This window comes from Falco punctatus (genome assembly GCF_963210335.1).
Source record: "Falco punctatus genome assembly, chromosome: 4".
NCBI classification, from domain to species: domain Eukaryota; kingdom Metazoa; phylum Chordata; class Aves; order Falconiformes; family Falconidae; genus Falco; species Falco punctatus.
In genome coordinates, this window is record NC_137583.1 from 24160894 (window position 1) to 24442671 (window position 281778).

General features: G+C 47.6%; 11 protein-coding genes and 3 long non-coding RNA genes across 26 annotated transcripts; 7 read left to right on the forward strand and 7 right to left on the reverse strand.

The window, feature by feature from the left end:
• Positions 1 to 14535: 14535 nt before the first annotated feature.
• LOC308063954 lies at positions 14536 to 49993 on the reverse strand. Of its 3 annotated transcripts, none has more exons than XR_013928133.1 (3): positions 49559 to 49993; positions 47064 to 47219; positions 14536 to 41400 (listed from the first exon to the last, which is right to left on the reverse strand). It is a non-coding gene; the product is annotated as an uncharacterized lncRNA (long non-coding RNA). The 3 variants fall into 3 exon arrangements; XR_013928134.1 differs by lacking the exon at positions 14536 to 41400 and adding an exon at positions 45596 to 45735 and having other exon boundaries at positions 49559 to 49988; XR_013928135.1 differs by lacking the exon at positions 14536 to 41400 and having other exon boundaries at positions 47042 to 47219; positions 49559 to 49989.
• Positions 42154 to 48191, forward strand: THUMPD3 (THUMP domain 3 tRNA guanosine methyltransferase). Its single transcript, XM_080387637.1, has 9 exons — positions 42154 to 42480; positions 42874 to 42951; positions 43420 to 43953; positions 45107 to 45237; positions 45616 to 45685; positions 46077 to 46192; positions 46364 to 46474; positions 46732 to 46855; positions 47125 to 48191. Exons 1-9 carry the CDS (start codon positions 42280 to 42282, stop codon positions 47254 to 47256), a joined length of 1497 nt encoding a protein of 498 aa, XP_080243763.1. The 5' UTR covers positions 42154 to 42279; the 3' UTR covers positions 47257 to 48191.
• Positions 49994 to 50040: 47 nt separating the features above from the next.
• VHL (von Hippel-Lindau tumor suppressor) lies at positions 50041 to 52745 on the forward strand. The gene is made up of 3 exons (XM_080387664.1): positions 50041 to 50285; positions 50478 to 50588; positions 50992 to 52745. The coding sequence occupies exons 1-3, from the start codon at positions 50078 to 50080 to the stop codon at positions 51174 to 51176; spliced, it is 504 nt and encodes a 167-aa protein (XP_080243790.1). The 5' UTR covers positions 50041 to 50077; the 3' UTR covers positions 51177 to 52745.
• A 3412-nt stretch (positions 52746 to 56157) lies between these two features.
• On the forward strand, positions 56158 to 76648 carry IRAK2 (interleukin 1 receptor associated kinase 2). 9 transcript variants are annotated; one of them, XM_080387590.1, is made up of 13 exons: positions 56158 to 56705; positions 58040 to 58219; positions 64719 to 64880; positions 65589 to 65701; positions 67792 to 67966; positions 68430 to 68490; positions 68963 to 69077; positions 69814 to 69923; positions 70299 to 70494; positions 71093 to 71155; positions 72214 to 72414; positions 72576 to 73098; positions 73485 to 76648. In XM_080387590.1, exons 1-13 carry the CDS (start codon positions 56534 to 56536, stop codon positions 73601 to 73603), a joined length of 2190 nt encoding a protein of 729 aa, XP_080243716.1. In that variant the 5' UTR covers positions 56158 to 56533; the 3' UTR covers positions 73604 to 76648. The 9 variants fall into 9 exon arrangements, with proteins under 9 accessions (XP_080243716.1, XP_080243718.1, XP_080243717.1 ...); XM_080387592.1 differs by having other exon boundaries at positions 67795 to 67966; XM_080387591.1 differs by having other exon boundaries at positions 56159 to 56705; positions 64719 to 64883; positions 65595 to 65701.
• Positions 70426 to 77396, reverse strand: LOC308063957. Its single transcript, XR_013928138.1, has 3 exons — positions 77315 to 77396; positions 76990 to 77089; positions 70426 to 70538 (listed from the first exon to the last, which is right to left on the reverse strand). It is a non-coding gene; the product is annotated as an uncharacterized lncRNA (long non-coding RNA).
• A 397-nt stretch (positions 77397 to 77793) lies between these two features.
• LOC308063958 lies at positions 77794 to 90375 on the forward strand. Its single transcript, XR_013928139.1, has 3 exons — positions 77794 to 77930; positions 79359 to 84475; positions 86663 to 90375. It is a non-coding gene; the product is annotated as an uncharacterized lncRNA (long non-coding RNA).
• GHRL (ghrelin and obestatin prepropeptide) lies at positions 82402 to 83985 on the reverse strand. Its single transcript, XM_080387671.1, has 4 exons — positions 83877 to 83985; positions 83537 to 83597; positions 83303 to 83411; positions 82402 to 82794 (listed from the first exon to the last, which is right to left on the reverse strand). Exons 1-4 carry the CDS (start codon positions 83918 to 83920, stop codon positions 82778 to 82780), a joined length of 231 nt encoding a protein of 76 aa, XP_080243797.1. The 5' UTR covers positions 83921 to 83985; the 3' UTR covers positions 82402 to 82777.
• On the reverse strand, positions 90260 to 97022 carry SEC13 (SEC13 homolog, nuclear pore and COPII coat complex component). Its single transcript, XM_080387657.1, has 9 exons — positions 96883 to 97022; positions 96462 to 96506; positions 95570 to 95685; positions 94956 to 95107; positions 94050 to 94183; positions 93131 to 93264; positions 92508 to 92628; positions 91557 to 91703; positions 90260 to 91120 (listed from the first exon to the last, which is right to left on the reverse strand). The coding sequence occupies exons 1-9, from the start codon at positions 96883 to 96885 to the stop codon at positions 91010 to 91012; spliced, it is 963 nt and encodes a 320-aa protein (XP_080243783.1). The 5' UTR covers positions 96886 to 97022; the 3' UTR covers positions 90260 to 91009.
• Positions 97023 to 97072: 50 nt separating this feature from the next.
• LOC308063914 (cullin-associated NEDD8-dissociated protein 1-like) lies at positions 97073 to 118738 on the forward strand. Of its 2 annotated transcripts, none has more exons than XM_080387545.1 (15): positions 97073 to 97561; positions 100110 to 100253; positions 104174 to 104328; positions 106062 to 106185; positions 106836 to 107092; positions 107714 to 107819; positions 108479 to 108618; positions 110039 to 110331; positions 111711 to 111852; positions 113081 to 114586; positions 114960 to 115055; positions 115730 to 115899; positions 116085 to 116249; positions 116979 to 117086; positions 117305 to 118738. In XM_080387545.1, the coding sequence occupies exons 1-15, from the start codon at positions 97494 to 97496 to the stop codon at positions 117530 to 117532; spliced, it is 3702 nt and encodes a 1233-aa protein (XP_080243671.1). In that variant the 5' UTR covers positions 97073 to 97493; the 3' UTR covers positions 117533 to 118738. The 2 variants fall into 2 exon arrangements, with proteins under 2 accessions (XP_080243671.1, XP_080243672.1); XM_080387546.1 differs by lacking the exon at positions 97073 to 97561 and adding an exon at positions 100923 to 100994 and having other exon boundaries at positions 100115 to 100253.
• Positions 118739 to 118913: 175 nt separating this feature from the next.
• RPL32 (ribosomal protein L32) lies at positions 118914 to 120657 on the reverse strand. The gene is made up of 4 exons (XM_080387669.1): positions 120597 to 120657; positions 119892 to 119992; positions 119467 to 119648; positions 118914 to 119090 (listed from the first exon to the last, which is right to left on the reverse strand). Exons 2-4 carry the CDS (start codon positions 119985 to 119987, stop codon positions 118961 to 118963), a joined length of 408 nt encoding a protein of 135 aa, XP_080243795.1. The 5' UTR covers positions 119988 to 119992; positions 120597 to 120657; the 3' UTR covers positions 118914 to 118960.
• Positions 120658 to 121363: 706 nt separating this feature from the next.
• MBD4 (methyl-CpG binding domain 4, DNA glycosylase) lies at positions 121364 to 126756 on the reverse strand. Its single transcript, XM_080387643.1, has 7 exons — positions 126456 to 126756; positions 124890 to 125731; positions 124247 to 124321; positions 123449 to 123583; positions 123021 to 123170; positions 122213 to 122316; positions 121364 to 121584 (listed from the first exon to the last, which is right to left on the reverse strand). The coding sequence occupies exons 1-7, from the start codon at positions 126488 to 126490 to the stop codon at positions 121507 to 121509; spliced, it is 1419 nt and encodes a 472-aa protein (XP_080243769.1). The 5' UTR covers positions 126491 to 126756; the 3' UTR covers positions 121364 to 121506.
• IFT122 (intraflagellar transport 122) lies at positions 126654 to 160089 on the forward strand. Of its 2 annotated transcripts, XM_080387547.1 has the most exons (29): positions 126654 to 126794; positions 127544 to 127610; positions 128554 to 128638; positions 129503 to 129581; positions 130377 to 130453; positions 130890 to 130956; positions 131974 to 132120; positions 134082 to 134157; positions 134682 to 134873; positions 135619 to 135757; positions 136367 to 136569; positions 137060 to 137197; positions 137953 to 138117; positions 138984 to 139181; positions 140750 to 140890; positions 142602 to 142655; positions 144889 to 145050; positions 147961 to 148127; positions 149008 to 149179; positions 150275 to 150377; positions 151908 to 152048; positions 153101 to 153198; positions 154131 to 154231; positions 155396 to 155561; positions 156505 to 156616; positions 157055 to 157183; positions 158047 to 158126; positions 158767 to 158931; positions 159640 to 160089. In XM_080387547.1, the coding sequence occupies exons 1-29, from the start codon at positions 126754 to 126756 to the stop codon at positions 159727 to 159729; spliced, it is 3555 nt and encodes a 1184-aa protein (XP_080243673.1). In that variant the 5' UTR covers positions 126654 to 126753; the 3' UTR covers positions 159730 to 160089. The 2 variants fall into 2 exon arrangements, with proteins under 2 accessions (XP_080243673.1, XP_080243674.1); XM_080387548.1 differs by lacking the exons at positions 126654 to 126794; positions 127544 to 127610 and having other exon boundaries at positions 128577 to 128638; positions 131955 to 132120.
• A 4587-nt stretch (positions 160090 to 164676) lies between these two features.
• On the forward strand, positions 164677 to 168300 carry RHO (rhodopsin). Its single transcript, XM_080387653.1, has 5 exons — positions 164677 to 165183; positions 166091 to 166259; positions 166377 to 166542; positions 166768 to 167007; positions 167356 to 168300. The coding sequence occupies exons 1-5, from the start codon at positions 164823 to 164825 to the stop codon at positions 167473 to 167475; spliced, it is 1056 nt and encodes a 351-aa protein (XP_080243779.1). The 5' UTR covers positions 164677 to 164822; the 3' UTR covers positions 167476 to 168300.
• A 4886-nt stretch (positions 168301 to 173186) lies between these two features.
• Positions 173187 to 256937, reverse strand: PLXND1 (plexin D1). The gene is made up of 36 exons (XM_080387541.1): positions 255479 to 256937; positions 236247 to 236423; positions 233262 to 233393; positions 231345 to 231445; positions 230581 to 230710; positions 229089 to 229263; positions 227495 to 227603; positions 226449 to 226551; positions 221437 to 221541; positions 219486 to 219575; positions 218514 to 218607; positions 215892 to 216055; positions 214006 to 214157; positions 213612 to 213711; positions 210205 to 210344; positions 209247 to 209414; positions 206872 to 206962; positions 206414 to 206689; positions 205343 to 205492; positions 201429 to 201543; positions 200264 to 200371; positions 199465 to 199577; positions 198141 to 198248; positions 196915 to 197045; positions 196296 to 196494; positions 190382 to 190528; positions 188192 to 188348; positions 187015 to 187118; positions 185907 to 185970; positions 184978 to 185012; positions 183218 to 183322; positions 182229 to 182392; positions 180614 to 180761; positions 177660 to 177800; positions 176640 to 176714; positions 173187 to 176002 (listed from the first exon to the last, which is right to left on the reverse strand). The coding sequence occupies exons 1-36, from the start codon at positions 256796 to 256798 to the stop codon at positions 175886 to 175888; spliced, it is 5808 nt and encodes a 1935-aa protein (XP_080243667.1). The 5' UTR covers positions 256799 to 256937; the 3' UTR covers positions 173187 to 175885.
• Between the last annotated feature and the right edge of the window lie 24841 nt (positions 256938 to 281778).

Consider the following 281778-nt stretch of genomic DNA (forward strand, 5'->3'; position numbering starts at 1 on the left):
ACATAAAAGCAATAATAAACATGAGCATAGCGGCGTGAGAGAGATTTACAGCACACATTTAACGGGAAGGCTATCCAGCTCAAGCCAGAATATCTTCTGACTGGCACCGTCTTTTAAAACTGCATCAGGAAAGCTCCAGGACCCAAAACACGGCAAACTCCATCATTGAGAGCATCAAACAAAAGTCTGGTTTGGCTTTTCCCACCCCAGCACACAGGTAAAAGGCAATTTTCAGGAGAGAAACTCCTGCTTTGAGTAATCCTTACAGAGCATCACCTCACGGTGTGTCTGTAGGTTGGCTTGTGGAGGTAGCAGTTTGTTCTCCCTTCATGACATTAACCCTGGCCCTGGGTCCTTGGTCCATCACTGAAGTACACATATTTTAGGAAAAACATTTTGGAAAAGGTATGGTGCTCTCTAAATGTCCCTCTCTTTGGGCCAGCACCGCTACACTGCTCCTGCTTCTCTTAAATCCTATCCTACCCCTCCCCCCCTCCAGAAACATTGTTTCCTAGCACTGTGTTTTCCCTGCTGAGGTTTGGAAGTGTGGGGGGTTGGGGGGCTCAAAACTAACTGCAAACCGAAGTGGGATCCAACCAAATGGCTGTCAGAAGGTACAGATTTCCAAGTGAAGGTGTGATGCAGCTTGAGGGGGTGCTGAGGCAGCCCCTTCCCTCGCTGCCTTCAGCCAGGTGAGCTGTGACAGCAGCCTCCCCTGCCTCTGGGCTGGGAGCCGAAAGCTCGCATCCAGGACAGCTCAATTAGCAGTGTAAAAGTTGGAAAATCTCTTCAGTGCGGGCACCATTTCTGGAGAAACAGAGCCTTGTACGTGAGCGCAACACAAACATTTACTGCGGAGCCCCTTGCAAGATCAGGGTGTGACGTACGGGGGATCGGGGGATCCTTACAAACTAAGGATCTGATCCTAAATGTGTTCTCTAATTTCATCCGGAAGCTGTTTTGAGAGGGGCTGCACTTGAATAGATTTGTCATTCTTTGTGAACAATTAGGAAAAAAGGGGGGGAAATGGTCATTCTAGCAGAAGCAGCAATACTATTTAAGGTTCTTTTCCAGGATTTTCTGGAAAGAAAAAAACTTCCAGCGGAGTGAGAAAGAGTAGCTGGGGCTCAGTGCCATGAAAAAAACCACACACTTTTGTCAGCAATGAGTTTTCAAAGGGGCACGTACTAGTCCTTGCACTGGCAATGGCTGTGTATCCAGCCTCTTGGGAAGCCAGACCCGCTGTATGGTTTTTCTGTCCAGCCCCAGCAACGCTCCGATTACTGCTCTGCACAATGAATCCTTTTGTTGGCATCTTGTGTGGAGTGAATTCAGGGAGATTTGATGATTCACAGTTATTCTGCCAGCTTACAAAAAATAAACCAACCCTATTAAACAAATAATTTACCTAGCCCTAGCAGGCGACACAGAAGAGCATTCTACATTTCCAGCAGCCGTAAAAAGACCCAGAGAGGAGGGAGACAAAGAAAGCGCTGCTGGGGGAAGCAGTAGCCATTGCAAGAGCACCAAGGCTCTGGGCTGCAGGGCTGAGCAGCCATCTCTCCCCAGCTCCTGTGAGGGCTGAGAAGCTCAGAGCCTTTTGCAGAGGCAGGACAGAAAGTTGCTTTAGACACCCACTAGGCACAGGGAGAGGGAAGAGCACAGGGACCACAGGGTAGGAAAAGACACTGGAACAGTGGCTGTGAGTATCAGTCAACTTTGTGGCAGGGGCAGAAGCAGCCAGAGGACTAGCAGTGGTCTCTAGGACATTTGTGCTGCGTGCGTGAAGCAGGGCAATGCACTGTGCCAACAGCCCGGGGTTTGGAGGAGCAAACCTCACTGGGAGGTGAGCTAGCAGGGATGGCAGCCATCAAGGCGTGAAGTGACAGGAACACAAGTGGTTTGGTGGAGCGGCTGTATGAGTTTAATTTTGTGCCAGTGTGCAGACCCGCGGAGCCACCAGGCTCTCTGAATCAGCGGCTGGCAGAAATAGAGGGGTGAGCCAGGAGGAGCAGGGCAGCCCCAGCACACCCCAGTAAAGCAGCGCTGTGGTCTGCAAAGCGCTGATGCGATGGAGCCAGGCACAGATGACGGAGGAAGTCAAGTGGGGAGAGAGGGTAAGAATGAAGGATCTGACAGGGGGAGGGTTGGGCGCAGCCAGCACAAAAGAGGCAGGAGGAAACAAGCAGAGAGGCTGTGAGTAATCCTAGGGGTGAGCTGAAAGGATGCAGGAGAAACCCAGGTGCAGGACCTACTTCCCTGGTCTCAGCAAGGGAAGTGGGGCAGGATCAGGGGAACATCAGTGAAGGAGTGTTGGCACCTCCGTTAAAGACAGCTAGGAAGTCTGGAATTAAAAACAGCATCACTCACAGATAGCCTTAGTATTTTGTGTCAAAGTAACTTCGAAACACAATTTAGCTTGGTTTGAGTAGTTTCACAAGGCTCAGAATGGTGGGATAGGAACAGACGAGCCAGCTGGAAGTGCGGCACATTATTGTTTAGTAGAATGGACAATAAAGAAGGCAGAGAAGGAGTCAAAATACTGTGTGCAGGGAGGTGGCTGGAAGACAAATTTATCTCCGATATTTTTCTTAGGTTGGGTGAGGAATTTTTGGTGGTGGGTAATAGCTGACATGGGGAAATGGAAGAGAGATCAGAGATCTATTAAGCTCCTAGCAGCTGTGATGAAGGAAAATAGAAAAATAACATAAATTTGCACAGAACAGGAAGATGGCAAGATTTTTCATTTAAATTCTGTCCAGAAAATCGGATGTGTAACAGACCTTAAGAGAGGAGAGTTTGAGCAGGGCAAGGAGCTGATTCCAGGGTGTTCGGGTGCACGTGTGGAAACAAGAAAATAGTAGGACATTGTAATTGAAGAAAGGAGAAAATGGGAGTGTCTTTGGCATTTTCCTGTGTATAACAAATCACCTACCAAACAAAAGGGTCCTGAGATAAACCTCAGTCTGCTACAGAGTCCACACAATCCTCTCCATTAATGCGCTGTTCCTCTGCACCATTCACACTAAACGCTTATCTGCTGCTCCAAAAGCACGAGTTTGGTAGTAAATCTTGCTCTACATAAAAACAGTCTTTGGCAGAACTACTCTGGTGGGAAAGAAGAAGAATAACAAGCATTCTGCAAACCAAGTGACAGTCCTGCAGCTGTCGGGCTTGGTGGGGTCCAACAGCGATGCTGCTGGAAACCCCTCGCTCCCGGCCCACACCCACGCACACATCGGGGCAGAGGGCTGCAGCTGGTGCTGTCCACGGACAAGCAAAAGCCTGACTTTATGCGAACAACAAACGCAGCTGCATTCCCTGCAAGGGGAATCCAGGAAGGGGCTGGGATGCTGTGTGTGAGTCCCAGCCCAAGGGTTAGCCTCATGGAAGAAAGACTGCCCAGGGCTGTTCTTGGAGTGGGGCTAGGCAGGGGAAGCCGAGGAAAGCTGAGAGGTGTCAAAGAATGATCCTCCAGGAATACAAGGTCACTGGAGAGGGTACCATTGGGATGGGAAAAGATCTGTTGTATACAACTGTACTGTAGTTTCCCAAAGCAAGGAAAGCTAACTTACGTAACGATTACATGCTCGTAAAGTGCAGGGATAATGATGTGTTCCTCTGCAGCAAAGACCAGTAGGGCTGGGACCTTATGGTTTGGAGCTCTCTCTCAACAAAAATACCCCAAAAAACAAACAAACAAACAAACAAACAAAACCAGAAAAAGATAAGCACAGGCCATTGTATAATATATTATAATTTATATATAAATAAAATATATTTATATAATACTTTATAACCCCAGTGGCTGTTACTTCTTGGAACATTCACAAGTAACAGGAGAACAAGTACCAAAATTTTTTAACAACAAGCTGTGTCATAGGACAGATTTTGATTTTCTTACCAGATTGGTTCAAATATGTGACTGCCCCTGAGGTCAAAGTTGAGAATCTGAGGCTGTTACACATCTTTTACCAGAATGATCCGCAATACAGTGGTGAAAGAAAAAACCCAAACTATCACAAAATTTTGTAATAGCATCAGGATTTTCTGATATTCAGATATCACTAAGAATAAAGAAGCAGCGATGTCTGAAGAAAAATAATCCAATCATGTATTAATGTTCTTTAATAAATGTCAACGTCTAAGATCGTTTGTGGAATTTCTACTTAAAACATCTCTCTAAAAGGAAGGATTACATTATAATTCACTTTGTGACACTTTCAACACAGGATTTTTAAATTAAGAATGGGATGGGATGGGATTTAATCATAATAAATACTTCAAGCTAGAGATATAGAGAAACCAACAGTAACTATGGCAACGTGGTCACTCCAGTAAGGCTAATGCAGATTATTTCCAGGGCAGTAGCCTTGTGTGTGCTCAGGAAGCAGATGTAATGTTTGCTTAAAGCAATTCCTAAATTAAGGAGAATTCTTTAGGCAGAAGCTGTCTTGCACTCTTTGTTTCCAGCTTCAGACTGTAAGTGTTTCATGATATGCTTAACATATACACAGCTGCCTTAGAAAAGTACGCAAAAACTGTTTCCAGAGAGATGCTCGCATACTATTGCCACAGGTCAGGCGGACCCTCTGATAATACCAACTCTAAGATTAGGGATTCTTTGCGAAGGGAGGCTGGAGACAGGCTGACGGGCATGCCGAGCCTCAACCGATACGGACATTGAGCTATTTGTTAAAACCCTTCACAACTTTATGCAAGTATTAACAGCTGCAGCATTGCCCCCAGTTACCCATCCCAGAGTAAGGCAGCTCATGCTATGTGACCCCAGATCTTCCATGGTCTTTCTGCTTTCATGAGATCTCAGAAGGGCAGAATGCACTGTGCCACACCTTCGTTTGATGGAGCTGGGGAAGGGGGGCAACCTTCACCTTTGATGTGTTGCAGGACCCTTTGCAGCCTGCTGGGGAAGTTGCCATAGAGCCCTACTTGGCGACAGCAACTATTCTAGTTTAGGCTCAGGGGTTGCCAGGAGATGTGGGCTTTTCTTCAGGCTCGTGTGACCTGCAGCAAACCATGGAGAGCAGCCAGACTCAGAGAGATTGCTCATGCAAGAGAGCACTCCAGTGGGATCATCTGTGGAATAAAATCCATGAAATACAAACTAGGGAACCAGAATCCAGCACTGATGGCCTGTCTGCTCCATGGATATTGCACAGCACTAATATAACTGAACAGCTGGAAAAAGACTTCCATGTACATGTTTCCCAAAGTAAGAATAAACTGATTGGAGACATGTAATATGGAAGTTGTTGTGCTGCACTACATCACTTTTGGTTTTTTAAACCTTGCATACTCTTTTGCTGCCAGAAAAGTGCTGTTATCTTGTCATATTAGCAGAAGAATGTTCTCCCTCTGTGTCCTTTTTATGTGTGTAGTGAAGTGCCGTTGTAACTTGGCACTGACATAGCTATAGCAATGTATCCTGTCTTTACACCCAAAATAACTGCATCCAAGGACAAATCTTGATTTCCATATGCCTTAGGTTTTCCATGTGAAAACTCTGGGAGGCTGCAAGGCTCAAGATATTGAGCCATTTGAGATAGATGAAAAATGGTTGCATTTCTCTAGGATGGTGCTGATGTGGTTCCTTCACCAGATGCAGAGCTGGAAGAACAAACTAGGGAGCAGATCTAGGAAAGAGCAGCCCCTTTCTTCCCATGTTTCAAGATGCCCAGAATCTCGATAGCCTGCCTCACTCAGGACCTGCATCACTGACTAAAAGCTCTGACTCCTTGGCATAACCTGTGGATTCTTTCTCTTCCCCTTTCCCACTAGGAGACTGGAAGTAGCCCTTCCCAGAAGCCCCACAGTAAGCAGCAAAATACACAAAACGTGTAACTGCTTCATTACAATCCTTGAGAGGCAGAGCACGCTTCAAACAGCACAGGAGAGAGCAGTATCCACGGGGTGATGAACAAAGAAAAGCTGCAATTGTAAGGAGAAAAAAAAGGGAATCAGAAGCAATTACTGTCACTTCCATCTGTGGCCTTTCTCACACAATGCAGGTTTTCCAGTGCAGAGCTACAAGGACAAGGTGAGCTGACCCAGACTCTCTCCTTTAGCAGTCCTGGAAGTGATGCTCAGCACAAGCCGCAGTGATAAAGCTGGTGGCAATCTGTGTTGGAGGTGGCCATGCGTTCTACAACAACAGCCTTGAGCCAACACAGCAGTGCTGGGAACCTTTCAGGAAAGAAGTGTTGTGCTGTGGACAGTACCAAACAAAACTTGGTGCAGCAAATTTAATATAAGCAGCTTCCACTATCTATTCTCCAGATTATTTGCAGTTTACCTTCACTAATGTCTGTGGGTAAGAAGCCAATTTTTACTGGGAACAATTTGCTAAAAGGGGGCTGCATTGCCTCCCAAACAGTTTGCATAGGGGGACCCAACATGTTCCTTTTCATGTAAAGCTTCCCAAAAGTTTGCTTTTTATTTTCATTTTATTGGGCATTTCAACAGCTCAGTTGTAAGTAGAAGGATATCTTCAAAAAATATGAGTGTAGTATCTTTGAAGATATTAATATTCAAAGAAAAGGAGCAGTCTAAAAATACGAGCCCTGAAAAAGACACCTGTCTTTTTCATTGTTAACGTTTTTAAGCCTTTATAGTAATGGTAGAATTTAGCACTATGCTGGTCAACAAGTCACTGTAAGAAATGGGAATATTTACTTATGACTAAAGCCACAAGGTATTATGATAAACAACTTGACAACAGCAATTCTGTAAAAGGCATTTGAGTCAAAATCTACTGAGACTTTGGTGTAACTGTGCAAGGCCAAAGTTGTACTACACATTGCGTAAGCAGTTGTGAAAGGTGTCTTACTAACAGTTTCCTGCGTAAGATCTGTTACCTCTTACTTCCTTGGGGAGATTATCAAGACTATGAGGTCAGAGCTGCGCTGTCATTTCTCTCCTGCAGTCTGCAGGTTCTGCTGGTGCCTGCGCCGCTGCTTCAGAAACAGGGGACCTGGCACCCACACTGGTGGCACGGAGCACAGGGAGTCAGGCCATGGTGAAAGGTGGCCTGAAGACATGCTCCTTCAGCATGGGAGCCCCCAAGCCAATCCACGTCCTTCCTCTCAGAGAGGAATAGTCACAGCTGCCCCTGCAAAAGGCAGGAGGGTCTGTTGTCCCAGGCTCTTTAGGAAGGATGTCACCTGCACAATGCTCTCATTTGCATCCTAATATCCAAGGTGTGCATTTGGTATCTGAGTAGCTGTTTAAGTCCTATCCATAGGATGGGTTGGAGTCCTTTGCCCTGTACTACTTAAGGCCACAAGTAAGTAAGTGCTTTTGCATAACAGCTTTCAGGGAGGTGCAACAGGAACCTTGTTTCTGGTTCACTCCATTGGTCTGCTTCTTAGATTTATTCCTGTACTAAAACCACGGTGGCTCAGACTTCTGCTTGGGTTAGTCTCTCCTGTACACACCGTGCTGAATCCGAAGCTGCCAGAGCTATACTTTATGCTCCCACTTATTAAGAGTAAAGCTAAAGATGTAATACTGCATGTGGAACAGCCAACCCTCTTTCCCCATGTGTTGTTGTTCCTCCCTGTCTCCATTTCCCCTGATTCCCTCCCTCCCCATGGGTGAGGATTGCCCCCGTGCCCTTCCAGGAGAAGCAGCTCCACCACACAGCGTGGTCCCAAGCCGTCGCCATCTCCTCCTGCCTGCAAGGGCAATGGTAGTTTCCACCATGCAGCGCACGGCACGTTGCCTGCCAGCCTGGCTTCCATGGGCTTCAAGGTTTTGGTATAAACCTGTAACATTTGTTGCAGTTGAATTTGTAGTTTGGATGTGGTTTATTTATGCTTTGCTCATATGGGAGGGTGCTGTTCTCCCCTGGTTACCTGCTTTTCCAAGAGTCCATCACAGTTTTAGCAGCAGTCCATATTTTGTGTCATCTGACAAACTTCATTGTCCTTTCTTCCCCTTGCACCCGTCTTCTGCAGTGATGAGCATGGTTAACCCTGTCTGGAGCAATGCCCACGGCACACACGGGTGACAGTCAAACACAGAGAGGCAGAACATTTGCTCCAAAGGTTCCGCTGTAACTGTCTCCACGCAGAAGTTCCTGACCTCCAACAGCCAAGGGTCTGAAGACGACAGTCCCGCCAGACTATGTGGTTCATTTGTCATTCTGCCACAGTGGGGGGCTTTCGCATGTGCAGGGGTACAGGTTCAGTGGCCTTCTCACAGTCTTACAAGAGTCTTGCCTTACAAGAAATGAAGACTGTGGGGTGGGGGAAGAGGAACTGAAATGCAGTATTGCTTTAAAAACAATGTTAACTTCCATAAATTCAGACAACCTCTGTTACAGTAATTTAGATTATACATTCCTGATCTACACCATTGGCATAAATTGAACTTTGCCAAAACCAAACTTGCCAAGAACTGTGTGTTTCTGTTTAAAGAAGGCTTTTTCTTTTTAAGGATTTGGGGATTTTGGTACAGAATATGAGTTGTGGCTTAAAATACATAATGCCCACATGTAAAATAAATAAAGCTAAGAAATCTAGTGTTTATAATCACCCACTGGATTTAAATAAGTTAATTTTATTTAATTGGTTTCTAAGGGGAAGGAGGAAGAAGCAACGCAGGAATTCTTGTCACAGGAAGGCATGATTTCTATCTGAAATCTAACACAATTAGTGGAGTAGGATTCAGTTACTGAAGGCAAAAAAAGAAGGCAAATCAAGAGTCAATTGAGTTGCTGCAAAATTTAATATCTTGCTGTCATCTTTGTTCTTAGTAGAGAGTTGCTGTAGCAACAGACCAAAAAAAGAACTTGCACTAGAGTAGGAGCTTGCTGCTCTTTTAACAACATCTTTTTATCATCCCTGAATTACTGTTTATGAACAATCACATCCAGCAGTATCAATGACTACAGATACAAGGCCAGATCCTGCAGATACTAAGCCGATCGCACAAAGAACTGTGTTTTCAGCTCCTCTCTGTAGGTTATACGATGGCAATTTTCTTTTGTAGGATTGACACCATTTTTATCACATGCAAGATGCAGCTATTCCTCGATCCATTTATATCACCAGTGGCTCTGCACTGTGCAGATTAGAATTGCTTGTGACTATGGATCCTATAAATAAGAAACAGCATTTCCTACCACTTTCTTTCCAGATGATGCAGATAGCGCAGTAGCTCATGAGGACAGGGCATGGGGCAGCAGACTGTAGCAGCTTCTGGGCTCATTCCACAAGGCAGACCTTCCAGAGCCATGCACGTTAGGTCCAACTGAAGCCAAAGAAATGTTCCAGCACGTCAGTGACTGCCAGGCACTGACTTACTTTCTGACATTTGGGTCACTGCTATTTATTGTTTGCAGTTAATTTAGTCACACATGATCTCCGTTTCTCCATCTGCCATATGAAACCCACTAATCGCATTTTTAGGCACTTGGGGATGCAGAACTTTTAAGAACAGGATGTCCAAAACCTGGACCTGCTTCAGCCATGGTTGGAGGGCAGCCGTGCAGGAACTTTGCCTGGGGACGGGGCACACCTGAGCCCCTTCACCCACACCCCTTCAGCCCAGCAGGACCAGCACCCTTCCAGCCTGGACGTGATGGTCTCTGAACATATCTGCAAGAAAACAGCATCACCGCACATCACAGCACACCCACCTGACATGATGCTTGATTTTATTTGCCAACAATGGACAGAAATACGGGTTGATAAACCTCCCCACTTCACAGCCCGCGCCTTGCCAGGGCCAGGCATTTCCAACAGCAGTCTCTTGTTGTTTGGCAGCAGCAAGGGGCACAAGGCAGGAGGAGCGTGAGGGTGGGCATGGGGCCCACTGGGACAGAATTGGGGTCTGACCTGAGACACCAAGATCTTGGGCATATCCCTTTTTCCTCATCTGTAAATGGAGTTAGTGTTCCTCCTTTCTTCTGGGGGTACTTCCCTGTCTGTTGATGCAAAGCCTGTGTGAGGGCTAGGTATCACTGCTGTCTGCCTCTGTGAACGAGCACCATCGACTTGCTGCAAAGGGTCAGCCTACTGCTACTTTTTTTCAAACTTCACCCTGTTGCTCCTCACTCCAGCATCTTTATCTGTCCTGAACAGTGCTGTGGAGTACCAAGTCCAGGTATCAGGATTGCGGGGACCCTGCAGCCATGGAGTCCTCTCGCAGCAAGCTGCCAGGCTGCCAGGGCGCCCGGCCCGCTGCAGCTGACAGGAGCAGACCGTAAGGCTGCCACAGCACACCACCCTTGCCAAAGTGACCCCAGGCTGCCTTCATCCTCTGTCCCCAGGGGCACAGCGCCCTGCCTGCCTGTGAAGTTGCTTGAGCGACAGCTGGAGCCCTCCTTGCACCCTAGTTTGCATTTCCTGGTGAAATTACTCAGGTCTGTTGTGCTTGAGACAGATGATCCATAAGTACCTGCAGTTGGACCCAGGCGCCGGGGGAGGAGGGAACACCATGCTGCGCAGGGACACCCAAGCCCCCCACGTCTTTGTTCTGCAGCCGGTGGCTGCATCACTGGGGGCTTCCATCAGGAGAGGGGAGAAAAGGAAAAGCCTGGGAAACTGAGCCTGCACTGTGCTGCTCGAACAAAGCGCTATTGTTCGGGGGGCTCAGAGATGCATTTTAGTAGGCCAGCCTGTCCTCTGCAGAGCGCGGCCCCAGCGCAGCACACAAGCTGAAGGGAAGCTGCATGCAGGGCCTTCTGTCTAAAGTGACAGCGATTGATGAAGGAAAAGGGCCAAATGGAAAACACGCCTTTCAGGAAGAATTTAGCCCTCTCATTAGAGCTGAATACAGCTGGCCAAAGGGGCCTTCTCGCGGAGAAGCCCCAGGCTCCAGCCACATTCACAACTTCATTGTAAATTCCAGCACGACAGTGTCACTTCCTGAAACAGAATGGAAAGTTTTTGGAGGGGTTTAAGCACCCCTTCCCAGTAACACACGCCTGAGGAGGAAGCTCTTCCTGTCCCTCATGGCGCAGCCATACAGCTCCCCGAACCTGCACAGGGAGGGGAAGGAAAGTGGTCAGTGCTTTTTTTTCTTTTGAGAAAGAGCGAGGGCAGGGGATCTTGCTCACCTATTTAATTATTATTATGATAATTTAATCTCTTAAAACAGAGGAGACTATGTTCTTAAAGTTTCAGTGCAGCTTAGGACAGTGAAAAGCATTGATAAAGGGGAAAACATAAGAAAGAGAAGTGCAGCATAGAGAAGAAAGAGATCAAAATGAGAAATTTCAGTGTTATTGTCCACCTAAGCACCATAACAGTTTGGGTAAATGCACTTGCATTGGCACAGCTAATCACACAAGGTTCACATAAAGCTCTCACCTCTCCTCTGCCTGAACTCTGCCCGCACATCTCCCAGCTCTGCTCCTGCCTCCACAGCATATTGTCCACTGCCTCCAAAGGCCAAACATTGTCCCCTGCAAACCACCCTCTAAACCAACACTGAGGCTGCCAAGGCGATGTGGAGCCCCTGCCCAGGCAATGAATCCTAACCAGGAGGAGGCAGGCAGTGGGTCCCGGCACAGAGGGACTTTGGGTGCCCCACCATGGGGCTGGCACAGGCACGCAGTAAGCAGTAGGGCTGGGGGCTCACTGCAGCCCCCATGGGGAGTGCGAGCTGGGCTGGCTGAACATCCCACATCCCACATCCCCGTCCTACATCCTGCATCCCATATCCCACACCCCTTCTATCAGTCTCTGCCTGCTGCCTGCCAGGGCAGGCTAATCCCCCCGCCCTGCCCCACAAGGAACTCTTCTGGCTGCTTCCCAAGGGAGCGGTGGCCTCACCTGCTGTCTTCAATAGGGAAACATCTTTACCCAGTGCCACCATTTAAAACACTGTGCCAACTGCACACTGAGGCAACAAAACACAAGTGTTCATCCTTTCAGCATTCACCCATTTCTTTTCTTTGTGCACAGCCCTGCACCGTGTTGCTAGATGTGTTCACGCAAGTGGGGTTTCTGCAGAAAACTGTGTTAGTAGAACCCAGGAGCAACAGCAAATTAGGAAACCTTCAGGTGTCCTAGAGACTGGGAAGCAAGTTGTGCCAAACAGCAAAGGACACAACCGCTCTGCTGTTACACACAGCAGTTCGCAAGGCAGCACTAAGCTACCGGCATGCAACGAGCATCCTGGCTGTGAGCAGGGCCAGCGCAGCGAGCTGGCTGCAGCTGAAAGGCACCCAAGGAAGGGCTGTGCAAGAGCCTTCCTGTTGCTCACCAGGCATGCCAGTGGGGTACAACCACAGCTTTCCTCCCCAGTAAGTCTGGCTAAGTCCCAGGCAGGTTCTACAGTCTGTGCCGATGTCTCTGCTGCTACAGTCAGGCCAGTAGTGTCTGAGGCAGCCCACCCATGCCCCTCTGCAGCGTAGATACACTGAAGCTCAGTGACCAGAGGAATGAATTTTCTTTCACAGCTTGGAGCAAGTTAAGGCTCCTCACCTGCCCAGTCAGATACCCTCACCCACAGCTTACACATGTGTCTCTGCACAGTAAAGGCTCGCTTCTCCGCTGCCCCACGCTTTGCCAAATCGGTGCTGACACGTGAGGTGGGTGCACAGGGGCTGGGCAGCCACAGCAGCCTCGGGCGCCCTTCACACTGACACACACAGTGCTGGCACAGGGACCCGATAACCCGGCCCATGCCCCACAGCAGCTGCAAGAGGCTGAAAGGTTCAAATACAATATCCAAGGTCTCAGTAGTAGCAGCCCACCTGGAGGAATGAGGGGTTTTTTAGGAACTCAGGCTAGGCACAGAGAAATGGGTTCAGTGCATTATTCATGACTGTTTCATCCCATGGATTACCTGCCGCTGGCCACATATAAGAAAACACTAACGCTTCCAATTACAAGTTGCTTCCCAAGTTCTTGGCTTCAGTACTAATTTAACAGACAGGGATTTTCTGATTTCCTCCACCAACTCAGTTGAATGCAAAGTAGCTTAGGATAATCACAACTATATGAGCTGAAGGGCCAGTGCAAAGGGGGAAACAGCCTGTGCATTCAAAGGCTGGCTCTCTGGGGGTTTGTTGCAAAGGCAGACAGAAAACTATTCAGTCTGCACCACTGCAACACGCTGTTTCTAGCATATTTTGTTTCCTCAGACATTCCCTTCTGCTCAGGCCCAAATTACACCCAGACTTGCTTTGCAAGGTTAAGCCAACTCTTGGTACAAGGCATATAACATGCATGTGCTTTTGTATTTTCATATGATAAAAAATGGAGGAGAATGCTAGTAATTACTATTGTTATTATACAGTGACGCCCCAGAATTAACCCCATTGTGACAGTGGTTTAATATGGGTAAGAAAAAGAGCACAAGGAGAGAGTAGAGTAGGGTAGAGTAGGGCAGAGTAGGGTAGAGTAGGGTAGAGTAGGGTAGAGTAGGGTAGAAGAAACACTACTTTTTTAAGGAAAAGGATTAGAGCAGTAATGCAAGAAAGAAGAAGAAAAGAGAGGCAGAAGTAAAGCAGAAAGTAGCTGGCTTCCTGCTCCAAACCCAGGTGCCATGCAGAGGGTGAAGGCAGAACAGCCCTGGTCCATGCCAGCGTGCAACTGCAGCACAGGCCAGCATAGGGCAGCAAGCACACCCTCCTGCGAGAGGAGTGGCCCAGGGGTGTACTGGAGCCTGCACTTTGCTTTTCACTATGAAAAAGATTTTCCACACAGGGCCCATTTAACACATTTTGCAAATCCTTCCAATTGGCTGTGACTCCATCCCTGGAGCAAAACCAGATCAACATTAACACATTGGCACCTTCACATCCCAAAGGTGCAACCAGAAGCAGCCGGCCAGCCTGACAAATCTGCAAGGGAGGAACATGAACTTAAGAAGACCGGGAACGTTTTGTAAGCACAACACCAAGGTGCAAACTTCTTAGTGCTCCCCCTTCATTCACAATAAAGAGCATTCACAAGTAACAGCTACTGAGAGCTTCTGCCAAACAAGAAATGCCTCTGTGGCAGCAACTGTGTCCACACCAAGCCTGGACCATGGCTGGGCATAATCCAATGCCCACAGGATAGTGCGGTCCTTGGTGGTGTTCCCTCCACCCTACCCTCCCCAGTGTTGCCTGAACACAGGTTTTCTTCACAATTGAACAAAATTGAAGTTGCTGTGCTGGCCAGATAAGGCAGATAAGGCAGCTGCTTTCAAAAACAAGATGCAAGGAGGGTGAAACTGCCCCCCAGCACTAGTGAAGGAAACATGATTATCAGCAAAGATTGGACAACGTTAATTATATTGCTTGATCAACATCAGCTGTTGATTGATCATCCCAAAACCAAACCTGTGCGAGTCCTGGGAAAGCCTGGCTGTTTCCCATCCAGCTCCCCGCTGCTGGGTCAGCAGCTGAAAAACCAGATTGGAAAATACTTGAGGATGCCCACAAAAGGAGGAGTGGATGAAAGTGCAGGGAGAGCCTGGACCTGCAGACAGCACCCAGCTGTGTACTCCATGCTTTCACAGGAACTGCAACAGGGTGGGACAGCAAAGGCAAGAGTGTTTAGGGCACCGTTGGAGTCTGGATCAAAAGCCACTGAAGTCAGTAGATCATCTTCCACGGATTTCAGTTGGCTCTGGGTCAGTTTCAGAACTATTTGGAGGAGGGCCTTTGAGAATTGAACGCATTCCTGTGGCCCAGAAGTATTGGATCTGGCTGAAGAAAAGCCAGGCTCCCTCCCAGCATGTACAACCGATAACAGGTAGCAATACCTGTGCCTCCCTCATGCAAGCCACAGCCTCCGCGGCAAGCAGCACTGCCATGGTGCTGCAGCAAAGTTGCACCACAAGCACTGGGGCCTGAGAAAGCACAGGGTGGGTTTTTTTTTTCCATTGTCCTAATAAAGCTGTTGCTTTGGGGCTACAGTGGCTGATCCTCCCTCTTTAAGCAGAGTCAGGGTTCATCTATACCATCACAGCTAGCTAGCTCTGCCCCTGTGTCCTGGAGGCACTGCCCTGCCGATGGAAAACCTGAACCCAGCAGAGTCATGCTGATAGAGACATGCCTTCCCATCGAGAAGAAAGGCTATTTACTGTAGCAGCATAAATCAAACTTTCCTGGAACAGCTGAAGCAACATAAGCACTTTGCTAATATACGCTATATCAGCACACCAGGAACTGGCCAAGCACCCTTCCTGGGTCTGCGGAAGGGCTTGGGCAGATGTCCACAGCAACAAGGTGTCACCATGCCCAAGCAGTGTGCTACCACCTCCTGACAAGGGTCACTGGACCCTACCTCAGCTGTAAGGACAGCGATGCTCCTTGCAGTTCACAGTGAATCCCATCACCTTGCGCATGCTGCAGCTCAGGCTGGGCTGTGGGGCTCTGCACCAGCACAGAGTAAGGGCTCACAGACCCCCTGCGCTCACCGCCATGGGGACACCGCTTCTGCCGTGGGAATGGGAACAGCCAGGGGTGAAGAAAGGGAGTAGTATTTTGAACCGTGACAGTAATTAGCTGTGGGAACATCTGCCTAAGCCCTGACTGTGGTCTTCCCTGGTTGTGCCTGCAGAATGCAAGGCAACTCCAGAAGGGAAGCAAGGACAGCATCTGCCTTTATGCCTTGTTTTCAAAGCTCTGTTTTCTCCCCTCTATTCCCAACATCACTGTGCTTTCGGTTTGAAAATCTGTGTGCATAGTGAATCTAATTTGATTTTTATCACTTTTGTCTCCCTCTTTCCATTTTTCTCACTACATTAGGGTTTTGTTCCAATGCAGTTAAAAGCAGATTTACTGTGTGATGAGCTGCTGCCTTGCAGTGGCTGGCAGAGCTTCAGAGTAAAGACAAGTGTCTCATAATAGATATGCTATTGATAAGCTGGGGAAGTTTTCACAACAGGGAGACCCAGGAGAGCAGAGATTTTCAGCAACAGCAGTAAACCCAATTGTATTTGAGCAGGTTCTTCTGGATGGAGAGCTATGCTATGTGAAGATGAAGCACTGTGTTGCTAGAGCTGCAGGAACTGTGTGGGACTGTCAGGGAGGCTTGAAGAGTTCTGACAGAAATAGCAGCCCAGCTGTTGTTGTTCAGTTACACCCTGATGTTTGGTTTGCTCCTTTCCCTTTTTTTAAACTCACCATGTGTTGACTGACAGTGCTGCTTTTGCAGCTCTGCGAAACATGAAGGTGGGCAGCGAAACAGCTTATGGCCATAGGTCTGTTCCGGCAGTCCTGCAAGCTTGCCCCAGCAGAGCTGTGCATCACACCCCTGCTACCCAGGCTGGGCCAGTTCCTCTGGTGATGCCACTTGATGGGATGCATGTGAATCCCTCCTTTTAGACAAGATCAGGAATGTCCTGGCATGCTCTAAGTATAGCCACCATTGCTTTCTGAAGAAAAAGCTGCACTAATTTGCATTGGCACTGATTTGGCACTAGTTTCTCATGTGCCAATGGTTATGATGTTTCCTTTTCCTACTCTCCCCCTAATCACTGCAGTAAGAAAAATCTGGTTTATAGTGACAGTGGCATAGCCATTAGCTATTATTTAAATGTGTACAGACTCATAGATGCTTAAATGTACTTAAATTCAAATGCTTGGAGGAGGAAAAGAGGACAAAGGGTATTTTGTCACCAGATAACAAAAAGTACATGGTATAAGAAAAGCTACCAGTTAAAAAATACTAGAAGATTAAAAAAAAAAAATTACTGTGGGCTTTTAACATCTGTGGTTTTTAGTCTTAAGGAAAAAGACCACCCTCCCAAAGCAAGCAAAATGATGGGCAGAGAGGCAGTCCTAGACAAAGTAAAAGCTAAGCCAGACCTGCCACGATTAAACAGCAGGGTGCAGGAGCAAAAGGGTCCAGGGCGCCGTCATTAATTATTCCCCCAGCAAAACAAAGGTGCAGTTACTTAACGAGAGGCACACCTGAGCAAATCCCTGCGTGGGGCTAAGCTGCCAGAGCCAGCAGCTCCATCAGTGTGGCTTCATGCCGGGCTTAAGTGACCTACCATCACACCAGTGCGGAAAGGGTTGCGCTGCCCTGCTGCCTCCTCACCCCTCCCTTCATCCTCTTCCCTCTGACACCACTGGCAATGCAGTGACCCAGCTCACCACACTGCTCTGCCTGAGAACTAAACCTGCCAAAAATGTGCTGCAATTTTTTAATTCATCCAAGTTAAAGAAATTCTGAAATGGAAGGTAACAGGGTATGTATGCCAGTGCAATGCTCCCAGGGCACAGAAGACCTCTTCACACTACGCTACTCCTAAAAGGAAAACTTCCATTTACTGAGGGCTCTCCAAAAACACAGCCCAGAAATCAAGGTGCTGACCTCTGAAAATCAAAAGCAAAAGCTCGAGTTAGCTGTCTCCAAAGGCAAAGTGGAGATAGATGCAGCCTACATATTTGGGGGTTCAACTTCTCAAATAGCCAGATGGGTTTTTTTTCTTCATTTCACTGCTAGAGGATACGGCAGTGACCTTGGCTGCCTGCATCAGTGCATGTCCTGTTGCACTGGAATTTCACAGCATTGCAGAGGTGTGATACCCAGTTAGCTCTCACTGTACAAACACATCTCTCTTTGGTAAGGACATAACCCTACCTTACGGAGCAAGTGTTCCTTCCAAAGCACTGGCATTTCAGGGGTGTGCACTGGATACAACAGCTCCCAAATCTGAGGAGCGGAGTAAAACACATGTGTAAAACAGGAACTCACCAGGGTTCTGCCAGCTGTCCGTATGCCCAGAATCGGTGCAAAGTGTTGCTGTCAGATCTAACTGGCAACCTCAACAGTAATACAAACAACAATACAGACTGCTTGCTCACAGGGAATCAGGGCCAGTATTACCATTTGTATGAGAGGCAACATTGGGGGGGGGGGTGGGGGGTGGATTTTAATTTAAAATAAAGGCTGGAGTGAAGAGAGGGCTCTTTTTTTTTTAAATTTAGAATACTTCAAAGAGGCATTTAGCTCTTGAGAAAGAGATAATGCTGATATTCCTGTCCTGACAAAATGAAAATCAGAACAGACAGGATTAGGTGAGAGAAAACAAAGGCATGGAACTCACTAGAAATCACACAGCATATCGCCAGCAGAGCCCAAAATTGGTCCCAGACCCCCGCTCCTCCATCCGCACCGCCCACTTCAGGCTGCCCGGGGCAGATGGCGCTTGGCATGCACTCACCAGCCACATCACTGCATGGCAGCGAGCTTTGAGCCAGGGACGTACACCGATTTATCTGCACCTAGCTACAAGGCCAGGCCAGTCTCCCTTCCACAGCAGCCTCATGGGCAGCTAACACAGAGCCCCTCAGCACAACAGCCTGGCCCAGGAGCAGGTCCCACCTCACACTGCCTGGGAAACACAGCGAGACACACTGACCTGCCAGCAGAAAGCGTGGTGCTGCCAGTGGCACAGAGCAGGCACCAGGCAGCACGCCAGGCTTGAGCCAGGAGGCCCTGGGACCAAGGGTGAGGCAGACCTTGGTCATCAGTGATAACAAATTAATCTTTCATTTCAGTTTTGAACTAAGTACCCCTGCCTCAAAGCTGCAGATGAAAATCCTGAAAAATATAATCCGAGAGCATAGTAAAGGCTCAGATGTCAAAGATGAGCAATATTGTGAGCTGTTATTGTTTTAATTGTAATTTCATTATTCTAAAGGTAGCATCATGGTTTTCAAGGACTACCTCGTGATTTTCTAATGCTTGCAGTCTGGCTTTCTGTATGACACATCAAATGTCAACCAAGTCGTACATATAAGCCCACACTTCATTCTTGTCACAAGATGCTGATTTACCTGCACTCAGGATATTATTTTTTCCATCCTCTCTCACACTCACTGACTCACTCTTTCTCTCTCAAATAACTCAAAAAGAGCTACTTACATAGCTCTTTTCATGTCACAGGCTAAAGCACCTATTCAATCCACCCTTCCTTCTTTACAGAGAAGTTTCAAGCCTGGGCAGCATGACCCGAGCTATGCAGGATCTCACAACATCCTCATGACCACGTAAGCAGCCCCTTTCTGTAGTCACTGAATGGTACCACCAGCCTTCTCATCTAATATTTGCTCATCTCATTCTCTTTTCACTTAAAGGTATGTGTGAAACAGTGCATTTTCTCGGTGGTTTTGTATGAGATTTTGGTTAGGTTTTTCCCCATGCAGATATGCAGATAGCCCAGAAATATTTACAGAAAAGGACTAAAAGTTGTCTCTAGCATTAACAGCTCCTTTCCCTTCTACTAGACTAAGGAAAATAGTGCTGGAAGATGCGGTCCTTTCACAGGCACCGTCCTGGCAGTTGCTGTCTCTTGTTTCTGTGAGCCTTGGCATCCTTCCCATGTCCCTTTTCACTCCTGGTCTAGGTTCTTCCCAGAGCTGTTTCGTTGCCAGCTTTTGGCTTCTAGCCCTTGGCCTGCACTTAAGAGGAGGAAATTGAGCTGACACCAGCACCAGAGCCTGCTGCAGCCTAATAGAGAATATGCTGTATGCGCACAGACCCGGGCCAGAGCAGAGGGAGCACTATTTCCTGAGAAAATCACCCAGCAATGTCACTCGTTTCATAACCAGCAAACTTGAGCCAGGCCATAGAAGAACAGCATGCAAAACGCTGCAGCCCTTCAACTGCAAACGTTCTAAAAATGCTACAAAAACTGCATCAACATTACAATATTTCTGCACTAACATATTCTGCACAGAATTAAACACTGCTAATCCACAAACGGCTTGCTATGTAAGTGTGGTTCAGGTTTAACATGGGGGAAGAGTTGCTGCTCCCTGTTCCCTCAGTTGTCACTTCTCATCCAAAAAAGCTCCAGTTCACAGAGTATCCTGGTTAAAAAATAAAAGCCAGGTCAGCAGAAATAGTGACTGACACCTCCGTGCTCTCCTGTGAGATAAAAGCACTTGCAGGCAGGAAGAGCCACAAATTCAGGAAGCTTGGCACCTTCCTAAAGTTCACTTCCACATACTGATTTACCCCACAGAATAACACACAACTTACTGAAAACGTTTCATTCCCATTCAGGAGCCACATCTGACATACCGTAGCATAACACTGCAGGTTGTTTTTCACTGTGGTCTTCACCAAAATGCAGAAAAGTTGGTCCCCTGGAAACTGTATCACACATACAATAAATAAAATATGCAGAACACATCACAAATATAGCTTGATACCAAGGCAAGCTGCAAAAGCAATGAACACATGGGTAACGGGTGTAACTCTATGGAGGGATTTGCATGCCCTCCAAAACAAAATCTTACAGAGAGAAATTTGAGTGAATGACCTGTATCAGCAGTAAACTGGATCCAAAAGGGTCATCCTCTGGCCCTGTGAAGTAAGGTTGATGATTCATCACATTTCAGAATTCCAAAATAACAAGTCTTGATTCTCTGGCTTCATTGTTTTGCAGCTAAGACAAATCACTGTCTCGCACTGAAGAGATTCCCTCAAGCACAGGGCGAGGCATGCTGGTGGGGCAGCATTAGAAAGCAGGACACCCTTGCCAGAGGATTGGTATCCACAGCCCAGGAGACTTAACAAACGAGGAATTACTGTGATGCCTGCAACTGTTTCACATGAACCACATCTGATGAAAAAAGCCTGCTTCTAACAGCTATGTAGTCATGGATATGGAACAAACAAATCACTAAATTGTAGAAAAACAGTGAGAAAATTTAAAGGAGTTTGTTCTAGACTCTGCTCCCTGTGGAATTGCACAACTTTCCTAGTTTTACTTTAAAATACCTTCCTAATTTAATGCCAAAAAGCTGGGGCTCAAGTGAAGTCTGGATTCCCTGCAGCTGATTTCACAGATTGAGTTCAGCGATATCTAACCCAGAAGGCATCTCCTCTTAGCCTCCTAAAAATGCAGTGCTGTAGAACCTGTAAAGTAATCAGTCAGATATCTGCTTAAAAAAAACATTCATCACCACGCAATAATACTGAAAAGTTCATAGGCAGACCAGAAGATGCAAGGGGTTTGTTTCTGGCCTCAAAGAGCACATAAATGTATGAAGAATTCATACAGATCCATGGTACTTCATGAGACCCTGCTGGTGACTGTAGCTTTGGAACAGAAACTCAATTATCAAATCTGAGTTTTCACCTTACTTACATCATCTTTTAAAAATTATTTAGGGTGAAGGTGTAGCAGTAAGCATACGTGTTATTCAGGATTACTTCTTTTCCTGGAAGAGGAAGGTCTGTCCACCCAAAGCAATATGAAGTACATAAACTCTGCAATTCACTGTGTGAGCTGTGCAAGTACTGAGGACCAAAGGAACAGCAGTGTTTGGCAGAAGAACAGATAGCAGAAAATGCAGTGATTACACATTGCTGCCTCTTACCATGATGCTCCCTGCACAACACTTCCAGAAGAGAAGGGACTGCATTGCAAGCAGGCACCTTCCCAATACCAGCATTAAACACAGACAAGATTGATAAAAGGTCACTCGGCCCACAGGGGAGGGAGAGGAGAGTCCAGTGGCAAAGCACGTGCAACGAGTCAATCCACAGATTCAAGCAGCAACTGCCAGCATGTAGAATAAACACAGTGGAGAGGGAATGGGAGGGGAAAAGAAGTCACAGATTTCCCTCAACTGCTCCAAAAGCTTTCCAGCTGGGCCTTGCAGGCAGCTCCCATCTGGCAGGCAGATCCTGAGCCCGTGCTGCAGAGGGGACTGCATCCCCCTTCTTCTCGGGCTGCCCCAAGGAGGTTAAACAGCAACTGTCCTGGGTGCCCTGCTCTCAGACACACTGTCTGTTCCGTTTACTGTCAAGCGCTCAAGAGGAGACAACCAAGGTCTGAACACTTTATTTGGGTTTTTTAATCGGTTTAAGCCAGCATTTACACAGCAGTAATTCAAAGCTGTTAATATAAAACACAAGCGGCGAGCACAGTTGCAAACTCCTTGTGTGACTGTAGAAGCGATAGTCGAGAACAGGAACCACTGTAACAGACATGTTCAAACTCAGAACAAACACAGGCAGACTCCAAAACCATTCACATGTGTGGGAGGTAGGTTGTTTTGTTTTGGTGGGTTTTTTTTCAAAAAAAGCAAGAAGGATAACACAACTTCTTTTTTAAAAAATTTGAAATGGTTATTTCCCCTGTTCTCTGTCTTTGAAATGGAGGTAAAGGTACCGAACATTTTTTTAAGAGTGTTTTCAGAGTTGTTCAGAAGTCTGGCAGAAGTCACAAAGTCAGCCAAATCTCTTAACAGCTCCTCTTTTTATTGTGCCTGGATGTAGAACAGAAATTTCTTGTAGTATCACCATTTTGAATCCTCAGGACTCCACATGCCTTTCTTCTGCTTCACATTCCCTAGCAAGGTGGAAGCACAGAGACAGTTTTTCACTTCTCACACTCTTCCAATTGTCTTTCCCTGTACAGGAGTCAGGCATTCTCTCCACATAATTTCTTTTTACGAAAGAGTGAAGCACAGATGGAAGCATCACCTGAACATGATACTGCGTTCACTATTCTTCATGTACAAATACCCTGAAAAAATTATTTGTACGTGAATTTTTTCATCCAGCAATCTCAAAGCAGAAAGGAACACCAAGTTAATGCAGATGTGATGTCACTTTGATGCAAGTCTTTTCATCACCCACTGTTCTCACCTTGCTTATGTTCTCTGTTTCAAACATCAGCAGCGTTCAGACTGCTCACTGTCCAGATGTTTTCTCTTGAAATGCACCTTTCTAAATGAGATTTCTGATTTGAACATGCCAATGCTCCCAGAGGTGAAAACAACTCTGTTAGCAAATGAACATAGTTCACTGCACTGAATTAAGTGCATGGCATATCCCGTTAAAAGGCATAGATAATGGATAGATCTTGCACTGCAAACATATCTAGTTTTGTTGCGTGTGTTAGATAGATTGACAAAGAAGAAGATTCAGTCATTTCATTCATGGAAACCCCCTTTCGGGGTGACTCACAGTAAGACCAGCTTCCTGTCAACATAAACTCCTGTTACAGTCACTTCTGAGCAGCTCTTCCACTCTACAAAATTTAAAGCATGGGGATATGCTTCCAAATGCACATTTTTGTGCAAAACAGAACTCAAGTAGGCGATCAAACTGTTTGTTTCACATGTTAAAAGACGGTGCAGGCTTCCCACTTAAAAGCAGTTATATTTAAAATAGAAATTAATTTTTACTAGTAGATCAGTTTAATAGATTTTAAAAAATAACACTCCCCCCCCAAAAAAAAAATAAACAGGCTCCCCAAAAATGTCTTTTTAAGTGTGTGTGTGCCAATCTTCTTTCAAATATTCTTAACAGAAGGATTTCCATTTAGTAACATAATTTAAATCTTCTATGTAGGACATATTTGAAGAAATCAGATTACAATTAAGCTAAATTGTTCGCAGTGATATTCAGTTGCAATGCCCAGACAGGTTATATGCAGAATAAGATAATTCTCAGTAGAGTCATTGCCACAAAGGTCACTCCAATTTTCTCCAAGCTTCTGCTGCTTAAGAAGTTGCAATTTCCCAGTAAAGGCAATGGAGCCTCGCTGCGCCACACACACTGCTATACATAGCACACAGTACTTATTAATTCCCAATACATACATCACCTCAAATGTCAGTGTAGTCTATTCAAAATGCACTGAAATAATTTTGCTTTTTCTAGCACAGAAGTGACTAGTGATGAGTTGGAAACAATGGACTATCCACGAACTAAGGGCTGAAACAACAGCTTTTACGTATGGACAGTTTTACCGACAGGTGCTTACTGCAATGACTTCAGAGAAAGAGGTCAAAGCACATATGTGCCACCACTTTGAAGACAACAGCCTGGTTCTATAGAAAAGAGGCTGAAACCAGGTTTTCTCAGCTCCAAATATCAGTGACAGCAGGATTGCTGAGCATTCACTGCACCATTTGAATGTATGCTTTAACATGACAGATGCTGGGACAACAGCTAGGAATCTTAGGAATCTTTGCATCTCCATAGCAGGGTCACAGAGAGTTAAACAGCAGATAAGCTAATATTAAACTTTTGATATTTCAATACATTTTAAGTCTTGTAAGATTCCATCCTAAAGAATAATTACAAAGACTTTACAAGATAGCTTTTCTGGAGGGGGAAGGCCGGGGCGGGGGGCGGGGGGGGCGGACACAAGGGGTGGGGGGACACTTTATAATTTTGTTAGACTCTGTTCTGGTCCTTAAGTGGTATTTGGCCAGTCTTAATATCCAAGCCTCAATTTACTTGCTAATAAATTAGGTGTTAGGAAAACAAAGCTTCACATGAAAGGTATTAGTGAAACGCAAATGCAAACTATGTTCATCAGTACCCATGGCATCTCACAGAAGTTGTATATTCCTGTAGCATCAGCATCCTTTTCGACTCAGGAACTAATCAGACACATCAGGTATAACAGAAAACGTGGTGATGAACATTGCAGGGTCACAACAAGATTATCCCCCCTCCCTTCTGAATTACAATTAAGAGTTAAGAATGAGGAATTAAGAATGAGGAATGGGACTAGTAGGGACCTCCTGCTTCACAGGTTCTGGGTCAGCCAGGGAGTTTAGATACTACCTGTCAGGAAAAACTCCTCCACCCCATGCTCCTCTAGCCATAGCATGGTGGAGGAGTAAGGAACAAACTTCTGGCATTTAATCTCAGTATTTATAGCTGCAGTTTAAAGGAGATAATGTTTTGACCTTGGTACCATGGACAAAGGCAAAAGATTGCTCCTTTGCTCTTAGCCTTATAGTATTTTTAAATCATGTTATCCTTGCACACACCTCCCCCATTTCCTTCTCCCATTTTTTTTAAGAAAAGACATCTCCATTTTGGTCAAATTCTCTTACCAGTCATGCTTTTTAGACCATGTTCCTTTCACCTTTTGAATACCCTCCATTTTCTGGGAGTGCAGCACTCAAACCCAGAAACAGCCAAGGCCCCATTGAAGCCAGTATGAGCAGGGAGATTGCATTGTTTTCTTGCAGGTCCTGTTCGCCATCCCAGCACAAGGATCACCTTTTCTCCCAACATGGCACTGCTGACTCGCACCCAGCTTGTCACCCGCTGTGGTCCCCAGGTTGCCCCCAGCAGACCCACCCTAGCAGTGCTAGCTCCCTGCTGCACCCTGTGCTGCTCCAGCTGTATTTCCTTGCTCAAGAAGAGCACACTTCGCGCTCATTGCTGCTGACCAGCATTCTGGCTTTCAGTTCATTTCAATTCCTAATTCTCTCCTCCAGTGCTCCTGGAGTCCCTTCAAGCTCAGTGTTATTGGCAAACCTAGTAAAGCCTTTTCCCTAGTCCATCATCCAAACCATTAATATTGAACAGAGCTATCAAGGCAGAGGGCTGTGACTGTGGGATGCCATGTAACGTGGATGGGGAATGATGCGGACCACCTGGGTTATTGCACAGATGGATGGTGTAACCTTGCATATGCACCCCCGCCCTGCATCCATACCGGCTCAGTAGCCTCTGTAGTTGGTGCCTGTACAATACCACCCATCCCCTGCCACGTGATTTTCACATGTCCACCATGTGACAGACAAGGACAGTGCCCTCGTCACAGGATTATGCTACACCAGCCACGCCAACACACAAAGCCCGCTCTGTTGTATAATTAGCATTCACATTTCTTATCACGTAATGCAGGATGTCTGCTCCGGGATCACTGAGCAGCAGAAGCACCCTTGGGACAGGAGAACCAGGAGCAGACCTCAGGCCAAAATAATGTGTTCTGGAGTTCAGATCACGCCTGTGGGCCGCAGGTTAGGAACACAAACCTAGTGCAACACACAGGCTGTGGGCAGCTCATTTCTTGAGGAGTGTTGTAAGAGTACGGGAACTCAGAAAAAAGCAAGCAGAGATTAGAAGAGCAGATGTAAATGGGACTGTTTATCCTCAGCAGAAAAGAGGTTACTTTACAAAAATATATTAAAAAAACCCAAATATTCCAGAGACAAAGATCGGCAGAATGGAAGCTCATGATGTTGGCAGCAATAAAACCAACAATAAGTAATAAATAAATAAATAAATAAAAATGGTCCAAATTTCAACAGCCATTAGAAAACGTGCTCCCCATCCCCTTAATATGCAATCAAACTGAGGAAAGTATTGTTAAAGAATATTCAACGAGAAAAAACTCAGCAAGATTCTAAATAATTCATTGGAATAAAAAAAGCAGAAGGAAAAATAGAAGTGGATACTAAAAAAGAGACTAAATTTCATGTTTCGTGGCTGAAATCAGCCTAATTAGTAACAACTGTGAGGCTTCCTGGCCTGCTACAGAATCACCCAATTCTGGTCACTCAAGCAGTTACAGTGACTTATTACAGATTCAGACATTTTACTTAGGACCAAACTGTTTCAGTGAGGAGAAATCATCCAGGCTTGGTTTACACCTGAATGAGGTTATTTCACTTAGTATGGGGAAAGGTATCCCTAACAAGCATACCTAACCCACCACTGACACAAAACATTTCTATCAATGAAAAGACCTTTGCTGTTATGTCCGGGGAACTGTTTGGGGTTGGGTTTTTCCCCAAAACCTGTTCATTTCTCTTCTACAAATACACAACAGTCTCCTCTGGGAGAGCCTGGCAGTGCAGCTCCCCTGCCTTTGCTATATCAGCACAGCCTCAGAGAGGCAGCTATGTCCTTCATCATTCACTTTCAGTGCCACTATTCCCCTGAGCAGGTGAAGGCAGGATAGCCGAGTACAAGGACTGCAGCTTCGCGCGGGCTGCATGGCTACTCACTCACCTCCTCCGCCCAAGCAGCACACCTGACACAGCACCTTTGATGGCTCAGGCAACCACAGCTTCAAACAGCCGAAACACCATATCCTCTCCCGAGCTGCAGAAAGCCACAGAAGAGCTGGCAGTAACGCTGGAGGAGAGATGGACTCTAAAGATTTAAGTTTAGCAGGATTTCTTTTATTAGAGGGCAGCAGGGTCTGGGGGTAAAACTCAAACCAAAAAGTTTCCATGGGGTTTATTCCCCTCTTCTCCCACTACAGCTATGATTAGACCAACTGATAATGTTTTTCCTTCAAACTTTGCCTCATAATAGAATTAAACAGATTTCAATGTACATATCCTGTGATGGCGCATCCATTAGAACAGCTAGAGGCCGCAATTTGAACAGTGGGAACTGGGACAAGCAGATCTCTGTTTTAGATTCTCATTATTACAATTCCCTTTCAATTAACTTCTTTAAAGTAGCGAAGGGAAAGCAGAAGATTTGATTCCTTTAAACTATCCATCAGTCAGTGGTAATGGCCTCTTTCTGCAGCCCTTTTCTTGTGTGTGGTCTCCTTGATCAGGCTGCATTATTTAAAACACGTGACTGCAGCCTGCTCTGTCTGAAATGCTGACTGAAGCTGAAACACACATGAAAAACCCTCAGCCACAGGAAGGATCTGAAAAGTTCTTCTGACTCAGGCCTCTCAGCAGGAGGCAACTTTTTATTACACACATATACTCCCACACAGGAAAATGAAATTCAGCTAGCTGGAGATGGCCAAATCAAGTTTTGGTAGAAGCAGAGGCAGGAGGCGGCTTGCTGAGAGTGCGTTGCCCTGGCCACGCTGTGAGGGAATGTGTCTGTCCGCTCAGACAGAAGTGGAACATGCCGATCTCCACGGTCTGCATGGACTGAGCCACCACGTCCAGTACTTTGGGCTGAATCTCCAATCATGGTCCCATGGACGTGCTACGTGCACCAGCACTGCACCACCACCTCTGCACCAAGACATGCTGCTACTCTGCACACATTCATGCACAGAAATCCAGGACTGGGATGCAGGTTCAGTAGTACATAAACCAAGCACCAACAGGAGGCTTAAACAGTCTCCTAATGAAAAAATCAGCAAATTTGCACAGAGCGTTTACTAAATCCTGACTGCTTGTGGACAACACTGCAGCTAGCACAACGCCATTTGCAGCAACGCACCAAGCTCAGATACTGTTTTTTTCCCAGCCAAGTGTGCTGGTCCTGTGGGGGGACTTTTGACTGATGATGGAAGGATGTGACAACCCAACAAAACTAGGAGCTGCTTCTCTTAGCAGTCACCTCATGATGCTTTGCTGTTTCCATTAAAAACTCCTAAGGAAACAAACTTCTATCATTAGCGGAGACCATTTGACACATATAGGCAAGTCCTGACAGTGGCACGGCAGATTCACTGCATTAATTTAAGTAGCATCTCTACTGACATCAGTGAAGGCTGGGTATGTTTTGTGGTAGTTTATGCAGAGGAACTTTCACTCTATGTCATCACAGGCAGGAAAGCCATCACAGCCATTGTCCGGCGAAGACAATTTCAACAACAGATGGATTGAACATTGCACAAACCTGCCTTGGATTTTGAAAGATGGTGTATGAATGACCCTGTTTACTCAAAGATCCTATCACAGGGTGTCCCATCATAAGAAAGAAATGTGTTTGTGTACACCACTCCTTCCCCCTTCCTCTTCCCCAAGGAAAGTGAGCCCAGGTACAAAGACAGAATTCTTAAAAACACATTGTGGGTTTGCTTCCAGAGCTGTTAAAAATAAGTTCAGGCATTATTAGTTTTCCAGTCTTTAAAGCTTATGCTAGCTCAGAAGGCACTTTGACAAATCCCCATTTTCTGGATGTCAAAGAGGATTCAAGACCATGAAGTTGTATCCCCAACTGGAAGAGCAAGAACTTCTGAACTGTGCAATCTCTTCTCTTCCCCACACATGCCACTGAGGCAACACAAAGGCTTGGATCCCATAGACCTGTCTGACTGATTTGAAGCTTACACCACAGCCTATCTATCCACACTTTATTCAGATGTTACCAGAACCATCTGAGGTTAAAACACCATGAAAAAAAATGAATTGTAAACTACTTCATCTTTGCCTTCTTTTTTATTTATGTGTGTATAAGAATCTTCTCTTTACTAAATTATCTCAAAGTAAGCCTGACCATCAGTTAGAAAGTAGATGCTTGTAGGTTAAAAGGTTATCTGAACAAATCCCAGTACTTAACCCCTCACTTCTGTAGTATACCCATAGCAACTTTCTGTGTTAGCAGTGAAGTACTGCAGAAGAGAGAGTAAAAGCAGTACCAAAAAGCAAGCTGCAAGAGTGACATTTGAAAAGGAAGTGGTAAAGCTATTGCCCAAAGTCCCCTGACAGCAGCACTTTCTGAAAGAGGTTACAGGAGGAAAAAGCCTGACGCCCTCACATGCATTTTTCACTGAAAAGTCTTCTATACTGCTCATAACATTTTTATATTGGAAGAGCAACTTTTGATTTCACTTCTCAATGCACATATTTAAATGTAAAACTAGATGCCCACCAAGTTTGCTATTAGTCCAGAAGAAATCAGACCAACAAAGAATGACAGCACATAGATCAGTGCTGTTCAGCCAGAGCTTGTTTGTAAAGGTAGTTGGCAATGCACACACAGCACAGCGAAGCAGCTGCTGAAGCTCCACCAGAGATGTGCATTACCAGTGACTAAAGTGCTGGGAGTGAAGAAGTGATAGGAAGTTTAAAACAGGATTTAATTCTCTAATTTAAGACAGGCAGTCAATCTGCGAGTCCCAAGGTCTCCTTTCTAGGTGAGCAGTTCCCCACCTAAGGAACCTACACATCTGCACCCCTGGCCATCCCTGGTGGGAACATCAGCACCACGAACGCTGTCTCCAGGAGGCTGGCATACCTCTCTAGGTGCACTAGAACAACAATACAAATCAAACTAGATAGAAGCCTTCTTGGGGAGGCAAGTCCGCTGATGAGAACCTTCTGACAAAGAAACTGCAACTTAATAGATTCATCAGAAAGAATAGAAGCGAGAAGATTTGAAGTGATTCAAGCAAGGAAACTGGGTAAACCACAGCTCTGGGGTCCTGTTCTCAGCCCTGTTGTTGATATGTTGTATGACCTTCAGCAAGTCTCGAAACCCACAAGCCTTGGCCAAGACCTGGGAGCAACACTGATCCATCAACACGCAGAGAGACCAACGAGGCAGCTTCTAATAAGGGACCTAGAACACTCCAAAGACTTTGGTTGCTTCTTTTGGAGACATTTTATCTATTAAGGAATGGATGAAAGAGGAAGATAATGTTTTTGCTTTGTACATCAATAAATCAGTGTCATCAAAGCAATAAAAACAGCTTTTGGTTTAGCTACTACCCGATTGTACAAGTAGCTATAAGCAAGTTTAGCTTTTGATTTCCCTTCACAGTCTTCTTGTTGAGAAAAAAGAGACTTTATTTCAAAAAAAAGGCCAAAACAATTCAACTTGGTCCCAGCAGAGCATGGTTTGTGGACTTTTTGCTACTCTCCCCTCCTCTGTTTAGTAATGCAGCTATTATCATTGTCCATTTCATCTTAGAAACCTGCCATTCTTTCCTACCAATTACTGAAGCTTAAGTTCTGGTCCAATGAATCGCTCACACATACAATCACAAGGGAAGTTAAGTGACTAGCCAGTAAGTCACTGCTGTCACTCTCAAGACCCATCTTGTTTGATTCCCTCCATGTCACAGGCAGTGCAAACCGTACACACCTCCACTAAACCGGCATGGTAGCACTCTCTTGTCTCTTGGCATATGGCTGCACAAAGCATCAATAAAAGGAAATGTCTGTCTGTTGTCCTCTACAAGGTCCAGTAGCCCTCTGCTGCCAATTTGCTGTTTCTGCTCTCTCATACCCTCATTAGTATTATTTCTACATCAGACTTTTCTGCACAGCAGAATGTCCCCTTCCGTATTTTCATCTCCCCCTTATACTCACAGTCTTGCCTTGGGTGTTACCATTACTATTGCTGCTGTTGCAGAGAACTTGTCTGTTCACAATAAGCAGCTACATGAAAATTACTGAGCGCAGCACCTGAATGCACAGCAAGACTCTCCTCAGCCAAGGAAGGGATAGAAAGCACCGACAGGTTACATGAAACACAAGGAACTAGAGTCCAGTAACATCCAGAATGTCCTCCAAAACTAGCCTAGCAGTGTTCTCAGGTACTAGAAACATTTGTGGTCGTGAAGCAATAATTGAGTTTTACCTCAGGTTTAAACCCGTAATCTGATCAGCTGCAGGAGCTGGAAATAAGAAATCTCTGCCATGTGTCAGGGCCTGGCAATACATTCACATGGCGAATGAAAACAAACATTCTGCTGTATCAGATGTCCCTCCATATAAAAGATCTGGCTTATCAGGGCAAATAACCTGATCCAGTAGCAGGAATTCTGCAGTCTTAATCGGGGGTGGGGGCGTTGGGGTGTGTGTGTGTTCTGGCTCTGGCTGGAACATTCTCCTTTTTATATAAAATCCCTCCTCCAGGAGGCAACTTGGACTTTACCCAGGAAGGCAGGAGAAAGAACTCTGCTCCAAAGCTTTGGAAAGTAACATCAGGCACGCACTTATCTAACAGACCCATAAAATACTGGTTCTGTGTAAAAAAGCAGTAAGAATAATTCATCATGGGATTGGTTTAACTTTTACATGAAGAATCCTCTACCAGTAGATGGTCATTTTTTCAAAACTATGTTATAGGCAAACAGAAGACACAGGCTGGATGTAGGAATTATTGGGTGAAGCTTCATGTAACAGACCTGACAGAATCATGAAAATGTATCCATCCTTAAAACTGAAGTTCAAAGAATTTTACTTTTTTTTTAACACAGTATGCCAAACCCACACAGCTGTAAAACATATCAACATCTCATCTCAGTAGTGAAGGAACTTTATTTTTGCCTAAAAGATCCCACATGGTTCTCATTCTCAGTGTCACTAAGGATCCCAATAAAAATAAATGGCTAAGGGATATATTCGGTCAGAATACGAACTGGAGGAACCTATTTTCTTACATCCATGCCTTGAATTGTCCTTCCAGCAGTAGGCTGACTAAGTCAAAACCTACTTTCTAGCTAGCTAGCTAGAGCTACAATCAGGCAGTCTGATGAGGAACATGCTGTGCCAGTTCCTGATGTCAGTAATGGACCAGGGTAGGTGTTGCTTTGAAACAATGAAAAGCCTTGGTCACACTACCTATTTAATAGCTTCAAGCTGGTAAGACATAAATGTGTTTTTTAAAAGCACCCTCTAGAGCTAGGACACAGCCCCTTCAGACATTACATATGGCTTCAAGAGAACAAATTTGAAGCCACAGATAATCTATTCTGTATTTCTGACAATTATGTTTCTGAGGCCAATGGTTACAAGTCCTCAGAGACGGATTTGGTAGCACTGGAAATCAAACTCACCTTCTCCAAGTTCCTCTAAATTCCTGTGCTTGTTGAGGACTGAGCCCATAAACCAACAGCCAGAGCAGCTCAGATCCTTCCTCAGGTCACAGGTTTATGGTGAGAGAGTGTGCTGGCTGCCTGCAGTAGAAACAAAGGGAAAATTGCTAGGAAGCAGAATATAATATTTGGCATTGACTTTTAGGAAAAAAAAATCTACAAAATTGCATGTGAAACCACTGATCAAACCTTATTTCATTTCTGAAATTTCTTCCCCAGCTGGTATTGTTTTGCTTTCCATTCCCAACAAAACAAGCTTGATCCAATTAAATCCACTCCTATTACCAGCTAGTGTAATTTTCCCGAAGGGAAGTAGGAAGTATTCTTCCTCCTGTCAAAGGTGAATTCATCTCAGTGGGCTCTTCACCTGCTAATCATCATATTTTTAGTGATGAATAAGTGAAGCCATTATCATCTGATGGCTGTTACATTAGGGTAATTGCTGAGTCTTAGCAGAGCTGTGGATGAACAGCCCACTGAGCACAGGGAAGTGCCACCGCCACTGTTCCAGTGCAGATCCCAAGGATGGATGTCCATACATACCTCTGGAGATGTCAGACCACTGTAGGGGCACAGGGAGGACCCTGCAGAGCCCCCCACAGGCACACCTCTCCTGGGGGAGGGTTTCAGACTGCACCAGGGTTTAATATAAGGCTCTGCAAGAGCATGAGCTCACTTAGACACTCCAAGTGTCGTCCAGCAGAGGTACCAGGGATTTGCTTTTAGCTTCAGGCTGCACAGATAGGACAGGTGGAAACCACGGGTGTTTCCAGGAAAGACCCACAGCTGCCTTGCCCTAAATGCCAGCTGCAGCTGGCCACCAGCTTGTTTGCTGAGTTTTATCAGGGTGTCTGGCATCTGTGGGCTACTCAGGGTTCAAACACATAAAAGTTGCTGGTATAATTCAAATGCCTTTTTGCTCTCTTTCTCATTGGGTATTTATTTATTTATTTACCACAGCATTTGCATGCCTCATAGTTTCACTGAATGTCTCATAACTCCTGAGGTAGAGGAGTGCAATTTAAGACATTTGAGAGGTGGAGAATTGTGACAGGATAATACTTTCAAGTATGTCTAAAGGGCGTAAGAAGCTAGACTCCATTTACAGTGTGTAACCACACTGGAGCTCAACAGTCTGAAATCACTGGAATTTGGACTTTAACTAGCTCCGTTTGTTACGGGGTGCAGTGTAAGCGTGCAGTGCTTTGCTGCCGGGGGACCTGCAGCCCAGACAGGGATGTGCAGATGGGTTCCTTCACAGTGTCACAGTGGAGCGGAACAGTTAAATACTCAACAAGGGATCTAGAAAGCTCTCTAAACCTAAGCTAGCCAGCAGGAAATGCAGAGAGGGGAGGTATGGTTCAAGCCATAAAGCAGTCAGACACTTCTGAGTTTTCACTTGAAATTCCCCACCTGGCCTGTGGCACGTAAGACAAATTATCTTTTCCTCCAGAAAAATGGCTTTCACAACTGGCTGGATTACAGAACCTTGCCCTGCCATGTTTAGAGCTGGAATCATGGTCAGCTGTGCCTTGGGGAAGCACTTCAGCTCCCAGACCAGACCATCAGTGGTCCAGTAAGTACTGACACTGAGAGGTAACTGCAAAAGCAAAGACTTAACTCCCCACCCCACCCTGCCCCCAGGCTGAAACAAACAGCTAGGACACCCAAAGAGAAGACTTCTTACCCAGGTCATGTGGAAGAGGAGCTTTGACAGACACTCTCTCTCCACTCGACTGACAAGAAAAAAGAGAGCGCATAAAGCTAACTGCAAAAGGTCCTTTCTTTTGGGAGGGACTGGGGTGAAGGGTAGATATGCTTTGATTTAAGCAAGAGGTTGATGTCTCTGGATCAGTTTCCATGGGCAAGCTGGAGAAAGAGAAGGTCTTGTCTGAGAATCTTCCCAGGCCTTGGGCACCAACTGATGAACATCTTCAGGAATTCAGCAATTATGTTCATGTCTGCTGACAGAAATTTAGGTATCTGTGGCTTTTAGGCACCCACAAGATTAGGCAAGACTTTTCAGGTGCTGGAGGTACCTGACAGCTGGATTTGGATGCCTAACAACTGACTTGCACACATTCACAGAGAAGGAAGATGGTTGCTCAAGAATTTGAGACAAGGTAGCTGGAGCTGGGAGCTACCACTGCCCTGTTCTCTGAACAAAAGACCAGCCCAATCCATTTGCCAGAAGCAAAAAATACAGTACAGATCTGTATTATCTGAAGTAACAGGCAACTCTTTACCTAAATACACTTTTCAAAGAAACTAATTTTCTAAAATTCATTCAAAATCAAAGGAAAACTTAACAATGATGGGATCTTGCTCATCCATCCTCAAATAAGACTTCGGGCTTCAGCTACCTTCAGCTACAGTATTTGAACCACCCCTCCTTTTTACCCTCTAAATGACAAATGGAGCAATTGTCTATAAAAATCTGCACAAGTCTGAAATACCTTGGGAATCAATTTTTGGTAACATTCAGAATTATATGAATATTCATTTTGTTGGCATTTCTCTTCACAGCCATGCACACAGTGCAGTAATTTCCTGTCCACGTGCAAGACTCTATTATATAGGGCTTCATTGGTGTGTGCAGTGCATTAGTCCTCGATAACGATAAGCTGATAGGATCTTGAAATGGAGAGCTAATACAGCGCACCAGAGGGAGAATGCTTTATGAATGTAGGAAGAGATGTAAACAGAGTAAAAGAATACTATTTCTTGAGTTTCTTCTGATTTTGATTATCACAGTGAACCCAGGATTGCCTTGAGATAAGACTCAAACGTATCTAGTGAAGCCAATGAGGCTATCCCAGAAATTAATTTGCTCTACTATTTTCATATGTATTTTAAAAGAAGCAATGGCTAAATATGCAGAATATAGAAAGCCAGTCATTCTCACATAAACGTGTGATTTTCTTCATAGCCACAACAAAATGTGTGGAACTGTGTTTTTCCTGTTCACGAATTTGGATCTAAAATGTTTTGTCACCACAACCAACAGATAATCCTGATCTGTCCTGCAGTGTGGCATGCTGGTACAAGAACAGAGAGACAGCTGGAAAATGTTATATATCTGTGACTTGCCAGAAACAAAAAAGGTCTCATGCAGCACTGAGTTGGAGGGAAAAATCCACGCAGAAGAAACTTGTACTGAATTCAGGTAAGATCTACATAGCTTCCACCATAGCACTGAATAAAGGAAACAGCATGGTGCTACAGCTAGCAGTGCCGATTAGCAGGCTGCTTCTACAGGGCACAAAAATGTCGTTTGCAGTTATCTGGTAATTCCCAGAAAGACAAGATTGCCAACTGTTTTGAGAGTCCTGATCCTACCCGAAGTCACTACTTCCAATCTGTTGATGTTTTCCTTCCTCACTGTCTAATTGGCATTGTTACTGTGGTTCCTTCTCAGCAATTCTTCCAAAGAATCATTTCTAGGATGGTTGAAATGCTTCTTTCCATTCAAGGACATTTCAGGTAATCGACTCTGTTGGCCCTGATGTTTACTCATAAAGTCTCCACAAATTACCACAAATAAAGGAGTGACAGTAATAGTTCCTCTACTAGCGAAGTGAGGTGCAGTATGCCTGGAACCAAGGATGCTTGTTCTTTCCACCAGGCACTCCAGGGTCTCCGCAGGCAGGACCCTGAAAACTCTTCAGCTTCTTCCCAACAGCGTCCAAGAGCAGAATGGGACTCAAGGATGGGTGAACTCAGAGACCCTGAAAACCAAGCAAGCACCAGATCACACTGCTGGACCCAACACACACTGCTGCTACAACAAACCCTAGGAGATCTTTGGATGACAGACATCAGAGAAGCACTGGCTACATGTCATTAATATGGACAAGCTTTTGCTTGACTGAGCGACCAACACATCTGGAGTGACATATGGCAGCTTACATGGGGCTTTGCTATGAAGGTTGATGCCAAGGATTTGGATTAATCGTGTTGGTTTTCAGTCCAAAGTAAAAGTTGAGATGGTCTGAACCAAAATCCAGACACCGAAAAAGATCGGCTGTCTCACTTTAAAGGTTTTCTTTGATGCAGATTTCTTAGATGATACATCATGGATATTAGAACTTCCTATCCTCCAGGTTTTCCACGATGGCCTTGCATACTTAGGGATCCCGACACTCCTTAATGCTTTTTTAAAAAACTGGCCTTCTCTGAGGACCCTAACTTGTGTTTTTCTCCTCGAGAAGAGCAGGCTCCTTCTTAGGTACATCTTAGGAGGCACAGGCTTTGCAGTTGTATGTTGACAGGCTGATTTGGAAGAAAACATATTTCTTTGCTCAAAGAGCTTTAACCCTTGCAAAACCAAGTGCTGAATGGGATTCATACAACAAATCCCTGTTTACTGCAAGACAAACCATACCAGTTCACACCAAATTAATTCCACAGCTCTGAAGTTAACTCAATATAAGCAGTTTCTCCAGGCAAGGCAGGTGCTGACATAACTTTGTGCTTCATTATTGGGAATGCAATGCCATCTCTAAATTTGTTTATGCCCTACCAAATTAATTAAACCAACCCAAGAAGTTAATTTCAGTTACTCTCATCCAAATTAAGAAAGGTCTTTGAACATCTTTCACTGCTTTCATTGAACTTTCATTGAAGTTGTATAAAGCTCTATGTGCGCATGAAGTTTCTTGCTAGATGAGGCTCCAGATCAGCAGAGTTTTTGTTTAACAAACCTTACAGAGGATAAACCTCAGTTTCTCTGGGCAGAGGTGTACACAACACAGTAATGAATGTCTTGATAGGTCTGACATTTTAAGAGCATCTTTTACATTTTGTAGTATGAGCTTCTCATTCTTGTATTATCTTATCACTCATCTGACTTCCCAGAGCACCCCCAGCTCTGCAACCACACATGCTTCCCACACGGAAGTTGCTAATTGTGGCTTATTTGTTCATGTGCAATATCTGCTGGGGACAGGAAAGGCAGGAGGTCCCCTTGTTAACAAAGTACCTCCAGTGAGAAGGCTTTCCACACAATTTCTCAGCTTGTTAACTATTTGTCTTGGTTTATCACCTGCTAGCCTAGGTTCACACCTCTTCTGACTAAGGCACAGGGCTTACCAGTGCTACAATAGATAATAAATATTAATCCTCCCCCATCCAGTAACCATCAAGTTGCCAGTTCACTCCTGTTCTGATCATTGGGTTTCAAAATAACTGTACTTCAGCTGCAGATTCCCAAAAACACTACACTACATTATCTTTCTCTCCCACAGGTGGAAATAGTAAAACTCGAGAAAAATTAAGTAACTCCATAAAAAGTGCTGCTGAGGAACTGTTTACCACTTCTGCCTGCCAGCCTGCTGCTCTACCGGCCTCATGTGACAGGAAGAAAAGCGACGAGGTCTCAACACCCCAGACCATCGTGCTCTCTGCCGCACTGCCTAAAACCCTGTTCTCAAGAGCCAGCCCTTGCTCTGGCATGCTAGAAGGCTGGCACTACAGTTTCAAGCTGCTCCAAAGGTAAACTGAACCGTGCCAGCCTCACCACCAGCACAGAGGGAAAGCTGCTCTTGCAATCTGTCTGACTGACAGTGGTTTGCAAACACACAGTCATGGAATCACATAATCGTTTAGTCATTGCAATCCATCATAGTCCATGCTAAAAACCCCTCCAGCCCCATGTTTTTTGCTGAAATTTGACTTGCTACAGTGCGCCTTGTCCCAGACCAGTGCATACTTCTCACATTGTCCTAGAGCTGACCAAGGATTCATTTGCTTGATTTTTACTCTTGAAATACACGGCTGTTCACCAAAGGACTCCAGAGACTTTCTGGAGAAAAATCTGATCCCTGCAAAATAGGGGAATGGTGGTACCAAAGCAGTCCAAAAGTGGCAACTGATCTTTTGCGAAAGGCAAGTACTTGCTTGAGTTGTTTGAAGTGCTTGGTCTTTTTGTATGTTTGCTTGCTTCGCTAGCTATCACACAACATTTTTGGCAAATCGCAGACTCATAGAATCATTTAGGTTGGAAAAGACCTTTAAGATCATCAAGTGCAACCATTAACCCAGCACAGCCAAGTCCACCACTAACCCATGTCCCTAAGCACTGCATCTGCACATTTTTTAAACACCTCAGTGTTACAGTTCTGAAAGATTTGTCACTTGAGTTGCCTTATTTAGGTATGAACTGAAAGAATCCATCCAGTTGTCTAACAGGTCACCTTCAAAAAAACCCAAACACCCAAAAAAGCCAGAAACCCAAAATCCTCTCACATGGAAAGCCAGTAACAAAAATTAAAAGAAAACCCCAGTTCATCATACAGAGATCCAAACCATGCTTTTTTAAAACAAATTTGCAAACTGTGCTTAAGTGACTCTTCCAAAGTCACAGAGCAAGTCAGTGGCAAACTAACCATATAACTGCTGTGCACAGTCGTATGCTTATTCTGAGCTATGTGACGATGCAAAATCCAGATTATTCTTTTCTTATATTCATCCTATAGTCCTAGTTATAGGATAAGGTATTGGGTTTAGTAAGTTAAGTTTACTGTAAATGTGGTTTAGTAAGTTAAGTTTATTGTAAATGTTCTTTAGTTATGTGCCAATATTATGAGACTCCAGGATAACACTAGGACACTTTCTTTAGTTGGATGATTGCTTTTTCTGTCATTCTATGGATTAACCCTGAAAAGCAAGAGTGAAGAAAAATACAATATCCTCTGGGATACAGCCTGCTATCTGAAGTGTGCCTTCCAAACGGACAGACGCAACTCACCCGACATACCAAGCTTTCCAGACAAATGGACAGCAATGTTCTTCTTCAGGTATGTACTAAACCAGCCATGAAATTGATGCTGCCAGCTCATCAGGAACTGCTATCGTCTGTAAATGAGTCTAACAGATCTACCCAACAGGTATCTTCTTGCTTTAACTGAATGTTTCTTTTGCTGGGAGCCAATTCGATTTCTTGGCTCTGGGAAAGGGGTTTCATAATGGACATGAAAATACAGCTCTGGTTTTGTCTTGAAGATACTTTGTCATTTTTTTGTCTCCTACCAGAACACAGGTCCAATATTGTCTATATGAAAAAAGTATATTGGCCATTTGGATAAATGAGAATATGCATGCTACTACCAGTCTGACAACGCACAGACTCACACAGAATAGCATGGCAAGAGTTCCCTTTTCCACCTATGTTTGCAACACTATGTCCCAGCTTACGTATTTATGCAGCACCAATTACCAACATATCTATGGTCTGCTTCTACAGAAAGAGATAGAAATGAATCATACACAAACCAGTTGTTTTTTTTTTATCTCATAGTCACTCAAGAAGGCTTTGAAATGTACAGGAGCTTTCTATACCCAAGGGTTAATCAAAGAATGAGAATTAAAATACCTAGTTTCCACAGAAACTGTTCTGAGTTTTGCCAGGGTCAGCTCTGTTCTGTTCCATAAAGTACTGAGTAGATGCTGTCACCGCAGTGCATCACTGTGTTCCCACTGAAAGCAATTGCAAAATTCTCATAAGGATTCAACTAATACACCGATTTTGGTGTCAGCCAGGAACATTCAGATGGTCAAGTCTGCACCTTTCAGATCACAGAGGAGGACTATCCTCTAATTCACTGTATCAGACCCTTCTTAAAATAAGATCTTAACAAAAATGTTAATGCAGTTACATGTATTACACTGCCAATGTGGCTCCCACATGGGAAGGTTTGTCCTGAATCCTCAGGCGAAGATTTCTCCTTACACCCACTGTCACACATTGCACCACAGGGTGCTGGTCTAAATGGTTTTGCTTCTGTCACTCATAAAGGTGACATCTCCACCTATTCAAACTGAAAGATGCTACGGCTCTGCATTTACAGAGCACGTCAGGAGTTTTTAAGAGGAAAGCTGTGAACAAAGTGTGGTATTATTCTAAGAAACAGTCTTGCATGGGTATTAAACAAACAGATACCTTCAGCTACTGCAGGACCTGGCCACTGCCAGGAAATTCTGCAAGTGGTGCTTGGACAGACTTCAAAAGCTGAAGCATAGCAGGCAGATTACCAGTTCTCACCTTTCCATCTGAGATCAACTGGGAAAGGTCAGAGCTGCTGCTGATAGGCCAGACAGATGGAATTAATTTTAGTGTCTGGCAAACACCTTCACCCAAATATGCTGAAAATTCTGCTACTGAAAAATAGCTCAGCAATCTGAGTTTGTTATCCCACTTGAATCACAAATCTCTCCTTTGCTGCAACCATTGTTGCAGTACAGCGCTAAGCAAAATCTGTAAAATCAATGTGAGCAGCAAGACACGCACCCTGGGACGTGGCCTGCTTGGGTTCCCTGCTGCTGCCATCCACTGCACTAGCCAGGCTGGTGCAGTGCGCAGCATGCCCATGCTGCTCTGCAGGCACGGAGCCTGCCAGCAGGACGCTCTGTATTGCGCTGACCAGCAAACTACACTAACTTTATCTACAACTTAGAAAATACCGTGGTAAAGCTGTAGAGTCACGGGCTGCTTCAGCAGTCACTGGGCACATAATGTGTGGGGATGTAAGTTTGTACAGCAGCCGTCACACCCCATATTGTGGCACCGTCACCGCACTGAAAAGCTCTTGCAGGGTGGCAGCTGCAGTTCAGAAGAAGATGCAAACATGCCCCAGTGCTTCTCTCTACTTTAGCTTATTTTTAAGTTCTCATCGCAAAAGCCATTTCACAGAAACTTTCTCCAGCATGTTTATGACCCAAATTCCATGGGTTTATTTCTATATTTTCAGACTTGAATTGCAAGTTAAAAATAAACTGATGGAATGAAACCCACACCTTCCGTCTCTGAGACACATTCTCACATACTTCTCATGTGAAAGCAGAGGGATGCTTCGGAAGGCTTAATGGCAAGAGCACATCCTACTTGTTGATAAAATGTCACAGCGGAATCAGAACGTACACTGGAAAATGAAAACAAACAGTGCTGTTGCCAATACCGCTGCAACTGCAGAAGAACAAGCTGCAGCGACATGTTGTGTTTACATTTATAAATCCAATGCTGGGAAAAGGTAAAGACTATGGGATCTGAAGAAGAGAGGAGGAGGGAAAATAGTGCTTCTTCAGCTTCATGCAGTTCACACTTCGTCAAGCTGACGCAGTCATGGTCAAGGAAGATATTTAGTGTGGTCTGTCTCTCTTTTCTTTCTGTGCCTCCTGAAAAAAACATTCAGCAGCTAGATTTTTATTTAAAAATCAATTCCAGTGCTGGAAACATGTCAAAGGCGCACCACAAGATCAAGGAAACTCAGTACTTGTTATAACAAGGGAAAAAAACATTAAATGGCCACCCATGGTTTGCCACCCAAAGGCAAACGAGTTCTCCCGGCAGGCGCAGCTGAGAGCAGTGCAGGTGCCCAGCTGGCAGGGCACATCGCCCACCCGGCCAAGCACGCATGCCATCCGGCTGGCACCGCGGGGACGGGCCTGCACTGCACAGCACCGGGCCGCTGAGGGCCCAGGGGCACCAGGGGAGCTGTCGGCGCCGTCCGGTGCACGCTCCTCAAGAACATAAACCACCGGCGTTCAGGAAGGCGCACGGAGCCACGGCCGCCACGGACCCTTCGGCCTTTCGCTGCATTGTTCGGCGACAGCTGCCCATTCACCAAGGACAGGAGCCCGCCCGCTGCTGTCCCACAGCTGGGCGTCCGACGCGGGCCTGGTCGCTCGGCGCGCACGCTGCCTGGGAGACAGGCACTGGCACCGGCGACAGCTGCTCCATTAACGAGCCCGGGCAGCAACCAGCGGCCGGAGGAGGGGCCGTAACGGGGCGGTCTGGGCCCCCCCTGACGGCGGGGCCGCGGCCCAGCCTCCCGCGCAGCGCCAGCAGCGGTCCGGCGGGGAGGCCGCTGAGGGGCAGCAGGGGGCGCTGCCGCCCTGCCCGCCGTGTGCAGGCGCGGGCGCGGCGCCCCGCCCGGAAGCGGAAGCGGCGTGTGACGCTGCGCGTGGCGGCCGTGGCGGCTGTTGGGCGGCGGGAGGCTCCGGCGCGGCCCGGCCCGGCGGTCACCGCCTGTCGGCGTTCCTCGGCGGCGGGGCATGGCGGAAACGGAGGCGGCTGGCGCCCCGGCCCTGGGCGAGGAGGGCGCGGAGCTGGCGGTGGTTATCGGCGCCACCGTGCCCACCGGCTTCGAGCTGACGGCGGCCGAGGAGGTGCAGGAGAAGCTGGGCTCGGCCGCCAGGATCAGCAGGGACCGCGGAAAGATCTACTTCGAGGTCCCGGCCCGGGGCCTGCCGCAGGTCCGCCCGCGCTCCCCGGCCCCGCTCCCCGGCCCCGGCAGCCGCGGCTGCTCTGGGCTGGCGGGGGTTGCGGTGCAAGGCCCTGCCCCTGCCAGCGCCCCGCGTTGGGTTAAAGCCTTTCACCCGCCGTGCGCGGCGGAACAGGCTGGGAAGCGGCCGCGGGGCTGCCCCGCCGTGCGGGCGGTGCGGTTTGTGCGAGGGCAGGGGCAGCCGCAGGCGGGGAGCCCAGGGCAGCGCGGAGGCGGCTGGCCCCGGCCCCTGCCCGCACAGCCATCCCCGCACCTATACAAAGGTGGGAAGGTGCCTTACGCCTAGGTGTACGGTGACCACATTGCAATGAGAATAAGCATGCTCCCCTAGGCGTAAATGGTTAGTAATTCTCATTTCTTCTAGGTCCATCGTCTAAGGTCAGTGGATAATTTATTTGTTGTTGTTCAGGAGTTCAAAGACTATCAGTTTAAAGAAAATAAGGTGAGTCACCCCTCATTTTTCAATCAGTTCTGGGTTTTGGAGTGCTTTTTGGGTTTTTTAATTTAAAATCAGTTTTAGAAAGTTTTCAGTTTCATGAACAAGTTTGTGGGGTTTGTGGGTTTTGGTTTTTTAATTTGATATCTGCTGGCTTTTAAAATGGCAGCACAGTCATGTTGTCCAGCATCATTTCTTCAGTTAAATTTGCATAGGCAAAAATCTAGGGTGAGAGCCACTACCCTGCTTGTAGGTCACACTTAGATGCAGGACAGTAAAGTATCACTTCAGTCACTTAGCTTAGTGTTAGCTGTTTGACAAGATAAACAATGAAATACTATGAGTCCTGTGACTTTCAGTGCAATTCCGTTTAGTTACAGCAAAAAATGCACAAAAAGCTGTAAGCTTGGCTTAAATGAAGCTTTTTAAAGAGATGGAATGACTTCAAAGCACTACTTTTTTTGCCTTTTAAAGGAAGATGCTCTAAAGGATCTGGAAGATTTGGTTAAAAAACTGCCTTGGACCGATCCCTTGAAAGTTTGGGAGCTGAACAACAGCTTAAAAAAGAAAAAGACCAAACGCAAAAAACATAATCTGCAGAGTACTGCAAGCAAAGAGAAGTTGAATGACAGTGGAGAAGAGGAAGGAACAGATCAAAAACACGATAGTAAACAGGAGGACTGTGCCCAAAACAGTGCAGGTAGAGAACCTGCCAACAGCCAAGATACAGAAGAGACAGAAGGAGTGGCATCCCAGAATGGGGAGGAGGAGGAGGATAATGAACAATCAGATGCTAAAGACGAACTGCAAGAGGGTTCTGGGAGCGAGACGAAGGCCAGTGACAGTAAGACAAGCGAAGGAAAGGCGAAGGTGTTGAAGTTCCGTGTGACGTGCAATAGAGCGGGAGACAAGCACTGTTTCACGTCAAATGAGGCTGCAAGAGACTTCGGTGGAGCTGTGCAGGAGCACTTCCAGTGGAAAGCTGACATGACTAACTTTGACGTTGAGGTATAGTGTTATGCCTTCAAAATACCTACATTTCTGTTGTAAAAATTCATAGTTCTTAATTCTGATGCTTAGAGATCTCCAAAATACTTTCAAAAGATGACTCTGGAGCTAAAAACAGGTGTAATGCTGAAATCATGGCCGCCTCAGAAGCATTCATTTCACTGACACATTATGCATGTCCTCAGATCCCACCATTTGCTAGTGCTTTGGCTATCCATAATAATACTCTCTATTTTTTTGGCCCAGTGAGGGCTCCTCTCCTCTTCCTCGGGTTCCTCTTTTGGTCTGCACACACTGTTGTCTTCTCACGTTAACTGACTGAACATTGCTGCATGCAGTACAGCTGAGCTGTTGCTCAAAAGCTTTCCTCAGCCACAGTAAAAGCTCTGGTACTAAGTATTACCTCCCCCTCTAGCATTTGCTCTTGTTCATATTTAAATGTAATGTAGGCACCTCATGCTTTACTTTTACCCTCATTAAATCTTTCCTTAATCCATTGTTTTGTATTGGTATAAGTTAACGGAAGATACTCCATCCAGAAGCTGTAGTTTTATGGGTGAAGGGAACAAAAAGGGTTAACATTAACTGTCCAATGTTTATTTCTTATGGGGAAAGCAGAGATTTGGAAAGGACAACCAACAGGTGACGGGGCCACCATTTTTATGGGGCAGACAAACTTTTTTTTCTTGCAAGTCTGCTCACAGCTGGCTCACTGTCCTGTAACAGTATTTTCACCTTCCAAATTAATACAGTGGAGGGGACCAAGAATCTGATTTTCATTGCTGCTTTGCAAATGCTTCACTGTGACTTGCAGGACTTGCCTGATTTCTCTCTTCTGTTTAGAAGAACAGAACTTCTAAAAAGTCAGCATAATGGTTATAGTACTTTCTGAAGTCTTGTGTGAAAGATTTGGCATGAATGAGAAGGTGCTCGTGCTCGTTCTGTATGAACGAGAAAATGTGTGAATGCTCTCCTAGATTTTGTCCATTACTGCCATTAAAGTGATGCATTGCTTTTCTTCCAAGAATGCTCTTTATACATAGTTCCTGGTTTTAAAATTGCCATCTAAATTTCTCATAAGTCATACTATGGAAATAGTATGGCATACTATGGAAAACTGTTACTCCTGAAATTTAGTTAGTTTTCTTTTTAGGTTCTTCTGAACATTCACAATAATGAAGTAGTTGTGGGTATTGCATTAACCGAAGAGAGTCTTCACAGAAGAAATATTACGCATTTTGGACCCACAACTCTTCGTTCAACTCTCGCTTATGGCATGCTTAGGTCAGTGCAATTGCGTAGCACTATATTATTCTCAGTTAACAGGTTATTTTGTTTCAGAAATTAGATCTTTTATCTCCTTACTGCTTCATCAAAAGCCATTTCTGTTAATTCTTGAAGGCAAAAAAAAGGTTGCTGAAACAGCATGCTTTGTTATTAAGTGTATGTTTTCCAGCTAAGTAAACATTTGCTGTTAGACAATTTTCAAAATACCTTAGCACATTCTTGAAAGTATTTTGCTTATAAAATGGTAATTAATGAACAGAAGAAATAATCACATAGGTTTTTTGTTAGAAGGGTAGAATCAGAGTGATTAAAGTTCCGTTTTTCTTCCTTACAGAAATTCCTTTTCCTCACCCTGTCTTTTCTTCTGTTCCTCAGACTCTGTGATCCACAGCCCACGGATATCATAGTTGATCCCATGTGTGGTACATGTGCAATACCAATAGAGGTGATTCTTCCTTTATTTTTTCACTTAATAAAACTTGACAGTATCTGCAACTGAACAATATGTGTGAGTTCTCTTGGTAATAACTGAATAGCGAACTCCAAAAGTACCTCACCAACTTCTAAACAGATACAAATACACTTTTTGTAAGTGACCTTGTTTTCCTTCCCAAAGCTGTAGGTAACTAAGTTAGGAAGAAACTAAATCCAAAAGCATTTGGAGCTTTTAAGGTGCACGACATAACGAGTGTCTGCTACAGAATTTTAAAATCATTGACATCCGCTTCCAGTTGCTTTGTTGTATTCTGTCCTATTTGAGTCATTCTTTTGTTTGTTTTGTTTTAAATTAAGCAATGTTGATGCTAATGTTGCTTGTTATCAATATTTCCCCTCAGGGAGCTACAGAATGGCCTAGCTGCTACCATATTGCTGGTGATAACAACCCACAAGCTGTAAAGAGAGCAGCAAACAACATCTGTTCTTTGCTAAAGAAAAATGAGGATAAGGAAAGGTGAGAAGAGTACAAGTGATTTTCTTTCCTAAAGAAATCCATTTTGCATTGTTGCATTGGACTGTCTTGTTCTTATTTTCTTATTTATTCTTTTGCTAACCTTATAAATCACCTCAAATTAAAAATACACTCAGTAAACCATGTCTGAGATAACTGTCTTTGCACTTGCAGCAGTACTTCCATGGGCATACCATTAGACATCATTCAGTGGGATATTTGCAATCTGCCTTTGCGGACTGGTTCTGTGGACATTATTGTGACAGATATGCCATTTGGAAAGAGGTGAGGGATCACTGGTAAAGTTACCACGCTTAACTGCCACTACTGCATGTGCTTGCCTGTCTAGGCTTAGGGTTCTCTCAATTTTAGTTAATTACCTGTGGGTCTAATTAAGAAGTATTGATGTACTCTATATTAAAAACACAGGTTGAAATTAACAGCAGATGTGGCCCTGAATGAGCTAATCATGTCTGTAAGACCAACAACAGTTATGTGATTTTTTTCAATGATCGCAAAGGGGATCTTAATTTATTTTGCAGGGTGGGGTCAAAGAAGAAGAACTGGGATCTCTATCCAGCCTGCCTTACGGAGATGGGACGGATCTGCACACCAGGGACAGGCAGGGCTGTGCTGCTTACGCAGGACAAGAAATGCTTTGCCAAGGTATGTTCTGTGACAGAAAATCAAACCTTTTTACACTTGAAAATATTTTGAGGAGAAAATGGTAAGCTGACTTCATTACAGAAGATGATCTGGTTTTAGAGCAATAATTAGTAACATTTAAACACAGGTTTGGACCTGAAGAGTCATTTGACAGTGCCATCAGATGTGATTTAGAATAATCAAAAGTAATTTCTAAATAATATTTTACCATTATTACTGTATCTTGAAGCTACCACCGCTATTTGGCTGTTTTGTTTTTTTGATTGTAGGCCTTGTCACGAATGGGACACATCTGGCGCAAAGCGCAGACTGTGTGGGTGAATGTAGGGGGACTTCACGCGGCAGTGTATCTTCTGAAACGCACCTGGGAAAGAGCAGAAGAAAAAAGATCGTTCTGGTAACCTGTGTGGAAGAAAGGAGACTCCTCAAGAATTTCTTGAATAGCAGTCTGGTAAAGTGGACACCTGAGAGCATAGGTCTGTCAATTCCTAAAGAAAAAAAAAAACAAACCAACAACACGCAAACAACCTGTGTAGAAATCGTGAAACATTAATATTGAACCAGGGATCAGCTTCAGAGCTATCAGTTGTACTATGTGTTCTGAAACATTATTTAAATCACTTTCCTCCCTGCCACCCTAACTGAAATTCAGTAGTGGAATTAGTAATGCTTTTCTTTGCCTGAGTCTTGTCTACCATGTCCGTTGTATTTTTTCAGTTAAATGTTTATTTCCTCTGCTTATAGTAGAAAACATGTATTGGCAGCTTTGGAGGTAACAGTTAATTTATTTCCCATAATGTAGGATTTTTTCAAACTGAAGCTTTCTAACTTACACCACTGCATAAATGTAAACTGTGATAATAAACCTGTATCTGTTTTTCATGGTCTGATACGCAAATGCCAATTAGTAAACAGTATGCTGATGCTACTGTTTTTCTTACCTGTTACCTCAGCTTAGTGCTAATTCCTAGTAAATATCTATTTTAATGTACCACTGCCATGGGTGAGGGGGGTAGCACACACAGCCTTAGCAAACTGTCTGTAGTTACTGTTCGAGAACAGAGATACTTTTGGCAATTATATTTAAAAGTTCATGTTTTCAGTGTCTACTGTAGACGCATCAAGGTGGCAATACGCTTAAATTCATTAGGTGATTTAACTGCCATTGTTATGCCACAATATTTACAAAAATGTATTACCTGTTGAATAACTTGAAGTTGCAAATATTTTTTTCTTCTGTAAATGTACTGTGATTTCTGAAGCCTCTTGCTCTTTGCTCATCAGAGGCTGAAAACACTAGTTACCAGTTTGCCGTTTTCATTAAAGTGTTATTCATAAGTATGTGTGTTTAGAAGTGAATTAACAAGCATTAAAGTTTCAGAAGTTTTGCATAGAAGACAAGTCTTTATCGTATTCTTTTTCTAGTCCGTGTCCAGTGGAGGATAATGCAGCCCTTCATTTACCACACAGTTGTCATCTGGATAAAATAATGACAGCAGTGTCCATTTAATTCTTTCCCACACCACACAGTTCATGTGACACTGAGGTGGCTATCTACTCCTGCTCTGTTGAACTCTGCAACTTAACCTGGATACATTACTTTCTTAAAACACATTAACACCTTGGTGGTTTGTTACTGTTTTGTTTTTGGGGTTTTTCCCTAAGGAAATCCAGGCACAGTAACATTTTAAGACCTTAAGGTGTGCATTTTGAAGTGTTGGGTTTTGGGTGGGGTTTTTTTTTTCTCAAATTGAAGATTAGAACGAGACCAGTAAAATGCCTGTCATCCCTTTTGGCCTGAAAGGTGAGAAGGTCATGTTTTGTTTTTTAAACCACAGCTAACATTAAATAGATTCAAGATGTGACTTAGCAAATGAGGCTTTAACTAACCTCAGGGTATGGGAAGTAAGATTCTTGACTGCTGCAGAGAATTTATATTTGATTTTTCAATACTCATGACATTAAAATGTACAGCCTCACATAATTGTGTCATATTTCATAGGAAACTAAGTTTGAAATCATTAAAGAATGCAGGAATGGGAAGACGTACACTGAGAGACATGTATCTCTGCTATCCTATAAATGTGAATCTGCTCTAAGTTGTATGATTTCGAGCAGTTTCTCTTAAAGGTTGCAGTTCAGGTTTTATGGAGGATTGGTACCAGACACTGAAGAATAACAGGTTTTTGTCTTAATTGAAAATCAGCCTCATTGTTTATATATATCCCACAGTGCTGCACACAGGTTCTTACAGTATCTGAAATACATGCTCCTTCCATAATGTGAATTAGTTTTCCTCTCATAGAAGGAAAGCGGTGGAAGCGACTTCTTTTGAACAAGGGACAGCAAGCAAGCCTGCCCAGCATTTCTTACTTTTTTTTTTTTTTCTTTTTTTCAGTACAGCTGAACGTGTAACTGACAGTGTGTCATTCTCTGCCTTCCCTCACAGGCTGCTAGAGGGACAGTACAGAAACTACAAAAGGATCCCTCATCAAAGTCTTGTTGCAAGTTAAGCGTTCTAAAAGAAAATGCTGAGGTGTTGAGACATGCAAGGAAAAGGTGCCGTCTTGGTACTTTCAGCACTGTAATCTACAATGACTGGAAAAAACATGCTGAACTGCCTTCAGGCATGAAGTGCTGTGTTCTGAGGGGTGTCTGTTGTCACAGAGCTGAAAAAGCAAACCATCACCAAGGGAAGCTCACCGATCCTTCCAGAAGGGCTGAAGGCCTTTGCACGCACAGACGAAAAGCTGCCCGCGCTTGGTGCCGGGTGGTTTTGCCGAGGCTGTGCAGCAGCTGCGGGCTGCTCCCGTGCGGGCAGCGCTGCCCCTCGGCGCGCAGGCCGGCACCGCGCTGCCCCGGCGGAGCAAGGCCAGGAGCGGCCCGTGGGGTCCCCGGGCGGCCGGCGGAGGCGCAGGCCGGGCCTCCCCCCGCGGCGCTGTGCCCCCGGCCCGCAGCAGCGGCCTGACGGGCGCTGGCCCCGCGGCTGCCGACGGCCTGCCGCTACCGTGCGCTCGCACGTCGTGAGGCCGGAGCGCGGCCTCCCCCCAGCCCTCCCGGCCGCTCAGCCCGGCCGGGGCCCGGTAACGGCGCTCTGCAGCGCCGCCGGCCAGACCCGGCTGCCGGGCCCGCCCCTCACAGCCGCCGGGGGGCCGAGCCCGCCGCCGTGCGCCTGCGCTTCGCCCTGGCGCCTGCGCGCCGCCTGCGGGAGCGGGCGGGAGGATGCCGGGGCCGGGGCCGGGGCCACCCCGGGGCGCGGCGGATGGCGGCCCGGGGCTGCGCTCTGTCAACACGCGAGAGCTCTCCGAGGTCGTCTTCAACAACCGCAGTCCCCGCTCCGTCCTCCCGATCTGGGTGGACTTCGAGGGCAGGCCGCGCTCCTACCCGGTCCTGCAGCCGCGCACCGGCCGCCTCATGCACAGCTACCGGGGTGGGTGCGCCGGGGGAGCCGGGCTCGGGGAGCCGGGCTGGGGGTAGCCGGGGGAGCTGGGCCGGGAGGGCCGGGCCACGCCGGGGGAGCCGGGCCGAGGCCTTCCCCCTGGCCGGCGGCGCGGGCCTCCCCCGGGCACCCCGCGGCTCAGCAGCGCGATAACCGCTGCGTCTGCACTTCGTTGGGCACCAGGTCACCTCTGGCTGTTCCGGGACGCGGGGACGAACGATGGGCTCCTCGTCAACCAGCAGGAGCTGTTCGTAGCGGCTCCCAACGTGAACAAAGCGGACATCACGCTGCCAGGTAAACGGAGCGGGGCTCCGTGTGCCCTGGGAAGGGCCGGGGGCCGCGCCTGGGCGCTTTGCACCTCAGCGGGAAACCGAGCGCTCGGATAAAAAAAACTGCCTCAAAGATAGGAATAGATCCTGAGGGTTGCTAGGTAGAGCTGTGTAGTGCGTTGAGCAGAGCTGTTGACAGACTTATTGCTTTAAAGATGCCCCTGACAGCTCTTTTAGGGTGCCCCACGGCAGGCAATGTACCCTTCTCCCCTCCTAGTGCGCCTAGCATGCTGCAAACGCTGCTGCTGCACGGTGCGCCCTGTGTTCACGTACTTGGAGGAGTACTGTCTGTGTTGGAGGTGAGCTAGCGAGAGCCCTCGTGATGAGGTGTTGTGTGTGTGTGTGTGTGTGTTTGTTTTTAACCTCAGTGTTCACCCTGAAAGAGAGATGTCTCCAGGTTGTTCGCAGTCTGGTCAAACCGATGGACTACAGGAAACTGGACATTGTTCGGTCGTTATATGAAGAGCTGGAAGATCATCCTGATATCAGGAAGGATCTTCAGCGGCTTTCTCTGGAGAGAAGTGAAACGTTGAGGAACGGAATACTGGAATAACATTGTTACTCACTCCGGACTCTTTAAATAGCAAACACAGAGTTTAAGCAGGGATAGTCACCGTGAAACATGCCAACAACTGATCTCTGTATTGTTAAGTTCCGAAACATAAACTCAGTTAAATTGATGATGGTAAGTCAGATCCAAAAGACTAAACAGCATGTAAAAGCATGCCAAGTTCCTGATGGTTCAGCTCTGTTCTTTGTTACGTGTGTTGCGAACCAATGACTCTAGGGGCCTTGTGCAGATGAAACTCAGAAGTTCTAGTTGGAATATCTTAAGAACACTGCGTAGGGACGTAAGATCAGGTCATCTGTTTGGAGAATACGTGTACAGATGAACTTTCATTGTTTTAGAAAGTAAATTACACTGAGGAGTAATTTAATCCAGGCTCTAATGATTGTAAGTGGCAGACCAACACCAGTTTTGCTTGAATAATTTGTTTTTGATGAAACTTCAGTCTCTCACATTTAGCCTCGATTTGCCTGTGAATCACAAAGCGTGGGCGTGTTTGTGTGTGCAGGGGTTTCCATCACCATCTTCTGAGGACCTGACCTGAAATGTTACGTTGGTGGAAAGATGACATACGTAAAATGCTTGGGGTTTTTTCTGCCTCTTACCTTTTGCATTTATCAACCCTAAATCCATGTCCTATCCACTCTGAGGATGACACATTTTTACACAGGTCATACCTTGATTGCCTTATTTCTCCTTTATGACGGGTTCTTGCCTAGTTTATCTCAAGGTGACGCAACCAGTCAGCCATATAGACTGGATCCTAGGTTTGGGGCACTTTTCTCCTCCTCAGCCACTTCCCCAGCTTCCTGCACAGGCATATCGGCTAGCATTCGTAGAAGGTAGATGCTTTGAGTCCTGCCTTTTCCCATCACAGTGCAGTAGGTTAGGTGGTAGTGGGAGGCCTTTTTGGGCAGCGTGGACCACTTGAGTTGCTATTGTCTCCTAAGGAGCAGAGAGCAGACTCATACCAGCTCATACAGGCCCATTGGCAGATCCATGCTTTATAAGAGGCTAGATGGGCAGAGAAAACATTTCTTTACCTATATTCTGATTGCCCCATACTTCAATTAGAATCTATATTTGTGTGACTGCACACATGTAATTCAAAGCAGCGTAGTTTTTAGCAGATAGGTGAATGGTCCACCAAGTAACAGGTGTAGTGCTGTTTGATGTTAGAAGCAGACTGACAGGAGATTATAGCAGGTTATTTCTGTGGCGTATGTTTCTTTCCAGTTACACATTCTAAGCAACACAGCTGTGAAACAGAATATTGGCATATTCTGTAAGTATGAAATGTCTCCCATTTTTGTAGATTTGTTTTTCCTACTTTTTTGGATTGTATGAATTGATCTTTGTCATAAAAATGTAAATCAGTGCTAACTTTTTTTAATCTTAATTGTCAAATAACAGTATACAGCCAGTCAGTGACACTTGTCTAGTACAACATTTATCACTGCTAATGGATCAGATTCCGTGGACTCCTGCGTGTTAGCAGACAGAAAAGCATACTTGCATATACATGACTTGCCAAAACCAAACATACGAAAACTACCTCACAGTCTCATCATTCATAGGAGTATCCTGTGTTTGCTTAACTTTTAGCTACATCTACTGAATTCCAAGGCAACTTAAATCCTTTAGCTACAGAGCAGCTCCTGATAGGCAACAATTAGTTGCGGGTGCGTTGTGTTAATTTGCTATGGTTCAGCCTAATTTCTAAGGAACGTTCTTTGTCCACTCTTTGGAGGATTGACTTGAGGGTGGTTTGTTACCGTGTAGAAATGAACCAAAGATCTGTCAGCCCCGGACAGCCTGACTGGTGAGGGTACACCCAAAGCAGGGAGCATTGGAGAGTTCCTCAACGACTATTCAGTTTCAATTGCGTAAAAATGCAGAAACAATTGTGAGGGTAGGGACCATCCTTCAACTATGTGGTGTCATCTGCAGTCACATATCTACACAGTCTCTCTACCACCTTTCCTGCATTAATTTGTGTCTGAAAAGTGAACCTTGAAACTATTTCTTTGGAAGACTGCATTTGCCCACAAAATGTCAAGTACAAGGTGGTACTTCCCTGAATCCTTGAGGTATGTGGGTCCTAGGACAGGAATTTTACAGACCCTGCGTCAGTTTTTTAGCTTTAGCCTTGGATTTAAGCATAGATCCCATCTGTGCACAGCAGGCCAGCTACTCTCCATCCCCTCCTGAGGTGGCAAATGCCTCACGGAACAGAGGCCAGACAGGGACTTCTGGATTCCACGCCAGGCAGCTATTGCTAAGTTAGGCACTGTAGCTTCTGATTTTTAGTAGCAAAGTATGTTATTTGGATCTAGCCTCACAACTTTATACTATCATTTCATTCTGCCAACATTAGCTGACTATTTGCACAGCCACCAAGAGTAGGAAGTACTTTTATTTTTTAAATTATTGCCTGTTGCTTAATGTATAGCAAGCGTCAGTCCACGCTTGAAATCTTATACTTTCCCTAGACAAGGAAACAAAGGAAATTCTTCCATTTTGCAGATGAAATTGAGTTTTCCGAAGTTATGTAAGAAGTCTGGGAGAAGAAAAGGACTGAACACAAAGTCCATGCGGAACCTTGTTCATGCAGCTGCCTCCCCTGTTCCTCCCACAGCTCTTTCCTTGCAATGTGGATACGTTTTGTTGTGATACTAACTCTGTAACAACTTTGCTAATTTTAGCTCTCACATACCACCTAAATGTTGATTTTTTTCCTGTTGACAAATCATGAAATACCCTTTTTTTTCCCATACATCACGTTTAAAAACTTAGCAACTTCCTCTCTAAGATGAGAAACACTTAAAAACATCTCTCATGAATAGCTGATGAAGTTTTGTTTTTACAGACCACTGAGTCACACCTGACGTTCCATTTGGTCCTCTTGCCACACTCTGACAGCACCATTGCAGGTCTTGCTGGTCCTGTCTTGTCTTTTTAACCCAACATGGCAGTGACAGTGAGCTTGTTAAACAATACCTTCATTTAGCTGGGCTAGTCCTAAGAGTCCAGTTATCAAATGCTGACAAGGTCCTACCATGGACTAGTTTAGCAATAACATCAGCCCAGCTGTGTATTTCACTTTTCTTAAAAAAAAACAACTTAGAGGCATTCTAGCATAAAAACAATTAGATTGCATATTGTTTGTCATTGGAATGCAATAGCTCATAATATTTCTGATATAATTTGGTTTTCTTTCTTCAGCCAGACCCACGGCTTTGAGTATTCAAAGTGCAAGGTGCTGACAGATACAAGGAAGTAATTGACACAAAAGTCTGTTCAACTAGAATTGTTAGAGCAGGTGCATAAATGCTGTACTTTTTGTCATTAAAGAACTATTGATAAAATATGTTTAAAAAAAAATAAACAAACCCAGATGTTATAGATAGGTAAATTTTTGGAGAAATCCTCAACATGTGCAAGAAAGCGCACTGCTGTTTTCTGGAGTGCTCCTTTGGGTCAGAATAAAAGAAGACTAGAAAAAAACCCCGCAGCTGGCTCTAAGAGATGAACATTGGAAAATGGAGCCTCCTACTAGTTACTCAGCTAGACTGGTAATGAATGAAGAGTTGTCCAACTTGAATAGGTACATTAAAAATTCAAGTGGTTTTCAGTGGGAGCTGTAGCACTGTCCCACTTGACAGCGAGGGAGCAGCAGTAAGTTGAGTGAGAGGTCAGGACCAGAGAGAAGGTTCCAGCACACACGACTGCCAAGTGCGGTGCGGTGGGAACACACTGCTGCAGGAAGTGGCGGGTCACAGCTGAAGGTGAAAAACACCAGAGAATAACAAATTATTCTGATGTTCATTTAGTACCTGAGGGCTGAAGAAGAGCATGCAGTGGTACAAAGTCCTGCCAAATACCTCATTACCTGAAAGTGAAGGCCAAACAACAGGAATACAGTGGATCATTCTAGTCTGTGTTTGAAAAAGTAAATTTTGGTTCCCTTGTAAAACCTTTTATTAAGTATGTTTAATGCAAAACTGTATGCACACTTAGATGTGTTCTTTCTCTTCATTTTCCTATGAGGCAAATAGTCCAAAAGGTTTCAGTTTTCTTTCCAGTACCCAAGGGAAAGAAGCATCCTGTCTTTCTGCTTTTATCCAATTCTTTGCAACACAAATTTCAGTCTTACCTCATTCAGAGGTGTTCTGATCATCTTTCCATGACAGAGAATTCAGGTACATGTCAGAGGGACAGTAAGCAGGGAGAAGCGAGGGGAAAAAACATAAATTTAACTCTTAGTATTGTAAAGTACTACTGCTAAAGCAGCTGGGTCCCACAGTAATCTTTGAATTGTGATATTTTAAATAATAATAGGCTTTGGCTATTTTTGTTTAGGTTTTTTTCAGTCTTGGCCTTGTAGCTATATTAATACCACATTTTTTTCAGCTTTTCCTTGTGATGCGGGGGTAAGACATTCATTGTTACTTCAACAGTACTTGAAAGATTCACAATTTCTGGGGTAAGTAGTATAGAAAACTGCCAAAGTTTGGAAGTTTGATACTGAAAAGAAGAGTTAGCTGTACTGTAAAATATATGCAGATAATAAAGAAATAGTAAATTAAAAGCGCTCACAACGTACAGCACCATTTGCAATTAGTACAAAAGACTTGGGGCTAAATAGGAACAAAAAGACCGGGAAGAGGACTGGGCTACAGTTGCGTTTCCAGGCTTCCCCATGACACCCGCAGTCAGACAGACCGTTTCACCAGAAGTGTTTGTAGCACGTACACCGGCAAGTTAATGAGTTAAAAATTTCTGTCAAAAGCAGGTTAAATAAAAAAAATACAAAAGGAGAAAACGAAAACATCAGAAAAATCGACGTCTTGAAGAATATATTTTAAACCTAATCCTTGACTAGCAAGACCTGGCAGGTTGTGTGCTCCCCGCGCCCTGCTGCGTGGCGCGGCGGGGTGGCTGCCCGGCCGGGGGGCGGCGCTGTTCACCGCGCTGTTCACCCGGGGAGCGGGGCTGCGGTGGCCCCCGAGGAGCAGCGCTCGGGCGCGGGCGGTGCCGGAGGGTGCCCGCCAGCCGTGGCGTGCGGGGAGCGCCCTGCGCCTCCGTCACGGGAAGCTGTCGTTTGGCAACCGGGCTGGAGCGACGGGCGCCCGCGGGGCTGACGTGGGCCGGAGCAGGAAGCGGTGCGGCCCCGCCGAGAGGCGCTCGCCTGTGTCCGCGGCTCTGGAAGCAGGCTGCCGGGGCCAGCCCCTTCGGGAGGAGGAAGCTGTTGAGACGACTGACGCGCGGCCGCAGGCGCGGCAGGTCAGAGCGGTGAGCCTGGCCCCGCTGCGGGCGGCAGCCATGCGCAGCCGCCGCTGATGGCCGCCGTGGGGACGGGTGGCCGCGACGCCATGGCCCTGCGGCAGCCGCCGCTGCCGCCGAGAGCGGGCTGCCCCTCGGCGCTGTACGTCCACAGCATGCCCGCCTGGGTGCTGGAGGATTTCTGCCAGAAGATGGACTGCCTGAGCGACTACGACTGGATGCGATTCGGTGAGAGAGGGGCGGCGGGGCCGGCCGTGGGACCGGCCGTGGGGCCGCGCAGCGGCACGGCGCTCGGGCGGGGCGGTGCAGGGGCGCGGGGCGCAGCCGCCCCCACGCGCGGCCCCCGCCGGGGCGCTCCCCGCGAGGAGCAGAGCCCGTCGCCAGGGAATTCCCGTGCGCCTTCCTGCTCCGAAGGCAAACCCCAGACTGGCGGGTGGCATTGGGTGGAAATGGGTGGCACTCCGGCCTCCTGCGGTCCACAGCCTCTCCCGGGCAGCCAGGCTCCCCTCTGCTCACACTCCAGCTCACCTGCTTTTCACAACACCCCTCACATCTGCTGAAAGTTTGGGTTATTTTCTTTCTTCCTTCACCTCATGTATATTCCCTCATGCTTACTGCCCCTATTTTTCTCAGTCCTTGCCGCATCCAGTTAGTAATTACAGAAAACGTAGTCCATGACACTTTTGTTCTTTTTTTCTGTATTGCAGTCCAAACAACTCTAACCCGAATCTTTTCTTAGTTGGCCTACCTTCCTTTATTTCATGCAATTTAATTTCATCCAAGACTTCACTAACTCTCTGCTGAGTAAACTCTTGCCCCAATTAAACTTGCTGGGATTAGGGTGGGACTCATCTTTGCTCTCTTCAGACATGTAAAAGTGTCTGTCCAATGCCCTTCCAAAGCCAGCAGAGGCGTGAACTTGGGAGTATTTCTTCCCACATGCACACTCCCTGGCCCAAGCCTGTCTTGTTCAGGCAAACAGCACATCAGGTGTGGGTCAGCGGAGGGGCTGAGTCAGGCAGGCACCCTCCGTGGGTATCTCCACCCAGAGACCACAAACGAGCACAGCAGAATTTACACAAAATTCCAGGTCAGAGCAGCAAGGCCACCGTGTGTCACAGAAGGCTCTTTCAGCACAGTGCACCCCAGCCTCTGCCTCTCCTCCCGCCGGCTGCAGGCTCCCGGGGCCGGCAGCGGCAGCGTGGGAAGCCGAGCCATAACCCCATCCCAAATCTAGGGCATTCCCAGTTCCTGCTGCCTCACCCTGTACAAAGTACTACACTGAAGGAAGATTATGGGGAAAACATGCTGAAAAGCATGACTGGATTTTCTTTTTGGGTCTCTGATACAACAACATTTTTTTCAGAATAGTCAGGGGAATAACAGGAATGTCTTTAGGAACTGAGTTTTCTTCATGTCCACATAGCTAATTTATTGTGATCTTTCCTTTTAACAGTGTGCAAATGAAAAAGCAAAGTGTGTCTCACACCTTACCTTTCCCTGCTTGCACTTGCTTGTTTTTTTCTGATTTTTAAACAGAAATGTCTGTTGTCTCCCACTAGCCTCCTACGTGATAACTGATCAAACAGAGCTACGGAAAATCAAGTGCATGGAGAAGACGGGGATCAGCATAACAAGAGAGCTCATGTGGTGGTGGGGAGTGAGGCTGGCCACAGTGCAGCAGCTCCTGGACCTGCTGCAAGGACTGCAGCTCTACCGAGCAGCTCAAGTAATTCTGGACTGTGAGTAGCTGCCCCTTCCTCCCGCAGGCAGCCCGTGCTGCTTCCCCAAGCACCCAGACCCTATCCAGTAAATCTTAGCTGAAGAAAGTTTTTGCTGGAAGTCTAATGCTCAAATTCTAAAACTTCTCCACCGACTCTGATTTTCTACTCTCTCAAATAAAATCTATGGTAGGAAAGGAAGAGGTGACCTAGAGGAGGAATTGCTGGTCCCTCTAGTTCATCATCCTGCCTTTGTAGTGGCAATCCTAGATGCTTCGAGAGGTGCCAAAGAGGAAGTGGCTGTGCTCTAAAGCAGGGGTGGTACCTTCATGCATCAGACAGGGTTTCAAAACAGAACTTAACTACAAATGTTCTAATCTTTCGTACCTTCTTGCTTCTCTGTGAAACTTTGTCATGATGTTGCCTGTTTGAAAGAGAACTCTTGAAACACACTCTTGAGTCTGGATAGAGAGGAGGCATTGTTTTCTTCTGCGCAGGGTGCTCAGTAGTGTATTTCCACAAATCAAGCACCCCTACTAGGATCCTTCATCAAATGTTTATACACAGGAGTTACAAAGCTCCACCTAATATAATTTTTCTGCCTACCTAATCTTCATTTTGCTGAGCTACTCAAGTTTTCTGCACCTGTGTGGGAATTGTGCTGAGCCAGCTGAAGTCTTTTACGCCTGCATGGGGGTCTCAGAGGGCCTTTGGTGGTCGTTTGGGGAGGAATACCCGTACTCTTTTTATACTTTTAAGGTCACGTGTCATCTGAGGACACAGAGCCCTTCTTTATTTTGACAGCTTCTCATTAACAAGGTACATGTCCTTGGTCCAAGGATGCTGTCCTCCTCCCCTGGAACTTTCTGGCCTTCAGTCATTATCTATCTTTAAAAAAAGCTATAAAATATATTGTAGATAATTCTGATTCTAAACCCTGACAGATATTTATGTGGTTTCTTTCACAGTTAATCTTTGACCTTTCTGCTGCACATTCACTATGAATTATACTCTAATTACCAACAAACTCGGAGTAGAAAAACATAGAATCAGTTTTGCCTATGCAGCCTGCTTCCCTGCACCATAAGAAAAAGGTTAAGAAAAGGAGAAATGGTTTATCAACTACCTACATTACTATTTCCTTATCTCACTTCATATTTTCTTTATTCCTGTCATATGTTCTCCTCGATCCCTCCCTAAATTAAACAAATATAGTCTTTTCTAACTCTCTGCATGTAATTCTTCTCACCTATCTCCCGTTTGCTCTATTTCAGATTTATCTTTTTGAGGTAGGATGATTAGAGTTTGAACTCATTGTGCCTAGTTAAGGTAAACAATTGCCTCATTGAAATCACAAAACTTTAAAACAGAATCTTGCTTTCAGTTTTTCTTCACAGAAAATTATGTTTAAATTGCAGCTGTCCATTTTTGTAAGCCAACCTGTATCTTGATCTAGTTCTGCCACCAAATCAGCTGAACCCTGGACAACATACTGTCTTGCTGTACTGAGCTGCCCTAAAAAGTTGAGTGGACTGCATTCCCCTTTTCACACACATTCTCACCTGAAATCTGCTTTCTGGAAGTGAGATATTTGCATGAATTTTGCCAGTTCTCCATAAAGAACTACTAGAAAGAAAAATTACAGATTTTTGTTATGTAGCCAAAAATGCTTAGAGAAGTACTATCCAGGTGCATAGGGGAAACGCCTAAAGCTCATGAGGGCGTACGCTTCCACAGCTGGAAAAGGTACAGGAGCCCTATTCGCTTCTCGTGTTCCGTGCCTGGGAGACCGTCGGTGACGGGTGGTTCTGAGTTACATCAGGAGCGGCTGTTGCGACACGGCAGTCTGGCTCGCAGGGCCGGGCAGGGCAGTCTGAGCTGCCACTGCCATTCCCAGCACCCCAGCTAGAGGCATTTCTCATGGAAAGTCCAGTAATGCATCATGAGTTTCTTGCCACAGCATTTCGTTGTGTAGCACTGCTGTTTTTCTGTAGTTTCCTGGCATTAGCATGACTTTTAATCTTCATTTTGGTATAGCAGAAAAAAAATCTTCCAACAGCGGTATTCTAAATTCTGCTTTTTTTTTTGAAAAAGGAGTATTAAGTACTACAGCACAAGCAGCCTTCAAGCATTCTCCGTTAATATAACTGATTTTTGCCATCACCCATATGCCGCCTTTTGATTCAGCAGATCCCCTTTCTGACTGAATACAGTCAGAGCATTCAGCTTAGGAGACTGTAACAAATCTTACTCCTCATCCCTCAGCAAAGCAAACAAAGCTACAGGAAAGCAAATTCAAATCTGTTTTAATTTGTCTGTCAGTAATCCTGTTAATTTAGTCACAGTGACTGTGACGGTCCAGTCTGAGTGGACAGGATTGAAGATAAAATCTTGGTATTATTTTTTTTTTAAATCTATCTGTTGAATAAACCTGATCTAGATATTACCAATGCAGTAAGCCTGGCTCCCTGATAATGGTATTTTTATGGATACTCTGGAGTAGAGGGTGACTTCCATGATGTGATAACATTGTTGCTCTGTGCTTGTTCAGTATTTACACAGCTGATTCCTAGTCCATACAGAGAGTTCCTGGGTGCTCTTACATAAAACAGTATGATCTACCATACTTTAAACCCTAATCAGAGTTACAGTCCTTGCCTTCTTTCCCTGTCACAGCGTATTCTGGGGCCCACCTTAGTTTATAGCTGGCTTATTTAATTGTATTCCTTTACAGAGTTTATTGATATTTCTGTAATATAAACAGCTTTCTATGTTGTGATTTAATAAAAAAAACCCCTGCATTCTCCTCCTGAGAAATATAAAAACTGAAACTGCAAAATCACTGAACGTTTTTACCACTGCATAACAGCAGTAACAATTTTCAACATAATTTTTATCTATCATGCAGAAGGCTGCCTTTGTTCAGTCAGGTATGATGCCTTTTCTTTCCTATGTGGGTTAATTTTGTCATTTTTGCAAAAGCTGATTTCAAAGAGCTTAGAAAAATTACTCAGTTGTAACAACTGAGATGATGCTGCTTTTATCCCAAGCTAGAGGGTTTTCTCTTCTCTCACAGGCCTTGAAAACAAAACCATAAGTAGATTTCAAACTGAGATTAGTTGAGCACATTGCAGTGGTGAATCACTCCAAGAGAAGCTTCATGTATTTAATTTCAGAGAGCTATTGCTTGTGAACCACATTGTTGGATTCAAGCTGATGTATAGCACATTCAGTAAAACGAACCCCTGGAAGCCCAGAGGATCATTTAGCCTGGTCCTGTGTGCAAAGGCCAGAATACAGCACTGGATCAAATCTTAAAAGGCAGCATTTCCAAGCCCCTGACAAGATTGCTTACACAAGAACCAAGTAATACTGTCTCTGTTTATGTAAAATGCAAAGAATCAGGCTTCCCATGCAACAGCAGCTTCCAGCAACGATGCCACTGAAAATAAAGATGCGACACAGACAAAAATAATGATCACCACTGAACAGAAACATTCGTCATCCATCTGTTTATCTGACTGGTTTGCTTTCAAGTAGTATGTCAGTATCACTGCAGCTTGCACAATGCTCACCTGACTTCATCATCTGGAACAAGAGGGGATTACCTGCTTTCTCTTGTGCTTCTGTGATTTACCTTTTTTTTGAGCCTTCTCAAAAACATTTCTGAGACTTTTTGGACTTCACTTGCCACAAGCTGCAAAAACTGAGGGGTCTCCCCCTGTTAAAAACAAAACCCAGTCAACTTCCTCCAGACTGGAGGACTATACTTTGTGATTTCTAAGAAAAATCTTAATTTTTAAAAATTGTACTGGGCTGATGCAAGTAAGCAGTGGTCTTTATAATGATTTCTGCAGGCTAGATAGTAAATAATGAAAGTGAATATTAAGAGATCACAGCAAGAAATGGACATACTGAATTCAGCTCATTAAGACACTGAACTGATGTAACAAATCCAGCATATCTTTGTTTCTTTGATTTCCTTTGTGATAATGGGTGAACTACAAGATTGGACTGTTCCATGAAGGGCTTCATAAGGACTTAGAACCGATTTTGGGTTTGACTCTGAATTCTGTAAAGCAATATGAAGGCTAGATGAAGAGGGTTTAAAAGAGGATGGAAGAGCAATTCCTGTGGAGTGATCAATTTTTAGTTATGTTTCTGGATGATTGATATTAATTTCTGTCCTCAATCAATTCAGATGCAATAAATTGCAAAACTACAATGAAATTACCTTTTTTAAAAGCTTATTACAGTTGTCTTTTATATTGAACTCCATAGCAAAACTTCATATTAATTTAAGTGGAAGAAAGTCTGGATTATTTTATTGTTCTGCCATTTGGAAGTAGTTTAATTTTTCAGAATTAACTCAGTACAGGCATTCCACTGTGTGCTCAGGCATAAGCAGAAGTGTTTTATAGCAGGATCTTTTTAGTTTTAGAAAAATCTTTCAAGTCTTTACCCTCCATTTCTGCTTTTGTATCTTTATCTGAATAAGCTTATTCAGGTGATTCCTCTTGGGCAGATATAGAGAACACATTGCTTGTTTTATCGGGCATTTTAGAAGACTAAGTGGTCCTTACATCACCATAATTGTATTCATTCTGACTTAAAGGAATCAGACACAACACACAGATAGATTACTTCCAGGAGAGTTGTACCTCCCTTCAACAATTTCTTGCACTACTCTAATGACACTTCTGAATGTCCATAATAATATTTTTTTTTTTCTTTTTTTCAATTCTTTAGCTTCAGTGGTGACCTGTTTGTCTGTTGTGCAGGAAGTTGCAAAATTCATGAAAAACCCTGAAAAATGAGTTGAAAGAGGGAAGTAATTCTAATCTTGGAGACTTCTAAGTTAAAGTACATGAGGGAGAAGCCAACAACTGCAGAATACAGGGACTGTCAGTTTTGTCTAAAGGCCTGCCGACTGTTCAATAGCTAATTTCAAAATCCCATGAAATTTGGGACTTCATAGTATTCTCACACAGTAATAAAGAAACATAAATAAAAAACTTGATCATTCAAACTGTGTTCATAGGTGACATGGAAGAAAGTAGATACAAACCCAAAACAGAGGTCGAAGGAGAAAACTTGCCTGACATGCATGTGCCCACTTCTGCCCTTATTGCTTTTCATATACTCTTGCTCTTCAGCCGTTAGTACACTGAAACTGTTCTATCTTGTCTTCTCTTTAACAGTTCTACTGAATCTTGGCTTATTATAAGTAGCACAGAGTATAAATTAAACATACCATTTCCTGCTTGTTTCAGATACTCCCAGTGCTTTGTTTATAGAAAAAAAATCCCAAACCAAACACAAAGCTGTTATCTGATTTCAAATGCACATAGAAGCCTGGAGCTTTTGATTCCAAGAGCACCAACCATGTTTAAGATACAAAACTCATAAAACAGTGTGACAAAACCCCCCTTGTATTAATACTTGGGCTTGTTTTCTTTTACATAAAACCAAAACATTAATTTTGATTTTTAACAAAATGCTAAATGCCTTGCTGATAAAAGGTGCCAGGTAGAAACAAAAGTTTAGAACTACAACCAGGAACACGTTGTTATCAGGCGGTAGAAAGTCCTTGTATCACCCCTAGTGCACACTGGGCATTTCCAACCTCAGTTTTAAATGTATTCATGGATCGGAACTCAACTGCTCCTTCAGGAGGTTTTGGCAGCCTTGTATATCACAATATCTTGAATTTTTTTACTTTTTTCCCCATTCTAACTGTAGCCTAATCTAATTTTAATAATTCCTCTAAGTTGTACATATTTTTCAACTCCCTGTATGCTGAAAGCATCTTTGTACTTCTTTTAACCAGACTTTAACGCTGAGATTTTGCCAAGCTGTATACAACATAGGATCTTTTACAGCTGTAGTGAATCAGTAGTTTGACCTTTAATTTTTCCTTATATATCAGTGTCTTGACCTTTGACCATTTTTCTGTTTTCCCTAGATTGTCTCCAGTATGTTTATTGCTCATCGGAAGTAAAAGTAGGATTCTTCATTGCAGATAGTTCTACATAGGGAAGTGTTTTCTGACAATGAGCACAGTCATGACACTAAAACCACACAACTGAAAATAGTCCTAAAATATTTCACTGACTAAAACTGATATGATTCTGCCAAACTTCCTCTCAGTCCCACGACAATTAACAAAGAACTAGATGCCTTCTTTAGGCTGGGAGATATTTGTGATTTGAGATCACTGGCTGAAGGATGCTATATAGAAAATGACAAAATATACTATTAGTGTTGACTTCTTATAGTAAGAGACTATATATCTTTTACATAGTCATCACTGGTATTTGTTTGAAGTTATCATTATTAATTTTCAGTAGTAGTTAATGACATTAATATGGTCTGAATTTAACACTAAATTGCTTGAATGTTCATTTCGGTGTTCATGTTAACTTGCAGTCTGTTCTCCTGACTAGAACTATTTCCTGATAACTGTCAGTCAGACTGTTTTCCCTGGTAATCTTCATCTTTCCTTTGTTCTCTTTTGAAGGGACATCAGCATCTAATATTACCAACAACAAAAAAGAAGAGCTGGTAGAGCCACCTAAACAGGAGAACACACCTTTAACTCCCACAGAAAATAAAGAGAGAGAAAATGAGAGAAATCTGTTGCCATCACCAGACTCTTCACATGGGGAACCACCACCAGCAGGTAGTAAGTAAAGTAGCAGATTCTGAATTCGCTCTGGCATTGAAATGGCCATGTAGACAAGACTGCTTCCCATTCACTTTCAGTATAGTATAATGAATATATTGCTCTTCAAAATGGTCACATTTGAGTATTTGTCTTTTTCTAGCACTGTTGTCTCCTGAGCTGTTTACTCCTAACTGTAGCATATGGCCTCCTGTTCCTTCTTCATATAGCTCTCTTGGCCTTGAGACAGGCTGACTATATCTATCCCGTGGGATCTCAAGATGTTTCCCAGGTCTCTGTGAACACGCTGGTCCCATCCTGGCTCCACACTAAGACTAGATCAGTGCATACATTTTCTGCCCCATGTCCCTATTCCATGCAGAGTAAACGCAGGCCAGAGCTGACCTGTGCACAGGTCAGCAAGCCCCTCTGCCTGGGAGAGGGAGGGAGCAGAACCACAGGACATACCAAGGGCAGCATCTGACCAACAGTATAGCCACAGGGAGCTCTATGTCCCCGAGCCAGGGCTAGAGAGATCTGCATAGTCATCTTACAAAGAGGAACCAGGAAAATAGCTCCCTATCTTCACACAGTATTTCACATTCTGGGAGCTTGTCACACATTATCCCTGGTTACAAAATTCAGCAAAATACCCCAGAACTTTCAGAATTAGTCACAGACTGTGGTATTGTAAAATAAGGCGTATTTTCAATGCTGTTATTTCAATTTCAGGTGCTGTTCCTGAAGAAGCCTTGTACTCACTCCCTTTTCCTCCACCTCCTCCAAGTGACCTTTTGAAATCCTTACAGTCAAATCCTCCTGTCTCATCAAGTGTGAAGGTAAATTCCTTTAGCACTCATTGATTGTAACAGTGAAAGTTGCCTTTATGACATTCTATGTTTTTTTGATTATAGTTTATCTCTCTACTTGTATAAAATACAGATCTAGTGAAAAAGTGGTGCTTGATTACAATTTGGTTGGACTGAATATAATACTAATGCTTCAGTTAGATTATTTGTGGTTTACATCACTTTTTTTGCCAGTGAAGGACCACTGAGGGAAAAAATTAACATTGCATACTGCATAGCTCAGCATGGATAACATGCCCAGCAATTAATTTTAAAGGAATTTCCAGTACAGATTTTACAGAGGACTTAACATTTCTGGTGTGATTGTAGGACAGTGCAATATATACCACTGACTAGTCAGAATGGCATACTTTAATTTAAGTTTATACTTAAAATGTAATTTCTGCTCAAAACTGGGCTATTATCAAAGTTAAGTCAGGTTGCCCATAGCCCTGTGTAGCAAGTATGAAAATCTCCAAGGATGTAGGTTCCACCACCTCCCTGAGTCCCTGTTCCAGCGCTTAACAATCACACTGGGAAAAGTTTTTTTCATGTTCCTAATGATTTCAGCATGGAGTCTCCTGTTCCTTCCTCCCTATAGCTCTCTTCTTTTTAAGATAGTCTGGCTAGATCTGTCCTGTGGGTTCTCAGAGTGTTTCCCAGATCCGTGTGCACACTCCAGTTCCATCATGGTTCTGTCTTGGCCTGTTTTCTTCGGTTTATTCTGATCAAGTTTTTTTAGAGAAGACAGTGTTTTAAGACTTTAAACTCTTCCAGAATAACAAGGTTCAAGAGTACCAGCCAGAAAAGAAGATTGCTACAAACAATGCAATAGTTTCAGAGTTTCTTAAGAGGGAGTTTATGTTTTGTTTTTTCAAGTCTGAAGCACATTACGGTTGTGGCAGCTGTATGATTAGGCTACAGTGGATCTGTAATAACAATTGGCATTAGGACTTGCCGTGCTTGAAGCAACAAATAATTGTGCAACTGACACCAGATGCTTCAGAAGTAGATGTGAAGTTTCCACCATATAAATACATTATAAGGGACCCTACTTTCTAATCCAAATGTTTCTTAATGTATGCCCCAGTCATAAAGATTAATATTTTTTGTAACTTTGACTGACTGTTATGGTTTAACCACAGCCGGTAACCAAATACCATGCAGCTGCTTGCTTACGCCCTCCCCCAGCCCCCCAGAGGGATGGGGAGGAGAATTGGGAAGGAATGTAAAACTCGAGAGTTGAGATAAGAACAATTTAATAATTAAAATAAAATAGGAAAAAATTGTAATAGTGATAACAACAACAATTATAATGAAGGGGGGGTGGCGCAGGGAGAGAGAAGAGGAATAAAATCCAAAAGGAATGGAGAAAAGAAAACAAGTGATGCACAATACAGCTGCTCACCACCTGCTGATCGATGCCCAGCCAGTCCCCAAGCAGCTGGCAGCAACCTGGCCAGTGCCACCCAGTTCATATACTCCGCATGACATCATATGGTATGGAATATCCCTTTGCCTACTTTGGGTCAGCTGTCTTGGCTGTGTTCCTTCCCAGTATCTTGTGCTCCTCCAGCCCTCTGGCTGGCAGGGCCTGAAAAGCTGACAAGTCCCTAACTTAGTATAAGCATTCCTAGAACAACTAGAAACATTTGTTATGGACATTATTTTCACACCAAATCCAAAACACAGCACTGCACCAACTACTAAGAAGAAAATTAACCTTCTATCCCAGCTGAAACCGGGAGACTAACATCACTACAAATAAATACATGGACTTCTAATCAAAGCTAGGTCTGTTTTCTGGGGAAGGTGGAAATGCAAATCGGTAACTGTTTTCAAGTTTCCTCCACTATGCAGATTTTTTACATCAGCAAAACACACCAACAGAGGTTTTACAAAGGGAAGCCCTAATAAGTGATTTGCACAGTACCTTTCAGAGTTTCTTTCAACAATCAGTGATTGCTTAAATCATGGAAAAGAAAATATGACAGCTGAAAGAAAGAAAAAGCGTATGAATTTTCATGAGATAAACATGTTTTTTCTACAATCTGTAGCCTTGCAGCTCTTCTTGTCCTCAGCAGGAGACAACGACTGACCTCCCCAGTGAGAGTCTTCTGTGGACCCAGAGGGAAGTTACTAATGCCACAGATGGTTTCAGTGACAAGAGCAGAATTTGTGAAGGTACTTTTGCAGATATCTACAAAGGTCAGAGGAACAACATAGTGTATGTCATCAAAAAAATGAAAGAGGCAAGTACTCCACTTTTTCTTTTTATTTGAAGGGGGCTACATTATTAGTATCTCTCAAACATTAGCAGTTGTTGTGTAATACTGTATGGGCAAGGGACCAGAACAGCTACACAGGAGAGGTAAAAAGGAAACTATGTAAAGTGAGTAAACCTAGGTTCAGTAAACACGTACGAGAGAGATGAGATGAGATGATACTCACTTTACTCATGTGAGTAGTTTTATTAATTCTGTCCATGGCAGTAGTCTGCAATGGAGCTACCTGCATTAATGATAGGATCAGAGGTGTCTTTACACTGGGTTTTGTTCTGATTGCCAATTAATTGTTGCCTTTGACACAAAGTTGCCATCCATGATACCTGTCTGTTTTCTAAAGTAGCTTGTCATCTAGAGACCAAGAGATCTGTATGAACGTAACAACTTAATAATTAGTATTGACGGTCTATCGCACATTTTCATTTTTCAGACAGAATGCACAAGCCCAAATTCCACCCAAAGATTCTTTCATACAGAAGTACAGATTTGCTTTCGGTGAGTGGTTGGCTTTTACATGCAGTCCGGGCATATCCTGCATGTGGCCTGTTGCCTGTGTGCTGAGTTTAAGGCTGGTGTGTCCGTCTGCCTAGCACTGCAAAGTTTCAGGGACAAGGGGGTTATGCACTGCTTTTGCAGGAGTCCTGGGGAAACAGCGTGCCTCCTGCTGGTGCTGCAAGTCCCTGCTGAGAAAATGCAGCCACTTGGCCAGTCCCGGAGATGGCAAGGAAGCCATGCCTTCTGGAGCTTTGTATCCCTCCTACCCGCTCAGAACAGGGCTGGCTGTAATGATCTTTGTCTTTGCTGCTCTTCATGAGCCTTCTGCAATCCTGCTCAGGGTCATTCTGTGCCTCCAACTGCAGGACACAATTTCCAGTTGCCTTGAACTTAGGAATTTATTCCAGCTCAGGAATGTATTTTTCTGTGTTGCTCAACTCATTTGCAAATCATTGTCGATCTGTGCCCTCAGGTGTTGTCATGTCAACATCCTGCAGCTGCTGGGCTTCTCAGTAGAAACTGGATTGCACTGTCTGATATATCCATACCTGCCTAATGGATCACTACAAAACAAACTTCAGTGTCAAGTAAGCAAATAATCTGGGTCTATTATCTATCTGCAATTACAAGTCCTGCCCTGTTGTTGTATGAAAAGCAATTATATCTCTCTGAATTCTGAGAACCAACTCAAAAATACCTGCCCAAATATTTTGACTGCAAGTACTAGAAAGGCTGCAGCTGTTTTCCGGTTCTTCTACTGCAAAGCAGATGAGGTCAAGAAGAATTTTCTGCTGTTCAGCCTTTAGATTTTTGAAGTAGTAAGGAATCTGCAGAATGTGTCTATTCATAGTGTAACATTTCATTGGGTTTGTGAGTATGTTCCTGTAGAATTCATCATCATATTCATTGGCATAATGTGCTATAAAGTTTTACAAGGGCTCAAGAGTGAACAGTTTGAGACGTTCACACCTATTGAAAGAGCATTTGCAGAGGAGACCATTGGGCAGAGAAACATCAGAAAAACAATGCATCAAAACCAGCACTGTGCCTCGATAATGGGCAGTACTCAATGCTTTGGACAAGTGGGATTGTTGCTGTATGGTTATCTCACTGTGTCCTATGGCAGGCAAAATGTGCACTACTATGTAAGAACGGGTTCCTTCCTTGGCCTAGAAATCAACAGTTTCTGCCTTGGACCAAACTTTTCATTTAGGTCAGCGGGAGTTTTGATTAGGACTAAAACTAAGCCTTTGGGTTTCAAAACTACTGATGTCTTACAGTTTTTTATTCTGTAAAATACCATTTTTTTCCACTCCCTTGCAGGATGATTCTGCTCCACTGTCCTGGGAAAGGCGAATTAGCATTTCTGTAGGACTCATCCGAGCTGTAGAGTATTTACATAATTTTGGAATTCTTCATGGGAATATCAAAAGGTGAGGGGTTTGGCATATCCTTGGTCAGCTGTTAATTCCAGGATCTCTTTAATAATAATGACTGAAAGCTCATGCGATTTTGAAATCCATTTGCAGTATCTTTCTGCCACTTCTTGTTCTGTAGAGTACCAACCGTTTTATATTTAATCTGTCTCACTTCTCTAAATGTTGGAAGTATATTCTTTGAACTAATTTGCGGAATATTTGTTCTTCCCCCTCTCCCTTTCCACCATTCTTTATCCTTTCATTCATACACAGCAGGTGAAATGCTGGAAACTTTCAACGCCTAACCTTAAGAGTGCAAAACTGCAATTCTTTACCTCAAGTTAAAGGAATTACTTGACCAATATTGTTATTTGGCTTTTTTTATCACAGCTCAAATGTCTTGTTGGATGAAAACTTTGCACCAAAGCTTGGACATTCAGGTCTGCGATTATATTCTGTTGATAAAAAAACAGAGTATGCTGTGATGAAAACCAAAGTCCTACAAGCTTCTCTTACTTACCTGCCAGAAGACTTTATCAGACACGGCCAGTTAACAGAAAAAGTTGATATATTCAGCTGTGGTGTGGTGCGTTGCCTTTTTTCCATGCTCTGTTGCATTCTTTGGTGCTTCTAGACAAGAAATTAGATATAAGAGCATGTGCCTCATATAGTTGTTTTGCCAGCAATTTCATATTATAGTTGCTGACTATATGTGTTTACATCCTGGTTTTAAATATGTTCATGCCTCAAATATACTTCAGTTTTTGAGGTGAATCTTTTGAACAACAGAAACAATATTTTTTTTGTTGCAAAAAAATTATTGCTGATTGTTTAAAAAAAGATTAGCAGAAAGACTGAAGTTAGGTTCTCAGAATTCTTGCAGATTTGCCACATGAACTGCTATAAACATCACCTGTTAATGTGGATTTTCAGCAAAAATAATTGATCGTATAGATGTTCACCTGTCTCCAGGTGTTTCCATTTAAGTAGGAAGTTACTCTGTTCAGTGTGATTTCTTGTCTAGATTTAGAATTACTTTCTTCTCATCCTTTGTTTCAACAATATCTGTTGTACCTAACTATAAAATTTTAAATGCCCTGGCGACTTCTTTAGTTGCAAAACTCATTTTTAAAAACAGAATGAATTCTGAACACATTGTTTTATCTTTCAAATATACTTTCTAGGTCTTAGCAGAGATAATGACAGGAATTAAGGCACTGGATGAAGGAAGACACCCTATTTATCTGGTAAGAAAAAGCAGGAATAATGAATACTAACTAACACGAGTGAATAGGGTTGCCATCATAAAATGTATCTTCATTTTATATAAATGCAGTTTGTTACTTGCAGTCTGCTGTACACCTCCTGAAGAAGGGATGTTTAGAAGCCATATCCTGGTTCCATTAACAATAGCCTACCTGCCTTTAGACAGAAGCAGAATATATGGTCCCATTTCATAAAGCACACTCACAAGTGCTAGCCCAATTATATTAGGAGGTAATCCAGAATAATTAGTGCTTAAACAAATGCTTATTTAAGAGACAAGACTTTGTGCTGAAATGCTGCTGTGTGTTTTTTATGTGCCAGGAAGAGGTGTTATGAGCCAAACTGAATGGGGAAACCTGCGTAGGCAGTAAATGCAGTTGCTCTTCATCATGTTTACCAGCTGTTAATGTATTGCAGTAGTGTCTGGAATTTATATCCTAGCCAATTTGCCCAAGCTGTAATTTAACTATGCAAACTACTTTCACAAGCAACCAGAACAGGTGAGGCTCACTGAATACCATTAATGCCATCTTCATGAATACAGACTCCACCTATACTCCTTCCATGGGATATGCTTCTTCCCATTTACCATCTTGTGCGAGCCTTTGAGGGGAAAAGAACAGCACTCTTACTTACTATTTCCAAGCAATTCAGAAAATGAGTTAAAAAAATAAAGGATCCTAGGTTTCTGATTCCTTTAACAAATGTTTGAAAAGTCCTGTGCAAGAACGTGGCTTTATACAGAGTTGATTATTTTTCATTCCTGAAAATGGATATAAGCCTAGAAGAGCTGGATCTGCTTTAGTGAATTTGACATTAGACACATGCAGAGAAAACCTTTGGCCTCCTCTCCTGTGAAAACAAACATTTCTGTCAGTTGAATGAATGGAGATTCTTAAGCTTTTAGGTCTGTAAACAGCCATTAAGGAGCAATAATAATAACAAATATATGGCAAGACTTATATTCTGAGTGATTCAGATAGAAATAAGCATTTGTCTTAGATTTGTCTTCACTAATATATCTCTTTCCTTTGAACAGAAAGATATGATTGCTGATGAAATTCAAATAGCGAAAGAAAGTTCATACTCCAAAGTAAAAAACTTTGAAAAGCTAGCTGCCAAGGAAATATGCTGTAAATACCTAGACAGGAGAGCAGGACACTTGCTGGAAGAGGTTGCTACTGATTTTGCCTCCGCCATCTGCCTTTGTCTGAGAAAGAAGAATTCTAACATAGCAGAGGTAATATTTCAAATACATGACCAAGATTTTAGTCTACTGACAGCAAGGTCTAAAGCTACAACATTCCTGCCTTAGTTATTTTGGGGAGTGTTGACAAAAGAGAATAAGTGTAAGCAGGGCTACAGGAATTATTTTGCATTCACAGATTTTGTTGTTAAAAGCAGGTGCTTGTAATTATGGAAATGGCTGAAAATAAATTAAGGGAGCATTACATCTGTGGAGGGAGCACTTCTGGATTCTCCTTGAACACTCCAGAAGAAACCGATGATGAGACAACTAGTCTCAGCATGGATGTGCCTTCTGCAGGGGAGAACAGAGAGGACAGCACACAACCTGTGATCCTAGCAAGTGCCGATCTATGCACACCTTCAATAGGAGTTGTGTCACCAGACATTTACTGTGGACAAATTTCAAGGGTCCCTTGTGAATCAGATGAATCCACTAGTTTTATATGGAATCCTTCAGAAAGATCTACAGATCAGCTATCTAGCAACAGCTGTAACAATTCAGAAAATATGGCAGCTTCTGATTACAGGATCAAGCGGGAAAAACCTGTAAATGGACTCCAGGAAGGAAATGCAGCATGCACCAAATCAAGTGATGAAGTCTTGGAAATAGCATCTACTGTACAGAGCACCTTTCAGCAAGAAAATGCAGACCTTGACTCTTCATGTTCCTCTCAAGGTAAATCTAGATAGATCTGAAGATGCACACAGAGCATTCAAATGCACATGATCTTCAAGCTGTTTTAGCAAAACTGCCCGTGCTCCTGTTATGACAACCAAAATCTTTGTAAAAGTGCTCTAGTAGTGTAATAGTAGGGACAAATTACTCTCTTCTCCAGAATTGCTTGGGTTGTTCTTTCTACTTCTAAATGCATTTCAGTAAATATTTTCTCCTTGGCTATGATTTTAGCAATAAACCTACAAAATGTTTTCTGGTTTTCTATCAGATTTTTTTTCCTAAGCCAGTTTTGTTTGGTGGGGTTTTTTAATTTAAAATTATCATCTATTCCTTAGACAACAGATGGATTTTTTTTTCCTTAATATTTGGGCTTTTTTGTTTTTCAGCATTAGCCAGAGAGACATCTTGGAAAATAAAAATAAATGATCAAAAAAAGAAGCTCATGGAAAATATTTTGCTGTATGAAGAACACAAATTAAACAGTTCTGAACTTTTTGAATCATAAATTGGATGGATTTATTAGCAGTGGCCACCTCAGAAGAAGCAAGGACTGCCTCTTCATTAGAAAGATGGTAAACATCATGTAAGGTTAAGTAGCAGATCTAGATCAGAAGCATTGGCCCTAACTGAAGAGAACAGAAGCGATCACACTGAGAAGAAATAGAAAATACCTGTTCTGAAGCCGATTAAAGCACAAGGCCACTCTGTAAACAGAAAGGCCTTCTTCCTTTTCATCTGCAATGGAGAAAGATATGGCAAACACAAACAATTGCCATATCATTTACGATCCTTTTGCAGTGTATTTCAGAAAGCAGCTACATATAATATATGTCTTATTGAAAAACACAGTCCTAGAAGTTACAGGGCAAGCACTAATAACCACCCAGTTAGCAACACCCTTTATTATTGTTATCCCACTGTGTACAAGCAGTCAGAAAACTTCAGAGAGATTGGAGAAGGTTTCAGTGTTCAAATAGATCTATCCTATTCCATGTAATCTTTGCCCACATACTCAAAAATACCGCATCACCACAGAGGAGAATTCTTACGCAAGTTCTCAGATGTATTCAACATGACGCAATCTCAATTCGAATTGCACTGATCGTAGTTGTAAGTAAATAATCTAGGCCTTGTCCATCTACTCTATGAGTTTCTTCTCTACTATATACATATACATATGGCACCATTTGAAGTCTAACCTTTAAGTTCCACTGTCAGGAGCTCTAAGACAGTGTTTAATACTTTGTAAGAGTGTTTTTGGCAGTTAATTTTTTCTAAGTGTCCTTTACATGTTAAGGTTTCTCATTGTGTTTCACCTGGTAACTGTTGTATATTTTGGATTAGGGACAAGATTTTAATTTAAAATATCTTTAATTCTGTTACAGGTTACTTGAAAGTTGATTTGTTGTATTTATTTTGGCAATGGGTTAAAGAATCAGTGAAAGATGAGCTACTAAGTGGGCCTGTTCACAGTGCCACACCATGTATTCTGAGAGGAACTGTTTTGTGTGTCTCTTGGCTTCCCCAGCATTAGCAGCCTTGGAGTCAGCCTCAGTGATCACACTTTAAAAAAACAACTTGTATGCTATCATATTTATTATTAAGTGAAAGCCCCCTTAAGAAAGTGTCACTTTTATTGTTACAAATATTTATTATTTGCAATATTGTTAGCGTATTCTACTCTTGCGCAGTCTGAGGAAATACAGGTTTATTATAAATAAACTATCAGAACATGTCACTCAGCTTACAGACTGGTGGCTGCTGCCTCAGCATAGGTAATAGGGCCTGATGCACCAAAATGGCTAAAATTCACAGTGCAGGTCAGGGAGTATTTTTTAAAAGTATGAATTTATACGTAATTCTTTTCATTGGAATTGTGTAATAGTATAGTTTTACTAGCTTTACACAAAGGTCTCTGAGTAAGGCCTCGTTATCTTCTGTATTTGTACAGTTCATCGTTGGTACTGTTATGAGCAAGTAAAAGTATTTTAACTAAAAACCTGAGTATTACAATCATCTACACATTTATAAAATTGACTTCTACACTAAAACCTAGTAAAATTCCTTAATTATGAGTACCTTGGATACTATCTATATATTTGCCAGTGTCAGGGTTTTTTTATTTTACCAGAATCAAACGAAGAAAACATTGGTACTGACATAAGAAACGCTGACTATATTCAGATGGGTGAATAACTTATTAATTCTAAATGAGATTTAATAGAGATATAGTGCTGAAAATTTAATATTCTTTATTTTTTATGGGTGTATTTTGGGAGACCCATGATAAATACCTAGGAAGAAATGCACATAGACACACCACAGAGCTGAATAGTAAACCTGTTTTTTAAATTGAGAAACATAATTTAGACACAGTTCTGTATCACAAAAATGCTTTAAAGATTCTGTTCTCCTGTAGTCACAAAATGAAATTGTTTTTCTTTGCCTTGTTCTATGCTACTTTTAAAATATTTTGAGGTGATACACATGGTCTTGTAAAGTTACGTAAGTATATAATGTAACATATATAAGACACAGCATAGTCATCCAGTAATGGTATTGTTACATAATTTGGCTATTCAGTATAATGTATGTTTTAACCTCAACTTGGCAAATTTATATATCACCATTTACTAATACCTTTGTAAATAAAAAAAAACTGGAAAAAAAACCTTTTCTTATAGCCTGCTTTTTCATGATTTATGGCACAGAAAAACGTGTCTCAGTCCAACCTATTTAGGTAAATTTGTGTTTTTAAGGAAGCAGCTCCAGGTCTCTTTGCACACACATAATCATTAGTAATTATTAGTACAACCACATTTATTTGGTCTTTATTCACTGTTAAATAGCTGGGTTTTTTCCTTTGAGATGTCCCTAAAGAAAGACTTCACACTAAAATTACTAATTACAAAGATTACTGAGATACAACTGGCATTTATTGTTGTTTAGATGCACGATCTATAGTATATTTTATCCTTGAGACATTGTAGCTCTATCAAAAATTAAGAATGCTTTTTTTCCATGAACACCAAAATAAGGGCACAGAATGTAACTTATTAAAAAGCACAGTTGTTCTAGAACTATAGAAATGCACAAGTAAAGCTAATTTGGAGATCAGCACCTCCCAAAAGGTGCTGTTAACACCTGGAGGCTGAACATTATCCTGTATTGTTGATTAATGGTTAGAATTACCAATTTATTGACATATTATTCTATTTTTCTTGTATGTTTGATTTTAATAATGTGAACAAATCCAAACATGGAAACCTGTCTACCAGCAAAACTAAGAAGGCATTTAAGTATGTAGACTGTGAAGAAAGCTGCATCACACAGATTTTGAGGTTACTAATTGCTATGTCACAAACTAGCAAATTTTTCTGTAACCACTGACCACATCTTATGTGCCCTTTGTAGTAGAACATTTTTGTATCTAAAAATTAATTGCACATGCTGTAAAATACATGGCTTCCAAGACGTGCTAGGGTTTAGGATTTGGTTTTTTTCAGGCAAGAGTGAAATAAATGCATTTCCTAAGATTTGATGAATTGTATTTCCTGCTGCGATTTCTTATACGGTTGCTGTCGTTTGTTAAAGTAAATGGTAAATTTCCCTAAACTGAAAGGCAGGACTACACACACCTTCAAGCATTCCAGGAAAGCGAGCTTACAAGGACAACCCAACCACACGCGACACCGACCCATGCACGTTACTAAGTAGAATTTTCTTGTGTTTACAACTTGGACCTGCAGTTGAAAAAGTGAGTATTTCAAGGTGTAAATCCTAGTGGAGAATATTACCATTCAGAGAAAACAACTACAGTATTATCTACGCAAGGCTACTGACTCTCTAGAAAACCTAGGGCTACTCGCACTGTACTCCTGACGTACTCACCCAGCGGTGAGTAACTCCAACCTCTGCGCCGCGTCGCGCCCGCACTGACGCACTTCCGCAGCCGTAACTCGAGCAGTACAACCCGTGGGGCTTCTGCAGCCTTCCCAAACAATACAAATACCTTTTTTTTCCCCTCTCGTGTTAAGTTCTCTAATTAATAAAGCCCGTCCTGCTGAGGAAACGCTTGGTACAAAAGCCCAGAGAGGCCCCGGGCCACTCAGCGCCCTCGCCACGCTTCCCGCCCCGCCGCTGGGGCTGCAGGCCGCACCCTCGCTGCTGCGCGCCGGCCGGGCTCCTCAGGGGGCCGGGCCCCGGTCCCACTGACCCGTTCCTACGGAGCGGCCTGGCTGCGGCCGACCGGGGACCGCCGCGGCGCCCAGACATGAGCGACGGGCGAGGCGGGTGGGGCGCCGTTCCCGGGGTGCCCGGTACAGCCAATCGATGCCAGAGGCGGCTGCGGGCGGCCCAATCGGCGGCCAGCGCTGGCTCCAAGGTCTCGCCTTCGCGAGCGGGCTGTGCGCTGCGGTGCTGTGGTTCCCGTCCCGTGCCGTCCTGTCCCGTCCTGTCACGTTCCCCGACCCGAGTGGGGGGCGGCTGCAAAGTGGTGGTGCGGTAGCCCCCGGGAGCCGGGCCGGCAGTACGGCTGGGCCCGGGAGCACGGCTGGGCGCAGGGCTCCCCGTACAGGCATTGCCGGCCGCCCGGCGCTGGGGCTGTGCAGCCGGAGAGGCCCTTGGGGCGCGCCCCGGGGCTGCGCGGTGAGTCCGCGGCGCAGGAGGCCCCGGGGGTGTCGTGGGGTGGCCCCCCATCCCCGCGCCTCTGGGGATCGGGGTAGCTGAGCTGAAGGGCTTCTTCCAGAAGCCAATTTAGGATTTCAGGGTGAGAGAGCGAGTTGCTGTAAGGGGCAGGTGCTCTCGGTGGCTGGAAGAGGCGGAGTGTAAAGGTGAGTGCAGGAATGCTGCTGCTAAAACAGCATTAGTAAAAGCACCTGATCTTTCTTTTTCCCCCAGGCTTGGGCTGGAATGGGATGACAAAAGTTTGCCCTATAGCAATATGCAGTTTATTGGCAGTGTTTTAATTATAGAAAGAAAATGAAAGTTGTTTGCAACCTGTTTCACAAAGAAATTCTGAATGCGTGGCTGTCATGATTTAAGCGCTTCTTACAGAATACTGGCAAGTGTTCAGTTTTAAAAGAACTTGCAAAGTAGGGGAATGAGTTCATGTTCTTCTTTATTCCCTTATGATGAACCAAGTTGTTTCTGTAAGAGCAGAAAAGGGAATCCAACCCTGCTTGTGTTCTCCCTGGGAATTGCCAAAAGCAAAGGAAGAGCCATGGTAAGATTTGGCTTGCCTGGCATCCTCATGCTAATACTTTAAATTTCTGTCTGTGACTTAAACTTTTTGCTGAACCCTATCAATTAATGGTTACCCGCGTCTAAAGGCACAGTTTTAGTCACAGTCTTTAAGTATATATGTATACAATAATGTAGTATCATTGTTTGCTGTCATTCAGCCCCACAAAACTTATTATCAGTGATACTTTGTAGTCTTGAGTTCTGTTACTGAAGATGAGCCTGTAGGTGCACATGTAAATGAAAATTTCAGGTTTCAGTCATTTCCTTTTTCTCCAGTTAGTAACTCTTGGAGGGCAATCTAACACAATTTGTGTACTTTAAAGACTTCTAGAGTTGTTCCTGTCACTCATATTTTTAGTTACGAAGTAATATTTCTTTGTGGAAATCTTTCAGATCTTGACTTCCTGTTCTTGTAACAAACTGCAAGAAGGAACACATTGGATTGCGAAAGTACTTTGCTTTAATTATAAAGCTGATGTAAAAATCCTTTGTTGCAGCAAAGCTACTTCATTTTTTTTTGCTTCGCTTACTGTAGTTGGTTGATTTCTATAGAGCCTCAGGCTTTCTAAAAGGCAGGTTTTTATCTTGACAAGTGAGGCAATGAAACTATAACATATATTGAGTTTGTGTTGGGCAAAACCAGTTGTATTCTCTTTAACTGTTTGCCCCCTTTTTTTTTTTCAATCTGTATGATTCAATAATATTGTCTGAACTCATTTAGTATCCCGTGATGTCTGATGGTCATTTAATATGTCCATCCAGGTAGACAAATATTGATGTGTTTTATTGTAAGCATAAGTGTGATGAGAGCAAAACTGTAGGGATTCAGACTACTCAATTTCCAGTTATCCTACTGGCTAGCTGCAGAGTTTTACAGCACCTTTCCCTTTCCTGGGAGAGGGGGAAAGTTCTCATCCTTTAGGTGGTTATTCTCCCCTAACTCACATAATATTAGTTTAGTTGTTCATAACTGCTTAAACATGTTACTAACATAGACTTTTTAGTTTATGAGGTAGCTTGAAAATAAACCTGAATGCATTGAGGTACATATCATGCAAAGAATGGAAAATAAATGCAACTTCAGAGAACAACAGACTGGAGATCACAGGAAGAAGAAAACAAAAGCATCAGCAGTCACTGTAACGTGCCTTAAGGCACTCCAAGGTGCGTTTGAGAAGGCAGTAGGGCAAATGGTCAGAAAGGAGGTATCTCCACCAGTGAAGTTCAGGCTGACAGCCCACAGCGTGGAAGAGAGTTTTGTGGTTGCAACTTGGGAAGCATCCACGTCATTCCAAAACTTGAAGGCAGCCAGCAATTGCAACTGTGTTTGGACAGACAGGAAATAGAGGAAGGTGAAAGAACCTGCAGCTGTCCAGTTGTTGTCCAGAATGACTCTGGGGGACACCCTGTGACTTGCCAAAGCACAGTTGCTGAGAAGCCTCTCCAAGCCTGTGTTTGTGGATGAAACCAAAAAAAAAAAAAAGGGCGGGGGTGGTAAGTATGTCTTTGTTGAATGCATGTGTTGAAATATATGTGGGTTCTTAATGGTTAAAATCCTTTTGACAAAATTTAAATTAAGAGGATGAAATGGTTTTAGTCTGTTTCGTACTTTAGGAGTTTCCTGGTTTTGTAAAGTCTAGTCTAGTAATGTACTCTTACAGGGAAGAGGAGGGAAAAAAAAAGGCGTTAGATCATTCTTTAGATTGGGGAACTATTACAATTGAAATGACTGGATATTTTCCACTTCCCTAATCTATAAAGAATTAAACACTTAAAGTTGTTATAAAATACTAGTTGTTAATTTTGAGGGACTCTTGATTGTTATTTCTTTAATGTGATGTCACTTTTTTTTTCATAGTAACTGGGTTGATTATAGCTTATTTAGTCACCCTATTCTACTTTCACAACTGAATAATAATTTCAAAACAGTGGAGGAAGACAACTTTTACTTTTGTTCAGGGTTTTGTAACACAAAAGAAATACTACATCCTCTTCAACACAGGGAGATTGATTACAGCTGAAGGTAAGTCCCATGATGGCTGCATTTGCCTTTTCCTAATGCGATTTAAAAAAAAAATATATATACACATTTCATTCATAAATCTCAAATTATTAGTAAGAACAAACCACAGAGAAATAAGCATATTCAGCTGCAGCATAATAAAAATCTTAATTGTGGGCACATAAGTAATACTTGAATGGTGGCCCATCCCAAAACAACTTCTGGTTAGGGAAGTCTGTGTGAATGACTTGGGACTAACACAGAAGTGCACTCTTCCCTTTCCTCCTCCACTGCTGCCTTCCCATTCAAACAAAATTTAAGGATGGAATCAAATATTTGGCTAACTTTGTGGATGGCTCCAGGTCAAGTAAGAGTCCTTTGTCACACTGTTACTGAGCGCATAAAGGAATATTAGTTTTGAGGTTATTCTGCTTTTCAACCCTTGAGAATTAATTCCTTTTCGTTGCTGAAATCTGAGGAGAAAGATGAGTTTAGTGAAATTGTTGGGTTTATTTGAAACATTGTATCCAAATTAATAGAAAGTTGATCTGGGTTGGCCGAGGAAAAAAACCATGCTTTTACTTTGGCTTTTGATCGGAGGGTGAGTTTGTTGTTGTTAACTAATTCCTTGCATCTTGGCTAGGTCACATTCTTGGCATTTGTTGCATGCAGTATTTGGGTTAGGACAACCAGTTACAGTAAGTAGCCAGATAATTACCCAGCTTCTGTTAGATAGTTTTTACCTCAGTGTCATTGCTCAGAAATAAGAGAATGAGAATGTCGGGTTTGAAATTATCTGTACTGTGTCAGAGGGTAGAGATCCAGCTTATTTTTTCAAATAGACTGCATAGTTATTTTGGAAAAATCCTAGAGCAGATACTGTAGGAGTAACGTAGGTTATTTTATACTACCCTCTTGAGGCTGATGTCATATTTGCAAAGGAGAAAATACTGCACGTATTTATAGGTTCAAAGTTCCTTCTTTCTAGACCACCAGGAAATGCTGGGGATTTTTGTGTTGTTTTTTTTTAAAAAAACAACCTTAGAATGTTCTGCCGAGTAAGCTGGATAAGCAACACAGCATAATAGCTGTGCCTTTGTTTTTATTCTATAGACTAGCTTAGCCATATATTTTCTTTTCAGTGAGTAGACTATCTGACACAATCTTGTCAGAATGTTAGAAACAGTGCTTCTTATTTTAATAAAGGATTTATGCAGTATCTCTGGCTGGTGGTTTCCTTCCTGGACTGTTGGGCAGCTTATTGGCTGACTGTTTCTACGGAATATGCTTGGAAAACATTAAATATAAAAAGAACACAAGCAGTAGCTCTGCTGTGGAAGTAATAATTGGAGTCAAGACTAATAAATACGACTTCAGTGCTCTTTCTGATTCTTCCCCTTCATTAACACTTCTGCAGGTTTCACAAAGTATGTGTCCACACCCTTACCCTGGGCTAGTCTCTCAAGCGTTGTTTACCCCTTTTTAATACTTTTCCCCTTCACTTCTAACTCTCCTTTGCCTTCTGGTGGATTATAGCATAAGATGGTGCTAGCGGCATGAAGGGGATCGCTTCATTTAGGAGATTAATTCTGGGGCAGAAAAAGAGAATGTCTAATAATTGCAGCTGTGTTTACGTTTATTGCATTAGTCTGTTGAGAAGACTTTGTAGAATGTCATCAGGAGGAAATTCTAGAAGACATTCATGGATTACCAGATGTCTGTATGGGCTGAGGTACAGAAAAGAACATGTACTATATTGGAGCATACTGGTTTATGCATTTGAAGGCATGAAAAATTACCTTGTACCTCTGATGTATGCACCAATACGAATATGGTTCTGAATCCAAGCAAGTTAACTGGGAAACGTTTTTATAAGCTGGAAGCAATATTAGATGGTTTCCTTTATAAGGTCTGTATTAACAAATCCTTTGGCAATTAGACTAATTTGGCAACTGAAAGCTGAGTCCTTGTCCATCTAGTTTCCATAGTTTATTACGTGAACTATTTAGTTTGAGCTACTCTTGAACAAATAAACAAAAAACAACCCCACAAGTAACTGCAGTTTCAGCATAAGCTTTATTCTCTATTGCAGATGTATATAGAAGTGTAAGAAGAGGTTTCCACCAGTTTTAGAAAGCATTCATATAGCATTCAAACATAGTTTAGAATAATCACTATATTTACTAAGGAAAAGAGATAAAATAAGAAAATAAGCCTACAGGTCAGCCTGTGGTTAACCCTGCCCTTTATTATTTTTGGCTCTGGATCTTGTATTCTTCCTTAAAAGATAATCTGTTCCAATGTCTGTCAGGTCAAGCTGCTCACGTTTACATCCTCCTTTCTTCTTTAGAGTTGTGAAATCAGTAATAATTTCATACTAAAGTAAAACTTAAAAGAAATCAGGCCATCTAGTTCTTTGTCCTTCATCTTGCCTCAGTTTTTCATCTTTTCTATAAAGGCAAAAGATAAAGATTATTTTGATATGCTATTTGACAGTCTTAATATTTTTCTGAAAACCCTGTTTTGATCATCTGTCTAAAAGTTCTACAAGTGCTCAGCTGAAGGCAGAAGATAAGGTGGCTTTCATAGTTAGATTCTAGAAGGGCACATATGTATAAGACTGTCTTGCTTGTATAATGGCCATGGAAGTAGTCCTTCAGAAGGAATTCAGAGGAAAATGGAGAGGGGAGCTTGGGGGAAGCCCTAGGAACCTGAAAAGCAGGGTGAAAGCAGAAGCATGATTTGTAGTTGGAATGAGTCATGCAGATATCAAGACTGACATAAACATTAAAACGGAAGATTCATAATGATCAGATTAACATGGGTAAGTGCAAATAAAGTATGACAGGCTGTAAAGGTACAAACCAGACTGCTTATGGCATTGGTGTTTTTGTTTGGTGGTGCTAGTGATTTGGTTTTTGTTTTTTAAAAAGCTCTGCTTTTATGACTTGGCAGTACCTTTAGCATTCTCTTCAAGCTTGTCCCCTAGCATCTTCTCCAGGGCTTGTCCATATTTTTGATAATCTTCTTCTGTTGTCTTGACACCAATTTCAAAGGGAACATTAAACTATAAAAACATTAAAAGACAGAGTTTAACAGACAAGTTCTGGACAAGGACACTGCAAGTTAATTTTATTCATGGGAATGATGATAAGCAGGAGGTATAAAAAGGTATTCCATCTATTCACTTACTAGTGTTGAGACATGTAATGAGAATCTCAAAAACAGAGTGTATGGCAAGCTGCACAACACACTGGAGGAAAGAAAACTTAACAAGAAACTCACATTATTATATGTTAGTTCTGGAATGTAATGAATCCTAAATAGGAGATTGTGATCTGACCTACTGCAGCTGATTTTACATTATTTCGTATAATCAGTGCTGCCAGTTTTCATGTGCCCTTTCCTACTTGCATTTCAAGTTAAAAATTATTGTAGTTTTAGTTTGTACTGCCTCCTGTGACAGAAATTGTGGTATGCAACCCTACCACTTAAACTTGCATGTTTAAGAGCAGTAAGAAAAAATACAGACCTTAATTTCAATATTGTTACTGTCATCTTCTGCCCCTGCTTCATCGGTACCCCAAAAGGCTTCTGTACCTTGATGATGTAGTTGTGCTGGGTTTTTTCTCAGGTCATATTGTTGCTAGAAAGCAAGCAAAATAATATCTATATATTCTTTCCATAGTCAAACTAGTCAGTTTCTTGGGAAGTTAGAACTCTTAATTAACACAGATGCATCAAATTAGCTGAAGGCACCATACACTTATGTATGTATGTATGATATGTAGGTCTATAATAATTTTATTACCACTGCTGCATTAACTTTAATAGGAATTTGGTTTAAGGGGTCATTAAAGAACAAGCACCTTACAGTTAATTTCCAAAGAAGATGCCAACAAAGTATTTAAAACAATGTTTTCTCTTCAATTGTTCTTTTTTTTCAGATTATTAATTCTTAGTGAATGAGATTACATGCATCTTTTCATAGCATGAATACAATGCTAATGGTTTGTTACAGAAGTTCTCTGGAATACTTCCTTCCTCTTCCAGAAAATAAATCTTCTAAAAGCTTTTCTGAATGCTGTAAAGAATATTGGTTTTAAGGACTTATGGAGGAAGACAATCTTGGTATTTTTATGATTTTTTTTTTTTACCTGTATTTTTTTTTATATTCAGGGCTTAAAAAACTAGAGCCAGTCAGAGTAGTTTCTGTCCAGAGAGCGATGTAAAGGATAATTCCCAGGAGAGTACCTCTGAGAAACAAGATTATCTTCCTGAGGCAGGGTGTCAAATCTAAAAACATAAGTTGAAAAATTAAACATATTTTATAATCTATTTAATTGAATCCACATCCAGTGAAAATCTGCAGTGACCGTGCCTAAAAAGGCGTTTCAGTGGTGAGCACAATTCCCAATTGGTTCAAAACGTCACAGCCAATGAGGGCGTTGACTCCAATTGGTAATTGCATAACAGTTACATAAATTGATGCAGTATGCCCGTCTACCACTACACGTACTCTTTGCTAGCTACGTTGTACTGTTGCGGTTCTTCCAACTCCTCCTACTCCACTCAATACTGCTTGTAGGGGCCAGTGGCTAGGCCATCGGTCACTTGTGACGATGGTGATGTCAGCTCCTGTGTCCAGTAAGGCTTGCATTTGCTGTTGTTTGTACACGAAGGTGAACATCATGTTAGTGATGGGTCGATGATTCATTGGCATGGTTAACAAGGCAAGTTCTCCAGTGGAGCCAAATCCTGCTGCTCCGCGATTTTAGGTGGTCTCTGTTGTCATCTGATTGGTCAACTGCGGAATGGGGACTAGTTGAGCAATTCAGCTTCCTTTTGGAATATAGATTGGAGGAAAGTTCATTTGTGCAATGATAAAAATTTCTCCAGTATAGTCACAGTCAATAACTCCAGGTAGTATAAAAAGCCCTTTTATGCTGCTAGATGATCGCCCTAACAATAAGGCTCCATATGGTTGTCCATTAATAATTACAGGTCCCATCACACTTGTAGCGATCTTCTGAGGGCGGTCGTCTGTTAGGGTGGTATCTCCCGCTGTTGCCAGATCCAGTCCGAGGCTCCCTCTGGTGGCTGGTCGAAGCTGGGCAGCGGCGGTGGCGGCTGGCCGGTAGATGGCGCCATCTGATGCTGGTTGGTCGGTGCTCTGATGGTAACTGGAGCCGCGATTCGGGTCGGCGCGCTGCGACTCCTCGCGCTCGTGTTCCCGTTTCCCGAGTTTCTGCAGGCTTCGGTGCTATGATTGTTCATGTGACAATTTTGGCACCACACCTGAGGCTCTCTGCATTGTCGCCGCATGTGTCCTGATCGCCCGCAGCGGAAACATTTATAGTCTCGACGACTAGTAGATTTCGCTCTTGGAGCTTCAGGAGGCTTCAGGGGGGCTAGGGCTGCAAAGGCTTGATTCTGCGCCTGCAGTAAGTTTTTCCCTAGCTCTTTGATGGATTCTACCAACGTTGCTTGTTGTCCTACTGGCACCCTACTCATTCATTCTAACATTGATTCTATGGTTGCATCTAGGGGTAGAGTAACAAGAATTCCTTTAGTAAAACTATTACAGTTTTCTAACACACACTGTCTTAAGAAAGGGCCTTTCGTAAAGTCTGCAACATCTGCAAGACTGATAGCATCTGTCAATCTATCGACAAAAGAGGCAAATGACTCCTCTCCCTTCTCTAATTGACAGGTATGAGGGAGTGAGTGGAGTAGTTTTAACTTTTTGTAGAGCCTCGCGAGCCAAACGCATGGATTCTAACAGGACATCAGGACCTGCCTGCATCTGCATTTCAACAGAGGCGAACAGCCCTGTCCCCATTAATTGCTCTACAGTTACTCCTAGCAGCCGATCGTTTTGGTTTCGGGGAATATGTGCAGAAACTTCACAGAGTCTTTGCCAATGAGTTTGCCACAATAATTGTTGTGACTGTTTTAATATTAACCGCATTAATTTTTTTATGTCCTCAGGACATAAGATTCCGCTTCCCCAGATATAATTTAACATTTGTCTTGCAGGTTCACTGTGCACTCCAGACTCATTTACGGTACTACGTAACTGGTTTAAAATTTTCCAATCTAGTGTCTCATGTACTCCGAGCATTCCTCCTGTATTATCTACTTGATACACAACCGGAAAAGCTTGAGGCTGGGGGGAGCTGAGCTGTTTTACAGTTTCAAAGTCTCTTTGCATAATTGCTTCTCGCATTACACTATTCCAGTCAATTCATGTGACGTGTGGCTGTATAACCCTTTTGTTTTTAAAAATCGGTGTGTCTCGCTCTGCATTATATTCAGCCTCACCAGCTTAATCTTCCTCACAAGAGGCCACCTCCGTTTCAACCGGCGGCGCAGACAGTTTTGCCGTCGGCGGATCAGGGGGTGGACAAGAGGGCCGCTGTGTCACTGGGACGGGAATCCCACTAGCTGGAGGTGAGGAAATAATTGCCCCCTATGGTGAGGCAACCGGCATTAGCATCAGGCTGTTCAAGCCGGTCAGAGGCTGAAAAACACCTTGCTGCTGCAGCCTCTGACCTCTATATTTTTTCATACAATTAATTACATCTCGCCATGGTTTCATCAACTTTTTAGCTGTTTTATCATCATCAATTACTAAGTCCCACAAGCAATCACCAAATGTACGCTGCTCCTCTACTTCAAACATAGCTTCTGGGTCTTTAAAAAAAACCTTTTGCTTTCCCCATGGCAATTAATCCGGCCAGATCTTTTAGAGGGCCTACTCCCCGCTTTTCTAAAAAGCGCTTTAAGAATTCGAAAGCTGCCTCTCTATCCATTGCGCTAGCGACTGTGACCTTCTTTCTTATCCGGTCCAATGCAGCCTTGTCTTGGGTAGCTTTTCCTTGGATGGCGAGCCCCCTCCTCTCTCGGGCTCAAGCATGGATCAGAAGCCTGCGACAGCATACGTCTATCTTCTGCTCCCTGGTCGCTGCTACCAGTGCTTCTCCGAGCTCACTGTCCGGTGGAGAACAAGGATGGGGGTCCCTGTTTGGGCGCCACTTGCGACAGGCGGGGGAAACAAGCAGTCGACTCAATATGAGTGATAAAGCAAGCTTCAACTTTATTGTGGCACAATCGGACTTTTATATTGCTACAACTAATTATACATATTTGGCACTTATTCATTGGCTAAATTCTAAAGGTTACATTACCATACTCCTCCTATTTGCAGTTTTGCTTGCATAACTTCGGGGTTCTTCCTTGTTCTTCACCAACTACTTCCTCAAAATTGTTTACTTCATACTGTCAAGGTCAGCGAGACCTTTACTTTCTTCCTTATCAGCGTAACTCAGAATTTTCCACTGCGGCCTGCTTGGCCTGCTCATGTCAAGGCTCACTGATGTAAAGACCAAACATTTTAGACTCACATAACCTTTCCATGGAGCCATGACCACCTTCCTGCAACCATTCTCCAACAAAAATCTTTCTCCTGATTTGAATTTCTAAAGATAGATGTATAAAGGAAACATGATTTTTATATGCCAAAGGTAAAAATATCCTGTCAAAGAGATTATAGCTTACAGTGTCATCTTCTATAACGAAGATATAGTAACTGAAGCAGACAGCTTAGTGGAGAGGAATTGCACAGGAAAACCATCAAAAGCTGAAACTTCTCTGAAACTTTACCTGGTTATTTTTGTGGCTTCACTAAACAGTTGCTTTCCAAAGCACTTTATATATATATATATTTCTATCTCTATATAGTGGAGTATTTGTTCTGTGCTACAGTATTCCTGGAAATGCAATCTGATATGTATTTAAATTCCTTGGAAACTTGGCCTGCTTGCAAGATAACAAAATCAACAAAAAAAGTGAAAAGAATGCATAGATCTGTTGCTGTGCTTCTTTTACATATAATGAAATTGTGTAGGGAACAAAGTGAGAATTTCCTTTTTTTCCTGTGGCATTAACATTGTTCCTTTTATACATGTTACAGCTATTAATTAATCTTTTTTTTCCCCAAAAAAAAGGAAAAGCCCCAAACCCTTTTTATTATCTGAGGTGATGTAAGAGAAATGGAGAAGTTGAGCTGTATTCCTAACTGGCAGCAACAGCCATGTTTCTCATTTTTGCCTTTAAGTGCATTCTCTCTTTGGTCTTCTCTCCAAGGTTCTGTTTTATCAGATTTTGTTGTTATTTGCTGGAAGACTGACACTGAAAATGATACCTGAGAAACTTTGCTTCCGTTACTTTAAAAATGGAACATTAGCAAATTTTAAAAATCACTTCAGTTAAGATTAGTAGCAATAGCTGAGGGGCTAGAAAAATCTCATTAAGATAAATAGGGAATTATTTTTTTTTTTAACCTGAGAAAGAGTAGGAGGAAAGAAAGAATATATGATGAAGGATGACAAATTTGTAACTTCTGTTGCTTGTATTCTAATTTGACTTAAATGACATGGCTAACTTGTAGGATCCATTTTGCACTGGAGCCCCACAAACTTCCAGCAGTAGGGTGGAGAAGGGTGTGGGGAATGTGCAAATGTGCAAAGATGAGGAGAAATTTAGTTAAATCAAAATTGCTGTTGGAGAAACTTACGTTGAGTATATTCTTTTTCTCTCTCTCTTTCCCCAAGTACAGGAAGGAGGGGATTACAGATCCAAAAACATTAAGCTTATTCTCAAAAACTTTCACCTAATGATTATATTTGCAATGAATACATTGTGTTACCTTTAAATAATTTGTAAACAGTTGTAATTGTTTGGGATACTTTGATCATTACTTGAAACCATTTTAATACATTTCATCTTAAGTATGAAGGAATAACAGGCTGAACAGAGCCTTGCTGCTAAGTAGATTTGAATTCTTAAGTATTTAAACTTGTAAAATATACGGATAAATTTTAACACTGTGAATTGTGGAACCTAATACCCCCAAAGGCAAAAAAACTTTCTTGCGTACTAAGGAGCTAGTGCCCTTTTTCCTTAGAATGAAGCGTGGTAAAAGCTAACCAAGAATGAGGTTTCATTTTTGAGCCTTTTTATTGGAGCTACTATGTGTGATTTCAAGCTTGTATGGTTTCCACAGCAGTTAAATGCAACCCAAAACACTCCTAGGTGACCAGGTACTCTGTATCAAAGAACAAGTGGGCATGGTAGTGGGAATGAAAGGCTGCTTGTTCAGTTTAGCCATTATGATTGATTATGATCTTAGTAGAAATGGAAAACAGCTTGAAAGAAAATAGTGCTTTGCTGTGTAATTTGAAATGTTTGAATATAATGCTAATTTCTAGATGAGTTGATTAATTCTTTGGGGGGGGGGGGAGGTAGTAAGGCTAAAGTGCATTTAAACAATAACAGGAATGTTGCATGCTTCTGTTAGTATCTAAAAAAAATAATTCATTTATGTGTTTCTGTGAGAGCAGCTAGATATTATTTGGTTAGTATAGATAAATAAAACCTTGTTTTATGATAGTTATCTAAAAAAGAGGGTATATTAACTTGACTATGCCCAAACAAAGAGCATGCCTAGGATTCACTACCTTGGAGAAGGAGGAAGGCTGTGAATTGTTCATTTGTGTTGCTTCAGTGCAATTGAAGAATAAAGGGAAAAATATGACCTTTGAGTTAAGTACTTTCCCTCTTGTAGGAGGGGAAGAGTGCTTCAGCTTTTAGCTAAAGGCATACTGAAATGTAGTTTGTTCAAGCCTGATATACTTGCCTGAAATGCAATGGCACATCAGTTTAACTGAAGGCAAAACTTTGTTCTTTTTTACACCATATACAGTCTTAGTCTCTAGTGGACTAATACTTTCCCAGCTAGTGTAAAGCTAATACCATGGATGGGAGGGCAACATGACTGTGGCTTGACTGAGGGTAGACTGTAGACAGCCTCAACACAGCCCCTGTGAAAAGATTACATACAGCACACCAGGCTTTAACCAATAGGACTTTATTCTGTTGGTATCTCAACAAAAAATAAACCTGAGGTACAGTACAGAAGTGTGGCTAGAAAAAAAAATCTTCAAATTATGGTTGGATTTATTTACGTTGGTTAAATAACCCAAGTTTGAAATTACTGCAAAGCAAAAGACATATGCATTCCACTACTCCTTTTCACTTTCAGGAAAGCACAGAGACTTTCACCCATCCAAGCATGTTATTTTCAGGAAGACCTAAGCACTAATTCCCCACTACCAGGAGGGCTAGCCAACATACTATCACCTAATGCTGAAAACTCCACCAGCCCTTTCCCCTCACTTGAAACAAAGTTTTGGCCTTTGAAGGGACAGAGCATTTGTCCTCTTGCACAAAGGACTTTACAGCCTTGCCCCTCTGAGTGTTCCACTTGTTCCTACTTAAGTGCTTGAAGTCTGACTACAGCATATCCAATTAAATTTGATCCCTAAACCAGAAAAGCAGGGTACAATTTCTACAGCATCAAGGAGTAGTATAAGGCACAGTACTTTGCTATGCTCTTTACCTTAAATTTAAGGGAATGTCAATTAAGGCTGATTATCAACATATTGTAGCCTCCCAGTAATAGTTCTAGAGTGCTCATAAAATTGGGTAATTGTTTCCCACGTTCATGTCCAGTTTAGATAAAATCAGTTCTCATCTGGTTCAAGAAACATTGCAAATCTGGTATAGTGATCACTTGTTGCAGCTGGCACATTCACTCATGCATCACTGCTCATTCTGCTGCCCCTCTGTGATGGCAGACACCCCTCCTTGGCCCTTGTTGACATCGCTGATACATGCCCACAATCCATCTACTGATTCCTTCCATAGCGTGACCTCAAAAACAGACCAGGAAGAAGTTTCAGCTTTAATACATTCCGTTTCCCATTTCCTCACAACTATCACATCACTGGTTTGGTGACAGTCTACAGCTACAGAAAGTGTTTAAGTGTTGTTCTAAGTATCAAGTTATTTGTTGCTGTATACTGAATAATCATCCAGTAGTAAAGGGAGAGCATGTGAATTCTGCTGTTAGTACTCCAAAAAATAAAAGTTAAGCCTGCGTTTCTAAACTCCAGTAAGGATCAAGAATGCAATGCAAGTAGGTTTGCCAAAGGTTAGGGTCCTTCTGATCAGTCAAAAGCAAAAGCCTCAGCATTGCAGCAAAGGAGAATCTGCAACAGTCTTAACCAAAAGTGACAATAGCCTGTCTCATCTCAGTCATTCTGAAAATATGGCATGCAGGAATAAAAGCCAAGGCAGCAATACTCACTTTATTGTCTCCTCCAGACACTGCAAGAATATTTGCAGTAATGGACCAACTCACATGCCAGACAACATCATTGAACTTGTGCAGCAGCTTTGGTGACCATGAATTTCCAGAGGCATCATCACATGTCCAGATGAACACTCTGCCATCCTAACAAAAGCAAGCAGAGTTGGTTGGACCACTAGTTACAACACAGAAAAAACAACCTTGATTGGACTTGGAGTTACACTTCCAAATCCTTCCAAATCACAGCTCTGATATGAACCCTAGATGTGTTTGCATGGATTTTTGCTCAATACAGCAAAAGGCCTGCTTTCTTACTACAGCTAAAAGCAAGTCAGGAGTACAATGCTCCGATAAGAAAAACTATTTTTACAAAAGATGACTTGCAAATACCAGAGAAGAGCTCCCAAAATACATATATATGTATATGTATACATATATATCCAGCCACATGACAGCAAGTTGGCAGCTTACTGAGTAGTCTTCTTGATATATAAAATAAAAAGCATTTACAGGACAACACTACAGACAATATGAAGATTGAGGACATCAGAGCTGATTAAGAATTCCAGTTATTAGAAAACAGTATTTTTAGCTGGAAGTTCAGTGAATCTGAGCCAGAGCCATTAAAATATGATGTTGATTTGAAGGTCTTCCTCATAGCGAGGCCACTCTGCTCATGATTTTCAAAATAAAAGATAAGTCTTTGGTACAAAGCTCCCCCACACCCACCCCCAGTCTCTGTCCAGAAATGCTTCTATTGGGCTTCTGAGTTTGGGAGGAACAGGAATCAAAAGCTGTTATGCACACACCCAGATACAGCAAAGGACTGACAAGATCACCTGTTACCGCAGTTCTGTCCTTACTATTCCTTTCCTAGACAAAAGGGGAAGTAAACGGAAGCGAGGGTGTTGAGAGCCTGCCTCCTTGTCACTCCAACAGAAACCTCACCTGCGAGCAGCTAGCAATGGTACTTGTTGGCAAGCCTATTGATGGAGCCCAGGCTACATCTCGAACCCAGTCACTATGAGCTTCCAGCTTCTGCTCTTCTTTCCACTGACCATCTTCTTCCCTGAAAACACATTTATACAGTCAGAAGGGTGGCAGCAGCCAGCAGTCATATTTCTCACCTCCTGTTCTGGATTTTTTTTTCAGACTCCTTGTTTATCCAGGTAATACAAAGCACAAGTGTTCCCCACTCTTCTCCAAAAAGCAAAGTGGCTTAAACTGACAAAATCCCTTCCAAGGGACAGAAAGCAGCATAGGGAGAGAATCTAACCTTCAGTTACTGTACAGAAATCTGCTATTGTCGAAGTGACAGTGGTAATCAAATACAATTAGAAAGCCCTTTCCCAAGATAAGATGAAGCAGGGCTGACAGAAATTGCTATAGCCATGTGAGAGACTGTGTATCACCAAGTTGTTTCCATTTTTAAAGAACTTCTCTATAACGGTAGTTCAAAGATTAAAGCATAGAAATGCTGAAAATATTACTTGAGATACTGACAGGGACGTTCAAAGATATAAAGCATATCAGGTTGTACAAATTTTTAAGTCTAGCAGTAGTGCACTTACTTCCAGATCTTGACAAGGTTGTCGCAGCCACCAGATGCAAATCTTTTTATATAGTTTGGTTTTTGACCAGATGGTTGTTCTATAAGGCTTCCTGGTACAACAGCAGGAGCCCAGCTAACTGCATTACATCCAATCTATTTAATGAAAAAATACCATTATTAAAAGTTGCTTACTTTAAATAAGTAAATAAAAGCTGCTAAGGGGCAAATGACACTTTGCATACTCTCTGTTGGGGGCAGGGGGAATAAGTCCAACCTAGGAAAATCTTGCACAATGCTGGGTGGGTATCAGATGAATAAGAAACCCATATACAGTCTAGTCTCAATAGGGCACTTATTTGGAAAGCCTTAGGTAGCTAAGTAACTGGTTTATGTGCAAATATAATCTCGGATATGTAAACAGTGGAGACAGATACAAACCAAAAAGACATAAAACATGCACAGCTGCTGTTTTAAGAATGCAGGAGTAGAATGAACCTTTGGTCTGGCGCCCTATTTCCTTTTATCAAGAGCTACTGCTGTTAGCTTATGAAGTTCTGCTTAAGCAGAAATCCCCGCTATTTTGGAAAAAACACAAGTCCTGCTGTTTTTCCAGCTACAGCTTATTCAGTTAGTTTGTACAGGTGTCGTTAGTACCAAAGCAATTTCCTACCATGTAACTTCCAGCACTGTGTTTAACAGTGCTTAATAAAGAGGTATTCTCAGTGCTGTTTAGTAACCTTCAAATATGTTGTTTTCTACTTCATTTTAGTGACTACAAAGTATACCTTCCCACTCTGAACTAATTTAAAACAAGTTATTCTTGATTCTGGAAACTGTTTCACATAATTTTGTTGTATTTTAGTATTTATCTAGTCTAAAAGTTCTTTGAAGCATCATAGCTCCAAGAACTCTGTGCTGCTCCAAAGGAACAGACTTACCGTATGTGCATTGCTGATCTTTTTGACTTCCCACTGCCCATCACCTGTGTAGCTCAATAATGAAATGGCCCCATCAGAGCTCCCGCAGGCCAGGATCAATCCATAGTCATGGGGTGCCCAGCAGACAGAATTCACTGTCAGGAGGGAGGACAGGCTCGATTACAACACAGCAGCTACCTAAAATTGACTAACCAATTCACTGGCTAATATGAGTGGAATAGTCACTAAAAGCCAGCAGCTCTGAAAGCTCAGAATAAGAATCTTTGCATTCCTGAGTTTCAGCAAAGCCAGTCAATTAACACTGTTTACTGACTGACAGAAAACTGCCTTTATTTTTCACACCCTTTTAGAATGAGAACACCAAAAGATCACTCTTAATGACAGATCAAAATCTTTTACTATTCCCTGCAACAGCAAAGAGTATTGCTGACTCTAGAACAAAAGCTGAATGGCAGGCATAGTATTTAAAGTCTAGATTAGTAACACAACAAAGCTGGAGACTTCTCAGATCTGCATGTAGGAGGCCCAATCATCTGAACAAAACAGTTTCCATTGTAAACCAAAACACAGCATGCAAAAATCCACCTTTTTCCTTTCTTCCTGTAGTGGATCCATAGAGCATTTTCCCCAGGAATTCAGTACCCTACCATCTTGTTTATTTGAAAGCTGATTTACCTGTAAAACAACTTGTACGCAAACATTGTATGAACCAGGACAGAAGGTTATCCAGCAGTATGACCTTACGTAAATGCTCTATTCATGCTGAATAGATTTATTGTCTCTCCACTGATTCGTCCCCATCTGTTTGATAGAGGCTTTCTTCCTTAACACTGACAGATTTATTCCAATCCTACCTGAATCCTCTTATATCCCCAGTCTCAGTTCCCAGCTCCAGACCCCACATACCTGAGGAATCATGCCCTGTGTACTCATAGGTCTTCTCCCAGGTACCATTTTCTTCCTTCCAGACAATAACCTTCCTGTCATAGGAACAGGAAGCCAAGATATTTCCATACATTGGATGAGCCCAGGCAACCTGCCACACGGGACCTTCGTGCCTGCAAGAAACAACATTATTTGGAAAAGCTGGGAGAAACCTATTCCCGTTGTGGCTGCTTCACAGCCATGATTTTTGTAAATTGGTGTTCTGCAAGTGATTAATGCAATGATATGAAGAATGAGTAATGCAAAGATGAAAAACACCATACTGGACTGTCTGACAAACCCACTGCCATTGAAAACAGTTCCAGACATTTATCCTTATATTTGAAATTAAGACTGTGAGTTTACTTCTCAAAAATTATAGGTGTCAGTTATTTAATGGATGAAGAAGTCCCAGTGTTATTCTTCACTGGCTCTCTGTCCCCGCCCTTGCAGCTCTGAAGAGTTCTTTAGCAACAACCAGCCAGAGTAATTACTACATTGGAGGAATTTACTATGCACCTGGTGGTACCAAAGGGCAAAATGACAACATATTAAAAAATTTCCACAGATAAAAATCTTCCATTTCAACACTTTACCCTCTCAGGTCTGCAATGAGGATTTGCCCTCCATTCCGAACATCAAAGATTTTCACAGATCTGTCTGAAGAACAGGTTGCCAACCGAGTGCCATAGTAATCCATCTGAGCATCATGCTGCAAGGTGATGGAGAAGCTATGGTCAGCGTGCTTTGTGAGCAAATCTTACTACCTTTTAAGAATAGCTAAATTAAATTCACATTAAAACACCTTAAAAAGGATAGTTCTTAAACAATCCAGACAAGCCACATAAGTAACTTATTTGCCCAACTGCTGTTTTCACTAGCTGTACAAATGTTACACAGAAGGAATCTTGGGAATTAGAGCTGTAATCCACAACATTTTCAGGCGAGCACAGGAAATTAGCACCACTGACTAAAAGCCTTAACCAGTTTTTGTTTCTTAATACATAAAGTGGGTATAAGAATACGACACTTTAAACTTCATTACCTAACTGGGCTCTGTGCTTCTACAAATTGCTCTGAAATTTTTCCTCCTACCCATACTTACACATCTGCTCCTAGAAAAACAGTTTTGTTTGATGAAGTTATGTACCATTTATTATACGGGTATATATTGTTTCACAGAAACGAGCAGAAAAAAGCCTAAGCATGAACATAAAAGTTTTACACAATTTCCCCTTCCCCGGTAGCCAAAAGTCTTCCTGTCACACCATGTAAAACAGCACTATGGGAACCTCAGGCAGCATGCCCTGCCTGACATCCCATGCGCATCATTTGGTACGGGTATGTCCGCCCCTCATGAGACAGCGCCGTGAAGTAGCTCTGTTTTGTTAAATTGAAGTCTAAAATTTAAATGGTTAAAACCGGAGGGAGCACAGCAAACAGAGCCGAGTAGGTTTTCTGTTAAAAAGTAGCTGCCCACACACTTACTATCATGTCCTCGTGAGAGGTGTCCACCGTGTTAATTACCGAGACCTGCGGGGGAAGGAGGAGAGTCAGTAACGCGCGCCCCGCGCACCCACGCGTGGCCGGAGGCGGACAGCCCACCCCTGGCCAGCCCCGGGACAGGCACGGCTTCCCGGGGCCCGCAGGCCGCCCCTGCACGGCTCCATCGGGGCACCGGAGGCGGCCGAGAGCCGGGCGCGTTGCACTTTGTGCCGAACCCAGTCGCGCTCGAGCCCCGCACCAAGGACACCGCCGGTTCCCCGCCGCGCTACCCCCACCGCCTCCCACCCCTGCCCCGACGGGCACCGCGGGCACAAGGAGCCGCCACCGCCCTCCCCCCTGCTACCCGCGGCCGGCCCACGGAGCCTAGGCCAGCTCCCCTCTTCGTCCCCCGGCCCGGGCCTACCATGGCGACAATGGACCCCGCAGAGCTCCCCGGCAGCGAGCGGCCCGGCCTGGCCTGCGGCCGCGTTCCTCAGACGTGGCACGGCGGTCCGGCACCTACACGGCCCCGCCGCGCCCCGCCCGCCTGCGCGCCAAGGTTCCGGGGGCGGGCGCCGGGCCGGCGCCGCCGCACAGGCGCGTACGGCCGCGCATGCCGCAGAGCCACGCCGCGTGTGCGGAGTCTCGGCCGTGCTTTGCGGGTGGGGAGCGGAGCGCTGGCGGGAAGGGGGCCCAGCGCCGGCTGTGCCACCGGCCTCCCCGGCCTCCCGCTCCCCCCCGGCTCACACGGGCTGGTGGCTGTGGCCTTTCCCGCCGCTCTCCGTGCGTGATCCCTAGGCTGCCCCTACCGCGGCGGCGGGAGGCGCCAACCGAGCCAGGAGAAACCACCCGCCGCCGCCCGTAGGCCTTCGGGCCGCCGCCCCGCCCCGCTCCCGGCCGGCGGGGCCCCTCGAGGCCGCCGCTCTCGGCCTCGGGCCGCCACCTCGGGGGACGCCCGGCCGGCGGCCCTGAGGGGAGCGGGCGGCGGCGCGACCCTGGCCCCGGTGCCCGCCGCCATCTTCCCGCGCCGCCGCGATGGCCAGCGTCTCCTACCACATCTCCAGCCTGCTGGAGAAGATGACCTCCGCCGACAAGGACTTCAGGTGCGGGGGCACGGGCTGCAGCCACCTGGGAGCAGCGCCTTGGGCCCCGGGGGGGCTGCACGGGCGGGGGGCTTCCCGCTGGGAGGCCCCTGCGCGCTTTTGGGGGGTCCGTTCACACTGGAAGCCCCCCGCCCCACTGGGGGGTGTCCCTTCGCACTTTGAGGGAGTCCTTTGGCACTTTCGGGAGTCCCCTCCCCCTGGAACCTCCCCGTCCCATGGGGAGGGTGTCCCTTCGCGCTTTGGGGGTCTCTTCCCACTAGACGCCCCCCGCACCACTGAGAGGGGGGGTCCCTTCGCACTGGAGGGACCCTGTTCCTCAGGAGCAGGCACAGTACCTCCACCCTGCCGGCAGGTAAATCCCAACAGTTGGCGTTCAGAGTGTTTCTATATCAGAATTAGTTATTTACAGTATTTCAGTCTAACTGTTCTTCTGGCTGCGGGGGTGTGGTGTAGAGAGACCCACCACCTTCCCCTGCCTTGCCTAGATCGCTGTGCAATGGAAGGGAACGAGCAAAGTGGAAGGGGAAATAAAAGTCCTGTCAGCTGGATTTAAATTCTGGCTTCTTTTGCAAATGAAGAACGTTGTAGCAAAAATGCTGAAATATTTCTTAGTTTGTTTTTCTGCTAGAGTGGGATGGTCAGTGCATTAAAAAGTCTGAGAGACACTAGTGTGAGAAGCTGTGCCACCCATGTGATGGATGCTGCAGATACTGGCTGTGCTCAGATTGCTTTAAGAACTGTTTCCGTGCAATGGGAAAACAAGCCTCCCTAGCCAAACTGATTCTTTTATTTTCTTTGGTTATGTCCTCAGAAAATTTTGATATCTTTTTAGGTTTGGGGCCAGTGACTTGGATTCTTAAGGTGCTTTGTAATAAATTGTTTTAAGTGTGAAAGATTTCAACCATGAGCATATCAATCTCTCAGTATCAATCTGGAAGATGGCATTTGTGCCAGACTTGGTATTTCGAGGTCTTTTAGAAGAGAGGGGTTAGTGGTACCCTAGAAGTAGGTTGATTTTTGCAGAGGCTGCTGATGGTTTTTTGTGATGTTAAAATCGGTACTTTTTAAAGAATGTTCAATGATGGTGTTACCGAAATCTCGGAATGAAGAACTTACCGACACCAATGTGATGTAGATAAGTAGACACTTCAAACCAGATGTGCCCAACACAGGCACGTTACAGAGGTATTCCAAAGCCATTTCCTCCTAGCACACGGTCAAATGTGAGCTTGTGTCTGTCTTCAGTTGCATGAGTGTTATAGGACCAGGTTTCATGTGCTTTCCTCTTATAAATGCACCTGTGTGCCCGTTTCCAAGGGCCTGTGGGCAGGATGGCAGCAGGTAACAAGTCCAAAGCTGGATGTGCTGCCGCAGAAGACTCTGCTCAGCCCGTGGCCATAATTGGTCATGCTTGCAAGTACAGCTTAATAACTCTCAGAAAATCAAAATTACTTTGCATGTTGTTAGCATTATAGGGCAAAGTCCCTCTGTTTTTCTCATTTTGGCTTTTGGGCTGGCTGTCTAACGCCACAGCAGTCCCTCATTCCAGATGTACCTGGTTGCTGCTCAGGAACGGGCTTGCAGATTGAAGACACAACTGTTGCCCTGGTACACGAGGGCTGTTACATGCTGAATGAATTACATCAGAGCCTAATTTAAGGCGGAGGTGTCCTTTGGTAAACGAGAGTGAAGAGCTGCTCTGTGGTTCCACGTAGACATCCATCACTGTGCTGGGGCTAACATTAGGAAGCAGCTAATATATGATAGCCACACTTCTATTTCTCAGAACCTTAGACTTCTGTACTAGCACCTCTTACATTTCTTTCTCCCAGGAAAATAGATACTTTCCAGAACTTCTCAATATCCATTTTGACATTGTCCCTGTTAGAAAAATATATTGGCTAATAGTCAGCTGGGAGTTTGTTTTTCCTTCTAAGCTGGAATGATAAATACTTGCTTGGTTTTGTGCATAGCAGTCTAAATACAGCCTAGGGAACTTCCAAGGTATAGTTTGCATGGAATCATGGCTTTATTTTTCATTTTTGAGCTTGATAGGCTTTATCTATGCGTGAGATAATACTATCAGTGCTAAATAAGCCAGGAAGGACAGAGCCAGGTGCATGCTTAGACCCTAGACTGATTTTCCTAGGCTGGGCAATTGGTGAAAAAAACCCCACAGTGTTTTTTTCTAGCATAGTTAACCATCTTGATTTAGTCACTAGAAAAAAATACACAAGCTGGGTGCCAGTTTTAGAGTTTTAGTTTACCCCATCCCTGTCGTGTATTTTAAGTAGCATAGAGAATGTATATTTCTCATTTTCACAGATTCCTAGGCTAAAGCCTTTTCACCAGCTACCTCTACCTGAGTTTTCTGCTTGTAAGATAGTAATAAATCTTTACAGTGTCTGGAAAGATAAGGTAAGATACTCTTTGAAAGTGTGTTCTCATACGAGGAGTAATTGCCAAGTTTCATTTTCCAAAGTGATGTGAAGGAAAAGCATTTGTGTCTGTGTATCAACCAATCCACTTTTGCTATATGATCTTTCAGGTTTATGGCCACTAACGACCTGATGATGGAACTACAGAAAGATTCAATAAAACTAGATGAAGACAGCGAGAAAAAAGTTGTGAAAATGCTTTTGAAATTGCTGGAGGACAAGAATGGGGAAGTACAGAACCTTGCTGTCAAGTGGTAAGAGCCTTGGCAGTACTTGCCATATTCCTTGGCAATAGTAAAGCTGTGACACACTGTGGAGAGGATGTTAGAGCAGAGCCTGGCCCTGCGGCACTGGCACCTTACTCGAACCTCCCTTTGTGTAGGGGCTTTCCCTCTCATGCCAGGCATGACATTTGCTTTTCCTGTTGACGTTCAGAAAGGATAAGCATGCAGATGTCTTTGTAGAAGCAGTAGGTGATTTTGGGAGTAGTTCACTGTTTATGTTATGAATCTTACCACATTAATAGTAGCGTGCCTAAGATTTCATTTCTTCAGAGAGAAGCCCAGTTTAAAATTTTGATCACCGAGTCCCTCAGCTTTCTTGGGCTTTGAAATCCGGTGCTGAATTGCCCAGTGGTCCTATCTTTGGTAGAGATGGTACTAAACATGTATAGCCCTTCAAAAATCGCATTTGAATTTCGGGTCCGAATCCTGCTCTTCAAGGGCATTTTCATTAAAGTTTATAATGCACTCAGGTTTTTTCTCTGCTTTGACTCCCAAGTGTAACCTGTGCAGTTGCTTTGCCTTTGACCATTTTAGTATTTTTTTAATCCAAATGAAAAAGGCAGAAGGTTCCTTTATTACTGAATCACCTGATGAAGTGATCCTGCTGCTGACATAGTCTTTTCTGTCTTTTTCCCCCAGCATGTCTAAATGGGAGTGTTCATTGTAGAAATGAAATTGAATGGGTCAGTTCATGCACAGGGCTCCAGAAAGGTGGGCCATTTAGAGACAACTTTGGGTTCCTGTTTTTTCCTACTGTGGATCTTATTCACGTTCCCTTCTTTATAACCATATACTGCTTCTGTCCCTGAACTTTCCCTGTGACCTTTGGCCCTTTCTTTCTGACTCCCACTGTCTTGACTTTTTCTGGCTCTGTTCCTGTGTCTGCCTGCTTTGGGTTTGTTTATTCTGTTTAAGGCAAAACGGTTGGACACTGAACAGAGCACAGATGTCTTTGTCTGCTTATCTGTGGTTGTGTTAGCAATGAGTTCATACTCATTACAATCTGTCATTCATCCAGAGTGTGATAATGAGAAGGCCTCAAAATGGAACCAGTAATATTTTCATTTCATACTTATGGAAGTACTTCTAACACTTAATGTCCAGTCAGTTTCTCCCAGCCAGATGGCAAGGATCTCTAAGAAGTGCGATGGTTTGAGGGCACTGGCAGTTGGATTAGGCCCAAGTGTGGATCTGTGCAGCCCACATCAGGATTCAGTAGTGAGTTAGGAAGCTAATGAAAGGTCTTGCAGTTGATTTTATTATCTGAAACTATGATCTTACTTCAGAGGAAAGTTGAAATCAAACTTCACACCCAAAAAGCTCACAGATTTGAAATCCCTACAAAAACTTGCCCTGTTTCAGATTCTGTGATTTTTTTTTTTAAATTTTTTATTTTATTTAGGTGAGTTCCTCAGCTTCTCTGTGCCTCAGTGCCGCTGCCTGTAAAGTAGGGATAACTATCAGTTCTTTTCTGCATGTTGAGGTGTAAGATTGAACACTACTTGCACTTGCACAAAGTCTTATTATTTAGTATTTTCTAATTCTTGTATTTCAGAGTAGCTACTCAGACAAGACTTGTCTGAGTCTTGTCTTAAACAGCTATTCTTGTCCCGATCATTGAGTTTAGGAATGGTCTTATACGGAATAGACTGTGAGTTTGCTTCGTGTACTCTGGAAAACACTGTGCATATACAGTGTTTGTTAAGCATGCTGTTAGGGTTAATTGTGGTGTGTCAGGAGGCAGACAGCTACCTGTGCATAGGTGTTCCATACAGTTTGCATTACTGGAGCTATGCCAAAATGAAGAGAGAAAAAGAAGACAGAAGATGTATTTTTGTACAAGGATTTTATAAACTATGTTCTTCAATAAACATTATAGAGTACACTAGCACCGTGTCTTTTCATACAAACTCGTAAGAAAACATAAATCATCAAGGCCAATGTTTTGACAGTTCTGTTGAGCTCCCACTGAAGTCAGAGACTTTTACCACTGAACTTCTCCTATGTGTAAACTAAAGTGAAAGAAATGTATGTTGAAAGCCCTACATTTCTCTCTGTCTCTTTTTGTACTCTATAGGCAACTTATAGCCTTTCATTTTGAGCTATGTGGACATGTAGCACTGATGTTAGTCCCCAGGGATCAGTGGCTGTGCCCTAGTATTATGCAGCATACAGAGCCAAAACCTCCAGTTCCTTTTTTTGTATAACAGGTAAAAAGAAGAAAAAAATAACCACCCACAAGCCTCCAAAGGGGCAAATTAGTCCTCCCCTCCATTTTCTATTTTCACTTGGCCATGTGGACAGCCTACTGAGGGGGGGGGGGGGGGGGAAAGAATGTGAAACCTTCAGGATTTTTGCTCCAGAACACGAGCATGGTGATTTTTACAACTCTAGAACTCTGTTTAGAAAAACAGTTGTGCTGCACATGAATCACAGGGAGCTGTTCAATTCTCATATGTTTTTTGAAACAAAAGGAAAAAAAAATCTGTATTATTCAGTTCAAATCATTCAATATTGACTAGTCCCCACAAGAAAGGGAACAAGGAAGCAGTGACATTTTGCACCTGGTGCAGAATATTAGAGCACAGCCACATCACTGCTACAGCAAGGAGCTGCTTCTCTGCAGGGTGATGCTGACTCATGAGAGATAGAAAAGAACCTATAGCATGTCAGGAATCCCTGTGCAGGCCCAGATCCTTCCCAAGCCAAGTTTCTGGATTTGGCCATGAAGAATTACCTGGTGGTGTTAATCTTTAAGCTAGGGCCCCAGTTCTTCATCTGGGCAGACCATTAGTGGGAGAAGAGGGGTGGCTTAACCATGGGGGCCTGCGCATGGATCTTTGCCACTGGTGGGTCATGGAGCATGGGCAAGCTCACTCAACCTGTCAAAGAGTGACATGTTGTTACAGTTGCAAGTATTTTCTGTGGGTGTTTGCTAAAACAAGAAGGTGGAATTTTCTGTGGCATGATGTTTCCACTTATCTGTGTTTGCTTCTCATGAGAATTCTAGCAAACAGATTTGCTGTATATGAAACAGCAATTTCTTAGGAAGAGATACAGAACGTGCATGGGAAACAAATGCCTTTTGAATTCATTAGCTCAGTTCAAAGAGTTAAGTGCCGCTGGTTAGGGAAGGAAAGTAGTAACGTGACTTTCTGAAATACAGTTAGAACTTTACGTTTTAGCTAGTTGCCTTGTAAAACTGCAAAAATAAGTAGTTACAGAGAAATGCTGACACTCTATGCACAAATTTGAGTGCAAACTTCCCAGGAAACGCAGGTTGTCAACAGAAAGTTTTTATAATAATAATAATAATTATTTTTAAAAGAGTGCAGGGGAAAGGGAGAGGCCTTCCTTCTGTTGTAGTTCTGAGCCTTGGCTCAAGTTAAGAGGTTTTCACACACACAGCAGAGGGCAATAGGTAGCTAATTGTGAAAATCCATTTGGCATTTCTTCCTGAAAGTCAGTTTTTGATGGTTGGGTTGGTTTTGTGTTTGTATTTTTTTTTCTTTTTCCAAAACCTGACAGTAGATTTTACCATTACTCTGTGTAACGTGCTTGCTTTTGTAAAAATTCACTGTCTTGTAATTTCTGAGGTGTTCCTTCCAGTAAGATCTTAACTGGCCTCATGTTTGCACTAATTGATGTGAAATGTTCTCCTACAGATCTGATCTAAAGTCTAATACAGAGTTAACTGAGGCAACAATGCAGGGTACGTAAACCTGGGGACATGACAAGAGCTGCAGGATAGCGTTGGTTGATAACGATATTTTGCTAATATTTGCACTTGGGGCTGAGCTGCCTTTAAGGAGAAGTGAGCCTGAGCATCCCTTCTGATGATGGAAAGCATCACTCTTCCTCTTCATTCTGACTGGCTTTTCTTCCCACAGTCTGGGCCCACTGGTTGGCAAAGTGAAGGAGTACCAGGTGGAAACCATTGTGGATACGCTGTGCACAAACATGTTATCAGACAAGGAACAGCTGCGAGATATCTCCAGCATTGGACTGAAAACAGTCATCTCTGAGCTGCCACCAGCTTCTACCGGTAACATGTCTGTCCTTGTTTGCCAGACTGAGGCAACAGGGAATCATGGCTTTTGGGAAACAGGAAAACTTGTAGCTCAGAGTCTAAAAGTTACAGATTCCTTATTCACCTGCTAGAGGACAGCTAATGAAATAAGGAGGAGAGATAGTAGAAGCTCAGACACCAATGTGATTAAAGCTGGGATGAAACAAAAATGTGAGCTGGTCACCCTGAGGATACTTAAGTCTGAAACTGCATCTGAGTTCATGGAGCAATCCATTTCTGTCTACAGCAGTCCTAAAGCATGCAGTGTGCATCACAATACTGCTGTTTGGGCAGTCTGGCAGGGCTGTTCATCTCCATGTCAGCCGTGCCACTACTCTCTGCGATCTCAGCAGTGCCAGCACTGCACCACCTTCTGTCTGCAGCCTGGCTGGGCCAAGACTTCTGACTGCCACAGCTACCCTGGCTGGCTGCTTCTCCTGCTTTTGGAACTACGTATTCCAAAAATGCAGCAGCTATTCAGGAGATATCTGAGACTCCCAGAGATTTAAGTTTCCTCTGCAGCTATCTCATGTATCTGTTGTTCCTTCATGGTGGGTGGCCGTGGCAGTGCTGCCAGGCTGCTGGATTTTAGACTGGGAGGAGAACTAAAATTAATATGCATATATTTGCTGAATTCCTCTCTTAATTTTGCAAAATGTTAAGCTCTTGTGAGCCTTCCTTTCAGAATCCTTCATTTAACATAAATCACATGAACTGGAACCGTTTTAGGGTAGCATCAGATAAGTCATCTCCTTAAGGGTTGAGATTGACACTGTATAGGTAGAAGGCAGCAAAAGCAGTGTGGGTGTGTTGCAAAGTGGAGAGGTTGGACATCTCCCCCTGTGCTTTCTTCGCCCTAAGCCCCACTCCATGTGGTTGCTGTTGCTGTGGTGCTGTCTGGAGCAAAGGGAAGGTTTGAAATAATAGTCCAAGAAACAGCGTGCACTTGAGGCAGACTCTGTGTTGTACAGCAGTTAATGATGCTCCTAGGATGTTCCACTTCTGCTGTCTCTGTTGCATCACAGAGGCTGTTCAGAAAGGTGTGGGAAGCAATTGTCCCTTTCTGTGAAAGTTTTGTGGAATTTGAAACTGCTTGTGCTTTGTACTGAACCAACTGGGAGAAATCCCACAACAGAAATCAGTGCTGAGACAGGCACACCCCAGCATGAGGACTAAACTGGTATCGAGACTTTGATCTGGACTGTAGGAGATTGAGGTTCTGGACTGTATTTGTAATTTCAACACGTTCTGGAACCTGGGTAATATATATATGGATTTATCTAGTTCTAATCTTAAATTTCATCATGGAGCTGAGAAACGGTTTCTGCCAAGACTGCTCTTCCTATCAAGAAAACCTCAGTTTGTTGAAACTGAACATTTTCAAGTTAAAAATGGGAGAAAACATGCCACCTAGCTCTTCTGCATCACGTGGATCTGGGAGCTGCCTGTGAGACAGCCAGGGCATTTTAGGGTAAAAAACACTCTCCAAGAAGAGAAGCTTCTTCCAAGCAGTTAATGCATCATACTGCAGAGGGAGATACCTCACTGTTTGCAGTGTGTATCCACTATCTCAAACAAAAGCTAGTTGACTGCTGTTCTGGTTAGGTCTCCCAGTGGTGATTTATTTTTTTAAGGTAGGAGGATTGTATGGTTCTTAGCAGTAAAAAGACTTCTTTTTAACTGACAGTGGAGAAAAATCTCTCTTGCAGGCTCCACCATGACAGCAAATGTGTGCAAAAAGATCACAGCCCAGCTGACAGGAGCCATTGGCAAGCAGGAGGATGTATCTGTGCAGCTGGAGGCTCTTGACATCCTGTCAGATATGCTGAGCAGGTACCAAAGGATTTTCTTCTTACAGCTATGTATGGCAGGGGGCTGTATGTATGTGTTTGCTTTTGACTTCTCTATTTCCCTAATCCTACTATGAGGACTTAAAAATAAAGGATTTGGGTTGGCTGCCACTGGGGAATATCTCTGCAGAGCAGATGCCCCAGCAGGGATGAGAAATGACACGCTGAGCCTTTCTGTGCTTGGGAATAGCAGTAACATTGGTGATGGATCCCACAGAGGCACAGTTCAAACAAATGTAGGGAGGGAGAGGGCAAGGCAGGGAAGTTTATTTTAGCCCTGTGATCTGGTCACACGTGCATTTTTTTTCCAGCTGCCTCTTTCTCTTGTTACATAAGTCAGAGTGACAGTGTCATGTGTCAACTGCATGCAGGAAATTCTTGGCAACCCCCCAGGTCATCCAGAAGGACACAGCCAAAATCAAACTCCTCTGTGATGGAGAAAATAACCTCTCCCTGTGTTTTACAGAACAAGTCAGTGTTCAGACCAAAATGCCAAACCCACCCTTTTCCTCTCCCTCCCCACAATACGCATGAAGTCTTCATAGCTGAAGGATTTTTACATTTTTTGCTGGCAAGAGGGCTTTTTCTTTGAGGCTTTGACTTTAAACTTCTGCCTTGTTCTGTTGATTGCAGACTAGGGGGAACACTCTACTCTTTCCACTCCTCCATCCTGAACTGCCTCCTACCCCAGCTGACAAGCCCCAGGCTGGCAGTACGTAAAAGGGCCATCATTGCCTTGGGTCATCTTGTCTTGACCTGCAGCGGAAACATCTTCTCAGAGCTTACAGAGCATCTGCTTTCTGAGCTGAAGAGGAATGAGTCTACTTCGACTACCAGGACGTACATTCAGTGTGTCGCTGGCATCAGCAGGCAGGCTGGACACCGTGTAGGTAGGATGAGCAACTTGAAGTGACGCTGAGAAACTTGCATGCATTTTAGAGCAGCTCCTTTTAGTAATAAGCCTGCTCACTTTGTTCCTAATGTGTTAGTGGCTTGTGCTTTGTGACTCCCTCTGCGGTCCTGACTTAGCTCTCTGATCTCCACTTGGAAGGGAGGAGACACCAGAGTAACTCTCTGGCTGCCCTTGTGCAGTGATTTCATCTCAAGGTCTTGTGGCGCTTCCCTGGTCTGAATTAACACCTCTGTGAATTAGGTCCGTGAATTCACCCCACTTTAAACGAGAGGAGAAATGGAGGGCAGCATATTGTATTACTTTTCTAAAAGATCTGACAGAGCTGAGATTAGGTCCTAGAAGATCTCTTATCACAGCTCTTTCTGTAACTGAAATGCCCACAAGGGTCTGAAGACAGGGAGCAGGGGTCATCTGCTGAAAACCCTCACAAGACTGGTCTTTGGTGAGCTGCTGGCTCCTTGCCCATGAGGTCCAGGGGAGGCACGCTCTGCCAGGCACACAAAGGAAGTGGAAGATGGTGAGCTTGGTGAGCTGTTAGCTGCCTGGATGAGTGAAGGCTGGAATGTTTGTTCACCATTGCTTACTTTGTCTTTCCCAGGAGAACATCTGGAGAAGATAGTTCCTCTGATTGTTCAGTACTGTAATGTGGAAGATGATGAGCTGAGAGAGTACTGCTTTCAGGCCTTTGAGTCTTTTGTGAGAAGGTGTGTGCCATCCTGTGCATCAGTGTCCTCCTAGTGTAAATTATCTGTATGTTCAGCATCCAGGGTTGAGTGTCTTCCTACATGCATTCCTGTTGGGAAAGACAGTTTGCAAATGAAATCTCCACATGCAGAGTTGGGCATGAGTTATGAGATGTTTTACCTCAATGTGTGAGAGTGTTTCTGTATTGGTTTTGCAGGAGTGGGAGTTTTCCTTGTCCTTGGAGAATTCCTCAGCAAGAGGGAACTGCCTCGCTCCTGGTGCGTGAAGGGAGTGGGAGGCAGGAAGGGGGCTCAGGCAGAAGAGCTGCCGAGCTGCAGCTCTGTTGTTGTTTGGTCGAATTTTTACTGCTTGTCTTGGAAAAGGAGCTCTGCAGAGCTGCTGAGGTTTTCTGTCATGAAGGAAGGCTTCAGCCAGGTGGTAAAGGCAATTTATTTAATTTTTTTTCCTTACAGAAATCACTGCATCCTCCCCAGGGGAATGTGGTCTTGCTTCATGCACAGCAGGAAGGAGCAGCTCGGGTTTAACTCACGTTAGGAAAATGTTCATACAGTCTGTGAGGCATTTTGGGATCCTTTTGAGATTAATTATATTATTTTGATATTTAAAATAGCTTGGTCTTCAATTTATTAACTCTTAGGATTTTTATTTGTCATGATAGGTGCCCAAAGGAAATCGACCCTCATATCCCTAATGTGATGGGGTTATGTTTGAAGTACATCACCTTTGACCCAAACTACAACTATGATAACGAGGAGGAAGAGATGATGGAAACTGAAAATGGGGAGGATGAAGAGCAAGGTGCCTGCTAGTGAGGATGACTGTGCTCAGCAGAACACTGGGTTAACATTTCTCCCCTTCCTGCTTTCTCACCCTCTGTGATGTTACTTTTCAGATCTGCTTCAAGACAGTCAGTTCTTTTAAATGGCTTATTTTAATTTGCCAATGGTAATAACATAGCTCTGTGTCCAAAGTTCCAGCAGTAACTCAGTTTGGTTTTAGGTTTTTTTCTGACAAGATCCTCAGATCTCTGCCTGACTTAGGCAACAGTGAAAACACTGAAACTTGAAATCTGAACTCGCTTAGTGGAGGGCTAGACCAAAGAAGCACTGTTCTTCCTGTGCCTGCTGACTGCAGGAGTTCCTTGGAGCACACCCAACAAGCAGCCAGGCTTACCTCTCTGTTTACTAGGCTGTTTTCCACACATACACATTGTTCCTGAGCACAACAGCCAGTCGAGGCTTGCTTTGCAGTCACTTGGGGGCTCCTGAGCCTGTAATTCTGCACTTGTGCCCCTTTGCAAGGCTGGTTTCTTGTTTCTGCAGGAAGATGTATATGCTTAACTGCTATTTTCAGTGAAAGCCTGCAATTTTGGTGTAACAGTTTTAGGGCAACTTAACAGCCTACAAACATAGTAGCTGCACAATTACATTTTTACCTTAAGGTAGATATTTTTTACTACTTTGTATCAGAAAAGAGCAAAGTTACAGTCCCGAACACTTCAGAGTGCTACCATTAAAAGGTCTTGGTCCACCACTGAAAACATCTTGGAAATCAGTGAGTGTTAGCTGTCTTCAAAAGACGTCTTTCATTTATTTTCTGAATTGTGTTTACTTTGAGGTGAATGTTGAGCCTTGGTCAGCCTCTTAACTATAGATAGTATTTCATAATGTGTCTCATTCTGTTTATAGCCACATATAGCGTGACAGCTAAAAGCCAAAGTTAGAACAAGTTCCTTGGAAGGAAGGCATTTTTGTTTACTTTCATGCTAATTGCAGTAAGATCCTGTCCAGGATTGGAGAATATGTTAATTGTTCTGCTAATAACATAGTAAATTGTTATGCTGTTTTGTGCCATTCAGGAATTGCTAAGACAAATATTTAAGTATTTCTGGCTTTAAAATCTGGGAACCTCAGTCTCCCTTCAGAACAAAAGCCTTGATGCCCAAGTTGAAGTGGCCAGTGAGGGTAGTAACAGTCAGGTTTATTCTCCAGCAGCTCTTGAAACAGAATCTGACACAGGGCAGCCCTGGGTCATATTGGCTAGTAATGATGTCTGTAGGGACAGGCTATTCTGGATGGTTTCATGTTCCCAGATATGTGTGAGTTACTGGCATCTCTCTGTCCATTCAGCTGGGGAGGGAAGCTCTGAGGATCAAGTGGTCCTCTAGCTCTGGTTTTGTCCTAATGGTGCACCTTGCTTTCCCTTGTCGTCTTTCCAGAAAGCGATGATGAGTACAGTGACGATGATGACATCAGCTGGAAAGTCCGCAGGTCTGCAGCGAAGTGCCTCGAGGCCATTGTCAGCAGCAGGCATGACCTCCTTCAGGACTTCTACAAAACTCTTTCCCCAGTCTTGATAAGCAGATTCAAAGAGAGGGAGGAGAACGTCAAAGCTGACATCTTCAGTGCTTATATCTCCTTGCTGAAGCAAACGCTGCCCATCCAGAGCTGGCTGCATGCTTCAGATGCCTCTGGCAAAGATGATGTTCCCTTGACTATGCTTCAGAACCAGGTGCGTGAGAAGATGGCAGGCTGGGTTAAATCAGAAGGCAATGAAGTCGGTACCATGCCACTGATGAATATGATGAATATGCCTAGTAGTTAAGCTTGAGAACAGAGCTAACTGAAGGAGCCCTTGGGCATGCAGATCCTGAGGACTGACTGTTTGCTGTTTGTCCCCCACTGTTCTCAGAGAGCGTGCGCTAAGCTGTTGCAGGAGCACTGAGGTGTAACCTGCACTGCTCCCCCTCCGCTGGCCTCTGGCACATGTTTGCAGACTGTGTATGAGACAGGTCAGCCTTTGGGTGAAGCATCAGTCTGTTCTACAGTTACTCCAGCTGCTGCTCAGGAAATGTATTGAATAATTTCTGGTAGAAAGGTACCAGATTAGGCCACTGGAAGCCCTGTAAGGTTTGGACCTGTTTGGTAGGTGCAGCAGAGTACGCAACTCTGTTCGTTATGGGAGAACAGCCAGTGGCATCCAGGGTAGCTTGCTGTCGTGCATGCTGTCTGTACGTCACTGCTGATCAAACAAACAGTAGTGGAAGTGATTTTTCTGATGCACTGCTTTAATTTAGAAATAGGCTGTAGTAATTACAGCCAGAATAATTTAGCCACACATGCTGATCAGGACCTGCCCAGCCCAGGATCCTTGCTAACACTGTGGTGCACACATGCCATATTAGAAGACAAAAGAAACAGTGGAAATAACCATATTGTTATAGAATAGCGTGACCATGAGAGCAGCCTTTTCTGGCTGATGCTACTACTGACTGGTGAGTCTCTGAAGCAGGAGGATTAGAATCCCTGCCAAAATGTAATTACTTCACTGATTAATCATCTTATATGTGTGAGATATTTATGTAAATAACTTGCACCTCCGCCCTGTGGTTCATTTTTTGATTTCACTGGAACTTTTTTTTATTTCACTGGAACACTGGCAGGGTTTCCCGAATTTTAAGTAACAGTGATGGGGCTAGATCCTTAAACAGCAGACGAGGAAGGAATCATAAAACTCTAAGCTCCTTTAGCAGTGTGTCCTGGTCTGATCATTTTGTTGCATTTCTTTAAGCGCCTGTATTAGGGGATAACACCAACTTCAGGAAGGGCTGCTTAGAATTCTGTTTGTAGAATATGGAAAAGAAGAATAACATCCCCTCCCACTCTTCTGTTCATGTATCTTTTCTTCACGTGCACTGTCTTGTAATCTATCCCAAGTCTGTTCTCCTCTGGTGAACAGGTGCACTGTGTCTTGCTGTCTGCCTGGTAGTTCTCTTGCTGTACTGTTAGTGCTTCTGGCTTAGCTGAGGAAGCAGCTTTGGTAGCATAGGTTGGTGCCCTGGAAGCTGGGATGACTCATGTTTCTTTCTGATTTTCTTTTCCAAACTGCAGGTCCCCAACATCGTCAAGGCCTTGCACAAGCAGCTGAAGGAAAAGAGCATCAAATCAAGACAGGGTTGTTTAAGCCTCCTGACAGAACTGGCCAATGTTCTTCCTGGTTGCCTGGCAGATCACATCCCTGCACTTGTCCCTGGTAAACTTGTCTGTGGGCTGAGGGCGAAGGATCCATTCCATGCTCAATCCATTCCTAACATGTATGCTCCTTGCCTACACGTTCCAGTTTTATTCCTGTGTATTATTCTGCTCAGCATCAGGACATACATATCCAGTTCTGCTCTGTGTTGATGTGCTAAACAGCTCCCAGATCATTTGTGGCTTCTGTCTACACCTGAAAGCCAGGATAATAATATCAAGTTCATTTCCACAGCCCCCTGAAGGATGCTTTTAGCAGGGCCTATTCCAACCTGCTTTGAAACTGGCTGGAATAATGTGGTAGCCTGCTGCAATCAGTAACACAAGTGTCATTATTTTTATTTTTTTTTTACAAAATGCAGTGGCATTTAAAAAAATTATTTGTATTGGCTGATTAAATAATTTGCACCACTCTGTTTTTCTCTGAGCTTTCCTGCCTATAGTCTCATGAAGCATCCCACAGCTGAAGGCCTCGTAATACTAAGGTCCTGCTTTTGCTTTTGGTGTGACTGTACACTAAATATAAAAAAAGTCTCCTGTGATTGTCCCTGGGCCACATACATGCACCTCCCTCTTTGGAAAAAGACATTCAAACCAAGAGCCAGGCATGACTTCAGGGGTGGCAAGCAGTGTTGTTGTAAATATTTCTCAGTAAGTCTTCTAGGAAACATAAATATGTGCCACAGAAACTGGACTTGGAAGTATAGCCCTTCTGCAAAGGCAGTCCATCTTTAATGGTCCACCATTATGTTCAAACAATACTAACACAGATGTAAAACTAGATAAACGTAGAGCCCTGCTTTCTTTTTTTTTAAGACTTTCAACAGAAGAATGAAAGAAAAACTCAACAAGGGGCATTTCTGCTGCCCAGAGTGCCTGTTGTTGAGACTAGGCTTTCCCAGTCTTATTTCCGTGCCATTTTGTCATGCTTAGTTGCACTTGACTAACCATCCCTTCTCGTCTCAGCCCAGGATGACTTCGAATTAACTTCCTAAGTTTTTGTAGCCAGCCATCCAGGACTGCTAGAAAGACCAGTTGTGTCTGAATTGCTGCTTCCTGGAAAGCAGAAAGATGGCAAGGAGAGTAGCTCTCTCTAATGTATCTTTTGGGTGGGGAGAGGAAAGAAAGAAAACTGATTCCAATTGCGTCCTTCTTTGAGGGGGAGGGAGGTGTGATAAAAAACCATTTGATTAAATAAGACAGCAGTCATTCTTGTGGCTTCTGCACAGGTATTGTTTTCTCCTTGGCCGATAAATCCAGCTCCTCCAACATGAGGATCGATACGCTGTCTTTCCTTCATGTTCTTCTTTGCAACCACCAGCCAGAGGTATTTCATCCTCATATCAAAAGCCTGGTACCTCCTGTTGTGACCTGTATCGGAGACCCCTTTTATAAGATCACTTCAGAAGCTCTGCTGGTCACTCAGCAACTTGTGAAAGTTATCAGGCCTTTGGACAAATCTTGCAGTTTTGATGCCAAGCCCTATGTGAAGGACCTTTTCCCCGCTACTCTGAAGCGGCTGAAGGCAGCTGACATCGACCAGGAGGTGAAAGAGCGTGCTATTTCCTGCATGGGACAGATTATTTACAATCTGGGAGACCACTTAAGCACTGATCTCCAGCCAACCTTGAAGATATTTCTGGAGAGGCTCAAAAATGAAATTACCAGATTGACAACAGTCAAAGCATTAACCTTAATTGCTAGCTCTCCACTGAAAATAGATTTGAGACCCATTCTGGGAGAAGGTTTCCCCATTCTAGCCTCCTTCCTGAGAAAGAATCAACGTGCCTTGAAACTGAGCACTCTGACTGCTCTGGATATTCTGGTGAAGAACTACAGTGACAGCCTCAAGCCTGCCATGATAGAGTCTGTCCTAACGGAGCTCCCCGCTTTAATTACTGAGAATGACATGCATGTTTCGCAGGTGGCTATCGTGTTCCTTACTACTCTGGCTAAGGTTTACCCATCCTGTATCTCTAAGATCAGCGGTTCAGCTCTTGCTGAAGTCTTTCAGCTTGTCCACTCGCCTTTGCTTCAGGGAGGGGCGCTGAATGCCATCATAGACTTCTTCCAGGCTCTGGTTCTGGCAAAGGCAGCCACCATGTGCTACTCAGAGCTGATGAAGCAGCTGACTGCACCTGTTTATTCCTCAGGATTAGCTGGGGCATCACTGACGTTACACAAACAGGCATATTACTCTGTTGCAAAGTGCGTGGCAGCCCTTTCCTCAGCCTGCCCAAAGGAAGCCCCTGTGACCGTGAACCAGTTTATCCAGGATGTAAAAAACCCCAAATCCAGCTCTGCTGTTAAAGTGCTAGCTTTCCTTTCACTGGCAGAGATAGGGCGCACCATGAACCTCAGTGCTCAGAGAGAACTCAAAACTGTCATCCTGGAGGCATTCACTTCCGCCAGCGAAGAGGTGAAATCTGCCGCTTCCTATGCATTGGGGAATGTCAGTGTTGGGAACCTTAAGGAGTATCTTCCCTTCATGCTGAAAGAGATTGTAACCCAGCCCAAGAGGCAGTACCTCCTGCTGCACTCTCTAAAAGAAGTCATCAGCTCGTCCCCAGCCAATGGCCTCAAACCTTACGTGGAGGATATTTGGGCTCTGCTTTTCAAGCACTGTGAGTGCACAGAGGAAGGGACACGCAATGTGGTGGCTGAGTGCTTGGGGAAGCTGACTCTGGTGAATCCTTCTGAGCTGCTGCCCCGGCTGAAAAAACAGCTGTCATCAGGTAACCAGAAGGGCGACAGTGAGTAAGAGTGGGGAAGTGCCTTCTTTTGCTGGAAAGTCCTCTTGTAAACTGCTAGTGGGCACAACAGGGAGCAAAGCCAGTTGCAGAGGCGAGAAGGAAATGAGAGATCTCTGCAAGGCGGGGATCAGAGGAGCACTGGTTTGCATGGGGGCCAGGAGGATGTTGGGAGCAGGGACCACACATGGATATTGTGCAGAAGCAAGATTTAAACAAGGAGCTGTTAAGACAAATCCTCCGTTTTCTTTATCTCTTCAACACATGTAGTGTGACCAAGAGCAAAATATGTACTACGATGTTGCAGCAATGATTTTGTCTCTTGGTCTTTCACTTTTTTCTTTCCATTTTCACGCAGGCTCTCCACATGCCCGGGGCACGGTGGTAACTGCAATCAAATTCACAATTGCAGACCAGCCTCAGCCTGTTGATGCTCTCCTGAAAGGCTGCATAGGTAGGCTACTACAAACAGCAATGGGAGCTGGGAACATGAGATGTCATTAGCGCCTCAGGGATTTTTCACACCTATGTGAACCTCATCTAATCCAGCTAGTTTTTACCTGTGTTGCTCTGCTTTTGGGATTAAAGAGCAACACTATCATGTGAGTCCTTGTTAAATGCTCTGATGTCTTGCTCTTGGGCATGTTCCATTGGTGACAGTTTCTTAGGGAACGTAAGTTCCTTCTGCATTTAAACTTACAAATCCAGCATCTCACAACAAGGAGCTTGGAAAATATAACCTACATTAAAAGGATCTTATGTCTCAGGAGCCTACATCTCAGATCCTGTTGTATAAAATTGGGCCTTCTGTTTCAGAGAAGTCTGAGCAGATGAGATTTGATCAAGAAAAAAACCAAAATCCAACTTCCTTGAATACCAAAGCTTCTGATTTGACTTTACGATGAGGTAGCTAGAATCATGCAATTTGGTTTTATGCTCAAGTGCAGGAAAGTAATGTTTCTTCCTGTCTTGACAGGACATCTTGAATGTCTCTGTTAGACCGTGCCTCTAGAGTTACCTTACCATAGATGCTTTCATAACCAGGTTACCTGAAATACACTGTGATATAATTTTAAAAGACTTCTAAAACACTGCAGCAGGACTGACTGGCGTGTTCTTATTCCACAGGTGACTTCTTAAAAACCCTCCAGGATCCAGACTTGAACGTTCGACGTGTGGCTTTAGCCATGTTTAATTCTGCAGCTCACAACAAACCTTCTTTAATACGAGATTTATTAAGTGCAGTTCTCCCCAGCTTGTATAATGAAACGAAGGTCAGAAGGGAACTCATCCGGGAGGTATGTCATTAGTTCAGCTTGGGTGCAATACGGTTGGTGGTTGTGAAGCTGAGATGAAGATGCCTCCCTGTCTGCTATTAGGTGACAGCTGTATTTTTTTTCTTTTTTAAGGTAGAAATGGGGCAATTCAAGCACACAGTGGATGATGCTATTAGGTGACAGCTGTATTTTTTTTCTTTTTTAAGGTAGAAATGGGGCCATTCAAGCACACAGTGGATGATGGCCTTGATGTGAGGAAAGCTGCTTTCGAGTGCATGTACACGCTGCTGGAAAGCTGCCTTGACCGACTGGATATCTACGAGTACCTGAACCATGTGGAGGATGGACTGAAAGATCACTATGACATTCGGGTAGATGTGCCTTAACTGCTGGAGGGTGGTGATGTCCCTGATGTTGTTCATTCTCTGGGGGCCTGGGCTTGAATGGAGCTGACGTCGCCACAGCAGAGTGCCCTTCCTGTGCTGTTTCCTGTTCTCTGCAACAGCTGCAGCCTTTCATCTGACGTTGTCTAGCTCTAGTTTGACCATGGTGGCCTTGAAAATGCAACCCTCGTATAGCTGGTTTTATAGGAAATTTAGCAAAGTCTAAAATAATTTCCTTCTGCCTTTAAACTTATGATTGTCACTTGGTCAGTGGGGTCGCTGGCACTGTTGAAAAAAATATAGCTTTGTCATTTTTGAACGGCCTCATAGCATAGTAGGAAGCGTAACATCCTTTTCCTACTATTACTTGATTTACCTCCACTTAGAGGTGGGTACAGCAATGGCATGATCCCGGTGCTGAACACTGCCGTTTCTCTCAAAAGCTGTCAGCCCCGTACAGGCACCACATCCACCTGGGACCAGAGCCCAGCCATGCAACTCCTGTCTGCTGGCTGCCAGTGGCTGCATTTCTGATACCACCCAAGCTCATACTGAACCCCTTTGCACAAGTGCAGAGCAGCTCGCCACTGTGCGGGTACTGCACGACACCCTGGGGAGAACAACCACATGGGCTTCAGCAGAGAGGACCCACGCTCAAAGCCTGGGGATCGGAGGGCGCGGTGAAGCAACCTGTTTTATCTTCCCTCCTTTGTCTAGATGCTGACTTTCATCATGTTGGCTCGGCTGTCCACGCTCTGTCCCAACGCTGTGCTGCAGCGGCTCGAGCGACTGATTGAGCCGCTCCGGGCAACGTGCTCCACCAAGGTAAGATCAGGCAGACAGCATGCCCCACCGGGGGTGGGCTGCACCACAAAGCTGCTGCTGCTGTTAGCCTTCTGTTGCTGCTTCTGAGCAGCCTGCTCCCCATACTCCTCCAGCTAGAAAATAATCTGCTGGTCTACATCTCTGCTGGTGTGCCTCATTCTTTGTGCCTGTACCATCTTTTCTAAATGCCAACCAAAAGTGGTGCTTTGGATCTGTAGGTAAAAGCTGGTTCCGTGAAACAGGAATTTGAAAAGCAGGATGAACTGAAGCGATCCGCCATGAGAGCAGTAGCTGCTCTCCTCACCATCCCTGAAGTAGAGAAAAGTCCAGCAATGGCCGAGTTTTCATCTCAGATCAGATCCAATCCTGAAATGGCATCACTTTTTGAGAGCATTCAGAAAGATTCTGCTTCCCTACCCACCTCAGAGTCAATGGACATGAGCTAAGTAAGATCTGCCTGTTACTCCACCACCTTCCTGCCCTCGCAACGCATTAACAGGGAGACGCCACAGACGGGACCAGGAAGGTCATCGCTCTGGTCTCTGCTGCAACAGCCACTTGCAAGTCACTGTCACTGGGCGCCATCAGGAGAAAAGGGCTGGTTCTGGCCGCGTTTGTGAGCATCAGGCGCCTTGCTGAACTGTAATGAGACATGTGAGATAATAAGGGAAGCGCATCCTTATGTAGGGGAGGGGTTGGGAGACAAGTATTCTGATTTTTCAGGGAGTTTTTAAGGAGCATACAAAGCAATCAAAATTGAGTGTGGTTCCATGAAAAATGCAAAGTACTTCCTGAAATATTTCCTTACTGCAGTATAAAGAAAAATTGTTTAAAACATATTTTTTTTAACCACTGCACATGCACTTTCTACCCTGAATTGCCTGAAGAACGTATTTATATTGTTTCACTCAATAATGTGGCTAAAAACAGGAAGTTCTGTCTTTGGTTAGTGATGAGCATCATAACCATAGGCCCTGTTTCAAAAAGGAGCACTGCATTAGCAGAGCCACAGGAGTTGCATGGGGCAGTGCACTGTCCCACTCCCCAGGCTTTCCACCCAGCGCTGCACTCAGTTCAGGGTTGCTGCAGTGTTTGGGCTATGCACAGCTATCTTGACTCATTTTTATGGTTTCGACTGCAAAATACCTCAACCAGCTGTCTTCCAATGATTACATGATTGCATTATAGTAACAAACCTTACACTAAGCTTTTTTTTTTTTTTTTTTTTTGCATTTAACACTGCTTATCTTTCCTGCTTTCAGCAGCTCCATGTTTGTGTTGAGCCACCAACACAAAGGCTGCGGGCCTTTGCAGAAAAGCTGGTGCTCAGTAGTGTAGTGTGAGAGCACTAAGAGGTGAGCCAAGAGCCAGAGGTGCAAGCACACAAGCAGCACACTAACCCTTCTATCATGCTCTATAGCAACTGTTGTGTTCAAATCCCGCTTTGCATAGGGGGAAAAAAAGCCTTAAGGAGAGGTAACGGCAAATTAGGTAACAAGGCCACTGTGACGGTTCCTGTAACTATGGAGCTGTAGTGAGCCTTCATTTCTTTCTTTCTAACAGAGTGGTTGATGTGAAAAATATTTATATAGTCCTGTGTGAAAGAATGCCCATTCTGTTTGAGTGGTATAAAAAATAAAAATATACCTGTGGCTGTGTGTGTTCTTGAATTCATTAGCTATCACAGTGATGTTGCAAATTGCTGCCACAAGGCCAACCTGGGACAAGCAGGCTCAGGCAGCAGCTGCACTGGAGCCACACCACAGCCTGCATGTAGGTACCAAGCCACAGCCTTTCCCTTGGCCATTCAAAACATCCACCCGAGTCTGGGTTTTTTACGCTTTATTAAATACATCCTGGATGTAGAAGCTGGTTTATTCATTCTCCTCGCTGCGCAGTCTGGCATTGGGATTGGTGATCTTGATGGCAAGCTGAGCAGCCCTCTCCACAATGATCTTCCGGTTTTTAGAAGACACGTTGTGAGCAATCTCTGCACAGTATGACCTGTCAGAACAGACCGCATGTCAGCTTGGCTCTGACAGCAGCCAAAGCAAAGCACTCCAGAGCCGTCCTGCAGGCAGTGCTCCAGTGTGGAAGAGCCGAGCCACATGCCTGTCTCCTGTTGCCCAGCCCAACCCCAAGCAGGAGCCCCCTCTGTGCCCTCCCATCCACTGCACCACAGAACTAAGGAAACCGAGACAGCTTTTATGCTCTTGAAAGTGAGAGCTTCACTCACCTCCATCCCACCCCGATTGTGCCACCTTTTCACCTTCCGACCCAGCACCGTGGGGGCCGGGCAGCACACCCCCCAGTGCAGGCTGCAGAGCTGCCAGTGACCACTCCGCGCAGGGCAGGGCACACGCAGGCCCTGCACACTTACTTGTTGCTCATCATGAGCACTTCCAGCTCTTTCACATTGTGGACCAGGAACTTTCTGAACCCCGTAGGCAGCATGTGCTTTGTCTTCTTGTTGCTGCCATAGCCAATGTTGGGCATCAGGATCTGACCCTTGAACCGCCGGCGAACTCTGTTATCGATACCTCTTGGCTTGCGCCAGTTGCGCTGAAAAAATGCAGAAAACAAAATTTAGCAGTTACAGACTGAGATCAGTCTAAAAACTCAGGCCTCGAGGTAACAGCTGTGGCCAAGACCAATCCCCCAGCAGATCCACTGTGCCGCGTGTTGCGGCACGACCCACTGTTTCAACACTGACCCCTTCTGCTTTAATTCACCATCAAACCCAAAAGCAACCGCATCCGGCTGGCCCAGAATGCATTTTCTAATGTGCTCCCTAGCACTTTGTACCTTGATCTTGACATAGCGATCGGACTGATGGCGGATGAATTTCTTGGTCCTCTTCTTTACGATCTTAGGTTTCACGAGAGGCCTGAGGGCAGGCATGGTGCCTAAGAGGGACAGAATCGGATGAGAAGGGGAGCCCACGGCACACGCGACGCCCCGTCCCGCTCAGGGCGCGTGTGGCAGGCTACCTTCCGCTCGCGGGCCACTGGGGAGGCTGGCGACGGAATGGGCATTCACCTGCGGCTCTCTCCCTCCCGCCTCCGAAGCTGGACGAGCACAGGGAGCTCTCCAGATGCGATCCAAGGAGGTCAGGCGCGGCCGGGCCCGCCCCCGCCGCGTTCCCCAGCCCACAACCCGCCGCCGCCGGCCCCTCCTGCCCTGGCCGCGGCGCGGCGCCCGGGCCCATCGCAGGCGCAGCTCCCGCCGCCCCCCCGCCCCGGGCCGCACGGACCCCGCAGTAACGCGCAGAGCGGTAGCTCTGGCGGCCACTCGCCGGCTGCGCCCAGCCGAGACGCCCCGGCGGCCCTCGCCTGCCCTCGCCTGCCCCGGCGGCCCTCGCCTGCCCTCGCCTGCCCCGGCGGCCCCCGGCCCAGCCGCCGCTGTCCCGGCGGACAGAGCGAGGCCAGCCGCAGGCCCCGGGGCCGGGGGGAACCGGGGCGGGCCGGGCGGCGGCCCACGGGGGGCGGATGGCCGCGGATGGGCACTTACCGGGGCCTCGCTGCCGCCGTCCACCGCTGGCCCCGCCGAGAGAGGGAGGGGCCTCACGCGCAGGGCCTTATGGGACACGGGGGCGGTCCTGCCAGGGCCGTGCGGCGCCGCGCCCGCGCAGGGCGGGCCCCGAGCGCTCGCCGAGCCCCGAGCCGCCGCCGGGCAGGGGGCGCGGGGCGGGCTCCGTCCGTCGGGGAACGTCCCGGGAGAACGGATGGGCGATTCCCTCCCGCTCCGAGCTGTGCCGCTTGGTACTGCGCTGCCAGGACCTGCCCGGCGTCACTCCCGCCAGGCCGCGTGCCCGAGCGCCGCTTCCGGCAGCCCCGCTGAGCACTCGGGCGCCACCTGGCCGCCTCCGCCCCGCCCCCTCCGGCCGCGGGGCCCCGCCCCTGCCCGAGGCCGCGCCTGGTGGCCGGGGCGCTGCACGGGCCGGGTCGGGCCCGCTCGCTTTCAGCCGGGAGCGGAGATTACTCGGGCATCTGCGCTCCGCAGGCCGCGCCCTGACGCACTGAGCCGAGGCGCGATGCCGGTCAAACGCTCGCCAGAGGCTGGCGGCGATGGCCGCGCTCCCGGCAGCTGGTGGCCCACGCGCGGCCCGACAGCGGCAGCGACTGCCCTCCGCCAGCCCGGGGGGGCCGCGGGGACGAGCTGGTACAGGCCGGGGGGACGCCGCGCCCCCCCGCAGGCAGCGGTGGCCGGTATGAGCCCCACTGGAGGCAGCGAGCCCCCTGCCCAGCCGGGGCGGCGCAGAAGGAGCAGACCCTGCCGAAACGAAACGGGGGAACATTTATTAAAAAGTGCAGGGGTTTCACAGGGCTTGGGCAGGCCTCCAGCTCGGGTCACGCACGGGAGCATGCACCAGCCGCGGCGCTGAGCCAGCTGGCCAGGACGGGGGGACGTGCGGCTGCCCTCAGTCTATGCTCAGCCTCTCCCGGTTCTCCCGGAGCCAGGTGTGGTACACATTTAACTTGTGGTCCTGCGGCTGTACCTAAAACACAGCACAAACGTTTAACATTTACTAAAATCCCTTCTGTTAAAACACCTCGTGCTCTGGCACGTTTCCTGCCCCAGCCCAGGACCCCATGCAGGGAGCAGTGAAAGGCCACACTGCACAAACCAAAGAACACGGCTCCTGGTCAGCCCCACAGCCACCCACACCCCTCTGTGAATCAGGACGGGGGGTCCTATGCCAGAGAGTGAAGCAGCCCCTCGACTGCCCCCCACAGTCGTCTGCCACAAGAGGACCTCAGCACGCCAAAGGCCCCACCAACACGGACCTCGAAGGGATCTGGCTGGCAGGAACCGTAAGGACACCAGTTCTCAACTAGAGCAGGGAAAAGACTTTCACCCCCACATCAAGGAAATAAGCAAAAACAGTCAAAGCAGAAAACTACAGGGGGAAAAAAATTAAGGCGACAAGTCTTCATTTATAGGTTCAGACTTGCAAAAGTCATGTTCTGGGAATTCAACCTACCAAAGATATAAAACACCCTATCCTTTCCCTTTTTAAATCCAAGGGAGTCCACAGATGCAAAGTCCATGATGCCAAAGGACAGAGCCCTGCTGCCAGCAGCGCATGGTGGACCAGACCCCAGCAGCTCGGGCACACCACCCACCTCCTTCCATTCATTGACACAGAAGATTCTGTAGGAGTCGTTCCCGTACTTCCCGATCCCATGCAGCTCGATGGGGTACTTCCACTGCTTGCTCAGGTACTCATCTGCAACGTACGGTCACAGACTTCACTGCCTGCAGATGGGCAGGTCGCAGAAAGCAACTCTGAACAAAATCCTGATTCTCTGTTATTGTAACACATTTCCACTTTGGAACTTTTTAAATGAAGAACACAAGTTTTAGCTATTTCCTGGTGAAACTAGGTGATGAATCCCTATGGGGTACATCTCAAACATCTTCTAAACAAATCACTGCGGGTGAGTTTTTATTACACCTCTCTCCTCAGAACCCACAGAAGAATACTTTTAGTCTAAGTACAGAAAATACCAGAATCTTAGAAAAATTCTGGCTAGAAAGGCCTTCTGGATGTCACCTGATGCAAAACAGAGAAAAGCCACCTTATGACAGTGCTGCAAAACACAAACCCAGTCTTACAGAAAGGTTTAGGTTGGAAAAGATCCTTTAAGATCAAGTCCAACCATCTTGCAGGCATATATTTTTCCACTCAAAGTTGTCTCTCAGACAAAGGTCTCTTGCAGAACTCATTATGTAAGTTACTTCATTCTCAAAGACAACAGGATCAGCAGCTTTGCATATGTAAGACCAACACATCCCAAAGCTGCATAAAATAAATCATCACCAGTATTTGTCAAACAGTAATAAAAGTGGCAGAGCGCTGTTTGAAGACAGTGCTGTTTGCCTTGCCAGTATAATTTAGACCATTCCACAGACATATTCAGGAAAACCTACCTGAGAACTTGATGATGGTTTTTGCTCTGAGTTCATAGAGGCCAAGAGGTTTGAGCAGATATGACATTTCTTTCCAGTCTGCAGCCCTGGTTATTTCAGGGGAAGGATACTTCTTAAGGAACTCCCAGAGCACAGGAATCGCCATTTTGCCTAGTGAAAGAACCCATCATGAGGGCTGGGCGGGTAATTTTCTTTTTTTATTACCTATGTGTACTTTTTGAAGTGAGCTTTTTCAGAGGCAAGAGTTAGAAATTAAAGATGTTTTTACACTGTTAATATACACTGTATATTAACATGAGTTAATACATATTTATTCTTTCTTAATATATATTTATTCTTTCATTAATGCCATTAAAAATGGCAGCTGTTCTGACCCTGTGACACCACTCCAACACTTATACAACACAAAATTTTACTGTTCCATTTACCTGAAGTTTTATTGAGAAATATGGTTGCAATAAGAAGTTTCCATGGATCATGGAAAAGTGTTTCTTGGACCAGGTTAAAAGGAGAACGTGGAGGAGTCCATTTCCTGAAAGCCTTCCTTCTAGGTGGGCTGGGAGCTGTACACAGAGGCAATACAGGAAAATTTACTGGACAGTAAAGGATAGATTTACCTATTTAAATGAAAACAATAATAAAAAATATTTAAAAAAAAATAGACCACCCTTTGAAGCAGATTCATCTTTGTTGGAGCACCATATGGGGATGGAGCAATGGCAATTCCCACAAAAATTTTACCTAAATGCAGGGGACTATGTGTCCCCCAGCACAGACTGCAGTAAGTCAAGGCTGCCTCTGCATGCCCCCACATTCCATGTTACATATATTTTCTGAGGAGAGATGCCCTCCCCAGCCACTGCCATGCTCCTGCGCAGGTACAGAGCAGCAGCCACTGGGTACAGGGTCTCCCCTTGACAGGGGAAACACCTCAGCAGTCTGAAGAGAACTTCCCCAAAGCCCATTCACCCCAGCACCTTGCAGCTTGCTGCAAGAGCTGCCAAGGCGTTGCATACCAGCCTTAACGGCTATTTGCCAGATACAAACCACTGAGGTTTAAAACAGGACATGATGAACACCAGTGCAGTAAGCCAAGCTCTCTAATGCCACCTGAGCAAGACCAGCCTAAAACTGGAAGAAATTTTCCATAACATCACTCGATCTTCAGCCATCCTATTCCTCCTCCACAAAAAAAACCCAAACTATTTCCCTAAAGAATATCATACCTTCTTTACTGTATCTACTTGAAAAATACGGGCTCGTTTTCCTCCTATCCACTTGTGCTCGTGGTATAGACTCTTCTGTAAAAAATAAAAACTTTGCAGTAAAAAGAAAAGAAATGAAGTATTTTGCTGCCATGTTTCATAGGCTATTTCTATTTTATGTTGTGATGGAAATACAAGGATTTCTTGTAATTGTACAGAACATAAACGTGCTTTAGATTCACTCCAGGGTTCCCTCTATACTTCAACTCTACAAGAAATCCTCAGTAGATAAACTGTAACTTTGCCACAGCCTGAGGAAACAGGCTCAAACTACAACCAAGGATTAAATGTTGTCCACACACTCTAGCACATGAAACAAGATAAAACGAACCTTTTTTAAGAATCAAACTGACCAACTGTGCAACAACATTAAAACTTAGTGAAGCGAAGGTAACAAACATTATTACATTATACTAAAGAGATCTGTAGAGTAAGTTCCAGTTGTGAATAGATCTGCATTAAGTTAAATGCTGCTGGATAAAAAAATGAGTCAGATTCAGATGTCAAAGCAGCTTGACCTGAAACAGAATACTTCGCTCCTACAGTTACGAGAACCCCTGGCAGAATGTTAGGAACATATTCTGCCTCAAAACCACATACATACCTGGCGTCATTTTAACTGCTGTGAAGTTTGTCTTATCACACAGCTGCAAGATGTTAGCATCCGTTTCAGTGTCAGATTTAAAATCCTGGTTACCCAGCCTCCTTTGATCTGTCTCTTTCTGTATTTTGAATCCACTGGTTCTCTCCTCAGATCTTGCGGAGGATGCGTCATTAGAACCTGTCTCCACACATTCCTCCTCTGCCAGGCTCTCCAGCTCCCTTTCTGAGAGAGCTGTCACTGACCTCAACTGTGCATCTGACCTTGACCTGGACATTCGTAACAGAGCTCTTCCTGCATCCACAGGGTCTGCATTCTGATCATCTATGCCCTGACTATCAGTGACACACCTGTCTTTCCTTCTACAAAATTTCTTGTTTTGAAGGCACTCAGTTTCCTGTTTGTTACATACTCTTCTCCGTCTTTTGTTTTGGGTATTATCTTGGTTCCTCTTTCCTGAGCTCTTTCTAGTTTTCTTATTCTGAACACTTTTTCCACCTGCCCCTTTTTTGGTTTTCAAACAGTCCTCTGGGTTTATGCCTCTCGTGATCAAATCTTCACTTTCCAGAGTGAACGTAACTTCTCCCAGGTTTTCATTTCCAGTCTGAGTATTTTGAATTCCATCCTCTGCGCTGTTTCGTACACTGAGGTCTTGCACTTGACTGTGACAATCCTCACTCTCTAAAACAGTTCTCACAGCTTCTGTGGTGTATTTTTTCACCCTTGAACGTGTACTCTGATAAGGAGCTGTAAAATCAAAATCTTTTGCTTTTAGTGTCGTCTCCCCAGTTTTCCGAAAATACTCCGCAAGTGCAATTTTCGATCTTAGGTTATTTCCTTCAGGACTGTGGTATGATAGAAAAGTAAGTTAGTGGTGACTTCTTCATTCTCTCGCTCCTCACTTAAAAAAGTATTCTAGCAATTAAGAAAACAAATAAACGAAAAAATGACAAAAAACGGTTGACAGGGTGATGTCAATGCAAGTTTCTGTGACTTTACAAAACAGTTTACAGACAATCTCGCACACATTGCACACTTCGCCTCCCGCACTCCGCACACAGGGGTTGAAGTGCGAGTGAAGCCTGCGCCGGGGGCAGGGCTGTGCCCAGGGGCGGCAGCGGCCTCCGCCCGGGCCAGCCCTCCGGCTCAGGCCTCACCGGACAAAGGGCACCGACCCCCACGCCATCCTGCCCAGCTGCCTTCGCCTGGCCACCTTCTGCCAGCCGCCGGGGACGGCGCCGGGCCCGGCCGCGGCCCGCTGCCTCGTCAGCCCGCTCTCCGCCGCGGCGCCGGAGCCCTCGCCGCTGGGGCCGGGCCCGGGCCCGTCTCGGCTGCCGCCCGGGAGGCTGCGCGGGGAAGGAGCCGCGCGGGTGGGCCCTGCTCCGAGCGGGGGGGGCCTCGCGGCGCGGCGAGCCCAGGTCCGGGCTTGGGCCCCACGGAGCAGCGGGCCGGGTCCGGTCCGGCCCGGCCCGGGTGCGGCCTCAGGCCCAACGCCGCTCTGCGAGGAGCACCTGCCGCCATCGCCGCCATCGTCGCCACCCCCACCCCGCGGGCCGCCCCGGCCCCTACCCGCGGGCCGCCGCCGCCATCCCGTCAGCCTCCATTACGTGACGCCCTACGGCGCGCAAGCGCAGCCCCGCCCCGCGCAAGCGCAGCCCCGCCCCGCGCAAGCGCAGCCCCGCCCCGCTGGCGGGAGCCCCCTGCAGTGGCGGCGGCCCGGCGCGGCCCTGGGCGCAGGCGCGTTGCCCGTGGCGCAGGCGCGTTGCCCGTGGCGCCGGCGGCGGGTGTAAACAAGCGCGCGGCGGCGGTGCTGACGCGGCGTTGTGAGGGGCGGCCCGGCCCGGCCCGGCCCGGCCCGGCCCGGGGGATGCGGGCCGCGCTCACCTGGCGCGACAAGGCTGAGCAGTGGTGAGCGGCCCGGGGGGCATCAGCCGTGCCGCTACGATCCGCGGCGCAGCGAGGCGCCCGCGCCCCGCCCCCGGCCTGTGAGGAGAGGCGGCGGCCTCCCGGCGGTGTGGAGCGGGCCGGGAGCGGGCCGGCTGTAGCCTGGCTGCCGATCGGGGCGTGCCGAGGAGCGGGGCCGGGCACGGCGGCGGCCCGGGGCAGCAGCTCTTTCGGGCTGCGCTGGGCCCGCCGGCACCGCCCCGTGCCGTGCCCCGCCGCAGGGCCCGTGGGCGGCGGGAGCCCGTGTCCTTGCCCCGGGCAGGCATTCTGCTGCCCCCCGGGCAGGGCAGCGGCACTCTTGCAGCGCCCGGCTGATGCCCGTGGTCCCCAGTAATGCAGAGTCCTTTGTGGGGGTTGGTTTTTCTTTTTTTTCACGTCACGTTCAGCCGAAGGCCAGCAGGCCGTGCCTGTATCCGTGGCCCTGTATCAAGGGTCCAGGCCGCAGGCTCCTTCCTGCCCCCGCCCGTGCGTGTTCAGGCCTGGAGCCAGCATGGTGGCCCGTGCCTGAGTTTCTTCCTGCCTGCGGCAGGCGGCCACAGAGGGTGCTCGTAGTTTGGGGAATTTTCTCAGGAGTTCGATATACGCTCAAGTATGCAATTCATTTTTTTTAATGCGGCAGCTTTGACATGAAAAGAAATATATTTTCTGCCTACTAATACGGGGTTTTATTGGGGGTGGGTGGTGGTGTTTGTGTTGTGTTTTTTTTCCTCTAGTATTTATGATCTTGCATTCAAACCAGATGGGACTCAATTGATAATTGCTGCTGGAAATAGACTCCTGGTAGGGAAACTTTTTTTTCCTCTTGCCTTTACAACTGAATGAATATGATTTTTTCACATTAACTTATGAATATAACCTATCAAAAATCCTCTTATCTCTACTCGTCCAGCCTCATAGCTACATACATATTAATGCAGGCTATAAGTGTAAAGTGTTTTGAAGCTTTTAAATGTTTCTTACAAAGTTTTAAGCTCTATTTCCAAAAGTAATGAGATTTAAGTTACTTGCATCATCTCATCCTCTCGCACCTCACCCGGTGGTTTGAAATCCATTAACCTGCATCCACACTTACCACAGTGGCATGGTATACAAATACTGTGTTGTTAAAACTTTCTTAGAATCTCTGTGAAAAGGGTAAAAGAAACTCAAATCAATGTCCCTACTTTGTGAGAAGCTTCCAAGTAGAGCTTTTTGCAGTTCCCTGGGTCTGTTTGTCTCCTGCTTACCCATCAGTGAGAGCAGCTCTGGACCATACTTCTCACTGTTCCTGCAAGGCTTTCATGTGGGGCAGGTGTAGAAACTGCAGGGATGGATAGGTGATGGATGGAACAATTACAGAGATCAGAACTGCGGGACAGCAGTCTTTGGATATGTTTATTGATGATCCTTTCCAGTAAAAAATCTACTGCAGAGAAAGGAAGGAAATTTTTAAAACAAGATGGCCAAATGAAGTGTTTGGAAATTTCTTTCGTGCATCTAATTTTCTAATACAGAGTCTTCTTTCTGAGAAGTATTTAATTAAGGAAAGCTTCTTCACTTTATTAAAACGTTTTGTCTTGCATGGACTGCATGCTATGCAAAAATGCAAACATGTAAGTGTATAATCTTGGTGGCCTTCAGTAATTTTATATCCTGGTCCTCACTGGAAGACTTTTTAATGTATGGGGCTTGTGTTTGTATGTTTGGTTTTGATTTGATTTTATTTTTCCCTTTGTTTAAATAGGTGTATGATACTTCTGATGGAACCTTAATTCAACCTTTGAAAGGACATAAGGACACTGTATACTGTGTGGCTTATGCTAAAGATGGTAAATATCACTTTGAGGGGGAGGTGAGCTTTGTTAGTCTGGTTTGTGAAGTGCCTATCTTCCATTTCTTGTTGCTAATTTATACATAGATAAATCAGGGTTGGTTGTTTCAGTAATAGTATCCTGAAGGTGTGTAAGTGCTGGTGTTTTGTTTCTTTTGAATGGAGAGTCTGAACTGCCATACAAATGCTACATGCAGAAGTACCATATTTTTACATGTAAGGCTACCTGTTAATCCAAGACCGGTAGTCCCCACTTCCCCTCTCCCACTTACTTCAGTGATGGTTAAGTTTATATTTGTGGGGTAACATGAAGAGAAGGCTTACCCCAGAGATCTTTCTAGACAGAGACCTCTTTCTAGTAGTCTACCTGCCTCTGATTTTTATTCCCCATAGTTTCACTATCCCAAAGCTTCCTGATCTTCTGATCCTTCATGCAGATCCTCACTACAGACTTTATTCTGCTTCCATTTCTTTTATTGTCTCTGATTCTTGTTCTGTGGGGGCTTACTGTCTGTGGCCTCAGAGGACTTCCTCTCAAATACTGCTGTTTAAGTTACAAGGGATACCTGTGAGGATGTGCCATTTTTCCCTTGGCACTGTTAACATAAATCTCCAACCTGTGGCTGACAGTATTGGAAAGACTGGCTACATGCTTGCATGGCTGGGCTTTAATGAGGCATGCTCTGTTACTGGAGTTTCACGTAGTTGGAGAAGTGCAGTCACATCAAGGCACTTGCAGTGTTAGGCCCTTTACTACTTGAGCCTTGTCAAGTTTAAGAACTTCTTGCTCTCTCTTTGATTGAGTATGTAGAGTGAAAGTGATTCTTGTATGTGCAGGATTTAAATTGTATCTAATTCCTAGGCAAACGTTTTGCATCTGGCTCCGCTGATAAAAGCGTGATAATTTGGACTTCAAAGTTAGAAGGAATTTTGAAATACACGTAAGTGATGCCTTTCAGTTCTGCCCCTCTCGAAAGCGGACTTTGATTATGCACTTCTGCTGTCAAAGAGTATGTGCCATTAGATTTGGAAGAAGGTTGACTAAGGTCAGAGAAAATGCCAGGGGATAATAAGAGAGGGAAGAGCAAAAGAACAGTTGAAGTATCTGAATGAGGGAAGAAAGCAATTAAATTCATAAAAGAGGGTGGGAAGTCTCGATAAATCTCTGAATTTAGAGGGCTGGCAGAGAACTGGAGAAACTCAGTATAGCTCAGAATAAAATGAAACAAAATATGACCTTGTATAATAAACAAAATTAATTTAATTTGGTTCAAAGATCAGATTAAAGATAAGGTTTGGTACTTTTGGTGCATTTCCATCTTTCTTTTGGCAGTGTTTTTATGTCATCCCTCTTAAGTGACATCTTCAAATTCTGTTTCAAAATGTATGTGTACATTTATTACTAGATAGTATGCACAAGCTAGTGTACTGCTAGGAGCATACACAAGCACGCTTGTTTTAGAATTTGGCTATAACCTTTAATCATATTTCACAAACCACCATCTATATCCTTTTTTAGCTAATCTTGATGAAATAAAGTGAATCCTGCACCTGGAGACAGTTTTTATAAAGTTTATTACTGATGTAGTTTACAGTGATAGCAGGTTAATTTGATATAATACAAACTGATCACATTATTTCTAGCATCTGGTAAATCTTTCAGCTATTTTGCTGAAACCTAGGAAAGGGGACATTTAAGAATGATTTATTGAAATATGATTGTTACTTCATTCTAGGCATAATGACTCTATACAATGTGTTTCATACAATCCTCTTACTCATCAGTTGGCATCCTGCTCTTCCAGTGATTTTGGTATGTCTTCTTTCTCTAACTTTTCCATTAAGCCAGTATATTCTTTTAGTTCTATAGCTAAGCTAACTACAGATAGGTACAGTTCTTTATATCCAGAAGAGATGAGATACAAAGCTACCTAAATTTAAGTAACATTAGATACTTATTTAAAGCACTTAAACTCAGTTCGAAAGGGCCATGCAGTGAGGCGCCACAGGATAAAATGTACTACTTCGTTACTTTGATTTTTTGCAGACACCTTCTGTGTTACTTAGATAGATTCCCTGCCCCCCATTTACTGATAAATAATAAGTATTTAAATGCCCTTCTAGCAGTGGCTGAGACTTTGATCCCTCTGAAGTCCCAGCTGAGTTTTCTCACAATACTAGTTTCCAATCTGAACACTAGTTAATGCTTACTTGTAATTTACATTGGCTTTTTGTTTGCTTTAATCAAGGCTTGTGGTCTCCTGAACAGAAGTCAGTCTCTAAACATAAAACTAGCAGTAAGATTACTTGCTGTAGGTAAGTTTTAAGGATTATGTGTATCATTTAAGTTCATTTCAATGCAGACCATTCCAAATAATATGCAAGCTTAAAAAAAATGTTCAAATGAAATAGTTCAATGCATGCAAAGACAGTACCTAGTAGTATGGGATGGGCACCTGGCTGTTCAGTAGGATTGTGTACTTTGTGCTGCTTTGGCACTCTCATCGTTATAAACACTACTCAGGTATTTTAATGCTCCAGTAGGAATATTACTAATATTTTTCAAAGATGATTTGTTCTTTCTTGCATAGTCTTCTCAGGGAGCTTTTTTTTTTCTTCCCCCTTCTTTTTTAATAGCAAAGGGTTTTGGTTTTTATTTGATGCTGTTTATAACTGAATTCTTCTGAAAGTATCAGAGGGGTGTTCTGCTCTTGAGCAAGTGTCTTCTCTCTCCCTCTGTTCAGCCATCTTGTGCAATAATTATTTTTCCGCCACCTTCATTTTATTATAATTTCCTTTTGTAGAGTTGTTCATCTCCTGTGTTGTTGGTATTTTCAGTAGAAGGCGATATTACTATTATGGGAAACTTGAAGCAAGGGTACATTAATTTGTGTAAAGTCATCCATCTAACTACAGTAGAGATGAGAATAGAAACCAGGTCTCCTCTGTCCTGCACCATGCAATTTTATCTGATCAGTGTTCTAAATGTGTCTTTTAAAACAGTCTGGTCTACTGCCAACACTGTCATCCCCAAAAATGTATCTGTTACTTAGCACATGTTAAAGTACTGCAAGCAGATGATCGCTTTATTTTTTTTTATTTCTACACTTTATTTCTGTGTATATTATAAAATGTTCTTGCTGTAGTGCATGCTGTTGCCATAAATGTGGATTTAGATGCATAAACAAACTGTAGGATTACTGGCTACCTCCCAGAACTCCCTCTTAGATTGAAATACACTTCCATCATCCCTATTTGAGTATGCTGTACCATCCTACCTTCCTGCTGCTTGTTTTTAGTAGTTTGCTCTTCAGTATGTATGTGTTTTACCAGCTGGACGAACGATGGCCAGTACCTTGCTTTGGGGATGTTCAATGGCATTGTCAGCATAAGGAATAAAAATGGCGAAGAGAAAGTTAAAATAGAGCGTACAGGTGGTGCTTCATCTCCAATATGGTCAATTTGTTGGAATCCATCCAGGTAAATAATTTCATCCTTCCTTTGCTCATGCTGAATAGATAATCCTTGGCTTATTGATGGTGGAAAGACTTTTATCCCTGCTGAAACAGATTAATGACATGTACCTTACCTTTTTTTTAAGTGATTATGTATTGGAGTTTTGGCTTTGCTGCCAGCCTTTGAGTGAAGAAACTGGGAACAAGTTCCACTTAGATCATAGAATCGTTTGGGTTGGAAAAAGACCCTTAAGATCATAGAGGCCAGCTGTTAACCCAGCACTGCCAAGGCCACCACTAACCCATGTCCCTACACACCACGTCTACGTGTCTTTTAATTACCCCCAGGAATGGAGACCCCACCACTTCCCTGGGCAGCCTGTTCCAATGCTTGATAACCCTTCTGGTGAAGAAATTTTTCCCAATATCTGATCTAAACCTTCCCTGGCACAACCTGAGGCCACTTCCTCTTGTCCTATTGCTTGTTACTTGGTAGAAGAAACCGACCCTCACCTGCCTACAGCCTCCTTTCAGGTGGCTGTAGAGAGAGGTAAGGTCCCCCCTGAGCCTCTTACTCTCCAGGCAGAACACCCCCAGTTCCCTCAGCCGCTCCTCACAGGACTTGTGCTCTAAACACCAGCTTTGTTGCTCTTCTTTGGACATGTTCCAGCACCTCGGTGTCTTTCTTGTAGTGAGGGGCCCAAAACTGAACACAGTGTTCAAGGTGCAGCCTCATCAGATCTCAAGAAACGTTTTTTTTTTGTGTATTATTTTATGTGGCTTTTTTTTTATTTTTGTGGGTGGGGATGTGTGTGGAGTGTGGTCTGTTTGGATCTGGGGGAGATAGAGGGGAACTGTTTATTTCACTTCAGAGGGAATATTGTCCCAGATATGTGAATAAACAATTGCTATTGCAGTAGATGGGAGAATTTTTGGACTAGAGCAGATGAAGAAGAGGAGTCAGTTCACAGCTGTTAGAGGAGATACCAGGCCTGGCAGTAGGTAATGTAGTCAGATGACAATGAGCAAGAAGGGATCTCTGTGGATTTCAACTTGTGAGTGAAACTTCAAAGGAGCATATATATCTATATTATCTGGAAGAGTAATTTATAAAAAGTACCAAAGGCAGAGAGTATTATGCAGGGTGCAAAATCAGATGTTAAATAAATAGGAAATTCTACATGAATAGTTGCCTGTATGGTCTGAATTTATTCTGCTAGCATGTGTTCGTTATGAGATAGTTCTTAAGTATGTGATAGCATGTTGCTTTTTCCTACAGGTTACATGCATCATTCATTGAGCAAAGGAGGGTGCTTACTAAACAGCATTTCATTAGGATTTTTGTCTGCTTCCTTTTTGTTAAAAGGTTTGAATAATTCTAGAGGCATTATTTGCAGCAGAATATTCAGATTACCATCTCCCTTCTTCCTCTCTTCTCCACAGGCAAGAAACTGTGGAGAAGGTGACTCTCATGTTTTGCTCTAAGCTGAGCAGGTCATGTCAGAGTACCAAAGCTAACAAATCTGAGACCTGAAGCTTTTCCTTGGTCTGCTGCTGTTCTCACACAATTTTTTTTTCCTGATAATTGTACTACTGATAATTGTAGTTTACTCTTGCTCAGCTGTATTGACTTTAATGCTATGGTGGCTTTGTACTACTGCAGCTAAGAATCCAGGCCCAGGTGCTTCATCTGTTTAAGGGACCGTTAACTTCACTGTACCCACTGCTTATAGAGCTGTATGTGAAGTAATACATCAAGCTTTGCAGTTATTCCTGTAAAGGAGACTGATTTTTCTTTTGTGCCTCAAGCTGTCTTCCTCAGTTTTAAATGGCAAGATGTATCTACTATCCTTTCAGCCTGGTTTGTTTTTTTTTTAAAGAGTAATACGGAGTCAATTCTGCTATCCTATTACTTAGTTGTATTGCTCTAAGAAATTTATTAATAAATTGCTGTAGAATTACTACTTTTTTTTTTTTTTTTGTTAGAGATGAACGCAATGATATTTTAGCTGTGGCAGACTGGGGTCAGAAGCTTTCCTTTTACCAGCTTAGTGGCAAACAGGTACGTTTTAGAAAGTGTATTCAAGAGTGGCAGGGTATTTCTGATTCTACTTTGTGTCCTATATTCAGAGTGTTTGTATACTAGTGCTTTATTAGCTAAATTAATATTTTCCCAAACTTTTATGAGTCTACTTTTTTTTTTTTAACCGTCTCTTCCTTCACCTCTTGTTTCTCCTATGGCAACTCAGCTGCTGTCTTACGATTCTTGTAGTAAAACCCTTACAACTTTGCTGGCTTGTGATGGGGTTTATTGGTCTGTAGAGGACATCTTTGTATTTTTTGTTAAGGGGTTTTTGTGAGTTGCTTGCATTCTGAGCAGACTGGTTTGGGACTGGAGGGATTCTTGGATGTATTTTAGAACTGCCTTCGGGAATCTTAATATAGCCAGTGGTTCTGGGGTATTGAAAGGTTGCACATGGCCAGAGAGGTGAGAGGAATGGTAAAAGTGACAGCACTTGTTGCCTTGGGAAATATAAAATAAGCCTTTTGTTAATGTTTTTGATTTCTTTTTCCCCCCCCTTGTAGATTGGGAAGGACAGAATGCTCAATTTTGATCCGTGCTGTGTTAGCTATTTTACTAAAGGAGAGTATATTTTACTGGGAGGTTCAGATAAACAAGTTTCCCTCTTCACCAAGGATGGTGTGCGTCTTGGTACCATAGGGGAGCAAAGCAGCTGGGTGTGGACGTGCAAAGTTAAACCAGACTCCAACTACGTGGTAAGTACTACATTTCTCTGATGTTTTCACAATTTGTCACATAAGGTAAGACCAAAAATTGCAAACTCAGTTACTTATTCTAGACATTCTTAGTGAGGCAGCAAACCTGAGCAGTGTTTAGTGAGGTACTAGAACTATCACTGAAACTAAAAATATCCTGAACAACTAAAACTTGGGCTGTAAGAAGGCTGTAAATGAGTATAACACCTGTTTTCAGGTGGTAAGGCATTTTCTGCTTCTTGATTAAAAACAAGAGAAGGGAAAAGAAGAAATGGCAGCTAATAACTTCTAGGTTGACCAAATCTAATTCCATGATGGAAAGAAAATGTTCAGATCGGTTTAAGTTTCTAGCATTACACCTTGTGGAAAATGCCTACGTGGCCACTGTTAGCCATAAATGCGGCACTCAGGTCACTGTACAAACATATAGAGATATAGAGCAAATTGAAAAGCAAACACACACCCCACCCCCAGAAAAAAAAAAAAACAAAAACACAACCAACCCGAAAACCGACAACAAAACCAAACAAAACCCCATGCAGCATGGTGGTCTCCATGGTCTATGATGAGATCAGTACTCATTTTGCATTGCCCTTTTACCACTGTTTAAGAGCAAGTAGGCTATAATTGGTATCAATCTATACATTATGCAGGAAAAGGAACATAATGTTCATATAAATAGTACACATTTTGCCAGTTCTCACCTACATGTACCCATTGATTGAAATTATTTTCTTGTGTTCAGGCAGTGGGCTGCCAAGATGGAACGATATCCTTTTATCAGTTGATCTTCAGCACTGTTCATGGCCTTTATAAAGATCGCTATGCTTATAGAGACAACATGACTGATGTTATTGTCCAACACCTCATCACCGAACAAAAAGGTAATTTCACACTTGCAGTTAAGCTTCACTCTCACTCTGTTTTGGTTTTTTTAATTAATATCCATCAGAACACTTGGGATATATGCTGCACATACCAGACAGATTGTTGTCGCTTTGACAGTAAAACTGAGGAATACTGTTTGCAGGGACAAGAGTACAAACTTGGATTCTGGAAGTTCGGTGCTGACAAGCTTAATGAAAGATGTGGGGATTTGAAAGAACATTGGGAGGGACAGAGGCTTTTAAGATAAGGTTTTAATCTCTGCAAATGAGATAAAAATGCCATACATCATATTTAACTTTTTTTCTTACTTGCACCCTCAAGGATTTGTGCTGATTTTGTTTCTTCATATCCGCTGGCTTTTTATGGCAACGAATCAAAATATTGCTCCTGGATGTGCTGTTGACAAGTAATAGAAGGTGATAAATTGTGATGGAGATAGTAGATCACATAGATGCAGAACAACAAACGTACCCAAGCAGGAATCTGCTTTTAATTTTAGGGGTGCTTTAGAAAGATTCAGTTTTAATAAGTTTTCTGATTTCTGTATCCATTGTTTTCATGTCAGCCTATACTGTTACTGTTTTTGTGGTTTTTTCCCTTTCTAGTTAGAATAAAAGGCAGAGAACTTGTAAAGAAAATTGCCATCTACAAAAACAGATTAGCAATCCAGATGCCAGAGAAAATCTTGATATATGAGTTATACTCAGATGATTCTTCAGATATGTATTATCGTGTGAAGGAAAAGATAGTAAAAAAATTTGAATGCAACTTGCTGGTTGTATGTTCAGATCACATTATTTTATGCCAGGTATGTGCCTTAAAATCTAGAGTAGTATGGGGTGCATTGAGTTTTTAAGATAGCTGTCCAAGTAGCTGGTAGGAAAAGATTGTACTGTGTAATTTATTAGTTTTTCGCCAAGGTGCAATGTGTAGTGCTATTGTCATGTGCAGTGCTGGCAATACTTCTAAGCAATAGCTGTGGCGTGCCGTGGGTGTTTCGGTTCCAGTAAAACAGTCTCTGTAGTGAATTGGAAAAAAGAGCACATAATCCAGGGGAACTTTTGGGTGGGGGTGAACTACAAGAAAAAGGTGGGGGTTAATTTGGTCTTGTTTGTTTGCTCATAGCATTGGAAACCCTTAAATAGTCAGTTTAACAGGTTGAATTCTTTGACTTTGTTTACAATTTTTATATGTAGAAGAGGGGACACATGCTAGTATAGTAATAAATACTGCACATCAGAGACACAAAGTTTTATCTTTACTTCCACACAGTATTTTGTATGTTATTGTGTCTTTAGGAGAAAAGGTTGCAGTGCCTCTCATTTAGTGGCACTAAAGAACGAGAATGGCTGATGGAATCTCTTATCCGTTATATTAAAGTAATTGGAGGACCACCAGGAAGAGAAGGCCTCTTAGTTGGTCTAAAAAATGGTCAGGTAACATGTAATGTCTGCTGTGTGTCTTTTCACTGCAAGTAAAATCTGTTCTGTGCTCTTAGGGGGAGACCTTAGGAGCAACATGCTCTTTTACAACCTTGATTTTTATATGATAGTCTCATCTTGTGATTAAAACTCAATTACCTCTTTCTTTCACATTCTCTGGCCGTAAAATTTATACGAACATGTTTAATTTTCTCTGAAGTCCTTAAGTTGTTAGGAACGAAGTACAAAAATGGAATTCTTGGTGAACTGAGGGAGGGTTTGTCTTTAGTGTGCGTGTGTGTACGTTTCTCCTGATGACCACTTGTGAAGGTGTGGATGTTCTAAGGGTGAAATTGCTGTCTGTTTCACAAGCGGGTTAACAGCTGAAAATTTCAAACTGATCCCAGAGGTATTGATACAGAGAACAGGAATAGAGATGAAGTTGAGATCCTTTGTCTTCTGCATCTGTGCTATATATTCCTGTAGTATTATATTAATGTAAATTTTTAACTAGTGGAGCATTAAAAAATCTAGGATGTATACCATATGATTGATTTGTATAGGCTTGCAACCTAGAGTATGTTGTGGAAGCAAGTCTTTTCAAGATACCTCAAACTGAAATAATTTCCTTAATTTTAATACACAGTTTATCTCTGAAAAAAAAGTTGCAATTGCATGCTTTAAACAGCATTAAAGCTTGTACCTGCTATGCTGTTTCTAGTTTTAGTAGTAAAAATGGATGGACTCACTTTGGTTTCAAATATGTCTAGATTCTGAAGATTTTTGTCGATAATGTCTTCGCAATTGTCCTGTTGAAGCAATCCACAGCTGTGCGCTGCCTGGACATGAGTGCATCCCGAAACAAGCTGGCAGTTGTTGATGAAAACGACACCTGCCTAGTATATGATATTCATACCAAAGAGTTGTTGTTTCAGGTAAAATTCAAAGTTTAGGGGTTTTTTATTTCTTTGTTTTAAAAGGGTCAGGGGGGCAGGAAGTGATTTGGAGCACAGAACATATACCGAAAGTGTTGCTATGCAGAAATTAATGTAATAGTGATTTAAGCCATTAATCACATTTTGTAGGATTTAACCGTGATCTGTTTTTCTATCGAAACCACCCTTTTAGAGATGGTAGACAAGGAGTTAAAAGACAAGAGATATATGTGAGCAACAGCTGAATAAAGAGCACTTAAACATGTGACCTTTTGAATTTAATTTAGAGTTCTGTCCTGGTTCCCTCTGTTGCATTAGAGTTAATGAGCATTTTGACTTAATCATTAGTATGAACAGAATTAAAGCCTAAATTTATTTTTTTGTGTGTTCCAAGACTATAAAATGAATAATGATAATTCTCTTTTCACTGGCAGTTTACCAGTCATTCTAAAGGTTCACTCACATTGATGAAATGTTTTCAAAGAAAACTGGATAGATAGTATGAAGTGCTACAAGGACAGGGTCTGTTTCTTTTTGTAACAGGCAGAAAAACGATTTATTAAATGTGCTAGTTAACAGTGTATTGTTGTGGAATTTTTGTATTATGTTCTACAGTTTGACAGTATGGACCGTTCATAAATACAAAACAAAGGCAAGACAATTACAGCTTTTTATTAAAATGTAAAATATGTCCCTCTAAATCTGTTTAGGAATATACTAGGCTTTAGAACATTACAAACATAAATAGTAAGTCTGTTTGTACACACCCAGACTATTGGAAGTCAAATGTTCTAGCTGAGGGATGTGTATTTCTTAGGAAAGATGTGATTGCATCTGTTGTAATCATCAGTTATTTTGCTTGTTAGGAACCCAATGCTAATAGCGTGGCTTGGAATACACAGTGTGAGGATATGCTTTGCTTTTCTGGAGGAGGGTACCTCAATATCAAAGCTAGTAACTTCCCTGTCCATCAGCAAAAACTTCAAGGCTTTGTTGTGGGCTACAATGGTTCCAAGATCTTCTGTCTTCATGGTTTTTCTATGTCAGCTGTTGATGTTCCGCAGGTAATCCTTTAATCTCATTAAGTGTTGCTTTACATTTCATAAACATCAGTGTTTAAGAAGTGAAAAAGCTTTTCTGAGATTTACTTGTATTCCATTACCAAAATGACTGCAGTTCACACTTTCTTAGTTGTTTTTTGTTATGTTGCATGATGGGGATTTTCTTGTTTGGCATTAATTAAGCTAACTTCCTTTTTGCTGTTGTTGATTGTTTTTTCTAATTCTCCCGTTCTACTTGCAAATGCCCATAATCTAAAAGCAAAGATGAAGATAAGGTGCAGGTGTTGCCTCTTCCTGTATTCTTACTGTAGTTTCTCTATGTACCTTTTCTCAAGTTGTAATTCCATTTTTCTTATGAGTACCATCAAATCTTGTCTTATTGTTGCTTCATCTAGATGTGTTTAGGCAATATTTAAGCTGTATATTTTAGTCTAAATGTGTAATATATGTGTAATCTTTATATATATTCTAAACTTAGAGATTGCCTTCCACAAATTGTTGGTTTCTGCATTATGGGAAACAATGGAAAAGTCTAACACAGTCCAAGAAACAAAACAAAACAAAAATCTGACTTAGGCACCCAGGTGTGGACAGGATTTGAAACTTGAGAGTCAGTGAAGAAGGCAACAGTGCTATGTGCTTTTATTAACTAACTGCTACCTGTGTTACAGACCCCTTTCTGTTCCAATGAGGTATTATCCAGATCCTTAATTAGGCTTTGGGTTGTCCCGTGTTGTTGACAGCCATGAGATCAACCAGGTTTAGCACACTCTTCACCTGGCTTTGATATGCCACAAAATTATTGTGACATATCACAGAGGCAGCTTTTTCAAACCTACACTTTTGGAGGGAGGGAGTACCAAAAAGTATACAGCTAAATTGATAAAAATAACATAGAAATCAATCTGCATGCTGTCTTTGGTTGCAAACCCAGAGATAAAGGTAATCTAGCTGCAGTGCTCCCTGTTTGTTCAAAGGGGTTGAGCTGTAGCTGCAGAGTGTCAGCCTGCACTTGACTGTTTCTCTCATAGGACAGGTCAGCATCTTTTGGCCTTAATAGTCACGGCGCTGGTAAAACGGCTTTGTCATCAGGGTTGGCATGAAAGGGTTACTTCCTCATGATACCTCTTCCCGTTGTGTCTGAATATTTCCAGGGATAGTTCACACCGGGCTGTTGTGCCACTTTTTATGCTTTTAGCCTTTGAGAACAAACTACCCCCTCCTTTCCTCGGCTTCCATAGTATTGGGGAAAAAAAATGTCGTCATACATAATATTTAGCTTGTACGATGCTCAGAAGAATTCATGTTTTTAACTGCTTCCCAATATGCAAGGAACTGAAGTTTTCAAGATGGATGAGTTTTGAATATAATTAACTCAGCTTGTCTAAAGATACATAGTAATCACCCCAGAATGTCGTTCTATTATAGAAATAACCCATAGATATGTTTGTGGAGCTTATAATGGTTATGATTAGAATGGGGTTTTTTTTCCCCCAATGTATGTAGATAATTTCATTAATATATCTCAGTATTATGCTTTCTAATACGTGTTTTTCAATGGAAATCCTCAGTCTGCACCCATGTATCAATACCTGGAACGAAAAATGTTTAAAGAAGCCTATCAAATTGCGTGTTTAGGAGTAACTGATACTGACTGGAGAGAGCTGGCCATGGAAGCCTTAGAAGGGCTGGAGTTTGAAACTGCTAAAAAGGTAAAGCAGTTATTTACTTATTTAGCAGGAAGCTTGTTTTATAATTTTTTCTATATGTGTAGTCTGTGTGTGTGTAGTGTATGTTTTATGGCTGGAATACAAAGTGGTATTCCTGGGTCTGTAGTGTTTGTATGTTACCCCACATGCCAAAGATGTTCGTTTGTTACATACGCAAGACCTTGAGATGAGGTTTTAAAATTAAATTTAATTTATCACTCTATATAAATGTCATGTTCTAAATCAAAGCGTTAAATGCAAAGAAAATGGTGTCTTTCATCTGCTGGAAAATGTGTTAATGAATTTGAGGGAAATAGAACCGGGACGTTGGTGAGTGGCGGTGCTGCCCACCGGGTGGCAGCAAAGAATGCCCTGCTGCCTGCTCGGCTCCCGGCTGGAACGGTACTCTTCCCGCCCCCCAGGTACTCGGGATAATCTCAGCTCAAATGTGGAAGTTTCATATTCTTTGTTATCTACTCATTATCATTCTTTGAAGGCAATGGTCATCATGGGATTCCATCGTTTTGGTCATTTTCTGTCGGGAATGCCTTGGTTTTGGGAGTGGTCTATAAATGGGCATATACCGGAGAACAGTTTTCTGTGGCAGAAAATACTTCCTTATTTTTCTTTCACCACCTTTTCTTAAATAAGAGAGGGTGAACCGAGTTCAATGTTATGAATTTGTATGAAAGACAAAACATTCTAAAAATATACAGGGAATGACCTGTAACGATAGGCATCTTTTAATAACAGATTTTTTTAAAAAGGAAATTAAATGCTTTATTTTTCTTTTCTTTTTTTTCCTTAAGTGGAGGCATCAGAATAATTCCAGTTTCATGGATGGCTTTATGCAAATAGATATTCTTAAAAAGAAGTTTTCAGCGCCTCCTTGGAATCTTAAAGTAGTGCCCTCTTAGAATTAAAGCGGATTAATTTGAACAAAAGCAGCTTCTTGACATTAAAGGCGCTCATAGTTCCTAGTCCAATCTGGTGTAAGCAGAATATTCTATGCCCTCTTAAACATTCGTTTGGTTAGAAATCTCAAACATGCTGTCTAAGGAGTTAAATTTCTATTTTTTGATGCATGTCGAGAATAAGTGCTAAGCTGCTGTAACTTGCACGTGACACTGTCACTTGAGACTTTGGGTTGCACATTATCTTCATTTGCAAAAGACATTATACTGTCTTGCAGTACTTTTATCTTATCGTTGTCTTCCTTTCCTCTCTCTGAGCTACTTCCATGCTGGATTTTCAGAACGGTATAAAAACGATAAGCATATGCAGTATCCTTTGGCAATACAATCAATTATACGTTCTACCTTGTAATAGTTTCCTTACATTTTCTTGTCTGTATCATGCCTCACATCAAAATGGAAAAGCTGCAAAATAATCAGAATAAATGTATGTAATATCTTAAATAGAAGTTTGTATTTCTTGGGGGACTGACATACCTACACCTAATAGTCCCTGCCTTTGCTGGTTTATTTTCAGTGATAAGCTGTTTGGATTGTACCCCTGTCAGCCTTACTGCAGTGCCTCAGGTCCCTCAGTTGTAGTTAGAGCACATCAGGTTAGGGACTACATAAATTCCAGCATATTTCTGTCTGTCCTGTTTGCACGAAGACAGCTTGATTAATGCATAACAGTATTTTGATGGTTTTTTTCCTGGCTTTTCAAGTTAATTCCTTTTATTATTTTTTTTCCTTTTCAATAGGCATTTACCAGGGTACGAGACCTTCGATACTTAGAATTGATCAGCAGCATAGAGGTAAGAAAGTAAAAGATAGGATATTTTCTTACGCTTAAGTACCATGCCAAAATCTGTACTTTCTATTTTGGAGGAACTTTTGTTTGGATAGTGCTTCTGACTGTTGGGAGATGTGTTTTAGAGTGAAAAATCCTGATTAGCAGAGGTGACTCAAACTCTAGTCATATGACTGAAACTTCATGGGGGAAAAAAATGGAGTATGGGACAGTGAGAACTTCTGAAACTGTTTTCAGGAAAACTGGAAGAATATTCAATAGTCAGTTAATAATTGGTAGAATACTGCTGTGCTAACAGAGTTTAATACAGAATGCTTCATAAACATGAGTTAATTAAGCCTTTCCCTACCCCCTGGAGGTAGGTAATTACTATTATCTCCGATTTGCAGAGCCAGAAACAGGCCCAGAGAAATAAAATGACAAACTCAAGGTCTCATGACAAGTCTGTGGCAACTGGAAATAGAATTTAGGATTCCTTACTTCCATACTGTGCTCTAATCACTAGTTCTTACTCTTTTTACACTTCTTGATAGAATTTCACCAGACAATAACTGTCTGTCATGAGCATGTTAAAAGACAGGGTATCACCTTTGTCCTTCTACAAAGACTTCATGATAATGCTTAGTTTAAAGATCTGTGTTGAGATGACATAAAGGGAATTTCTGTCCCTCATGCTAATTAAATTTACACCTTTTCTGAAAGAATACATTCCTTGTCTTCCATTTCTGCTGAGCTGTCCTGGTTCTGTCAAAATGCCTGTTGGCTGCAGTTAATGGTTGGTGGTCTGACATGGGACAAAGTTCTGCATTAGGAGCCCCCCCTGCCCCATTTTTTTTTTTTTTTTTTAGCATTCTCTCACCACTTCTAACCTTTCTTTTCCATGTACGCCTGTCCAGATCTGCGTCTGTTGAGGGTATTCCAGAATTGTCACATTCTGCTTAATGAGGAAAAAATCCCTCTGTAAATAGGCATAAACTTACTTTCAGGCTTCTTGAAAATGCTTCTTCTGAAGTGAGAGTTCTACATCATTGCTTACTCTTGGTTGTGGTGTATTTAATTTCTTCTAAGGCTTGTAAGGGTGTAACTAAGCACACATGTTCCATTAATGTCATGGTTTTCTCAGCAATGACACATTAGGGTTTTTTTTCTTATTGGTGGTAGCAAGAAATGTAACTGCCAGATCTCTCTATCTGGCAAGATTCTGTGAAGTCTTTAAAAAATGGTGTAACAATTCCTCTGACTATGCTTTTAACCAAGATTTTAAAGCAAACTGTCAGCACTAGTCCAGTATCAGCCTAGTCAGTGTGATGAGAAGGCATGATGGCTGAGTCTCCTTCGGCAGCAGACAATCGAATTTATATGCTCATGGAATGTTCTTCCTCCTTTTGTGCAGTTTTCTTTAAATGCAGTTCACATCTGTATATTTCCGTATGAGGTGGTGGTAATAATTTTATCCAAAGTGCAGGGTAGTAATGTGTTTCCAAGTTATAGGATGAAACATGCACACGTGTGTGTGTTTTACTGTGTGTGTATATATATATATAGTATTGGTCCCTTGGAGTTGGTGTACCGCTGGGTCTGATTCACATAAGGCATTGCTTTGTGGCACTGCACACGCTCTGCCTCTGTGGTCCCTTCCCAACAAGAGTGAGCAGTTCCAGTTAGCAGGAGAGTATGTACAGGCGCTCTGGAAGCGACTGCTGCCTACCTGAAATCCACGTGTGGAGACAGTGGCAGTGACACTGTTTTTTATTCAGAGGCCGGTTAACACGCTTTTTGAATGTGCTTATTGCTAGCAATTATTTTCATGTTTGTCATCCCACCCGCATATATTGTTAATTTAGCCAAATTATATGCTAGTGAGTTTTTACAGGAAAAAATGAGGCACCCGTCAGATGCCTTTTTTAAAATAGCATAGTGTAATGACAGCATGTGTTCATTTTCCTGTCTGAAATCAGACGAAGTGATTTTTCATCACTTTGGTTTGTACAGTGACATTTAATTTTGCTCTTCCTAATTTTAATTAAGAAGGGATTTAATCCTTTAATTATAAATTCACCAGAAATGTAGGAGAGGCATAATTATGATATCCTGTTACAGGTTTTTATTAACAGTTAAAATCTAAGCCTGAGAATCCAATTCTTCAATGACTATTTCTCACCTAGGTCCTGATAATCTAGAGTATTTTCTACATCTCTCAATGTATGTTGGGTGGTTGGGTTGGTTTTTTTTCCCAGGAGCGGAAGAAGCATGGAGAGAACAACAATGAACTGTTCCTAGCAGATGTTTATGCCTACCAGGGAAAATTCCACGAGGCAGCGAAGTTATACAAAAAAAGTGGACATGAAAACCTAGCTCTCGATATGTACTCTGATTTACGGATGTTTGACTATGCAAAGGTAATAGTTCACAACTAAGTATTTAAATGTAGAAATATTAATGTACCTGTGACTGTTTTCAAAATAGGATCCTGCAAAAAGATTGGATGAAATGTGGGCTTTGAATTCTAGTTTTTATTTTCTCAGTTGAAGTTCGTTTGGCTTATGTGGGGAAAAATGGCTATCTTTCGTGCCTCAGTGTAGTGGTAGCGTTTTTCTTCAGAGTCTACTACTGAAGTAGCGGATTGTGTTTTGTGTAGTCTCAAACGTGTCCATGGAATTCCTGGCTTTTCGGTGGATTTTTTGTTGGATGCCGCCAAAGGTGACTTTCATTCTGATTATATAGTAGTATCCATAGTAGTTTTCCTTTAAAAAAAAGTAATTAGTTTTTATGGCTTTGTTCCCCATTACCTCGCTCAAGAGTCCCTTTTTTGTATTCCAAAGATGATAAAATAGTGCACATGCAAAGTGGAGGAGAGTGTACCATGCATTTAATTCACTTCCATATTATAATAAAAATATTTTTCTTTCAGAGTTTGAACTTAAATAAGGTATGTTAGTTCTATATTAATGTATTTTATAAAGTGTATAATATAATAATCTAGTATATGTTTGTTTATTAGCAAATCTTCTTCTTTAAAAAAAATCTGTTTCCATGTAGAAATGAATTTAATATGGTCTTAAAACCCGATGGGTTTATATGGCGATAAGAAAGCATTACTTGGCTTTTAAGTCTTCGATGGTGTTTTCTTATCAAAATCCCTGAGAATGCATGCACTGTTTAGTCTCATTCATCACTCATCAGAGCCTTATTCTGCCCAATACAGGACAAAGACTTTACCATGACGTGCATATACTCTTTTAGCATAGATTCCACAAACTGTGCTACAGAGAGATCTTTTTCTTCCAAGAGCTTAATATAAATACTTTGGGGCTTTGCTGATGTAAGTCTGACTTCCACTATTTTTGGCTGATGAGTCTTTGTTAGCCTCAGTGGTTTTGGCTCCTCTTGAACATAAATGTAATTCATAGATGAAAATTTTCCCATAAGTCTTCGTAAGAATCTTTTAACTCTTGGCCGTAGTCATGTCTATATTTAACTAGTGGAGAGCAAAAGGTCTTGTGTCCTATCCTTGAGAGTAACTCCATGCAGAGGAAATTAAAGGTACTTCATAGCACATGAAGGAAGCTTCTTGTGCCGGGAGTACACAATACATGGAAGAATACGTAAACCCCCCTTGTTTGCTAGTTATTTTTCTGAGGAAAGATCTATAGGGAGTGTGGTGGGTTTCTGTGTTGGGGGGTGGGGGTGGTGTTTTAATGCTGCCAGAATTAAGCTTAGGAACCCTTACAGAATCTGATTTCTTGAGCTTGACTTTGATTAGCTCTGGCTAGAGGGTCCAGACTGGAGGCAGAGGTCAGGAAGCCCTTTGATATCTGGTCATAGGCTTGTTATTGCAGTACCAGATCACAAGTTACCAAGAACTCACAAAACACTCTTTATACAGTAAGAAGCTGAGCTTTTGATTTTGGGCTTATTTTGGTGACCTAAGCTGGAAAACAAGTTGTGTGAAAGATGTTGTTCAACTTTATCCTTTTGCTTTGTTTTTTCACATTCAAAGATTATCATGGCATCTTTATAGTTATTCATTTGAATCAGGGCTGTGTTGCGGTAGGTAATGCTAGAGCAAAATCTTATGTGGGGCTTATTTAAGAGGTGACGTTCTCTTGGTCTTCTCTGTGTTGGGGCATAGTTCTGTACATGTCAACTGGCTGCATCAGGGAAACTGCTGAATTGTGGTAGTGGAACAGATCTGTGTGGCTGCTTTTGTAGGGTTTTTTTGCCTGTTTGTTGTTTTGGGGTTTTTTAAATCTGAGTCAGAATTTACCAGAAACACAGAGGATAAGGTAATTTTCCACTCTCTTCTCACCCTTCCATTTCTCCTCTGTTACAATTTTTCATTTGGTAGAAGCTGTTTTAATGGACAGTAGCCTGTTCTGTTAATGGGAAAAAATGCCCTTAATTGATCTTCGAGTGTTGAAGTACTTCCTCTTTTATTTTTTTTCTTTTTTCACCACCAACACCACCCCCCCTGGCACATGTTGTCAACAGATGCGAACCATATGGTGCCAGGGCTTTGGTATTGTCAGGAGAAGCTGAACAAACTATTAGAAATACTTCCAAAATGGTCATCGTTACAGCATCCAGGCTTGGTGTTTGCATTCTTTGCCAAAGTCCAACCAGTAGTTCAGAGTCACTCTTGCTTTTGAGCAGCTGGCATTCTGTCCTTATAAAAGAACTTATTTGATATATTGTAATATAATGTGCCTTTGAAGAAATCAAAATTTCAGCCTGTAACTCATTTGTGGCTGGGCATCCTGATGCTAACATACGACTAAGTGGGCATACTATTGTTAACTAAGCATGGGCTGGGGCTGGGCCATCTTTGAGAGGGAAACTACCTTTTTGGCTTGCAAAAGAAAATCTAAAACTTGGAATTGATCTATTACAGTTTTTGACATTAGTACCATTTTTTTTTTTTGGAAAGGCATGTTCCTGAAAAGCATGCAGAAATAGTAATTTGTGTCCACTTAAACAGGCTCAACAGAGCAAGCTTTCCAAGAAACCAAATGGGCATCTGTATTGCATCTGTATTGCCTTTCTCCTGGCCCTCCCAAAATCTCCCACTTTCTCTTTTTTAATTGAAAACCATCTAAATTGGAGATTTACCATTTTTTCCTACCAAACATTGGGCCTTGATGATAAATTGCTGGTCTGAATCTGTACATGTTGCTTTGTATGCAGTGTTTCTTTTCTTAGGAGGCATAATGATATTAATTAAAAAAAAACTTATGTGTATTTTAGAATGTTGACTGTAACAATGTTTGTAACCAGAAGGTAATGCAAACTTTTGTATTGCACTGTTTCAGGATTTTTTGGGATCTGGAGACCCCAAAGACACAAAGATGCTAAAAAAAAAACAAGCAGATTGGGCCAAGAATATCAATGAACCAAAAGCAGCAGTGGAGATGTACCTCTCTGCAGGCGAGCACATGAAGGCCATAGAGATCAGTGGGGACCATGGCTGGGTTGATATGTAGGTTTTAGTTCCATCTCAGATAATGTATGAAAAAAATCTCAAATGAGTTGTTACGAATTCTGCATAATTTTGAAATAAGACAAAACTTGTTTGATATGCACCTGTGTTTATATCAAATTGGGTATTTGGAACACATCTACAATTAAAAATGTTGTAAAAGTTACATGTTTAGAGGGTCGGGACATCAATATATTACAAAAACAAATGCATTACAATGGTAAAAAGTATGAATGCATTTGTCTGTAGTATGAGACTGTCTTCTAAAATATGTATGCCTTGAGCTTTTCAGAGTAATCATCACAGGAGTGCTTATATATGGGAACCTATTTCTGTTGGTTTAAACTGTTAAGGATAATATCTAGTGGGTAGAGAAGATAACCGGAGCACAGAATCCCTAGAAATTATGTGGCTACTCCTGTCACTGGTGAAATTCTCCCTGATTTGCAACAGGTGACACTTTGGGTCATTTGCTGAGTTGCCATAAGATCTCAGCCTTCCTTTGCCTCAATTTCGCCTTTTTTTGAGGCTAAGTGGGTAATGTTTATTCGGGAGTCATTTTGTTTAGGTCAAGGTTGAGGAAGTGTGTCCCATGTCACTTAGTCATTTAGGATCTATGCCTTCCCTTTGTCCTCATGACCATGTAGAGTCTGAGATACAGAGTTGCATGTACGAGTGAAGACTGAAGGAATTTGCTTTGGGTTTGTAAAAGGGCTGGGGGGGGGGGCCAGGGAAGTTGCAATATTTGCTGAAAACTGTTTAAACAGTGTTGCATGGTACAACTATAATATTAAATAAGTGGTTAAACATGAAGTTATTAAATAATTAAAAGGCGAAACAAGGCAGAACCTGAAACATCTGACTTTTTTACTGGGTCTAGGTTAATTGAAATTGCTCGAAAACTGGATAAAGCTGAGCGTGAACCTTTGTCAAAATGTGCCTTCTATTTTAAGAAACTTGATAACCCTGGCTATGCGGCAGAAACCTACATGAAGGTTGGTGACCTGAAAGCATTGGTCCATCTCCATGTAGACACTCATCGCTGGGAGGAAGTAAGCATGCGCGTGATTTCCATGTTTAAAACCACTACTTCTTACTGTCTCTGGTTGCAAGAAAGGGAGATAAACGTCTGACTCCCCCCACCATTATAGTGAAGGCAGAGGCAAGGAGGGAGGCTTCTGTAGAATGTGATTCAGAGTATTTAAGTTACTTTTGTATGGCAGCATTTATTTGGTGCTGGTTTTATTTTTCTTTGGTTTTCTTTTTTTGTTTGTTTCCTAGCTGAATATTTCTTGGTCTCACTTCTGAGCACCTTTTTTGCCTGTTGAATTATAGTTGCCCACTTCCAATGGTGATTCAGGGGATACTTCTAGCCCATTAGAAAGAATAAATAGTAATTATGGGAAATTCTGTTTTGAACTGTATTATTTTTAATTTGGACATACCTGAGTGAGAATACCACACACAATTTAGATCTGATGAATGTGTGCTGTGGTAGTGTAGACCCCACTCTGTAACTGGATTTATGTTCCTGATTAGGTAAAATTCTGACTTTGCTGAGTTTTTCCATAAAAACGTGAGTCTACCAGTACCACCTACTTCACAGTTGGGGTCACCGTTAATTTTGTTCTTGTTTCTTCACAGTAAGTTTTTGATAGGTGTGGTTTCTTAAGGAAGTGCTTTCAAAGTACTGCTGGACTAGACAAGGCCCCCTTCCCCCAGTTATATGGGCACTTCGGAACATTGTAGACTTACTGCTTTGCTGATCAGTGAGTTTAGAAAGTGAATCTAAACTACATTTATAGTGTTACTTCAATTGCTTTAAAAGATATATTCAGTAAAAATAAAAATATTTGCCTCCTGCTGTGAAATCTACTAAATTTCCTAGATAATCACTTTCAAGTTTCCCTGTTTCAGTAACCAGACGGTTACTGTGCTTAACTTTTTTCTTTTGTTGTTGGTGGCTTTTTATTTTAACATACATTTGTCTCATACTGGAGAAAATACAGATTACACTCCCTATTCTGTGTATAAATTTTTATTGTGAATTTACTTAGAACTAAAGGATTGATCCCATGGAGTATTCTAAACCCTTTAACTGTTTAAACCATGTAGTGTTCTAAAAATGAATTTTTTGTTTACCTCAGGCATTTGCTTTGAGTGAAAAGCATCCTGAATTCAAAGATGATGTCTATGTCCCTTATGCTCAGTGGCTAGCAGAGAATGATAGATTTGAAGAAGCCCAAAAAGGTAGGAATGTTACTGACAGAACGTTGGTCACTTGGAAAAGTATGGACTAAATTTCAATACAGAACATGCAGTCTCTGCCCAGCAGAGTTTCTTGTTGGTGGGATTCAAAACAAAATAGAATCCATGTTTCCATACTGGTCTTAAAGTAGCTGGAAGCTTCCTTATTTGTTAAGAAAATTTGATGGATCTGTCAAAAATGATGGCATCTAAGTAAATTCCCAGACTTTCCATCTCATGTATCTGAGTGTGGCAACAGTATCTGGCATATAATCTGAACTGTCTTTTTAATTATTTTTAGCATAATAGAATTCAAAGTATGGCAGTCAAGTTTTAAACCTGAGTGAAAAGCATAGGGTTTTTCTTACTGTTAGGTAATGGGTTTGTACAAGTAAAATTTTCCTGTTTCTTTAAGAATTTTTCATGAATTTTGTTAGGCTTATAAAATTACCTTTAAAGAGAACTGTCAACCTTCCATCATGTGGACAGGCTTCAGAATTTAATTCATAAACTGTTCCAGGGACAAGGAGATGTTGAAGCAAGCTCCATGTGGAGCCAGCACGTTTTTAGTATGGTTACTTTTCTCAGGTGCAGCTCCATGTGACTGTTGCATCTGCTGTTTCCAGAGCCAGCTCAGATCTAAGCGTGTAACTGCATTTGCTTATAAAGGCCAAGCTAGTGAACATGCCAGACAAACTAGTTTGTGCATCTCTGTGCCAAAGCTTTGAGCACCTGGCTTGAGGGCAGTTTGGTAGTTTGCACATAGAACTCTGTGAATATAGATATGTTATTCCCAGTTTGTTCCACAAAGCTCTGTGTTGCTGTGGCTCAGCAAATATAAATGCCCCAGAACCGGGTGAGCTGGAGGTCATTGTGTAGTTATGTGGGTATTTGGTTATAGCTGAGCTAGTGAAATCCGGAGGCAATTGTGCTGTGGGGTTTGGTTTTGGGGGGTCAGTTTCCCCCCGCTCCCTGTTACCCTATGTGAAGACTGTGTTTACCAAATGCATGTTTACCAAGTGAGAATTCAGTGTCTTTATACTGGTTCCTCAGCATCAAATAAAGAAATGCTATTAATAAATGATAGAAGGATATAGCAAATGCTGTACTCTTTCAAGATATTCAGCATTACAAACCAGAGCACTAACTTCAAATGTTAATTTATTGTAGTTCTGAATGAAGTTGTGATTTGCAGTGTTTAGAGAATGCCATTGTTTGTATCAAGATCTAATCATCATAGTATTTTTGCTCTTTTCTCTATTTAAAGAAAAGCAGCCAGCATTGTACAAAATCTGTGAGCTCAAGAGCTGCTGAGACGGTGCAAAAGCCACAGAATACCTACAGATGCTTCTCATGTTCCATTAGTGTCGCTGCTTTCAAGGAGAAAAATACCAGTGCATAATCCTTTTTATCCTGCCCCGGATAGACTGTTTGATACTGGCTGAATAGACTGCTCTTAATTTAAAAACATTAATTTCAGTTAATTGATATAATCTCACTGTAAAATCCTCTTTGTTTTGGCTTTCTTTGTAGCATTTCACAAGGCTGGCAGGCAGAGTGAAGCTGTGAAAGTGCTGGAGCAGCTAACACACAATGCTGTGGTTGAAAACAGATTTAATGATGCAGCCTATTATTATTGGATGCTTTCCATGCAGTGTTTAGATATAGCCCAAGGTAAGTAACTGAAAGGAATTTTGTATTTGTTATGTTCTCGTGCATGTAGACAAACGGTTACTGAATTGAGATAGCATTGCTGCAACTACTTCACTGTTGTGTGGCTTTGTTTTGGGGGTCTTTTTAATGCTGTGCATAACTCTGGCTTGTGCTATTTTTGTAGTCCCCCTCGTTTTGCTGTGTGCTTATTTAAAACAAGTAAGCAAAATGGCAACATCAGCGTGCTTAGGCCTCCTTCTGAAATCTGACTAGAGTCAAAAGCATGTCTCCTGGGACCATGTATCCTCATGTACCTTCCCACAACACACATTAACTAGAGAAGTGATTGGAAGGTTAACGTACGAGTGAATAAAAGATGATCTTGGAGTGTAAGATACATCTAGTATTTGAACAAACATAGGTTGGAGAGGTACTTTACAAAATATTTCCTGCCAACAGAGGTAAAATTGATTGTTTGTTAGCTATCATCTTGTCTTCTGAATGTATTTCACTGGGAGAGAGGTGGAGCCAATAGTTAATAGGCGTAATTTAGTAGTGACGAATACGGAAGATTGATAATAGTACCTTTTGCCTGGTGCTGTAAGTACCTATTTTTTTTAGTTCAGCTGGTGCATAATAGTGCTGTTCTGATACCCCTCAGATATTTTATAGAGATGCAGATTTTTTCAAATGGCTTAGTAGTGTATTTGGTATCTCTGAAACAAATGTTTCAAAACTAATTTTATTTGTAAACTCTGAAGTTCCAGATGAGGTTTCCAGTGATGCGCGCATACTGTTTTCTACCCTTAACTAAGCTATAGCCTCTAGTTGTATTAGAACCACTGCCTCAACTGTTTTGTCTTTTACCGTGCTGGTTTTTTAGACCAGAAAATCGCTCAGAAAAATGGCAAGTCTGTATAATGTGTGGTTTGCACAGGTAGATGGGACACACATGAACTGGTACATATCTCTCGTAGAAGTGCTGGCTCTAAAATCCTAATATGCTGTTTTCTTCCAGCTGAGTCTCGTAGACTCAACTTGGAGACTTACACTAATGCCTTTGCCTCCTGCAGAGAATGAACAACAGAAGACTGAAATGTTACAGAAGTTTCATCACTTCCAGCATTTGGCAGAAGTTTACTATGTCTATCACTCTATTCAAAGATACACTGTAAGATACTCACTTCAGAAGTTGTGCATTTATGCTTCCTGAGCATTTTTCTTTAGGGAGTTCATAAATAAATAGAAATAATGACTTTTCAGGCTATTAAATATTGAGTGTAGATTAGTGATACTGTATAGTAACTTTATGTCTTTATTATACAGCCTTCTGCTCTACTGTACTTGCGTTGTCTTAGTTCCTAAAAATTGCAGTGCAGTTTCAGCAGATCTGTGCTTGTCTCCATGTGAGTAGACTGTGACGACTGACTTTCCACCCTCAGCCCTTTTTTGCTAGTTGCATCAGTTTGGTTCCACAGCCACCTTGAGCCTCTGGTCCTACACAGGCTATGGTTGGCTTTGCCTTTAATCATGGGAAAACAAGATTGAACAGAAGAAGGCACCCTAGCTTAGGGTTTCCCACAATGTGGTATGAGTATCAGTCAGTAATGATGTCTGTATACTACTCCAAAATGATAAGCAGTCATGAGCAACAAGCTCCTGCTACTTCCAGCAATTATAGTAATGTTGCCACCACTCTTGGTGGAGATGGCTTTTGTAAAACATTTGAGAACCCTTGGTCTGTGCCCTTGCCCAAAAGAAGACTGTGCTGTTGGAGGTCTTTGCTGGACAGACTGCTTCAGACCTTACAGCGGTGGAGACTCCACACTACTGCTGGCCAGTCTACCGTCATTTTTAAACAGCCTGTTAAAGATTCTGCTTTAGCTACATGCACATCTTTTCCTCTCTTTTATGCCTGCAACATGCAGAAAGCTTTGGTGATAAAGACATGCAAAATCTACTTGCTATATTCTGTCAGCACCTCTTCTCTTTGAAATGGTATGAAAGAAACAGAGTACTTGAGATGCCTAGTGCAGTGATGCTTAGTGAAATGAGTTGTTGGTTTTCCAGTTTAGAAATATGTCTGTATTTTTAATACTGCAGGAGGAGCCTTTCAGTTTCCACTTGCCTGAAACCCTCTTCAATATTTCCAGGTTTCTGCTTCACAGCTTAACAAAGGAGACTCCTTTAGGGATCTCAAAAGTGTATCCTTTCAATACAGTACAAAATCTAGAAGTTATCTTGCAAGGTACATGAAAAAAATAATTGGTGTTGATCCACAATGCAGAGATCTCCTGTAGGATATCTTCAGTTTCAGCTGTTGGTTATAGTTAATGGAAACTGACTTTTGTTCCTAAGGAAACAATGAACATCGTCAAACCATTGTGTGTTTAACTGTGCTATCTTTTTATTTTAATAGTTTTGGAGAGCTGTATAGTCTTAACATTTAATTCTCAAAACCACCCACCCAGTCTGGTGTATCACCTTTGTCAGAGAAGCAAGTTCTAGGATACCAGTCGCTGCAACAGGATGTTGGCTCACAATCTTGACAGTGTTGTTGCAAGAAGACTGAACTGAGACAGGAGCTGGGGGGGGGGGAGGGGAAAACCAGGAGCTTTTGCTTCACATGAGGCTGGTTGGTATAGCTGTGTCGTGTCTGTCAGGCTAACATTTGCACAGCTTTGTTAGTGCATATTGCATCTTTGGAGAGTACTTCATAAGCTGTCTGTGTGAACCCTGTGGAAATGCACCTGTCTGTAAAACATAACAAGAAGAGTCACTGGATGCCACAGGGAGGCCAAATTTTCTTGGGTTTCACTTCATTTATGGCTTTGGATGGGATGTTAGCTTTCCTTTTCCTAACTTCCTCACTCATAAATAATCTTTCATAAAGTCTTTCATAATGTGCCTTGTGATCAGTAGCTTTCTAAACAGCAGTTACTGTTACACACTGATGAGAGGGAAAGACAACCCTTGGCCAGTGACACAGAGCACATGCTTTATTTCCAATAAGATCATGTGTATTTAGTTGGTGTCAGTGGGTTGCTGGTGTTGTAAGATTTATTTTACAATGGATATACCCATTCACCCTAAAATTACTGAAACTCTGTGAGTGGAATCAGAATATTTAACCAAAGCAATGTTTATGTAGGGTAAATTCCTAACCTTGCTAACAGTTGCCTACAGGCATTTGGATAGTCCTTTCACACTTGTTTTTCAATGGAGTTATGTAAACCGATTTCTCTTGTTAATGCCCATTAAAAATACTGGTATTGGATATGCTTCGTTGCACAACTTCTCTGATTGGATAGAGTATTGCAGGTTTTCCTAAATGCCATATGTATTTTTATTCCTTAATTAAATGATAGCAATACATTATTTGCCCTGGCAAAACAGAGTGAAGCTCTTGGTGCCTATAAACTGGCTCGTCATGCCTATGACAAGTTGCAAGGACTGCAGATCCCAGCTAGGTTCCAGAAATCAATTGAGCTGGGCAGCCTGACAATCCGATCCAAGCCATTCCATGACAATGAAGTAAGTTGTAATGTGTTTCATGTTAATCATTAGTATGTGGTTATGTGGCCTAATGCAAGAATCTGAGTTGCTGCATGCACAAAAAAATCTGAAATATATTACGCATAGCTCTGTGATAATTATATTCCTGCTGGAAGCACAGTCCTTCTGTTGTTATTCTTCAAGTTAGACTTGCTTTTGCTCCTGAGAACAAATTAAAATCAGTCCTTTCTTTATGGGCAGCTTCCATCCTCCCTCTCCTGTCTTGCATCTGCCTTCCTCTCTGCCTATTAATTCTTTCAAGCCTTTTTCTCTCCGATCCACATGCAATTACTCCACAGTCTTTGTCTCTGTCTAGGTGGAGGTCACTTTCATTTGTCCCACTCTTAGCACTCCTTCCCTCCTCCCTTTATCCCTTGAATGACCTTCCTTCCTTAAAGTCTTATTTTAACACCTTTTCTTCTTTAACTGGTCTGACTTTCTGTAGTGTTCTATAAAGCCATGTCTCATGGAGTACTCACTAAAAATAAATTGTATTGTGCAAGTGAACATGCACCTGGCCACCTGATATAATAGAAGTACAATCTTAAGAACTGCCTAAAATAACTGCTCTTGAAGAGGGATGAATTAATTTAAGAACTTATATTTGACCAAGCCTTAGAGCAAAAAAACTGCTTCAGTAACCTTCTTTTCAACTTCTTTTGTCACTGCAAGGGGAAGGTGAAAATTTAATTGTTAGAATGGTGAAGATGGCTATTTTGAATGTGGAAAACTTGCTGTTTTATTAAAAAAGGAAAGTATTTTCAGTCGTTCAAGCATCTGATTTTACAGCAGTATTTCTCCAGATTAGCGCTGATGTAGTATCAGTGGTGTAAACTGAAGGTGCCCATATTTACTTGAAAGCAAAGAGTTCAGGATGTGCTGACCTGTTGATGATTACTGTGCTCTGTATGTGTCTTTGCAGGAGCTTGTGCCCTTGTGTTACAGATGCTCTACCAACAACCCTTTGCTAAATAACTTGGGGAACGTCTGCATTAACTGCAGACAGCCTTTCGTCTTCTCCGCTTCCTCCTATGGTGCGTTGGAATATCACATTTCACTGTACTATTTAAGTTGGTAAACAGAGTAGGCTAGTACTTAACACTGCAGAGAGAACAAATTATTTGGTCAAACAAATCTTTCCTCTCAACTTTAAATTTGACTAAGTGGCTGCCTCTTGTCCCAGGGATTCTTGGATTTCATCGCAGGATAGCAGCAGTAAAACATTGGTTTATTGTGAGACACGGAACATATGAAGTGTTTCATTAACACAGATGCAATCCTTTCAGAAGCTGAAGGGGGTTTTGGTTTGTTTTAATTTTTCTTATTTAACTTGCTTCATGAGAACATGTGGGCAGAACACCACTGTCACAGAAGCCAGAGAGTTTTCATTTCTTAAGGGGTACAGTATCTTCTAGAAGACATTTTATGAGTACTTGCAGGTCAAATGCACCTTGCTTTTCATACTCCTTCAGAAGTACTGCATCTGGTTGAGTTCTGTCTGGAAGATGGCATCACAGATGAAGAAGCTGTAGCTCTCATTGATCTTGAAGCTCCAGCATTGAATAAAGGAGAGAATAAATGGCAAGAGATGATGACTGACAGTATCCTTTTGACTAAAATTTGTTTGCAGCCCTTTTCTTAGGGAAAAAAGCAACAATTTTCAATTCCCCCCCCCCCCCCCTTAGGGTTAAAATTTTCGTTTGTCATATGACTGATGTAAGTGCAATTGCATCATGTTTCCTTTCTAAGTTAGTGTAACAACCAAAGTGATGTTTTAACTAAACCTAATATTTTCATTAAGCTTTTTATCAGGACGGTTTGTTTCTAATCATGCGAAATATTTCTTTTTAACAATGGAATGCCATGTTTCACCTATTCTGTTTTAACTCCTTTCTGTAAAGAATGGGGAAAATCTGAAGTGTGTTATTCACTTCTAGTAACAGTTTGCTTTAGAGGCTGCCTTCTTTTAGCCAAGGGAAACCAGCATTGATTTTCTTTGTAACCATTCCTGTTGGAATCTGTTTGTAATTCCTTGGCATCCAGAGCTCCCAGTTGGTATGGGGGCCGTATAATATTAGGTACAGTGTAATGTACAAGAAAACACAATCTCTGACTAAAGCTGCTCAACAATGCGATTTAAATAGGCTGCTTCATTTGCTTTTTTCATCTGTCAGAAGAGGGCAGAGAGAGAAAGAAGGCAGAGCTGATGTCATACTTGGTTGTGGTCAGTTTTGCCATTCTACAGCAGCTGCGATGATGAATTTCCCCAGTCACTGTGAATCACATCAAGCCCTTCTCTCGTACTTTCTATAATAATCTAGGCACTGTAGCTGCTTGAGAACACTCTGGAGCAACAAGGATACCAGTCCTGCTGGTATGCTTTCATATTTATTCTGAGTGCTAGCTACTGTGAGGACAGCTAATTTTACAGGAACTGTTTTTCTTCCTTAAGAAATGCATCTAGATGCGCAGAGTTTGAGGCTTGATGACAATACAGATATTACTGAAGATGATGATCCCTTTACAGCAAAACTGAGCTTTGAGGTAAGAGCCTTACCTGTATCTTCCAGTATTTGTTTCTTTCTACCAACAAAATTTAATAGAAAACTTTTAATTTGCAATCCATGCCATTCTTCTGGTGTGAATGTTACAAAGACAAGAGAGATACAAAGCAGGAGACTGAAGAAGGCACAGCAGCTGAGAGGGAAAGTATCAGTTAACTCTTCTCTTAAAGAAAGCCACAAACAAACAGACACCCCCTACCCCCCAAAATCCTCAAACCAGCAAAAATCTTAAAGTAAACATTCCTGGAATTTGGTTTTATCATCATGCAGTGATACCACAGGGCTGTCCCCCAGGGTATTTCTGTGTCTAGGCAGTATACCTATAAAACAGTCATTACTGTGAGCTTTTAATAAAGACTGTAGGCTTGGGTGTTATTCACAAATAATTGTGTTTAAATGAATAATGGAAGCTCACTGAAACAGAGTTAGAGATGTGGCTGGATGCTGGTATCGCTGAAGGTACTGATAAAACTGACAGTGAGTTTGGTGACACTAGACTCAGGCCCATTCTATATTAGCTTTTTCTCCTGAATTTGCCTTTGCTTCTTAAAACATCTTATTAATCCTCAAAGGGCTTTGCAGTTGGTAATAGTAATTCTTTCTAAACTGCTCTCCTGCAGCAAGGAGGCTCAGAGTTTGTTCCAGTGATTGTGAATCGTGCTGTTCTCCAGTCAATGAGCCGGAGAGATGTCTTGATTAAACGCTGGCCAAAGCCACTGCGATGGCAGTACTACCGTTCGCTGCTACCAGATGCCTCCATTACCATGTGTCCATCATGTTTTCAGGTAGTGTTTTCACTGGAGACGTTTAAAAAAAAACCAACACCACACAGCCAAAAAAACCCTACTGAGAACCCTATGGCTGAAACAATTTAATAATTAAAACCTCATACTTCAAAATGTATTCAACAAATTCCTGAACAGTGCAGAGACAGAGAAGGTGATGAAAACCAAAAACTAAGCTGTGTGATGCACAGAGGAACAGTTGCCTTCTGAAATGTTTGAGGTAGCTGAATTTGAGAAGTTGCACTGACAGCAAGTCAGAGCCTCTCAAGTAAACCTTGGTTGAACAACAAATGATGATTTGTATTTATTTCTTTTTGCTCAGTGTCTCTGACTTTCAGCCTGGTCTAGCAAGGAAAATCAGTTAGTAACTAAGTTAGCTTGTGGTTCGGTCCCCCTCAAGAATGGCTTTTTGAAATGCTGGAATTCAATCACGTTTGCTTACACAGAAACTGTCTAATTTTTGTCCTTTCTTCTGCAAAAGTAATTAATTAGTTTGTGCTGCTTTGGCAACACTGGCAGAGGTCTGTGAAATGCTTGCTGCTCTATACCAGGTTGTAGTGCTCTCAAGTAATTGAAAGTAAAGGACCAATTCTCTTGTAATGGTAGCTTCAGAATGTCTTTGCCTTAGAGAAGCTTTTGAGCTCAGTTTGCATTTTCTTTGAGCAAGTCACAAGTTAACTTGTCCCTAAATCTGTTCCTAATTAACAGATGTTTCACACAGAAGACTATGAGCTTCTTATACTCCAGCATAACTGTTGTCCATTCTGTCGACGGAGAGTAGATGAGTCAAACCAATGAAGAAAAATAATCTTTTACCTCAACTGACAGACCCCTCTTCATCTATTGTCTTGGCAAAACACTACTTAGATTCACAGAGTTTTCCTAACAACTTAGTTAAGTCATCTTGTTCCATTTTGTACATGAGTGCAAGTGACTTGAAGAAATGTAACTATTCTTTTTAAATGAAAATGTCTGTTGTTTCTGCATGTCCTCCCTGTTTCCCAGGCAAGCAGCTGAAGCGACACGGATTTTTACAGGAATGTTTCCAGGTCAAGTTCAGCCTTGAAGTAGTTACTGTTTTTACTCCAACTTGTGTTAGGACTTGATCTGCTCCTGTTATTGACAGATCTTCAAATAAATGGGACTATTTTCCACTAATCTTTGTCTCAGGATTTGCTATAATGCTGCTATTTCTGAGCTTGATTATTTTTTTTTCTTTCTATTCCATTTAGGCAAGAACAGCATTAGAGTTTAGAGCTCTTAAAATGTGATCTTGAGTTACACTGACCTTGGCATTGAGAACCATCTCACAGCCACAGCAAGGGGAGGCAGGGCAAAGCTTTTAATCTCTAGAATTCACCGTTGTTAAAATGCAGAGTGCCAGGTTGCATGTGGAAGTGTACATTTCATGTAAACCAAGCTACCCCGACAGAAGTACCTCAACTGCCTGCTGCCACGTATGTAATCCTGGTAATGTTGGCATGTTCACCACTGACAAAAGAAACACCACTGAGTTGATGGGCTAAACCTGAGTATATTTGCATAGTTAAAAATATGCCAGGGTGCCAGGCAGGAATACCAAAGCAGCTGATGGTTTGTAGTCAGGCAGTGGTTTCCTGCAGCACCTCCTCTGTACCCAGGCTGGGAGAGTTCTGCACTGTTGTCAAGAGACAGCTGTAGCTGATGTAAATTGCTGTGGTGCTAATATCATGGGATAGTTCCCATGACTCCTGGTATCCTGTTGATTCTCGTGGCATTTGTGATCTCAGTGTACCTTTGTGGTGTAGGTATGTACAGCTGCCTGAGCTCGTGCAGGCCCCTTGGCTGTCGTGATGACCAGAGGTGATGTACTGAAGGAGCATTTCTGAGCAGTATTGCCCTAGAGCCATGGGCAGGCAATGTGAGAGGAGATGACCTGCCGCCTTCTACTGCAGCCTCTTGCTGAGGGGATTGTCATGATGCAGCTGCTCGACCAGACATAGTGGGTCGGTCCCAGGCAGCAACTAAGCCTCTATGCACTCACTCCCTGCCTTCCTCCCCACAGGACTGGGAGAAAATCAGAAGAGCAAAAGCAAAGAAGCTTATGGGTTGAAATAAAGACAGTTTAAGTGTAGCAAAGCTGTGCATGCAAGCAAAGCAATAAGGAATTTATTCACTGCTTCCCAGTGGCAGGCACGTGTCCAGCTTGCTTCCTGGGGAGCAGGGCCTTGCCATGAATAATGTTACTTGGGAAGGCAAATGCCACAAACACAACATCCTCCCTTCTTCCTCCTTTCCCTGTGCTTTTATTTCTGAGCATGACATCCTCTGGTGTGGAATAGTCCTTTAGCCAGCTGTCCCAGTGCTGTCCCCTCCCCACTTCTTGCCTAGCTCTGGCCTGTTGCTGGGGTTGGGGCAGGAAGAACCTCAGTGCTGTGCAAGCACTGCTCAGCTGTAGCTATGACACTGGTGTGTAACCAATACTGCTTTAGACACAGCTCCAAAGCACAGCACCAGGTGCCTTCTATGAGGAAAGTTAACTCTGTCCCAGCCAGACCCCCATGCCAACATACTCCCAGGTGGCTGAATCTCCTGAGGGTGGTCACTGAGTGGTTCTCTGGCAATGGGAGCATTTGTGTAGGTAACCAGCTAGGCTGGATTGGAGCTGGGAAGCTATAGGTCTGTTGACTTTAATTGTGCCCATGTTCCCTTGAGTTCTATTGTTGTTATGACAGCCCATCTGTCACAGCCTCCCTTTGTTTTGAGTGGGAAATGATATTCTGCTTCCCTGTCTTAAGCTATTGGCTGAGGCTGTTGGGTGCTGGTAAAGCAGCTAGCGTGTTAAACAGCACTTTGCACATGAAGCCAGTGATGTCTCTGTGTCTGCTCGAGTTCCTCTTGAAAGTGATGCCCTGCAATGGCACTACAGGGTTTCTGGGTCCCTCAATGGTTCCTGACCAAGTTTGCTTAATTTACCACTTCAAAAACATTCTGTTTTAATTACCACTTGTCTGCTTTTGACTCATCTGTCACTGTTTGCAATGAAGACTTTGCTATTGACATGGATAAACAATGCTGTTTGAGATGTGAGCCAGAGAATGGAATTCGGCTCGTTCTCCCGGAACTGAGCTGGCTTCGTAGAGCTGGGGGAAATGAAAAATTATAGAAATAAATAGATAGGGTTTGCTGTGACACAGAATCAAAAAGCCACCTTCTTTTAAACAACTCTGTGAATACAGTCTAGATTTGAAAAGTGTAATGGGGATTTTCCAGGCAAAACCATACTTGACACATCTCATACATTGGGAAGACGTTCTGGTTCCAGACTGCCCTGTGCCTCTGAAACTCTCAGGTAACCTTATCATAAGGAGTCCTGGAGTCCCACCACAGCACCTTTGTCTGAAACTGTTGTGAGTGGCTGACCAATGGTTTTCTTTGATTTGCACTGTTCTACCCATTACTGCTGTGCTCCAGTGGTGACGCATGCTGGGCCCTAAGCTCTGAGCAGCAGCTGCTAACCTCAGCAGTGGCTTATTGCATCACAGCTTAAGGTGTCACATTTGTGTATTGGGAAGATAAACTTCTAATCCTTCTTGTATGCCCAGGTACAAGTATGAAGAGCTGCTTTTGCAATTAGGTAGTGGTACTGTGCTGGCCTTGGCAACACGTGTGAAAAGTTAATTGAGAGGGACTTTGGATGAGTGGAATGTGGTGAGGACTTTTCACGTGGTATTTTCACGTTAATATGAAAGACGACCTTTGGGACTGTCCGGAGTGATCACAGCTTGCCTTTGGCTGCAGCCAGCCAGGTCTTCCTTTGTCTGTGCTGCCAGCACTTCAGTTCTTTCAGATCTTCCCCACTCAGAGTGAAGGTTTCCCAGCTTGGTCTCTTCTTTAAAGAGAGTGCAGTGCTTTGTGCTTTTCTCCTTTAAACTTTTTGTAAGTGTTAAACTAACCCATAGGGAACACTGATTAAAACTAGGCCAGGACCAAAGGAAGTTTACTGAGGCCAAGAGGATGTGAGCTTCTGCCCACTGTGAACTCCGGTGGCTCTGGCACATGCTCCTGTGTGGATGAGGCACTCGCAGTTCCCTGCTCCTGTCCGCAAGGAATGCTCAGCTCAGCCCCCAGCTGCTGGCAGGACAGCAAGGGGAGGTGAGTGTCAGGTCCCCTACCTAGGGGCAGAGCAGGCAGTCCTTGCCTAGCCTCTGCAGGGAAGCCAGCTGGTACCTGCCTGTCAGCTGCAACGTTACTGACTGCTAATGAGAAAGGTGGGAAACGGTGAGGGGGGGTGGAAAAAAACTGAAGAGGAGATGGGAAAAATAGTTTTGGTGTTTAAAAGATGAATCATGATGGTATGAACTGTAAAGGGACCACCTTCTCCAGAAGATAGATCCTCTGCAGTTGGCTTCGTTGTGCTTATTCTGCTGTATGTGTTGTCCCATTGCCTCTGAAAAATTAAGAAAGTATGTCTAACTCAGTCGCTATTCCAAGCACAAGGAACGTTTCAAGCGCAACTGAGTGGGGAGGCAGAGAGACAGGACATGGGAGGCCCAAGCGACGGCTTCCCCTGTGGAATTTGATGATCCTGCAAGGTTTCAGGAACACCAAAGATGTCTGTTAACCAGCATATGAAGCTGAGTGTTGGCTTCAGCTCAGAACCTCCCCTCAGTGCCCTTGTCCAGCAGCTTTCTCAGCACCAGTGCAGAATGCTGCCTCTCCAGGACAGATGGACTAGGTTATTTATTAGGTGTTGCCAATGTAATTGTCATGACCCCAACCAAATGCAAAGCCAGGCACAGAGGAGATGGTACAACTGGAAGCCTGCCAGTGGGGTCAGTGTTTCAATGTGGCGTTCAAACCTCCTCAGTCAAATCCCGCAGCAGAGAAAGAGGTGGCTGAGAGCATCTGGGAGAAGGACTGGTGATGCTCATGGTGCCTGAGAGCACCCTTCTGCAGCCTCCCACAGGGAATGGCAGTCACAGTGGGGATGGCCCTCCAGTGGGGAGTAGCTGGCATCATGGATCCACTTTCCCCTTGTAAGAACAGGCCTGAGACACCCCTCTGTCACTGACAGGCCACACCTGTCCAGCACAGCAACCATCTGCAGCCCCCAAACCCACAGCTGTGGGGTTCAGAACTGCAAACTTCCCTCCTGTTAGTGCTGGATGGAAAGGAGCTTCTGTTTGTTAGCGAGCCAAAAGCTCAGCCCGGGAGCTTTGAGAAAGCGCAGCCAAGAGAAGGATCTCCATGTGCCTCGTCTTCTCTTGGCAACCTGATGGTAACGCACCCCATTCCCAGTACCTCTCTGGGGAAACCAAGGGAGGCGTTTCACATGGCTGGGCAGCGCACCCCTGAGTGCCCATGGAGGGTGGACTGGGGGTCTTGGGGGGCAAGTGCCTCCCCGGGGTGACGGCAGCATGAGCTGTGGATGTCCAGCTCTGGAGCGTGTGGTGCACAGGCTGCCACGGGTGCAGGGCCTGACCCAAACCCTTGCTCCCACACACCGTGCTGAGGAGCGAGGCTGTGCAAGTGGAGCTGCTGTCTGATTTGGGCCCCCCCAAATGAAAGGTGTGTTGCAGAGCTACCTCTTTATTTATGACCATGAGCAGTGGTCTCCAACAATGACAGTGTGGGCCAGAAACAGGTGTCACCTTAACGCCTTCCCAGGAAAGCCAATTACCCCTAGATGATTATGATTAATAATTACCTAAGCCCTAATCGCGCTGACACCAATGCCTGGAGCTTACCCCAGGGGGCACTTTAAAAGAGGTGCCCTGTAGAGGTGAGCAAAGCCACCTCTCCTCGGGGCGAAGGCTGAGACGTGGTGGAAGCCCCACTTCAGAGGCAATCCCCCTGCATGCAAAAGAAACACCTGAGTAAGAGCAAAAGGCACCTCACAAACCACAGCCATGAACGGGACAGAAGGCCAAGACTTCTACGTGCCCATGTCCAACAAGACTGGGGTGGTGCGGAGCCCCTTTGAGTATCCCCAGTACTACCTGGCTGAGCCCTGGAAGTTCTCGGCACTGGCTGCCTACATGTTCATGCTGATCCTGCTTGGCTTCCCCATCAACTTCCTCACTCTGTACGTCACCATCCAGCACAAGAAGCTCCGGACGCCTCTAAACTACATCCTTCTGAACCTGGCAGTCGCCGATCTTTTCATGGTCTTTGGAGGCTTCACGACCACCATGTACACTTCGATGAATGGGTACTTTGTCTTTGGAGTAACAGGGTGCTACATTGAAGGATTCTTTGCTACACTGGGTGGTGAGTTTTCCAAATATTCAAAAATCTTCTGGCAGGAATTGCCCCAGCTTTTACGAGGGGGAGGGAAGACACCCAGATGATCTTGGAGAAGCGTGGTATCCCAAAGGTCCTTGGTGTGCTGCTGACGTGGGCCAAGGCAGTTGCAGTGTTTCAGGGTGGGAAGTGAAGAAAGTGACAAATGACACCTTTTTTTTCTTTTTTTGACCTTATTTTGGTAGCCACCTGCTCAGTATCCTGAGAACAACAGTGCAGCAGTGAAAAACAACCAGTAGCAGATTTTGCAGTTGCTGGATTTGCACATCTTTTTGGCTTGCTTTCTGACTTGAGAGATGACAAATTTGTTCTTCCTGTTTCGTGCGTCTGTCATTCGCTCCGATGTGGTGCATGGTGGCGCAGGCTAGCAAAGCTGGCTCTCCTCCCTGTGCCAGCCAGGCTCTGACCGAAACAGATGTTAAATTGTGTGTCTAAAAATGCTCTCCTCCATTCAGCTCAGCCTTCAGCCACAGGCAGCCATTTTACTGGTGCGGTCCTTGTGGCACAAGTTTCCTGGGAAGCTGTGGGTAGTGAGTGGAAATCTTGGGATGATGAGCACTCACTCACTGCACCTAAGAGAGGGACCATAGGCTTGCAGGTGCAGGTGATGTCTGGGATGAGTGGTAGGATCCAGCCATGGATCTCAAAATGCAGCAGCAAAGTGGTCACTGCGGGTCAGCATTGCACTGGGGAGGTGTCTTCTCATGCCTTCCTGCTGCACTTGGCAGATGAACCCTTGATTAAGATTCACCTGCTGCCAGGGGTCTTCCTCAGGAACAACAGTCTGAGGAGGTCTCATGCTGCCATCAGTGTGTTTTTCTCCTCCTGATGCTCAAAGTCCCTGTGTCCCTATCCATCTTTCTCCGTGGCGCAGGTGAAATTGCTCTCTGGTCGCTGGTTGTCCTGGCTATCGAAAGATACGTAGTGGTCTGCAAGCCCATGAGCAACTTCCGCTTTGGGGAGAACCATGCCATCATGGGTGTTGCCTTCTCCTGGATCATGGCCTTGGCATGTGCTGCTCCCCCGCTGTTTGGCTGGTCCAGGTAGGGAGGGCGCCGTGCCCAGCGTGGGGGCTGCGGGAGCCTGGCTGGCTGTGGCCCCACTGGGGCTTCCAGCCGATCTCCTCTGCTAGGCACTGACCTGCCTGGCTCACCTTGCAGGTACATCCCCGAGGGCATGCAGTGCTCGTGCGGGATCGACTATTACACTCTGAAGCCAGAGGTCAACAACGAATCTTTCGTCATCTACATGTTTGTGGTTCACTTCACCATCCCGCTGTTGGTCATTTTCTTCTGCTACGGGAACCTGGTTTGCACTGTCAAGGAGGTGGGTACCTGTCAGTGGTGGTGGGCTGGGGGCCACCCCGATCCCCAGTGCTGGGAAGGGGCCCATGCCAGGCTCCAGACTGGTGACAGAAAGGCTGGCTTTCTGCAAAGGGGGAAACAGCAAACTCCAGATGTGCAGCTCAACTACCCCGAGCCCTGACCCCATGTCCCACGCCGGCGCAACCCTCCCCAGCTCCATCGTGTTTCTGTTCCCTTCTGCCCGCAGGCTGCCGCCCAGCAGCAGGAGTCTGCCACTACCCAGAAGGCAGAGAAGGAAGTGACCCGCATGGTCATCATCATGGTCATCGCCTTCCTGATCTGCTGGGTCCCCTATGCCAGCGTTGCTTTCTACATCTTCACCAACCAGGGGTCAGACTTCGGGCCCATCTTCATGACCATCCCGGCTTTCTTTGCCAAGAGCTCTGCCATCTACAACCCTGTGATTTACATCGTAATGAACAAACAGGTAACCGGCAGGGGGGCGGCCGGCTCCTTGCTGGGGTTTTGCATTGTACCCGCTTGCCAAGTGGTGTGGCACTTTGAGGTGCCAGTGGGCTGGGAGGGGGGCGTGTGTCCAGGTGATCTTGTTCTGATGCCCAGGAGGGCAACTGTGCAGCTCGTCCTGGCACTGCGTAACTCTTAAATGCAAGATGCGCTACTGCATAGTCCGAAATGGCCCTGCCGCTGGGTTGGTGGAGGAGCTGGGGCTGTGCCCGCCCCGGCCCCGGCTGGTGGCCTGGGGCAGGGACCCCAGGGGCAGGGGCGCACGCCGCTCTGCCGGGCCCGCCGCCTCACCGGGACCCCTCCCTTCCAGTTCCGTAACTGCATGATCACGACCCTCTGCTGCGGCAAGAACCCGCTGGGCGACGAGGACACGTCCGCCGGCAAGACGGAGACCTCCTCCGTCTCCACCAGCCAGGTCTCCCCCGCGTAGGCCCCGGGCCGGGGCGCCGGCAGCTGGGCCCGGCCCCGCAGCGCCCGCGCCGTCCCAGGGCGCTGCCGCAGGCCCCGCCGCCCCGCGCCGCCCCCCGCCGCCCCCCCTCCGGGCTCTGCCCCGGGGCCGGGCCGGCTGCTGCGGGGCAGCCCCCGCCCGGTCCCCCGCCGGCGTGTCGGCCGCACCGTGGCCCCCCGGGGGACGGGTGGCCCCCCGGTGCCGCAGAGGCGACGGCCGCGGGAAGCCCGGCACGGGGTGCGGCGCGGCCGCCGACGGGGGGGGCTCGATGCCGCCTGCCGCACCTGGCGCACCGCACGCACCCGGAGCCGGCAGCCGCAGCGGGCCGCCCCCCGCCCCTCGTAGTCCCACCGCTCATCCTCACGCCCCCCCGGCTCCGCGGGCCGTGCCCCCGCCGCGCCCCCCCCCCGCGCCCCCCGGCTCAGCTGCCGTCCGCCTGGCATCAGCCCCGGCGGGGGGGCTCGGCCCGCGCTCGTGCTTTCGAAGCCGCTCGGCGCATCGCTCAGCTTCCCTCCGCGCTGCAGCAGGCAAGACATGGGAGCATATGGCTCAGAGATGTCGGCATATGTTTTAAGCACTACAAGATGGCATATTGCAATTGTAGCAGTGTTCTTCATTTTTATTTTTAGCTCGGTTATACAAATAAGATGTTTTTCTCGCTGTTCAGTGTTATCAACATTTGAAACTATTTTTGTACATTATTATCCCCTCTGATTTCTAATCCTATGCGGCTTTGCAAGGTCTAATAGGGAACATACAGAACCCATGCAAGTTAAACCTTTAATAAAGAGCAATTTGCAAGTACAATTCTCTCATTATTTTTTTTTATCGATACTTCTGCATATTCAGTGAAATCTAAAGATTGGAGGTTTATGAATAATTCAGTGTTTAGGCTGATGTCTGATTCATGTACTTCAAATCTGGGAGCTGATTTTGGAAGGGAAGAGGAGGAAGGATTTGGTGTTTATTTGCTGCCCACGAGGCTGCAATCCACGGGAGTCCTGCGATGCTGTGGTTTCCCTGCACGGGCAGGACTGGCCCCAGCACATGCTGGCCATGGTCTGGCCCCAAGCTAGCGGGTGGCCACCCCACAAAGCGCCCAGAACTACAACTGCTGCTGGCAGTGGCAGGGGCAAGCAAGGCTTTGGGACCCTCCTCGCCAGCCCAGGCGGGTGCCAGAAGCATCAATGGAGCTGCTGGAGAGGGGATGGCCTGATCCAGGAGGAGGAGATGGTTGGGAGACATGCACCCAACCCTGCTGTGGTGCCAGCCTCTGCAGCTCTCCAGTGTCCCCACCATCCACTTCATGGGGAATTCAGAAATGGACTGGAAATGGAGCAGGGAATGGGCTGACTGCACTGGTCTGGGGATAGCCAGGCATGCAGGGCCCTGAGGCACCGGGTGCCTCTCCCAGCTCCTGGCTCCAGACCCAGCTTCTGCCGGCACTGCAGTCTCCTGCCAAGATCCATCCCATGGGCCTAGCTGGTGGGCACAGACCTCGACAAAGGTCTTTCTGGGCAGCACTTTGCACATACATTGGCATGGTAACATGTCTGCTGAGCCAGGCCATGAACCAGCCCTACCATCATGTAATCCCGGCTTTTTCTTGGGCTTGCAGCTTCCCCACGTCTTTGAGGGATGATGCATATGAAAGCCCTGTGACTCATGTAAAGAGGAAGGGACTGACTTGGCATGCTGTGAAGAACGACAGTGGTCCCCATGGTGGGGACATCCACTTCCTGTGACAAAGAGCAGCTGGTTACTCAGGCTGGCCTCATGAGCACAAGCACAACAGAAAGTAGCACAAATATCCTACCTTGCTGGAACAGCAGGGAAAGTATCCATAGGATCACAGCAGGACTTATTTTTAAGGTGGCTGTGACACAGAAGCACCCTGGGTGCGTTGGGGACCCCAGATGGTCAAGGGCTTAGCTCACACCTGACCCATGGGATGTTGCTGTACCAAGAGCCAACATGGAGGGGCTGCCTGCATGTGGGGCTGGGAGCGCTATCGCCTGAGCACAGTGGGATTCAGTGGGCAGGGACAAGCGGGGGTCCTGCTCATGGGTACACACCTGGGGCTACTGTGGGAGAGTCACTCCTCCTGCCCTCGCTGGCCAACGAAGCAGCTTTCCATTTTCCTCTTCTCATTTGTTTTCTTGTTTCCTTTTTCCTTGTCATTTTCCAGGCTCCCCTGGCAATGCAGCCCCCCATTTCCCAGTGGGGCTGTCCCAGGCAAAGGGAGCCAGCCATCACCCAGTGCGCAGAAACTGGTCCCCGCGCCACCAGCTGGCTCCCTGTCTGCCCCACAGCAAATACCACCAGCAAGCTGCAATGCCAGCACCCCACCACCCACCAAGCAGCAGGTAGATGCCTTTCCCGTACGTGTTCAGGGTGATCACTCCGCGACCCCTTATGTCTCCTCCCTCTCCAAACCCACTGCTTGGACAAGCTCCTTCTCCCTCCAGCCCCTCACAAAGCTTTGGCAAAGGGCACTCAACTCCCCAACCCCCTGCTCTCACCTGGGTGGCAACCAGAGCAATTAGCAGCTGCTAACCAGCTCCTGCAATTAGGGTGCTGATTGGATAAATTAGCTGCAGGTGAGCAGAGCTTGTGAGCAAGGGTAGTGGTGCTGTGAGCAGAGCTGGGATTGCAGGCTGGTGTGTGTGCTGCTATGGAGCCTGAGCTGGGTAAGGGTTTGCCAGGTGCTGGCAGCACTGTGGCTCCCATGGGTCTGGGGTTCTGGTGGGTCCCTGTGAGGAGAAGGGTTGTGGCTGCTTGGCTTCTGGGGGGCTCTGCAGCCATCAGGGGTGTGAGTGCCTCGGGGCTGGGCCCACATCCCAAGAGGTGCCTTTCCCAGGAGCTGAAGCTGCTGGCACAGCCCAGCTTCCACATCTGCCAGCCCAGGGCCAGCAGCCCCGGCGCCCCTCAACCCCGCACATAGTCACTGAGGCGCTGCAGGCCCAGGACAAGAGGAAGGGTGCCTCCATTGTTGCCATCAAGCGGTTCATCCTGGCCAAGTACCCCACTGTGGACCCCGGCCACCTTGGGGACCTGCTGAAGCAGGCACTGAGCAAGGGGCTGAGCTGTGGGGACCTGGTGTGGCCCCACAACTCCTCCGCCATGGGGGCCACTGGCCGCTTCAAGGTGGACAGGGGGCTGCTGGCCTCGGGCTGGGGGCTGAGGGGCTGCCTCCACTGGCCCCACTTCCACCCCTCCTTCACCCCCAGCTGGCCCCTGAGAAGCTGCGGCAGAAGCAGACGATGGACCAGGTGGATCCCATCAGAGGACAGGTGCCGAAGGTGGGACGGAAGGGGACCGCCGGCGTGCACAGCAGTGAGGTAAAGGGTTGGCAGTGCCCTGGGCTGCCCCAGTCCCATGGAGAGGCCACTGCCCAGGCTGGCACGCCGCCCCTTCTCCCGCAGGCGCCGCGGGGGGTAGCCTGGCCACAGCGAAGCAGAAGCCAAGGACAAAGCCCGTGGACGTGAGTAGCAGGGCTGCATGGCGCGGCTGGGTGGCTCGGGCATGGCAGGAGCCTGAGGTGCTCTCTCCCCTCCAGGCCCCACCACCACCACCAGCGAAAACCAGGAGCGATGGAGCAAAGCCCCCACGAGCTGCCCGCCAGCCCCGGGCCCCCAGCAAAGGGCACTCGGGGTCCCCTGTGGCTCTGAAGGTGCGGGGGGGGTGGCAGCCCTGGGGGTGCTGGGGCAAAGGGGTCCCAAGCGGCTCCGGTTGGAAAGAGCAGGGCTAAGGCACCCGGGGGGCACAGCAGGACACCCCCAAGGCGAAGGGGGACCAGGGCAAGGCAAGGAAGCCCCGGGGTGCCCCAGAAACCGGCCAGGTCAGGCCATGCTGCAGGGTGGTAGCCACCCCTCTGGAGGGCAGGCAGGGCCTGTAGCGGGGTCCGGGCAGCCCTGCTCCCCGGCAGCCCAGCCCTGCTTCCAGCCTGCCCTGAGCCCTCCCAGTCTGTGTTGATTTTAGTCCCCAGGACAGGTTTTAAACCTGCGTTCACCTTGTAATAATAAAGCTGTGCCCTCGCCTCATGAAATGGCGTGGGTGCTGCCCTGCTCATGGGTCTCTGTCCCTGCACTCCCCTAGCCCTGTCCTGTGTGGCATGGTGGTGAGCCGGTGCTGTGGGCAGCTGTCTGCCTTCACGGGGAGCTGGCCTGTCTGTCCCCACGTGTCCCCAGACACAGTAGCACACGGGCCAAGTGCTGGGGTGGCTGGGCTCTGGGGGCTGCATGTGTGCCAGCTGGCAGCAAGTCCCGGTGCCAGCTGATGGCACACGGTGCAGGGGCCCTGGCGCCATGGCACACAGTGTAGGGGCACCCCTGGGCACTGCAGAGCCAGGGCCTGGCTGGCCCTAGCAGTGTGGGCCGTGGTGCCCACAGCCCCAGTGTGGGGCAGCATCCAGCCCCCCTGCCCTCCTGGCTGCCCTTGGGCTAATGCCCGGCTGAGCTGGGATTACAGGAATGCCGCAGCAGCATGTTGGGTATGTGTCATGGGTGAGGGTCCCTGGTGCTGGGGAGCTGCCTGTGCTCTAGCCATGGTAAGAGGAAGACAGATGTGTTTTACGGCCCAAAAAAGGAGTTTGGGGGGTTTGCTGTAGACTGTAGCATTGCTTGTGCTCTTGTTGCCTATCTGGGGTGCAGTTCCCACTTCTAAACCTGTCTTGCTAGCTCCTGTGGGTCAGTGTGTGAACACTTTCATTTAATAGTTTCAAATGCCTGAATTTTTCTTGCTCTGTGCACAACAGAGACCTTCTGAAGGTCAGCCTGATAATGCAACGGGTTACAGTCCTCCTGGACAGGAGAAAATAAGTGGAAGTAAAACTCTTCCTAAAGAGGATTTTGCTAATCTTCAGCTGGCCTTGGCAATGCCCTCCACAGCTCCTGGCCTTGCTCCAGGGCTTAAGCAAGAGCTGAGCAAACCAACTTCTCTTTAAACTTCAGCCTCAGACATGTTGATCCATCTTTAATGGAGCTGGAACTCTTTCTTCCCCCAGGGACGGGGTGGGGGAAGCTGCAGTGGTAAGGACCACAGCTCTCCTAACCCTTTGGTGATGGTTAGCCTCACACAGCCCTGCTCACTCGCGCGGGAGTGTCCTGGAACAGGACCAGGCAGGGGCTGTGCCCTCTCCCACCTGGCACTTGGTGTGAAAAGTGAGGTTCCCTTTGATAGAGGCCAAATCATTTAATGGCTGGGTTTAGTTCTGTGAAGAATCAACTTTCTGGTGGGAAAAGAAAATCCCTCTTGTGTCTGGGAAGAGCAGCATTTACTGGGGGAGGTGGAAGAGAGAGGATTTAGCAATGCCGTGGTTATTAAGACCAGTGGGCTGCAGCTGTGTCACGGCACCAAAGCTAGAAGCCTTGAGGGCTGGCAGTGGTGCAGAGCTGGGGCTGGGTTTGCTGGGGCTGGGAGGACACAGTCTGGTGGGCAGACAGCACGTGGCAGAGGTAAGGGAGCCCAGCCCTGGGCACTGTTGTGGTGTTACTGGTCTTTGTGTGTGCAGCACAGTGTGCTGTGGGTAAAACCCCATCTCGCACGGAGATGAGGTGCTCATCAGTGGAGCTGCTGACACCGCGTGCAGGCAAAGCTAGTCTCGTCCATGCAAAGCATGTTGTGCACAGCCACAGCTATGTTCCACAGTGTCGTGTGTCCTCTGCATGCACAGGGGCAGGAACTTCGCTACACAGGGTTCAGCACCTTGTTTTATTACAAAGATAGGCTTTTCCAAGAGTTTGCCACTTCCACTACACAGCAGGTAAGGGCACTACACCCACAACATGTGCCAAAGTTTAAAAACATGTTACAAAGGGCTGAGGGGTTCAAGGCAACACTACAAACCCTCAAGCTTCTGCTCTGTTAAAGTTGTTCGTTTAAAATGGTTGTAGCAACTACCTTTTTTTTTCTTTGGAAAAAATTAAATAATAAAGCAATAGGCCCCAATACATGGCCCAGTCACATCACCTGGAGGCAAACTATACTCGCTATTGGCTCACTTGTATCCTTTCCTTGTAACAACATGGGGCTATTGCTCCATGGCCCTTTCCCCACCTCCAGCCAAGCTCAACGTTCTCTGCTACCTTGGTCCTTATCACCCTTGCCTTCCCTGTGCTGGGCCTGCCTGTGTATCTGGCAGCTATTCACAGTTTCTAAAAGAAAAAAATAACATTCAAGATTTTTTTTTTGTGAAATCACTTTTAAAATAAAATGTAGCCCAGCTACATTCTTAAGAGTTTCTATTCTGAAGCCACATCCTCAGCAAAGACATTGAAACCTCCACAGTGTATGTACTTTTTCTGTAGTTCTCATAAAAAAAGAACAACAACAACAAAAAAAAAAGCCAACAAAACCCCCTATTATTCCCCTTTCCCTTCCCACTGTACCCTGTGCCGCCCCCCCCCCCCCCCCCCCCCCTTAACATACTGGATAAAGTCTATAATTTGTTTTAAAATAGATATCTATATACACATACACAATTCTGATGTTCCAATTTCTGACAAATGTGGCATTACTGGAAATGATGGGATGGAGGCCACCTGTCCATGGCAGTAAGTCACCCAGGAGGAGTTTTTGGTGGACCTAAGTCATCTAATACCAGGTTGCATCCTTGCCAGCTGGATTAGTAACAGAGGCTCACCTTAGACCCTGCCTGGAGTGAGGTAGTAACTTCTATTTGGCAGTTTGAAAATGCAGTGATGACGGCTGGGTTTACTTTTCACGGGCAGGTTGCCTTTGCCGACATGTGAATGTTGGCTTCAAGCATGTGGCATTAGCTGTGGTCCAGCTTCTGCAGTGGGGCCTGTGTGATGCTGGAGAAGACCAGAGTAGTCATGGCTGCCCTGGCTGTGGGAAAGATAAAGTTGTCTGCAGAAGGGAGAATAGCTACCAAGGTTGGACAGGGGTTTTGCCCCTGCGTGGCTGCTGCAGGGCAACAGTGAAGTTTCTAGGTCTTGGATGAGCTGTGTTTGTCTGCGCAGTGGGACCCTGCCCACTGACCCCAGCGTTAGCGTGGGACGCATTCTACCTTTGTTTGCAGCTTGGGGTGCTGCAGCTGCTCTGCTGCCCTGCGTGAGTGAGCGCATTGTACTGCCAGGGCGATGGGGTCCAGTCCCTTTGCCTTTGTGGGCCAAAAAATAAAAAGACTGGACATGCAGCAAAACTGCACTCTCTTGGCTGCTCTTGAGTGACAACCATGGCGGGCTGGGTCCACAGTGAGCAGAACGAGCTGCTTTAGGAAGATACCTCAGTAGCACTGACCTTGGTTTCAGTGATGAGGACCGGGAGATGCCGGAGCATGTGGGGCAGAGGGGGGGGACGGTGCTACCTGGTGTTTTGCCCTGTGCGTGGCTCAAGCCTGCTCTGCCAGAGAGCTGTCGGCAGGAGCTGAGCCCCGCTGGCACGAGTGGCGTGACCCGGGGCAGCGCCACAGACATGTGCGCAGCCACCACGGCAGGGAGACCCGAGTGTGAGGTGTGAGTCCTTCCCCTCACCCGCTATACTTGGTCCTCTGGGCAGAAGCCGTGCCTGCGACCAGCTGGCTGGAAGGTGTGTGGGGTATCTGCCTACCCGCTGCACCTCCCGCTGGCTGTGCACGCAGAACGGGAGTCCGGGGAAGGGGGAACAGCCCCTCCACGCTGCCTGACACATAACATGCTCCCTCCGGCTCCATAACAGCTGCCGCTGTTAGGGGATGAAGTGCTTCAGGCTAAGGCACCGTGCCTTAGCTGCTGGGGAAGCAACTGCTTTGTCTCAGCCCTGAGTTCCCCATGTTGCCCAAGTCTCAGATGGAGGAGTGGTTATGTTTACACATACAGTACAAAAATTAAAAAAGGCACAAAAATACACAGAATGCAGCAGATAGTGAACAGCTGATAGGAGTCCCTGGTGTTGGAAAAACAAGGATGTCAGAGGGATGGTGTGGAAGGGAGCTCAGACGTTGCTCTGACGGCCTTTGCCATCTCTGCTCGTTACTCCCTGAGGCTACCCTTCTGCTTTGCATCTGGTGTTATGGCTTCTGCAGCCCCATCTCTTGTCCCAAGGAGCCACAGAGAGGGATGCAGGGAGCCGCTGACTGCTCAGGCGCTGATCAGAGGGAAGTGGTGAACTGAGCTTGCCACAAGTGTCATGTCTTTGTTTCTGGCTGGAAACAGCAAATAAATTATGGGTGTCACAGTGCAGACCAGAGGGTTTTTGAGCTGCTCAGAAAGGTGTCTTGTGGCTTCTTGTTTGGTGAGGGAGCCCTTCAGCCGCAGGCCAGGCCCACCCCACCACAAGACTGGTTTGGGAATGACCCTGGTGGAGGCGATACATGGTGTGTCCGTGGCTGAAGGCGGGTTCCCTACGGCACTGCGCTGTGGAGAAGGTCACTTCCAGCGCTGCAGTTGGCCTAGGCTTCGCTGCAGCACTCGTAGATGTTATCCTCCATGAGTGCAATCACTTGCTCAAACTTGTGCTGGAGCTGGGTGCGCTTTGTTGTGGGATTGGCGTCCAGGGCGGCCACGATCTGTGGGAGACATGGGCAGGTGGGTGGCTGAGGCAGTGTGGGTGCCCACATGCCAGCCCTGTCTAGCCTGAATCCCAGCTGGACCTTGGTTGGGGAGAGCATGCCCTGCGCGCTCACACACCTTGGTACCCTCCGGCTGTGCTGGGGTGCAGCTGGGTCCCTGGGCAGGGGGTGGGAGCGGAGGGGAATGCAACTGAAAACCATCACAGTAACAAAGCTCATGGTGCAGAGGCAGCCAGCAGCGCAGGGGGTCAGGTGCCAGCTGGGGCCACTGCCTCTGCTGAGGGCGGTGGGTGGCAAGTTATTTTGGGTCTGGACTGCATCAGCGTGCTCTGCCCTCCTGAAAGCACCTGTGGGTCTGCACAGCAGGCAGCTCCGCTTCTCTCTGGCCCAGCCCAGCACTATCAAGATCAGCCAAGCATAGCTGGCCTTCTCTTCCAAGAAGTCGTCAGCCAAGGGATAGGAGAGCAGGTGCACCTGTGCATGCACATATTACATACGTGTCTGGGATTATGCAAAAAAAATCATCCATTTTCTGTGGGACCAGACACAGGCATCTGAGTCCTGGGTTACAACATACTGCCTGCTATTCCCTCTGCAGCTGCGCTGGGGGCCGAGTGCGGCTGAATCCACTTACCTGGGAGCGGTATCTCTTGGCGTATTTGTATATCTCAGCCATGGCAACGTTGGTGTTGAATTCATTCCGGTATTTCTTTATAAAAACAGAACAAAGAGGGGTGGAATATTAACGTGGTGCAGCAAGCAAATTCAAGCCCTATCAGCAGGCATTAACTAGATTAAAAGGTTTTGCTGGGGTGTTTTTGTTACTGTTGTGTTGATGCAGCTGGACTTTTGCCTTACTCCCTTAAGGAAGGTGCATTTGCTTACATCAGAAATGGTCTCACTCTTTTTAAAGCCAGCTTTAAGTGCCACACTTGGTAGCACTGCTGACCCCTCCTTGTTCAAGTTCAAGCCATTTCATAGGAGGGGGCAGCACAACAGCTGGGCAGAGGAATGCCGGCAGAAAAACCTGCTAGGTGGCCGAAGCTAAAACACTGTGGGAGACGGTTTGATTTTGAGGAAGCTGTGGCATATGGCTGGCAGGACTTGGATCCGGAGCGTGGCTGCCAGCTCCTGTAGCTGGTACCGGGGCCGGCATCCCGCGGGCTGGCTGCCAGGGCCGGCTGCCAGCAGGCTGCCTGGGACACGGGGCTGGCCCTGGCAGTTGGTGCCCGGGGGGCCAGCTGGCCGGGGGGAGCTGCGGGGCTGCACCGATCCTTTTCCAAACTTCCTGGCTTTTTGGCACTGATTTTTGCTTTCAACTCCCAGTGGTGCCAAAGCTAGTTTCGTTCAAGCGAACTCGTGGGTGTTTACTGCAGCTCCGGCAGTAATTGAAAAGTGCTTGAAATTAGGTCAGATGAAGTTTGTGTGTGGAAGTTTCAGGCAAAATAGCCTTTCTTGTTTGCTCCTTCCAGTATCTAAGCAGTAGCCAATTGCAGCCTAGCTGCGTTCCCTGCCGCTCCCAGGCTCCTGCTGTCAGCCAGAGCGGAGCAGGCTCAGTGCTCCTCGCCGCTGGCAGCACACTGAGCCTGCGGACCCTGGCACGGGGGTGTGCACCGGCCGAGCCCTCCCCCCGCCCCCACCCCAGCAGCCTTACCCGGGACTCCTCCGCAAGGTGGGCGTTCATCTCCTGCTCGCTGAGTGGGGGCATGTCATGGATTTGCTTGTAGTATCGCTGCACTATCTTCCGATACTCTGGGATCTCCTTGGCATACAGTAGTTTATTGGTCGGGGAGTCCTAGAGCAAGGATGAGATACTGAAATTGGATGGCGTCACCATGTTGCTCCTGGCTGCAAACTTATCCTGTTTGTCTGACCAAAGTGCTAACCATCATATGCGGACTTCAGCTACAGCTGGGTTCAGAAGAACAGCTATGTCTTTGGTCCTGGGTTTACACAGGCAGGAGTGTGGTAGGACAGCACCGAGGCACAACACACCTAATGACAGAGGTGCCTGCTTAGCCACATCAAGGTGCTGTGGGTGGGTATCGCTCAGCTGCGGACCCACAGCACCGTCCCTCCACCCTTCTTTCTACCGTGAGCTGAATGTTTGTTAGCCACAATGCCCGTGAAGGTGGTCTATGTGAATGTGTTTGAATTTGCAGCAAGGGCAGGCTAAAAAGCACAAGCAGGGTCAGGCAAGGTGGCTTGCTGCCAGGTGATGCTCTGCAGATGACTGTGGCATGGCTGTGTTAGATAAAACACTTGTGCTCTGTGTGTGTGGAAATCGGTAATAAGGGAAGGGCTTCTGCATGCGTTTACTTGGGTCTCTCAAGCAGCCAGCTTGATTTAAAGTGAAGAACAAAGCTCTCTTACAAGCTGAACTTTGTCAGTCAAAATGTTGGTCTTGGATTTTTCATGTAGCTTTGATTTATTTTGCATTGGCTAACCCAGCCTGCCCGGCTTATATTGAGTGCATGTAAAGTAATTAACAAAAAAACTGAGTTCTCTTGATTAATGTCAGCTTGGACAAAGCAGTTTTAACCTCTCAGCCACAGGATCAGGTTGTACCAGTGAAGGCATAACCCTGCCTGCACTCCTTGCAAACACAAGTATGAATTATTTTAACCTCAAGGCAGTCCTGCCCTGCTGATACCATTACCCTGGGAATGAACCTGGCTGCCTGGCACAGTGTTGCATCCCGAAGGGAAACAGCCCCAGGCCTGGGGGCACAGAGGGGAGTAAGACCAAGCTCCCCAATGTTCTGACAGGTGGAGGGGGAGGGGGAGGACCTTCAGAGGAGACAAGCACGGCAGGGCTTTAGCTGTGGAGGCAGCATCTTCAGCTGCATTGGGCAGTAAATAAGGAAGCCTGGGGTAACTGCAATCTGCTGCTGCAATATGTAGCGTGGCTAATGCTGCAGGAGAAATGGGAAATGGGCACCAGGCTGTGGCACCAGATCCCACAGCAGTTTATTTTCAAACCCAATGACAAGGCATTACAGGAGTATAGCCAAGTTACAAAGCCTGCTCACAACATATTTTTTTTTCCTCTTGGAAAAAAAAAAACCAACCCATGCTGCCTCTCTTTTAAGTTAGTTTTTAATTGCGCTTGATTTGTCTGTATTATGAAGAGATGGGTACTGGCTTATTAACTGCTTGTGTGCTGTAGATGTACAGAGTCTGGGTCTGCTCTCACATTTGCAGTATCAAGAGCAACATGCTGAAACCAGTGGATGAATGCAGCCCGGAAAACATTCAGTGATATGCTGCGTGCATATGCAAGCTGATTTTTATGCTGAGGATTTATTCTTCCCATGTTACTCAACAATTCCTTCACTTATGCTATTGTATTCCTGAAAAATGTTTCCATCTGCTGTCTGACTCCAGCTGACCCCTCTTCCCCTCATCCACAGCTTGACAAGGACAAACTGTAGGTGTTTTGTAACACATGCAAAAAAAAAAAAAAAACCAGACCAAAACCCAAACAAACGAAAAACCAAGCACTCATTAGATCTTCCTCCAGTATTGATGTCTCCCAGTGAAGGCTTCCTGTTGCTCTCAGCCTGGGGGACATGGGGCAGCACCTGCCTCCTGCCTCTCTCTCTGTAGCGTCCCCTCTACATCACGCACTGTGCTGCTGCCAGCCTCTGGGGTGGGGGGCAGCAGGGGATGGTTTTTAGCATTTCTTAATAAAACCTGTTTACGTTGGGAAGTTTCAAATGTCAGCACTGCATTCAACCGAGCCACTGAGAGAACAGAAAACATGCGTGCTGGACGCCTTGCTGCCTGCCAGCCCTGTGGGACGGTGCACGGGAGCCCAACGGTGGGAAAGGAGACACGGCCCGTGCAGGCTTGCGTTGGCCCGGGGGAGGCTGAGCCTCCTGGTGCGCCGGGCCCCGACCCCGTGCCAGAGGTGGCCTCATGTGATGGAGATGCTGCCATGGGAGGGGCGCACCTGTGGCTGTGCTGGCACACCGGCGGCAGTGCCCTCCGAGTGCTGATGGACGGTGGCACCAGGCTGTCCCCTGGCAGGACCCGCACCTCCATGTGAGCTAAGCTGGTATGTGCTGACCGTGTTCATGGCTTGCCCAGGTGAGAGGCTGTGCAGAAACCACTGACAGTGATGATTAAAGCTTCACCTGAAGCTAGGTCATTTTCCAGCCTGCCACTGGGGGTTTACATCATCCCTCTGCTGCTGTTATGGGACTGTTATGCTAATGCTGTCCCCTACACCAGCCCTGACCGAAGGAGCTGGGCTCCCCTGTGACCACAGGGCAACTCGTACAGCTGCTGGGTAACACCGAGCAGACAAGCTGGTGGCTGGCCCTCCCACCATCCTCTGAGTCTTCCGGGCTGGGGTCTTTGGCCACCCTGGCTGCAACTGCGTGTTCCCGCTCCCTGACTGCTGCTTGTGACAGAGAGGGTGCAAATTTCAAGCTCAAGCCTGAATGAAGTGGTGGGAGAGGGAGGGGGAGAACGCCATCCTTGGAGATGGCCAAAACTCCATGGCATGAACCAGAGCAAGTGGCTGCCAGCAGCCCCTTCCCACCCAGCCTGGTCTCCATCTGTGATGCCCGAGCAGGAGTGAGGTGTCCTCTCTGGACGATACCTTGCCCAGCTGCAGGTCGGACAGGGAGCAGGCATCAATGAAGGCCTGGGCTATCACAGAGAGACATGCATCAATGTGGTCTGTCTTGTCGATGTCAAAGACGAACTGGGGGTTCTTCAGGATGTTGACCCAAAACCTCAGAGGTAGGCTGTGGAGGAAACAAGCCAGGAATACTTTTGTACTCCAGAGGGAAATGGGAGGAAATGCAGGAAAGATGATGATAGAAAGTGAACAGTAGGGAGGAAAAACCTGAGGAGCCAGGTTCTGCTATTAAGCACACCCTGGTAGTGTACAGCCCTACTGCCTAGCTAGAGGGGCAGGCGCATGTCTTCATCCTGAAGAGACATTTCTTCAGGCTGAAGCACACGGCATGGGCAGGAGACTTCATGCACAGTCTTGTCTAGGCCAGCGTGTACCCTTGCTCTTTCAGCAGCTCCCCGAGCCAGCTGTGGTCCAGGACGGACAGTGGCAGGTTTGCCTGCATGGGGCTGCTGAATCAGGCTTCCCCACTTGCTGGCTTTTGTAGTGATGGTGTCAGCTCCTTCTTCTTCCCTGACAGCAACCATCATCTGGTTCTGATGGTAAGCCTGGTCCTATGAAATGCATTTCATGTGTCTTTTTTTCTGCTCTCTCATAATTTTATCCTCCAGTTATTTTTGCTGCTCATTTGGCCACAACACAGTTTCAGTATATCACTCGCCCTCCCTACCATCCCTCCTCAGCAGCTGAGGAGTCAAAGCTGCTGTAAGTCTTTGCTCTACTGGCAATTAAAGGTAATGAAGAGTAGGCAAATCTGTAGCTCAATGGTTGTGTCTGCAGGCCTCCTATCCCAGCCAAATTTGGTTTTTATTTTCACATATGGGGCTGGAAACAGTTACTGTTCCTGCAGCCTCAGAAGCACTGAGCCTCTTCTCACCACTCACCCGGAGCTCCCTGCTCTCCCCAGCTAAATCTTCTGGTCGTTCCCCGCCCTGCTCCATTCCCCCCTTCACTTTGGCTCCCCCCCTGCATTCCTGCTGCTCATCACGTCCCTCAGCACCACTCCTGGCTGGTCCCCAGTGCTGTGCTGCCTGCCAGCATGCTACTGTCACAGCACCAGCTCCTGGAGTCCTGCGAATACCCTGGAGCCTCAGCTTGGTTACAGAGATAAGTCGGGAAAAGTGCCCCCAAGGGCTGAAAAGCCAGAAAGTGAATGAAAAGGAGCCAAATATGCTGTTTTTAAAGTCTCCATGATGTTTTAAGACCTGACATGATATTGGACTCTATCTCAGATACCCAGTGCTTGGAGCTAACACTACTGCTGTCTCCCATTGTCCCATCCCGCTTCTGTTTCTCCTTTAGTTATTTATAGTAGTGTGCCAGTTTGTTCTGCCCTTTATCTGCCTGTGCCTCCTCTTCCAGCTCGCCATTCCTCTGAGCTCTGTGTTCAAAGCTTTCCAAGCCCGTGTTTGGCCTCATCTTTCACCATGCACTCTGCCACTCCTCCTGTTTTCCAAGTCCCTCTTCAACTTTTAGCAATCTAATGATTAGTCCAAGACACCAAGGCTTTGGCAGCTGCTGCTCTGGGGGGATGGATGGAAAGAAGGAAAGAAAGAAGCAATTTCCCCTTCCAAACCTGTTAGTCTTCCAGATGTGCATGGTGTCAGGGTCTGTGATCCCTCTTTTCTCTGCTTGCTCCTCTAGGAAGTCAAAGAAATACTTCACAGCCACAGGTGGCTTATCATCTCGGATACTGAGAATGGCTTTGAACAAGTCGTCCAGGAACTTCTGCAGCGTGCCCTGCAGGACAAGTGCACACAATGACGGAAAACTGGGGAAAGCAGCAGCACCCAAGCCCAGGAAAACAGTGTGAGGGGCTGCCGCTGCTGTGCACAAGGGGAAGGAAGTCTTTGCTGCCAGTTGGGATAAATCAGAAGAGAAAGGGGATGCTGAAGCAGGGAGGGAAAGGTTTGTTTGTGCATAGCAATATAATTAGCTTGCATTTGGGTTTAGTTTCTTTTGGCATTGAGATTTTCTTTCTTGCTGCTAGGATGTCACATCTGTGATTGTTCTGCACAGTAAATACAAAGAAGACTAGAGACTGTTGGCCATTCTTGTGATCTCTGCTCCAGTGAGGCATCATGCTGGGATTAAAGATGGGCTGGGAGCCCAACTGCTGTAGCTGAGCACTTGCAGAGTGGGTAAGTTCAAATCTGAATTAAGATCACACAGATATTCCCCCTGCTCCCAGAGCTGAGCATCTCCATCTGCCTTCCCAGTAGGATCTCTCACTGGGGAGACAGGTTCAGGTCTAAACTGTGCCTCACACACTGAGGTGGTCAGCATCCCTTCCATGTGCACAGACCCCAGCCCAGCCTGAGGAGATTGTGTAGGGCTTCACGCAGCATTGCTGCTGCTCCGAGGGTGAGCTGGACAGCTGGAGGGAACCCAAGGAGCTGGTGGTGCCTAGCAGCCTCGCTAAATGTGCTCCAGCCGTCCAGGATGGAACTGTCCCACTGCCTCTCAAGAGCGACTGGCCCTGCAGCGCTCCTTCCCTGGAGTAGGCTTCTTGCTACAGACCACAGACAACCCCCCCTGCTGCGAACGAGGCATCCCATCCCCTACCTTTGTGGAGAGCAGTCTGGTCAGGTAGATCTCCGGTAGGACTTTCTTCCGATGGCTCTGTCTGTGGGACTTTTTATGTTCAACGGATTCATCAGTTGGGAGAACCTGGTCCGATATATAACACGGTCAGAGCGCTCCTCTCTGGAAGTGTCACACTGAATTTTCCTTTAAGTATAGAATTTCAACTACATATAAAATTCAATTAAAAAGCAGTTACTGTGTCATAAACACACCCTTATATGGCTTTAAAAAAGTGATTCATAATAGTCAGGTTTTCTGACATTTGTTTCTCTTGTGCTCTTTATTGCCTCTCTCAAGCTAGACAAAGAAAATTAAACAATCAATCTCACTTTGCATGTCAGGCTGTTCGCCTTCCTGGTCTCTGTGCACTACTGCTGTGGGGCTGCAGTTTAGGCTCCTGGAAGCAATGCACAAGGCTTCCACGGAAACCAGCTTTTCTTAGATTTGGAAAAAGTGCAAGAACGATCAGCCAATATTCCTACCCTGGCCTTTTTAAAAACAAAAATAAATATTCCCCTGGTCAGGCCAGTTAACTACTGCTCTATAATGACCTAGCAAGCCATTCAAGTTCATCTTGGCATTGTTTTGCATGTGCACATTTGGTTTCCCATCCCCTCTCCCTCCTTGCTCTGTATTGTGTGCATGTACTCTATTTGAGCACAGAGCCTGCAGCCAAGAAAAAAAATAATCAGGCTATAAAATACTGTTATGTCCATAAGACATTTTTTCATAACAGATTTTCACAGCATTTAGCACTTTGTACCTCCAGCGTGGTGCACAAGCAGGAACTTACAAAACCCCCCAGCTTTGGGAAGCAGAAGACGGCATGCTGGGGCTCCCAGTAGGTGACTTGACCAAGGCTGCGCAGGGTGCTACCAGCAGCATTGCACCGTGCTCTGACCGTGCTCCTGAACTCTCTCTGGCTGCTGACAGCTAGATCAGGCACAACAATGACTTTGCTATCCTGGTAATTTTTTATTATGTTCCACAGTACTAAAGCTTGTCTACAGATAACCCTTCTGCGCCTCTCCGAGCCCCTCTGAAGAAAACTAACGAGCCCTAATCCAGCTTGTTCATCACGCCTGACATTCCAGCCCATGGAGATGAATTAAGTTAATATCAGCAAGGCTGGGACGATTTTCTCTTTTATCACATACACTGAAAAACCAGGACCCACAGACTTAAATGCAGGAGGAAAGAGGGATCACCATGTGCAGCCAGCCTGGCTGGTCACCTCATTGCTCCCAGCACTTTCCAGGCTCTCAACAGCCAGGCTGGCAGCAGAGGACAACCTGGAGCCCTGCCTGGCGGAGGGCTCACCACAGCCCAGGGCCCACCCCAGTGTGACAGGGACCAGCTGCTGCCGGGGATGAAACAGCCTGTTCGGCACCCATTTGCAGGGATGAAAGCAAACAGACAGCCATTGTAAAGGTGAAATACGTCAAAATACATGTGAGGTTAGATGGGTGCCCTTCCACTGCCGCAAGGAGCCCTGCCTCCAGCATCCTGCTGGCACCCTGGGCTGGACTGTGTCGCCTGCCCATGCTCTGCCAGCAGCCTCACTGTCCTGGCAGCAGGAGAGGTCTGGGAGCGCAGTAGCTGCTGTGACCTGTCCCTTCGTGTGTTGGTGCCATGCTTCAGAGCAGGTGTCCTGGAGCAATGGCTCTGCTCCCCTGGGAGGGCAGAGCGACCCCCGGCCCCCTGCCACCAGCCTCTGCAGCCAGGAGCAGGATGCTTACCAAGTGGAAGTACTTCTCGGTGTCCAAATCTTTCACTGTGAAGAAGAAGAGACACAGTGGCTCAGTTGGGGGACTCAAACTGAAACCTGCTTCCACAGACACCCTCTGTGCCTTTGCCTTCCACAGGAACTCCAACACTGAGCTGGCATTCCCATCCCAAGTGGCCTCAGCATTTTTCTTTGGTTTGGGGTTGTTTATTGCCTTCTGGGGCACATGGCAAGTACCTCAGATAGTACTTTAAGGAGCAGTTGCGGTCTCCCAAAGGGTGTTTTAAGAGGGACCCAAGAGGGCAGAAGAGCAAGATCAGCACACCGGGTGCTGGCTGTGGTTCAGGCAATGCCACCATGCACCGCAGTCATTAACGTGCTAAGTGCCTCCACTTCGCCTGCCTGTCTTGCTGTCGGTCCTGGGATGGCCACCACCTGCACGGCAGGACTCCAACCTGCCGTCCCTGCTGGGCGCACGGGAGTGTTGCTCAGCTGTAGCAAGGGGGAACGCCGTGGGAAGGAGGGAGCTGCGTCTCCTGCAGCTCTACAGCTCTCTCTGCCCCAAATGTATGCCACAGTGTGGGCAAAGGGGTCTGCAGGAGAGCAGTGGAGACCCTGCAGGACCCGGAGGGCTTCCTGGGCACATCCCGGGCTGCTGGCCAGTCAGCTTGCTTGGCCGTGCCAGTCTTGCTCCGTGCACAGCATCTTCCCTGGCACAGTGGTGGCCCGACCGATGCCCAGCTCTGCACAATGCACCGTGATGAAAGCGTGCTCTGCGAGTGCTGACAACACCGGAGCCAGCCCTGCCCGGGCTACCACCACACCCCAACGTCCAGACAAGGCTGTTGACAGCCGGCTCTCAGCATCCCTGGCTGGAGACACCCCTCTAAAACCAAAAGTGTTTCTGCCTGGTCACCCGCAACAGGGGAAGTGAGACATTACCTCTGCTCAGCGTGGTGTCTTTCTTGTCTGACAAACTCATGGCCAGTGATGCCCCTTCGGGGATCTGCAGAGGAAGGGAAGAGCAGACTTCGATGACGGGGGCTGTAATGGTGCCTCCTGCAGATCCACAGATCCCAGAGATCCCGGGAGCTGGGAGACGCTGGTGCAGTCGCTGCTCTGCCACGAACATTCTCTGCACCTCCCATGTCCCTGCTCCCCACCTTGGAAATGGGCAGCAATGGCACTGCCCTATGTGGAATGGGTTTCTTAAATGCAAATACAAGATAGTGAGGTTCTCAGATCTGAAGAGAATCAGGAGAATACGTGTATCCAAGATATATTTCTGGATGTCGGCACCAGGTAATTCCAAGAGGAAAGAGTGTATGCTGTGCAGATGTTGTTTTGCTTTTGCCCAGAAGGGGAGAAGGAACCCAGCTGCAGCCCAGACCCCTGGGGCTGGTACTACCTCTCTGTCCTGAGGGGCACCGTGCCTGCAGTGGCGCTCCGCAGCACGGTTGTTACCCAAATAATACTACTAATAAATATTCAGCTCCGGTTTTGATTTTCCATGCAGTGTTACAGAGCAGTGAGGATTATGCTTCCAGGCATACTGGAGAATATGGAAATTACCTAAGAATTTCCGGTTTCATTTAATTTCAAAAGGAAAAATGAGCAAGAAAACAGTCTGATTCACCACATTTCCCCCCACTTTTGGCCCCTGCCCCTCCATGGCATCCCTAGCCCCTGCTCTCAGGGCAGGCAGTGACAATTGCACCAGTGATTTCAGCAGGAGCATGGATCAAGAGCAGAGTGATATTAATCAGCCAAGCTGGTGGCCGTTGGGAATAGGAGCTTTTTTCCCTTCCGCTTTCTGTTGTCAGTAATAACTTGTTTTGCATGAAGAGTGTTTAATTAGTTTCAGTGTGTTGCAATATTAACGAGCTTCTCGCCAGGGCAGATGTCTATTCCCTGGAAGCTCTTGCGGAGCTATGGCAACCTCCCTGTTTGTTCCCGATGATCCTGTTTTTGGAGGGGGAACTGCAGGTTGCCCCTGAGGCCAGGCAGGCTCTGAGGAAGCAAAGCCTTCCTGCAGTGCTGGCAGGTTTACCTTGTAATGTGCTAATGTGTTGAGTTTCTTCCTGCCGTCCTCCACCACTGAGGTGTCATCGAGGTCCCGGAGGATGTAGCTGTCGGTGCTGGTGGCGAACCACTCTGAACACAGAGGAGGGAGAAGTGAGGCACCAGCCTGAAGGAGGCACGTGCAGCAGGGCTGGGGGCTCTGGGCACCAGGTGCACAGCTCTCAGGGACTGCACAGCCCCACTGCTAAGGCCTCTGGGGTTCTGTGAAACCACAGCAGATGTTCAGCAGTGGCCTCCACGGTTAGCCCCTGGAGTGGATACTTCCAGACCAGAGCGGACCTGGATGGACCTGGGAGAGGTGACTAAGGCTGTGCTCAGAGAGGTGAGGAAGAGCACGCCTCCCCCTTCCCCTCTCCCTGTCTCACCCCTGGGGACCGTGTGGGACCTGCCATGTGGAGCACCAGGCAGGTGAGATGCTGCATGCCTGCACATGGCCACCGAAGGCTGGTGGCAGCTCCCGCAGGGCAGAGCTGGCCACGAGCCTGTGAGCTGGGGACATGCCACACACACCAGCTGGGAGGAGCAGGGCCCTGCCACGGCTCCAGCCTGGGGCATTCCTTGGAGACCCTCTGGCACTGAGGACATTCACCTTGTGACCGCGGCCAGCCAGGGCATGTCTCCACAGCCCACTGCACAGCACGGAGGCACCACAAGCAGCATGGGTTTCTCTCACCAGCACTGGGCTTGGGTCCTTCTTCAATTTTGGGAGAAGGAGTTGGCCACCAGCTAGACAAATGACAGACCTGAATCTATGGCCGGACAAGAGTCCATGGGCTCAATTCTAGCTGCATATGGAGAGACATGTACTAACTAGCCATTCACAGGCCCAGGGGGGGTTTGGAGGGTAACCCTTCTGGAGCTAAGGCCATAGGCTTTAAAGGGTGCAAGTCCAAGCATCCCTCTGCTGCACTTGGGCTTTCCTAAAGCTCCTTTGCAGTTACATACCCAGTTATTCCTGCCCACCAGCATCTGGTCCCATTGCTCATTCCCGAAGACCATCCTCAGGAAAAGGCTGCCCTGACATCTGTTCTCTCATCAGTGCCACCTCCCCCACAGCCCTTTGACAGACACCAAGAGCTACCATGCACCATCGAGTGCTTCATCTGATTTTAAGGACTGGCTGGTCCAATGCATCTGGTCCTTACCGAGGTCAACGTCTTCCACCCTTGGCCACTGGGAGTAGGGGACGTTCTTGCAGAAGGCCTCCAAAATCTTCTCCTTCACTTGGCTGAGTGTGTCTGTGTCCATGGCCCTGACGCTCAGGGAATCCATCCCACAGCCTTGGAAGGAGACGTTGAGGTTCTGCAGGCAGAGGCTGTGTTAGGGGTGACCTGCCCATTTCTGCGGGCTCCTGAGGACACACGGAGGCTGCAGCACCTGTCCAGCTCTCCCTGGAGTGCCCTGGGCTCCGTGCTGCTGGAAATCAGGCTGAAATGTGGTCATCTAGGCTTTACCACAAGTGAGAGGTACTGATTTATAGCCGCCTGGAGGCTGAAGACATGTTTGTTGATGGAGCCAGGAGGACACAGGGAGCGACGCTGTAACCTCCTCGCATGCTGCCTTGCTAATGGGCCTTAGCCCTGACATGCAGAGACCACCTCGGGGTGGGAGGAAAGGTCAGCCCCCATGACTAGTCATGTCCTCAGCTTCTTGGCTCCGACCGGTGACTAATAGGACCGCCAAGGCTCATTGCTCAGCCTCTCCCTGATGCAATGGGCTGAGGCCCTTTGTTTAAACAAGCTTTAAGCATGCTGCAGGCTAGGTCTCTGCTGCAGTGCTGGAGCCCGCCACCAGCACCACCCAATAACCTGCTGGAGAACCTATGGAGCAGTGGGCCAAGCAGCTGTGAGGGGCTGCAGGCTTCCACAAGCACCAGCTCGGACCTCAGGCATGCACAGCCACTGCCACAGTCGCAGCAGAAAGCTGCAGGGCAACAAGAGCGACTCATAAAAAAAAAAATCCTCTCCTCTTTTGGGATCAGCCACCACACCAGTCAAGCAAGGAGAGGCAGAGCCCAAGAGCCTCTTCCTCTTGCAAGCCATGCAGACCCAAACACTAGCACGGCGTCTCCCTCCTGCCCAGGGGCTTCGCTCTGGGACAGCTTCAGCTCTGCCTCTGCTTATGCCCTCTGCTCCCTGGTGTGCCCAAACCTGAGAGCAACGCTGCGCCTTTGTTTAGTGGTGAATGCAACCCTGAAGCCATCTCACTGCCTGACTGGCGAGCCCAGGGCGGGAAGCTGCAGGTGCCAGGAGCATTGCTTGGGCATAAGCACAGCTGCCTCTTAGGACAACACTTGGTACACGTGAGTTATGGCTGGGATTTTCACAGCCTAGAGGTTCCTTTACAAACACTGCTTTTCAGTATCAGGATACAGAGACAGCATCCTTGGCCATGAATGCTGTGAATACATAGGTGAAGTCCCAGTTTTCCCCATAGCATTAAATGAAGATGTTATGTATACTATGCAGGTGCTCTTCAAAGCAGAAGTTCAGTTACCAGCAATGTGGGGGACTGCGGTGAGCAACCTGCAGTTGCTCTCCTCCCTCTGACATGCTCTGTTCATACTATTCTTTTTCTGCAAAGTAGGAAGCAGCCCTGCTTCCCCTGCTCAGACTTATGAAGTTACCATTTCTGGCGGCTAATACTTTGCGCCCTGCTGCTCACCCTTCTCGGTCTGCATTGTAAATTTACAGGTCAATTGGTAACAGGAATCTGCAGAGGATGCAGAGCTCAAACCTGCTCTGAGTTACAGTGATGCACAACTAGGTAACCTACTGACTTCAGTGAAGTTGCTCCAGATTTATGCCAGGTAATTGAAAGCAGGATTTGACCCAGGCTCTGGAAAGGTGTCTGCTGAATTCTGCGTCAGGCTCCGGAGGGAACTGAGCCCTTCACATGCACAGCCCTCGCCTGCTCCATTCCCACAGGAGGCATTTTGCAGAACTGCTTTTCAGATTCACTCCTGTAACAGCCTGGGCAAAGCCCTCACCCTGAGACTCATGTTTACAGGCAGCACCTTCCCACTGCTAGCGAAGATGCTCTTTTGCTGGCAATGGTAAATCTGTTGCTTTAACTCACTGAATATGGCAGAACACATTTCCTTACCCCTCTTCACTCCTAATCTGAGCTACTTAGGTGACCCACCAAGGGACAGAGGTGAAAACAGTCACTACAAGCCTTGTTCTGCAGTTGACAGCTTGGGCAGTGGCAAGTGCCTCTGCGGGTATGTAATTTACATGGTTATCATCGCGCCTGCACAGGTACCAAATCAGTCGCTTGCACAGCTACCCCACTGGGGTACACACCCGTCAGAGCCCCGGGGTGTAGGTACTCACCCTCGGCTTCGCCTCGATGTTCTCCCTCAGGAGCCACTCCTCGTTAAGGGTGTACCTCGCTTTCCCCGTAATGGCATCGATAGAACCTTTGTTAATCTGCTGTTTGATGGCACAGATCAAGAGGAAGAAGGGCTCTCCAACTGTCTCCTGGGGAAGGAAAGAAGGCTGAGTGAGCAGATCAGACCTAGTGGTGGTAGCTCCTTCCAGCAGTGTGGCAAGGACAGACTCTGTGCAGACACCGAAGGTGCCCCTGCACATTGTGGAGCAGGACCAGTCCACCCCCGGTGCTGCAACCCCCTGGCAGGTGCTCGGTGCTGTCGCCCCTGCAGCTCCCACCAGCATCTCTCTGAGGCTGCTCAGAAGTTTTCAGACCTGTGGCAATGTGACAGCATAGATGAGGAAGAGGACATAACAGTCGACAACAGCCACAGGCAATTTTCCGGGCGGGGGGGTGGGTGAACTGTAACTGTCAGCACCAACATACCCCATCCGACTTCTCCAACAAGTACCGCAGGGCTGAGGGCTGCCACAACAGGCTGCACCAGCATTTGCTGCCTCACGGGCAGAGTGCTCGGGTACTGCTCAGAAGGCAGGGGCATATGTGTAGCTGGGCTGAGTGGGTACATGAATGCACGATGCTCAGCAAACTATAAATGTGCATTAATTTACATGTGAAATTACACATGAACTTCAGGGAGAATCTGGCATACCCTGGTACGGAGATGTTTCTTGCAGTCTGACAGGGCACAGACCATGTAACGTACTGCATTCAGCAGGACAAGGACGGGGCTGATGTGCACAAAAATCTGGGTCTACAGAGATATTTGGGTGCCCAGCTTTCTCATGAAGGCATCAGCCGAGCCCCTCTTTGCACTGCCTGGTTTGCCATTGAAATCCATGGAAGTGAGCCCACTGTGTGTGCCTGTGGCTCTGGGAACTCTCGTTCATACTTCTCATACCACAGCAGAGCCCTGATCACAGCAAAACAGAAAGGATCAGGGTCAACAAGCTGTTCCCATGCGACAGCAAGCAAACACACCATTTAACTCCTTACATTCATCAAACTTCATCTTACAGGAGAGAGGCAAATTGTGACACTGCTGCAATGAAAACAAAAAAGAGAACAGGGCCCAGCTATTTGCGATGCGGTTCAGCTACACGGTTTAATGTCAGATTTCTGATCCACTTCTACCTGCTACGCTGATGTGCAAGTAAAACATAAGATAATTCCTTAAGAAACTTTTCAGTACTGGAGTACATCCCATTCTCCCTATTGTTCATGTGCAATTTCCTTCCAACGACGCAAGTGCAAATTACTGCACATTTATGTACTTTCTGAGCCTCACACACACCCTGCACAAACACTCCTGCCATCTGAAATCCTGCTCAATATCGGATGATTTTGATATTTATCAGCTAGGAGCTGCTAAATCCTGTTCAATCTGCTTCTTAATTAGGAGCTGGTGATTCTTTTATTCTAATTGCCCTATAATTGCTAAAGCAATTAGTTTGATGTCAGTTTTGATTCGGCTGCATTCAGCGCAGTTGACGGTAAGACACTACAGCAGGGCTGTAGGTGGGCATGCACCATCTGTGCCAATGGTGCACCCACTTTCTTTTCTGAGGGCAACTTTTTTCATGAACACTGGGAAGCCCCTTGGGCCTTCTGCTGGAGTTTGATGACCTCCTGCAATGCTCCTTCTGAGCATGCAGCATGGAACGGGCTCAGCAACAGAGCTGCCAGCATGGAAAATGGAAGGAGGCACAGCTTCCAGCAAGCAGAGAAAGATGTGAAGTCTTGAGGACACAGAGAAGCTGAGGACCACAAACAGAGCACAGAAAGTGTCAGAAGACACAAAAAATAGTTAGTTTCTGAGGGAAAAGGTGGGCATACAAGGTAACAAGCAAGGAGGTGACACTGGCACAGAGACACCCCCAGGCTGCAGCACCTGCTTGCCCCATAAGTGATCTGTGGAGTACTGCCAAGCTGACCCTACACAAGAAGTCCCAGCAGCTCCTGATGATGGCCCTGCTACAAAGAGGAACTGTTCATATCGCATGGGCGTGAGCACACAGTGGGGATGAACCCAAGGCTAAATTCAGCACTGGGTTTTGGAGCCTGCCCCGTCCCCGCCGTGGGAAGCTCTGGCCCTGGCCACAGAGGGACACGATAGGACTGCCAATGGCCACGCAGCTGGCTGCCTCCAAAAACATTTAAAAAGTGCGAGTCCTGCTGATACAGGAGCCCTTTATGGTTTGAAACCAGCACAGGCTACATGGGAAGGGGCTGACGATGTGGCACCTTCCTGCAGATGTAAAGGTGTGCTGGAAGGGGCAGCCGGGGGAAGTGGAGGAGCTTCAGACCTGCCACAGCATGCACGAGCAGGACAGCCCCGGGGCTGGCCACGTGGGAAATAATGACAGTGCTCCGCGGGTGAGATACTATTTCTGTTTGGCTTTTAGGCTCAGGAACTGTGGGATGATATGGAAATCTGCAAAAGTGTTAATCAGAGAGCAAATTTCAAAGAGAGGAAAGAAGGTCTGGCAGGCAGGGACTAGAGATAAAATGGCAAACTTGGAAACCTCAAGCATTGTTTGGAAAACTTGTCTGGAAACAAATCAAAACTGTCTTTGGACTTGGCTAGTTGGGAGAGAGGAAGTTTAACTAGAAGAGATCAGTGCTGATTCAGGACAAAAAAAATACTTAAAACACAGTCTGGGGCCTTTTTTCCTCCTATTGTGAATGTATTTTAATGAGACTTCATTTTCGTTTTTGACTGAACTGTTATGGGCTCTTAAAGCTACCCAGGGCACTGAAATAACTTTGCAGTAATGGAAAGCATAGTTCAGGCTGGCACTACTTGAACTGTTTCACGCACGATGAGCGTGGGAGGGCTTGTTTTTTATATGCTGGGGAAGAAAAAAAAAAAAAAAAGGTTTAGAGCACAGACTGGATTCACATGCTGCTGCCCTATTAACAAGGCTGACAAGCCATCAGAGGTGTCCTCCCAGGAACATATTACAGCCATTTCCAAAAGGTCTTGGTGAGACTGGGGTGGGAAAAGCACAGAAAACAGCTGCTTACCCCAAGTGCCTGCTAATTTTTGCATGATTATCTATTTATTTGTGTTCTGTGAAGAACCAAACCTCAGATCCATCCCACATGCAAAACGTTAGGAAGCTCGGACCCAGACCTAAAAGCTGAATTCCAGGACCTGAATTTTCCTTTAACTCCCTGTCTGTCCCCTGATCCTGCTAGGAGCCAGGCACAATGACACCACGGTATCTCGTGGGGGAGGCTTTTCTTCCAGCATTTTCCACCAAAGCTGGAGCAGAAGGTAGGGACATGGACCGTTTTATCTACAATTCTCACTCAGTTCTGCAGAAACGGAGGTCTGCATCAATTGTGCAAATGCCGCAAGATTCCTCTGAATCCAGTCCCAAGCAGCAAGACTCCTGCTAGCTCTCCGTCGTATCTCCTGCATGCAGGGAGCCAAACCTCCCGCTGTCAGTGGTGACTCCATTGCCTTCAGGTGCCCTCCACATGTTCAGACCACTAGCAACTGTGGCCTGCAACTCCTTCCCAGTTGAAGACAGCTCCTTCAAATCATTTTCCCCCAAAACACAAATGGATGGACTGTTAGGCAGAGCATTAACGAGAAACAAATGTTTCGAGCATGTAGCGTTGACTTACAAGGGAAAATACAAGCGCTTGGAACCTTTCCACTGCACAATGGCAGGGACCTTTGCAGCAGCTGTTTTGAATAGACGTTGTGATTAATGGGGATAATTCAGGAATGAAAACCAGACCCATCGTCACACGTCTGACAGACCAATGCTAGAGGCAGGCAGGCAGCCTTTTTTTTTTTAACCAAGAAATGCCTCTCTGAAGGCAACAGAGCCTGATCCAGAGGAACGCAAGGCACAGGGGAGGCATTTGACTATGGCTAGTATTTAAATCACAGCCCTGAGCTGAACCCGGCCCGTGTGTGAGGGGGTGCCACCTGCCTGACTGCAGCGGCTCCCTGCTCACCTGCGCGGTGGGGAGGGTCCCGGCTCTGCTGACCCAGAGCCAGACCCCTGTCCCTCTGCAGAGCCAGCTCGTGTCCGCTTGGGACAGTCAAAGGGCTCTCGGAACGCTGCTGTCTGAGTAATTCTCTTCCTCCTCTGTGCTTCAGCAGGCAGCACAGCTTCTCCTCTGATTGGGTCCCTCTGCCCTCACCATGGAGCACACGTGATGTGAACATCTCTTGGACATCAACTCTGTGCTGCGCTCTAGTATGGAACTGTGCTTTTCAGCAATGGGCGATTGGCCGCGGCGGGCGGTGCTGTGATGGTCCCCGTGGCCATGGTTTCAGGCTGAGCATGTGGAGCAGGGAGGGGACTGCAAACCCAGCTGTGGTGTTAGCCCTGCTGAGGGCCGGTCTGCAGGCAGGTAGAAACGCGGGTTCAGCTGATGGCCTCTCTGCTCTGCAGAGGCCACCGCCGCAGACCCCTGCCCGTCCCTACCCCGTCCTGCCTCCTGCGGACAGCTCACACCAGCGCGGCCCCGGCCGCAGCCATGGCCCCCGGCCCCACCACAGCCCCCAGCCAAGCCTGCAGTGATGGGCACCTCCCTGCCAGGCGCCCAGGGCAGGGCAGCACGCCGGCCCTCGGCAGCTCCTCGCCACTAATTAGCTGCACAACATGCCCAAGTCTTCAGGTCCATGTGATAAGACTCAACTTTCTTTTTTCTTTTTTTCCCCTGAGAAAGCCTTCTTGCACAATGTCCATTTTTAGCACAAACTGGAGTTGGATCAGATGCCTTACATGTGGTCTCCACTCTCCAAAAGGAGAGATCAGCACTTTTTTCCTGCAATCGTTTAACTACAGGAACAAAAACTGAAGATTAAAAAAAATTCACTGTCACTCCTTTTTGCTCTTACAGGCTGGATAGCTGCGCTGCATCAGCACAGCCATCCTTATTTGCTCCTGTAACTTTTCTTGCATTCTACTGGCTAATTATGTGAGCTGAAATGAAAGATTATGAACTACAAAACCACGCGCTTTAGGACAAAAAGTGATCATCAGCTGGGATCAGAAGTCATTACAATATGTATGAGGACAATACAGTATTGCTTCTGCGGCTATAGCAAACACATTGGGAAAAGAGATTTTTCAAAGGCTTTTTCAAGGCTCTCCCCTGTGGGTATAATGGGGTGTCCTCCAATTAACTGCCATGGAATCAATTAAGTTATTGCTCAATTCTTCTGGGAAATTCCAACAAGAACTGGCAAATGTTGGAGATAAAGCACTGAGCAGATGGACTGTTGATGTGCTCTTGAGATGCCAAATATATTCCTTTTCCCTACCATGAGAAGACAGTCAAGGCTGCTGGGACAGACATTCCACCTCTCCTGCCTGGCCTGTGTGGAAGCAGAGGATGCCTCCCACACCAACAGGCACCGACATGGAGCATCCCCTGCCCCAGCACCCTCCCGACAGCTGGGGCTTGAGGCAGACAGTGCTGAACTGGCTGGTGACCATCAGCACGGCTGCATGAGCTGGTCAGGGAAAAAACCAACAAATAACTGGAACCATTTCCAAAACCTCAAGCCATTCTGGTTATTTTTCACCTCTCCTAGGTGAAAGGGTGAACACCTGAAAGCATGGTGAAAACGTTAGTTCGTGCTCTGGCCTTGGGAAGGGTCTGCTGAGAAGTCTGATCTCACCAAATCCCCGGGCAGAAGTGGAGAAGCAACTGAATTTAAGGTTGCTTTTCTACACTTGAACCTTTCAATACACTGGAGTTTGTCAACCATTAATGACCGTTCAAGTGGCAATGCTGGCAGGTATTTAGGTCCTCAGCTGTCTCACGCCTCCCACATGCAGCGCAGGACTCGCACCCACAACAGCAGCCATCTGGTTCTCTTACTCTGAGATAGCTGTACATGCAGATGGACATCCAGTTGGTGAGCATCTTCTCCACCACGGATTCCGTTCTCCTTAGCATCAGCTTGGGGTTTTTGGAAGCTGAAGCATCTATTAGATCCACCAAGAGGTCCTTCATGATGCTGGTGTAATACTCCAGTTTCCCATGCAACGCAATAGTAAGCAGGGAAGCCAGGTTACATCTGGAACACAAAATTGTGGATGACTCAAGCACCAACCCAACAAGACTAAACTGCTGACTGGCATAAAAAGCCCCCAAAACAGGAAGGCAGTATTTCACACAATTTTCATGAGCCTTCTCAATGGCATTAAAACTTCAAACCCTCTTTCAGTGCTGCTGGATCTTGGGCTGACACGCACCCTCTTACTGGTGAGCCAAGTGTTCAGGGACACAAAACATGAGCGAGTCGCTCATTGTACCTTTTGGTGCTCTTCAGAATAATGGAGGTTTATGGCCATCTGTTTCTAACAGAAAAGCAGGAGGCAAGTGTAACCCAACCTTCAACTGAAATGCATGGCACGAGACACAGCCTGGATCGCTTACGGGGAAGGAATAAATCAGTATCCTCCAGCTGCCAAGTCTTTAGCTCTGAATCTCATACCTGTCTCTAACAGCAAAGTCCTTCTGTTGCTCGAGAGCATGGACAAACACGATGAGAAAGTGCTTGTTGTTGAGTAAGGTGGAGAACAGCGAGATCCCTTCTTCCATATTGGGTCTGCAGTTTTCAGGGATCTAAGGAAAAATATAAGAGAGCAGAGTGAGAAAGACCCTGCTTGTTCTTTTCCTCCAGCTTTTATCCTTCCTGACGGCAAGGATGTCTCTGCTGAAGGTGGAGGCACTGAGCTGAAGACCCCTTCCTCCCTCTGCTCAACACAAGTCAGCAGCAGGCCTTCCCGGCGAGGGCATGACTGCGTGCACCACACGGCTGTATCAGAAGCAGCTTGCCCTGCTGGGCGGTGGCAGTGGCCGCTCCTCTCTGTTTGGCACTTGTGAGGCTACCTGGAGTGCCGTGGCCAGTTTGGGGCTCCTTGCTATGAGAAAAACGGTGGCAAACCAGAGCAAGTGCAGCCGAGAGCTGCCAAACCAGCCAGTGGGCACAGGCGGAGAGGGCTGGGTTTGGTCAGCCTTAAGATGAAGCTGTAAAGGGAGATCTTGCTGCAACCTTCAGCTGCCTTGTGGGAGGGCAAAGAAAACAGACCCAGGCTCTGCCTCCCGTGCTCCACTGGGACAGTGCTGAGGCAAGGGACACCAGATGGAGCATGGGACACTGATTAAATATAAGGAAGGAAGTTTCCACCTTTAAGGTGGTCGGGCACTGGAACAGGGCCCCAAGAGGCTGTGGGATTTCCATCCTTGAAGATGTTTGACACAGCTGGACAAGGCCTTCAGCAATGCCACCTAGCTGGAGCTGCTTTCAGCAGATCTCCCTTCCAACCTAGAGTGATTCTCTGGTTCTTTGACTCCTACTTCTTGTCCGCATGAAATGCAGCTATGGGACAATAACAGCTTTTACAAAGTCCCTGGTTGGGAGGAATCTAATTTATGATGAGCTGCGTATGGGACTGAAGTGACATATAATACAGTAACACCCAGGAAGAAGAGCCTGCAACAGAGCCAGGGAGGCTCTCAGGACAATGCTCCTTCATGTGAGAGCAGATTCACAGATCTGCCTTCTCCATTCAGCCAAAGCTGAGCGGACGGTGGTGTTAATTGTTTTCAGTGACCGAGCACCCCCACGCACCACAACAAAACGCATGGCACTGTTAACACACACGAGCATAGTTAGCAACCACTCAAAAGCATTTGTTTTGTTAGCGGGTTACTCACTTTCCATTCCCCCACCAGGAGCGGATGAGTTTCCTGGACCTGGGAGCCCACCTGGGAGCTGAGCTGCTGGGACGGCAGGATGTAGCACTCCTCGTAGAGCGAGGAACACTGCAACCAAGCACAGTGTTAGGGAAGGGTGGCTGCACCCGGCCGGGAACCTCCTCATTTGCCGTGCACCACAAGGGAACAAGACGGAGAGACATGTCATCGGGACTGAAGACCACCCATTATGAAGAAATGCATTGGTAGGGTTTACAAAGCTGTTAAACACTTCGCAAGAGCCTCTTGAATGAAAAAACACCACAAGAATGGGGGGAGGCAGATGTCTGCACAGACACAAGGCTGTTAGGGTGGGGAGACTGCAAATAGACTAATTTGACAGCTAGAAAAATCCCAGAAGAGAAAGCATTATAGAAGACTAAGTCAAAATAGAGGAGTACTGGGTGTTTTAACATATGTAACTTTTGAAACAGATGGGAAAAATGTTTAAATCTCTAACATTCTTATAGCAGCCTGAATCTTAAAGACTCCAGCGTGCAGATATATAGACACTGGATAACTTAAAAACCCGATTAGTAACTACTAATGAAACACTCCACAGTCATAAATCATCATCTCACTCCTCACCACTGAAATGCAACTGCCTCAGGGGTGAAATACGGCCGCTGTTGAGGGCGCACAGTGACACAGCGGAGCAGCCAGTGATGGGAATTACGGCACCGGTGTGTCTGGCGTGGCCCTGCAGGAGGATCCTGGGTCTGGGTGCCCATGGGACATCTTACTGGGAGCACCGTGCACCCAGCCTTTGACAGAGAGGAGAAAAAACAGGGGGAGACAGACCTCTAATGAGGTCCTGAGGACTGGCACAGCAGCTGGGAATGCTCGGTGGCACGCTGTGTGCAAAAAGCCCCCTCTCCCTGAATGCCAAGGGCAGATGTGCTCTTCAGCCACCCTCCAGCCTCCGCTGAGCAGAGCGGGGTGACGCTGCAGTCCGTGGGGAGCCCCCAGCAATCTCTGCTCAAGCTTTCAGAGTGTGAGTGTGCTTTCAGAGGAGGAGTGGCTGTGAGCCAGAGCAGCTCCCAGGACGGTATCGCCACCAGACTCCCATCGTGTGCCAGCAAGCCCAACCTTACTTCACACCCCAGGAGCTGCGCTTCCACTTTTGACGATAATTGAGGCTGAAATACGTGACAACTGAATATATAACAGCGGAATGATTTTGTTACACTGTAATAACCCTTGAGCAGAGGGAAAGCAGAGCCCTGATCTGGTTAGGACAGACCTGGGAGCGATTAGGTGCCTGTGAAACGCGGTATCGCCTTACTTTGGGGAAGAACGTTCGGGTGACAAAGTGCTTGTACTCCAGGAACGGGATCCCCTGGCTGCGGTTTAACTCCTTGGTCAGGTCTGTCATGTCTGTCTGCAGTTCCGCAAAACCTTACACAGAGAGACCCACAGATGGTAAGAGCGCCGATACTCTACCAGCTGAGACAGTAAGCAGGCTGGCACTGAAAAGTGTGGCACGCCTCATCTCTGCCTCCTCGAGCCTCTCCCTCGAGTGGGCTAAAGCAGGGGTTTCTCGACAAGCAGCACATTACTGCCAGGGTTCAACTGTCAGCACCGCACATGACGCCCCGCTGCGCCGGTGGAGAGGACATCCCCCGCCTCCAGTAGAGCCGCCTCCATGGGAGCAGGACCTCAGCCTGCGCTGCAGCCACCTACCGTGGGGACAGCAGATGCAGACGCTGGGACTGCTTCTCCCATTGCTCTAGCAGGAGCATGCTGCAGTCTTTGTTGCACCCTTGTAAAACACACTACAGACCAGTGGGGCCTTCAAGCAACCCCCTGACATGGCCAAGGGCCATTAACCCTGAGACATGGAGATCAGCGGCACTGACAATCAGTGGCTTGCCCAAGCCAGGCAGCAAGACAGCAGAGGAGATACACCTCCAGCCACTGAGCCTCATTCACAAACCCTGCTGAAGCTCAGCAGCAACGACAGAAATTCTCCTATAAATAATTCTACAAACTTCTACAGAGCAGAAGGTGAGCAGCCTCAAGCCTGCTATCCCAGCATCTCCTAGTTCTGGCTCCCCCTCGGTGCCCGGCGCAGAGCAGCTTACCTTTGCGGATTTCCTCCCGGATCTGCGACTCCATCTCCTCCATCTGGAGCAGGGTTTTCTGCCAGTAGCGCTCCGCTCTGCGGCTCTTTGTGCAAAACACAAAGAGAGCTGGAAAAGAGGAAGGGAACAAGCTTTTTGGACTAGGGCTTAGGAGCAGCTGCAGCTGGGATCAGTATAGTCCTCTGCTGACACGGGTGCAGAAAGCTAAACTCAGTGTTGGTTTAACACCTACAAGACCAGTAACTGATCAGGCAGTTGCTGATTATCTGTAAATAAGCAGAACCAGCTGGAATTTAATGGTCATGTTTTAACTGTCATCTTCAGTTTAGGTCTGGGCTGTCTATATTCAGCTTTACTGTATGTTAATGTATTCCAGCTGATTAATACAGATTTTAAGACATTTACCACCTGTATCACAGTGTTCATGTCTGACAGTCTTCCCATGCCTCCAGGAATATGTTTTAAGGATGGGTGGTGCATTTAATAAATAGCGTGCATTGTAACCTTTATTAAAAATAAATTAAATCCCTACCAGAAACACCTCATTTGCTGTGAGCTGACAGGTTTCTTGCTGCACAGCCCTTCTGGGCATGCAATGAGAAGACACCCTAGCCAGAGGACACGGGTGTGTTGCACGGCTTCCAGCAAGGTTAGCAAACTGTTGTGTCTGCTCCAGATCTGCAGCAAAAGATGCTTGCTCTGTTCTTCATGCTCTTTGCCAGGTGCCTATCACTGGCTGTTACTGATGACAGGACCTTGGGCTAGATGGACCTTTAGGATGCTCTGGGACAGTCATGCCTGTGAGTGAGCCCTGTTCAAGTCAGCACAAGTCCAAGACCAGTTTCTCACACCCTTTACTTTGTATTATAGTAGCTACTAGGTGTTTGGGGAAAAGGGTAAGTTTATAAATAACCACAGGCTCAAGCAACAGAGCTGAATGATGGATTCACCCAGCAAATGCTCCACGCTGCAGGAAGCTTTGATCCTGGCTTCGTCCCCGTACAGAGAGGGCCAGCTACTTGCTGCACCTGGAGAAGTTTCAGATACTGCAGAACTGCAGTACTCAGAGGTTTCCTAATGTATGAGTGAGTCATCTTCACCCCTCTGCATGCAATGAGAAAAAACCCTCGGGACAGCCTGGAAACTCACTGTTCTGTTCCCTTACCTACGACCGAGAGGACCAGCAAGATGCTGCAGATGACAATGGAGACTATGATTGCGGTCTCTCCTCCCCCAAGGTGCAGCATCGCAATTGTGTAGTTGAACTTTCCAACTTGGATCTAGGGAAGGTGGAGAAGCAGCAGCTGATCAGCATATTACCAAGTAGCTCAGAGGTCGAACAAGGAGGGACTGACTATGGGGCAGCACCTGGCAGACCTTCACCCAAGGATGTACAAAGCACGCTGGCTCAGCCCACCAGGCTTGGCAGGGAGGCTGGCTGGGGTACTTTGTGTGTCTCAGAAGAGTCCAATTCCCTTCGTGTGTGCTCTGGTGGAAAGCTGAGGCCGGCTCACAGCAGGCTGCGATACTGCAGCAGTGGCCAGCCTAGGCACCCCTGACAGGCTTTGGTGGCAGAGCCACAGGCTCCAGCCCACGTCACGGCCCCACCATGCTCACCCAGAGCATGAGACGACCCTTTCTGAGAGAGCTCACCGCACCATACAGTAGTGCCTCTACTACTTTTACTAGAAAACCACTTCCATTAATCATCCAACTCTGTTATGCCTCTGAATGGCCTTTGAATCCCAGCTGCACTCTCCTTTCTCCGCCAAAAGCAGAACTGCTGCCACTCAGGAGAAGGAGCTCTTTCTAAAGAACCTTTAAAGTCTTTGAAATACAAATAAAGTAAGGGAATAAAAATAAATAATAATGAGACCAGAGATGAGTAATGATCTTGTGGCTAAAGCAGTGGATGGGTTGTCAGGAGGTGCTGGCTCTACTCCCAACCTGTACTTCTTGTGACACCCAACATGAACAACTTGAGCTCGGTTCCTCGGTCTCCTGATCGCTATAAGGGGAGAGGCCAACGCACATCACAGGCAGGCTGGCGAGTTTACTCAGCGCTGCTTATGAACAGTGCTTTAGGCCCCTGGGATGAAAGGGTTCAACAGCATCATCTGATAAGGAAAACTCATGACCATGCAAGTCTTTTGCTTCTGGAAATGTGAGTTTCACTTCTCTCAAGGAATGAGAAGTGAGAGGAACTTGAGCAAAAAGAAAACCCCTGAAATGAGGTAGGGAAGAGATGGAATAATCTTATGATTACATCTGTGTCATGGAACAGCTCTGGGAGAGGTGCATACTGTGGTTAAATGACAGCCAGCTCTCAACAGCTGGGCCAAAGTAGCGCCGCAACCAGGCCCATCGCACCACACATCAAACAGCATGCATCAAACACAGCTCCATGCCTGCTGGGAAATCCAAGCCTTTGCTCTGCAGAGCGCTGGTGGGGAACTGATGCTGCCAGCTGAAGGCATGTGGATAAGCTCCGAGCTCTGCCCCTGCACGGGAGGGCTGCCCTGCCGTGGGCAATGCTGGCTGCCTTCACCCAGGCTCAGGGAAACCTTCTGTGCCTCCGACCACTGCTGCTGGACCATGCAGCCTGGCTCCCGTGGCTCTAAGCCCTAGTGTGCCCTTGGACCACCCCTCAGACGGACTCTGGTGCTGGTGATTTCTGGGGTGGTGCCTCCTGGCAGTATCCAACACTAAGAGCTTCAGTCTCATCCCCAATGCATGCTGGCTGGGAGCAGAGATGCTGAATGAGGACGAGAAGCCACAAGCACCACACAAGCATCTATGGAGGTTTGTTTGACAGTCTGTACAGCACCCTGCCTAGCATCAAGATTTCCATCTCTTTCGTCTGAAATACTGCAATGAGGCAAGTCCTGGATGCATTTTGAGTCTTTTTGTTTCCCCACCAACTCAACCTCTTCCATTTTCCAGAGGAGAAATCCCATGCTTGCTGTTTAATTCAGTGTTTAAACAGTTTGGTCATGAACAAAATTGGGTTTGAAGGCCTCTGCAAGCTTGCTCTGATTTATTTGGACAGGTCTATTCAATGCAATTTTTTATAAGGGGAATTAATCAGGCTGCAGGTTAAATGGCAACAGTGCCTGTGACCAGCACCTGGCAGCGGGTGCAGAAGAGGCCGGGACTGGAGGACACCCCGCTCCTGGGAAGAGCTGTTGGGGCCACCTCAGGTGTCACCGGGAACTGTGCTCTGGCTTACAGGATGTAGCAGCCTCCCAGGGTGTGAACGGGACCCTCCTAGGACTAAACCAGACCAAAACAAAGCTCCAGCTCACATAAGGCGCTTCCAGAAGAGCTACTCAAAAGTGACCCCAAAACACAGGGAGGATGAGGAGCCCCATCTTCATCACTGGCTCCTTCTCTCTACAGAAAGCTCTTGCTGCTCTGTGTGACCTGCTAACATGGACCTGGCCTAAGAACACCTCTGAGGAACGGGCATACTCAAAATCACAGTCAGAATTAAGATCAACATTTTAAAGGGCTGTCTTCCTGCACTCCGATGGGTGCAGATGTGAGCTCTACCATCTAACAAGGACAAACTGGGCAGTCACAACAGCAGGCATCTCAGCTTGCCAGAAGAGAAAACTTGCACCAGCAGGAAAGGCTTCTGCAGCCCTTGGTAACCATCCTTGACACAAATCAGGCAGGGGCCACTGCACAAGTCTGGCCCCGTGTTATCAAAGCTATTACAAGTATGTTATAAAGGCAGCTGTTGCCTATGAAATGTCCAGCAGGCGGTAACTCAAACCACATACAAAGGTTTAACAAGTGTGAACAGGCATGAATACAAGTTGATTATTTAGCTGCACTCTCACTGCTGGTACCCTCTTAACAGGTATGTGATCTTTTAGGGCTGGGTATCATTCTCATGCTTCCTAGGGACCTACTAGGGCACTGCCCTGAATGTTTTATGTCAAACCAAGACTAGCAAACTCATAAATTCCTTTTCTTCCCCAAAGGGATTTCCCTGTTTCTTAGTTCTTACTAAAAGCAAAATTACCCTATTCAAAATTTCCATTAAAATCACTTGGGAAATTCTGCTACTTCTGCATTTCCATGTTTGCAACAGAATTTCGCGTACCACAGACCGTAACCGGTAAACTGGATAGCCCTGTCAACGAATTGCTGGGGCATCTTCCTGCCTTTCTTCCAAGCAGCGCCAAGTCCACAACCTCCTCAGCTCCCTTCGCAGCCTTCCTCCTCCTCCCTGCCCATGCTGCAGGCTCCCACCCATTCACTGTTACAGCACACAGACTGGGAGGGGGCTGCAGGGTCTCAGACCATGGAGACGGAGGCATTTGCTCTCCAGATATGCAGAGCCACAGTCACATCCCTGTGTGGCAACGGGCTGCATAGGACATGAGGGAAACTAAGGGCGAGCAGAACAGTTAAACCAAGCCCTTTGTGGAAAAAAGGACAGTAACAGTCTTGGAATCTTGCAGACACAAAGCAAGAACAACAGCCTTGAACATCGACCTCTTTGCAGTGACAAAACAGCAGCCCCTGGGAAGCACCACAAAACTTCCCAGCCCTGCAAGCTCCTCCTGCCCACCTCGTCACACACAGGGACCCATCTCCAGTGGGTTCCTGCAGCGCAGTGCAGGCCAAATTCTCATGTCCACTGGTAGCTCTTCCACTGGCAGTGGGAGGCCAGCTGACTGAAATCTGCATGGAAATCCCCAAACCGACTGCAAATGACTAAAAACTCACATGCTTGGGATTTCACAGTGCCTTACAAGAACTGACAAAACCTTCCCCTGCCAGCTTACGGCACAGTTAACCCAGCAGGCAGCTGCCGGTGCCCCCTGGTTCAGAGGGTGGCAGCCCCTCACCGTGACTCGGGGCAGCCATAGCCTGCGTCCCACCAGCGAGCTGCCCTGGGGACAGCCACAGGGGCAGCCAGTGCTGTCCACCCTTCCATCCCTGCGGCGCTGTGTGAAGTGCCCGCCAGCGCGCCCGGTGCTGCCCTCCCATGCCACCTGCACGCAGGGTCAGCAAGAGGGACCCTGCCTGCCCCGCGCTCCAAGCCTGTGGGTTCCTGGGACTCACCGTCACCGGCAACTGTCTTTCCGAGGTGCTCAGCGACTCATTGACAGAGCAGTGGATGACTTTGTCTGAAACAATCTGTATCTCACACGAGATAAGGCCAATTTTCACTTGGTACTCATTGCTTTCCAGGCCCAGGCTGTCAGGCTCTTTCTAATGACAAAAATAGAATCAGGATGTCAGTCTTTAGAGTAGCAGTCAGAATTGCACTGGATCTTCCTGCTTTGCTTTTCTTATTCCCTGCAGTTTTTCAGACCCGGAAGGACTCTCTCCCTCACCAAGGACATTTTTCCAGCACTCCATAGGAAACGCAGAACCGGGCCATTCCCCATTTTCCTGTTTCCCATTCCTCACTCAGCATGGGGCAGGGGACGAGCAAGCCCCTCATGGAACCTGGAAAAATCTGCTTTTGATCTGCCCTGCTGTGCACTGCAGATAAGGATCTAAGCGCCCACCTGGGAGGGTGGAAGGATGTACAACAGAGGAGATAGCCAGGGGATGCGTCTGCAGAGCCTGAGAAAGGGGGAGTGCGTTTCTGAAGCACGTTGCAGCCAGTGAGGATATCCTGCAGTGAACAATGGCCTTTGAATTACTATTGCGCATTGTCCAAGCCACTCAATTGCTGCACCCCAACTTCCTTGTTAACTGAGCTGAATTCAGTGGCCAGAAGGGAAGAATGCACAACCTGTTTCTGCAGGAACAAATATCTATTGTCAGGACCTTCTGGAGTACCTGCCTGATTTCAGGCCAGTGCATTATCATTCTTTTTCATATGTCCAGTATTTTATTTAGCTCTTGCTATTACATCCTTCAAACACAGCTCTCTGTTGTCATGCCTCAAAGGGCATCCTCAGGTCAGGCTGCCTCTCCTGGTGAAGGAAGATGCAGGTGCAGCAGGCTGAGCAAGAACTGCCTGCTCCTGTGTGGCTCCTGCCTCCTCCAGCCTCCCCCAACCCACTTCTCTCCCCTGTGTGTGGGGACAGTTGCTGTGCTCATATTTGGGACTGAAGAGCTTCCCAGCGGGGCGCAGGCCAGACCCCAAAAGAAGGAGAGCTGTGAGCACTGCTTTCTTACGTGTATAACCAGAGTTAAGGGCTCGCCAGGATGGTGCTTGATCCACTTCTCCTTCTTGGCTGTGAAGAACTGGGGGTCAGTATAGTACTCCAGGCTGAACTTGCTGACGTGCAGAGCCTCCTCAGGGTACATCTCCTCATCCAGGGCCAGATGGTCGTCTGCATACAGGCGACCGTTGAGATAGAAATCGACGGGTGCGGGTTTGCTCCCCACAGTGATGTTGGAGGCAGCCGGAGAGGGGCAGGTGATTGTGGTGTCGGTGTGAACCTTACACCTCTGAAAGCAGGAGAGAGCATGCATATCAAACAACGGACATGCCAAGCACTCCCACCCAGCCTTGCTCCCAGCCTCATGCGCAGCATGGGCTACAGCCTCAGCTTCACACCCTGAACGCCTTCAGGCACCAGGCACGCAGCCCTGCTCCCAGTTACCGGGCGACAGCCCACCCAGACACCCACCGTTTGCTCTCTGCCAATGCCACGCACGACCATGGACACGTTCTGGACCAGCTCAAAGCCTCTTCCTTCCAGGGTGATGGTCCTGCCCCCGCTTTGAGGAGAAGGGAAGAAAGAGAGGGTGACTGCAGAGGACAACACAGCAGTGAGGTGCAAGGGCTGGGTCTCCCTACTGTCATTTTCCCAGGGATGCTTCCCAGCTGCTTGAGCAGAAAACGTAGCCCAGCAGCCAAAGTCGCCTTCCCACTTACAGCAAGCATCCACACTGCTACCAAGACATCAGGGAAGGAAGGAGGAGCAGCAGCTGCTGTAGTGGGAAGGGGGTACCTCTCCCAGCAGCACAGTGTCCCCCTTGCTGCCACCCCCCAGCAGAGCAGCCTGCCTCTGCATGCCAGGGTACGCAGCAGGTTGCCCAGGCCACCGGCCGTGTACAAGGCTGGCCTCCAGCCAGCAAGGGCCAGGAGATATTCCCTGCCCCACAGAGACTGTAAGCCTTGGAGAGGGAAGAGACCCCTTTAAGGTTGACAAGGATCCTGCATCTGCCAGACACTTCTAATTTAGATCAAAATGTGAAAGTTGTTTTGTGTTTTGGATCCAGTGCCTAGGGAATGTGGAATGTGGGCCTCTCAATGTGCAGTCAATTAACGACAGTAACGAGAAGGCCCTGATGCACACAATACTGCTGGGCAGCACACAGGGTGGAGAACTTGCACCACCTGTCTGTTCTGGACAGCAGAAGCTACACCCCAGATTTACCTTCTCCTTCCTCTGCATCACATCTGATGTGTTTGGCATATCTGCCAGGCAACAGTCAGGACGTACAGATGCTGTTACCTAAAGACCACTCCAGACACCGTGACTTGGGCCCAAGACCTGCGAGTCAGATTTCCTGAAATCGGTGGCTATTGCCACACAGTTATGATCCAAGTTTCTAAGAGCCTGTCACATCTGTGGACTAGTTTACAACTTCTGTTTTCTTTTAAACTTTGCTTACACAGATTATTTTAGCACTATGGCAAGATAAATCAGATCCAGCTAAGTTTCCACACGAGTTATGGACCCCTAATGGTCAACAGCCCAGCAAAGTGCCGGAGCAGTCAGACTACACGAGCTACTGAGCAGTCTGAAGAGAGAGGCGGCTGTCACGTTCTCAGTGGTCTGAAATTTGGAAACTGCTGTAAACACTAAGGAAGCAGACTAAGGTGATGGAGAAATACCCTGGTGGTTTCCCTTGTGAATACGGGCAGTGGCATTCTTCCATTGTCTCTGCGTTTGGATACCGTTTACACCACTTGGGACGGTTCGCCAGCCTGCTAGGAGCTGAGGTTGGCTGAGTCACTGCTGTGCCTTGTCATTAGCGTTCCCACAGCCTGCATCTCTGGCGCTGTGCTTGGGAATGCCGAGACACGGCTTTGCTCCAAGGGGACCGGATCATCAGAGCCCGCTGCATCCCTTGTACCCTAAGCGTGCCGCTTTCACCGTGGTCCTGCAGGCACAAGAACTAGACTCTTAGATTTGTTGGTCAGCCCTGGGTTTTCCAGGCTCTGCAGCTGAGGAAGGTGGGATTTCACCATGGTATCCAAAGGAACAGAAGTCTGAGAGCTCCACGAAGAGACATGAAATTAAAAGCAACACGCTTTAAAAATGAAATACCGTGACCTTGAGGAAGGCTGAAATCCAAAATTACATATCTCAGCTTATCCTCCAGCAGTTTTACTGCCAAGAAAAATCCTCAGGGTCTCACAGAGTAACCCCCACCTGAACCTCCCTAAAGCACCCACCACGTGTACACAACACGTTACCAAGGCTAACTTTTTCCCATGTCCTAAAGGCACTGAAATGAGCTAGGGACAGTCCTGGTGTGTAAGACCTCCTCAACTCCAGTGCTGGGGCACCCCCAGAGCACGCTGGGTGCCCTTCTGTACCTGTCTGCAAGGCAATGTGTCAAAGCCCAGGGCTGAGAGAGCCCCTTTGTCCCTGCAGGACCCTCTCACACCAAGCTGGAGCTGACCCTCCCTTTTGCAGGCAGATGCAGACATGTGCCAGCTCCAAAATGGAAGTCAGGATGCTACAACAGCCTGGCATGGGGCCGTGAAACTGTACCCTGCCTCCTGGCTGTGCTTCACTGACGCCTGGGGCTCCTGACAGGGTGTGCACAGGACCTTCTGCATCTAGGTGGCTTCAAGCACAGACAGGGTGAGCTCGCCTTGCCTGCAGCAGGCTACACCAGAGTACTCTTATTAGCCCTGCACTTTGATGGGAGAGCACTGTTCACTTCTGCATTCAGCAAAAATTAAGAGGCTGATCTCAACAAAGGCCACAAAAGGAAGGGCAAAACCTGGTGGACTTAGCTGTCTCTGCTGGGGGAGAGATCTCACCTGATCTGGCTCTTCTTGGGGTTGATGTCTGATATAATCGGGTTCTTCTCATACTTGAACGTGATGTTGTAGCTGGCACAAGACTTGTTCTCAAACTGGACGCAGATTCGCACGGCCATGGTGAGCTCCGCAGACGGCATGGTGCAGGTGATGGTGCTGTCGTTGCGACTGCGCCGGGAAAGGCAGAGTAAGCTGCAGAAAGCCGTGGCGGACAAAGCAGCCGGAGCCAGGCACCGTGGCCCTGAGCACCACCTCAGAAGCGAGGCAGATGGCAGACACAGGCAAGGAGCTTCCAGTCACATGCCCGTTGCCTATTAACTGCATGGCCTACTAATGAGCACTTCTCAGCACACACCACCCCAGCCTGCCAGACTGATCTCCCATACAGCCGAAGGGAAAGGGCAGGCTCCTACTTCTTCCCACTGGTCAGACAGGAACATACAGGAGGAGGGGATTCTTCTGACCAGCAAGCTGTTGTGGGAGCGGGACCCTAGGCGTGCAGGTGCCTTCTGCCTCCAGCAGATATGGGAACAGAGCCCACGTCTTCTTCGCTCCCAGCGTTTTGGTCCTGGTCCCAGACCACCCAAAGGGCCCGGCTGCGTGCTGCGCACGGTGCGTGAGAAGCACTTGGTCTGCTGCTGGTCGCTGCCACCATGTCATGGCAACACCAGCAGAGTCACTTTGCCAAAGAACCTCACCCCACCCTGTGTCAGACACCCACGCCACAGCTCTGCCTCGCCGCTCCAGCGGCACTGGGCCAATGGGGTGCTGGGAAGGGCAGGCAGCAGCCAAGCAGGCTGATGGGGATGCTATGCAGGCTCCCAGGCATAGCGGCAGCGTGTGCTGGTGCCCCCCACCAAAACCCCAGCTCTTCCTGATCTCCTAGGGGACAGTATCCCCTGCCTAATGCTTTGGCTCTTGTCCCTAGTTCAGCGCCAGCCCCCAAACTCAGTCCCACCTGAGGTCAGTGCACTGCTTGGAGGTATTGACGAGGACACGGAGCTCAGAGCCAACGTCCAGCCTGCTGCCTCTGATGGTCACTCTGGTTCCTCCTGCCTTTGGGCCATTCACAGGAGCTATGGATTGCACCACAGGAAGCTGAAAACAAAGGGGAAATCTGTTTTCTAGCCTGGTAATTCCACAGTTGGATACTCCACGTTGCACATGGAAATTGCCTCAGTAAATTTAAATATCTGGTATTGTGAGGCTCTGAAACAGCAGCATAGCAAAAGCTTTCGCTGGCAAGGTTTCAGAACAAGGGGAGAGATACAACCACTGAGGAGTAAGTTTATATAAAACCTCTGTGACTCTGCAATCTCTATATACAGTAGATGAGACATGAGTCCAAATGGGAATCCAGGGTCCCACCAGTCCCTTCAGATTTCCAAGGGAGGGTCCAGAGCTAGCGACAGCTCAGGGTTGGTCAACAACAGGAAATTTCTCATTCATTCCAGCTCCCACCATCCCTGCCATTCCAGACCCATCCTCCTGAATGTGAAGATAATGCTAAAGCTCTGCTGGATGATGGCCTTGAGATCTGTGAAAAGAGCCACCTGGGTCTAGATAAATGAATATCAAACTCCTTAAAGGAAGCTTCAAATCTGAAACTCTTGAGGTGACAGGATCCAAGGGAGAAGTTACCTTGCCCCTCGCCATTTTCAGCAGAAATCAGCATGTATGTTATCTGCCTTTGCAGGCCCTGGAAATCTTCCTGAGATTCATGAGCTTGAGGCTTTGATAACTAATGCAGCGCTGAACCCTCATGTCGGCTACACAGAGTGCCCCAGGAGAGTCTGTTGGGCAACTTCCCTGCTCTGGTTTGAACAGGACACCAAGGGCAGAGCAAATAATTATTTCAAGATGCTTTCGTAAGGCACTTGGTAATTCCCCATATCAAACCCCACAAACCCTGGAGGCACGAGACCTGCTGGGCTGTGGAGTGTGGCTGAAGCCTGCTTGCTGCTGCAGCCCGTCCTTCGCCGCAGCTGCAGTGCCAAACCCCACCAGGGCGGGCTGAGGAACACGGGCTAAGCTGCTTTGTACCGCCTGGTGCCAGCGTCCTTCCCACTCCATCCCAGCCACACAAACACGCTTATCAATGGCTATCCTTGCCCTGGTCCTACACCCAGAACTACTTTACTCCTCTACAGCCATTTCCTCTGTTGTTTCTGATCATTACCCATTTTCACAGGATTAACTTTGTTAATTTGTATTTCTCTGAGTGTCTGCAGGCAGCTGTCTCCTGCCCTTGGCCCCTAACCTATGCATCCAAATGTGCAGTTACAACAGCAGAGAGGATTATTCACGTTCCCCAAAGCCCTCCAGCTCTTCCCCTCAGCAAGAGCCAGTGGCTGCTGCTCTCGGTGCAATGCCAGCACCAATTGCCTCCACTGCAACTTTTGCAAATTCAGCTCATCTGTAGCCTGCTATAATGTCCTGGAAAAGCCTCTCGATCACGTTTCTCCCTCCACCTCAGCAAAATTACAGCTGAATCCTGTCTCTTCTAGGTACGTCTAACAGGGACTTTGAAAGATGTAGCATACAAACAGTATTTGGGATTTTACAAAGGACCTTCTTTGGAAGGGCAGATCTAAAGGGCTTTTAAAGTTTTTCAGGTAAACTGCTATCATCAGTGCTCAAGCACAGGTCTCACCGCGACCAGCCTTGCATGGTGTACTCTACTCCATCTTCATGCCATCATCTGTGAGAGGAGAATCAAGAAAACTAAAGACCATTGCTTAGTTTGCAAATGGTGCAGAAGCCACTGTCAGTGTGGAACACACCACCAGCTACACATCTTGCACCTTCACTCCCTGACACACGTATGCACAAAGGAGAGCACTCTCTCATCTCTTCCCCAAGCCTGGCTGAGATAAACAGCCACAAGACAGCTTTCTGCCGCATCGCTTGAGCGGAAAACAGCTCCTCTCTGCCTCCTGGGAGGATAGCCTTCTCCCTAAGCCTGCCCAGGAGCTGCCAGCACAGAGCTGTCATGGACCCAATCTGAGCTCAGCAACTGGCTTTTGCTCCTCTGGCTTTGTTTAGCACTGGTGCTTTTACAGGTGTCTCCTGACAGGGCTTTTCCTTGCACGCTGAAGGCCAGCAAAGAAGCCACCCAGCCCTTTCCCACTCTTCGGGCCCTTGTCAATGCCAACCAGACCACCAGCCCAGCAGTGAGCCAGCGTACACATCCTGATGGCAACTTGCCAGAAATCCCAAACCCAGCGCCTGTTACTGGGTCGTACCCCTGCGGTACCCTGCCCCACTCTGGACTGCTGGATCTCTAAGATGTTTTGGGTGTGCACATGGATGCCTGGAAACAATGGAGATGGGTCCCACAGCAAGCATCCTCCTGGGAACTACTGCTGAGCCAAGCCTGGCAGCCCTCGCCGCACCATTGCCCTCCATGTGCGCTGCCAGACCTGGCTCTGCTACAGGGCGCCGGGATGTGCCAAGCCCGCGCTGGCTGCACCCTGTGTAAACCTCCCTGAACTAAATCCCTAACATGCGACTGGGGATGGGGTGGTGGACTGCACCCCACAATCCTGCCCTAAATTCCTCACAATGGCTACCAGGAATCAAATATTGTTTCCGAGGGCTCAAGTCTTTCAAGCCACTAGACTGCAGCACAGTCTATTCTCCAGCTAAAGCAACAGCAGAAGCACAAAGGCTCGGAGTAAACAGCATGCCCTTGGCACCCGGCCTGTTGTGCTTGCCCTGGACACATGGGGCTGCCTGTGAATAGCGTCTAGCCAGAGACAAGGGTGCTTGTAGGAAAGAGAAGAAATGCATGGGTTTGTTTCAGGTTTACAGAGATGAAAGTTATCTTTATGAGATGGTACAGTACAAAGCTATAAAGGGCTTTTCTTTGTATAATGACACAGGGTTAGCTCAAGTCTAATCCCTACACATTATTCTCATGCAAAAAATGAGACTATCTGCAGCAGAAAATACCCATTCTAAATAATGTGAGTGTGTGGTATGTAACTTACTTAGCACAAAGAGACATTGCAAGCCTCAAAAAAATCTCACAGGTTCTAATGGCACATTAGCAACAGAAGAGGAAGAAAAACTAGCTCCTTTTTATAGCAGGAGAGGCGGCGATACAGCCAGGATGAGTGATGAACCACTGCAGGAGCTGAGACGGGAGCAAGGCTGTGCCCGACGAGAACCTGGCTGCCATCCTGCCCCTTATGCTCAAACCCGGGTTTGCCAGCCCTCACTCAGGAAACCACAGGTGAGGAGACACATCAGCTGCTCCTCAAGGACCCCAATACGCTTGGTCATACATTGTCTTTCTAAGGCAGCTGGGAGTGCAGGGGCTGCAGGCATCACCAATGGAACGCCCAGCAAGCAGCTACTCACCACGTAGGCGTACCGCTCCCTGGACTTCCCTTCCCGGCTCACGTTAACCGTCACCACATCTGAAAATGCCTCCTGCGCCTCTCCAGTCTGGCACACAATCCTGCGGATGGGAAAGAGGAGGTTGGCAGCAGGAGCTGGGGGTGGAGGGGCTGTTCCACCAGAGCGGAGGGGCAGAGCCCATGGCCTCCTCCTCCTCCTCTCCCTCTGTGCCCTGCCTGGCACCTGCTGTGCGCGGGCACCCGCTGCCCCGTGCATGGCTGAGGGCACCCGTGTCCCACCTGGGTGCGGTGCCAGGCAGCCTGAAGCTGGCAGGCAGGAACGGGGCAAGTGATGGGGACAGGGAGGGACAGGATGGGGACAGAGACTTCCCCTGCCCGGCTCCTCCGACACTCACGCCTCAGAGACGATGTATCTGTTGGGCAGCGGGGCGCACTGCACACTGCCTATCCTGACGGCGTCGAGGACATCGCTGAAGCGGCGGCCCAGGTTCCTCCCACGGATGGTCAGCAGGGTGCCCCCCTCCAGTGGCCCACGCAGAGGCTCAATCTGTGGCACCGAGGGAAAGGTTGGAGGGCAACCACCAGGAAGCTTCTTGCCTTCCATCCCTGAGCCTGCGTCTATGTCCCACTTGGCCCCCCATGAAGAAAACAGAATTGTTCCTCGTGCTCCTGCTCCCCCCACAGCATGCCCGCCGCCACGCTCCCCTTGCTGCAGCTTCGCAAACAAGAAGAAATCACACTTCTGTGCTGGGTTTGGTCACAGATTACTCCAGCTGAAAACACATCTGGGGTGAACCATCACTCCTTCCGCACCACAGCTTTGAATGGCATTGGGGTAGGGACAAGCCCAGAGGAGGGATGCTAGTGTACTGGGAGGAGAGTCCCGCCACCACATTTTCAAGCTGTCCTGAACACAGCAGGGCCCTTCATGACAAAAAACGAGACAGGAAGTGTCCTGATGTGTGGAGCATGGCCAAGACACCAGCACTGCGGGGCGCAGGATGAGTCCAGCCCCGTGGGACAAGGCTGCTCCCCACCCATCTCCCATGCCACTGGTTCTTCACCTGGCAGCTGCTGACCCCACCGCTGTAAGGGGACGAGGTGCTGGGCGTGATGCCATTCCACCACGCGAGGGGCTTCCCCAGACAGGGCAACTGCATCATTCACCAGGTGAGAAAACTCCTCCAATTCAGAAACGGCTCTTTGCCCTTTGCCGAGGCAATGGCACACAAAGCCAGCACAATGTGCCTGCTGGCACCAGCTGGCCAGGGCTGGCCAGGACCCAGCACCCACTTTCACCTGCTGTTGCCCCTCCCCCGCTGGAGGGCTCTGTGCAGGCTTGTCTGCTTGCATGACTCCAGAGGATTTGGATTTACCAGCTACTATTTGCGAAGGAAATAGCGACAGAGCCCTGTGACGCTCTGCAACCTGAACTGTAGTTTCCTTCCATTATTTTCTGGCGAGGTGCTGATAACGCTTGACGTGTGCTGGGGAAGGACAGGCTCGGGGGGAGCACCCCTCTGCCACAGTGACGAGAGGGAAGAGGCAGGCGATGGGGATCCTGCAGATCCTTCATGCAGTTACAGCACCCAAATTTCAAGCAGCTATCGCTACATGCCTCCCTAAGTACAGAAATCCCACATCCTTGCTGATTTTGATGTTGACATCAGCTGTTTTGCCTCTCTAGCTTCTCCTTTCCTAGGGAGCTCATTTTAAGGTTTGTTCTATATACTTTCTTTGCTACTTGTCAGGGACACACACCTCTAGACAGAACCCCAGATCCAAATACCCCCAACAAACATTCATTCAACTACAATTTAAATAAAACTCATTTCAAAATGCGTAAATGCCAAAAGGTCCCTCTGCCACAATTAATCTCAGCAGAACTGCAGAGCACATGTGCCTGGAGATAGGGCTCACGTTCACATTTCAGCTATGCTCCATTAAACACTATTCCTGATAAGAATCCTTCAGCCGACCCTGCAAATCTTTCTCACTTTTACCAATCCCAGGAACTCTGGGACATTTTGATTGTGCTGCTGTTGTTTTTCCAACTAACATGATGAAGACTGAATCTTGTCACCAGCAAAATGTCCTTGGCATCAGGTGACTCAACACCACAGAAACCCAGTGAATAATTCAGTGCTGGTCTTGACCCTGTCCTACGCCAGGGGCAAAGCGTGGTTCCTCCTTTGCCCCCAGCTGGGGAGAAGGCAGCGGCTTTTGGCCCTCTGCTGCCTGCCACACCATGCGTGCCCTCCACGTTGCATTTGGGTCTTACCTTCTTAATCTCTGGTGCTGGGCAGACATCCGAGACCTGTGGGGGCTCACTGTGCAGCCTGCAGCTGGAGCTGCTCTCACTCCAGATGCAGCGGTGCCCCAGGTCCTCCCTCCCCAGGCACTGAGAACAGTCAGCACTCCCAGTCGCACAGTTGTACACCTCCACTAAACCACCAGAGACAACAGAAAATGTGAGCTCCTGGGCCTGAGACTTTCACAGCTTTGCTTAGTGTGAGGCAAACAGCCCCCAACCCACCCCCCACCCCCTCCCCGGCTATATTAATCCAAGTAACATCTGAAATCCAGTGGATGAGCAGAGCATCTTGCACATACAGCAAAATAAGGGAGCGCTTGGCTGCCATCCCAAAGATTTCCCAGAAGGACTAGGTGCTTGTTCTCACTGCAATGTAATTTAGCACTTTCTTTTCCTTTTTCTTCCCCTCTAAACACAAACAACACTCAAACTCGGAACCTTTTGTCGATTTATGCTACATGTTTCCAACTCTCAGCATCCACATGGGAAGCTGCTTGGCAAAGCTGGCTCCATCCTGTTAGCAAAGCAATCACATTGCCTCCACACACTGACAAAAATCGGATGGTTACAGTGCTTTGTACAGTGTTTACAGTTCCTTTCCTTCCCCCGGGTGACCACAGGCCCCTTTCGTTGACTTTTCCCTTCAGATCTGCTCAGCTCAGCTTCCACATCTTTCTCCTACACCGCTTTCACCTCTTCATTAGCTGGTGCCCTAGGTTACATTTCCTCTCCAGCCTAAAGACTCCTGCTGCTAGAGTGTGGGTATCCGCTGAGATAAACAGCCAGAAACACTCAGGAAACATTGCTTTCACACCCTTTTCCCCAGAGGAGACTGCAGGAGAACATAAAACAAAGAAACAGTCACATTTTGCACTTCTGTTCATGGAACGATCTCAAGGTGCTTCATAAGCAACTAATGAATCCCTCAGCCTTCAGCAGTCTGCCTGTGCCTGTGCTAAGGAAACATCATCAGCACGGGGTGTGAGGAGGGGGAGGGGGGGGAGTCCCCCATTATCCACCAAAAAATGAGCTTACTTTACCTCGTGTTGAGTCCACCCAGTGAGTTACACCGGTTGGTTTTCCACTCAACAGCAAAGAGCTGGGATTTTTTTCAGCAGACTACCAAAATGCAGTTTATAATAAAAGCTAATAAACATGGAAATAATGAACACTAATAACAGCAATTCCATTACAGACAGTATAAAAGATGCACAGATTTATAATTGGCCAGGCAGATCTCTCTCTCTGCTTGCAAGTCAGCCTCTCCAATTTAACTTGCACCGATCTGATCAAGGCGAGGAGGAGCCAGAGCAGTCTAAGGGTCCCATGGGAACTCCAAATATTCTGGCAAATTCAGATCGACGCACACAGTCTGTGTAAGCGAGATCCTCCACGCAGGAGGAGGGGGCATTCCACCACGGTCTTTCCGCTGTCATTCCTGCTCCCAGCACCACCCACGCTGAGAACTAAGAGCCTTCTCTTGCACATCAAAACAGTCTGAGCTCAGACCTCCCACCCCTCTCCTCGGGGTCACCTCTGTATCTCACAAATATCGATGCTCTCTTCTTTCTGCAAGGAAGTCATGTCTCATGCCTACCCGTGCTGGTGTTTCAAAGGTTATTTCACCAATATGGAATGCTTTGCAAGATAAGCCTCCTTTATACACTGGGGTTTACTGTGGGGAAACCTTTTTATCCTGGGTCTGATAGTGTTAATGTTTCTCTGCCTTCAAAGAAAAATATCACTTCAGGCATCCAGTTCTCATTTGTATCTAGGGTGAATCAGTTCCTTCCATTCCTTCTACTACAACTGCCGACACTACCGAGAGGGAGGAGAGCCCAGACCTGCTGACCCCTGCGAGGGCACATGGCCGGGTGCAACCATGGAGCTCCGGCCGGGCAGGGAGAGGCGGCTGCTGTGCAAACGCCGGCTCTCTTGGCTGACTGGTTGGGCTTGTCCTATCTAAATGCCTTGTCTGAGTGCACTCCTAATCTGACTCTTTGCCTGCCTGCCTTAGTCTGCTGATGTAGCAAGGGCTTTTTTTGGGAATCCGAGCATTCTTCCCAGAGACAGAGAGCAGGCCAAGGGTGAAATGTGTTTACACATTTTATTCCTTCTCAGCACAGGAGAAAGAAAAAAAGAAAGGACTCAATGTTTACAGCATGCTGAACCTTGATGCCACACTCCTGTAAGAGGGCAGGGCCGAGCCCACCCCCATCCCTTATCTCCCCCCCACCCCCCCCCTCCACCCCGAGGAATGCCCCACATCTCTGCAGTGACCCAGAGCACTGCCATGCCCCGTCCCGGGGCAGGCAAGACCTCAGCCGCTGCCTGTGCTCAAGGACAGAGCTTGCCTTTCCCTGAGTCTAAAGGGGATGGATGTTTGCAGGCACCCGCCTGGTCCCTGGGCACACGTTCACACGGCTGCCGCTCCGTGGAAACACGGTTTTTGCGTGTGCCCGAGGGAAGGAACCAAGCTGTGCCCGCCTGAGCCATGGTGTCTCTCCTGAATCCATAAACTTTGCCAGCATTTGAGAGTCATTCAAGCTGACCAGATGAGAGCAGAATAAAAATATTTTCAACTCAGACCTGTCATCATCTCTGGGCTGTCGATAAATCTGTCTGGTCTGTCCTTCAGCTGAAGGTTCACTGGGAAGAGATGGCTTTTTTCTGATGTATGGAGCTGCACACAAAAAACAAATAAACAAAAGCTTAGGAAATGTAGTAAAATACAAGGTTCCATACACACACTTACATGGATTAACATTCCTCGTGAGACTTCTCTGACCACTGCTTCTCAGTACAGGAGGGTCTCATCTTTAGCAGAGAGAAGAGAGGGAAGGCTCATTTTTTGTTTTAATTATTTTGCTGAGGTCCCGACGAAGGGCACTGGGGCACGGCGCACACCGCAGCAAGAGCAGAACCCTGGCTTGCTGCTATTTTTAGAGGAAGTGGACAGGAAAACTAACAGACTGGCCAGTCTGCACATTTTCAGTGCCGGGCTACAATACAGTTTTGCAGGTGACGTGATGGGAAAGTGCTCCTCTCCAGCTTCTACTCACAGTATTCCCATCGGTGGAAACCCAAACGTTTGCTGCATTTCAGAGGTGCAGTTTGCCCCCACCGCTCTTCAGCGAGCGCCTGAGCATTTTCTCAGGCCAGTTCCTAGTTCAGCATAAAAGCTACAGAAATAGCAACACTGAAAGGTGGCCAAATTTTTTGCCTGAACTGAACTCTTCCCATTTAGAAAGGTAAACAAGCAGCTCCTTCCCACACTCCAGCGGACCCCAGTGGAGCAGGGGCTGGAGCCACTGCAGACACCCACGGAGCAGACACCGCAGTATGAGCAACTCGTGAACGCCCTACCAGCACAGGCAAAAAGCTTCTTGCTGGAGGGGAGAACCCAGTTTGCACTTTTTTCAGCTGGAAGCAGGAGGAAGGCAGGAGAGGGGGCAGCATCCCAGCTGCTGGGTGGAAGGTTGGGAGCAAGACCCTCTCACCCTCGGACCTGCACCACGCTGCAGGGGGAGCAGGGGCTGGCAGCCTTACCCCCTGACTCACCAGCACGTGTACGCACTCCACAGCGGAGGAGTTCACCCACCGGGCTTCAAACGTCCTGTCTGTCCCAAAATGGCACTCCAGAGCTGTCTCCTGGGAGAGGGAAGACAAGCGTAGGATGGCTGCAACAACCGTTTCTGCAGTTCTCTAGCTCAGTCAGCTGATATGGCAGGCACCAGTGTCTCACCTTCTTTCTGCCATCAGCACCTGACTGCATTCAAGCCAAACAGGAGATCAGAACTCCACACTGTAAATGGGACTGTGGTCTGTGCCTCATTAACCCGGCTCTGCCACACACCTACACATAAAACTGCTGCGGGCTGAGCATCGCATGTGCAGCCAAGCCCTGTCCCTGTCTCGCCCAACATGCTGCTGTGAAGTGTGATGACCAGGCATGGGGCAGCCACCTGCAGTCGGGAACATGGTGCGTGCACAGACCAGGAGACGTGCCTGACCCACGGCATGCACAGACCAGGAGATGTGCCTGGCTCGGCTATGCTCTCGTAGCCCCTACCAGCAGGGTACCTGGCTTCCTCGGGACCGGGGGTGTTTTGCAGCTCATGCTGCAATGCAGACCAAGAGCAAATGTGGTCCGAAGCTGCCTCACCCAAATCAGACCAAACCAGTCCATGAACCGAGCTCAAAGCCACCTTCCTCCTCCTCCCAACAACTGCAGAGAGCAAATCTCTAATTCAAATGAGGACCCAGCCAGGAGTACATTCAAAGGCAGGTCTTCTGTGCTGCTTTCCTGATAACAGAAGCATGATATCCTGCCCCGAGTTACTGCTGTGCCCCCATCCTGCAGGAAAAACTCCTATCTCCAAGCAGGTTGATGCTCCACCACTACTGAGGTCTAACTATCCTTTGAAAACTGACAGATCTGATAAAAGACATGAAAGAAAGCACCAGACTCCTGGCAGGCAGCTGCTGGCTCAGTGAACACACACGTGGCCATGAGGGGAAAACTGGAATTTCCTCCAGTGCATCACCTGCACCCAGGCAGCTTCTGTTCTGTGGGCTGGCCCGTGCCCCTCAACCCTCGCCCCATGCCCGGGCAGTGCCCCGCAGCAGTGAAGGTGTCGGGGCACGCAGCGGCTCTGAAGCCCCGAGCTCTGGCAGCAGGGGAAGGAACACTGCCTGGTGCCCTGGGACAGCTTGCGGGTGGCAGCGGGAGGAAGCCGGACTGCCGGAGCCCCCGCAAGCGCAGTGCCTTGGCCCCTTTCCTGCTGACTTCATTTCCTATTGGGTTACACACGGTATTGCTTCCTCTTCAGCCACCTCCAGCATCCACAGAGGAAGAAGGGTTTCTCGTCCTGTTCTGCTGATTGCAGAGGGCACATCCCCCTTCACAGCAGCCAGGCCGGTGCGGGAAGTGGCAGCCCCAGCCAGGCGGGGAGAGCTCCCTTCTGCCCCGTGCAAAAGGGCAGGAGGTCTGGTGGAAGCGGTGCCTGCGTGACACCCCGGCAGCACCCCCCGTGCAGCAAGCCGGGCAGCTCCACAGCATTCCCAGTTTTCTCCTTTCCCTGCAAAAAGAGGAGCTGCCAGCGCGCAGGTATTCTTGGCAGGGGCATGGCCAGCCAGGCCCCACAGGCACTGCTGAAGTCTTGACCCAAAGTGACACAGGGCAGCTTTCTACAAATACCAGTACACTACAAATACAATACTTTCCCAGTGCCCAGCCTCTCTGCCCCAAATTCCTCTGGTTCCTGCTGGCGTGCAACTCATCTCCAAAAGCACCATTTGATGTCCACTCCTGGTTTTTGCCCTATGACAATTTTCATTCCATAAAATTTCACAGAAGTTTTTTTCACCAAAAAAACAGCTCTGCAGTGACAACCAGAAGTTAAGTTAAAACATATTTCCATGCTGTACTGCAAGTAGTGGCTTAGCCAACACAGGACGCTCGGCCCTAGGCTCATCTGAGCCTTCCCAGTCTCTCTAGGAACTCATTTACCTTAGAGAAAGTCGCATTAGCCACTGAGATCGTGATGTCCCGAGATACTCCTGTGGGCATTGGGTCCAAAGAGGCAGGTACAATTCGTGGACAGTCAATTTTCCTCTGTTAGGTACAAAACAAGAAAAAAAAAAAAAAAAGAAAAAAAAAAGAGAGATTAGCTGGGTGCACACTGAGCATCCTCAACAATGAGGCAAGGTGACACATCAGGGCCCTTGCTAAGATTAATTTCACTACATCTGTAAAGTCAGATCACACTGTAACCCCAGAAAGTGAAATATCAAAATGGCACCGTGATGCAGAGTGGTAATGCCACGTGCAGCTTTCCTCCCTGTGAGGAAGGCTTCAAGTCCAGCCCAGCGTGGCACTGCCTTAAAATCCACCCCTCCTCTAGCTGCCAGATCGCCACAGCACGGTGGTGGCCAGGTCTCCAGGAGGGCTTGCGGGCAGCAGTGGGGCTGGCAGCCATGGCCAGGCACAGGCAGGAGCACAGCAGGAACAGCAGCAATTCCCCTCTCGCTGCTGCCAGGCTTCACCGCCAGCTTGGGGACATCGGCAGCTCCTGGCCCCTGGGCAGCGGGGCTGCCAAGCCTGCACTTTCATCTTCCTGCACTGGATTACTCCCAGGTAAAAAGCAAATGCATACACACTCCTCAGCTGCCACTCTGGGCAGCTTCCTCACTACATGCACTTAAACCTTAGAAGACGGGGCTGTAGTGACACTGAAAAGAGGCACTGCAGCCTACAACAGCAAATCTGCTGGTGTGTCCCCCCTCCTGCCAGCTGGAAGCTGATGTCTCATACATCTCAACGTGCATTTCTGCAAGCCCCTGCAGAGATTTTGCTTTCCAGCGGTCTCCCTCCTGCTCAATGCCATTTCAGAAGTGTGCAGGGGTTTGTGTGTACATGCGTCTGCACGCAGAGGAGAGGGTATAATGAGCTACGGGGGCTTCAGCAAGGGGACTGCAGCAGTAGGACAGCTGAAATGAGAGGCCTAAATAAAGCTGAAAAATGATCTTAAAAGGTCATCTGTCCCTCTGCTTTTGTCCTCACTTTAAATTGATGGCTCAGATACTGGAGCTGACTCAGAATTCAAGTCTGTATGACAAGCCCATCCTGTTCTCTCATGAGATGTAAATCACACTGCAAAACTACAGCAAAAATGAAGCCAGATTCTCCGTTGCCCCAGGGTACATCCAGATTAATGCCTTTGACAGTGGAGCCATTGGGGTAAAAGACAGCAAAATATTTGGTCCATTATGCAGAATAATTTGCAGCAGGCAAGATTTCCTTCTCACTTGCATTAAGGGTTACCCCACTGTGACTCCACTGATGACAATGCTGCTGCTGCGCTGATGAGAGGTAGAGCCTGCCCTCCTAGAGCTGAGACGCCTGGCAGGACACATCCTTGGTGCTGTACATGCAGTGAGCATAAGGTTTACTTCTTGCCTTCCCCAGACCTAGCTAGTGGTCAGGGAACTATCTGGAAGTGTCTGTTTGTGGAAAACACGCTTCATTGTTATCAGGACACTCATCTTAACCAAGCACAGTTGGTGCTGCCTAAACAAGGGGATTAAATAACAGAGATGCACGTGATAAGAGAAGTAAAACAACAAAGCAAAGCACTGGAGAGAAATTTCAGTCCCAAGCCTCTTCTAGGTGACTCAAAAGAGTTAAAATAAAACCAGCAGGGCTACAACTGAAAATTCATGCAAAAGCTCCTATGGCCTGGTGCGTCCTTGCATGTCACAGCAGCTGGCATAGCTTGCTAGATAAATACACTTTAGAGGACTGATTAACTTGTCGTCTTGCAGCCCCTTCTCCTGCTGTTCATCAGCAGCTAGAAATAGAGATTTCCAGCTGATTGTATCATTCACGTCTGCATCAGGGCAAAGGGTCTGAATGTTTAAAATGCTGCGGATGAAGCCAGTATGATGCTGGCTTCCCAGTGGACCAATTTTCAGGTACAGCCATGCCAGCAATTGTTCGTTTACTGAAAACTCAGGGTGTAGGATGAGGCATCATGTTTCCAGAGCTACAGAGCACCTTGTCCTGCAGGTTGCTCGCTGAAATCAGCGGGAAGAGCTAAGGAAGACAGAGATAAAATGGAAATGTGACCAAACCAGGCCCAGCAGCCAACAGAACTTCACCTCTGGAGTAAGAGATCAGAGGCAAGAAAGCAAGGACAGGCATGGTTACCCTTAAGGAAGGATAAGCACAGTTAAACCTACCAGAGGACTTGCTGTCTGCTTGAAGCAACGGGAGCAGAGTGGGAAGAGTGGGTGCAGCTCTCCCTAACATGTAGGCGAGGCTTCTCAAGACCCGTGTCCACAACCCTAATTTTCTCTCTCCAGGCAGAAGAGCAGCTGTTCCTAGTGACGACACACAAGCACCCAAGTGCCATGCTGTCCCGCACGGTCCCTGTGGCCATGGAGGCAGATCAGACGCTGGGCTGCCAGGGTCCAGCTGCCCCAGCACCTGTGTGTTCCCCCTCCACAGCGGCACTGGTGCCTAGGAGCAGAACAATGTCTCTGCTGGGTTTGGTTGTGTGGCTGCACAGGTGCTGGGTGCCGGCAGGCACGCCAGGGAAAGAGCAAGCTCAGACAGGGCAGGGATGCCCTACCAGCTCAGAGGGACCATGGCAGGTACATGGTCCCTGCACTCCTGGCTCGGACTGCTCCCTGTTTGCTGTGCCACAGCTGCCACCCTCACCTCGCTCACCCTTTGCTCCTGTGCCCTGGGACTTCCCATGCAGACCCGTGAGACCCAACGGCTGGCATGCCAGGTCCCACAGCAACTCCAGTGCCGTGGCAGGCATCACTGGTCAGCAGCACCACCTCGGGTTTGGGTTTACAAGGCATTGCTCGGGTCTGGCCCCAGGAGGCTCCATGCGAGAAGCCCGGTGCCCTCCCACCATCGGCACAGGCACTGTAGCAGGGTCTTACCCCCACAGCCTCAGTTTCATGGCTTGTTCCCCCGCCAGCAGCCCTGTGTGTGGGGGGGTCAGGGACAGGGAATGAGGGAGCAGCCAGACACGGCACGACCTGGTGCTCAAACCCTCCCTGGCATCTCCCCACATGCAGGCTGGGAGGGACACCTGGGCTGAGCCAGGAAAACACAAGGCTCCCTGCTCCGCCGAGTAACTGCTCTTCCCCTGCCTTTCAAGCAGCAGCTACACTTGAGCCAAAGGACACAAATTATCTCAGGCAACTTTTGTGTTTGCCAGCTAAGTCACAGGCTACACGGCGCTTTGTCAAGGAAAAAGTCAATTCAGTAATGCAGAACCTTCTTCAGAAGTCCTCTCGCAGCCCAAGCTCTTCCCCTACATTTAATGAGAAACTCAACGCCTACCAGCCACGACTAAAAACACTGACTGAGGACTCATCCGTGGCGGTCCCCAGCCATCCCCACAGCCCTGACATCACCCAGTGCTGCAGGCAGGCAGTGCCCCAGCCCCGAGTGGCAACCCAGCACGTGGGTGCCACACCAGGAGCAGCCATCGGTGATGGCTTTCCCGTGCCCTCCACCCATCCAGACAGCAAGAGAAAAACGCCAGATATTTTCTGAATCCTGGGAAGTTGACAAAGTGGAGGGTGCTTCCTCACGCCGCCTGGTTCGAGCTGCCTGTGTGCACCAAGGGAAGCACAACCGATCCAGACACGCTTCACAAGCCAGAGGACTGACCAGCACTGTCTTACACTGCCAGGAGCCCTTGCCCGGCTGCCACCCAGCAGGGACGGGAAACGTTTCCTGGGGTTTTACACCAGACATGACCGCATGGAGCTGTGGTGTGGTGGCCCCATCTCCATCCCTGTCCCCTGCACTTGCAGCCACCCACCTCCTCCCTGCTGGAGGGGAGCAGATGGCAGGGCCAGCCTGGGGTCAGCCCAGGGGGTGAGGGTGGGATGTCTGACACAGGGACCGACTCCTGCCGGCAATAAGCATGGGTAACGCTGGAAGAGCTGAGATGAGAGCAGAGCACCCGTGCTAAAGGGATATTCAATCTACAGTGTAAAAGCTTGGCTTGGAAATATGGCAGATTGATTGCTAAAAAGCCAATTTTATTTAAATTAACTTCAATTTAAATTTCAGAAGCAGGAACACACTGAGCCTCTGGGTTATTAAAGCTATAATTTGGAAAGGGGCTATTTTCTCCTTTTGACAAGCACCACCAGCAGTGCTCCAGCAAATTATTAACACACTGCAACAGCCTAGCCAAAGCTAAATGAATTGTAAAGTATTGCTGTATTTATTGTATTACTCAAACCCAGGCGTCCCAGGATGTGGAGAGGCAGCGGCATTGCTCCAGACATGAGAGGTGGTGAAGAGCCAAGGGATAGAACCTGCTGAGGGCACCGGGACAGCCGAATGCTTTAGCCAGGCTGCCACCCTCCTCACACACGCATGCCTCTGGGCGCAGCACGGCACGGTGCAGCATGGCATGGCACAGCTGCAGCTCATCTGCCCTGCAAGCTCCTGGACACCAGAAGAGGAGGGTGCCCCACCTCCAGCCTGGGACCAGCCCTGGCCAGCAAGTGCCAGCCACTGGTGGAGGAGACTCAGAGCTTGCCAGGAGGAGCGGCTGAGACCTGCTGAGCACCAGTGCCTGAAGACCCCGCAGGGTCACTAAATAAAGTGAGGCTCAGCCTGGAGACCTCAAGGCAAGATGGTCTAAGCTTGGCCTCAGCCTCAAGCTCACTCGTGCTGCTGGGGAACGCTGCAAACATGACGCACACAGAGCAGTGCTCCAGGGCGGCCCTCCAGCTCCCCATCTGCAAAGCCTTTGGAAGTGAGACACTTATCACTGCATTTTGGGCTGCAGAGACTCCCCAAGGCCAGGCAGCATGTCAGCAGTGCCAAGCAGTGCCACCCTTGGAGCTGCCCGCCAAGCACTGGGGCAGTGCTGCCACATCCCAGCCACCTGCCTCCAACCCCAGGAAGAAGGGAAACAACAACCACAGCACCACGACATGGGAAGGTAGCCCGAAGCAGCGAAGTTTGACAGGCTTTACCTTCATCTGCAGAGCATCATCACACTGTGAGTGGTTGGAGACGCAGGTGTAGGTGGAGGGGCACCAGTGACACTTCCACCTGGTCGAGAGGCAGCTGGTGCAGCTGAAATTGCAAAGGTGAGAAATGGAGTGGTGAGAAAAGGAGCTTTCAGGCTGCTCAGGGGAGCCAAACCTCTGCAGTGCAATCAATCTTCTCGCATTGTGCTCAGTCTTCAACGGTGCCCGGAAAAACCCGTGGCAATTGCTGGGTGTTCCTCTCCTCCTCTCCCAGCAAGCTGGTGGGGGATGCAGGCAGAGCCCATTCTCCCCTGTGCCACTCCAAGAGCAGCTCTGGGGTGTCACCACCTGCGGTGCCAGTGCCTGGCCCCAGGCCCCAGCAGACCAGGAGTCACCCTCTCATCCTTAGTGAAAAACACTCTTTTCCCCCAAAATGCTCTTCCCCCGCCCCCCCCCCCCATCTCTCTCTCTCCGGGGAGGCAGGCACGCTCACACCTGCCTCCACGGTTTGCACAGGGCATGGGGATCCCTGTGTCAGGCTCCACTGCTGTGCTCCTGAAAAGCAGATGAATTTCTGTGGGTGGCACCAGAGCCCCCCTCCAGCCCACCGTGCTAGTGAGGGGTAGGCAACTGCTCCCACCCAGGGCTGGAAGGGGCAAGAGAGCAGAGGGAGTGTGCCCCTCCCTCACCGCCCCACAGACCCCCTCCAGGGATTGCTGGAGCGGCCAGCTCCACTGAGTAAGGGTTAACAGAACAAGCTTCATATAAAAATATTATTCATGTTTAAAAAAACCCCAACACGTCCAGATGGCTCGAGACGGCGCAAGGACCCTCCTTTGTAAATCCCTGGCAGCGCACCCCCTAGCTCCTGCCAAATCCTGCCCAGGCCCCCCGCACCCCGCTGGCGGGGATGCTGTGCCCCCCATCAGCCTGCGCAGGGGGACCCTCCGGCCACATGCATGCACCCCCCGGTTTCCAGCCACCCCACCTGCCTCCCGCCCCCCAGCCCTGCCTGCCGCACCCTGCTGCCTGCACACCGGGTCACTTACGCTCTTTTCGGGTAAATGTTTCCAGTTCTTTTGCAATCGTAGATGGTGAAATTGGCCCAGATAATGTTTTTGCTGTTGACCCGGAGAGCAGTTTCGACAACCACGTGGTCTGAGAGAATCAAGCCAAAGAATATTGAGAGCCCCTTGCTCGCACTCGCGCTTAGAAGGCAAGACAGACCCTTGGGAAAACAAGGGCTAAATCTGATTTGTTTTCTCCAAGGCTTCCTCCAAGCTGCATTTCAGAGCTTGGACCATTCGTCTTTTGCCCTCTGACTTTCAGCTCTTCCCTCTTAAATCAACGCTTTACATCACCCTCACCAGAAAAGAACATTGCGACTTTCAGCAGAAAATTCCAGTGTGTTGTGCAAGTGTTAATTAGCACAGTTAATTATTATCTTCGCTTACAGTTGGTGCTAAATGATATTTTAAAAAGATGTGGTAATTAAAACATGTTAGTTATCATGTTTTAAAACCCCACTCACTTTCCCCATGACAACAAACTCTCAGAGAAGAGTGGAAATCCCTTTTCTGGCGACTTAATACACTACACAGACTCCCCCTCCCCCAGAATTGCCTTTTTTTTTTTTTCTTTGCAATTCTGCCATATAAGCACCAGGGACAAGAGACAATGCCTCTTTCAGAATATGTACAATAAATCAGCGCACTGGATTCCAGAAATTCATTTGGACATTGCCATAACCAACAATACAGAACAGTTTATGATCTCCATTCTTTGGATAGCTACGGAGAAAAACAATGCAGCTTTACAAACTTGCCTATGAAAAGTGGGATTTTCAAAAGGACTGGCTAATTCTTCTGCTACTGAAGTCAGCCATCTTCAATAGAGCATTCACTCCAGGCTTGAAAGATGAAAATTTAACAAGCACTCAAGTCTGGAATGAAGCATCGACCTCTTCAGAAGGAGCTACAAAATGGGGCATCTCCACCACTCAGTGGCCAGGATCAGATCTGGTCAGCTTGGCCGTCAAGGCTCGGCTGACTTCCAGCAGATCTGCAGGTGCTTGTCCCCTCCGGAACGCAGCTCTGTGGAGCCTGGGGATGGGCGCCCTGCCTGGTGCCATCTGAAAACAGGGGGATACGAGAACACCTCGGCCTGGCTTTTGGTCGCATAAATGGGATGAAGAGCTTCTAAGCTGACTTCAGGTATGCACTTGCTCTTCTTCCAGAGCTTCTCCTGAAAAGTAGCACGTCTTTTTAAAAAAAAGCAATTGAAAATATCAATATAAGTAGCAACATTATTCCTGCAGGGCTAAAATATTTTTCTTTTTGTGCTTGCTATGTCTAAAGCAGAAGCTCTAACCAGATAAATCAAAATAAAAAAAGTACATGAACTGGCTTGTAAATTCTGATGTTTAAACAAAAAATTGATAGATTTGAAATACTGTCGATTCACGTTAAGATGGTGGAACTCCTACGCTTTAAAGTCATATGCCCTATAAAACAGAAGCAGCTTGGGTCTTTTTATTCCTGTATGCGTTATCTGCACATACTACTGGAAAAACAAAAAAAGCTTATGAAAAATTATGCCCACAAAAGCAGTTAGAATGAGCCCAGCTTGTTTTCCTCTACATACCTTGGTCATCTGGAAATGCTGGATATTTCTCACGTGGAAGTAAACCGCAATAAATAAATTGGTTTACATAATCTCCAGCAACTCTGGCTACCGTGTGGATATCATTTCCATAGTCACATGAAATATTTGTTCCATTCAGGTTTGGGATAGTCCCATTTATTTGTATTATCAGGGCCTATATTAGACAAAAAAGTAAATCGGTTATTATCACAGAAAATTCTATTTAGAAATTGTCAATGTTTTACAAGTTTTTCCTAGACAAGTGACTCCAAAACAAGTTCACAGGTAAGACAGGCGTTTTCTTTCACTTTATGCACTTTGAACTCTAAAAGCCATCTGCACAAAACCTTGCTTCAGGAGGGAGAGCTCTGTCACCACGAACTCCAACTGCAGCTGGCATGAAAGCCCAGCCAGGGCTTCCCTGGGAGAGCACTCAGAGGAAGCAGGAGGCAAAGGCTAAGCCCTCCCCAGCTGCCCAGGCTGTCCCGGACCCACACTGCCTGCACAAGCCCCGTCTGCCCCCGACCCCTGCCCCCCAAAGCTCTGGGGAGGGAGGAGGAGGAAGAGCAGAACAAAATTAACCCCCGCTTCTGAGTGCCAGAACCTCCCAGCTTGCACCAGCGTGTGACAGGTACTGGTGATGGGAGGTGTGGAGCTGGCAGGAGCCTGCTGGGAGGACTGTGGGGAGCCGGCCGCCAGCCAGCATCCTCCACTGGCACACCAGGGCTGCAGGGGCTGCTTTTTGCCGTCAGCCTCCGAGGGGAAGGCACGGGAAGTTTTGCAGAAAGGGAACGCTTTTGAGGAGGGTGACTCAGGAAAACACACAGCCCATGTGCTCGGCTGGCTTCCCCCACCATTAGCGGGGTGACTCCCTGGGGACCCCAGCCCACTGCTCCTGCACGGCAGAAATGGAGCCAGACCAGTGCTAGGGTCCTGTGGGACCCCTCTCGCCGGCCTCGCTCCATGCTCTGCCCCAACCAGCGCATGTTTACGAGCGATTTCCCCATGTTAGGGCTGGTGGCACAGACAGATTTTTGCCATTGCGAGAGGGTCTGTCTTTAAACAAAAAATATTTTGATGAAAACATTGAAAATATAATTAAAATACTGTTAAATATAGCAACAATAGAAATCTGGAAAATGAGTTGATTCAGCTGTCTGCAGCTGATCTTCTGTATTTTGAAATTTTGCAGATCTCTCCAGCATGTTTAGTGTAGCAGCTTCAGAAGTCCTGTTCACCTACAGGCTCAGCAGCTGGGGTCCTGCTGGCTTCCAGGGCATCGAGGCGCAGGAGGTCACCTCCAGGTGCTTTTGAGAGCCTCAGCCTGAGCTGGTAGCATACAAAAGAGCTCAGCATCCCCACGACCCATATCCAAGCTGCATGGAGCCGTGCTGCTGTGCTACAGGAGCACGGACATTTATCAGCCCTGAGAACAGGTAATGACTCTGCAGGATGCTGCATGTGATTAATTTGGTATTCAAGTCAAACACACCGGGTTCTCTTTGTCGATATTAATCTCGGGCTCCAAGATGGTCATGGAAGGGCACTGCTGCACTCCTTCACTTGCACTTGCCCAGAAGTTGGCCCCTGTGAAGTTTGTGCACTCATGCTGCAGAGAACACCTGCAACAAACAGGGGGACAATTCGCAGTTGATTATTTTTAAAACGGGTGATAAAAACGTTGACTTCCTTGTGAGGGAAGGTCACGAGAAAATCCTGTGCCTACTTCCATGCAGCTAAGCCTTAAACTTTGCTGCTATATTTAGTGTCTCGTTGCCACGATAAGAGCACATACTCCCACCAGCACCAACAGAGCACCGTGATTCAGGGGAGGCGAAAGCAGGCCGGGCTGAACCCAGAACTGAAGAGCAGAAGGTGACATTTTGTCCAGCTTCTTCAATTTGTAAATGCAGAGTCTAATTTTGTAAATCCCTTCTTGAGTGTTGTCTCCTACTCATAAATTATAATTGCAAGGGCAAAAGACACTCTCTAGCAGGGTATTGGCTCTCAGTCCCATGGTGGATGCCTGCAAGATAGACTCTGCGCTGGCAGCTGACTGCAGCATAACAATGCACCTACAGTTAAATCCTGGCTCTGAAAAGCATCCCAACCATTTGAGACCAGATGCGATTGTTTTTAAAAGGACGTGTTTCGTAAGGGATGGGCAACAACTAATGGTAGTGCAACTGTACGGAAATATAAAAGGCAGCAGAAATAAGGACACACCAAAGCGCACCGGGACGCAACCAGTCCTACCTGGTCTCCATCGTGCACCACCCGCAGTAAGCATCAGCGGCGGCCAAGCACTCCATGCACGTCAAGTACTGGTTGCAGGCAGCCACCTTCACCCGCATCATCTGCATGACAACAGCACAACTGCTTCCAAATGTTTTACACCACCACAGAAACACTCAACTTGAGCGGGTTGTGCCGCCGTGGCCATATGTAGCCAGGAACAAGACACCACAGTTTTGGGCTGCTATACCCGATAGTCTGGACCGAACCTTACAGAACAGACGACCCTGGCACTGTCACCCCCTGCGCACACCGCTCAGAGGCTGGCACTCTGTGTACAACCCGCCGCACAGGGACCAGCACAGGCAGCTGCCTGCTGCCCTGCTGGTGCCCCCAGAAAAGCCCATCCCAGCCTGAGGGCCGTGTGCCCCAGGGCAGGTAAGGACACCCAAGGGATGGGGCGTGCTGCCGCTGGTGCAGTTGCCCCATGGGGTGTGCAGCAGCACCGAGCTGAGCTGCTCCTTTTCAGCCGGCACCTTGGCAATAGATGTGTGATGGCCAGGCTGCGAGAGCAACACCACACCTTTCCGATGCATCAGATGGAGATGGTTTCACAGCTTGCCCCTCCCTGTGAAAAGCTCTCACTCAGACCTGCAGAAAGCTCCTTTCTAGAGAGTGCTGAAGGCTATCTGGGTATTTACAGAATTACCAGAAAGCAACACCTCTCTGGAAACCTTGATTTGTAAAGAAATCAAAGTACCTCTGGGGACTTGCTCAGCGGGAGCAGTTGGAGGGAAAGCATGTGTCAGTTTGTGCTTTTGCCTCTGTCAATCTCTAAACATTTGGGAAGGAAAGCTGAGTCGTTTGGTACAGTGGTGACTGACAATGTGAGATGCTGGAGCCCTGAGCTTCCCACCAGGCGAGTGCACCCTGGACCGTGGGCTCCTTGGCCTGACCCCTGCTTTACTCACAGAACTTCAGCACTCCCCAGCCCTGCACTGCTCAGCATCCCTCCACCCCAGCCCTGCCGAGCTCCTGGGGAGATTCCCAGAATGCTAATTCCACCGAAGAGAAATTAACTCATTTGGTTTATTGAAAAAGAAACAGACAGAGGAGAGCATCATGAGTGCTGCACTGGCTGTTTGATCAAGCCTGAATGAGGTGCACAGCCCAGCCTGGGAGCTGAGACGAGACAGTCTGAAACATCAGCTAAAGAGGCATCCCGGGAGGGTTCTGTGAAATGATAATGACCAATCTGCAGGGAATTAGGACTTGGAAAATATAAAAGCAACATATAACATTTGTGGTTGTGCATCTGTTTTGACAGATTAAAATGTAATTCAGGACAAACCACCAGCGCCTGGAGCACTCAGCTCTTGTCTTCCTCCTCTGCTCACATGATGGAGATGAGATTGTCTGTTTCTACCTGCTGCAGCATTCCTGCCCTATGCAGAGCCCCCCTCCCATCCAGCCCTTCTGCTGGCCAGGCTGAACAGAAACCTTCCCCAAGGACCACTTCTGACAGGCAGACCTCTTGTCTGTCTTTTTCCTAAAAGCCTCCTTAAAGTGTACCGTAATTTTGGGGTTCCTATACAGGAACAGCCTCTGCTTATTCCTGCACTCCCGTAAGTGGGATGGGTTTCAGTATCTTTCACTCTCCTTTTTACCCGGCCACCACAAAGACAAGAAAGCCTGACAAGCTGATCTGCTGGGTGTGACCCCCACCCCACAGAGGAGAACGGACAGGCACAGGTAACCCCCTGGAAAGCCCCTGGACACCCCAGCCAAAGCTCTGAACCCCTTGGCTCTACCCACTAGCAGATTTTATTGCCCCAAAGCAAATTTTATCATCCCTTCCTGCTCCCAGCTCAGTACCTGAATGCCAAATCAAATGCACAATGCTCAAAGGACTATTTTGCTGAAGACTGAAGGTCTCACCTGATAGGAGGTCATCAGATAGAGGTAGGTGGAATCAGAAGGGTCGAACTGCATGATGGGGTGGACAGGCTCTCCGTAAGCAACTGAAATGGATCTCCTGCTAATAACCTTCATGGTACTGTCCAGATTAATCTGTAGTGAGAAGAAGCCACTCGCTGAGACCATTTTTCAAACGCTATGGGGAGACGATTATTTTTCCCCAGTTATAAACAAGAATCAAAGTGGTATCTAATGGTGTTCCACATTTTCAAGCGCTGTCTCTACACAGTTTGCAGGCTGCACACACAAAGCTTTACTGCAAAGCCAGCTCTGTGCTACAGGCTGAGGCACTAAGTGGTCCAGAAAGCCCAGGCCGTGGCCAGGAGCCCTGCTCGGTGATGAACAGCCCTCGCAGCCCTTGGTCCCTCTGCTCAAAAGGCTACCTTGAAAACTTTGAGTCTAAGGCTCTACCCACTACACTGCTGTTTCTAGGCGGCCACAGCAGTGTTACTCTTGCTTTACTCTAATTTAAGTGGCACCAGCCTTCAGCCCTCGCCACATACATATGTGCACTTCTGTTCATATGGCATTTCCAGAGCTTAATGAAAAAACAGTGAAAATCAGCAACAGGACTGTACAATATGGCATCCCCTGCTCCTCGCATATTTGAAAAATAAGTGTTGTCACTCCCAGCCAAAACAGCTTTTATCCCTGCTAACTGCAGAAGACCATGGCAGCTGCCACAAGAAAGCCGAATCCTACCTTGCCTCATGAATCACCAGCTGAAGCACTGGCAGTGATGGAAGAGGCTGCAAAGCATCAGCCTGCCTTTCAGATCTCAGAATGTCTTGGCATTTGACTTGAAGACTCAGCAAATTAAATGTGGCATTGCTGAGAGGAAGTAACAATAGGGCTACCCAATTCTGCGTGACAGTCACTTTTCAGCTTAAAACAGAAAGGGAGCAAGGAAAATTCCCACCTCCCTACTAGCAAAGAAGGGCAATAATTGTAAGGACCAAGCGTGCCTCTGCTCTCAAGTCTGCATTAATTAATTAACATAGGATTAATTAATTCTTACACTAGAGCAGCACTGACACGTCCTAGTAAGATAGCACCAGCTCAAAGCAGAGGGCTTCTCTCTCCTAAGAATGATATGCAAGCACTGCAAGCTACTGTGCAGGAAAAGAAAATTATAATTACCCCCATTTTAAAAGCTGGCTATCTGAAAGCTAAACAATTTGCCTGGGATCACCCAAGACGTCCATGAACTAAGTCCCAACACCCTCCACTTTAGCTTTGCGACCATCCCCTCTCCCTTCTTGCTGAGATTTGCTCTACGCTTAGCTGTTTCTAGGTGCCTGTCTCCAGGTCTCTCTGCCTACTGGGCTCATTTACCCTGTGCTCTCACTGGGCAGGCACTTTCTCTGGATCCCCATGAGCTGGGGGCCCATGGGGGAGAGCCCCCACAGCAGCAAAGAGGGGAAGAGACCACCTGTCCCCTTGCTGCAGCAGGGTCAGGATGTGCCAGAGGACATGTGCTGCGCCAGTGCTGGCAAGAGCAGAGTGGGCTGAAGTTCTGGGTAACTGTGTCTGCAGACTTCCAGACCCGGACACACAGGGACTGGCCAGAACAGACCCTTCTCACCTCCCATCTCCTTCGAGGGCACTGCACCCCAGCACCCCTTGCCCAGGCCACCACTTTCCGAGTGCTGGTTTTCCTCTTAACGACTGGTGGACGTGGCACTGATAACTGCCCTCACGAAATGCCCGTCCGCAGCCTATCTGATTAATTCCCCATACCTACCCCTGGCAGCCACACTCGCTGCTGGCAGGAGCTGGTCGAGCACTATTTGTGCCCCTTTGCTGTCTTTTCTCAGGCAGAAAATCTGAATGATAACTCACACAAAGTATCTTGTATCCTGTGCCAAATAACAAGGAGCCCCAAAGGTAAAAAGGCTTCTGGTTATGCAGCTGTGTTGTAGAATTAGATTAGAGCTATCTGAGCAAATTATCCCAGCAAAGGGTAGCCAGGAGCCTCTCCCTAATGGAAGCACAGCAGATAAGGCTGCTTTCTCCAAGATGATAATGGAAGAAGAGCTGTTAATACTGTGTGAACAGGGGCTGCGCTGCGTGTGGCATGTGCCTCTGCAGCTTGGTGCACCTGGCCGGGCTGCCAGCTTCCTCCCACCCTCATCAGTTACCTGCCCCTGTGGGCAAAAATCAAAGCAGTGAGTTTCTTTGTGGTTGTTCCCACATTTTTTCCAGGAGCACTTGGACGCAAGGGAAGAGGCTGGATCAGTCTTCTTCTCTCCAAGCATTTTGATTCAATATTCCACATTATGCACCACTCACCCCAGGCTGATGAGACAAAGCAGGTACCAGCCTTCCAGGGCTTTTTTTCCCCCCTCTCCTCTAGGCACTTCTGATGCTGAGAGTGCACCAAACTGTTGTGGCTGGCTGGCATCAAAACTAACTTTGGCAAACTCCAAGCACCAAAGTTACTGAAACCTTGGCCTTGCACCTTGGCTCTGGAGCCAGGGTATTGCATTGCCTTTGGCACGTTATTTAAAAGAGACTCCATCAGACGCATGGATTCACACCTGCTTCGGACTCAGCTGTGATGAAGCATCTCTTGGTGATTCCCCTGTGTACATGGAGCCTTCAAAAGCCATCAACTCAGAGGGAGAATTTATTAGAAGAGCCGTTAATAATTAAATGCTGCACAATAATGTTTCCAGCGCAGGGTTCATCGAGAACATCCTGCTCGCATGGCAGCCTTGAACAGTAATTAACGGCCACCAGTCGCTGGGCAGCATGTATCATTGCACAGATTACAGCGGCATCCAATTACTTCTTCATTGCCAAATGAAAGCAGGTGCTCAGACAAACCCGACAGCAGACGCTGTCCTCCATGCAAACCAGAGGTGCTGGAAGGGGAAGACCCACCGCCCTGCTCGCCCCCCCCAGCCCTGCCTCCCCGTGCTGGTGCTGCCGATCTCCACTTGCCTTCAGGAGTCCTCCGCTGGCGGTGCCCAGGAACACAACAGTGTAGTTATTGACGCTGGCCACTGCCACGGCGGTCAGGCCGCTGTAGGTGAACACGGGGGTGGCCGTGACGGGGTTCACGATGGCTAGCGGGTGCTGAAGGTGCGCGGCTCCACAGTCCAGCTGCTCTGGCTGCAGCTGCAGAGAGACACCCACATCAGTGGCGGTAGCAGACACGACAGCACCCCCCCACACACACCACACCCCACCCCCCGCCATCACCACCTCGGGCTCAGCATGGCCGAGCTGGTGGCCCTGTTGCGCCCTGGGAAAGCTCCTCACTGCCGAGCCATGGAACAGGAAAGTGTCACTGGTTAATACAAGAGCGGAGAGCTGTAATAGAGCCTCCTTCATGCCTGCCAGACCTACCCTCAGAGTCAAATCCAGACCGGACTTGGCTGGAGATGAGCTCTCGGTGGAGCTCTGCTATGGTGCTATGGCACAGGTGGGATCAGGGCAGCACCAGCGTCGCTGCTGGAGCCATCCTGGCGCAGGGTATCCCAGTATGGGGTCCCAGGGGTCCTGGCAGGGAGTCCTCCAGCTGAAGGCCCATTTACTGTAGCAGCACCCTCACCTCTACACAAAAATCTGGTGTGACGGTAAAAGGGGACAAGGGCTCTCCCTGTCCCCCTCTCCCAGCAAAGTGGTCAGAGGTTCCTTCTCCAGCACGATGCTGGAAGCCCCTCACTGCTGGGGGCTGCATGCAGGGAAGGCTTCTTAGCCCACCAAAGATGAGCCCTCCCCAGCAGCCACCTGCCCTTGCAGAGGGCTGGTCCCAACACACCGCCCCAGTGCTGCGATGGGTCCCCTTCCCACGAGCTGGCACTCAGGATCGGCGCTCAGGAACGCACAGGGCCACACTCAGCTGTGACAGCTGCAAGCCCAGCAGCCATCTCCCACTCCTCTGTTCTCAAACAAAAGGTGAAGCAAAAAAGTTTCTCCAATAAAAGAACTCAAAATATTATTTCCATGCTAGTAAGTCAGGAAGTGACTAAGAGAGCCAAAGGGTGTGTGGGGGAAACTTGTTGGCGACTCTCAGGACTGTAAATCCTGGCTCTGATCTTGCTGCTACTGCAGTCAGCAGCAAAATTTCCATTGATCTTCCACTGGGATGGGATGTGATGGAGGAGCTGCTGAGCGGGAGGAGGAGCTGCTAAGCAGGAGGAGGTACCGTGCTGCAGGACACAGAGGGAAGAGCCGCGGCTGCAAACCTCTGCCCAGAATGGCTGGAGCCAGCGACCCGTCCAGCCTCAGCCCACAGCCACTCACCGTGCCCTGGGGAGCAAGCACAGCTGTGCCCTGTGCCCAAGACCACAAGATGCTTGTTATCTGCCTACGGCTTCTGCTCTCAAGCCGTTCCTCGAAGCTCTGCGGGAGCAGGAACTGCCTTTGCTACAGAAAAATTAAGACAGCAGGACGGCAGGTGCTGCAGCTCAAGCAGGTGCCTGGCTCCAGCAGAACCACCCCAGTGAGCGGCACCGCCGGGGTTGGCCCCAGCAAACAAGCTGCCCGGCACAAGGGCCGGCGACCAGGGGCACAGGGCCAGTATCAAGGCTCCCGTGTCAATTCATGATCAGGTGCCAAGGGGCAAAGGCAGGGTACAACTGTTAGGGACTCCTCACCTTGAGCCTTGTCCACAAGCATGCATTTGGCTCATCTGGCCCAAAGCAAGACAACAGACTTCACTATCCTGTGCTAAATTAATTAACACAGTTGCAGCGTGACAGCAGCATTTGAAAACAGGACCGATGCCTCATTCCTCTTGCCCTGTCGAGACACACCCAAGATTTATGACCGCTCTCACCCCCAATCCTCTGAGGATTTCCTTACAATTTCTGCTCAGACAATGTGGATGGATTCAACAATGTCTGAACATCACAACAGTCTCACTGCTGACAATTCACATCCTGCAGCAGCTTTTATGAAGTGCTGTGGGTGCAGCTGAAGTCGTTCAAGTGACGGGCATGTTTCAAGGGCCATTACCACATCATCTACAGTGTCATTTCAGGCTCATCTTAAGAGAAGCTACAATTGTACCACTGCACCGTCACCCCTCTGGGGGCAGGGGCTGGCGCTGCGGGGCAGGTACAAAACTCTAGGCAAAGGACCGACGGTGGACTGCAGCCCACACCCCTAGAACTAAGCACATTTTACACCTTACAGAACTCAGCCATAATGTGGATATTCCTTCCGAAATAATCATCAGGAGTGCTAATTTAAGCAGAACAAATGCAAGGATTTGAGGCCATGCCTGTTAAGAAACTGGACCACGTGCTTCCAGTAGGCAAGAGAAGTTGACAACCAGCCTGTTCAGCAGTCCCTCCTCCCTGGGCTCAGTGTGCCAGGGCCTGTATTTTAATTCTGTTATTATCGTTATTATTTCATTAATGGAACCAAACTAAATCTTCAGCTCTCCCCTCTCTCCAGACAGTTTAGAAGATTAGGCAAATCTTCAGGCTTTGCAGCGAGAGCATGAGACCTGGGCAGGACCACCCCTTCGCTCTGGCCCCAGTGTGGGATGCACCTCCTGCCTGGTGCCTGGCCACCGGTCTTGGGTTGGTGCCACACATCCCTGGACAGAAACGGTGAAGAAACTTGTTCAAACCCACAATGTATGTGAAGCAGCTGGGTTGTGTCTCCAGGAGCAAGGGACGGCACCCCCCAACAGGGTTGGCAGACCCCCACCCCAGGGCCAGTGACCGCTCTGCAGTGGCCGGGGCTGGCCCATGGAGTGGCAGCCAGTGTGGGGACCGCAGGACATGACACTGCCACTCCTCCTCTTCGCATGGGAGAAGGCAGCAGCAAACCTTACCAGGCTGGGTGGAACTGCAGTGCCAGCCCGCGCTCTGTCTCTTGCAGCAGCCGGTCGGCACTGGCCTCCCAAGTACCCGGTGCCATCACAGACCCACAGCACCCACAGCAGGCAATCCCCCCGCTCTGCGGACACCAGGCTCACACCCCTGCCCAGAGGGAGTGCGCCGCTGAGACCATCCAGAGCTCATTTCCCTGCTGCTGGAGCAGCACAAGCACACTGCCACCAATGGTAGACTGGGTCCTCTCCATGAAACCACCCTGACCTCAGTCCCCTGCGCCCCAGCAGACACCAGACCCTGCGTCCACTGCTGCCGCTGGGCGCATCAGATGTGCAGTAACAAAGACTGATTTGAAAAACTTCCTCTGCTGAAGCAGGTGCCAAGCAGGAGGCAACACACTCAGAGCTGCAGCCCAGCTCACATGGGACCGAGACGAAAGGATCAAGTGTTGTGGATGCAAGTGACTTGTTGCTAAAGGCATTTTGCAGTTTTACAGAATTTCATTTTATTAAAAAATAAAATTGCAGCCCAAATTCTTAAGCGTGTGTGCTCCCCGCCACCCCGCAACGGGGCAACATACCTTTTTAAAACCATACAGAGGAAACGGCAGGCCGTTTACCTTTCTGATTTAATGGTCCCTTCCATTCACAGCCAGACCTTTAAAGATGCACTTGGGTTTACTTATTTGTCTTGGGGATGATTATCTCTAGCCCCTCCTCATTACTCTTTACCATATTAATCATCTGAAGCTCACAAGGCTCCTTCCTGCTGGGAAACTGAGGCACAGAGGAACCTCAGGACACCTGGGAGCCTGAGGGATGCTCAGGACCTCGCCCCCACAGCAGCTGCCCACAGAGCCAGTACCGGCATTTGTCTGCCAGCAGCTTCACCACCCCCCAGCCCAAAGGACACAGCCCTTTCTTCTCACAGGTGGCCAAAATCACGGGAAGTTCCTTATCTGCTCCCCTGCCCACTTATAAATCACACATTTCAGAGCTAATATCAGCGCAAAGTGTTTTCCACGGTAAACAGGATATTGTAACGCAGGCCAAGCTTTATTTTGGCCCCACACATCCTTCCTCTGAAACACCTTTCTTTACATGACATCAGCTCTTCCAACAGACGGGCAGGAGGAGACATACGGTGTTTCCCTCTCTCAGGTCCCAGCATGGGGTGACACACTGTGCCGCTGCTGTCTGTATGCCACAGCACCAAGGGGACATCTTAACTCTGTCACGTTACAGTAAACAGGATACGATGAAGTCACATCCTTCTGCAGGCACCAGGCAATCACTGCAGCTGGGGAAACCACACTTAAAGGTTGGGCTAAAAGGCTTTCACCATGCGGAATGGGTTAAATCTCACTCAGTCTTAAATCAAACTGCCCTACCCTGAAGCAGACAAAGCACAAAAGTTTTCTTCCAAATCTGATCCCCTTCTATCACCTGCATTTTAAAACAACCCCGTGGTCATTTTCTATACTGCCACCATTCTTCTTGCTACGCGCTCCGGATACCCAGTAACCCATGGGCACCTCTAGGTTCGAATCCTTCTGCACCCAAAACATTTGACTCTGCCACTTTGCCCCGGGTGCAAGCTGGAGACAACCCACAGCCAGCACCAGCCCAGCAGCGCCGCTCTCACCCTGCGCACTTGCGAGGAGGGCATACTCAGTATTTCTTCAAATTTCACACGTGATATAAATTAGTTCAAACCAAGGAGCCACATCTAAGAGGAGGGTTACTCAGATCAACCCCTGAGCGTGATTGCAAAAACAAAGCGGGACAGAGATAAAAGATTTCCAGCCACATCAGAGCTCAAGTTTCAGCTATTTTCACGGTGCAAGTTCAGTTCTTTATCCCAGGCCTAAAAGGAGCAGAAAAAGTGATTTCCCAGAATTTCCACTACAGCTCCCCAGCCCTGGGCACTGCACCCCAGAGGCAGGCGTGCAGGATGTCCCTTCAGGAAGGAAGTCAGCTGGAAACAGAAGGAGGAAGAGGAGTGGTGAGGCAGCACTCAGGAAAACCATGAAACGTACAGATTTCTGCATCCTGTGTTTGTGACTTTAAAAATAGTTCTTAAGCAAAGATGGAGTTTATTTCTGAATCAAAAGCAGGCTGCAGTTCAGAAAAAAAGCCCTGCAGCTTTTGCTTTCAGCCAGGCTTTTCTGACTCCACTGCAGCGGGTTGGAAAGCTTCGCCCAGCAGCAGTCAGTGGGAAGGGACTCCGGCCCCTTTCATGCATCCTATCAGAGTGGATTAAAGTGTCGGCTTCTAGCAGGCCTGGAGTCCTGGGAAAATGACACAGCCAGCATCCGATAATCCGCTCCAAACTTGTTGATTTGTGGGACTTAGCCATCGTCTTCATAGGCTCAAAATTTGGCAGTTGCTCCCACACAACTGACATTTTCAGGCCATTAAAGTCTGTGATAAAAGGGCTCTAGTTTTATCTCTCTCCTTCCTTAACATAAACCATTAGGCTTTTATTAACATTTAGGTATGACTCAGGGAAATCTCTGACTGCAGAGGGAATATGCAAAATAATTTGGATGCTGTCCAAAGAGAACAGCAGGACACGGACTTAAAAGTTGAACAGTAGGGAGAGGCTAAAAAGCCAATGTGGAAATACTGCACAGACACCGTAGGGAAACGGGCAGAGAGATGGTGGCAAGCCAGCCCGGCTGCATTACGATAACATAAAGTACAAGCTCTTCTCTGTGTCAAGCAGAACCCAGACTGGCCACGCAACCCCTCCCAGGCAGAGCCCATTCATCCCGGAGCCCCCCACCCCCTGTGCTGCCAGCAGTTTGTACACACAATCACGCGTTTATCTGCCGGAGCGTCGCAACCAGAGCTGTCAAAACCAGGCTTTTTGGGATGCCTGGAAGAAAATGTCATCCTCAGAAGAGGACTCTACTGTTAAGGCACTTGAGACGTAAGCAGTCTCTAATTGTAGTGCTGCTGTAAGGGCAGCCATTATAAGAGAGCCTCTCTAACTTCCCATCCTATTTCTTTGGCAACAGGAGGCAAATCAACGTGCACTCTTGGCCAGTCGAGGCACTCGGGCTGAGAACCTCTGATAAAATGAATCTTGCTGAATTTTTCTCGAGAATCATCCACACTAAGCAATCAGCACCCCCACAGCACAGCAGATGTCCTTAAAAAAAAAAGCTTAAAATGAGATTTGCACCCTGGTTTCACTGTTTGCTTAGACTACAAGTTTCTTGAGCAAGGCAGTGGTGATTTTGCACCGTTTCGCACGTTTGCACAGTGTCAACCTGGTTCACAGTGCTCTGCAAGCCAGCAGTGTGACACCAGTACCAGGCTGTCCAAACACCCATCTGACTGCTCTTAGGAGCCACCTGGACCACGTCCTGCCTGCAGGGAGCCCTGGCCCCAGCTCCATCAAGCCACCAGCTTTTCCAGCCAGATGGCATTGAGACATGGCAGCAGACAGTGCCCCAGGGGGAAAATCAGCACTGCCCAAGTAATGCCAGGGGCCTGTCCACATCTGCAGGACCTGCCCAGATGCTCCCCTGAGCACAAGAGCCACGCGGCAGCAGCCCTTGGGACCCCTCCTGCAGACCTGTGTGTTGGGTCATTCCCTGGGAGACCAAAACGATCCACGTGCAGCCCTGCATGCCTCGCCCCGGCACAGACAACACCTGGGACAAGTATTGCCTCCAGCCCCAAACTGGGAAAGTCAATGTCTTGCTGAAGAGGAGTAATTGCTAATGAAAAACTACCACCAGCTTCCCTCTGTCAAAAGCTCCAGGAAGCACCACTCCCCAGCCAAACGCGCGTCCGCCACACCACAGCCAGCGGCACCAGCAGCAGAGCTGCATCGGCCGCCTGGAGAGAAAAATGACCGTGTCAGCGCACCCGCTCCTCCCTCCACCGCAGACAAATGCCACCCCATGCCGGAAAGCATTCCTTTGGCTTCTGCTGAGCTCCTGATGCCTGGCAGTTTTTCAGCTTCTTATCTTAATTTTTATTTTAGAGGAAAGCTTTTTTCCCCCCCGTCTTATAAAACTCATTCTTCCCTCTCTCTACTCTCAACTTCAACCCTTTTCTTTCCTGCCAGCTCCTAACATTCACTCTCGGCAGTTTCACATGGGACATGCACCTGATTAAAACGACTGAAGAATTCAGGCTTGTGTCCCTTGTGTGAAGGCAGCAGAGCAAGCTGGGAAGGATGCTCAGCAAGCACAGGACCGGCCCCCGTTGGGGAAAGCAGGGCGCAGCAAGCACTCTGCAGGCAAGCGGTTCTCTTGGACTCTGCATCTCCTTAGACCTGTGCTGTGCAAGAATTACTTGGGAACCTGCACAATCAGAGGCACAAGATGCCTGGCAGCCCTGGGTGCCCATGTCACTTGCCCTGCCCTTCACTGATCTCTGAGTTTTTGGTAATGGTCGAGGTGCTTGCCCATTGGAAGGTGACAGGCTTGGCAGACCGTGTGCCTGAAGCCAGACTTGGGACCAGAGCTGACCCGACAGGCTGAGCCCACCAGCCCCCTGAAAGCAAAGGAGAAACTGTTTTAGGTGAGTCTGCAAAGAGACAGGCCTGCAGCCAGCTCAAGGCCAAGCCTGGGTCTGGCCCAACCATTGCATCTAAGTGGCAGCAGCCACATTTGCTCCTGCCGTGACCGCAGACCTCAAACCACCAGAGGTGAGGGGGTTGGAAATGCCGCAAGATGCTCCCAGCACTGTCTCTCATCTCAGAGGGCAAATGACAAGCTCTGGCTGCTGTTGCAGCAGTGGCAACCCTCACACACACCTGCTCGGCTGCTGCCTGCAAGAACCCGCCTCGGAGGGAAGATGCAGGTGAGCCCAAAGGCTGGGACAGGACCAGGGAAGAGCTGGGCTGTAGGCAAAGCCAGTCAGCCTGCTTACAGTGAGGCCAAAGCCTGACAACCGCTGGGACAAGCACAGACTTCCTGCGGCCATCCAGCCTCTGCTGCGTCACTGCAGGTGCAGGAGGAAAGGACAGGGGGTGTCTACAATGTGAGCCCTCCTTGGGGTGGTAGGGAGGATGTAAGAGCCCTGAGGAGTCCCCAGAGGCTCCAGTCTCAGCTCCAGTGGTGGCACTGAAGCCGGACGCATGCAGCTAGACAGTGTGATCACCCCCTTGGTCTCCTCTGCCGCATCCTCCAGCAGGAACTGGCTAGACTTGTGGCCATCCACTACCCCAGCAGCCCCAGCCCCATCGTGCTGACCCTGAGGCTGAACAACTGGTAAAGAACACTGAGGGCACTGTGGACAGGAGCCTGGCAGGACCTGCTCTGCACACCCAGCCCCCGGGACACCTCCCGCCAGCCCAGGCAGTCCAAGCACGGGTCTCCTTCCTTGCTCCACGCGAGCCGGGGGTCTGGCACACACCGGTACTTCATGCTGCAGGGAGCTGAAGCAGCACATGCAACTGCACGGGGAGCTCATAAAAAAGTAGCACTCTTTTAACTGAAATTACACATCCTTCATGCCACCAGGAAGACCGGTCAAGCTTATTATGTTAGCTTTCATCCTGCATTAAATACAATACTTCAGATTATACAATCAAATCCCTCAGGAATGGGCAAGCAGAGGGATTAACGAACAACAGGCTCCAAAGGGGTTGTCATAGCCAAAATAACATGCATTTAAGCAGCAAGAGTTTGTATGTCCTTTAAATTCCCCCCTGTTGGAAACACGGGTCCTCTGCCCCGCTCCCCAGGGACAAGGAGCAGAGCAGATCAGACAAGCGTGCCTCGTCCCAAGGACACCCACACCGCTCTCAAAGCCAAACTAACATGTCACCCTCAAAACTGTTTGCAGTAAGACAGCTGATTTATTCAGGCTGTATTTTCTTAGCTGCTCTTCCCTTGGGAGAGCCCCCCTTTCCACCACTCAAGCTGTGTTTCTCATTTATGTTGAGCTTTGGCTTCAGCAACCAATCTCAAACTATTCAAACTCCTTCTCACAGGGAGGAGAGTCCTGGGTGAACTGTGAGTTTGGTTCCTCAGTCTTTGGGGGTTATTTTTTTACTATTGCTACTACTAACACTTAGCACTTTACATGCTCTGAAGGCATATCTGTGTGACTCAGGGCTGAAAAAAATCATCCATTAAAGTAACAACTTCTTACCTAACACAACTGGTCTTTTGCATGTGTCAGTTCAAATCTGCATTTAGCAACAGTTTATAGGAAATGTTTTCCTGTATCTTCCTCATTACCTCTGCCAAAATCATTTAAGCTCAGATATAACGAGCAGAACTCTACTTTTATGCATCCTCAGTAAAACCTGCCCCTGAACGGTAGCGCTGCCCCACACCGCCGTGCCGCAGAGGCATCCTCCACGAGTACCACTGTGCGCTTCGCCTGCTCAGCAGCCTTGGCACCGGCATCCAGAAACAAAACAACACTGCTTGCTCCAGCACCCAGCCAGCTGCGGTAGCTTGGCATGGCAAGGTTGAAAAAAGCCTTTTTGCTCATTAACCAAGCACTCCAAATGCAGAAGTAACCAAGGCATAAAGATATGGTCTACGGCAGATGCACTGCTTCCCCAGCTCACAGCTGTACCCTTCCTACACCCTTAACACACGAGACAGAGACCTCCACCCTCATTTTCGGGACTGAGAAAATTCAGGTAAACAGGTTAAAAGGATGGTTATGGGAAGTGCGAAGAATTAAGGCCCTCTAACCTGCGGCCAGCCCCTGGACTCACAGAGACACAGCCTCCTCTCACAGGCGGCGCTTGTACGAAGCCGAAGACATTCTCCAGACACCTCACTGAAAGCATTGTGCCTGTTGACTTTCCAGTATTGCATCTCTGCCCACCTGTCCCTCCCAGCTAGGAAATTAGAATCAGCAGAATAATTTCAAAGTTTGTTAAAAATCAGTGGTCCTACTGGATTCAGCAACTGAGCACCTCTCTTCCTTGGTTGATGTATGGAAGGCTTTCCTTTTCTCTACCATTTTTTATCTTGTCTTCAAGATTTACAGGTGCTTCCAAAGCTGTTTGGAAAGATCCACTGAGCTTTGTAGCTTGCCATGACAGCAAATCTCAGCAAAAAATGACACTACAGTTAGCAGATCCCAGGAATATAACACTGCAACCCCAGCTCTTCCCTGAAACTTTAAACCTTTCTTCAGCAGCTTATTTGACAGTGGCCAAGGAGCATTTCCAGTCAGGGAGCCCCAGTGTGCTGAGAGGCCAGCGCTCTCCTGGCAGGGGGAATCCCAGGAGGAATGCATGGGAACACCCATCCCAGCCTTCTGCTGTGTGGCTCACCCCAGGGATGCGCGCGATTCAAACCAAATGAAAAAGTGCGGGGAAGAAATCATCTGCATCAGTTGCTCTCCAGACATGGATATCTGTCCCCTCAAGCAGAGATTCAGCCACAATTTCCTTCCCACATAATGACCTGCCACACTGATTGCTGAAAGCCCAACCAGAGCCCACTCCTTGCAAGAGCCAGCTCCCAGATTTGGGTCCACCACTCTCCGAAGAACAGCATGCAGCAGCACACCAGTCCTGGTGCCTTGGTACCGCTTGCAGTTCATGTCTGGATCCACGAAATGTACTGAAGGATGGCAGGGACTCACGCATCTAACTTGGAAAATGCTATTTTATTTTACATTTAAAACCCCTCATCTTTCACATCTCCTCTTCTTCATCAACTGCTATCATTGTACTGCAAACATTTCCCAACTATTCCTAAAAAGTTCACTCTACACACAACTGTTTTCCAGAACATGCCAGGTTTTCAATGGCCCCTTTTAATTAGGCAATCCACCAGCGATGGCTTTTGGCCACTAGCAACTCAGAACTCACTGAATGTTGGCAGCAGTCAGCAGACGGTGGGATACAAATCTAATAGCTGAAGGGCTTTGCTCCAGAAGGGAGCAGTACGAAGCAGCAAAATACTTTAAACAGAGATGAGACAAAAACAGGAGAACAAGTTCCAAATTTCCTTCAAATGATAGAGGTACATATCTGCAAAATCCAGACTTTCAGGCATCTTTGCTTCTGGGTTAGAATGAAAATATTTGTATTCCAGCACCACTATGCGATGCATAAGCCACAGACATCTTGTCAGAGCAATGACCCTCCAATGGTTCAGATTCAAAAAATGGGCAGCCTTGCTCCCACAGCTGGTCCTGCCTGGCCAGGCTGCTGCTGCCTCCCGCTGTCAGTGGCACAGCAGCCGGCACAGGTTTGGTGGCTGCAGATCCAAACACAAGTCTGCAGCTTCACCGAGACCTGAGACTCAAACTGTGCTTTGCGCCCTGGACTCAACCAGCCTCACCAGGAGCCCTGAGCTCGCTCTGGGTCCCGCAGCTCTTGTGGCCCCGCTCACCCATGCAGCGGCACCCTTGGGAGCAAGGCAGAAAACCCAGGGACTGCCACCCTGGCCAGGCCACCTTCAGAGGAGGGCACAGCAGAATGGCAGTCCCAGTATGGAAAAAGCCTGGAGATCCAAGTTAACTCCTGTCCCACTGCCCACTGAAGAAACACCCCAAGCCAACACACGCCTTGTCCCACCCACCCCTCACCTGCAAAGGCTGTGCTTACCTGTAACTCACTCCCTTCAAACATCAATGCATCCTGAACTGGAGGGAGGCACAGGGGCTGGCAACAGCAGATCAGCTCTGCTCACACCACAGGCCATCACTGCTGCACCACTGTTGCTGCAGGATGCCACGGCCCCTGTGGCCCCTGTGCCCCCTGCCCCTGGGGACATCCTGGTCCCAATCTCAGCACAGATCTGTGTGAGGAGCCAGTGTACGCTCCCCACACTGGACAAGCCCCACTGACACTCAGTGGGTAACGAGGCCAAATAATCTCACAGGCTTTGATACCAGCTGGGCTCATCAGTGCACCACAACTAACAGGGGCTCATCCAGGCTCTGTTTGATCGGGGCCTTCTCGGGAGTGAGCTGTCCCACGCCCCCGCCAGCCCCACTCTGCCGGAGTGGCAGCTGCCAGCAGAGCTGCTATCCAGATGTTAGAAATTAGTACTGCTCCCTCTGCTCAAAAATGTCAATAAATTCTACCAGTCTCCCGAAGTGGGAGATTGCCATCGACAGCCTGCCACCTCCTCCACTTGCTGCAACGTGTTAGAGCCAACTTGAAAAGAAAATATGGACTTGCAGTCACTTCTTTACCAACCCAACAAGAAAACAAAACAATAAAGAAATAGAAAAGCAAAGTGGATCCCTCCTGCAGCTGCAGGGGTTGGCTCACCCCGCCTGCTGCGCCATGCCCATGTCGGCTATGTGTGCTGGGGGGACGGTGGCACTGCAGCACCCCAGCACTCGGGACCTCAATTCAAACCCTGACGCAGCCACCCATCATCAATGACAAGGCATCAGCCAGGTGGCTCTGACCACCTACTTCCCCCTGTGAAAAGCGGGCAGTAACGCTCCCCCAGCACGGACTGGTGCACTGTGCCGAGGCTGCGCAACGACAAACGGATCTGGGAGCGCACGGGGCTGCAGCCACACCACAGGCACAGCCCTGTCACTCCCTGCACAAGGTGCACAGCATGGGCAGTCACACCTCCGGGCATCAGCTGCATGCCCCGGGGCACGGAGCAGTTTCTTCCTCCCGGTCAAGAACGCTGACCCCTGTCCATCACCTCCTTGGTGCAAACAAGCAGTCAGGTGCCTGCGCGTGCCATCCCTGTCACTGAGGAGCTGCCAGCCATGACCTGCAACCCCTCGCGCGTGCCACGCATGAGCCTGAGCCGGGAGGCACAGCCACGCTGCTGTAGGTAGTGCATGGTGGCACTCAGGTGGTTATAATTGATTGTTTCCAACGGCTGCTCGTTCTAGCTTGCCTAGGTGTTTGCATTCAATTACCACAGCCAGGGGCTCAGACCTATTATGTTTCCAACAACTTGCTGGAAGAGGTCATCAGGCCAGAATATCACAGCAGTGCCGTTGCCTGTGACTTTGAATAGGCACCTGTTGGGATTTACAAGGCGTAGCAACGTGTTTTTACAGCATTCCCAGGCACCCATCCACATCTCTAGGTGCCTTATTCACGCCTCCAGGTGCCCGCAGCCCCACCAATCTTCTCTCTCAATCACTATAAAGTAGACTTTGAAAAATCAGAAAAGAGATGGCAAATTCCTTCATCTCCACCCACCGAGGACACAGAGCCAAGCTAGGACCAGTCAGAGCTCCTAGCGAGCAGGCTCATGATCACACGTGGGAACCAAACACTTGCCCTGGAGAACACCTGGGGCTACACAGACAGGGTTGAGAACCCGTGAATGAAGAGACTGCTGTCGAGGTATGATCACCACCTCCATACGGTCATGTGAGCACCTCTCCGGAGTGCTCCAGTGTCCTCCCCAGCTGTGATGTACCTTCCACACGCAACACTGGACTTGGCCAAAATGATCCCTTCCCTGTTCCTCACCTAAACCACTATTTAGTTACAGGAAATGTAATGAGCTCAATGGATCAGTTAGTCTGAGCGCCAAGCTCCCAAGAAGGACAAGGTCTGCGCAGCTGGCTGTGGTTCCAACTCTCCAGAAACCCGCGGAACAGCTCTGATCCCCCTCTGCCAAGGGACCTGGCATCAGCCAGCACCATGGTCCCAAGGCTCCATCTGCCACAGCCAGGAGCTGCTTTCTGTTCTCTCACCTAAAGCAGCGCAGCTCCTGGCTTCCAGGCACAGAAAATTCTGCCACCCCAACCGAACTTCCCTTTGCAATTTGGGATCTGTTTGAGCTTCACATGCAAAGCAGGGGTGAGCCCCAGGGCTCCCGGGTGGTGCGTTCCCACCACCCACCTTTGTCTTGGGGGCACAGACCCACTCCCTGGGAGACTCCCCTGTGCCAGGGCTGCGCCAGGCCCCGGCAGCAGGAAAGCCCCCGGGCACAGGCAGCCCACAAAGCTGAGCCTGCCTTCCCAAGAAGGAAAAGATTCACACGGCTCCGGCTCTGCCTGTGAGTGCTTGGACTGCAAGCAGAAGGTCATACTTCCACAGAAATTCCTAAGGAAACATACCCAGCAGTTGCCCACAGCTGGCTAATACCAGGTGAGAGACAGAGCCGGTACACAGTACTCAGGTCTGGGTCTGAAGTCTTGCAAAGCCCGGCAAAGCTCAGGCTGTGGCTTGAACCTCTCATCTCGGGCATCTCAGGTCCTGCCAGCCCTTCCGTGGGCAGACCTGCCCCTCACCACCCAGCCCTCGGACAGCGTGTTGGAGGGACACCAACTTCCCACTACTTGTAAAACGACATCCAGAAGCAAAACAAATTACAGTGATATAACAGCACAGTGCAGCTTGGCAGTAACAGGGTATTTGCATTTTCAGGTGCGTGCTAGCAACTCCAAACACAACGCGTTCCGTGAAAAGCAGAAATTAAGCCTGATACAAGAACTCCTGCCTCGTTTTTAATGTAGAAATTAAGTGTAAATTCCCAGTTTCCTTTCTGTGGGTAATCCTCCGGATTTATTTGAGTAGATGTAAGGTTAGAGCACATTTATTTTCATGTTTGGAATTTCTAAATTAGTATAAACCAGCACTTCAAAGTAACTCAGCTCCTATAAAACCCAATCCCATGGAGATGCCACAGTCTATTTGGACAGTAAGTAGATGCTTTGTCATATTCCCACGTGTATATGAGGGGTTTTTTTCTTTGGGAACATTTTCTAACTGGTTTCAAACCACATTTCCATGCCCAGGCATACATATATACTGAGACTGTTTATACAGTCTAGCCAAGGAGTTCATTTTATTTAACAACCCGCTATAGTAAAGCTCACTGGTGGGTGTCTCATCATTACACCACAAAACACTATGCTCAATGAGCATGCAGGATCTGACACAAAGCCACAAGAGCCAGAAACTTGAGAATTAATGCTGAAACGCATCATTATCCCATGCCGTCGTGCCTATGTTTTCCAGCACAGAAAACAAACCGGATTTTCAGCCTTTTTTGAGTTGCAGACCCCGAAACATTTCCCAGGAGAGACACAGATCCCTGGCTAGCAAATCTAAGCCTAACGAATACAAGCCTGCTTTCCCCCATTACCTCTCTGGGAGTTTTTAGAAGGAGAGCATGGGGCTCGGCGCAGAAACCACAGAAGACAAGGAGTCCAGCACAGCTGGGAGCGTGGGATGGGGTTACCAGCTCAGCTTTTCCTCAAGTGTGCTTGTCTGTCACGCGGTGCATTTTACTTTGTGTTAAACTCAGACCCCCAAGTCAGCCGCCACTTGGACACCCAGAGCGGGAAGGTTTGCAGAGATGCCTGGAAACCCACTCGCTTGCCCTTCTGCTGTGGCCACGTCCAGGAGAGCAGGGCTCGGACTGCCTGGCAGCCGTCCTCATTTCCCTGGCCAAAAAGACAGCTGCCAGCTGGAGCAGCACGAAGGTACCCGACCGTGTCTCCCTGCCTCAAACACCAGACCAAGAGACAGGGCAGTGGCGAGGGGATGCCATGGAGGCTTCACTCTGCTGAGACGTAGCGATGAGACAGCATATGGCCACCCGTGCCACAGGAATGGACGTACTTCTATTTTCAGTGGTGTTGAGGCGGGAGGTGCTGGGACACCCCACACAGCTCCTCTCGGGCCAGTGGGAAGCCAGGGTCAGGGTCTAACTAGCTCTGCTTTCGCAAGGGCTCTGGCATGCCACATCTGCGCCATGCTCCAGCCACGCAGCCAGTGTGACCTTCAAGCCTACTGGGCAGCAATCCTGCTCAGGCAGAACAGTGCAAACATGAAGTAAACCTACTCAGTGGCCTCAGGATTTGATAAGCTCTGTCAGTGCATCAAGCTGCAAATGATGTTAAAGACAGTCTGCTACAGACAGCTCATACTCCTCTTCTCTCCTGGGGTCTCGGGTCCAAATTCCACCCAGGCTTCAAGTGGGCAAAATGCAGCAGTGACTCTGTGCGAGTATTTCATTTTAACTGCATGCATTACAAAGATAGCCCAGTATTTGACACAAAATTCATTATAAAAAGCTATTTCTGTTGAGGGAAAGCAATCCTAGAGCTCACCCACTCACTCTGAGTACAAGAACCCAATCAAACTAAATCCTTCCCTAATACATCCTCCTTCCCCTAAGCTGCCGCTGCAAATTCACCTCCTTGGTAAATGACTTTACAGGAGGACTCACCAAGAACAACCAACCAGCCTCCACCCTTGACCCACACTATCCTCGTCTGCACATTTTCTCCACGTCTCACAAAGTCGTTAAGCATGTGCTTAATTGCAAGTTAGCTCCTCCATCAAAGCAGCAGGCCCGCTCCCGGGCCAAGCTGGTGACTCCCCATGCCCAGCCTGGGAGATGCAGGCTAAGGGGCCAGCGGGGCTCCCCTGCCAGCCAGCAGAGACATGCAGTCCCCAGGTCCACCCATCCCCTCTCCGCAGCCCCCCACGTGGCCAGTCCCAGGCAGTCAGTGAGAGCTGAACAAGGAGCTCCCACCATGCCAGCCACAATTGCTGGAGAGTGCTCCCCTGCACTGGAATGAAGCCCCTCTGTGCAGTGCCAGCCTCCCATCAGACCTCTCCTCACGATGCTGAGGGGTAACGAGCCTGGCCCCTCATTGGTGAGCGCTGCTGCAGCAGTGCCGTGGGGACAGCCAAGGGATGGCCGATGTGCAGAGGGCCCGCTCCAAAACCCCATCACTGGCAGCAGAGTGTTGCAGCTCCCCAGCTGAGTCACAGCCGAGTGCTGAAGAGGAGCATTCAATTAGACAGAAGAGCACACAAGGGTGCAATGATTTTCCTTTCACACCGCATTACACCTAACAGCCCGTGCTCCATATTTGTAACAAGCCTCTACTTCAGCCGAACGCGCGCTCAGAATGAATCAGGCCATCATTAGGTTTTCATTTTTTCTTCCAGAAGGAGCTTAAAACCCAACCACCTAGTCCACATGAAGAACTAATGAACCACGCTTTTGATAATACCGAAGCACCTATCAGGCAAAAGAAAACCTGGAAACCCACTAACGTGGAGACTAACTAAGGTGGAGACGTGGAGCTCATAATGGGAAAGCAGCTAGATGCTGATCTGCTTTGCCAAACCAGCTGCTGCTTTAATACATTTTCCTGCTGCGTTCCCAGGGCTGGGACAAAATTATTAGAGTATTTCATTGTCTTGAAGGTGGAAATTGATGTTCGGTTTTTGCAGCACAAAGAAACACAGTATTACAACTCTTCTCTTGACACTGCCACTCTGGGACTTGAAAACAGCTTGTTAACTTGTTGGCAATTCTAATGATTAAGTAAAAGGCAAAAAATCATGAAAGGCTCTCCTTCTGACTGGTAGGAAGGCTTCCCAGCAGGCTTGGTCAGCGGTTTTAGAGGAATACGATTCAAGTAAATGGAAAGCGTAGAAATATTAGGCATGAACGAATATTAATGGTATGCTTCATTTATATCCTGCTGTACTTAACATCAAAGGATCTCAAAGCAGCTTTACAAATGCAATCTCACGCTACGTGTGAGTTAGGTTTCTGAATAATAGTAATAACTACAGGATCATGCGGCAAATCAGGAAACTGAGGCACTTAGGTTAAATGACTGGTTCAAGGTCAGCGACACAGCACTGTCAGTAGGGACTAAAACCCAATTTTCCCTATCCACACTATATAACTGCCAGCCATACCGCTGTCTCCACGTAAACAAATGTTTTCGCAGCCTGATCTCGCCACAATGGTAAACATGGAGGGTTTCTGCTAACTTCTATGGAATCAGCGAGGCTCAGCGATTTCGATCTTCCTCCTCCCAACCTCACACCCTCAATGCCTAACCCCTTCAAGAACACTGCCATCCTTCACAGGCTGCCTTTGTGGCATCAACTGACAACGTGCTCCTAGCCGCCTGCCTCACCGAATGCTTGGAAAGAAGGGCCGCTACCAGGAGCGCACTTTACAGCAGACAGCATCAGGGGCCAGACCCAAAGACAGAGTGAAATCTCATTCCTGCGCTGGGTGTCCTTGGAATCACCAGGGAATTTGCTGTCCAAATACCTCACTGGATACTGTCCTTGATATTTTCAGCATTATTAGAGGAGTGTTAGGCCATTATTACTCTCTTTACTGAGCAAAAGTCAGAAAAAACATTATCTTCCCAAGAGTCCTGGAGCACTGAGGAAGCTCAAGGGAAGCGGGTGTCTTTCTGCCTTCCAGTGACAGCTAGGCTGGCAAACTCTCTGAGCACCCTCCACAAGTCTCAGCCTCAATGCATCCTCCTGACCCACCTGGCAGAGACAGTTCAATCCTGCTAGGGGCTGAGGGGCTGATTCGCCGCTATGCTGAGCTTCAGCCACAGCCAACAAGCACTGTGGGTGCCTTCTCATCCTGTAAATAGGATTCCTGACTCCCAGTGACTCCCCTGAGAGCTGTGACCTTGCCAAGGCTTCATGACTGTGCTCCCAGTGTTTAAGACACCCAGTCTTTGTGGAATTAACTCAAAAGCCAGGACAACTACCACATTTCCCGGCTGTCAAGCAGCCTGTACTTTGCCACCAGGGAAAAACTATCCAACTTTGCTAAAGTAGGTCTATGAACCAGTGCATTAAGACTACATATTTTAACACAGCATGGAGATGCCACACTAAACACTCCGGTTACCATGGGAAACCTTTCTCTCCTTGCCACTGGCATTGCACAGGGAAGCCCAAGCCCAAACGCTCTATCTTACCTTGGAAATCACACAGATGTTTTTACGATCTTTGATGGAGCTGAGTTACGCATCCTTCCCAGAGGAAGGGAAAAATGCAGTCTTAAAGCAGTCCTTCTTTCTTTCTGCCTTTCCCAAGCATCACATATCTTCGGTGAGAGGGAAAACAGGCGTCTTTATCTGGCGTCAATATTTACAGCCGCTTGGTAGCAAACCGCGACCATGGCAAACTCCCCTGAAGGCGAGGAGACAAGGCAGCCTGTGCGCGGCCCCTGGCAGGGCCGGCCGGCCGCAGGACGGGACACGGGAAGGGTCGGGACGGCGCTGAGCCCTCCCCCCCCATCCCCCGCCTTGCGGGGCACCCACGGGGGAGCGAGGAGCTGCGCGTCCGCGAGCCTCCGGGAGAGGGGCGTGGGAAGAGCGGCGGCCCCCGACAGACGGGGGGTCCCGTCCCGTCCCCCCCGACAAACACACTGCCCAGTGCGAGCCCCGCCGCAGGCTTTGGCTGCGGGGGGAAGCAGCCGGGACCCAACCGGCGCGGGACGCGGGGGAGAGAGCAGCGCGCCCGCCCGCCCGCCCGCAGCGCCTGCGGCCACGGGACGCCCGAGCGAGGCGACGCGGCAGCAGCGGCGGGACGGGACGGGGCTGCCTCCCGCCGGCCACCGGCTCCCCGCGCCCGTCCTGTGCCGGGACGCCCCGTCCCCGCTCCCCGCCGCCAGGGCGCCGGCAGGTGCCCGCCGCCCGCCCGTACCTGTATGTTCCGCTTCTCGCAGGCCGGGCCGGTGCCCTGCACCACGCTGTCCAGCACGGTGACCATGCCGGCGGCCGGGCTGACGAAGCAGGAGTTGCGGGCGGCCCGGATCGTCTCCTCGATCTCGGCGAAGCGGAAGACGCAGAGCGCGGACTGCGGCCGCCCCCCGCCGCCGCCGCCGGCCCCGGCCCGCTCGAAGACGCCGAAGAGCAGCTCCTCGGGGGGCGGCGGGGCCGGGTCGGGGACCGCGGGGCTGCGCCAGGCCGCCCGCGCCGGGAAGACGGAGACGAGGCGGGTGAAGGCGTCGGCGGCGCCGCCGCAGCGCAGCCCCAGCTGGATGTAGGACTCTGTCAGCTTCTTGGTCTCGCCGCTGCCGTTGAGGGTGGCCTCGGCCGCCTCGCCCAGGCAGATGCGGGCCAGCAGGCTGTGCGAGGGGCTCTCCTTGTCGCCCGCGTTGGCCTCGCTGTTGAGCGCCAGGTAAGCGTAGGGGCGGCGGGCGGGCGGCGCGGCCCCGCGCTGCAGGAAGGCGCGGACGAAGTTGAGCTTGTGCCGCGCCTTGGCGCCCTGCTTGATCTTGAAGATGTTGTCGTCGGAGGGATTGATGTCGAAGGTAAAGAGCTTGGCCAGGTCGCCGCGGGCGTTGAGGGCACGGATGGCGATCTCGGGCGTGTTCTCGAAGCGGTGGTCCTCCAGGCTGCGGTTGCGGGGGAAGAAGGGGCTGCCGAAGCCGGTGTAGGTGGCGGCCACCAGCAGCCGCGCGCCGCCGCCGCCGCGGCGCAGCACCAGCCCCACGGTGGAGGCGTTGGGGTGGTTGGCCGCCACGTTCAGCATGCTGGGGAAGACGGTGACCGGGTCGCTGCCGCCCGGCGGGAAGCGCACGGCCACGGCCGAGATGTTGGCCATGCTGCGCAGCTGGCAGAGGCCCTGGTAGATGGAGCCGCAGACGACGAGGACGCCCTGCTCGGGGTCGGGCTGCAGGATCTTGTTGTAGTTGTTGGTGAGCACCTTGGGGTGCTCGCAGGAGGCCTGCGGCAGCTGCGGCGCGTGGCACAGCGGGCTGTCTAGCACCGGCCCCACCGCCGCCTCCGCCTCCAGCGCCAGCTCACCCCCCGACAGCTGGAAGAGCCGGTTGACGGCCGCCAGGTAGACGCGGGACCCGGGGCCGTCCAGGGCGAAGTTGTTGGTGGGGGTGGGCGAGAGGAACTTGCGCTGCACCTCTAGGCCGGCGGCGCGGCCGGGCAGCAGCAGCAGGAGCAGCGACGGCAGCAGCAGCAGCGCGGGGGGCCGCAGCTCAGCGCCCGCCGCCGCCGCCGGAGCCATCCCGCCGCCCGCGCCGCCGCGCCGCAGAGTGCATGAGCCCGCCGAGCGGCGGGAGGGGCCGGGCCGCAGGGCCGCTTCCTGCGGAGGCAGCGCACCCGCCGCCGAGCGACGCCCGCGGGAAGTGGCGGCCACGGCGGGTGCGCGGCGGGGGGCGGCGGGGCGCGCTCACGGCCGCGCCTCCCTCCCTCCGCCCGCCCCCGCCCCGCCCCGCTGGCAGTGCTCCCAGGTCCCGGTGCGGGCCCGTCATGTGAGCGGGATGAAGTTACCGACGTTCCCCGCGCCGCCGGCCGGCCGCGCACCGGGCGGTCCCGGGCAGGGCGGCGGCCCCCCGGCCTCGGGAGCGGCGGCTCCGGGCGCTCAGCCTTTCCCTACGCTGTCTCCGCGTTTTCGAGCGGAGCGGGCCGCGGTGGGGGAAGGCGGGGGAAGAATCGCTTTTCCCTGCTGCGGAACAGCGCGGCGAGCCGGAGCGGGCCGCCCCCGCCCCCCCGTGAGCCGGCCCCGGGGCAGGGACGCGGGGAAGCGGCGGTCGGGCTGGCCGGCGCCGCGTGGAGCAGTCAAATAGGCTAAGCACGTAATTGGGGGGGCTCCACCGGGGGGTCCCCCCACCTCCCCCGCAGCACGGACGCCGCGCCGGGGGCTGCAGGGCCCGCCCCGCCCCATCCGAGCGGCCGCGCTCGCTGCGGGCTGCGCGCCTCAGGGGAGCGCGGGGGGGCGGCGGTGGCGGCGCAGCCCTGGGACCCTGCTGCCGCCCGCCCGGCGGGACAGCTCCCCGGGGAACGGGGCGGGGGCGAGGCGCGGGCTCCGCCCCCGGGGAAGCTCGGCTTGCCGAGAGCGGAGTTCCGAGCGGACTGTGCATCTCCTCTGCCCTCCAACGGGCTTTTTTTTAACTGTGGAGAAGAAAAAGCCACAGAGGAAGAAGTGATGATATTCCCAATATCCTGATGAGATTCCCGAATTCCACCCGCTGGAATCCACAGCGGGGGGAATGGCCCCGAAACAGCACTGCCTCTGACCCACCCACCCTTACCGGCGTGGGAACACGCTACCTGCGTGGGCGGAGGGGTGGGCTCACGCCCACAGCAGCGCGTCTCCGGCACGTGAAACCCCGCCCGCCCGCCGCGCAGGGGAACGGCCCCGCCACCGAGCAGCGCTGCCGCGTGAGCCCCGTCCCAGGACGGGACACTGCCCGGGGCCGCGCGCTCCGCACCGGGTGCTTTGCCTGCCCGCGTAGCTCATGTCCCTGCGGTCTGAGTTGGAGAGCCCTGAGCGGTTGCCCAGGCCAGCACGCTCACCTCCTGCTGCACTGTCGTGACAGAAGGCACAGCCATAGGCTCAGAAGGGACCCAACTCCCTGGGTAGCACACCCAGGCCCCCATGCAAGAGGGGGGCACGAGTGGGCTCCAGCACACGGCAGATACCCTGGTCGCGGCACTCAGCACTGCATGGGTGCTCCAAGCCGAAGCAGTGGCAGAGCTGACAGCCATGTGGAGCGGCTATAGGGTGGGGGCTCAGCACCCTTATCTCAAGCCTGAGTTTCCACTAAGAGCAGAGACCTAGCTGGAGCACCTGCACGGTGGAGGAAAGCAAAGGGGAAGCTTGTTGGCTTGGTTTCACCATGCAGCTGCAGCAGTACCTCAGTATAACAGCGCAGGTCCCCTTGTAAGGATTGAGCGCGGAGGCACCTTGCCATGCACAAATAGCCAGCAGCATTTAAAGCAAGGGTGTGGAAATCAAGGCTGATATTTGGTCACTACCACCTGGAAATGCACCGCAGGCAAGCCCTGGGAAGCTGTCCTTGCTCTCCCTGTCCCCAAGCTGTGCTTTCCTACCCTGCCCGTTCCTGTAGCATGTATCTTCATTTATACAAAATGTGTTAGCGAGGCTGATGAGGATTCTGTGCGACTTCTGTTCTGAAAAGAAAAATCCTCTGTAGTTGTCTAATCTCATTTCTACACCTGCCAATTTCCCTCTCCCCCTCCCTGTCCTCCTCACCCTCTTCAGAGCACTAATTAATACACAACTGCCTTGGCCACGCCATGTCAACCGAAAATGTGCATTGCATTAAATGCTATGCTTTCGTGCTATCTAACTCATTGTCTCTGCTAATCATAGCCTTAATTGAGTTATTCGCTGTTTTTAAATGTGGTACTCCCAGTTGTTGGTTGGTAGATGTTTGGTTTTTTTTTAACTACAAGTTAGCAGTTTTTAAATGTGATCATTTCTTTAATTGCATAGAAATAAAACCCTGTGATCCCAAACCCTTAATCTGCCTATTTTAGGATTTCTTATGGCTGCTTACCCTGACAGTAGAGCATCTTCCATGTGAAATTAGCCTTTTAAGGCATATCAAATTAGGTTCCAGATTACAGTCAGTTAAAAAAAAAAATTAGGCCAAAGAACATTGAAAAATGTGTGACTTACCCAGAGGTATCCAGTACTGGTTTTGTCAGAAAAAAATCCCCTAGGAGCTCTGACTCCCATTTCCTATGGCAAGCAGTTACCTACGCTGATTCTATTACACCCAAAATATTTGTGGTGTTGAAGGATTATTTGACAAAGATTTTATTGTCGTTGTTAGGAAACAATCCTCTGGTAAGATGCTTTGAGGGGAATATTTTCCAGAAACTATTTCCCACCCCTATTATCTGGGCTGTTAGAAGCTCCAGTGAGTATTTCAGGGTAATGCTCCTAATGGAGTAGTAGAGGTTTTTCAATCTCTCATACACAGATCTCGCCATTATTTTTTGTTCAGGAAGAAAAAAAAAGGTCAACATTAAACCACATGCCTCCTGCCATAGACCATCACGCCCCTGCCAAAATCCCTTCCCATTTGACTCCTGCGCAGGTTTAAAGATAACAGCCTTTCAGACATCTCTGTGGGGGAGAGGGGCTGTGTGCACAAGAACTCAAAAACACTTTAATTATTAATAAATATATTTACACGAGAACAGTTTCCCTTTAGGGGAAACATGAGTTACTCATGCTATTACTCAGGTTGTATTGACTCAACACTGTCAAAACCCAGGATCTAATCGCTTTAATACAGGGAGTATAAACATCTATTTATTTAGCGGGTTTATCCACAAGGTACCCATGAAGCGCTCTGTGGATTTGGGAAGAAAGTTCACCCTTGCACACCAGAGATGGCCGGGTTCGGCTGGGCAGCTCCCAGCTGACACCGGCAGCCTGCGGCGGGGCGTGCAGGACCCCGGGGGCCGTGTGTCCGCAGGGGCCTGGCTCAGGGAGAAGCGCAACGGGCTGTGTCTTTGCTCGGGACGCTGGGTGCAGCGGGGAGGCCTGACTGGGGCGGCCATCCCTCATCTGCCCTGCATGGCCCCCTGCAGAGACGAGCCCTGGGGAGCCCGCTGCCGCAGTGGGCTGCCTGGCACCCTGGCAGAAGAAAGCCGAGGCATGGCCTCAGCCACCCTGGAGCTGCTGCGGGGAGAGCCCAGCTGCCGTTGCACAGCAGGCCAGGCAGTGCATCCGCTCTGACCCAGGCAGCCAGTCCTCTCTTATTTTTTTCTCATCTCCTTCACTCTTCACCGCTAAGTGTGCTATTTGGGTCATTTTTCTATATGATTGCAGGGCAGGTTGGCAGGAGACCACAAGGTGCATTCACAAACACTTAGCTGACACGTGTTTTGAATCCTTCTGGCCACTCGCTTTCCCTCTTGGAAACCCATGCTGATGGAAAATGGACATTGAATAGCTGCACTGGATCGGAGCAGGGGTGCAGCTCCTGCCTCTTCCCCATCCTGAGAAAGGCTGCTAGCAGTTTTCCAAGAGAAGAGGGTCAGAGGCAGGTGAGAGCCGAGCAGTTATGCTTGCCCAGCCCAGAGCCGGCCGGGACAGGGCTCTCCCTGGAGTGGTGCTTCCAGCGGAGAGGAGCCATGCACCAGGGAAACGCAAGGGGAGCCGAGGAGGAGCTGAGAAGCACTTGGACACAGAGAAATTATCGCCTAAACAAGAGCTGTTCCCTGATCACCCCACTCATCCGATGCTCCACAGTCCTGCCTGCCACCCTGCCTTTGTCCAGTCAGTCGTCAGTGTCTGGTGTCATCAGGCTGGACGCATCAGCAAAGTGCTTAGCAGCTAAGACACTTCAGGGCACTCAGAAATAACAGCTTGGAAATAGACTGCTTAGCTATCCTCGGTATAATTTTGGATAAGCGTGGACCGAGTCCCTGTTTTATTGTTATTAATCTGTATTGCAGGCACTGCTCATGGGGAAGGAGGCCAGATTGTCATTACTGTTATTATTAATGATTTAGCACACTGGAGGGAGTCTGCTAGGTGCTTAGCAGAAAGATTAAGACAAGATCACTTCCCAAACGTCCTTTAATCTAAACACATGCTCTGGTGTGGTCTCAGGCTTCTCTGCAAATAGCTACAGCCATGCTCCACTGCCACCCTGCTGCCAGCATCCAGACCCAGTCTAAGCAAGGGGGAGAGGGATTTATGGGGATCTGAGGCACTTTCTGAGTAAAATCATGCTTTTTTTTCCCCCAAGCCTCTTTGTTTTCAACGATGAACCTTTCCCCGTGTAATAGAGAGCACTGCTTCCTTCACAGTATGTGAAGCAGTCATAACCTTGTCTGCAGCATGCAGCCGGCTGACGTGTTCACCGTGAGGGATTTGCCTCCAGAGAGGAGCTGTGCAGACAGAGGTTGTGAGCATGAAAAGGTCTCCTTCTAGGTTAATGACAGATACGGTGCTGGTGAAAGTTCACACACACAATAATGGCAAGATTTTCCAGAGCAGGAGGTTTATCACAAGGCAATAAAAAACCGTGAGTCTTTTGTAGCCTGAGCTGGGGTTTGACCCAGGTGCTGTGGGTGGAAAGGAGTGCTTTCACCATTTGGGCCCTCAGCCAGGATGCAAAACCAGCCTGTTCCCTGGTTTCCCACATGTCTCCTTGGTGACCTGTTGCTTTTGCTTTCCTTAGAGGCTTAGGAAGGGGTCAGTGCTCAATTGCCCCAGTTTTGCATCAGTCAGGGCTGGAAACATGGCTGGTGAGCTCAAAAGCGTTGCCAGTTCTGCTCTGTGGGAAATTCAGCATTGTGCTCGGGCTAGTGGTGGGTGAAGAAACAATCCCTCCGAGCCCTTGCCTCACTACACGAATGGCCTCGCATCCCTACCCATCCCTGTCCATGCAGATCATGGGGCATCACAGCCAGGTGGGCGGGCATGGGAGAAGGTCCCTCCCTCGGCTGGGTGCCGACCAGCAACAGCCCGAGGGGGGTTCTGGCCAGCGGGTCAGGCTCAATGTGGCTGCAGGGTCAAGGAGGGTTTCATCCAGTTCTGCTCTGAGCTCCAGGGAAACCGAGGGACATGGCAGCTCTCTGAGCTCCAGAGGCGTGCCAGAAACAGGGTGTTTCAAGACCAAGCACCCTGACGGACATCCTACGAGGACAATACGGGCACATTCTCCAGAGCACAGAGGTGGAAGGATGCCCTGCTTTGTGGTTCCCATCCCAGCACCGGCCTCGATGTCCCGCAGGGGCTGGGCAGCTGCTTCCCGCCGGGTCCCGCGAGCCAGGGCTGCTGCCTGGCTCGTGCCGCCCACACCACGGGGAAGCAGCCAAGCTGGCGCCGTTGCTGCGGGCAGCAGTGGCTTTAGCACCGTTTTGCCTAGACAGGGGGGCTTGCTAAACCGCCCCTGAGAGCGGCAGGGCCCTGCCCGCCCACGGCATTAAGGCTCTTGCTGGAGCAGCAGCAGCAGCCAACACAACAGGGGCTGGCCATGTCTAGCCTGTGTCAGGCTGTCCGTGCAGGCCCTGCACGCCTTGACTGCGTTCCAGCGGTGTAGGATGCAGTTCTTGGCTCTAAGCAAAGGAAGCGAATGCAACATAAAGCAGAGCATCCCCTCGTGGGATTCACAGCGGGGGCCATGCTGATTGTTCAAAACAAAGTGTGGCTGCGTTGGAAATGAGCCTGGTTTTTGCCCCAAGATTCACACATGAAGGCCCTAGCTGACCCAAACAGCAAAGCCCTGCAATAACAACCAGCGAGGCTCATCCTACCAGCTTTGTTCAAACATCTACGCCAAAGCCTGGAGGAAGTTTTTCCTTATGAAGTCAGGCGGGATCGTGCCGCACTCTTTGCAATATGCTAACTTTCCAGTGAGCAGTTGCTCAATACGTGCTTAAGCAGACAGGCCACCACTACTCATTAACCAAAACAAATGGGAAAGGGGGAAAGCTTACAACACAACAATTGCTTTCAATTAGAGGAAATATCTATTGCCAAAATATGTCAGCCAGATTTGACAGACTACATTTTTAACTGTGTACTACTGAAGAACTGGCTGGACTGCAATGCAGCTTAAACTAAACAGGGATTAAATCCCCTTCCCTTCCTTCCTACAATATAATCACCAGGCTGTAAATACATTATTACAGCCCACACTACCCTTGTTAATTCCAACCAATTTGACTTAACCTCAGTGGCTTCAGCGTTACTCTCTCCCATGTCCACTGGGCTCATTGAGGCGTCAGTGTTGATGCTCATTATGTGCTTTGAAGTGAAAGGGTTAAACGCAGTTAATCCTAAAACCATTGTTTGCTTTGTACATCTTACTGCAATTCCAAGCATTTTGGTTAAAACCTCATATTGCTTTAAAAGATGGACTGTGTTGCACTGAGCTCTGAGACAGCTCTGTATTTGGCATGTTCAGCTCTAAGCATCTCTGGTCTCCGCCTGGCTGAACAGAGAAGACCCCAGACCAGCTTCAGATGTGCCCTCAACTTGGCAGGGCCTGCCGCTGGCAAACCTCTGTATACCTTAGGTGGCACCTCCCAGCTGCATCTCATGTCCTCAGTTCCTTCTGACAGGCCCTGTCCTAATCCCAGCCCAGCAGCCACAGCTGTCACTTGCCCTGAACCAGCTCTGCAGATGGTGCTGGACCCAGCGCCTGTGTGAAATCATGGGCTTCTGCCAAGGTCAGCCCTGAATTTAGGTCACTTGTCACTGCTGTGACCTTCGGCCAGGCACTTAGCCCTTGCCAAATGCAGCCCTGCGCACCATCCCATAGCTTCTGCATCCAGCTGTGCTGCCTGGTCCTCAGCTGGTTTTAACCCCAGCGTCCTAATGCCAGCCAGCCCCAGCCACAAGCCTTGTTCAGATAGCCCTTGACAGCATCACCTCCAAAACCTACCCGAGCAGTAACTGCCACACCCAGCAGTGAACTGAGCACCAGGATGCTGCCACCAGGGACCCTCCTGGCATTTACCCAGCCCTGGCCCATTGGTCCTGTCCTCCAGCACCCTGAACTTTGCTCCCTGCACCATCCCCGCTTGAACTCCATCCCAGAGGTCCTGCTAGCGACCCCCCTTGCAGCCAGCCCAAGCCTTTCCCCTGCACCCCAATGCCTCCATGCCAAAGGCAAGGCAGCACCCAGACATTATGGGAAAACCCTCCTCATCCTCAGCCTCGCTGCACCCCATGTGGGCCAATCAGGTCCTGCAGCCCTTGCGCCATGCCCGGGCATTGGAATAGAGGTGCAGGATCAGCCCCTTCAAGCAACTTACGAGCAGGCATCAGTTACAAATGTATGTGCCCACTGCTCTTTACAAGGAAAACAGAAATCTTTTTGTACCTATGTTTTGCAATGGTCTGCTATCTGCAATTTCCAGATAAACCTTTGACGTGCGGTATCCAGCGGCATGTGTTTTATATTGCCTCCAATAGCTGTCTCTCATTATAATGTCACTTGTGGGGTGTCATCTGGTGTTGAATATTTTTGGACATATTGTAAACAGTGTGATCTTGTTCTTGACATTTCCCTGGTGACCCCAACAGTCTTAAAGGTTTACACATTTCTCATGTGCAGTCAACACATTCATTAATCTTAGAGATAAGCCAAAAGTTGAAAGTCACACACACATACATGTATATATATAAAAAAAGAAAAAATACATGTGCGCACATACGCATTTAAAATGTCAGCAAGTCCTAAACTGGGCTAGTTGTAGCATTTTAAACTTTGTAGCAGAAAAGCAGAAAAGGAGAGCGATCGGGGAGTTTCAGTTTAGCCTGCAAAGATCCTGTCTATGTACAATCTGCAATGCTTCTGTGCATATATATGTATTTGTGTCCAGACTCCCACAAAATCAATGATGTAAAATATGCGGTGTTACAAAACTGCATATTAATGGGAACATGCACATGAATCTTTATACAAGTCAGACCAGCTTTTTCTTTGGACTGTCAGGATAACCCAGGAGAATCGGCACCCAAAGTACTTCACCCACAAGTGAATGTGACTGTGAAACCAAGCAGAAGCACTGGCAAAGCAGAGAGAGATACAGCAACCTGCCAATACAACTGAGGAAAGTGGAAAAGGTAATCAAACAGCCTAAATAGTTTAAAAGACCTTTCAACACTCCCTCTGTTTTAAAATGTAAACACCATACGGTTAAAGATTGGGATACTTCTATCACTCGGATGTCAGCTCTTCCATCTTCCTACCTAAACACTAGTCTTTTTGCTGTTTTCACATCCATGTATCACATCGTACATAGGTGCACAGTGTATTTCAGGGGTCGTGGATGTCACAGGGGGACTCCTTTTCCTCAGCGTCTTCTGCCCCACAAGGGTAGAAGGAATCATACCAATAACACTGCTGTCTTACCTGAGTTCAATGTAAGTGATGTAGCTGCTTACACAGGGTGCAGAGCAATAGCTCCATGGAATCCAGTGGCCTGCTTAGCTCCAGAAAGGCTGGGGAAACGGCAGCAACCCTTCACTTCACAGCGTTCATCTGAAGAGAGAACAATAATGAGCTTTAATAATAATGACGAGTAATGAGCTGCAGGCGTGGGCTCTGTGCTGAAGGTGACAGCCTGGGTGCTGAGCCACTCTGCCTCTCGAGAAAAGATGAGTGTCAGGAGGACTTGTTCACTGGGGGCTGAATGGAGACAAACCCGGTTCACTCACACCCTTAGGTCAGGTTTGGGCTCCATTAGCTTTTGTGTCCTCCCAGACCTGAACCTGGGATTTTAACCTCCTGTGATCAGCAGCAGAACACCTGTCCTACCCAGGGCAGGACCCGGTTTTGTCCCCCTCCCACTCTGTGGGACCACCCAGCCCCGAATGCTCGGGGCCAAGCCCAGGGTTGCTTCGCTCCTCCCCGGTAAGTGCCTCAGCCGCCCCCACCGGGCAGGGGGGCAACCAAGGGTCCGTCAGGGGTCACCGTGGGAAAACACGCATTTCACTAGGTGACTTTAGGACATGTCATGAAATACAGGGCCTTTCTCCTCCCTGCCAGCAAGTCCTTTCAGGCCAGGCGGCTAAATACCCCGAATTTGTTGCCACCCAGAAAGCTGCTGGCATATAGGAATGAGCTCACAGGTTTGGGTCAGCTCCCGGAGGAGAGGTGTGAGCAGCACCAAAACCATCACAGCTGGCACTCATTAGGCTCTCGCCTGCAGCCCATGCCGAGGTGCCCGAGAGGGAGTGAGCCACCAAGGTTTCCGTAACCTGGAATCTGACCTCATAATCTTCTTATCTCCCTCTCAGTGCTCTCCATCCTCTCACACAGAGAGCAGCTTGTCATACAAGGGCAGGCTCCTTTAACCTACTTAATGGTACATTTCACCTTCAGGGTCTTCTCAAGCACTGGGTTTATCTTTCAATCGATGTTCTTCTAACTGATGTCTATTTCAGCCTGGATTTAAAAAAAAAAAAAAAACCAGCAAAACTTTCTTCTGGTTTCAATCAAAACTGTCGATCAATTGCCTTGCTCATTTTAGCCTTGCTTAGCAGTGTTGAGACTTCTGTGCGGTGCTCATGAAAGAGTCTGGGGGCCAGTCCCCAAGCTCCCTGCACACACGGAGAGGTTTCCTATCTCACAAACAGTCCCATTGATTTTGTCAAGTTATTTGCTGAGCGGTTCAATAACCATCCCTACCTAGCACGGACAACAGAGTGCAGCCCATCATGAACAGTATCTTTGTTTAAGCACATTCCTGTGACCACAAAGGGGAAGCGCACACTGTTCCCAGCAGATCTAACATCTCCAGGGCTTTCAGTTGGACACCAAACTTTGGCACCAATTGCACTTAGCGAAACTATGAACGGCACTCACAGGGCCCTGTCCCACATCAAGCTCTCGCTTGCCTGAAGCCTGCGGAGTAAGCACTGCAGCAGAAGTGGCAGAACCTGGCCCGGTGGCTGTTTAGATGCAGAGGATTGAATAAATAACTAGTGGTTAAACTAGCAATTAATCTGCCAGTTGAAATATCCAATAGATCCCGTTTTCCTCCTGGTTAATGCAAATGAGAGTTGATTGTAAACATCTCATGCCTAAATTATACCTTAGAGAATCCAAGTAACACAGTTAGCCTTGCCTGAATTATTTCAATGAAAACAAGGCAGACAAATGAGTGTAATTGTCCAACTGCTTTTACTCGCTAGCTTTTGTCTTGCTCGGAAACTCTTGCAGCTGGACGTTCAACGTAAGGTTTTGAATGTAAATGTACCTCTTGCCTCCAGATCTAGTACTATTAGCTAACCTGTTTTTCTTTCTCAGGCAGAAAGGGGGGGTGGGGGGCGGTAAAAATGGGAAGAGCTGGTTTCTGGCCTGTATTTCAAAGGAACATTGCACTCCAGCTCCCAGACGATCATTAAGAAACTGGTGGCCAATGCTTTCGTTATTGTGCTGGGGCCTCACGCTTAATCAGCTTCAGCTCTAATAGCTCTGATCCCATGCAAGGGATGGGGAAAGACAGCGTGCAAAAAGGTATTGGTTTCCCTGTGCCACTTCACTTGTTGCATGAAACTTTGCATCTGTTTTACACTATGACCTCATCAGAACGGCTCCTGGATGGAGCTTTTTGTTCTGGAATCAGACAAAAAAGCCAATGCCTACTTCTTCCCCAAGGGGCCAGTCCTTCCCTCCTTCCACGTACGTTCGTCCCCTCCGTGGGCACAGCTCGTGGAGGGAAGCAGCAACTAAAGAACAAACAGATTTAGGAAATACCAAGTAACTGAGGAAGCTGGTCCCAGCGCAGCGCTAGTTAGCATTATGCCTGGGTAGCACTCAGTAAAGGCGCTCGGCACGGACACTATTTTCCACTAGCCACAGAATGGCCTTCAGCGTGAGGTACACTGTGCTCTGCTGCTGCAGTATCTGACTGTCCTCACCCAGAGGAACCCTGCGGTACCTTGCAGTCACACACACGCACATACGCTGAATTTTGGCCTCCATGTTCATGCCGCCCACAGGTGGGCTCTGCCTGCTGAAACAGCAGGGCTGCACACAGCGCAGGAGCTGGGATACAAAAGCAGCAAATGCCTTTACAGTGGCTTCACCAGCTCAACCTCACAGATGTTGTTTACGAGGACTGCAGTAAGGCTGCTGTGGGGAGCTGCCCATTGCAAGGCCAGATTAGTAATTTGTTGGGAATTGCCGAAGCGTTGGGCTGGCTGCTCAGGATCAGGAGGGGATGGTTTTCAATAGCACCTTCATCAGCCCTGCTGTTGGCAAGTGCTGACAGAGCCACAAACCAGCCAGACTGCAAGGCGGCCGCACAGATCCCTGCCTCTGCAAACACCAGGAGCAAAATGGCACCATCTTGAGGGAGAGCATTAGAAAAAGGCATTTGTATTATACCCTTGCACTCATTGCCCCTCTCGTAGGGCGTAGTCATCTTTGCAAGATGTCTAACAATGCAACTCCATTGAAGAAAACAAATAATTTTTTTAATTTCAGGACAGCTAACCGTGAGCTTGAAGCTAAAGATGCAATCATACAGCCTCCTGGTTTGAGAAAGGAAGAGAATAGGGCATTTCGTTTTCCAGCAGCACGGTATATAACGCTTCCACTTCAGAAAACAAATCTATAACTCCTTATCTTTTCTTCACTGCAGATTCATTGACTAACAAATTCTTACCAGCTGTAACATTCATCTGCACACTTAAAAATCAACCTTGTAAAAGTCTACTTGTCCACAGTGAGTAATTCTTTCGATAAGCGAGTAATTTAACTCTGTGGAGGGGCTTACATTTGGTTTATGCTTTTGCTGCTTAGGTTAACGCGCAGTGGGAGTCCACCTGTTTTGCATAATTGTGTACTTTAACTAAGTGTCAAGGGAACTCAGAGTTAGGAGTGGGCAATTTCATTTTTATTGTTATTAATGGCAACTGAATAAATAAATACAAAATAAAGAAAAATATCAAATTATGATCTGATTCTTGGATTTTTCTCAAGATTATTGCAGTAAAGGATGCTGGCTGGGCTGGGAAATTTCCATCCATAGCAGATTTTCAGGTGCTTCCTAAAATGTTTTCCATTAAGTATCCCTAGAGGTCCAGTATTTGTGTGATTATCGGAAGGAAGAGGTCTTGATTTTCCTTTCCTCCTTTGGTTTCCTTCATCTAATGACTCCTTAAGACTCCGCAACCCTCATTTTTCTTTACAGAATGCAAGAAACAGCATCCCTTGTTTTCACACTTCAGAGAAGAGACCAAAGAGACCTTTTGGCAAAATGTCAGATTGCGTGACTGATAACACCGACAATTGTTTCAGATGATGACTTGTGGCCATGTTAGACTCAGATGTGAAAACAAAACACATACATTTTATGTTGTCCACTTCACTCCATTTTATTAAATTAGGTCTAGTCATTAGCCGGTGGAGAGGGAGAAATGTTTCTATCAAGAAGTGGGGCGGGTGGTTGCATCTGACATCTCATCTCCTCTCCTCCCTCCCCCAACTTTCCAGCATTTTCCCTCCAGAGGTATTGGTGTGAAACCAGCTCACATGACAAATTAAAGTGATTCATAACCCAGCTGCAGTCTCTGTTGACAAGCCCCATTGCAAAGCAATCATGCAGATTTTATGCATCCAGAGCACTGTGGAAGAAGCTTGGTTAGCAGCGTACACTGTGCTTTCAAGAGAGGTCTGGTACAACTTGGCTGAAATTCATCTACAGTACAGCACGTGAAGGCCAAATGGCTGTCACTTGACAACAGTTAATAATGTAGCTTTAAAAGGGATATTTTCCCTTCTAAATTAAATTTCCAAGACATCACCATGCATCTTCAGCCTTATCTTTTTGTCTAGGGTTTTTTTTTTGGCACACAAACAAGGATTACACAGGTAAGTCCGCAGTATGTTTCATCCTGGCGGTGGCTTATCAATCATGGTTAATTACCTTGGTGGATCCATAAACTAGACAAATCAGCAGCAATTCTCTTTTCACCACAATCAAGTTAGGAAAAGCTTAGCGACCATTTCAGATGCAGCTGCCTGTCCTCCACAGGCAGCGCAGTAACCGAAGCGCAGAGCTCCCTCGTGCTTGGCGAGAACGCTTCAGCCCGCACATGGATGGGTGCATTATGTCCGCCTCTCCCTGCTTTCTGCCATGTTGCCTCCCTTCCTTTCTGAGGGCTGGACTTTGCTACAGACTTGTATTCATTTACTTAGAAGCTTAAAGCACTTTTGACTGCAGGCCAAATGGACACGCAGTTACCCGTAGTGTCCAACCAGCTACGCTGGCCAATTTGTTATTTTCACAAGCACCGATGTGCACACCCTGCCAAGATCGCTCTGAACTTGGTGCCCCAAAGCAGGAGCCAAGCTGCACTCCCCTTCCCCCCCTGTGCCCAGATGAGGGTACTGGAAGCCTTGTTCTCCAGACGGTCCCCAAATGAGGGCTGTACCACTTTTCAGGGGCACGGCTCTGATCCCAGGGAGCTGCACGAGGGCCACCCCCTGTGTGTCAGCAGGCCTTCCTGTGCCACCTCACGGGGACCAGCAATGCCCTGGAAGCCCCGGGTCATGCAAACTGGGAGCACTTCCTCAGAGATGTTACCAGTTTCAGTTCCCCAGGATGGCAGAGACACAGATGGGCAGCACTGCTGTGGTTGTAGCGCTTGAAGACCCACCCAGCAAAATAAGGATGTCCTGGCAGCTTCTCACGTATCTCCACATCATTGACCTGCCGTTCCCAGCAGCTCTGCGGGATGTATCCAGCTCTTCCACAGCCTGCCCCTGGGCCCCACACAGCCTTGCTCTGCACTCCTCAACAGGCCACACGTTTGCCCCTCTAGCTGGAGTTTCCCTTGATCTCTCCCAATGATGCATCTTGGGGCCCACAGATCCAACCGTTCAATTATGGCTCCATACGCACAGCCCGTGCCTCCAGCTGATCCCCGAGCAGCAGCACGACAGACCCAGGTCTCACAGCAGCGGTCCCCTGCGTTAAACAAAGGCAAGCTTCGGGTGAAACTCCATGCATGGTTATAGCATCCACAGTGGTTTTGTCTGGGGGATGACTCCACCACGGTCTCTTTGTCACGGGCGATCAGAGCACCCGGGTGCCTGCTTTCGCTGTGCCAACAGAGGGCTGCCAGGAAAACTCTGCCCCTCAGGCATCTCCTGGGCCCCTATACAGACACACTGCCCCATCCCCTCCTGCGAGGTCTCTTACAGCAGAGATGGCATCTACCTCAGGCTGAGCTACACCCTCTTTTGCAAAGGCTGACTGAAGCGGCAGCGTTTCTGATCAGGAAATACTGCGTAAATAAGGTTAGCATGCTCATGCTGCATCCAGAGACCCTGAGTGCACGGTGCTGGCTGTGCTAATGGATCCACTTAAACCGCTGTCCTGGAGGGCTGAGCACCATGAAAGGTGGAAGGATGCTGGTGGCGCAGAAAAAGCAAGTCTTTCTCCCCAGGCTGAGCACTGGGGAGCAGCGAGGGCAGCCCCAGGCCAGGGCAGAGCCCTTGCCGACGGGGCACAGCCCTGCAGGCTTGGCCATGGCAGGCAGAGGCAGGTGCTGGTGGCAGGGTCCTTCAACAGCACTGGGTCCCTCCGGGGGACCCCATCAGGAGCAGGACAAGGTTACAGCATGGCTTTGAAGCCCACCCAGAAGACAGGGCTAAAGGCACAACCAGAGAACGCTGTAACATGCCACCCGTGGGCCCCCCAGGAGGCGAGGCTGGGCTGCCTGAGGCTGTTGAGGACTGATGTTGCCCACACCAAATCTGTGCCAGGCTGACAGCGAGCTCAGACAAGCCCTTCCCTGTCCTGTCCAGTGAGTGCTAATGGAGCAAGAGGAGCCAAGAAGTTCTTGGGCAACACTGCGCCAGGTAACAGAGATCCCAGCCTCCCCACACGGTGACTGGCAGCTGCGGGAGGCGCACGATGGCCGGCGCTGGGCTCCAGGGGCTCCCCTGGCCATCGAGGGACACCTGCGGAGGGATTCAGACCTGGCCCAGACCTGCTAATTTAAGTTGTATGGAATTTAAGTTGCATGGGATGCCAGTGCTGCTCCTCAGAGCCCAGGAGGGTCTAAGAATTGGGGAATATCTTGTCTGGACCTCGAAGGTCTGTGTCACACCAAGCAGATGGTGGTTGCCCTGCAAAAATCCCAAAGGAAGGGGCATTTGGAGGTATTTTCATCAGTGCCTCTGCTAAGGGAGAAAAGTGGCAGCAAAAACGCAGAGGAAGAAAATGAAGGATTTCAAAATAATGTCCTAAGCTGATTTCAGCTTTGGAGTAGATGAAGGGAACAGAGCTGGGATCCGCTCCCATCAGATGGAAGCAAATTGGACTATTTCCCGGACAGATTGGCCCCAGCTGGGAAAGACAGAAAGAAGGCAAGGAATGAAGATGGTTCAAGGAGGAGAACAGCAGCTCTGAGATACTGGGTGTTTTTAAGAAAGCCAGATTAGATATATTATAAAATCAACAGCATTAGACATGGCTGACACTATCGAAGGAGCCAAGAGAGAAAGCTTGTCAAAGCTGATAGTAAATCAAGGTGGAAAAGCAACCAGGTTTCATGCTATTTTGCTTTTGAGTGTGACAAAACCTGCACCCTGCCCCTGCCCGTGGCTTGTGGGGCAAAGGGGACGCACCTGGGGGCTAGTGAGTGCTTCAAAACCTCTTCTGCCTCCCAAAGAGGCTTTAGGCAGTGGCTGGAGACCAGCGTGACTTTCAGGCAGAGCAGGGACCCTGCCTGTGGCCACACCAGGGAAACAGCAGGAGGCTCCGAGCCACAGAACAGGGGGAGCCCATGTGCAGCCCTGAGGACTTGGACTCCGTGCCTGGCACACTATGAGGGCCTTTGGCAGACCCAGAGGGCTCCTGGGTCCTGTCCTCAGACCTGCCACCCATGCCATCAGTGACCTTGGGGATGTCATCCCATGCCCCTGTGCTTGGCTGGAGGGGGACTGCTCTGCCAGGCTGCTTGGCAGGAGTCCCTGAATATTGTTTGATGCATCATTAGCCAGAGCTTCAAGCACATGTTAGAAGCTTCCTTGGTGGAAAGCTGCAGCCCTTCCCAGATCCTCCTTCTCTGAAAGCTCAGAGATGGACCACCTCTACTTTGTGACAACTACCTGCACAGTCTGAAACTGTCAGGGTTTCCAGGTGCTCCAGACAAAAAAATAATAAAAAAAAAATAAAAAATCAAACATCCTGGGCGCAAGCCCACAAGCTCAAAACCAACAATAAATGGAATGAAACATCAGCACTGCTTAGCGTTGGCTTGCTCCTCCTAAGAAGCCCATGGGTGGAAACAGGGTTTAGAGGAGCACAGGTACACCCCGAACTTCAGTCTGTGTGCTGATGACCCGGCAAGTTACCAAAACCGCTCATGCTGAAGGAAACAGACCAAAGCCGGGCAGCAGCTGCTCCGCCGGGCTCCTGGACAGCAGCTCGCAGGGGGACCTCCTGCCACATTCTCCAGCGAGGAGTGGCAGTGGGAAAGGAAATGAGTCAGTGCTGAAGCGTGCCAACAGAGAAGCAAAACCAGCACCATTCAAGGCCATGGTCTGGCTTTGGGGTGCAGGGATGATCACGAGTGCTAGAAACGGGTAGCCCGGCAAGAAAAAACAGCTAGTCCCTGCTGTCTTCTGCCTCCACTCCCTGCCCAAAGCCCACACCCACGGGGTGAGACCCCCAGCTGGGGCCCAGCACCAGACCTCCAGCCTTTGGGAGCAAACCTGGGTCCAGAGGGAGCCCCAGTGCTGCTGCCCAGGGCATGGGTGGTGAGCCCTGTAGCTGCCTGGCCAGCAGCCATCGGGACTTTCCTGGGTCTCTGTCTGCACCTTGAGCCTGCCCATGGCCCCCCTGGTGTCATCGGGGAGGGACTCGGGGGCACCAGTGCTGGCTCCAGGGCCCTCAGTGGAGCACCCTGGGCCAACCTCCTCCCACCCCATCCCTGGCCTTTACAGGGGGAGATGCCTCAGCAAGGGGAAACCTCAGCATGAAATGGTCTGGTCTGGGTCCTTCATGGTCCCAGCTGGCCTTGGCTGTCCCTGAACCTGTGACTACTCTGGGTGCCTTCATCTCAGAACAGGGCAGCAGCCTCCCACCCGCTGAGCCTCACCATTACCCCAACAATATCCACGGGGACAGCAGGTATCCATCCCATGCACACACTCAAAGCAAAGTCATAAAAATAGAAGGCAGCAGAGTGGGTGCCAGCTCTGCCAGGTGCCACAGCTGTAATAAAACCAGTGTGGGGCTGGAGGGCACAGGCTTCACCCTCCTGCAGTGCCCCAGGATGCTGGCTGGTGTGGCGTGCAAGGGGTCCCGCAGCACCGCTGCACCAGGCTCAGGTCCCCCTTGCACACAAGGCTGCTGCAGCCACCCCAGGGCAAGTCCCTGGGGCACTGGCACCTGTTGCCTCACCACCTGCTGCGGCCCCTGTGCCGGCAGTGCAGGAATCCAGAAGCAGAGGAAGCAAATCGAGCATAATTAAATAAAAGCCCCTTTCATAACCGAGATAGTAGCAATCTATCTACTCCGCTGCCATTATCACTCCGGCTCACTGCTACGTCCATGCTTAAAACATGTTTAGGTTAGCCTAGAGAGAGCTATTATCTCGACATACAAACTGTGCCTTGCTCATGTTTCTGTATCAGATGGGGAGACTGGGCAAGTCCATCTTTGCCTCTCCTCTTCATACACTTCGTGCTTATCAGCCAGCACAGTGGAGAGGAAAAGCAGACGCTCCCCTGTGTATCAGCATTCAGCAGCAGCTGGCTCCAGGCCTCCCCATGAATGCCCGCAGCAGGAACAGCTTCAGCCACTGCAGCACGCTGAGAACGAGCTGTGCCAGCGGCAAGCCCTGTCACAAGCCACCACCCCCAGCACCAATGAGTCTCAGCCCCAGGATTAAGGCTCTGTTCACAGGCTTTCCAGGCAACACGCTGTGGGGCTGGGCTGTCCTCGTGGAGCCCCACAGAAGGGCCACAGTCATTTAGGGAGTCAGACAGGACATTCCGGCTCACTCACTTTTTGAGCCCTGAATTCCTGTGTGGGGGTCCACGAGCAGCTCCTGCAACCACCCATGTGCCAGAGCCAAAAAAAAAGGGGTGTCTGGGACAGTGGAGCTCCAGATTTCCTTTAGCTGATGGGGAGAATGGGAAGGATTTTTAGCAGCCCAGTTAAAAGACATTTCCCAGTTGGCACCCTGAGTTTACCAGCTCTCAGCTGTGCCCCCTGTTCCCACAGCACAGGCACACCGCACCCTCCTCAGTGCCAGCTGCATCCGTGCCCTGCCCCGATAATTAACCGCACTGTTAGCACTTCGCAAAAGGTGCCAGCTGTAAGCAGTGTCTGGGAGGGGGACATGGCAGAAACATGACGGGCATTTTGCTAACAGAAGAGAGCGTCTCCAGGCTGAACCTCTGCAGGCTTATCTGGCCCGAGGGGAAGCGGGCAGCTTGTCCCTGCCATCACTGTCATGTGCCTGCACGCCCCGTGGGCCACCCCCGTGCTGGGCTGGCACAACTGCCACATCCAGCCCCTCCGCTCTTCAGCGCCGCCGCTGCCGAGGGCCCCCCTTCCCTGGCCAGCGTCAGGAAACGGAGAATTTATCAATGCGGCCGTTGTTCCTGCGCTCCCTCTGTCCTGTCCCCAGAGAACCTCCATATCTCATACGATTTGTTCCCCTTCTTTTTCTGTTAGGAGCCTGCCCTGCACCAGACAAAAGGCACTTTTGTGCGGGATCTCTGCCGCAGGATGCACAGCTCCACCAGATAAGGGCCGAGGCCGGACCTCGGGGAGCTCAGTCAGCGCGGCTCCCCTCGGCTGCCGGGGCAAGTCAGCCAACAGGTCAACCCGTCGCCCTGGAGCCGGCAGAGACGCCGGCCGCGCGAGCCTGAGCTACCGGCAAAGGCGCCGCGAGCCCCCCGGGAGGCGGCGGCAGGGGGACACCCCGCGCAGCCCCACCAAGGGTTCGTGGGCTCCAGCCCCGCTGCGAGGGGAGATCAGACAAATGACCAAATCCCACTGTAATTACAGACACAGCCCCGCTTGCCGCAGCCGCCGCGGAGCACGCAGCCTCGCAGGACAGCCGCTCTGTGAGCCATCGGCGTGCGCCACCAGCAACCGTGCCCTGCAGTCGCACCCCCGGGGCGGCGGCAGCGACGCGCTGCTGACCCAGGGCCCCCGGCCGCACCTCCCGGGGCCGCAGCGGGAGCGCGGCGCCCGAGCGGGGGGAGCTGCCCCTCTCCCGGGCCAGCGCGGGGGCGGGCTGCAGCGGCGGCGCCCCGCGGGGCGGGTCCCTGCGCACCGGGCTGTGGCGGGGGGCGCTGGCGCGGCCCGGCGCTGGGAGCCGTTCCCGTGGCTGCGCGGCCAGGGGGCCCTGCCTGGCCCCGTGTTTCCCAGCGCTGCTCGGGGCGGGAGCGGCAGGGACCAGCGAAGGCGACGGCGCCGGGGCCGGGGTTTGGCCGCTGGGGCTCCCGCGGTGCCGGGACAGCGGCCCGGGGGACCCCACCCTCCAGCGGCCCTCGGCACGACACGGCCAGCCGCCAGGCGGAACAGGACCCCACCGGGGGGCTTCGCCCTCAGCCCGGCCGGCCCCTGCGCGGCCAGCCGTGCGGGCCCGGGGCTGCGGTGCGGCCGCGAGGGCGGGCGGCGGGACCCTCGGGCTGGCGGCCCAGGGGCTGCTGCTGCCGCCAGGTGCCGCCAGAGACCGCGGGCGGGGCGAGTGCGCAGCGCCGGGTACCGCCGCCAGGGGGCGGCAGGGGCCTGCGGGGGGGGGCGCCCAGGGCCGGGTGTGGGCGGGTGTTGGCGGCCTTAGGCCGCTGCGTCCGGCTGGGACGGGAGCGGTGCGGGCCGCCCCCCGCGGTGCCCGGCGCTGCCTCGCTCGGCTCCGCGTGTCCTGGCCACGGCACCGGGGGGCGCGGGGGGGCGGCGGGAACGTCCGCCGGGAGGGGACGCGGGAGGCAGCACGGAGCTGACCCGACACGAGGCGGAGCCCCGCCAGGGGCCGGTTTCGTAAGGAAGGCAGACACGCCGAGCCCGCACCGCCGCGGGGCCGGGGGGAGGCTGCCGCCCCGAGGGCGTTTTCCAGGGGGGCGACCAGAGGAACGTGCCCTACTGCTCCCGCCCTCCCCGCGCCCCTCAGAGTCCCCCCCCGAGACGCTCGCTCCCGGGACGCCGCACTCGGCTCCCAGGGGTGCCGAGACAGGACGGGACAGCGGCTCCCCCCTCAGCCCGCTCACCTCGCCAGCGCCGTCCCCTCCGGCGACACTTTCGGCAAGGCCGGGGCAAACGGGAGCCACCTCGGCCAGGCCCGGCAGGACTCGCGGCTGACGCAGGGGCGGCAGCAGCACCCGGAGCGCGGGGCTGCGGGCGCTTCCCACACACCGCAGCTGGTGTGAGGCGCGAAAGCTCCCAAGGAGCCGGTGTCAGGCACGTCCTCTGCGGTGTCACGACAGAGATCTGATGACTGCACCTCTGCAGGACTTCAGTGGCGGAGGAAGCTCTGAACTCCAGACGGCTTGATTGCAAGCGAGCATCACCTGTGCACTGGCGGGGCTACAGCACAGCTGTGCCAGAGAGGGAGCCTGAAAACACACCACAGCTTCCCATCCCGCTCTTGCTTTTCTCCTCGGTGTTCCCAGTTTTGCCCCTTTGGACCAGGGCTGTCTCACCCAAAGTCCAGAGGGGATCGGGCTAGGGAATTAATTGTTCGGCAGAGCTGGTTTGCCCGGGGATGTACCATTTCATGCTAACTCAGGCAGCAGAAAACCTGCTTCACATTTCTGCTGAACTCCAGTCAGCAAGGGAGGCTCCACTGAGGCCAACAAGCCACTAACCAAAACTCTCTTTTAAAGCAGAAAGTGTGGATTTGGTGGTGGTTAGGGAACAGTTTGAAGACAGATGCCTGTGGCAGGGAGCTGTCTGTTCGGCCAGATTCCTACTACCAAAACACATCAGTGCGTTGTGATTTGACCTGGGAGAATGACTGCTTTAGCAAGAAAGATCAGCCAATTCTTCGTCTCCACTGTGGCAACCCAGCATAGCCATACCCTTGCCACATCCCTGTTTGTCTCCCAGGACCTGGGTGGAGCTATCCAACCGCTTCCCACAGACTAACCGAAAAACTGAGTAACGACTCCTCCAAATTATGGGATTAAAACTGTTGACGTGGGAGTAGGCCATTGCTTTCACCCTTGGACATTATGGCCCCCTGTCAATCCTGAGCCATGTTCAACAACCACACCAAGTTCACCCAGTGCTCATCAGGTGACCACCCTGAAAGAACACAGAAACTTTCACAACTAGCATCCACATCCTATCTTGAGCCAGATGGCTCTAGCAAAAGCAGCCCCATGCAGGCACTTAATCCATAATCTGCTGGAATTTGCATTCTGCTTGTGGGGAGACTATGGGGAGAAAATCGCTTTTGCTTTTTGATCTTTTGCTGGTTTTACAGCACTTGCACCTCTTCATGAGAACAGAGACAACGACTTGCTCCCCTTTCCCTTAAAAAAGTTGTCACCATTCCCTTCTCAGTTCTGTGTTCTCGCAGCCACATGACCAAAACCCGAGAGGAACGAGTATTTTCTCCATGTTGGTGAGGAATCTGCTCAGTTTCAGCTTGTACAAATACCAAACAACTCAGAAATTCTTCTATGAAACATGGCAGACAAAATACTTATGTTTAGAGTGGTGGCCCAACCAACATCATATAGACTCACCTTTCATCAGAGGGAGTGGGCTTTTGGTGTGTGAATGCTGTCCTGCCAGCTGAACTCTTCCTCATCAAAGTGCAGCTGGGACCTGGAGCTGCTCCATTACAAGATTCAGGTGAGAAATGCAGGTGAGGCTAGCACCATATCTTGCTTTGCACGTGCAGCTGAGCACAGAGCTGATCCATCCCAGTCAGGAAAAAAGAAGCAAGAGCCAGCCCTGACCCCTTCTCAGCTGGGGCAGTCTAGGTTACAGACCCGCTGAGGTAGAAAACACAGGACCAACTCCCAGTTCTCCAACTACAGGCACCTTTTGGGCAGGTCATCTCATCCAACTGTACCCACCTCCAAATTGAGGACTGCAGGTAGGGAAGGTAGAGAAATGCCGTGATGTGCAAGCCACACAAACAGGTTGGACACCTGCAGGGATGGCCGTGACCCTGCAAAAGAAGCTGTCCCAGGCTCCAGGTGGACTGGAAGGAAACAGATTAAGAGTGCAGCGCTGCTGTTTCTCCTCCTCTGCCCACAGAGACCAAACACTGCCAGCCAATTAATTCTTGCCATGCGCAGGTGGTGCATGGCTGATTATAGGATGAAGTTTGGTGACTGCATCTACGGACAACTTGCTCAAATTTTAAACTATTAGGGCTCAGCACAACACACCCCTTTTTTAATTCCCAACCATCCCTCCACGCCCTCCCCTCCCCCCTGGAAACACCGAAATTAGGCCAGTGTTAATAGCTGAGGTCTTTATTTAAAGTTTTTTATATACAGTAAAAGTGTCACAGAAGAATCTGTGACAATCAGACAAGACAAATGTAAATCTCTCTCAACAATTAGCAGCTTAAGATCTATAAACTACAGTGTTACGTTCACAAGTGTCATTTCTGTACTTTTTCAACCCTTGCAAGTGAGTTTTTCTGGTTTTTTTTTTTTTACACTTTTAAAACACACTTACAGCTAAGTCAATTGCCTACTACTATACCACCTGGCATACACAACACAGACACACAGGGTTTTTAACTCTTTAGCTACATTCAGAATTCACTTAAAAACTGGCCAACTACCCGATCTTGAACCCCTTTGTAGCTTGGCTTCTTTTGTTATAATGCTGCTTTTTTAATTAAAAAAATGCATATTTTCAAAGCTGCAAGACAGTGCTTTTCTGTCCCAGTGCAACATGTACAGAACATTTAATCTGATCAGACCTAAGAACTCATGGGATTGGAATAAACCAATGAAATAACTGCTGTGAGCATGCTGAGTATCATTAAACTAAACTAAGGAGACTGAGAGAAAAGAGAACTTTATAAAATTCAAAACGCTAAATTTTTTTGCATCAAGATTTTCTTTCTCCTTTACACTGAAGGAAGTGGGGAAAAACAGATGAACTTCATTTGAACCATAGAATTTCAAGGAAAAGCTGCTGCTTTTTGAACAGTCCATTATATTCTTCCTTTTTTATATGCCAAGTCGATATGTCTAAACATATCTAAGCAATTTCAGAATCATTTCAACTCTGAATATGAAATGTTTTGGGAAACATTCTGCAACTCAGAGATGGTCACTAAAAAGTTAACATCCATAAGGAAGGCTAATAAAAGGTACTCACACACACACACTCACATCCATGGCAGAAACTGTCTTCTACATGTCATCCAGAAACACTTCATCAAGAAAAGCAAACACAACCACTTACAAGGAAAGGGAGCTTTAAAGCTAGAATCACATTTCCAACAATATAATCATTGTTAAACTATCAGAAATCATCACAGACCTTCAAATTGAAGAGGGAGGAAAACCCCAAAACGTTCTGCTAATGCAAAAGGCAAAACACATGGCAGTTGTGTTAGGATATGAAAAGTGGATGCAGCATCATATATGGCATTACTGCAGACAGCTTTCTGGAATGGAAGAAACTGTCGAGAGAGAAAAGAGACAGACAGACAGACATACATTGTCCAGAACCATATGTACATGGCCTTCAAAAAACAGTTTTGAGGTGACAAGTTTCTATTAAGCCTGCGCCTTCTGGCAAATTAGCAAATGGTATTTACTGAAGATGACACAGAGCTGAGACACCAGATGAAATAAGGATACAAAGAGGAGTGACAAACACATCTGTCAAATACTACAGGCAAATGGCACTGAGCATCCTGATCCACTGGATTTCAACTCCTTCCTACTCTGACCACTTAAAAACCTACCATAAGCAATTCTAGTGTGATCAAAACTAAGAAGAAGAAATGCAAAGGCCGGGTTTCAGAAATAAAGGCAACAAAGCTTTTCAATCATGTGCCAAATCAGTTCTTACTGCTTTTCACACTTTTGTTTCTGACAAAAACTACGCAATGCAAAGACAATAGTTACCCATGTAATTTGAATCAGCCAGAGGAGGGTGGTAAATACACAGTAGTTTCTGTGGTCTAGGGAGGGAATGTTTATGCAATCTTTGCTCTGTCTACAACTCCATAGAAAGCATGATTATTTTTGGCTTGAGTCAGTTGCACTCGGCAATTTGTGTTTTAAGTAGGACAGGAGCAGATTAGTGCACATGGTGACAGAGAGAGGTGTGCTGGGATCCCTGGGGAGGGGGGTACCTGAGTTTCTTGTGACTATGGAAAAAATAGACGTAATCTTTGAAGGAAGAAGGATGGTTGGATGGCAGAGGACTTGCCTCTGCTGGCAACCAGAAGACCCTCAAGGCTGTTAACCTAGTTTGAGGGAATTTCTCAGAACCCAGAATTTGCATCACAGCATTAAGTCCTAGGCTTCTGTATATATACACATGATGGACATGTTCCATTTATGTATGATTTCAGCTGGTTTAGGTCACTTGGAAAACATTTGATTCCTAAAGGGAACTTAAGCCTAGGAGAAAGGAAAATGGTAAGATCTAACTAAACATCATAAATGGTCTTGAAAGAGAATCCTGGAGTCTTTTGATTTCACAAAGACAAAATTATCATTCTATGATGAACGTTGAGTCTTGGCTTTTTTATGGTGAAAGAGACACCAGTTTAAAAAAACACAAACA

Excerpts from the sequence above, each read along its gene's own strand:
- IFT122 (XM_080387547.1), top strand. The coding sequence starts at position 126,754 with ATGCGGGCCGCGCTCACCTGGCGCGACAAGGCTGAGCAGTG. Across the intron at positions 134,874-135,618 it reads AACCAGACTCCAACTACGTG|GCAGTGGGCTGCCAAGATGG; the intron begins GTAAGTACTACA and ends TCTTGTGTTCAG. Across the intron at positions 137,198-137,952 it reads TTGGTCTAAAAAATGGTCAG|ATTCTGAAGATTTTTGTCGA; the intron begins GTAACATGTAAT and ends AAATATGTCTAG.
- PLXND1 (XM_080387541.1), bottom strand. The coding sequence starts at position 256,798 with ATGGCTCCGGCGGCGGCGGCGGGCGCTGAGCTGCGGCCCCCCGCGCTG. Across the intron at positions 216,056-218,513 it reads CAGCCCAGAGATGATGACAG|TGGAGGTGTACAACTGTGCG; the intron begins GTCTGAGTTGAA and ends CTGGTGGTTTAG. Across the intron at positions 210,345-213,611 it reads GGGAGCGGTACGCCTACGTG|CTTCCTGTGGTGCAATCCAT; the intron begins GTGAGTAGCTGC and ends CTTTGTTTTCAG.
- LOC308063914 (XM_080387545.1), top strand. The coding sequence starts at position 97,494 with ATGGCCAGCGTCTCCTACCACATCTCCAGCCTGCTGGAGAAGATGACC. Across the intron at positions 100,254-104,173 it reads CAGAACCTTGCTGTCAAGTG|TCTGGGCCCACTGGTTGGCA; the intron begins GTAAGAGCCTTG and ends TTCTTCCCACAG. Across the intron at positions 106,186-106,835 it reads CTGTCAGATATGCTGAGCAG|ACTAGGGGGAACACTCTACT; the intron begins GTACCAAAGGAT and ends TGTTGATTGCAG.
- VHL (XM_080387664.1), top strand. The coding sequence starts at position 50,078 with ATGCCGGGGCCGGGGCCGGGGCCACCCCGGGGCGCGGCGGATGGCGGC. Across the intron at positions 50,286-50,477 it reads CCTCATGCACAGCTACCGGG|GTCACCTCTGGCTGTTCCGG; the intron begins GTGGGTGCGCCG and ends GTTGGGCACCAG. Across the intron at positions 50,589-50,991 it reads AGCGGACATCACGCTGCCAG|TGTTCACCCTGAAAGAGAGA; the intron begins GTAAACGGAGCG and ends TTTTAACCTCAG.
- RPL32 (XM_080387669.1), bottom strand. The coding sequence starts at position 119,987 with ATGCCTGCCCTCAGGCCTCTCGTGAAACCTAAGATCGTAAAGAAGAGG. Across the intron at positions 119,649-119,891 it reads ATCGCTATGTCAAGATCAAG|CGCAACTGGCGCAAGCCAAG; the intron begins GTACAAAGTGCT and ends GCATTTTTTCAG. Across the intron at positions 119,091-119,466 it reads GTGCTCATGATGAGCAACAA|GTCATACTGTGCAGAGATTG; the intron begins GTAAGTGTGCAG and ends CTGTTCTGACAG.
- MBD4 (XM_080387643.1), bottom strand. The coding sequence starts at position 126,490 with ATGGAGGCTGACGGGATGGCGGCGGCGGCCCGCGG. Across the intron at positions 125,732-126,455 it reads ATGGCGGCGGCGGCCCGCGG|TCCTGAAGGAAATAACCTAA; the intron begins GTAGGGGCCGGG and ends ATCATACCACAG. Across the intron at positions 123,171-123,448 it reads ATTTCTCAATAAAACTTCAG|GCAAAATGGCGATTCCTGTG; the intron begins GTAAATGGAACA and ends TTCTTTCACTAG.
- IRAK2 (XM_080387585.1), top strand. The coding sequence starts at position 56,534 with ATGGCCGCCGTGGGGACGGGTGGCCGCGACGCCATGGCCCTGCGGCAG. Across the intron at positions 67,967-68,429 it reads CAAAAAAATGAAAGAGGCAA|AATGCACAAGCCCAAATTCC; the intron begins GTACTCCACTTT and ends TTTTTCAGACAG. Across the intron at positions 68,491-68,962 it reads GAAGTACAGATTTGCTTTCG|GTGTTGTCATGTCAACATCC; the intron begins GTGAGTGGTTGG and ends CTGTGCCCTCAG.
- RHO (XM_080387653.1), top strand. The coding sequence starts at position 164,823 with ATGAACGGGACAGAAGGCCAAGACTTCTACGTGCCCATGTCCAACAAG. Across the intron at positions 166,260-166,376 it reads CCGCTGTTTGGCTGGTCCAG|GTACATCCCCGAGGGCATGC; the intron begins GTAGGGAGGGCG and ends CTCACCTTGCAG. Across the intron at positions 166,543-166,767 it reads TGGTTTGCACTGTCAAGGAG|GCTGCCGCCCAGCAGCAGGA; the intron begins GTGGGTACCTGT and ends TTCTGCCCGCAG.
- GHRL (XM_080387671.1), bottom strand. The coding sequence starts at position 83,920 with ATGAAGCAGGGGCAGAAGATGACAGTAACAATATTGAAATTAAG. Across the intron at positions 83,598-83,876 it reads GTAACAATATTGAAATTAAG|TGTGTTGTGCAGCTTGCCAT; the intron begins GTCTGTATTTTT and ends TCTTTCCTCCAG. Across the intron at positions 83,412-83,536 it reads CATTACATGTCTCAACACTA|TTTAATGTTCCCTTTGAAAT; the intron begins GTAAGTGAATAG and ends ATGTTTTTATAG.
- THUMPD3 (XM_080387637.1), top strand. The coding sequence starts at position 42,280 with ATGGCGGAAACGGAGGCGGCTGGCGCCCCGGCCCTGGGCGAGGAGGGC. Across the intron at positions 45,238-45,615 it reads CTCGCTTATGGCATGCTTAG|ACTCTGTGATCCACAGCCCA; the intron begins GTCAGTGCAATT and ends TCTGTTCCTCAG. Across the intron at positions 45,686-46,076 it reads CATGTGCAATACCAATAGAG|GGAGCTACAGAATGGCCTAG; the intron begins GTGATTCTTCCT and ends ATTTCCCCTCAG.
- SEC13 (XM_080387657.1), bottom strand. Across the intron at positions 92,629-93,130 it reads AACCTTGTCAAGATCTGGAA|GGAAGAAGATGGTCAGTGGA; the intron begins GTAAGTGCACTA and ends ATGTGTTTTCAG. Across the intron at positions 91,121-91,556 it reads TGTCTGGAGGAGACAATAAA|GTCACGCTATGGAAGGAATC; the intron begins GTGAGTATTGCT and ends TCTGTTTTTGAG.